General features: G+C 38.9%; 1 protein-coding gene and 1 pseudogene across 5 annotated transcripts; one reads left to right on the top strand and one right to left on the bottom strand.

Moving 5' to 3' along the window:
* Positions 1-40,094: 40,094 nt before the first annotated feature.
* On the bottom strand, positions 40,095-259,557 carry RNGTT (RNA guanylyltransferase and 5'-phosphatase). Of its 5 annotated transcripts, XM_067702600.1 has the most exons (16): positions 259,285-259,557; positions 250,067-250,176; positions 248,409-248,512; positions 248,231-248,319; positions 240,651-240,726; positions 239,229-239,469; positions 230,462-230,571; positions 228,782-228,883; positions 198,003-198,138; positions 187,751-187,822; positions 176,457-176,621; positions 153,782-153,850; positions 134,219-134,319; positions 90,828-90,894; positions 44,217-44,340; positions 40,095-42,760 (listed from the first exon to the last, which is right to left on the bottom strand). In XM_067702600.1, the coding sequence occupies exons 1-16, from the start codon at positions 259,346-259,348 to the stop codon at positions 42,600-42,602; spliced, it is 1,791 nt and encodes a 596-aa protein (XP_067558701.1). In that variant the 5' UTR covers positions 259,349-259,557; the 3' UTR covers positions 40,095-42,599. The 5 variants fall into 5 exon arrangements, with proteins under 5 accessions (XP_067558701.1, XP_067558702.1, XP_067558703.1 ...); XM_067702601.1 differs by lacking the exon at positions 44,217-44,340; XM_067702602.1 differs by lacking the exons at positions 40,095-42,760; positions 44,217-44,340 and adding an exon at positions 68,051-68,700.
* LOC137204749 (methylglutaconyl-CoA hydratase, mitochondrial pseudogene) lies at positions 99,542-100,906 on the top strand (annotated as a pseudogene).
* Positions 259,558-276,313: the final 16,756 nt, after the last annotated feature.

Here is a 276,313-nt window from a genome sequence, read left to right as displayed (position 1 = left end):
CAGTGGTTAAGAATCCGCCTGCCAATGTAGGGGACACGGGTTCAAGCCCTGGTCCAGGAAGATCCCACATGCCGTGGAGCAACTAAGCCCATGCGCCACAACTACTGAGCCTGCGCTCTAGAGCCCGCGAGCCACAACTACTGAGCCCCATGTGCCACAACTATTGAAGCCCGCGTGCCTAGAGCCCGTGCTCCACAACAAAGACAAGCCACCGCTATGAGAAGCCCGCGCACCACGACAAAGAGTAGCCCCTGCTCACTGAAACTAGAGAAAGCCCACGCAAAAACAAAGACCCAACACAGCCAAAAGTAAATAAATAAATAATAATACTTTAAAAAAAAAAAAAGGTAAATCGGCCTGCACATAGACAGCAAATGTGCGCCTACATGCCTGCAGATCCTTCTGGAAGACTCAAAATAACATTCAGCTGCTCCCTACCTCATGACCCCTAAGAGCTGTGACCTGAATCACTTCCCCCCATCTAAGAATGTTAATAACCACTGTGGAGATCATGCATTGCATTTCCAGTGCCAAAATCCCCCTTCTCTCCTGCTCAAAGAGGATCCTAAATGCACCACATTTGCTTTTTTATGAGGATGCATTTGCCAGTCGGCCTCAATGCAAGCCCAAGTGCTTCAAAGGCATTAATAAAGGGGTGGTAATCTCAAGAGCCTTATTTTTGTCCCCAGTGTTCACCCCAAAAGGAAATGTGCTTCTTACTAATAATAGAGGATGTGACCAAAAGCATTCAGTGTATTTATCTGTTCCTAGTTCATTTGCCAAGGCTGATGTGCCCCATCAGAGCTCTTTTAGAAAGGCTAAAACAATTAACCTCTTTCTCACTTGCCCTGCCAAACGCCAAGGTCTGGCAGTTCTTGTTCAGGAGATTTAACCAAAGATCAGCCCCTCCTCCCCTGACACATAAACCAAGTTAATGCATAATGATGATGAGAGCTAACATTTACTGAGCTGGGTGCCAGGCACTGTGTAGTCCTTTACATATGTTAACTCATTTCATCCTCGTGACGACCCCGTGAGGTAGATCCCATTCAGATCCCCATTTATCACTGTGGACACTGAGATACAGAAGCGTTAAGAAACTCGCCAGAAATCACACAGCTGGTCCGGATGCTGCTCTAGAGAGAGACACTGCTCTTGGTCACTAGAGATGCACCTCTGAGTGGATGCTGTTGTACGTGTTAAGGTGATGTAGGCTGATGTGTTGCCCTCCAGTTGGTATCAAGGACCACGAGACTAAGAAAGGGCCATCCTGGCTTCTCCCTATTCCTTAAGACCCATGATCCCCTTATGCTTCCTGCTATCATTTAGCTCATTTGTGGTTTGGCTGGATTTCTGACTTCCAAATCAGATGTGCTAAAAAAATAGTCTTGGGCCCTGGTCCAATACAGATTCTTCCAGATTCACTTAGAAGCCTCTGAGTCAGTTTACAATAGAGCACGTGTATTAGACGGACAAGCTCATTATCAGACGATGTGTCTAAAGAAATAACAAGCACCACACAAGAGCCACAGTCACATCAGATTCACAACCATCAGGCATTTGTCAGCAATAGTCACCAAGTCTGGGGCTCGTTGGTAATCGTGCACGAACTGTGTCATGCTGGCAAACAGGAAGGCAGTTCCAGATAAGTCTGGCTGCCATGTACTTCCATCTCTTGTGATTTGGCCCATCTCCATATACCATATATTACTGACTTTTTGGGTTAATCTATATATACGTCTCTTTATTATTTTTAAATTAGTTTTCAGAAGCTATCAGCCCTTGGAATCATCTGATGGGCATTTGTTACTGTTGTTTTGTTTCTTAAACAAAAGCTAAATTAAAAAAAAATTTTTTTTATCCTGATAAAACTCTTATGCCCTCATTTTTAATGCCTTCAGCAAGCTCTGTATAAGGCAAGGAGCTGAAAATAGAATTTGGCACTGAACAATATTCTGTAACATGAAAACTCTTCCCTTGTGTAAAAAAAAAAAAAATTGTCACAGGCAACACTTCTCTACATTCAACTTGATAACCGAAGCCCAAGAAAATGCAAAAGGGGATGCAAATTTCTGTTCCACGTGTTTTCCTGGGTACGTATCCCTATCACGACCCCTGTCCTCCTCCTGCAGTCAGTAAAGCCCTGGCCCTGGCCGACGCCCACCCACTCACCCACTCCCAGCTCAAACTCTGATCCAGAGGAGGGATGGGCTCTGCTCTGAGTGAAGAACGGCATCGCTCTGGGTTGAATTCATAGTAGTTGTTAATTTTTTAATAGTGGGTTAGTTCGTCGAACTATTTTTGGCCACAGAATGTTTTCCTCCTTATAAGAAGCTTGTAAGCAATATGTAAAACATCTTTGTGGGTCCCCAGCCTACAGCCTTGCAAGTTTCCTTCTCATAACTAGTACTGTTTCTCTTCAGGGTAATTAATTCAACGAGCAACCAGCAATCTACCTTTTGCTTAAACTCCATTGGTTTCCAACTAAAAACAAAAGAAGAATCCAACGTTTGGTGAGTGGCCCAGTCAACCACTTCCCTTGCCAGGAGAGTTTTCAACAGGTGCAGCCACTCTCTGAGGGCCCAGAGATGCAAATTTTGAGCAAAAAAGCCTGTTTTCCTTCTGCCTTTGGCTCCCCTCTGGGTCCTGAAATGACTGTGTTTAACCAGAGACTTACAGATCATGGAAGATGATTTTTTTTCTCCACTCCAGGCAGAAAAAAAGCACAAGCCCAGGTTTATCAAAAAGGCAATTTCCCTCAGTACTTTAATTAAATGTTAACCTTTCTGTGAAGAGTTATAAATTGCATTAGAACATAAACGTCAACCGACGACATTTGAGACCTGAACAGAACTTATGTAATGTTTCCAATAATTAGTGTGTCTATTCCAGACGTCAGTTAAAAGTTCAAAACCTTGATATGTGGGTGTCACCAAAGAGAACAGTGAGAGCCACACACTGGGGTCCTCGGGGAGAATTTCCAGAAAGGTAACACATTTTGACCAGAATTAAAGCAGACTTCTGGCCTAAAGATCTGTTTTCTTTCTGCTCTCCTGGGCCTCCCAGACGCTTGGGGAAATCGTAACAATACTAGATGCGTTTACAAGTCAGACTCAGTCCATGTTTAGAGTGAGTCAAGATTTATAATGCTCTTTTCCTTTTCCTTAACAATCTGAGAGCCCCGGACTGACACCCTTCACCTTGGAGTGAGGCTATCGCTTGTTCTAATCTCCCCCATTCCTCCCAGCCTGCTGACTGGTACACAATGGTTTTTCCCTTCCATCTGGCTGACAGATGCCATAAACTGCACATGACTATGTCAGCCCCCAAGTCAGGGCATCGATAACTTTCATGGGACAAAGTTGATAATCACCTCTTGGTATAAAATGGTCTTTTAGAGAATTAGATAAATGTGAAACTCTGCGCGAGGTCAAGAACATCTTCCAGGGCCACCTGCCCCGCTTTGACGGCATGATGGCCTGACGTGGACATTTGTTTTCAGGCCTGTGATTCCCGCACCCTATGTCCCTCTGCTTTATCCCAGGCAAAAAACTGGGCTGCAGGAAGGCCTGTTGGTCACACCCTTAAACCTGAGCAGGACAGTGCCCTGGGAGCAAGGCCTGCCTCTCAGGGTCAGGCCTTCATGTCCTGTTCTGAAATCTGCTGACCCCGAGGAATAAATAATTCATCTCTCTCCGGTAGTGTCTCTTTTTACAGAGATCTCTGTGACAGAGCTTTGACGGTAGCAATGTTCATCATGATTGTTCATCCACAGAAGTAAGGAGAAGACCTGGGGAGGGGAGAGGGAAGCCCCAGCATGACTCCAGAATATCATTCCACACCTTCACGGTCAACGTCGGAAAGTGTTTGAACAAAGGAAATAAATGAAGGTATAAGGTCTCTGCACGGGCAGTTGCTGGAAGGGTCGGTTTGCTCTAGTCTAAGGCTCGGGCAGGACCACTTCCTGGCTCGTCAGCAGAGATCCTGGTCTTCTAGACATTCTTTCAGCTGGTCCGTCAAGAGGGATCCTGGCCTTCTAGGCACTTTTTTTTTTTTTTTGCATTTTCCCCTCCAGGCACACCTCTGCTCTTCCTGTTTCTTTTAGCTTAGGCAAAACGGGGCGGTGGGCGGGAGGCATGATTCTCTGGGCTCACATAACTGGGAGGAAGCCAGAAGAAGCCGAACAGGCCAACCAGTCCCTCTCCCCGCAGCGCAGCTCACCCACCGGCCAGCTGTAGGCTCTTCTTCGGCAGCCCGGCCTCTTCCCTGAAAGGAGAGCCTGATTTGGCCTCTGATTTCACAGTTACATCCTCACAGCTTTGGTCCTGGAGCCTGCCCGGAAATGGTCTGCTCTGACTGTCCCCCAAGCTTTTGGAAGCAGCCCTGCTGCCCAGCTAAACAAATTCACAGTGACTGGGGAGCAGTGGGGTGAGGCTGGACAAGAAAGGGGTTGGCCAGTTTTCAGCTCAGGACAGTTTGGGTATTTCAGCTGGTGTGCACGTATTACTACAATAAAAACGGAAGTACAATAAAATGCTTCCTCTCGACTGGCAGACAGTTAAAAGACAGCATAGCTCAAAAGCATGGCCAGCTCATCGTTCCTATTTTTAATGGTAGTAAAATACCCATGACGGAGAGCTGACCATCTTAACCACGTTTAAGTGTACAGTTTGGTGGCATTAAGTACATTCACACTGTTGTGAATGTCACATGTCACCAGCCACCTCTAGATCTTTTTTCACCTTGAAAAACGGAAACTCTGTACATTGAACAATAATTCCCCATTCTCTGACCCTCTCCCTTTCAACCACCATCCTACTTTCTGTCCCTATAAATTTTACTATTCTAAGTACCTCCTATAAGTAGAACCACACCGTACTTGTCTTTTTGTGACTGGCTCATTTCACGTACCATAATGTCTTCAAGGTTCATCCATGTGGTAAACATTAGAATTTCCCTCCTTTTTAAGGCTGAATAATACTCCATTGTATGGATATACCACACCTTGTTTATCCACTCATCTGTCAGTGGACACTTGGGTTGCTTCCACCTTTTGTCTGTTGTTCATGATGCTGCTATGGACATGGGTGAACAAGCAGCTCACCTTTTAAAACTACATTTTTAAGAGTTTCTCTGGATTTTAGTATGAAGACAGAAGCAAAGGGAGGCCAGGGCACCTGGGAAGTAAACTACCCATCCCTCACCCCTGGCCATCAAAGGGCTCCATCCTGTGTTCTTTGAGTGTCCTATGAAGCAGAGATTTTTATCCCCATCTCATACCGAGAAACTGAGGCTCAGAGGGTTAATTAAGTTGCCCAAGGTAACATAGCTAGAAAGGGGCTGAGAGTCAACCCAGGTCTGACTCCACGGTCCCTAACCCATCTGCTGTCTCGTGCTGCCTCCTGAAAGTGGGGCAAAGCTGGACCCGGTGTGTGTGAAGATGGGGGGCAGGCAGGAGGCTGAAACTCTGTCCCTCCCTCCCCTGTGCCTAAGGAACAAACATTATTATTATTATTTTTTTTTTAGAGCCAATGGAAAACAAAGAAAAGTACAGCTAATGGAGCCTACAGGATGCAGACAGGCAGCCTGACTCTCAGAGGAGAACACACTTAGCTATTTGTAACAAGGCTGAAAGTGGGGACAAAATCTCAAAGTCTGCAAGGAATCGTGGCGCACAAGGGACCAAATTGCAGGAAGTATTTCAAGGCCGTGAGTGGACAGCAAAATGGCAGATGAGTTTCAGGAGGGAAAATGCCGGGAACTGCACTCAGAGAAAATCACCCAAACCAGACTAGCAGGGGATTGCTTTGAGCAAGGTCAGGGTGTGTATGGGCTGAGCTGCCCAGTGCCCCTCAGCAGGGGAAGGGAGCAAAAAATACCGACATCTTGGGCTTCCCTGGTGGCGCAGTGGTTGAGAGTCCGCCTGCCGATGCAGGGGACACGGGTTCGTGCCCCAGTCCGGGAGGATCCCACATGCCGCGTAGCGGCTGGGGCCGTGAGCCATGGCCGCTGAGCCTGCGCGTCCGGAGCCTGTGCTCCGCGGCGGGAGAGGCCACAGTGGTGAGAGGCCTGCATACCGCAAAAAAAAAAAAAAAAACCAACATCTTTGAAAAAGACATCATTCACAAAGCAGAAAAAAATAAAACAACAATAAACACCCTTACCGAGGTGGAAAATAAGGCTTGCACTGAATGAACAGATCCCTCAAGGGAAGGAGTAGTTTTTCTTTGGAAATACCAGGGCTGCCTGTTGCAGGCACCGAAATGGTCAGTAAAATTTTGAGCATCATCAGAGCAGCCCGAGAACACACCTCCTCCCACACCCCTGGACCACTGCATGTGACTTCCTGTGGCATCTCAGGAAAGCAGCGTAGATATGAGGAGATGCAGGGTTGAAACGGGAATGAGTGCAGGAGCCTGGGGTTTTCTCACAGACCAACGCCCTCCCTCCTTGAAGGGCTGACCATGAGATCGGGGAAGATAACGCTGTCTCTGGACAGGTTACATCCAGGAGCCCCCTGGCCCGGGCTTTGTTTTATGTTGCTTGTCTGTTCATTGTGAGGGCACAGGAAAGGGAGGGGATGGGAGGAGATACTTTGCTATTAGGTCTTCAAGAATCTTTGTGGAGTTTCTCTCTGAGACCAGGGCCAGGATGTGGCCGGACTCCAAGTCATATTAAAAACCCCCCATGCCGTTCCAACCAGACCTGGCCCTGGCTCGTGGGTCCGCAGCTGCCGGGTGAGGGGTCCTAGGCTGAGCTCAGAGAGGGGAAGGATCTCCCTGCATTCTCAGGATCTGACCTTTGAGACATTTTACTGAAATTTCTAAAACCACGGCAACGCCTCTGCTGCCTGAAACAAGAATCTCAGGTAAGGACAGTGGTGGAGCCTGTGATTTCTGGGTCTCACTGGGTCCATGCGTTGGGACCACCACCGTCCTCGCCACCAAGCACTCAGAAGCAGGGCTTCCCTGGCCCCACACAGCCCTGATCCAAGGGCCAGGCCCTAAGCTCAGTATTGGGTGGCCTCATTCCAGGCTCCCAAGGGCCACTCCGATCTGTACTCAGCTCCCAGGGAAGGGGCTGCTCACGACCTGGGTGGGGAGTGGTGGGGAAGCAGGGGGCTCTGGTCTGGGGAAAGAGAGGGAGTGAGGGCAGGAGATAGGCGGGCATGAGGGCCCACTGGGGAGTGGGGAAAGTGTATTGTGGAGGTAAAAAGCTAGGCAGCCAGCCAAGCTCCCTCCGTGCTAGCGGGGACTGACGGGGGTCCCTGCGCAGTAGTGCGGCTCCCGCACTGCACGAAGGCGCTCCCCAGAGGCCGGGAGTGGAGGTGGAGCTGCGCACAAAGGTTGCGTGCCGGGCCCCAGCCCTGCCCAGGGCTGTGCTCAGCGGGAGGATACAGACGCTCTCGTAATCACGCAAAGATGCAGCAAAGGCAGGTGGACAGCCCTGGGCTTCTCACCAAAGGGACGCTCAGTACATGTCGCAGGAATGACTGTGAGTCAGTTGATGAGAGCGCATGCACCCCCCTTCCTCTGGGGAACACATGGGTAACACACAATAAGCGGCACCTCTGCCTGGACTTTGCTAGGCTAACTCTGGCTCAGCAAAGCCACATCCTCGGCTGGCAGTCGGGGAGAGTGTTCTACGTGTGCTGGGCTCATTATCCACAGGGCAGGTACCCACCTGTGGGGCTGGGCATCAGGCCTCTGCCTTCATCCCAAGTCTAGTTGGGCGGGACCGGTGCATGCAGAACAGAGCATCCTTTCCCTGACCGGGGCAGCCAGCCCCGTTCTCTCTCCACCCATAGCATAAGATTCCCTCCCTGCCATTAACCAGCCGGCTCCCAGGGGGCAGGGGGCAATCCCCTCCCTGTGGCCGCTGCACAGGGATGACATCTAAGGACCATTCAAAGTGCAAGGGGATTGACCCCGCTCCGCAGTGCACTTTCTGCTTAATAGGAACAGCTGGTCAGTGAAGTGTTTGCTAGCAATTTAACAAGGCTCAAACGGCGAGAGGCATCTGCCGATAAATCAAAAGCAGCGCCCGGCTAAATGAGGTTTAATTTAAATTCCTATCTCGAGCGAAAGGGGAGCATAATTGTGCCTTCCAGTTGTATTAGTACCAGCAAGGCCCGGGCCAGATCGGCTCGCTGCCCACCCCCGGCCGCCCTGGGGTGTGATGGCCCCAACAAGACTAAACTGTAAAATAAAGCCAACTGCCGAGGGGGCAGGGGAGGGCGAGAGGAAGGAGATAATATGTCATTTCTTGCAGAAACAAGCCAAACTTTACTGTATTCGGAAGCCATAAAACTCATCACGGCCAGAAGCAAGTCCACTGTGGTTGCCCCATTAGAGCAGAGGGCAGGGGCCCAAGGGCAAGGGGGCAAATGAGCCTGGCAGGGAGAAGGACGCGTTCCATGGACGTGTCACCAGTCAGAGCCATGATGACACCCAGCAAGAGAAGAGCTGCTTTCTTCTCATTGTCTCCTGGCACAGAGATCTGGACACAGACTTTGCCACCTACACACACGTCCTCCTCTGCCTCGAGCTGTCCTCAGCCTTGCACGTTCACCTGTAAACCCCTAGCCCCCAATGCATTTGATTCTCCCCTCCCTGCACATCCCATTTCTCTTTAAAATCAGAGCCTGGGCTTAACATCAGGCAAAAAGCCGGCTGCTGTCTAATGCGTCTTCCCTGCGAGTGCCTCAGGAAATCAAGCAGTGAGTCACCAAAGATTTGTCCTTCAAGGAGTCCTATCGCGGCGGCCCTGCTCGCACGTTTCATTTCACGGGGGCCAGAGATGCCTTCCCCGCGGGCTGGGTCTGGAGGGTGTCATAGGAGCTCCGTACCCAGGACCTATTAGGCGGAGGGAGTGACTGAGAAAGCCTTGGGGTGGAGAAGCAGGTGCCCCCATGCCCACGGATGCCAAAAGTACGGCCTAGAGTTCACGCACAGTCAGTCCTCACGCCCTCATCCTTCTCAAGGCAAAGTCTATCCTCTCCCTCTGCTCCACACTCCTCTCAGTTACGCTTCCTAACTTTGCTCTTCAAACACGTCAGCACCTGTTCCCTTGAAATCAGCACATGTTCACTGAGGACAGGGACCCTGCCACAGCGACTTCGTCCCCTTTTGTAATAGGTCCCAAGGCTCATAGGCCAGGGCAAGACCTCACCCAGGAGTGTATCTTTTAGGAATTGTGTATGACAACTAGTAAGAGCAAAGACAAGAAGTTTATTTTTCTCTCACGTTAAAATTCACAGATGGCAGTCCAGGGCTGGCATGGCAATGTGCATCAGAAACCAAGGCTCCTTCCATTTCTTGCTTCTGTATCTTTTTTTAAAATTAAACTATAGGTTGATTTACAATATGGTGTTAGTTTCAGGTGTACAGCTTCAGATTCTTTTCCATTATAGGATATTACAAAATATTGAATATAGTTCCCTGTGCTATAAGTAAATCCTTAGTGTTTATTTTATATATAGAGGTGTATCCATTACTCCCATACTCCTAATTTATCCCTCCCCCTCCCCTTCCCCCCTTGGTAACCATAAATTTGTTTTCTGTGTCTGTGAGTCTGTTTAGTAAATAAGTTGATCTGTGTTATTTTTTTAGATTCCACATGTAAGTGATGTCATATGACGTTTGTCTTTCTCTGCCTGACTTACTTCACTCAGTGTGATCGTCTCTAGGTCCATCCATGTGCTGCAACTGCATGGTTCTGTATCTTTAGCCGCTGGCTTTCATCCTGAAGGTCACCTCATGAGCAGAGATTGATGCTGGAACACCAACTATCACATCTGGATTCCAGGTAGGAGGCAGAAGAAAGAGGGAAGGGATATTTTTTTTAAAAAAGGGGAAAAAAAAGGCACTTCACAATTGCCTATTTTGTAAGTTTTCTCAGAATTCCCACCCAATAACATCTCTGTATATCTCACTGGCTAAAACCTAGTCACGTGGCCACACCTAGATACACAGGAAGCTGGGAAACGTGGTCTATTAGTTGAGCACATTGCCACCTCCCACAGTCAATAGGGCTGGGCTGCCTCTACAAAGGAAGAAGAGGAGAAGGGATTGGGGCTGGCGTTAGCAGCCTCTGCCACCATAGGCTGCATCTCGGTTTTGCTTTACCGTTTGACAGGTCTTCCTGTGAGGTTCTGTGGTTGAGACGGTAACACCCAGACTGGGTAACCAGACAGTCTGGGGGGATCCCGTCTAAGCAGCATCTCAAAGGCAGTTGTGATGACGCCAGCTGGGACGGAAATCTAGTGACCATCACAGGACCTAGTCCTGACGGCAGATGTTAATAGTGGCTTGGATGCAGACTTCCAGAAGGCAGGATCTTTGCCCCACTGACGAGGGACACATATAAAAAACCCGAGCAAATGTGACAGCATCTATTCGAGCACACAGGGGAGAGTGTCCAGGGCAGCAAGGGGACACACAGAGCAAGTTGCCCTGGATTCTGAGCCTGGGGTTTTTTCCTGGTCCCTATACCCTCCTGAGCACAGCCTTAACATCTGTTGGTGTTTAAACACATATAGGTGCCAAAATAATACATAAATAACATTTTTTTGCACAAACTTTGTGTTTGGCGAATACACACTAATTGGTCAAAAGTAGGCGTAAGCACCAAGCACTTCCCTGGTGGCGCAGTGGTTAAGAATCTGCCTACCAATGCAGGGGACACGGGTTCGAGCCCTGGGCTGGGAAGATCCCACATGCCACAGAGCAACTAAGCCCGTGCGCCACAACTACTGAGCTTGCACTCTAGAGCCCTCGAGCCACAACTACTGAGCCCGCGTGCCACAACTACTGAAGCGGGCGTGCCCAGGGCCAGTGCTCTGCAACAAGAGAAGCCACAGCAATGAGAAGCCCGCGCACCGCAACGAAGAGTAGCCCCGGCTCGCCGCAACTAGAGAAAGCCCCCTCACGGCAACGAAGACCCAACACAGCCAAAAGTAAATAAATAAATTTATTTTAAAAAATTAGGCATCAAGTCCCACACATTGGTCTTCAATAACGTCCACGAGAGCAGCAGCTGGAAGAAGCAAGTTAAAGATGCTACAGCACCTGAAAGGGATCCTCCACTTCTCACACACATATTTTTTGAGCACGACTGTGTTTGTTTGAACTGCTCTCACAATGTTCTTCCAGAAATTGGGTAAATTTGATGGCCCAAAGGAAAGAGAGGCGGGAGAGGGTCCTTCAGCCCTGAGTTCCAAGCTAAACCAGGGACGCTGCATGTTTATTTGCAGAGCAATGCTCAGAAAGCGTGCCTGTTCGGTCTTTTGTTTTTTGCTTTTTATTTTGAAATAATGTTAGACTCACAAGAAGTTGCAAAAATAGTAGAGAGTTCGTTGGTACCCTTCACCCAGGTTCCTCAAATTATAACATCTTACACAACCAGAGCACGTTATTTTTTTTTAATATTTATTTTATTTATTTGGCTGCACCGGTCCCAGTTGCAGCATGCGGGATATTTAGTGGCGGCATGCAGAAGCTTTAGTTGCGGCACATGGGATCTAGTTCCCTGACCAGGGATCAAACCCAGGCCCCCTGCATTGGGAGCTCGGAGCCTTAGCCACTGGACCACCAGGGAAGTCACCAGAGCACATTTTTAAAACCAGGAAAAGGATATTAGTACAATATTATTAACTAAAACTACAGACCGTATTCAGATTTCACCAAGTTAGCACATGGCTATACTCATGTAAACACTATCCTATTCAGGGTACGGAGGTGTTCTGTCCCCAGAGTGAAAACCCTTTGCCTATCCTTTTAGGGCCCTCCCCCTGGCACTCACTGATCTGTTCTCCATTACCATAATTTTGTAATTTTAAAAATGTAATATAAACTAAGTCATATAATTTGTAAACACTTTAGGGTTCTTTTTTCACTGAGGATAATGCCCTCAAGATCCAGCCAAGTGGTTGCATGTATCAATAGTTTCATCCCTTTTTTTTACTGCTAAGGAGATCCATGGCATGAATGTACCACAGTTTGTTTAATCACTTACCATTAAAGAACGTCTGTTTCCAGTTTTTGTCTGTTACAAACAAGGTTGCTATAAATATTCGTGTACTACTATAAACATTTGTGCATAGGTGTTTGTGTTTGATAAGCTTTCATTTATCTAGGATAGATACCCAGGAGTGTGATTGCTGGGTCACATGGTAAGTATATGTTTAACTTCACAAGAAAATGGTTTTCCAGGGTGGCCTCACCATTTTATATCCCACTAAGCAACGTGTGAGAGTTTCAGTTGATTCCCATCCTTTCCAACAATTGGTATTGTCAATATTTTTAATTTTAGCCATTCTACCTCGTGTGTAACAGTATCTCCTCATGGTTTAATTTGTAATTCTCTAATGGCTAACAATGGTGAACTTCTTTACAGATGCTTATTTGCCATTCACATGTTCTATCTGGAGAAATGGCATTCAAGTCTTCTGCCCACTTTCTAATTGCAGACAGTCCCTAACTCAGGATGGCTCAACCTAAGATTTTTTGAGTTTACAACGGGGTGAAAGTGACACATGTTCAGTGGGAATTGTACTCACGAGTTTGAATTTTGGTCTTTTCCCAGGCTAGGGACAGGCAGTACGATGCTGTCTGTCACAAAGCCCCGTGGTGGGACCAGGTAAGAATGGCGGAATTGGAGATACACAAACCGTAGCCAGTCTTCAATTCACAGATCACTCCGTTTCTTACACACAATTAACACGCAGCACAGGTTAGTCAAAGTAGAGAAAATAGAAAGGGGTAATGCACCGACCGCTCCAAGGAGAAGTCCCGAAAGGAGGCACCTCAGCACAGGCAGCGGTCTCTGGTCCTTCCCTCGGCTCCAACAGGAACTCGGGCAGGTCCATCTGGAACATCTCTCAGCAGCGTGGAGTCGGGTCCTCCCGTGAAGAGCTCAACTCCGTGGACTCTTTTTAAGGAGTCTGCCAGTACGGTGTAGGGTTACACCCCTGGGGTCTTGTCTCTCTAAGTCACTCCTTCCTTTCCTCTGACTTATGTTGCCAAACAAATATCTTATGTAAAGTAACACTCTTCATTTATCCCTCTGAGACACTCGCGGTCCTACACTGGACATTTCAAAACAACTAATGTGGAAGTTTACCTTGACCGCTGTGACTCTTTTGAACCACATAACATAGCTTAAAATAGCTTAACTCCTAAAAGTTTCACGCAGGATGAATAGGAATCCTAACACGAACGGAATCGCATGATAACATATACTGTCTCCTGATGCTGGACAGAGGCAGCCACTCCCTGTCAGCCGCACGATCACCAGGGTAAACACCCCATACACTTAACAACCATTCCGTACCCACACAACCATTGTGTTTTCACTTTCGGGAAATTACTCAATAAGTTACATGAGATAGTCAACACTTTATTGTAAAATAGGCTTTGCATTAGGTGATTTTGCCCAACTGGAGGCTAAGGTAAGTGTTCTGAGCACATTTAAGGTAGGCGAGGCTAAGCTATGAGGTTAAGTGGGTTAGGTGTATTAAATGCATTTTTGTCTTAACGATATTTTCAACTTGTGATGGGTTTATCTGGATGTAACCCAATCATAAGTTGAGGAAGATCTATACATTGCTTTACTGTCAAGGTTAACAAGTTCTTGATATATTCTGAACTGTAAGTTCTTTGTCAGATATATGATTCTGCAAATATATGCCCACTTACACCACTTTGATTCAACATAGTACTAGAAGTCCTAGCCAGACATTAGGCAATAAAAAGAAATAAAAGTCATCTAAACTGGAACGTAGAAAGTAAAATTATCTCTGTTTGCAGATAATATGATTTTTATGTAGAAAACCCTATAAAGATTCCACACACACACACACACACACACACACACACACACACACACACACTGTCAGAACGAATAAATGAATTCATCAAAGTAGCAGGATGCAAAGGCAACACACAAAAATCAGTCGCATTTGTATATGCAAACAACGAACAAGCTGAAAAGGCAGCGAGCAAAACCGAATAACAAGAGCAGAGAAAGTTACAGGAGGAACCGATTCCCTGCAGATTTGTAGGGAGGAGACTGGCTTGAACCACTCAGCCCAGGAGCTCATCATCACCGCAAAGCCGGCTCTCCGGGGAGGCTGGGTAAAGATGCCCAGCCTTCCAGAGACCAGCCCTTCTGACAAAGCACAGCCGCCTTCCCGAGCAGCCAGGCAAACTCTGCAGAGAAAACGCAGGGCAGCCGCTGAGCAGCCTGAATTGCCATTCAAAGGAGAGGTGGTTTCTCTCCTTCTCTTTCTGCCTGAGCAAGTGGATCCGCATTCCCACTGTTTATGTGTCTTAAAAGCCAACATGTTCAGTGTGTTTTGGGTGTGGAAAATGATCAGCCCACAGCTGGCACGTTGAGATTATGTCTTAGGCGAGGCGTTTCCTTCGAGACCGAACCGTTTGTACAGTTTTGTTATTTCAGACCACACGCTGTCTGGCTGCTGAGCAACAGAACAGGAGTAAACGGACCAACATTCTCAGGAACGTGAGAACCAGTTTCGGCGCCTGGTGAGAGTGAAAGCTGGATCTGGGCGGGTGCCAGGCAGAGCACACCCGCCTGCTTCACCTTTCCCCAGGCTCCATCCACGTCTGTGTGGCCCCGGGCAGGGGTGAAGCTTGGGGTGATTGCGTGTCACACACGTGCCCCTTCATCCCCTGCCTGCTTCCCAAAAGGGCTTCCTGCTCCTGCCACAGACAGCAAAACCTGCTTGGAGTAGAAGGGCAGAAAATGGCCTTTTCCTGAGCCAAACCCCAAAGGAACCCAAACTCCATGTAAAATATGTGGGCGCACTTCCTGTTTTAGTTACCTTAGGAGGGGTTCACGATCCTCTCACACACTCCTGATGCCTCTCCCCTTCCCGTCGTCAATTTCATGGCCTTAGCATGTTTTTCTGAGGGTTAGGCAGTAAGCGTAAAAGTACAGACACACTCATCGGTGAAAGAAATGTAGTTGGCCTACATAAGCTGCAAAATGAACTTCTTGTGTGATGTTTGGTGATTATATCCCTACAGGTGAAGGCTTGAACTCAGGGTACTGGAGAAGTTTTACTCGAAATGGATAGATGTGTGAGTGGGTGAGTGGATGGATGGAGGGATGGATGGGTAGATGGATGGATGGATAGCTGGGTGGGTGGGTGGATGGATGGATGAATGGATGAAAGGATGGATAGATGGTGGGTGGGTGAATGGATGAAAGGATGGAGAGATGGTGGGTGGGTGGATGGATGGATGGATGAATGGATGAAAGGATGGATAGATGGTGGGTGCGTGGGTGAGTGGATGGATGGATGAGTGGATAGATGGGTGGGTGGATGGGTAGTTGGATGGGTGGGTGAGTGGATGGGTGGGTGAGGTAAAAAGAGAACCACAGCAGGCTCAATGGCCCCCTGAAGCCCCTGCCCAGTGAGCGGTGGGGGGAACCTACTAGCCTTCCTGTCTTTAGTGTCCTGTAGGAAAGCCTAGTTCCTCCCTGGCCCTGGCCCTGATGACCAATGCACAAGTGACAACCACGACTTGGAGCACCCTTGACCACACAGTGACATCTGTGTCTCTACCTTAGCAAGAACATGGTCTCTCTCAAGAAAGAAAGATAGTAATAGGAAAAGGACCTCAGCTGAATAAAGACACAGAGCTATTCAGTTTCAAGGCCAAAATCAACCAACTATCACTGCCCTATTCTTATTTTTAAAGTGATTTGTCAGAATAAAAAAAAAAATCTGTTTACTGGCCCTGAAGCATCTCTTCCAATCCCAGCAGGGACAGAACTCGGGTGTTAGAACAGCGTGCCAGGCCGAGTCCCTTCCCAGCCACTGGGCAGCATCCCTGCTCACTTCTCAGACCCTGGATCCTGCTGGGCTTCCCAGTGCGTGGGAGCCGAGCTGGGGTCTGGGACCTGCTTCCAGGCCACCAACCTGAGGTCTGGGGCATCAGCCAGCAGGACCCCTGATGGAAACGGAGCCGTGTAGGAAAGAACTGGACGGCAGGGACTCTGGACAGGGCCCACTCTCCTCTCCCCAGCTCACCAGGGAGCTCTTCGGGCTTCAGATCAGCTCTTCCCCCAGACTTCTTCCAGGTTCTGAGCTGGCAGGTAAGGTGGGCTCGTGTCCCCTGGGGGCTGACCACTGAGTCCCATGGGGCCTTCTTGGGAGGAGCTCCCACATGTTTCCTTTTCCTTCCTCTTTTCATTAGTTCTCCAACCTTATACTCTGTCTTATGTGCTGGTCCTAGATGCTTCCCTCTTTCCAGCATCTGCTGGATGGTAAGCGCGGGGCTAATCTTCCCTATTAATCTGCCCCTGGCTGCCCCTCCACACTCCCAGCCCCTCGGGGGGGTCTGCTGGACCCAGCATCCTCCCCTGCGAAGAAGTGATTGGTCCAGATGCTGTCTGAGCTTCCCCCCAGCCCTGGCATTTCCTTTTAAAGGGTGGGTGGTATGTTCTTCCTCAGACCCTCAGAGCCAAGAGCCTGCTCTTCACACCTTCTGGGCACCGTGGGAGACGCTGGACTGAAAGCAAAACAATCCACTGGGCCGCAGCTCTGCCTGCACCGTCCAGTTCCACCCACGGGAGCCACCAGGCACACGCGGCTCTGGACATTCCCATTGAAAGTAATTAAACTTAACAAACTTTCAATTCTGTAGTTCAAAGAATCTGAAAAAGAATATATATATAGGGCTTCCCTGGTGGCGCAGTGGTTGAGAGTCCGCCTGCCGATGCAGGGGACATGGGTTCGTGCCCCGGTCTGGGAAGATCCCACATGCCGCGGAGCAGCTGGACCCGTGAGCCATGGCCGCTGAGCCTGCGCGTCCAGAGCCTGTGTTCCGCGACGGGAGAGGCCACAACAGTGAGAGGCCCACGGACCGCAAAAAAAAAAAAAAAAAAAATATATATATATATATATAAAACGGAATCACTTTGCTGTACATCTAAAACATTGCAAATCAACTATACTTCAATAAAAAAATTTGGAACAAGAATTTTTTTAAATTCAGTATTTTAGTCATGATGCCCTCTTGTCAGCTACCCAGTAGCTACCTGTGGCTGGTGGCTACTTTATGGGACGGTGCAGTAAAGCGTTTCTGTCGTCAAGGAAGTTTCCCCCAGGTAGTCCTGGAGGCAGGCATGCGGTCTGCGGAGGCCAGGCCAGAAGCTGAATTGTCCTAGGACCTACCTCTACTGCCCTGTATTCCTTAGAAGTTAGTCACTCAAGCAAGTCCGTATTCAAGATGGAATAGTGTTAAAGAATTGGTGGGCATTTAAAAAAATCTGTACAGAAGGTAATTCAAAATCTGACACCTTCCACTCCCGTGGCCATCTTGAAATACATCCTCCACACACTCTTGGGTCCCCAAGGCAGAGACGAGAGCATCTGTCCAGACTCTTCCCTCCTCACCCTGCACCCATTTGGCACCAGGCCGTGTTGACTCCGCCTCGCAAATTACTCTCACGTTCCTCTCTCTCTATCCCTCCTGCCACTGCCATGGATGGACCTCCATCGTGCCCTCTGGGTCAACTGCCAACCCTCTTCCTCCTTCCCCAGGGTACTAGGACCACCACTGGAATGCACCTCAGACCGTACCATGGCCCTTCACTTTCCTGAGTAGGAACCTGAGTACCAGAGAGGTAAAGGGACTTGCCCAAAGTCACACAGCTGCCTGGAAGCAGAGGCAGGCAAGAACTCAGTGCTGCTGGCCGCTGGGGCTGGGCATCTTCCATTACCTCACTGCCTTGAGGGTAAGTCTTTGGATGGTCTTGAAAGGCATTCTCCCACCAGAGGCCTGGGACAGTCTCTCTGCCTTTTTATTCCAAGCCCAAAATATGGTCTCCGTTGCTGGATTTTGCAAACAAATTATTGCTAGAGAAATAAATGGCCACTTTTATTATTTTCTTTATTCCAAGTTACCACTTAAATAGGCATTGCCAGATTTCTGGGTGTCATCATCTCATGAAGGAACTATTCTTGATCTTAAGGAACTTCCGTTCTAAAATTATACAAGACACAGACAGAGAAGATAGACACACACAGAGAGACACTAGGCTTTGCTTTTTTTGGTAAGGGCTGGGGGAAGCGCAGGGAAGGGGGAGAAAATAGAAAAGGATAGAGAAAGATCAGCACTGTTTGGTGGATGAAAATAGCAGGAGAGACGGCAGAGAACTTGATGGGTTCTGTCCCCAAGAAGAAGGGATTTCGAAGCTGCGCAACTATTTATTTATTTTTGCATGTGGAATCAGCTATTTTATGCAACTGATAAAATCAAGGACAATTAGACCAAATTGAGCTTTAATTTTGGATTGAAAGTGTGATTCTTCCACCAAGAACTCCCTCCCACGACATCTGAAATTACTAACTGCGGAAGGCACCCAGAGCCGTCAGCCTAGACCAGTGCGGGCTTAATGTCGGTCAAAAACGTAGACGCTAAGCCCCGCATGCTCCTGCAGGGGCATTAGAAAGTCTAGACGGGGTGCAGATTACGGCCACACCTCAGGCAGCATTATTTAAAGCACTTGCTTGTTTACAGTTGATTTAACTTTGGAACCGAAGAAGGAAAAGTGACCCCAGAACCCCTGGAGGATCTGGGCTGCTGGCTGTGGGTTTGGGAGGAATAGCGGGTAGGGATGTTGGTGGGACACACTCCGATCAAAAGCAAGATTTCCCTCATAATTTCATTCTCCAAAATGTGCTGAGCTTCCCCTAACCTTGAAAATAAAACAAAACAAACAAACAAACAAAAAAACCCACGCTATCACCTCTTTTCTCTTCCCTACATCTCCCTTCCTTTGCTACCCTGGTCCATAGAAGCGTAACATCCAAGTTAAAAGTTCAGAGTCTTTCTTTGAGGTCAGACAGTCCTGGGCTGACATCCCTCCTCACCTATCAAGGAAGATCTCTCTGAGCCTCGGGCCATAGCTGCTGAGTACCAGATGATGATGGTGTCTTGTCCACAGGGTGTGGACAGGATAATGGGATGATGTGTGTAAGGCATTTGACTGGCACAAAGTCGGGGTTCACAAACCATTCGCCGTCATTATAGTTATTCCTGTGGTCACACGGCCTCTAGGCCCCTTTCTCCTGGGCCTGTTAACTGATGCTGACGATTTCCCCCGTCTTGGCCGGATTGCCCTTCGGAAGCCTCGGTCCCTGTCGGAAAGCTGAGGCAGGGCCGGGACGCGTGTTCCCTCTGGGAGGAGTTGGGGACCCCACCCGTGCCCCGCGTGGGCCCTCTCAGCCGGACGGAGGAGAGGACAAAGCTTTCCCCAGGTGCCGCAGGCAGGGCTGGGGCAGACAGAGCTCATCGCTGGCGTGTCCCCCAGGCCGGACACGACGACGGGTGAGATGGAAGGCTTGCGGGGTCCCCGGAAGGGCTCGGGGAGCATAAGGGGCCCATGTCATGTGAGACCCCTGAGCAGGGGACGCGCAGCCAGGCCTTCAGAGTCTGCTTTCAGCTGGTGTCCGGGCTTAAAAATGGTGACGAAGCCCAATTTCAACTTTCCCTCCACCCTCTCTGAGATGCCTCTGACCCTCTCTCCATCAGTCGACCCTGGGTTTGTCTCTTTCCTGCAGGGGAGGGAGGGCCTGGTTGTCGAGAAGCCTCTTGGTGAGATCAGGGGCCTGGTTGTCGAGTGGACTGGACAGAGGGAGGGAAAGGAGGACGTGGGAGGGTTTGCTCTCAGCCTTTAGATGGTTCCTCGAGTGGTTGTGTTCATTTGTGAGACTGGGATCGGGCACAGCTCCTGCCCCGAGGGGCTCCTGAGGGAGGGGAGAAGGGGGCTCTAGATAACGAGAGACATGAGCACAGGGCGTGCTGGGAGCCCACGGGAGGAGGGGTCAGTAAAGGCCTCAGGAGAAGGAAAGGTCTGAATTAGGATGTCAAGGGTGATGAGCAGGGGTTACGGGGTCACCCAGGTTGCGGAGGGTAGGACAGCTGGGCGTGGTGTGTGTGTGTGTGTGTGTGTGTGTGTACTGCAGGGTTACAATTCATTTGCGGGTGCGGGGAGGATGTTAGGAAGTGGAGAGGTTGGCAGGGGCCACATCACAGAGGCCCTGAAGGTCCATGTCACAGAATTGGGGTTTTCCCAGAGAGACGATGGGAAGCCCCAGAAGATGTTGAGACCGGCGAGTGCCACAGCAGGACTGCATTTCAGAGCCGCCCATGCTGACTCTGCCCCAGGATGCGTTCTTGGGCCTTGACGGTCACATACCCGGCTGCCACATTTCTGCTTTGCAGAACTGAGGAGACTCAAGGCAACATTTTTTGTTGTTGTTCATGCCATTGCTTAGCAATGGAAGCAAAACAGACTCACCTTCCATGTGATCAGGGGCCCTTTGAAATGTGTTTTTATTTTTTATCAAAGTAGTGCATGTACATAGGTTAGGAAAGCCAGACATGGACACAAGGTGTGTGATAGAAAACAGTTGTCCCTGCCCCCTCTGCCTCCCTCCCAATTCTCATTCCTCAGATACCACAGCTTCCTTCTTCTGCTCTTTACCTCTGCATCTGCAGATGGCATAGGTAGAATGCTTTTTCTTTTTTTTCTGTTTTAGATTCATTGTGGAAGGCCGGGCCATTGAGATAGGCTGGGACCTGGGACCTGGGACCCTTTGCTGCAGTGCTTATACAAAGAAACTACAAGAGACTAAAAATAACTGCTTGCATGCGCATGCACAGTTGGGACAAATTATGGACAACAAGATACAAAGAGACCAAAAAAAACCAACTGCTACTTCTGAAGAGCTGGGAGCAAAAGCAGGGGGTCGGGAGCAAAAGCAGGACACTGTGCCTGCCCCCCGCACATAACACCACCTAAGGGGTGGGCAAACCACCTAAGCACCCCTCCGGCCTGATCCCTGGACACACCCCTGCCCTCACCCCATATAAGGAAACAGCTCACGCCCCTGCTGCAGCAGGAACCCCAGTAAAGCCTTGCCTGAATGTCTTGTCTGGCCTCTTATCAATTTCTGTTGATTAAGAACCCTGGTTGGTAACACCATCCCTCCCATTTACATACTCTTGCCTCCTCTCCATGTCCTCATTTCCTCAATACAGCGACGTCACACTTTTAGCTAAACCAGGGGCTAGCATAGTGTTTCCAGCACAGCCGAGCCACCTGGTAAACTAGAGCAACGTTTTCTTTTGTTTTGCTCTTTGGTTTCCTGGAGTTAGTCATTGCCAGTTTGTTTGGTTTTCCCAAACAAACTGATTCACCCCCAGCCCCTTCAGCTGAACCCCAACCTCCTTTCATACCTTGGAGCAAAGCAAGCCTTCTGCAGGATCCTTTCTGCTGAGCCTTTCCTCCTGGACCTTCCCTCTCCTGCTCAGGTGGGAGACACTTCTCTCCAGGAGGCTGCCTAGCTGGCACACGGGGGCTTCTTCTCACTCTCAGCCTGAAAAATCCCTTGGCCTTCAGAGCACCTGGGGACCATTTGGGGACGCTTCCTCAGGTAGAAGAAGCTATACAAAACTTTTCTAAAAACTAGGATAATTTTGGATTCCCCCTTTAAGTACACTGGAAATGACTCTTAACCACACACAGGCCTTGGCTTTCTGAGGGTGCAAAACCGAATCCCCTCTTTGGTTTTAAATGCACTAAAGCCCTTGCTCTGCCGGTCTGATTCCCACAAGGGCGTGCAAGACACACAGCTGGTAATGTTTCCAGGTGCACACACAGTAATTAAACTGAATGCTATCATAGCCTTTCTAGGTAAAAAGGCCTGCTGGGCTTGTTTTAATGAATACATAAAGCTCATCTGTAATTAGTACCTTTAGTTATTAATATGCAAAGGAGGCCTGCTGGTATCTGTAATTAGCACCAAATTCTCGATGGTTAAGGATGCTGCCAAAATAGGAAAGTCTGCAATCCTCAAAGTCTCCAGCCACTTGAGGACCTCCCAGACCTCACCTCCAGCCTAGCCTCCCCCTCTGTGCTCCCCTCCCAGGTGTCCAGCTGCCTGCCAGACCCTCCTCTCTGTATTCCAGAAGCATCTTGAACTAGTCTAACACTGGACTCAAGTTCTATTCCCTCCCTACACTTGCAGCCCCTTCTAAGAAGCCCAGTCCTGGGTCATGGCCCTTGTCTTTCCCTTGCCCTCCTTCCTCCTTCCCAGCAGGCTCACCTCCTCGGGAATAATACACCCAGGCAGTCCCCTGACCCAGAAACCCATGCCCCCTCATGACCTCTCTTGCCTCCTCTGGCCATCCCACTCATGTGGAAGGCAGCTGCCTCTTCTTCCACGCCCACCCCCTCCCTGGGTCAGGCCTCATCAGTGCTGCAGGGGTGGAAGGTTGGAGAGGGGAGTCTGCCGTGCCTTCCCACGGTCTCCCCACCTCCTTTCTCGGCAGTCCCATCCATTTCCCATGTTGCAGCTAAGCATGATTTTTCCAAAGCACCTCTTCACTTTCATCTTTCAGGTCTCAGCTTCGACACAGTGTCCCCTGGGAAGACGGCGAAGATCCCCGGCTCCCCAAGTCCGATGTTAGTGCCCTACCCACCTCCTCCCTCGGCACCCCTAACTATCGCGTGTAGCATTTAAGCACTCATATGGTGTTTGCCTGTTCATTTGTTTGCTTCCCTCCTTGAGAACAGGGATGTGTGTCGCTACCCTCATCAACTGACACACAGTAGACCATCAACAAATGCTTTCAAAAGAATGACTGAGTTAGGCTTCTCAGATTTTTTTTTTTTTTTTTTTTTTTTTGCGGTACGGTGAGAGGTGCGGGCCTCTCACTGTTGTGGCCTCTCCCGCTGCGGAGCACAGGCTCCGGACGCGCAGGCTCAGCGGCCATGGCTCACGGGCCCAGACGCTCCGCGGCACGTGCGATCCTCCCGGACCGGGGCACGAACCCGCGTCCCCTGCATCGGCAGGCGGACTCTCAACCACTGCGCCACCAGGGAAGCCCTCTCAGATTATTTTTTAAAGTCCTCTATCAATTCTTGTTATTTGATTAATTTGCCAGCAAACCGACTCCTACCCGCTGCGCGCAAGGGAAACCTTTGTGTTAACCTTGATTGCTTGACCTTGAGCACTGAATTAGGAAAGCCTGAGTGAGCTCTTGTACCCAGTGTTATTGTGCACCCCCGCCCAGGTAAATGCACAGTCCGCTGTGGGAGGCTGGGTGGTACAGGGGCCAGAGCCCTGCCCCGAGTCAGGAGGGTGGGATCTTCCATTCTCTGGGCTGTGACACCTTGGGCCAGCCGGCCTCCCTGGCTCGCCTGGTGGCTTTGGAGTTGCAGGCAGGGGGCCGGCCGATGAAGCCTGAGCCTGCCTCTCCCCACTCTCCCACCCCCAGCTCCGCCACATTGTGTATGATTCTGTCGCTTCCATCACTCACATCTGCAGCCAGCGGCCCCGATGCAGATTAAGTCCTTTGAAGGCAGGCTCTGAAAACACGAGGAAGATATTCTCTTTGGTAGGAACATTCGAAATAACATCTTTTCAAGTGTGTGGAAGATCAGAATATGAATAGGATGGGGGTGCGGCAAGAAGGGTTTGTGAAAGGAGGGGCTGGGTCCTGCAGCTTGCTCTATTCTGAACGGGGGAGCCGGGAAGCTTGCTTTCTTTTCTCTACAAAATGACAAAATCGCTGTGGGGACATTTACAGCCAGAATCTCTTTGACATTTTTAAATCTCCGAAATCACGAAAAAAAAAACCCAAAAAAACATCAAAGCATGTGCGTTGGCAAGGGAAAGGCTTTATGTTGTGGGGTTGTCTAAAAGACACCAGCGGAGCCTGGGTATCTCTGTCAAGACTGTTCTCTGAGGATAGTTTCCTGGGCAGCATCTGCATCATGTAGAAGGTGGGGTGGTAAGGACTGAGCACTTCCTTACAAGTCACTGCAGACACGGTGGCCAGTGTGTCAGGCTCACCTCTTCCCTCTTGGGATGGATGGGAAGGGACAGCAATGGAAATCTTAAAGGTGCAGGATGACACTGAACCCAACCTTCACGGTTGGGTGTTGGAGGCCAGCTGTGGCCCCATAACTCACCCCTAAGAATCTAGGACTCCCTGACCCCTTGGGGTGGTGACTTACTGGGCAAAGCTCATGAACAAGCACTTGGCCTGGAAGGCAAAGAAACAATAACTCTGAAATCCCAGTGAGGAGGTATTTGGACACCTATAAATAAATCACCTACTTCCCCCGTCCTTCGCATTACCGCCCATCAAAGTATCGGCCTCAACATCTGCTGCCCAGTTAATAGTCCTTCAGGAGCCAGTGTGATGCCAAAATCTAGCAACTCACCAGCACTTAATGACAACGTCCAGCAGAGATGCTGACCAGCCTTGCTGAATATGCTATCCTTGTATGGAAGAGGCAAAAAAGGAGGGAGAAAGAGGGCTGGGGCCCTGCACCTCCAACCTCAGAGGATGGGCCAAGGTGGGCAGGGCAGCTGGAGCCCGAAACAGACTCCTCAGGACAGCGCGACCCTGGACTGGGCCCTTCTAGGAAGCCCATATCATGGGCTGGCTCTGGGGCAGCAGTGTAACACTAGCCATGCTATAGCTTTGTATTGACAGACACATCAGCTTCACGTCCAAGAGGGGCGCCGCGTGGTGTAACCCTATGTGATGCATGTGGCTTGGTCGTTCCATTTGGAAACAGGAGACAAAGTCAGCTTTGTATCCAGGATTCCTTCTCTGTCGTCTTTACAAATGCACACAAACAGGTCTGACAACTTGCTACGTGCCCAGAATAAGGGAGTCACCGGTGCGGAACTATTTCATGGCAGTAGTCCATGGAAGGGGCAGTTCTGACTGCTGGGACTGGTGCACACAAACACCCCAACTCCAGACTTGTCCCCAGCCTGCTTCTGGTCCCAGAGCTTCTTGGATTGTAGAACTCTTTGAGAATTAATTAGGCAGGATCTCTGGACCCTCATTTCAGGAAATAATGTACAGCTACACAAATTTTGCCTATAATTTCCCTGGAAAGCAGGGATCTTTGGAGCTCATTTATAGCCTCCTGGTTAAGATCCCGGTTTAGGAGTTGACATAAAAGTCCCTCCAAGGAGAAGTTTCTTCACTGTGATGGGCTAAATATTGAGTTCTCTCTGAACACATTATGAACATATTATACATGATCGGTTTTTATCAAAATTCAAATTGTTGACTTCTCAGGAATGTCTCTGCCAATAAAGCAACATGTGCCTGTGGCGTGAAGGAGGAAGGCGGCCTCTGGGGCGAAGGCTGGGAGGAGCTGCTTTTCTCTAGAACACACATCACCCACAGCCCCGGTTGCCCCAAGAGATTGTCTGACTTGGAGCACATCCCTGATATTTTCTTGGGCATCCCGTCTGCTTCTGATAATTGATCTGAGCAGCGTTTGTCGAGGGTGTTGAGGGACAATGTTGGGGATGGATCTTGTGCAGGTTCGTTCACCGGGGGGGTGACTTATGGCCGACTGGCTGAACTGTGATTTGGTGCAGCTGAAACAAGGCTGCAGGCGAATGGGGGCTGGCTCCTGGTTTCCATCTATTTGGTGGACACCTTTCCTTCCCCAACACCCCAGAGGCTCTCTCCAGAGTGGTCACCAGAGCTAGAAGTTTTAGGAATCACAGTCCAATCCAAATTCTTAGCTGGGATGTTGAAGGGCTGGGTGTTGGGAAAACACTTCTCCCAGGACAGCTGAAACAGTGAGCCAGTTTGCAGGGTATGGGCTGGCTGCAGGGAGAGCTGAGAGTGGGGGGGGACCAGGCCAGCCCGACGGTGGGCTGTTGGTGGCCTGCCGGGGCTGAGAGCCGGTTCGCTTTCTGCTTAGGAAGCTCTACCGGAAAGCAGTTTCTCTAATGCCCACAGCGGCACCGGAGGGGTGAGCAGGGCCCTGGAAATGGTGGGTATGATGTGGGCCCAGGGCAGAGGTGGGGGAGGCTCCTGGGAGTGGGTCGCTGCCTGACAGCTGGCCGGACTGAGGCTCCTCTGTAAGGACAGACAGGACAGGGCCCAGCCATCTGCTCAGCGCTAGTATTCGGGACAGGGTTTGCTGTAGCATCAGAACTCAGGCCTCTCGGGGGAAGGCACTGCTTCCTGCCAGGACGGACTAGGTGAGCTGGTGACAGATGTGAGTCAAACCTCTTTCTGTTTACAAGTTGCCGCAAATCATTTTCCAGGGTTTTCCTACTGGGTACCTTATCTTCTCAACCGTGAGGTAAGTTCCAGGAAAAGAACTGTGTCTTTTATTTTTTAAGGTCCACCCTTGGCTCCAAGCCTGGCCCTGAACTTGTGGAATTCAGTGTCTCCGGCCACGTGCCTTTGCTCGCGCAGTCCTGAGTCCCCCTAAAATGTGTCTCTGTTCACCAGCAAAATCTGAAGTGACCAGAAGATGCCCCGCCGTGAAGACCCACGTCGAATGGTACCACAAGGCCTTGTGGAGAAAGAGAATGAGGGCTCGAGGCCCAGCTGGCCCTGCTCCAGATCACATGACCTTGGGCAAGTCACTCCACTTCTCTGAGCCCCAGTCTACTCCCCTGAGCAACGCGAGTGGCGATGACTGCTCCCAGAGCTGCTGTCAGGGTTCAGTCACAGGTTGGATGTGGTTTGCTCTCACTAGAAATTTCTCACCAGTGTTTGCTCTGGCGTATGGCCTTTCTCCCAGGAAGCAGTTTCCCAAAGCCAACCAGAGACCCTCTTCAGCCTCTCTCAAACCTCCATAGCAATTCGTACCCTCATATCTCACGCTTCTTCTGCCTGGTATCATCACTCAACTGTGCAATATATATTAGCTGTCTATCCTCACCCTGACCCTCAGCCCTCACACACATTCGATGTTTATTTATTTATTTTATTTTATTGACTTTGGCTGCACCAGGTCTTAGTTGTGGCATGCAGGATCTTTTAGTTGCAGCATGCAGGCTTCTTAGTTGCCGCATGTGGGATCTAGTTCCCCGATCAGGGATTGAACCTGGGCCCCCCTGCACTGGGAGTGTGGAGTCTTACCCACTTGGACCATAAGGGAAGTCCCACACATTCACTGTTTAAATAATATTTATTATTTTCTTTATTGAGGTATAGTTGATTTACAATATTATATAAGTTTCAGGTGTACAACAGGGTGATTCACAATTTTTAAAGGAGGTACTCCATTTATAGTCGTTATAAAATATTGGCTATATTCCCCATGCTGTACAATATATCTTTGTAGCTAATTTATTTTATATGTAGTAGTTTGTACCTCTTAATTCCCTACCCTCCTTCTCTCTCTCCACTGGTAACCACTAGTTCTCTATATCTGTGAGTCTGTTTCTTTTTCATCACATTCACTAATTTGATTTATTTTTAAGATTTCACATATAAGTGATAACATACAGTATTTGTCTTTCTCTGCTGACTTATTTCACTTAGCATAATACCCTCCAAGTCCATCCATGTTGTTGCAAATGGCATTATTTCTTTCTTTTTTATGGCTGAGTAATATTCCATTGTATATATGTGCCACATCTTCTTTATCCATTCATCTGATGATGGACACTTAGGTTGCTTCCATGTCTTGGCTACTGTAAATAGTGCTGCTGTGAACACTGAGGTGCATGTATCTCTTCAAATTAGTTTTTTTGTTATTTCCAGATATATGCCCAGGAGTGGTATTACTGGATCATATGGTAGCTGTATTTTTAGTTTTTGTGAGGAACCTCCATACTGTTTTCCACCGTGACCGCACCAATTTACATTCCCACCAACAGTGCACGAGGTTTCCCTTTCTCCACATCCTCGCCGTACACATGCACTTTTGTAAGCTACTAAGGGCCAAGTTGACAGCTAGTTCAGATTTACACACACCAGAGCCTCCAGCGCATATGAGGATCAAAGGACCGCTGCCTGGATTGAATCATTTACTGCTATGGAATAAATATTCAAGTTCTGAAAAGGAAGTCACACCGAATCACACAGCGATGCTTCAAACCTGAAGATTTCCTCCGCAACAAAACTCTGTTTTTCTACCAGCAGCAAGCTTAGCCATTCATGTGAATAATTTCAAACAGCCTGAAAAATCACCACTGATTTCAAAGCACCACAGTCACACATTAAACCTCTTTTCAGAAAAAGACGAAAGAGAACTGAAAGAATAAACTTTCAGTCCAAAGGGTGGGCGTAAGGAGGTACTTATACAACAAAATTAATTTAGCCATTTGCCAATCTTTATAGTGGATGACCTGAGAAGGACATTTTGCTTCTATCCAGAATATACTGTTATGTAATAAATGAAAGCTCAGCTGTCCCCCCAAAGAAGGGGGGAGTTGATGTGTCACTGGCCACCAGAGGGACACTGTGTGACACAGGCCACAGGGCCACCTCCTCCACCGGAGGCTCTGGAACTTGGATGCTGGTGGGGGAGACTTGAAACCGCCTGCCCGGGTCCAAGCCCACCTGGGTTTGCATGCAGTCACCCCCCAAGGCAGATACTGTGCCTCCAACTCTGAGTCCTGAGGGTCAGGTCAGCTCCGCGTTGGACTTGTTTTGTTATTGAAATTACAGGTTTAGAAAAGGAGTGTCGGTTCCCAACTCAGAAGAAGGAATCTCCTCGGGCATCTGCGTGCTGATCGAAGCACCATTCATGATTTTTTCCAACCCAACCTTGTTTCTGTGACCTTTAGTAATCTCGTTATTCCCAGCAGAAAATGCTCAGAGCTAAAACAGTCTCATTATAATTTAGTCTTTACACTGAAAAAAAATTTTCCCCACTGTCCTTCACCTCACAATCCCCCGAATGCCCCCCACCCCCTCCCCGAAAAAGAGACCCCGAAACTCCTATACTTGGTTTCAAGCTCCAAGCAGATCTTATTTATTTATTTATTTTTAGGACGCATCAGTTAAATCTGTTCATCTTTTTTGAGTTGAGGGACTGGAAGAAATCACACATCGTTTCTGATGTGATATACCCATGGGCGGTTTTGCATCCTACCCAAAGATAGCTCAACTTCATTTTAAGATGTTTTGCCTTCTATGGCAATCAAAATCAAACTTTTCTAAGTAGACGTGTGCTCGTGGGTTACGCAAGTGCTGTCAGCGGTGCCTGCGCTCTTTGCTTGACCTTGGATGAACATCTAAGCCTTGGAGGCGGGTGTGTGCATCAGTGCTGCCCACATGCACACGGGCGCCCCAGGTCGCTCAGGCTCCAGGATGATAAGAGGGTAAAGGGCAGTCACCTCTGGGCTACTCATGGGCTTTGTGAAAGGTCACAACGTCTGCCTAATTGGAGGCAACTTTCTTTCATGCCCATTTTTATCTCCTCGGGGAGAAATGCCAAGTGAGCTGAGAATTAAGGAAGTCAGGGGCCAGCTGAGCAGCCTCGTTAAAGACACCTCAGGGGGCCTCCCTGGTGGTGCAGTGGTTAAGAATCTTCCTGCCAATGCAGGGGACACGGGTTCGAGCCCTGGTCCGGGAAGATCCCACATGCCATGGAACAACTAAGCCCGTGCACCACAACTACTGAGCCTACGCTCTAGAGCCTGCGAGCCACAACTACTGAAGCCCATGCGCCTAGAGCCCATGCTCCACAACAAGAGAAGCCACGACAATGAGAAGCCCTCGTGTCGCAATGAAGAGCAGCCCCCGCTCACCGCAACTAGAGAATCCCCACGCGCAGCAACGAAGACCCAACGCAGCCAAAAATAAAAACAAATCAATAAATTAATTTAAAAAAATGAGAGACACTTCGGATTTTGGGTCTCACTTTGCTCATCTCTAAAACGGGACCAGATGCTTTCAAAGGCAACTTCCAGCTCAAACTCAGGCTCTTGCTTTTCTTTTCTCCAGGAAGATCCCAGGAGGTGATCAGGGTCCAGGTGATCACTCCGTTCTCCCCTAATGTCATCCATCCAGCCTCCTGTATGTCATTACTTTTCTCCTGCCCCATGAACAGCATCTCTTGTTCTCACCCCGGGGCAGCGTCTTCCCTTCTGCCCACCCTTCCCTGGGTCCCATCAACAAGATATCTGGGGTAACATATTTTTAACCAGGACAAGCTTTGGGAAAACCTCTGTCACTGTTCCGAGGAAAGTCGATTCTGTTTATTTTCATAAACTGTTGTCAGTTTCCTCAAACTTTCCACTTACCTCTTCTCCTTAAACAAAATTATCTTTCTCCAACCGTAACACTTCCTATGCAACCCTGTTAAAGGAAACTATTGCATTCATTCAAATAAAATTATTCAGGACCTACTATTTGTTGGGCTCAAGAAATGCTTGTCGAGTGAATAAGTGAATGGATGAATGTACCTTGTTGGTTGCTATAGGAGATTCAGAAACAAGCCCTCTTCCCAGCCTTTAGGGGGATGGTCTGTGGTGGCAGAAAGGATTAAACACACACAAGAATAGTTGGAATACAAGCAGTGCTAACCTTCATGATATAGTAACACTGCTTGTAAATATTGAAAGCCAGTGTCAGTTGAATACAAGTTGGAAAAGAGCCACTTCCCTAACCACACCCTGTAAGCATCTTTCTCCTCCCAGCTATCCTGCCTCTTCCTCGGCACCCCCAGACCTCCCCCAAAACTAGCAACCAGAGAGGGCTAACACCTGGCTTGGCAGGGAACCTCAGGTATGCTGTTCCAGAGCTGTTCTGATTGGTCAGCACCCTTGCCTGTGAGTTACTTAATATTTGGACTATCTCTACTGTATGAGTAAAGCTCAGGTAACTGGCAAAAAGAAATAATAAAAGTAAGTAAAGAAAGGAAATATGGGGAGAGTTGGTTCCATTCTCCACTAGAGTGATGGGCACCAGCCATAAGAGGACATTACATTCCCTGGTCACAGCGACCAGCTCAGGAATGGGCAAATGACCCAACCAGATGCAATGAGATGTAACAAAACTTTTGCTGGGACTGTTGGTAGAGGGATATTTACTCTTAATGATGGATGTGGACTGTGATGTGATTCTGGAGAAACCATGGGCTACCATATGAAGCCCAGTGATGCTAGGAGTTGAGCGATGGGAAAGCTCCTAGATCAAGCCATTCCTGAAGTCATGCCTGCCTTCTGCACTATTCAGTTATCTAGAGTAGGCAAGTTTGTCTTTCTGTCATTTTTTAACAAAAAAAAGTCCTGATACTGCGATGAGGCAGCAAAGGAAATACAGGAGTAAGAGAGATGGAAAACGGTGCCGTCATTCTCAGTTCCCTTCTTTCTTAGCTTTTTGGAGCCAGGTCTGCTTGATTCTGGGATCTGGTCTCCTTACTCTTTCTCATTCCCCAGGTCATCATCCCCTCCTGACTTTGTTTTTTGATTTCCTACCCAGTCAGGAGTAAAATCCCTCACATTTTCAAACTTCTTCTGTTTTCACCTTGCCAATCTCCAACCCTGGGTCATCAGAACAACACTCCCCAGCCCTTTTCTCATCATGGCAAACTCAAAACATGACACTCTTTGAAGGGTACCCTGGGGTAAACTAGAGATTTAGGGTATCTTTATGGGCCTTGGGGGGGAAAAGTCCATTATATTTTTTAATATTATGAAATTTTGATCTAAAAAAAAGTAAAATACAAAGTCCCAGGGAAGATATAGCTTTGTATGAAACTTCAAAATAAAATCTTTTCAAAATGTTAAACAAGAAATTTGAGCTTTCTTCTATGGACATGACTTTTTAAATATCAGTTTAAATGCTTCAAATGCTGTCCTTGAATCCTAATCAAGACCTTTTATTTATTTATTTAGATTTTTAAAATTAATTTATTTTTTATACAGCAGGTTCTTATTAGTTATCTATCTATCTACCTATCTATCTATCTATCTATCTATCTATATATTTTTTTTGGTACGTGGGCTTCTCATTGTTGTGGCCTCTCCCGTTGCGGAGCACAGGCTCCGGACGCGCAGGCTCAGCGGCCATGGCTCACGGGCCCAGCCGCTCTGCGGCATGTGGGATCTTCCCGGACCGGGGCACGAACCCGTGTCCCCTGCATCGGCAGGCAGACTCTCAACCACTGTGCCACCAGGGAAGCCCAGTTATCTATATTTTTATCTTTGTAGTGTACTTTGTAGCTTTCTTAACATTTATTAATAGTAAGCTTACTTATTTTATATTTAAAAAATTTTTTTGAATTTTATTTATTTTTTTATACAGCAAGTTCTTATGAGTTATCCATTTTATACATATTAGTGTATATATGTCAATCCCAACCTCCCAATTCATCCCACCACCACCACTAGCCCCCCGCCGCTTTCCCCCCTTGGTGTCCATACGTTTGTTCTCTACATCTGTGTCTCTACTTCTGCCCTGAAAACCAGTTCATCTGTACCATTTTTCTAGATTCCACATATATACATTAATATATGATATTTGTTTTCCTCTTTCTGACTTACTTCACTCTGTATGACAGGTCTCTAGGTCCATCCATGTCTCTACAAATGACCCAATTTTGTTCCTTTTTACAGCTGAGTAATATTCCATTGTATATATGTACCACATCTTCTTTATCCATTCATCTGTCGGTGGGTATTTAGGCTGCTTCCATGACCTGGCTATTGTAAATAGTGCTGTAATGAACAGTGGGGTGCATGTGTCTTTTTGAAGACTTTTTAATGATAATCTCTTCAAATTCTTGGTAGTCACTATCAACGAGAAACTGCACATGTTAGAAATAAAAAAATTAAAACCATTCTTTGGGAACCTTTCAGAATGTTGACAGCTGAAATTATATTTATAGAACCAACAGTCTCTTCTCTTTTTCATTTCTACGTACAAATGTGATTTCTTGCTGATGTTTCTTATGATAAAACAAATGGACTTTGAATCCAATCGGATTATTTTTATGTCAACTATTTCCAAATAATGGGAAGCCCTAATGTGGAGAATGCAGGTGTATTTTTAAAACAGTCTCCTTATACCTAAAATGAAGACCATGACAATAGTTCATCAGCCATGGGTGAGAGCTTCCCAGTCACTGTTTCAAGACACCCTGCTGTCCCGGCCCGCATGGTGGCCAGGTGGGGCATAGACTGTGGCCTCCAGCTGAGAGCTGCCTCTGGGCTCCTGCAGGCAAAAGCGCAATGACCAACATCAAGGACCATGATGTACAGATGCTCCACCGTGGAAACTGGGTGAAGCCAGCTGTGCAGCATGACTCCGCCCAGCCTGGACAGAGAGCTCGTGGAGCTGCTGTGCACACGGCCGCTGGGGCTGATCAGAAGGGGCCTCCTGGGAGGCCGGTGAGGGCTTTAGCGGGTGGCGCTAAGCCTCTGCCTTCACGTACAACAGACGCTCGCGTCCACTAGACGTAGCATCACAAAGTGAATGCGCCCTGCGTAACCACTACTCTTGGGAATAGTAAATTCACCTGTTGACACAGATGAAGCCCCTAACCCCAACGCCTCCACTTCCTACTATTTTTTCTTGTTTTTCCCTTCACCTCAGCCACCAGCATCATCTTTCTGAAGGTCACCTAGAAACCCAATTCAAAGCCCTTTCCTCAGCCCTTGACTCCTCTCTGGAGCAACCAGAGCTATTTCCTGCCCTCTCTAGCAAGAGACATTTCTCTCTCTCGGGCCAGGACCAGGAGGTTTTGTGTGACTTGTCAAGGAGAATTGAGTGTAAAGCCCTGAAGTCTCTCGGAAAAAAACCAAAAAAACTCATAGATGGGGCTAAACGGATGAGCGCCAGGTTTCAAAGAAGCAGTATTTGTAATGACATTAAAAAGTCAAGGCTAGTACATTGGCTTTCAGCATTTTTCATCTTTGAATGCTCAATAAAACTATTTTTGGCAAAGGAAAAAAAGAAGCATTTCTCTCTTATCGACTGTGGGCTGTACCGTCTTGAGCCTCTTCTTACTTATTGATGCCTTACTTTCTTTCTTAGTTTTTTTTTTTTTTTTTCCCTCTCCTACCCACTATCAATGGGGTTTCTGACCCTCTTGTACTCCAAACCTTCTACACACACTGTTTTCACCATCACTATTGTGTGGACGAATTTAAAATCCTGCTAGTGGTATGACTGTCCAAGCTCCAGTTCTAAATTTCTGCCCTCTCTTTGGACAATTCCATCTGAATCTCCTGACAGCACCTCTTGCTCATCACGCCCAGAGACCCCTTCTTCATCCCAGCCCCAAATCAGCTCTTCCTTGCCACTTCTCTGCTTTGTTAAGGGCACCACCGTCACCCCACCTCGGCTCAAACCCTTGAAGGTAAACTTGGTTTCTCAACTGATTGCCGAATCTTGATGATTCTCCCTCCTGAATGCCTGTCACATCCAATCTCCTCGATTTTGGTAGATGCCACCCTATCCTGGGTTCTTTACCTCTCACCTGGATTATTACAATAGCCTCCCAACTGGCCACCTTCGACAGATTATTACCAGTTTATTGCACCCAAAAACTCCCTTGTTTAAAAGCTTTCAATAGGGAATTCCCTGGCGGTCCAGTGGTTAGGACTCCGTGCTCTCACTGCCCAGGGCCCGGGTTCAATTCCTGGTCAGGGAACTAAGGTCTTGCAAGCTGGGCAGTGCAGCAAAAAAAAAAAAAAAAAAAAGAAAAAAAAAAAGCTTTCAATAGCTCTTTATTGACCAAATTTAGCTTAACTTCTTAGCCAGACATTCAAATCCCTTCATAATCTGTCCCCAGCCTATCTGTGTAACCCAAGTTCATTTATAGATTCTAGAAATATTTACTGAGCTCCTACACTTTGTGCCAGACTGGCCTAGGTACTGGAGATACTGCAATGAATGAAATCAAATTCTCAGTTCCCATGGAATTAACATTCTAAAGAGAGTCAGACAACAGGCAAACATACATGTTAGATCATAACGCTTGTAGAAAAATAAATTCGGGTAAGAAGGTAGATGGTGATGGGAGTGGCATATTAGATGGGATGGTCAGGAAGTCCTTTTTGATGAGGCGGCATTTGTCTAGAGACCCGAATGAAATGAGGGTGAGACTTATGGATATCGAGGGGAAGGGCATTTCAGGTAAAAGGGAAAAGAAAGGGAAAAGAAATTTCCAAGTCCTTCAAGTCAGAGCACGCTTGGCAAGTTGGAGAAACTGCAAAGGGGCCAGAATCGATGAGCAGAGTGAACAAGAAGGAAGAGATGAGAGAGAGTCGGCTGGAGGCCAGGTTATGTAGTCCTGGATGGATGACGATGTGCATTTAGGATTTAATCCTGAATGAGGTGGAAGGCCCTGGAAGGTTTTGAGTAGTTGAGTGACATGTTCTAAAAAATACTACAGACAGCTGTGGAGAGACTGGATTGAGAAGGTGATGAGGGAGAGTGAAAACTGGGAGACCAGTTAGGAGGCTGTTGCAATAATCCAGGCAAGAGATGAGACGAGCGGTTTGAAGAGGGTAAGAAGTTGTTAAATTCTGGTTACGGTTTGAAGGTAGTGCCGCTGGCATCTGCTGGTGGATTGATTGGATGTGAAGTGTCAGAGGAAGAAAAGAATCAAGGATGATTCTCAAGCAACTGGAAAAGCACAACTGCCATGAACTGAGCTCTCTGAGAAGACTGTGGGAAGAGAAGGAAGTCTACAGGAGGAGGAAAGTCCAGTCTGGGGTGTATTAAGCTTCAGGTGACCATCAGGTATCCAAGTGAAGATGTCAAGTTGTCAGTTGAATAGTTGAGTCTAGAATTCACGAGAGAGATCCAGGCTAGAAATAGGTTTGGAAATTGTGTATAGATGGTATTAGTGTTCAGAGAGTAGGAGAGATCTCTTAGAGAGTGTCCACAGAGGCCAGTGGACTGAGCCTGGGTCACTACCACATGCAAAGGTTGAGAAGATAAAGAGAGCTCAGCAAGAGAGAACTGTGGGTGGAAGGAAAGAAAGCCAAGAAACTATGGTGGCCTGGAAACCAAGAACAGAAAGGGTTCAACAAGGAGGGAGTCGTTTGTGGTTTGTTTAAAAATAATCGTGTGTGTGTGTTGTGTGTGTACACGCATGTGTGTAACGGAGGGTGGGGGGCTAGTTGGTATATAAAATAAACAGGAACTGCCACATTGATCATTGCTGAATCTGGGAAGATGGGGAGCTCATTTTACCATTTTCCTTATTTGTGTATATGTAGGAAATTTCCCATTAAAAAGAAGTGACAGGGACTTCCCTGGCAGTCCAGTGGTTAAGGCTCCGCACTTCCACTGCAGGGGGTGTGGGTTCCATCCTTGGGCAGGGAACTAAGATCCCGCATAACGCACTGGCGTGGCCAAAAAAAAAGGTAACAAAATAAAACAGAGAAACTGAAACACTGATGGTGCTGATGGGTCAATTCAGAGAGTGGATGTGACCTGTAGAGGCACTGGTGGTGGTGACGAGCAGTCTCAGCAGGGACGAGAGCCTGTTGGCAGTGGGTTCAAGAGAGATGAGGAAAAAAGGAGCAAGTGAGTGCGATCACCTCCTTCTAGGAATTCCGAAGGAAAGGGGAACAGAGAGAAATGGGTCAACAGCTGGAAGGAGATCAAGGGGCCAGCGGCGGGTAGGTGGTTGGTGAGCTTAGGATGGGCTGAGGACAGCCATATTTCCTACCACTGCCCTGCACACAAGCTCTAGACACAGCCCCGGAAAGCATCCTCTCCCCACGTTCTCTGTCCACACCTGCCCCTCCCCATTCATCCCACCCATCCACCAAGGCCTAGACCACGTTCCACCTCCTGCATCATCCCAACTGTATGTGATGTGTCCAGGTGTCTGGTTTCTACCCACATGCAGAATTTTCAAGAAAATTGATTATATGAAAGTTTTGGTTGTGCTGCTGTTCGGTTGGGGTCTCTGTGGCTCTCACCTCCAGTGTGTGTTTATGCTGTAGATGAAAGCTATACAAGGCTCCCCTGATGGCCTTCGGAGGGGAAGCAGAACTTCTACAGAAACAGTAAAGTTTCTTATTCCTTTAGATCTTGGAAGATAGCATTCGATAGTAGCAACGAGAAGAGTATCTTTCACTTGCCTTTCCCACTCTAAAAGACAAGGCTAGAAGCACCAATCCACGCTAAGGGATCACGGACTGCTATTTATTTTTAAAACTAACTGAAAAGCCTCCGCTGCTAACAAAAGACTTCTCTTTGGAAACATCAGAAGTCGGGCGGAGCAGGTGGGTGGGGAGAAGAAGACTTCTAGTTTCAGCTCCGTGAAACTGCCCTGAAAAGTAAGATGTGATGGAAAACACTGCTTCCCTCACACCTCCCTCCGAGTATATAACAGCAAGGAGACCAGGGCACTTTCTTAAGATTCTTCCTGCGGAGAAGTTTCCCTCAGAAGCACTCATTTTCAGTGCAAAAGGCAAGAACAGACAAGACACTTCTAATCAGGATTAAATACAAGATGCATCAGAGATGAGCTGTGAAGAAATTCTCAAGAAACGAGAGATGTTATCAGTGCTTCATGATGAGAAGGCTAGAGGGACAAAAAAAATTTCTGTTCCTATATAGCTAAACTGAGGGAGACAAGAGCAAACACATCTTTTTTTTTTTTAATTGAAGTACAGTTGGTTTACAATGTTGTGTTAGTTTCAGGTGTACAGCACAGTGATATATTTATAACTGAACCACTGTGCTGTACACCTGAAACTAACACAACATTGTACGTATATATATACTTTTTTAGATTCTTTTCCCTTATAGGTTATTACAAAATATTGAGTCTAGGGACTTCCCTGACAGTCCAGTGGTTAAGATTCCATGCTTCCACTGCAGGGGGCATGGGTTCGAGCCCTGGTCAGGGAACTAAGATCTTGCATGAGGCCAAAAGAAAACACAAAAAGAAAATATCGAGTATAGTTCCCACATCTTGACTGAGTCTCAATAGCAAGTACAAAAAGGCACGTGAACCTCCCGCCCTAATTACTGCCGGGCGCCCACTGTTGCCGAGTCCTGTGCTGTGTAAGACAGAGTCCCTCCGCTCACGGAGCCCAGGGGAGACCATCACGACACAGCGTGACAGCCAGGAGGCTACCTGTGGCGGGAAGGCCTCCCTGATCCTCGGGGTAAGGGAGCTTGGAGCTTTCTGACAGAAGCAGAAGCACCAAAGGTTCCTGAGTGCAGAGAGCATGGAGATTTGGGACAGCCAGGAGTCATGCTGCGGTGAGACCCAAACCTGGATATACAGGTGGAGACCAGGTCACACAGGGCCTCTGATGTCATGGGCCAGGGAGCTCTGACTGGAGAGGAAAACAAGAGCAGCTTCGCAATTTTGAAAGATCATTCCGGTGGCGGCAATCTAAAGGGAAAATAGGGCTTCCCTAGTGGCACAGTGGTTGAGAGTCCACCTGCCGATGCAGGGGACACGGGTTCGTGCCCCGGTCCGGGAAGATCCCACATGCCGCGGAGCGGCTGGGCCCGTGAGTCATGGCCACTGAGCCTGCACGTCTGGAGCCTGTGCTCCGCAACGGGAGTGGCCACAACGGTGAGAGGCCCGTGTACCACAAAACAAACAAACAAACAAACAAAATAAATAAATAAAGGGAAAACAGACCATGTGCCGACTTCGAAATTGTGAAAACTGGTGACTCTTGTTGGTGTGACTTGCTGTCAAAGCCAAATTCTGTTTTTCTGTGTTATATTCGGTTATGCTTATTTTTGTACCTCAAAGAAGTGAGGGTTTCATTCTATTGGTGTATTTTTAAACATTCAGATAATTTCATTGTTCACCTATATATCTTCGATCACAAGAGCACAATGTAATCAACCATTGTGAGGTAGCTGGACGATAGTTACTATGAAAACGACCTTCAGCTATGGAACCAGGGGCTGCTTCTTCCCTGGGGTTTTCATGCCCTCTCCCCACTTACAAGCCCCGATCTGGAATTTCACCTATGCAGTGATTCCCAACACTGGCCTATGAAAAAGTTTTCACCAGTTTGGGGTTGAATGTAGAAGCAAAGGATGGTGTAGTGAGACTTTCATAAAACAAAATTTGGTCTGCGTAAATGCATGTCTTTTCTTCTAAATTATGCCTTACTTCCTTTTCAGGTATTAAGATTCCCTTTATTTTACGAAACGATGGCAACCCAGTTTTTTGTAAATGACCTTTCATGGCAAAACAGTTGGCTACCCCAGATCTGTGCACTGATTTTTGTGAAATGTGAAATCTTCTTAGAAGCTTGGGAGGTCGCCTAACAGCTGAGTCCAGGGAGGGGATGGACACATCTGGAATTGACCAAGGCTGACGATAACCTGCCAAAGCATCAGAGTTGACAGCAAACTATGTGACAATCAGGAAATGCTGGCCCAGTGTGTGATTTAACCACTTATGTCTTGCTAACTGCATCTTTGGAATTTAGCATCTTTATGAGAATTGTTAAACTTCTTTTCACGGCCTCTGCGTCACTCACATTTAAATATTGTTAAATAAGGTCCTAAAAATGTGTTTACTTTCCTGCTCCCAACTTCATCTTATTTTGGAGAGAGGTGCTTGGAGCCTATTACCTGTTAGCACCAAAGAAACAGCTTCAATACTTTGGGACCCTGGCACAGAAGCAGCCCTCCTCACAGAGGCTGTACCAGAGCCTTTCAGGGAGTACTGACTGCACAGTAAATTAGGACCTGGAGTAGAAAGACCTGTGTTTGGGTCTCAGCTCACAACTAACTAGCTATGTTACCTTGGGTCGAGCTTCCTCAGCTACAAATGAGGCTGATGACGGTAACTCCCTGCACAGAGTGGCTGTCTTTAGGGCATCTTTGGGCTTGGAGACTATTCCATAATGGTCATATTGCTATTATTGTGAATACAGGATGTTTACAAAGCACTGGTTTTTACACAAGAATCATGTCAGACCTGAAAAGCTTCTTTTTGATCATCTGATCCAATCTTGGCATCTTATAGATGGGGGCGGGGAGAAACAAGTTCTAGAGAGGAGAAGCAACGAGAGGCAGAGCCTAGACTTGGTCTTTGGGTTGAGCCCCGGGGTTTTCTCTACCACATTAGTTTTCTCCATCTGGAAGTATTTGATTCTTAACTTCCAAGTTTCTCGGTTTCTCAGGAAGGAAAACAGAAGATTTTCCAAGTCTTCATGCTAATCTCTAGAACGCAACAAAACCAGGTGGATTTTGATGGGTATGGTGGACAGCAGCAGGATCTGATGCCAGCAATAAAAGGGACACGAGTGCGTTGGTTATATAAAGGGACACAAAGGCATCACCAGGAAAACAAAGTAGATACACTTTCTATTATTTTAAATCAGTAGTTTTATTACAATACTGCACTGACACACAATTAAGAGAAGGAATGTCCTGACATTTTCTGAGCATTTCATGGAAAGCAAATGTAACCAGCCAGGCAGCCGAGTCTTCCACATCTTTTCCAAACAGAAAGCAAAGTTATATGTCGTAGCTCAGGAAAGTAAAGTTTTCTTATCCTCATCTACAAAACTTCAGTGTCAGAAAACAGTTATTATGAAGTGGGCTGAGAAAGAAAGTGTTTCTTTCATGACGTCCCAAATCCTGACTCCAGACTTCCACCCCCACCCCCCACCCCGACTTCCCAGATGACTTTTTATGACACTGCAGATGGCAATGTGTTCAGGGGCTAAATGGGATCTACTTATTATATTTCACTACAATTGAAAGGAAAAGATAAATTAAGAAAATGAAGTCCTGGAAAATGCACAAAGGCAAGGAGAAAATATCTGGGTGTATTAAAAATGAGATGCTCTTTTCACGTAACTCATTTAAAAGGTTACAATTACCATAAACATTTTAACTCCATTAAAGACTGCTGACAAAAGCTTGCTCTTACATCTGCAAGAGCCTTCTGCGTTTACACGGATTTGGAAGAAAGCAATGCACCTTGTGAAAAGAGCCACCAATCCTGGTAGAGCAGGCGTCGGACTATTTGGAGTTGCATAGGCGTTTTTTTTAGATCTGCTTTGTACAGGATACCACGAAACCCTGACCAATTTCCATTTTTCAATAGTTAGTGCGGCAGTCAGATGTTTTAATCCCTGTTGTGCTCAAACGCACAAAAGTACTCTAGGAAAGAAACACTAAAATGGCATTTTGAATAAATTCACTATACATTACGTAACTTGGGAACAATAAAGGAAGAAGCCCAAGCATGACTCTAGTATTTCATATAGAAAAGCACTGCAGGAAGAAACTTTGTTTAAAAACATTAAAACTCGGGTGAATATAAATACATGTTTGGTTCATCTGTGCTATTTGATATAGAAATCCTATCAGATATTCAATCTACTACGTGACCTGTTTGGGTTTCTCACTGTATTAGCAGAAGAATATACACTGCTGCATATATTCACATATATATGCATATACATATATAAAATTCAGATCATGAAAATTTGTTTAAATACACATACTTAAAACCTGTACCTCTAAAAATAAATACATTAGCTTCTAGTAGGCTAATTTTCAAGAGTTCCTTCACAAACCAATCAGAACACAGTTTCCCAACAATGGCATGTGACCAATTAGCCACTCTTTAAATCCATTATCTATCAGTAAATGTCTTTTTTGTTTTTTGTTTTTTTAAATTCAGATGTATAACTGAAATAGCATTCCCAGAATAGAAGATGAGAGAATTCTGGCTTTGAAAATAAATGTCTTGGCTTCCTTGATGTTTAGTTCCTACAGATGTCTAGTCTTTGCCTCTGCATTTATCAAGCAGTGGGAGAGCATTTTCTAGTGACAGCATTCTCTTCCACTGACATTACCTTCTAATTAAAGGAGTCAGCTGGCATTTCCTTTGCTGTTTGGTGCAAGGGAACAAATACAACACTGTCTGTATCTGATATCACTCCCATCATCACAGTGAGTTGTGTGTTTTAACGTAATTTACAATGTGCTACCACTGAGGTACAGCAGAAGTAGCCCTGGCGTTAAAACCAAAAAAAAAGAAAGAGAACAAAAGTCTCCCAGGAGAACAACACACACAGGACCGGGTGGTGTGTCTCTAAGTTCTATGAAGTAACTCGGGACCACTGCCAGAGTGGATACATTGGATAGCTGATACTGCAGTTCAAACAACAGAAAGAGACGATGAAAAGATTCAATATACCTCCTTTAGAAAGGATGAAATTAACATAATTGGAGCTTTACTTTTTTACTTTTCCATTTCCAAAACAACTTCTTAAAATGATATAAGCCAGACCAAGTTCTTTAATATAGCACAATATTTAACAACTTTGTCATTTGGTTTTGAATACAAGAATTTCAGAAATGTAGGAAATCCATGATAAATAATAGCAAGAATATTTAATGCCATTATCTAAATGTTTTAAAAGGAAAATCTATCATAGTTGAAATACAACTTCTAAAAAATACAGTGTTCTAGGCGCTCACAGTTCTAGATTGCTAACTTTATAAATTAAAGTGGAAGTTATCCATATATAAACAAGGCCTCTTTTTAACTGATTTCGATCTCATTTAAACCTTTGGATATTTCAGTCTTCAGATTCCACAAGGTAAGGCTGAGTTTACCAGCTATAAACAAAATGTTTAAGTCCATGATGTACTGTAGCACTGAGGAAACAAATGCATCAAGTATTTACAGGCTGGCTACAATACTTTCTTCTTCTTTTTTTTAAAGTCAAATGTGTATCAACATCAAGCCACACTCTGTTTTGAATTTCTCTGGTCGCAAAAAAAATGGGGCAACAGCACTTTTCCTCACTCATCTTTCCTCTCAATCCTGAAGTCAGAGGCAGGTCTTTAAATCAAACGTCTTTTGGGAGGTGGTGGAGGCATGAACTCCGTGTCCGGGTCCAGATGATGATGCTTTCGCTTCTGTCCTTGAGAAGCTGCCGCACATCTGTTGATGAACTCAAACAGCATCTCCTTGGTGACAGGGTTTGAGATGCTGTTGCACACGGCTGTGGACAAAGGGAGACGTGAGTCTCGTGTGAGGGTTCATGGAGGCGGCTGACTCGCCCCAGGGAGATGAGGACACGGGGAGACGTTTCCGTCCCAACATGCTAAAACTTTCCATCTTCCCAACGTGGGCGAAGTGCTGTGGCTTCAACTGTGCTCCTCCCTCCCCCACCCCCGAAATGAGTGCATTTCTGGTGGCTGCTCTTTACTATTAATTCTAGACCCAAACTTTAAGTATTTGGGTTTCAGCCTGTCTTCACTACAGTTTTTGATCCCTCCAAACAGTTTGTATAGGATATTGATCTCGCCCAGTGCGTCACACTATGTCCATATTTAAGCACAGTTTCTAAAGGAAGTGCGCGCTCTAGTCCTCCAGTCTTTCTCTCTCTCAGAGAGAAGCGCACACTGAGGCATGTGTACGGCACCAGCCACCGTGCCCGCCGAACGGGGAGGCTGCAGTGTAGCTGGCAGAGCGTATTATTCTTTATTTTAGTAACTTGCTTGAAGTAAGGTATTACAACAAAATGACTATTAAAGAAAGCACCTTTCCCTATGTGATCAAAATTGTATTTACCCACTTGGTTTTAGGAAAACAACACGGGCTTAATTACTCCTCTTTTCCAAATTAACGCATCCTGTCTGAACACAGACGTTAGTTCCAACAAGAACCTTCGAACGTACAACAGTAACTTTTAAGCCACAAAACTCAAAGTGGCAATTTCTATATTATCTCATAAGCTTATCATACGATCATCATCATCACTGACTGAGCACTCAAAGTGCATAATCCTATTAACCTTTATTCTTGGTTTTTATCTGTCTTTTTCTTTCAGTTCCACTAAAAACAGCAACCCAGAATTGCTGCCAGTAGTAGTTTACACCTTAGAGACCTAATTAATATGTGCTGTTTCCCATGAAAGACCCTCACTACTCTGAATTCCCAAAGCACTCACATTGTACCCAGAGCACACCCTGAAGGACAGCATAGCAGGTTTTACGTTTCTTTTTTTTTATTTTATGTTTTTTAAGGTTTTCATTGACTTTGTTCTTCATTGTTTGTAAAACTATCTTAGGAGCTGGAAATTACATTTCCCCTGCTCATGCCATCTTTTGCCATCTGGCAGACGATGGCTTCAGCATTTTGAATGGATCTGCAATTACCATGGCTTTTGTTGTGGCTGTCATTCAACAAATTCATCCTGTCCGCAGCCCGATTTCCTGCCCTTTAACCCCTCTCCTGGGTGCCCGCAGCAGCCCACAGGTGAGGGAGGACAGGAGCCACACGGGGCACAGACCTGCCACCAGCCCTCCGCGGTCCACACGGCCTTCTGCCCCCAAAGCTGAACCACAAAAGGCAGCACAGTTTGGTTCTAACATTTTAGCTTTTGTGTGTTGTTGTGGGTTTTTTTTGGGGGGGGGTGGTTCATGTAACCTCCACTGGGAGGGTGTCACACTCACCCATGGCAGTGTTGTAGGCATTAGGGAAACTTTTGTCTGTTCTCTGTCTCATAAAGACCCAGCTGTTGTTCTCGAATTTGCATTCTATAATTTTGTTGTCATACTGTTTTAGCTCTTTTGTCACCTGTTTTAAAAGAGAATTGAGGAAAATATTTAAATCATCTGACAGGCTTCTTGCCTGCACTACGTGACAGACGCATTAGGGAAATGCCAAAAACACCTCGGTGCCTCTTCACACAGAGCTCTTTGTCATCCGAAGCATCTAATCAAGCCCAAGGATGTGGTGCGCACTCCCTTGTACACTTGCTCATCAATCTGACACCTTATAAATAGTCGTGAAAACGGTTGTCAATATATAGCAATTAAAAGAAGCTAAGGAGAAACCAGCCACTTCTGGGCCAAATGCAAATACGTTACCATAGGGACCAATGCCTTCGATATTGTCTGTGTCCCTCTGGCTTTCAGAAACTGAGTATCTGTGAAGGTTTCAACAACCTTTAGAAAGACCACACCATCTAAATTCCTATGTCGGAATCTAAGAAATCCCCTTTACTGGTTAAGATAAAAAGTTACGCATAAAGAGTAAACATTAGATCTGATTCAGGCAATGTGCATCCTAACTATTTTGCTTTTCAAGCAGTGATAATTAACTAAAAGCCTAATCTTTAGGCTATTTACCCTTTTCATCTCCAAACCGGTATGAATTTAGAGATGAAGCCACCTTTGATATTAGCTGGTAGGTTTTTTGGTTACTTCACCTCAGATGATTGCATATGGATTACAACTTAGTCTATCAACGCTAACAAGTATCCATGGCAACTACAGAACCTTTGAAAAGATATTTCATCGGGCTGTGAGGATGGTTTTCATAAATAGGAACCTAAGCTTATCTTCGCAGTTTCAAATCAAATGCCAGTCATGGTAATATTTTAATTCTGTCCTCGTCTTTCACAGCTAACAACTTTTCCTCACAATACGGAAGATTGCAATCAGTTAACTTCATTAGGATTATTTGAAATGCTCTCCTTTTTCTACCCACATATTCACTACCACCTAGGAATACGAAGGGAAGCAAATTTTTAAATAATGCTTTCAATTCACAGATTAGGCAGTGCATATCTCCATAAAAACTTTCAAATTGTAGTCCTTTTCCCTTAATGAGTGTTACACTTGATTGGACTATTTGCATTTTCAACAAATCTGACAGGACCAATACATTCAGTGTATTGGAATCAGACCTGCCCAAGAAAGTGATGCTCTACTTACTTAGCAAACTTGCTAAATTTATTCTCAAATATTCATTATTCTAGTCTCAACTCCCCTCCCTCCCTTCCTAGGGATCTACCTCCTTTTATTTCTGATACATTATCTATATCCAAGTGTTAGGCAACTTATTCAGGTAAGGTAACCACTTATGTTATACCATAAGTAGGGTCTAACAGATAAGTTTCTAAACCTTTCAGATTCTCCATTTCCTAATTTCTAAAATGGGCAAAGGAGTTTCTAATACACTGGGACATTGGAGCAATAATAAATGAAAGTGCCTGGCACATAGTAGACAACCACTAAAATTCTTAATTGAATATAAAATTAGGAAATGAAACATTGCTTTTTTTTTTAAGTGTACAAATAAATTTACTAAAGATACCAAGATGACATGGAAAGGTACACTTTGAAAATACCTGTCAAGAAAATTGTATCACACACATCTACAAGCATGGCTGGCTATCAATAATGTGCAGTCTGCACTTCTACTGACTACCAATCGTAGTACATCTCTATCACATATTTACCATTCTTCTGTTTCTAGTCTCAGAATTGCTATAAATTATGTGTTGCTCCATCTGACTACAGCGATTAGGCAGTATTATTAAGTATCTGTGTATCTACCTGGGTACGCATTAACAATCCGGGAAATAGGGCTTTCCAGAAAATGCACGCACCTACCACTAACCTAAACGTATTTCCATGCTCAAGAACAGTACATTGTTCTTCACTGATCACACCAGTGATATTCCCAAGATAGACACAGTGCAAGGTACTCAATTTGGGTAGGTAATAAAATATGTTTAACTTTTAATAAATGTATTTAGGTAATAAAATAGATTTAAGATCTAAAATAATATCTTCCATATGTATACAAACTAAAGACAGTTTTCACTAACGGTCAGATGAAGAGAATGATTAGCATACAGGGAAGGAGTTGAACTTTAGTATCCAAATTCTGATTTGTTACTATGACAATAATCATCCTCAGCCATCACCTATTATTATTTACTAAAATAGGATCTGGTTAAGCCTTTTATACTCAGCTCTGTTATCCTATTGTGAGTTGATGAGAGCTTGAAGGTAATAAGAATAAAATATTTATAAATCAAGATTTCACATCTGTACCCATAATTACATTGGATTAATGAGATTCTACTGTTTTGGGGGGAAAAAAAGGAAGAAAAGGAAAAGAAAAGAAAATACAGTGTATTTTATATTGAAGAAAAAATTTTTTTCATGTATCCATCTTTCTGAGTACCACACTTCTGATACCATTTGAGTCTACCAATAATCCGATGTTAAGAGACAGTCAGATGAAACCAGATCTAGTACCTCTGAAGATTTTAGATTAGCAGGTCAATGGTAATACTTGGAACGAAGGGCCCAAGACAGAGGCAGGCAGAACCACAGTTGCTCCTCTCTGCACTTTTTTAAAGGAATAGTTTTTGGAACCTAAATGCTGGACACACTACCAAGTCACAAAAGGCGAACCATCAGCGCTGGCTGAACCATGCCGCTCAGAGCAGGCAGAGATGCGCTTCCGTCTCTAATGGTGGAGCACAAGCCCCTAGAATTTATTGTCCCTGCTCTGTGAGAGCTGTTTTGTTATCAAGAGCTCATCTTTCTTTTCTAGAGAGACTGTACGAAGGGGAGGGGGAACTAATGAACTAATGTGCTCTAGAGACACTTTAAAATAACGAATATCGTTGGATTGAGAAAGACACCAGTAAGCTGGGAGTTTTTTAACTTTTAATTTTGAAACAATTTTAGCTCTACAGAAAAGTTGTAAAGATAGTACAGAGAGTTCCAGGATTCCCATTACCCAACTTTCTCTAATGTTCATATTCCGCATATCATGTTACATTTATCAACTCCAAGAGAGAAGTTAACATTGGTACAATACAATCAGCTAAACTACAGACTTGATTCAGACTTCATCAGTTTTTCCACTAATGTCTTTATCTGCTCCAGGATCCAATCTAGGAAACTGCATTCCTTAGTTGTCATGTCTGCTTAGTCTATTCCAACCTGTGGCAGTTACTCAGACCTTCCTTGACACTCTTGAAGAGTGCTAGTGAGATATTTTGTAGAATGTTCCTCAAATTGGGATTTCCTGATGTCTTCTCATGATTAGACTGAGGTTATGAATTTTGGGAAAGAACGCCAGAGAGGTAAAGCGCCCTTCTCATTGCGTAATGTCTGGGGGTAGATGAGATCAACGTGATTTCTTCCTGGAGGTGTAAACAAACCCTGATCACTTGGCGAAGATGGTATCTGCCAGGTTTCTCTACTGTGAAGCTACCATACTCTTAGTTCCAGGCACTATGTCTAGCCCTGCTCAGAGATAAGGGAATTAAGCCACTTGCTGGAAGGAAGGGTATCAAAGAATTTGTGGACATTTATTAAAAGCACCACAGAGATCAATACATTTCCTGGGAGAGAGATTTTGAGGCTAGACAAACATCCCTTTTCTTCTTAAAAGTTTCGCTCATTAATTTTAGCATTCATCCATGAATCTTGCCTGCAGCAATTATTACTGTGGCGTTCTAATGGAATTTTCTATTTTCTCCATTCCTTCTACATTTATTATCTGGATTTCTTCTGTAAGGAAGATTTGCCTTTTCCCCTCATTTATTTATTTGCTTACTTGTATCAGTAAGAACTCATGGGTATTTATTTTATTCTTTGGCTTATGATAAAGTAGTATTGTCATTTATTTTCTTGCTCAAATTGTTCTAGTTTCAGCCACTGGGAACTCTCTCAGGTTGGCTCCTGTGTCCTTTTAACTTGCTTCCACTTTTACTTACTTATGCATTTTTAGCATTTAGTCCCTGGCAATAAAAGCTACTACTCTAGGCTCATCTTGTCTTTTCTCTGCCTCAGCTCTAGAGTCAGCCATGGGGTCCTCTACCAGGATTTTACAAGAAAAAAATTACTCTTCGACAGTCCAGACTATGCTAAAAAAGTACTAACACACACCACTTGTTTTGGTCAGAATTTTCAATTATTGAGGAAAAAGAGAGGGAGGGGGAAAGAGGAGTGAGTGTGAGACAGACAAAGAGTAACAATGAGACTCTAAATATGAATATATGTGTGTATATATATATACTTAGAAGTTTCCACTGCATCTTTTGTGAACTGCTTTCTGGAACTAAACTACATTGACCATTTTTTCTTTTCTGAATTTAAAATTCTACTCAAGCTCTAACTCTGTAGTGTGACAGAAGGTGAATTTTTAAAATGTATTTCAAGTAGATGAACTCAAACAAAAATCTTGTTTCCACGTATGCAACTTCAAAGTCTAGTACTTAGGAATGAAGGCAGAGAAAATAAAACAACAAATAAATCAGAAATGAAATGGAATTATAAAAGTTTTCCTTGTGGTGTCAGGACAATACAAATAGCTTAAACCTGAATTATTAGACAATCTTTTAGAACTACTACCTTATAGTAGGGCCTTAATATATTATTTTTAGCAAGTGCATCCATCGACTAGAGAAAATAAAACGCTTGACAAGCTACCCTTTTTAAAAATATGCTAGACTTAATCACTTCCAACAACGTTCCTTCACTAAAATCCATTTGTGTTTTTTGCACCTTTATAATGAAGAACTACTGGGTAAATAACACACTTCACATTTGCTAGGTTAGAAACAGTAGCAGAAAGCCTCTCTCTCATGAATGGTGGGGTCTTCAAGCCCTCCAATCCTGAGTTCAACTAATGAAAGTTGCCAATAAAAAGAAAGCAGCTTGGGTTTCCCTGGTGGCGCAATGGTTGAGTGTCTGCCTGCCGATGCAGGGGACACAGGTTCGTGTCCCAGTCCGGGAAGATCCCACGTGCCGCGGAGCAGCTAGGCCCATGAGCCATGGCCGCTGAGCCAGCACGTCCGGGGCCTGTGCTCCGCGACGGGAGAGGCCACAACAGTGAGAGGCCCGGGTACCGCAAAAAAAAAAAAAAAAAAGAAAGCAGCTAGAACTCGGTCTTATTTATCCCAAAGGTCATTACAGACGAGTCACAATTCCAGGGTATGAAATCCCCACTAAACTACAGATTATTACCTTTTTATAAAATCAGAGTTAGTTATAGTTATTATTCAAAATATAATACATCTTCATATAAAATAACTGGGCAGATAAAGCAACAACATGTTAGTACTGGTTATTGGTAGAAGGTGGAGTTAGGAATGACTTAGTTTCTTCTCTGTGTTCTGCTGTATTGTCCAAACTTTCTACATAATACATGCTTAACTTTCATAATTTTTAATAATAAAAAATTCCTAAAATAAACTATGTTTCATAAAAGATGATAAACATGAGATTGGTTTTTAATGTAGAGATACAAAAACAACAGGAAGAGATAAACCTTTAAACAGAAAACAAAAAGTCTTGGAATAAGGTCCTAAGTCCACAGTTCCCAAACTGTGCAATGAGACAACCTTATAGAGAGGCACTGTGGGGTACTTTAAATTTCCCAGGAAACACAGTGGCACGTGTTGGACACCAAGCAAACTATTAGTTGGCAGGAGTTCGCATTTTCAACATGAGATTCCTTTGGGTAACATATCTCTGCAAAGCTGAGTATTCAGTGGTTATTGTCATTGATAAAAACCAAGTATCACCAAAATCAATGTGGAAAGTAAATGAGGTTGGTGGTGTATAATCTGATTCCAAGGTTTAAGAAATTACGCGGTCCTTAAATGGAATTACATTTTCAAGTTTCTTTTAAAAAATTCCAAATTTAAATTCTATATCATGACAAAATATGAAACAAGAGTGACAGCAGAACATTTTCATGCATGCAAATTCTTAAAATTTTAGTATTTCATACTTTCTTTTCTAGGAGATTACCAAAGTTTTATTTCATCAACATGAGGGCAACAATGAAAACAAAGAGGAAGATGTGGAATCAAGGGAGTTCATCCAGCTCAGGAGAGAAACAAAGGCAATTCCCATCCTAAGGCCATTTTAGGATGACCACTGTGCCAGTGTGCATAGCAGACTGCTACAAGCTTTATGGGGGCCAGAGGGTAGTGGCTCAAGTAGGAGAAGTTCCATGCCCCCACCTGCCTGGAACTGAGAAGATGTGTGATGTGACAATATAAAGTGGAGTTTTAAAAAATTCTATGAGTATAGTATTTAATATAATGACAGATTAAACTAAGAAAAGAAAAAAAGAAAGAAGAAATTATACAGTCCATAACACATGCTAAGCTGTTAGGACACAAACATTTATTAAGTAGTTTGGATCAATCCACTTAATAAATGGAATTGTTAGGTATTTCTTTTGGATTAGAAATGTCTATGAGGGAACATGAACCAAGAAAGTTTGATAATCTCTGCCCCATAGCGTTTTCATTCATCCTTCCCCAGATCCTAGTCTCTAAACCCATATGTAGACTTATATCTAGCACTTAGTGGAAACCAACCAGAGCAGTGAAAAACTTTGCTTGAGGTACAAAAACTAGATGATGGGTACAGAGGAGAATTTCTATCAAGTTAAGTTCATTCGTTGACTTAGATCACTAACATATATATTCCTCACTCATCTTCTCTATCTCAATAAATGATTAACTCCATTCACCCAGTTCCTCGTGACAGAAGCTTTAGTGTCCTCTGCTCCCTTCCCCTTTTATCTTCCCTCCTATTCACTGCATTACCAGTTCTATCTCCAAAATACATTGAGTATTTGTCTCCTTTCTTACTACCATCATCACAGCCCAAGCCCTCACTGTCTGTCAGATTCCTGCAACAGCTTCCACACTGGTTTCTTCTTCTACATTTTCCCCATCCAATCAATTTTTTTTTTTTTTTTTTTTTGCGGTACGTGGGCCTCTCACTGTTGTGGCCTCTCCCGCTGCAGAGCACAGGCTCCGGACGCACAGGCTCAGCGGCCATGGCTCACAGGCCCAGCTACTCCGCGGCATGTGGGATCTTCCCAGACCGGGGCACGAACCCGTGTCCCCTGCATCGGCAGGCGGACTCTCAACCACTGCGCCACCAGGGAAGCCCCAATCAATTCTTTACAGTGCAGCCAGATTGGTCTTTGACAAATGTAAATCCAATCAAATCATTCCTTTGCTTAAGAGAAAAACAAATAAAATACACGCCGGTTGGAAAGGGAGAAAAAAGACTATATTCACATAAGACACGATCACTTACATAAATGGAATCTATGAAGATGCTCCTAGAACTAGTAAGTTTAACAAGGTTGCAAGGTTAATATACTAAAACCAATTGTATTTCTATATATTAGCAAAGAATAGTTGGAAATTTAAAATTTAAGGAGTATCATTTATAGTAACATTCAAAAACATGAAATAGGTATTTAAAAAAAAAACATGCAGAATCTGTATGCTGACAACTACAAAACACCAATGAAAGAAAGATATCAAAGAGGACCTAAATGAATGGAAAGATATATCATGCTCACAAACTGGAAGATTCAATATTGCTAAGATGTTAACTATACAGATTCAACATAATCATAAGCAAAATCCCAAAAGAATTTTTATATATATAGACAACCTAATTCTAATATTCATAGGGAACGCCCAAGACACTAGAACAGCCAAAACAAAAAGAACAAAGTTGGAGAACTTACACTAACTGATTTCAAGGCTTAGTATATAAAGCTACAGAAATCAAGACAGTAAGGTATCGGGTGAGTAGAGAGACACATACATCAGTGGAACAGGACAGCCCAGAAAGAGATCCACAATTATAAGGTCAATTGACATTTGACAAAGGAACAAAGGCAATACAATGGAGAAAGAAGAGTCTTCTCACCAGAAGGTGCTGGAACAATTGGATATTCACATGCAAAATGATGGACCTCAACCCATATCTTTCATCTTACACACAATTAACTCAAAACAGAAAGTACACTTAAACAAAAAACCTAAAGCTATAAAATTCTGCTCTGCATCTAAAGATGCTGTTAAAAGAATGAAAAGACAAGACAGAGATTAGGATAAAATATTCGTAAATAACATTTCTGACAAAAGACTTGTATCCAGACTACATAAAGAACTCTTAAAACTCAATAATAAGAAAATAAACAACACAATTTAAAAATGGACAATCTGAACAGAAACTTCACCAAAGAAGATATATGAATGGCAAATAAGTACATGAAAATATGCTCAACACATCATTAGTCATTAGGAAAATGCAAATTGAAATCACAGTAAGACACTACTATGCACCTGTTAGCTTGTCTAAAATAAGTATCAAATGCTGACAACAATGCCAAGCAACTGAACTCTTACACATTGCTGGTGGGAATGCAAAATACTATAACCACTTTGGAAGACAGTTTAGCAGTTTCTTAACTGTCTTCCAAAGTTAAACATACACTTACCAAAAGAGCCAGCGACCCCACTCCTAAGTATTTACCCAAGAGAAATGAAAACATACGTTTGCATAAAAACCTGAATACAAATGTTTGCAGTAGTTCCGCTCATAATCACCCCAAATTGGAGATAACTCAAATGCCCTTCAACTGGTAAAGAGATAAAACAAACAAGGCTGTTGGTACAGCCTTGCAATGGAATACTACCCAGCAATAAGAACTATTGATAAACTATTGATAAATGGAATACCATGGATGAATTTCAAATACAGTATGCTAAGTTAAAGAAGCTAGATTTTAAAAGCTACATAGACTATGTGATTCCATGTACATGATACCCTAGGAAAAGGCAAAATTATAGGAACAGACAACAGAACAGTGGTTGCAGAGTTTGGGAGTGGGAGAAATGATCGCTTATACCAGGGTGTCATGTGGGATTTTGGGGGGAAGTGATGGAACTGTACTATAGCTTGATTCTAGTGGTGGCTATACACCTGTATGCATTTGTCCAAACTCACAGAACTGTACATCAAAAGGAGTGAATTTATTGTAGGTAAATTTTGAAAGATGAATTAAAACAAAAAAGAAACAAGAAAAATGTCAATTAAAAAAAAAAGTAAATCAAATCATGTCATCCCCTTATCAGTGGCTTCTCATGACACAGCACTAAATGACATAGCCCCTGCTTATTTTTCTAGCTCGTATAAGTTGTACAACTTTTCCTCTACCTTGTTTATCATTATTTGTAAATACAATTTTTTTTGTTGATTATCTGTTTAATATCTGTCAGCCAGAATGGTTAATAATTATTGAATACTTACTAGATGCTGAGCACTGTTCTAAGTACTTTATGTGGATTCATTTATTTAATCCTCGCAACGGCTCTAGGAAGTATCCCCGTTTTTACAGATAGAGAAGCCAAGGCACTGAGGAGTTAAGGAATTTGATTAAGAGTCTCATAGCCAGTAAGAGGCAGAGAAACATACTGCATCTCTATTAGGTTTTATAATCTGATTTAATCTGTATATGAATCCAGTGAGATTTCCAGATGTGGACACTCAAGCCCAGAGGATTTAAGTAACATGCATAAGGATACAGAGCTAATTTGTTTTGGTATCAAAATTCAAATTCTAGGTCTTTGTGAGTCAAAAACCTGTGCCCTCCTTTTCCCTAAGAATTTAGGCTCTAGGTTGAAAAAGTATTACAGGAGGCAAAGGTAAACTACACTTGTGGAAGCTTTTACTTCTTGTGTAATAAACTGTAATTTAAGTAAGTATTTCCAAGGATTATATTCCACTTGGGAGAGCCTGTGGGTGGGAGGCGAAGTGATGTGTGACAGACGAAGGGCGGGAGAACATAACATGCTGGTTTGAACCAAGCACGATGTCTTATCAAGTTTCTTTTCCTTTACTTTTCAAACGCCCACCATGTTGACCTGCACCATCTCTGCTGTTTGCTATTCTGGTTGCGTGTGCATGAACCACACATCACGGCAAATTGCAGAATTTCTCAATCATTAAGGATTTACAATAGGTTAATTTTAAAATGGGCTGCATTTCACAGCTGCAAAGCTTTTGTCTGATTTCTCGACCAAATGAGAAGCCATTATTGGACTGAAGACCTTTCCATGGGCAATGACAAGCAAAAGAAAAAGGTTGTGTGGGCAGAACAGGCAGCTCTGCCAGGTAAGGTGAGGTAATGGTTAACAGCTCACTAAACAGACTGCCAAACTCTATGGCACAATGTATCGCACTGTTTAGTACCAAGCATGATGAGAATTTATAAGTAGATCAAGGGTTCAGTGCACACGTGGGATAATAACGATATACAACCAAGGAAAGCTTTACAATCTATAGGCATAGATTGTATGCCTATAGGCAGTTTTACTGCACTTCGATCTCACTTCACAGATATTGTGTTTTTTGTTGTTTTTTTTTACAAATTGAAGGTTTGTAGCAACCCTGCTCTGTCTGATGATGGTTAGCATTTTTTAGCAATAGAGTATTTTTAAATTAAGGTATGTACATTTTTTTAGACATAATGCTGTTATTGCACACTTAATAGACTACAGTTTGGTGTAAACATTACTTTTATATACACTGAGAAACCAAAAAATTCAGGTGACTTGCTTTATTGCGATATTTGCTTTATTTCAGTGGTCTGGAACCAAACCCGAAATATCTACAAGGTCTGCCTGTACCATTAATGTGGGGAGGAGGCTAAAATGCAATATGCATGCCTAACACGTTTTTCTTTCTAAATAGTTATAAGTACCATGACAGACTTGACTGATGTTGCTTGTTTTTTAAGATGTCTGTCTCACAGCCAAAGTAAGCAATTCATAAAGTATATCTGTCAGATTGAGTTTGATAAATGGTCTATCTATTGGCAGTAACAAACACCTAACTTAAAATCGTGTTACCGGTCATTAAATATCCATGCTTAACAAAGTTCACAATACACTGGATCTAATGTTTGAGCTAGGCAGGTCACTAAAATGTCAATGCATAGTTCAAATTTACTTCAACGAGTCCATCATTTACTCTCCAAGGACTTGCTAACAATTTGGGTCCAATAATGTTCATTTGTTTATTCCTTTAGCAATACATGCTGGTTACATATAACTTTATCTCTTTCCACTGACCCATTTAAAACCTGTCTATTCTTTTCAAGAGAACTGTCCTCCAGCTGGATCAATGTGTCAATAAACCAAATGCTACCATAATAAGTAAAGATTTCCTTCCTGTTCTGCCTACTATTTAGAGGAAAAAAAAAAAAAAGGTTGACACTCTTCCCTTTTGATCATCTTCCAGAGTAAACCTGGTCTTTAAAATGACTTGATTTGCCCTATCAGCATTAATGGGCACAGACCCACAACACCTTTGAATCATTAGCTTAGGGACACAGAACTCCTTAGTTTAGTGATAATGCTCTGTGGTGACTGCGACCCATCTGAGCAAACAAAGCTTTCCAGGATTCCTTTCTCACAACTCAGCACCTCGGGTCAGTGCAGACTCTCACTGAGATACTTGGACCACAGTAGCTGTAACTTTGCCATGCACACTGCCTTCTATTTTTATATATGCTTTCTCAACAACTATATTTCTTCTTCTTTGAGAAAGAAGTTCTGGAATTATTGACAAAAGCATTACACAAACACAGAGTGACAGTACACTGCTCAAAACCCTGGAGTTCTGTTTTGTATCTTTATGTACCTTCTGAATGACATTCACGATGGATTTATTTAAATCTGCCTCCTTAGCTCCAGGTATTGGGGATATCAAAAACCACTCAGAAGAGGTTGAAAGTTTAAAAATGGTTACAATAAATTATCTGTATCAGCTGTCACAGTCCCTAAATACCTTCCTCAAAAACAAAGATCTTTTTTTCCCAAAACACACTACAAATACCTTTCATAAAATCCAATATTCTGGAGTTGATAGGAAACTTGGAGGTCATCAAATCAAACACTTTTATTCTGAAATATCTAAGTACTAAAGTGCATCCTGCATTATGTCTATGAATTAGTGTATCTTTATGGGTGTGAACATTCATGCATTGAGGAGATTATAAAACCAGATGAAATAGCAAATTCATTACTTTGGTAACTTGTACTCAAAACTAACTTAATGTTTTTACCTAAGATATTTATTTTTTTGAATTAATTTTTATTGGAGTATAGTTGCTTTCCAATGTTGTGTTAGTTTCTTCTGTACAGCAACTAAGAGATTTATTTTCCTTCAGAGATATTTACTTTTAAAATTATTGACTGAGATTTTTTTCCTTCTTGGGGAAGGGAAAGGGAGGGAATGAACAGTTTTTGAACACCTGCTTTGTAGCCAGCACTGTGCAGGGCACTTTATATACTTTATTATCCTTCATGCTAGAGGAAAAGGAAACTTTTATTGTTGTTCACTCCTAATCAAGAAATTACTAAATAACTAAATGCTAATGGAGTATCCTTTGCAGTCACCATAAACTACAGGCAATGTGCGGATCCCTTTAGGTCATGTTAAGTTTAATGTGATATAATCTTCTAAAACAGAAACGGTAAGAAACATGGGCTGCATGAGAAAAACAAACAAAAATGAGCAAACAGACAAAAAACTCACCAGCCTCCAGTGCCATGGGTTGGCTAATACTAGTGTGGAGAAAAGAGGCCTGGACAGAAGTTAGGAGGAAATCTCTATAGTGGGGAGGGAAAAGATGCGGGAGTAGACAAAGGAAGTTCTCAGCGTCCTAAGTCACGTCTGTGAAATTAAAGTGCTTTCAGCTGAGTAATACACAACAGAGGACGATTTCAGTGATGATTAGAGCTATTTAAATTTTTAGTAGGCTCCAGTGATTTAAAACAGTCTTTTCTGTCCGGGAAACCGGTTTATCTGCTTTTATTTTCAAACTTGGGGGCGGGGGGGGGGGGAATCTTTGCAAAGAATTATTCATGTATGTAAAATGCACAAAAATACTATTATGTAAAGATGTCTACATTTAGAAGTATGTGATTGCCCAATTTTTGAGAGATGAGAACTCACATTTGGAACCAGATTAAATCTCTCACTTAGCTCCCTCCCTCCCCCACGCCCACACTCTGTTAGGTTTTCATTCTAGTCCAGTCCTGGTGAGGATATATGGCAATGCGTCCTAGCGGGAATAAAGAGCAAAAAGTACATGGGCAATCCTCCCCTTACCCCCCCCCAACACACATATCTTACCACTCAACTGCTCTTATCAAGCCTCCAGAGAGTATATTCTGAATAAGGTAGCCGTGGTCGCCTATGAGGAACGAAATTATTCTCTGGACTGTAGTGCTAAACTACATGGAATTAAGTCTGAAGACTAAAATAAGGTGGGTGGCTTTTCACCTTTCCTCTGAAAAGTACCTAGCACAATCCTGATGCTTCATAAAAATAACATATCAGGTAAGTGGCATGCTTGGCAGGAACGCTTTTAAATCGCATGTTACAGGATATTCTCATCCTAGTGCGCCTCCCTCGAATTTTGACTAAGTCAGCTCAGCCCCACGACTACAGAAAGCACTGAGTGAGTCTCCGACGATGCTCCTCCCACCAGTGCCAACCTGTGCCAACTTTTAGGCCAGGACACCTGCCACCCTGAGCTCCATGGCTTCCGCAGTGGTGGATGTTGTGCCTCTGGCTCACTGCTTGAGGGTCTGCTCTGACCAAATGACAATACAGGACGGATGTTTGTTTGGGGGGTTTATTCAGAATTGGAGTGCTGGAAAGTAACAAGGTGCGAACACTCACAGCCAGCTGCTGGCTGCCACAGAAGACAGGGTGATCACCTCCTGGTACTGTTCTGTGCCCGAGGGCTCCAAATCGTCACCGTTTTAACTTGCTACCACACTTCAGATGTTACCACTCTCGTTTCCATTTTTGCTTTTGAAACATTCCAGGAACAACTGAATCCTACCCATCTAATTGGTGCCAAATTTACATACAGTCATGTCCCCCCCACTACGGTGTTCAGTGGACATTCTAGTCATTGTCTGTCCTTAGGAAAGGGCGAGGGCTAAGTCCCTGTTTTAACCATCACACAGTACAGCCTGGAGTTTCACCAGCAGATGAATGCTGGGTAGCCCCACTCCAGAGCCTGCTGATGGCACAGCAAACAGCTGAATTTAACCCCTAATTAATCATGAAATGTCAACTCCCAGTTAAAGAGGTTGGCAATGATTTGGTAAGTTAGGGGAAGTGGCAGAGTGAACATCTGGGATTTTTTGTTTTAATCTGACATAATAAAAGGAAAAGTAGCTCATTCTTACATTTCTTTTTGCTGGTTTTTTTTTTTTTTTTTTGGCTTAAATAACTCTTTAGAAATCGAAATCCAACAGAGAACAATTATGTTAATAACGCCAGGAAATCTGTTTGCTTTGTTATATTGGGCTTCAAAAGCACTTCAACTGAACTTACATTTGTGATCACAAGTAATGCCTGTTCTTAAATCCATTTAAAATGTTTACTTTATTACAGCTTGTTATAAACGTGAGTCTGAGATGCAGCGCCATGGCTGCTCAATTTCCAGGCCACAATTTTATGATAATCATATGAAATGTATTCCTGTGTCAACAGAACTGCCTAACAATGCCCCAAATGGGGTTGTTCACAGCGCTGGACGCAGGGTAACTGCTACAAGCAGAGAGCTCTTCACTGGAGAATTTTAACTGAGTTTGTAACATGTACTCTTTTGCTACACTTAGCTCAGTTTAATTACTATGATCTCAGAATAGAGTTGAGCTCCTACAAGAAAACTGACGCTACATACCGAAACGTGACTGGGATAAATGGGTTCTGTTATTTTATTGTATGGTTGGAGACTCTTTTTGGATAGCCTTCCAATACCAGAGGGGATGAGACTGGAGAATTCTTCTGTACTTGATGTCCCCCTACTGCACACAGTGATAATAAGGTACCTGGAAGATACCTTCTGTCACCCCGGCATCTCACAAAGGAGTAAGGGAACATGTAATATATGCAGATCCAATAACTGGAAACAGAAAATGGGTCTAGAGGTGCCCCTCCCTCTCCAATATTGGCTTCTCCACACACTCATGCCTTCCTCGCTTTCGTGACGAGTAGCCCATGTAACTGCCTAGTTGTTGGAGTTGAGACCTCAAGCAACACTTTCCCAACTCAGCATTTTTTGAGGCTCTATTACGCAGGTACCAGGCCAAGCGTTTTTACGCTCATTATTTCCTTCATAAGATCTATCCGCATGCAGTGGACCGTCTACTTTTTAGAGGGAGGGACAAGCATGTACTGGCGGGAACCAGGATCATGTGGGAGTGAGCCGTACATTATTTTTTGCTTCACTCTTTCGTTTCTCCTCCTAGGACCGCCTCTCTGAATGGATAACAGGTCTGTGCAAATGCTCAAACAACCTTAAGACAATTCACTTTTTATACCTCACTGTTTTAGAAAGAGTACCAAGCCCAGAATCCTGGCTGAAAAGAGAGCACAGGAGCTCACCTAGGCCACCTCTCTTTTTAGACTGAAAACACAGGTTCACAGAAAGCCTACAATTTGTCCAAAGCATATGGCTCTGCAGGGGCAGACTCAGAATGAGGGTCCAGACACCCGGCATTTCAGTTCCGCACACTGACCCTGTGGTCTACAAGACTATCTTTCACCAGCAAAATGGGTAACTCTGCAGGCCAAATTCTTACTTGCAGTTTTGCAAGTTTCACCAAAGAGGAGAAAAAGGTTTGACCCAGTTTATCTAATGTATTAAAAATAGTTTATATCCCAACCTACTATGGACACACACACATACACGTTTCATTAAACAATTTATATTCCAACTTGGTGCACTTTGCTATTTTTTTTCTTCTATTTCATTTCATGAAAACAAAAACAAACAAAACTGGTTGAGATCCACTAAACTGCTTTCAAGACCAACCACCAAAGTTAGAAAAAAAAAACCTCACAGAGGATTCTAATAATAATAATTTCAAACAACTAACAAGGAAGTAGGGGAGGCATTTTACCTTTTCTAGCGGGAACTGCATAAAAAATGGAGGCAGACAACCCTCAGGACAGCAAGCCAGACCCCACCGGCTGGCTCCTCCACCCTTCCCCACGCCCTCGCCCTTCCCAGAATGATACACTGTGCTGAGGCTTCCCTGGGCCAGGCAAACACGCTCAGCCGTTTCTCCAGTTGTCCCTCTCTGGCACAACATGATGGCCAAGAAGAGCTGATACTTGACTTTAATAATTTCAGATGACACTTTTCTCTAGAGAATTGGGTCTGTTTTGTCAGCTCCTGAAATACCACGTGATATATTATTTCAGAGTATAATTTCTTCCTTCTGTTTACATTCTCCCTCATTAGATGGTAAGCTCCTTGAGCAAACAAAACAAGGACCCTTGTTTTGCTCACTGCCAGATCCCACTGAACACAAAAGAGGTGTTCAATAAATATGTTTAAAAAAAAAAAAAAAAACCTTGATGAGCATTATACAAAGAAATTATAGAAGTGACATCAGATTTTGAAACATTCCAGCCACTATTAAATGATTTTCACCCCCTGGACTGGTCAGGCTCTCACATCATCCTCTCTTCCCCTCTGGCTAACCACCTCTCTTTTGTCAGGATCACCTTCTCTGGGAAACCTGCTCTGACTCCACAGACTCTCTGCTTCATTGATGTGCTCTCACAGTACCTTATTCTTCCCTTATCTTAGAAAAATGGCCTAGTGAATTCTCTACGTCTTCGGCTTGACAATAAGCTCCATCAGGATGGAGCTTTAATACAGTGCCTTGCACACAGTACATCCTCCATTAAAAATTTTACATGCAAACATGCATGAAAAGTTATGTACTTCTGGCCTGAAAAACCAAACCAAACCAAAATAGAATAAATCCAACCTAATGACCTGGTTACATGGGTAATTAGTAGTTGACTCAGTCACAGCTTTCTGAGTAGAAGTCCTTTTAAACCATGCTGCCACATAAAATTAGGCTTTTCCTTTGTGGATGTGGGTATGACTTCTAGTGAAAGAGGAAATAGGATGTCAGCTACTGGGGAGAACTGAAGGGGGAAACAGGGAGGAGAAAGTAAGCAAACACCATCCACCACGCATTTCTATGTCAGATGGAAAACAAACACACAAAAGTTTAGGCATCCCATTGCATCATATTCATTATAAACCAGGAATTTTCTGCTTCCTAAAATATTAAAGATAATGATGCATCCATCCACCCAGTATTTATCAATATTGTTCACAGTAGGAAAAAAGATAAATGTATCATTCCTTTTTGTATCAAATATACAAATAGGAGAAGCACTAGAAAAATACACAGTGTAAATATGCAAATTTTAACTAAGTAATTCATTTACATAGCCCCACTCACAGGAACTCAAACATCTTTGTTAACATTAACCCTTCACATTCTCGTGAGCTAGTTTTGCAAGATTCCTATTTTAAACAGTGACTTAGGACCCATGTAAATAAGGATAAATTCAAAATAGTTTCTGCCTTCCTGTCTGCCACTCTAAAATGAATCTACATTTCCTTCTTAAAATAATTTTCCATAATAAATCTTAAGAAAGATCTCCATCAAAATTTCTACAAAATCTGCAAATAGTAGGGTCAGCAAACTGTCTCAAGAAATATGATTTGCCAAGTTAGTTCAATAAAAATATTCAATAGGACACAAGCTGAAAGGCTATAGACCAAGAAAAGACATATGACAAGACACTGAGAGTCTGCCTTGAGGGTATAAAACGTTGGTTTCGAGTCTCTAATAATTGATCACTTTATTAATGATCCAACAGAGGACTTAATGAATAGCCTACTAATAGGATCTAAATTCAAATTCGAAGCATCTTTTGAATATCCATTAGGAAAAGTAATATAATGAAAATTTTAGAGAAGGTATATTTGCAGAAAATAAAATGTAACTTGGAAAAAATACAAAAGATGAAGTCCTGGTAAATATTTAGTATGTAAGGGAAAATGGAAAGGCTGTCATCACTGTGGAGAAAGAAATGATAGTAGACAGATTATCAGAAAAAGATTTAAAATAAGACATTCCACTATTTTTATATACTATTGTTATTATTAACAGTTCTCACCCCCTTTGACAGAAAGAGTCATATTACTGTAGCAGGAGGCAGAAGTTTGGAGGAAAGACTTTCTTGAAGGAAGAAGAAATATCCCACTGATGGATGAAGAACTGGGCTTAAGTTTGAGTAGGTTGCTAGGCTCTTTTTTCCATTCTTCTCTCTATATTCACCCAGAAAACTACAAAATGCCTGTATAAAGTAACAGGGAAGAAATAAACACAGAGGCATTCATTCCTTTGCATTTTTTTTTCTGTGTTTGGGGTGTGTGTGTGTGTGTGTGTGCACGCACGTGTGGGTGTGTGTATGATATGTATGTTTATGATGTATACATATTTTTTTCAATTTTAAATAACAAATGCAGAGCTTTTAGAAAGCCTGTAGGTGATATTTGGATACAAAAAAATTTCTAAAATGGAGACAGAGTAATAAATCAAACCCTGCAATTGAGGCTCAGATAGAAACAGAAAGCACCTCTGTCATTTTTTAACCTTCCAAGGCCTAAAGACGAACAAATCCCAGCCCTCAAACACACATATACAACTGCCTGTGCAATGAGAAAGTGACAGATTCAGGAGGAGATTCTACATTCTTGATAATCAGCCCTGTAATCTTTCCTCTCCCCTATACCACACTGGCCAACATACAATTTAATTTCATCATTTGGATGTGTGTGATTATTTTTATTTATAGCCTCCAGATCTGCAGATATAGAACTTGTGGTTTCTAGTATTTACTCTACCTGAAGGTGTATCACAGGTACAACACTCTCCTGCTCTTTGGAATGGGAGTAGGGGTACTTTCTCCTTTTTAAGAGATACAGGTCATTTGCACAACAAATACTTCTTCAGCTTGTATTATTGTACAGTCATATTCTGATGAGTCCAAAGAGCTTCCCCTACCACCACCTGAGGGGAGGGAGGGAGGTGGGAGGACATTTGTATCAGAAAGAGACCAACCACAATTCCTCTATGGCTGGGGCCATCTTCTAGCACCCGCCCTGCAGAATGAGCAGGAAGGCCTCTTCCGACTGCTATCTCTGACACGCGTACTGCACGCGTACTGCTGAGCTCCTTGGAGTAGATCCAGTTCTTTTAGGAAAGCCAGCATGGTTGTGACATCTTGTAGACCTAACTTATTCTGAATTCTGCTCTATAAGGAAGACTGTTTTAGAGTAATTCCAATTTATTATTACTAATTAATATATCGCCCTTTGGTAAACCAGACCAAATTTATAAGGAAGAGCAGACATATGTTACAATGAGGTCACAGACTGTGTTTACAAAATTCAGACAGCTAGTGACAGAAGGTTTCAAGCTTACTTTCCCCTGACTCCAAAGCTCTTAACCATGTGATCTGAATAGAATTCTCAAGGCATTTATTTTATTTGACTTTGAATGTCTTCACTTTCTTTTATAAATCCTTAAAGTCAAATAATCATAAATGACTGTATTTTAGTTTAAAAAGGATGCTAGACATGATTTACTGAAAAACCGTATTTTTAATTAAAAAAAAAAAAAAAAACTCTTTTAAGACAAAGACGAGAACCCCAAATCTCATACCCAGTCCTGAGATCCTTCCAACATACCAGACTGCTTCCTTTTAACTTCTTCAAATAACCACACAGAGTGCAATTTAAGGACAATTCAGTATTTTCCTCACCTTGCTAGATTACTGAGACAATTTAGGAAAGAGAGTGCTACAAAAGAATATAAGGAACTGTGGAGTAGGTAGAACTAGATTAAAATCTTGATTCCAGTGCTTTTGACACATTTGTGGTGTGCTCCGTGCTGTACAAGCCTTAGGCTCTATGCTACGCCACTCTATGCTGTTCAATTTTTAAGCCATGTAACCTGGAGCACAATGCCAGATGGTTCCTATTGGGTCTGCATGAGTTAACCTATGTAAACCTTTTGGTAGACATAGGGGGCTGCAATTCTGTTAGCCTGCTTTCCTGTTATTTCCTGGGGTTTATTCTGCACTCAATTTATGTTAGGAAAATATGATCATGTATTACAAACAGAAGAATTCTTATTCTATTTCTGTTAACTTCCATTTTAAACAACAAGAAAATAAAACTAAATAAACTGAAGAAACTAAAGCCCATGCAGTTCACCTTGACTCATTCAGTATATGCTTTACTGAATATGCTTTATAGAGCATATTTATATGCCTTTATATAGCCTAAAACTATTAATGGTAGTAGAGGAAGGCAAACAACTGACTGGTTTATTTTCATTCTATTCTTTGTTAACCTGAATTGGAAAAGTGGCTATTCCACGAGGTTATTTATAAATTAAAACCAAAGTGATACCTGGCTTTGAAACAATACCTTGAACTCAAAATCAAAATGCCTCCTTAAGTTAGAAGCCTGCAGCACAGACAGAAACTCTCAAGCACAGCCACATGCTCTACTTTTTTAGAAAAGGTGTATCAAGTTTTAGGCAGCCCAGGTTCCCTAGAAGCATACCTGTGGTGTTAGTTATGTACTCAGTTTCTCATGTCACAATTCCTCATATGAAAGAAAAATGTAAAAAGATCAGAAGATCCTAATGTTCTGGATCCCAAGGTGATAAAAGAACAAGGTCCCTATTTGTAATGGCTCATTAAATGCCTTAGAGAAGAAGTGATGGGGGGGTAGAAGGAAACACCATTTTTTAAAATGACTTTTATAAGCCTAGATTTGTGCTAGATGGTTTATCCACACTATTCTATAGAATTCACATCATGATTTTAAGAAGCAGATGCTGTCATTTCCATTTTATAGATATAAAACCAAGGTACATACATTGGATGAGAATCCCACCAGATTCGTCTAGTTCTAAAGTCTATCCTAAGGTTCAGGGATTGGTTTGCTTTTCAACTGAATGGCAAATCATCCTTGTGCAATTTAATAGATTCATGAAAAAATTTCCATAAAGATCTCTAAAAGCTAATTATGAAGTTAATCCCACACCCCATAAAGGGCATAAACATGTCTCACACACCAGCCTGCCACATTTCTCACAACTAAATTTCAGCAAAAAAGCACAAGAGCCAAAACAAACTAAAAAACTGAAGGGTTCTATTTTTTTGGATAAGATATACTTTTTCTTTAATCTGCCAGATTTCTCTATTGGTTACATAGCATGAGCAATTTTCTCACAGGAAATCTCTTGTATTTATAGCAAGCTAATTACTCTCTAGAAGTGACTGTCATATGTATGTGGATGGTTTTGGATTCAATTTTGTCAAAAGCTGGGAAATTAATTCATGTCTCATCCCATGCAAGCCTTATGTTTTAAGAGATTAAAAGCCACTGCAAAGACCGATTACCAGGGAATTTCTGAAGACTACCCTTAATTTAAAAATACATTAATCTACTTCTTTTTGGATGATATAATCTACGAGCCTGTTTGTTATGGTCAGCTCAATGTTCTACCTAATTGTGAGGGAAATACCTGTTTATTAGAAATAACAGCTTTTTGCTTTAAAGTTCAGACCAAAAAAGAAAAAAAAAAGAAAGCTTGCATCTTAATCATAAATGTACTGCATTAAGACATAAAAACAAAAGATTCCAGCAAATAAGAAGCTCACTAATTTTATATACCAAAAGCTACAATATGCTATTTACTACACAATTAACTGTTTTCTCTCAAGAGAGAGATGTAAGTTAACATTTTGTTGAAATATATTCCCGTCTGCTGAGCTTCTTATTTTGTACCAGCAAAAGTGAAATATGCTACTTTTGCTACTGTCAAACAAAAAACATTTAAATGATTACCAATTTTGATTCTTGCTCTAATTTTTTTCAGCTGCATATGGTAATACATTTCAAAAAATGATGTCAGGGATGCCACTTTACTATAGCAAAGTATTAAAACAGACATTTGGTGTTATCAACATTTGCTGCACCCCTGAAGAACAATATGGGGAACTTTTTTTATTTTAGAGGAGGCGACATCTACTTCTAATCTATATTGAGTCCCTGTAAAGCATGTGCTACTACCGTAATAAAGGTCTCCAGCAGTTATGAGGCTTTTGTATAAGTGACCCTAAAAAGTTTAATGGGTTTCCAAGACCACTCATCAACATACAGAGAGCCTACTATTCACCTACTTCAGTCTGTGTGATATATACTTTCTCGATTCAAACATGGAAAGTTTCAGTGGCAAGTAAAGACCTACGCGTGTAAAATCTTAAAAGTTAATCAGAATTCAGGAAAATATTAGATTTCACAGGCAGTATATATTATTTGCCAAGTAAGTGACACAAATCATATACCACTCCCAGAAAAAAAGGATGGCTCCTTCCCAGATATTGGCTCATATCTCCCGTACAGTTCTTATTGTATTATTCTTTTTGCTATTAAGCTATTTGTACACATACCTTAAGAGCCTAGAATAGGCAGATTTAAAATTTTTCATTTCTGAATCCCACCACGGTACTGAAAAATACCCAGCACTTGGTACATGCTCAATCAATGTTTACTTGAATACCTGAATAAATGAATGACTGGTGACGATGATAAAGGTGATGAAGACAGCAGCCACACTCAGGGTCAGGTGATGTCCTAGGTGCTTCGCATGCATTAACTAATTTACTGTTAGTTTTCTCTTGGTACTTTACAAATGAGGACACTGAGGCACAGAGGGACCAGCTTGCCCCGACTCATCTAACTCCTTCATGCCCTTCAAGTCTGGGCTTAAAAGGTGACTTCTTTAGGGAGGTCCTCCCAACCCATGAGACAAAGCTACAGACACTTGCCCTCCATCCAAACAACCCCTTTATCTTCCCTATCATTACAGTCGTCACTCCTGAAGAACTGATTTAATCAGCAGTCTTGTACATTACACAGTGAGCTCCATAAAGGCAGGGACCATGTCAGTCTTATTCACTGCTCTAACTCCAGTGCCTATCAAAGTGCTTGGCACATAATGGGTACCTAATAAATTTAAGCTTCATGACTGAGTGATGCAGGTAGCCATTATATTTTCATTTAAAGAATAAGTAACAAACATGAGCAAATCTGAGGTGATCTGAAAGAGTCAATATAACTGCCCAGTAGGCATCTGAAGATTCAAAACTGTGGTTTAAGAGAAGAATGAGGTAAAGATTTGAGAGGCATCTTCAGGCTATTATTCCATGGCTATAAATGATCACAACAAAACTGTGACACTATGGTTGACCCATTTCTGAATACATATTATTTGTATATTAAGGAGAACCCAACATCTTATGTTTCTGTTGTAAGCCCCCAAAAGAAAAATTCCAAAAGGGGCCTTATTAAATAGTAAAATTAATTAAGATGAAACTATTCTTTAAGAGGTTCCTCTTTTTTTTTTTTGCAGTACACAGGCCTCTCACTGTTGTGGCCTCTCCCGTTGTGGAGCACAGGCTCCGGACGCGCAGGCTCAGCGGCCATGGCTCACGGGGCCCAGCTGCTCCGCGGCATGTGGGATCTTCCCGGACCAGGGCACGAACCCGTGTACCCTACATCGGCAGATGGACTCTCAACTACTGCGCCACCAGGGAAGCCAAAGAGGTTCCTCTTAATAACAGTATAGTGCCTTTATGAGAGTGCCTGGAATCTGCCATTAGCATATTTCTAGTTTGGTAGAAAAGCTTCCAGCTTATATTAAAGCTCCTGTGTGTTTTCTTTTGTTTGTTTGTTTTTTTTGCGGTACGCGGGCCTCTCACTGTTGTGGCCTCTCCGTTGCGGAGCACAGGCTCTGGACGCGCAGGCTCAGCGGCCATGGCTCACGGGCCCAGCCGCTCTGCGGCATGTGGGATCTTCCCGGACCGGGGCACGAACCCGTGTCCCCTGCATTGGCAGGCGGACTCTCAACCACTGCGCCACGAGGGAAGCCCCTGTGTGTTTTCTTTAAGATGACCATGGTGAAGCTGAAATACACTGCTACCGTGATTATACACCAGAAGCACTCAAGGAGTAGAGATGAGTCCTGTGTTGTAGGGACAAGCAAAGCGTTTAAACCTGCAGATGTACCTAAAAGAGGCATATGGATTATAAACCACACTACACCGCTACTGTGACAACAAATGTGAAAACTCCGGCAAGGCACTGGCTGACAAGAGAATAGAAAGCAGAACTGGTTCAGTCACTCTGCTTGACAAACTTGAAGATACACCTATGTTACGGGAAAAGTATTGTAAGTTTCAAACCTGTTTTACGTCACTTGATGCAGCTGTGAGTAGCAGTGACAGAGACATCAACTACTGCCACCGTGAAGAAAGGGAGACGGTGAGGAAAGGCAGCAGCGGGCTCACTGAAGAAAAGAAACCACTGCAAGTGAAAGAACATCATTTCTGAGCAGAGCTGCTAATGCTTTTTGCCTTCTTGGCCGTATTTACACTTATACAGCCAGTAAGCAGAACCACATTCAAATATTTAGGACCACGAGAGCAGCATACGTAATTAAGAGAAATAAAGGGTAAGTCTGTAGGCCCTTCCAGCAAACAAAACAGTACCAGTAGTGCAGTACTGTCTTAAGGCAAATATGGCAGAATTAACACCTCCTTATTAAAAAAAGAAAAAACAGGAACACAATGTCAGTGAATGAAAGTACTACACTTTTCCAGGAGGATGTGGAGACACCTTTAGGCCCACTGGTCAAAGCTTATGGATGCATATAATCAGGTGCAAATTAAGGTGATTGATTTAACAAGCTTAGTCACCTAATTTTCCCTAGAAATTTTGGCACTTTTTAAGTTACTCACAGGAAAAAAAAAAAAAAGAAGCAAGAAAGGAACTGCCAGAATGTGACTTTGAGAAATAATAGCTGACAGCAAATCACCAACCCTGAAGCACAGTAATCTTGGGCCACTTTCTGAGGCAGTAACTGGCTTAAGAGATATTAACAATTCCTGAAGCCATCACTTTATTAAAGTACAGGCAAATAGTCCAAGACAATACTCAAAATAAAAGTTCTATAAATTATAGGACACTTTAAGAAGGTATGGATACTTCCAATTTATCAAATGAAAAAATTAACATAAATGCTTGCTTAGAAAAGGTACATGGGAAAATTTTCATTAAATGATGATGTTGTTGGGTCACTGATCTCTCTACCATCTTGCGTTTCTATAGAGCTTGCTCTGTTCAATGCACTGTTGTTGTATGGGCTGATCCCTTGGAATACTTTTTTCTTTTTTTTTCGTGGTACACGGGCTTCTCACTGTTGTGGCCTCTCCCATTGCGGAGCACAGGCTCCGGACGCGCAGGCTCAGCGGCCATGGCTCATGGGCCCAGCCGCTCCACGGCATGTGGGATCTTCCCGGACCGGGGCACGAACCTGTGTCCCCTGCCTCGGCAGGCAGACTCTCACCCACTGCGCCACCAGGGAAGCCCCCTTGGAATACTTGATCAACGTCTCCAATGGAAAATTTAAGTCAGCAATATTTACACAAAAACAGTGTTGTAAAGAACAAAGGGAATGGGCTTAGGGAGTCAAGAAAACCTGCGTTCAGATTCAATTGTATCATTTACTGGTTTGCATGACCACGGGCAAGTTCTTTAACCTCTCTGTATCTCAACTTTCTCATCTGTAAGTAGAAATAATATTTACTTTATAAGACTTTATAAATATTAGAAGGTATAATATGTCCTGGGCATATAATACGTGCTCAATAAAAATGATTTCTTTGCTCTTTATAAAAATACCTTATTTTTTTCTATTCCTAGTACAATTAAAGTCATATGTTACCATTCCATTTATGCCATAGATGTTTCTGTAAATGATCACTGATCTTAACAAAAACATCTAACTTTAAAAATAATGTCAAAGGTTGTTATTTCCAAAAGAAAGAATACATATCAAACCAAAAATATGCAAATTCTATTACTGTGTAGTATATCACTAGAGTTCAGGTTTCTGCTTCCAGATTACCACGCAGAAACACTGAAGGAAATGTTTAATGAAAATGGTACACTAGAAGAGCTAGATTTTTAGACCTATTTATGTATTATTTATAAATAAATATTATTTATTTTTAAGTCAATAATAGTCTTGATGCTATGTTTTTAAAGTCACAATTTTGACGGTAATTCTCTAAAGAAGCTGTGAATGCAACAATAAAGGGTCAAATATCACCTTCAATGGGAAGAAAGGTATAATGAACTGATTTCTTTCTCACAATAAAAATCTGCACTGAACAAACCTGAACCAATCAATCTGCCGTCTTTTTCCAGGATACAAATCTCCTGTGAAAACTATGTCTAACAGACTTGGGCTTAATCTTAACTTCTCAAGACACACAAAAAGAGATGAAAATAACTGAAATAACAACTATGGAAAGGCAAGATCTTCCATGACTTGAACTGTCAGATTCAAAAGTATAAATAGTCACATTAAGAAAGGTTCTCTAGGGCATTCATTTCCTGTCACAAATAATAGTTCCACTTGAACAGCAAGAGAATATCAGAAAAAAACGAATAGAAACATTAATTTGAACTATTTTTATATTAGCTCTACTTCAAACAATATGAAGAAGATATAAAAATATTTTACTACCTGACAGTTATGACTTTAGGAATCCAGGACCCTTTTGTCATTGTCCATGGCAGTGAGCATTATTATTAGTTACTTTAGCTGGGTCTAAAGAAGCCATCTGAAATACTGATACAAATCAGCAAGAAAATGTCAGTTTTTGATGGTGAGTTTGGTTCTCAGCTAAAATTCTGGTGTTTCTCTAAAAAGGTATTAGTCCCTGCCCAGTTCCAAATTACAAATTCTTAAAGCGGTCTGTATAGTTTTGCTGTTAGTGTGTTTTTTTTCTTTTTAACTCTCTAACACCAATTTACCTCTTCAACCATATCTCGTATTACTTCCTTACATAAACTTTTTCTTTTATACTCAAGGCAAGACTTTATAGTTCCACTCCACACTTTGCATTTTCTACTTCCCTAAAACACCTGTCATTCTCCTATTCCTCCAAGGAGTAAACAGAGAAAGATAAAGTCTTTCTTACACACACACACACACACACACACACACACACACACCCTACTATTCACCTAATTGGTAGGACAACACAGTTCTCACACACACACACACACACTCACCCTACTATTCACCTAATTGGTAGGAAAACACAGTTCTTATTTCCTTTGTGAATCCCACTTCAACTACCCCAGCCCAGAGTTTTTCCTCAGCTTTGGACATCTATAGCTAATTCCAAGCATCCGACACATCACATCCTACCTTCTGTTGTTAATTATCTTTTTACAAAGAGATTCTTTGCATCTCACCAGTCAGACTATAAATAAGTTAGGGGCATATAAAATATTTTTTTTATTTTACGGTATTTTTTATTGAAATATAGTTGATTTACAATGTTGGGGTAGTTTCAGGTGTACAGCAGTGTGATTCAGTCATATGTATATATATATTTTTCAGACTCTTTTCCCATACAGGCTATTACAAAACATTGAGAAAATAGCTTATTAATCTTTATATCCCTGTCTTCACCAAAATACTTTGTACATATATACCTAATCAATGTTTCTTTTTGACTAGCAGGTAAGTTTTGAGATAAAAAATTGCCAAGAGACTAGTACATATAGTCAAAGGAACAGGGAATTGTCACCATTAGAGGGGAGTGGGAGTTAGGGAAAATGAGGGGACAAGAGCACAGGAAAGCCCGATGGAAGGAATTTATATTTGCTACAGTGGGCAACAGGAAGCCACTCTTGGTGATGATTTAAAAATGAAAAGAAGGGCTTCCCTGGTGGCGCAGTGGTTGAGAGTCCGCCTGCCAATGCAGGGGACACGGGTTCATGCCCCGGTCCGGGAAGATCCCACATGCTGCGGAGCAGCTGGGCCCGTGAGCCATGGCTGCTGAGCCTGCGCGTCCGGAGCCTGTGCTCCGCAACGGGAGAGGCCACAACAGTGAGAGGCCCACATACCACAAAAAAAGAAAAAAAAACCAAACTAGTGTGGGATAAACTTAAGAAAGGTTCTGAAGGCCAGAAACAGAGACTGAATTTATGCTAGAGAGTGTCAAGATGCCTAAAATAGAAACTATCAAGGAGTAGAAGGTTTGAAGGAAGAAGCGATGTGGCTCTACCTCAAGTCCCTCAGAAGAGGTGGCCATTAGTTAACAGCCAACAGGACTGAGTGAAGAAGAGGCCTGGGCTCAAGGGAAGTCAATCTATTAAGGACATTTGGCACTCCACCAAGAATAAGAAGAATTCAAAAGAACGGACTTGTCTTCACTTTTCTCTCCCAAACTATAATTTTTCATAATTGTATTGATTTAATAAGTCATTCAGGCCAGTAAAGGCATTTGAAAATCCTCAGCAGGCTTAAGATTTTACTTATTATGGATAAGACTGAGCCCTACAGAGCATGGAAGTCTGTATCTTTTAATAGGATACAACAGAACGGAATAGTTCATCACTGGTAGTAACTTACCCTCATCAGTACAATTTCTACCTTTGCCTTGTGTGGCTCCATTTCACTCCAGAAATCTCCACTTTGTGACATCTAATGACCTTCATCATATGCATGTGGCCTTATTTCATTCATCCTTTTGCTAAACCATCACCACCCTGAGAACATCTCCTTGCTTATTTTCATTGTCACTGCCTTTTACATCGTCCAATTACTCTTGTGCTATGCAACCAACCTACTCATCCTGAAACTTAGAAAACATCTGTTCCTTCTCAGTGCAACTCTGCTCTAGTTCCTTCTGCAGCTAAAATCAGCCCTGAGTCATCAAAATGTGTCCAAGATACACTGATCTTGAAAAACATTAAAATGCTTTAATTCCATCTATGCTCACAAAGCATACACAACTTTGAGTCAAAAAATGAGAGACTGTTTTTCACTGTATCTAGCAAAACTGCCACACCTGGTTGAAAAAAAAAAAAAAACTATTACGGGCTTCCCTGGTGGCACAGTGGTTGAGAGTCCGCCTGCCAATGCAGGGGACACAGGTTCGTGCCCCGGTCCGGGAAGATCTCGCATGCCCCAGAGCGGCTGGGCCCGTGAGCCATGGCCGCTGAGCCTGCGCATCCGGAGCCTGTGCTCTGCAACGGGAGATGCCACAACAGTGAGAGGCCCGTGTAATGCAGGAAAAAAAAAAAAAAAAAAAAAAAATTTATATACCTGATTTCTTCCCAGCTGGTTCTTGAAGAAATAGATTTCTAGAGACTATTTCAAATTAATAACCATATAATACTTTCACCCAAATCTCTTGGATATTAAAAAGTAATAAAGGCAAAGTAAAAAGCATTTAATTCAAAAGGAAAACAACTAGGAGGGTTGGGCCTTCTAAAAAATCATGGCTGAGGAGAAACATATGACACAATAAATTCCAAACTAGATGCTTTGGGAACAAAAGGAAAACACTCCATAACTATATCAGAAGATATTTTAATTAGAAGCCTTTTAATATTTCAGCAGTTCACAAATGTTCTCAATACAAGAACTCTCAGCTCTTACAATTAACAACTAATGAACATAAACACTCAACAATGACTAAATAAGTAGTAGAAGTAAGATTAAAACTTTGAGCTCTTTATACTCCCATCTCTTTGGATGTAAATAAACCACAATGACTCTACCTTGATCCTTGTGGTGGAACCACATTTCCTTTGGTCAAGCCATTTAGTACAATCCGTGTCTTAACTAGTATTATACCAATTACAGAGATAATTTTGGCCTGCTATAAAATCAAAACTCAGAAGGGCTTCAAGAATTACAATAATATACTATATATGGTAATGCAACATAAATAGTAATTAGTACACTAAATAGTATACACTAAAATAATACTCCATAGCAGGCAATATAATGTAAACTACCTGTTGGCACTGTAACCTTCAGTGTGTCACTAAGCCTTCTATGTTTTCCTGATCTGTAAAACTGAAAATGCTACAAGTACCTACACTTTACAGGTTGTCTGAGAATTAATTAGAGCAGTGCCTGGCACTTGGTGCTCAATAAATGTTGGCTATAATATTTGTTTGCTTAATAACGGTACTAACCATTCATGCTTTTGGTTTTAAACAAGCATATTATCCTGCTTTCCTTTTTCGTGTTAGAAAGTTTTCAAATACTGACAAATAAGAAAAAAAAAAAAGATGAGATATCCGAAGAGATATCAATATGGTTTTAACATTTGATAAAATGTAAGATATATATATATATATATATATATATATACACACACACACACACACACACACACACACATTAGGGGTACATTTAATTTAAATATTCTTTTATACTATTTGTTTCTCAAAGTCTCAGCATCCTTTGACCCCCACAAAAAGAAAAAAGTTTTATACGAAATGAAATGAATTTCCGACTAGATAACTGCTTTTATTAAGACTTAGTAAGTAGAATCTGACTCTAAAATATTGCAATCTATTGAGAAGAAATTCTGTATAGTCAAACAACCTAAAATGTCATTTTATGTGTCTAGATTATCTATATAGATTCTGGATAGACTAATTTTTTAAAAAAGATATATAATGTGTGTTCACTGTTAATATTTTGACTATTACCAGACTAAATCTTAGCAGAAAACAATTAAAACTACTTTAACACTAGAAAGAACATATTATTTTAGCAGATGAATGACCACTTGTGAAGCTATTTCCTGGGTATCACAACTTCTGATCTGGTCACACTGTAGAAAGAACTTAAATATTAATATTTAAAATATTTTAGTAAAACTGTAAATATCCAAATGGTACCTTAATGCTGACTTGTATTTGCAATATTAAATTTATAACAGTTTCTCCAAATCTTACACTTCATTGCATTTAGTACAGTTTGTGAATTTCCTGAACGACAAGCTTATCATTTTTACTTACTGGCAAATAATTCTATAGAAAATGAAACTTTGGGATATGAAGAAAACAAATAACCAGCTCACTATTTAGAAAAAAACTGTTTTAAGAGATAATTAGATTTATTTGACTATATTTTTAAATTCCTGTCTCAAGACAATCAAAGATCCTTCTTAATTTAGAAAGATTGGTTCAAGATGGCAGAGTAGGATGTGCTCTCTCACTCCCTCTTGCAAAAGCACCGGGATGACAACTAACTGTTGAACAATCATCGACAGGAAGTCACTGGAACTCACCAAAAAAGATACCCCACATCCAAAGACAAAGGAGAAGACACAATGAGATGGTAGGACGGGGGCAATCACAATATAATAAAATCCCATAACTGCTGGGTGGGTGACTCACAAACTGGAGAACACTTATACCACAGAAGTCCACCCACTGGAGTGAAGGTTCTGAGCCCCACGTCAGGCTTTCCAACCTGGGGGTCTGGCAACAGGAGGAGGAATTCCTAGAGAATCAGACTTTGAAGGCTGGTGGGATTTGATTGCAGGACTACGACAGGACTGGGAAAACAGACTCCACTCATGGAGGGCACACACAAAGTAGTGTGTGCATCAGGACCCAGGGGAAGGAGCAGTGACCCCATAGGAGACTGAACCAGACCTACCTGCTAGTGTTGGAGGGTCTCCTGCAGAGGCGGGGGGTGGCTGTGTCTCATCGTGAGGACAAGGACACTGGCAGCAGAAATTCTGGGAAGTACTCCTTGGCGGGAGCCCTCCCAGACTTCACCATTAGCCCCAGCAAAGAGCCCAGGGTCGCCTGGGCTCGTTGGGTCGCCTCAGGCCAAACAACCAATAGGGAGGAACCCAGCCCCACCCATCAGCAGACAAGTAGATTAAAGTTTTACTGAGCTCTGCCCACCAGAGCAACACCCAGCTCTACCCACCACCAGTCCCTCACATCAGGAAACTTGCTCAAGCCTCTTAGATAACCTCTTCCACCAGAAGCAAGAAGAACTACAGTCCTGCAGCCTGTGGAACAAAAAGCACATTCATAGAAAGATAGACAAGATGAAAAGGCAGAGGTCTATGTATCAGAAGAAGGAACAAGATAAAACCCCAGGAAAAAAACCAAACAAAGTGGAGATAGGCAAACGTCCAGGAAAAGAATTCAGAATAATTATAAGGAAGATGATCCAGGACCTCAAAAAAAGAATGGAGGCAAAGATGGAGAAGATGCAAGAAATGTTTAACAAGACGTGGAAGAATTAAAGAACAAACAAACAGAGATGAAGAAGAATTAATGAACGAACAGAGATGAACAATACAAGAACTGAAATGAAAAATACACTAGAAGGGATCAACAGCAGAATGACTGAGGAAGAAGAACAGGTAAGCGACCTGGAACACAGAATGGTGGAATTCACTGCTGCAGAACAGAATAAAGAAAAAGAATGAAAAGAAATGAAGACAGCCTAAGAGACCTCTGGGACAACATTAAACACAACAACATTCGAATTATAGGGGTCCCAGAAGTAGAAGACAGAGAGAAAGGACGCGAGAAAATATTCGAAGAGATTATAGTCGAAAACTTCCCTAACATGGGAAAGGAAATAGCTACCCAAGTCCAGGAAGCCCAGAGAGACCCAGGCAGGATAAACCCAAGGAGAAACACTCCGAGACACATAGTAATGAAATTCGCAGAAATTAAGGACAAAGAAAAATTACTGAAAGCAGCATGGGAAAAACAACAAATAACATACAAGGGAACTCCCATAAGGTTAACAGTTGATTTCTCAGCAGAAACTCTACAAGCCAGAAGGGAGTGGCATGATATACTTAAAGTGATGAAAAGGAAGAACCGACAACCAAGATTACTCTATCCAGAAGGATCTCATTCAGATTTGATGGAGAAATCAAAAGCTTTACAGACAAGCAAAAGCTAAGAGAATTCAGCACCACCAAACCAGCTCTACAACAAATGCTAAAGGAACTTCTCCAACTGGGAAACACAAGAGAAGAAAAGGACCTACAAAAACAAACCCAAAACAATTAAGAAAATGGTCATAGGAACATACATATTGATAATTAGCTTAAACGTGAATGGATTAAATGCTCCAACCAAAAGACACAGGCTCACTGAATGGATACAAAAACAAGACCCATATATATACTGTCTACAAGAGACCCACTTCAGACCTAGGGACACATACAGACTGAAAGTGAGGGGATGGAAAAAGATATTCCATGCAAATGGAAATCAAAAGAAAGCTGGAGTAGCAGTATTCATATCAGATAAAATAGACTTTAAAATAAAGAATGTTACAAGAGACAAGGAAAGACACTACATAATGATCAAGGGATCAATCCAAGAAGAAGATATAACAATTGTAAATATATATGCACCCAACAAAGGAGCATCTCAATACATAAAGCAACTGCTAACAGCTATAAAAGAGGAAATTGACAGTAACACAATAATAGTGGAGGACTTTAACACCTCACTTACACCAATGGACAGATCATCCAAACTGAAAATAAGGAAACAGAAGCTTTAAATGACACAATAGACCAGATAGATTTAATTGATATTAATAGGACATTCCATCCCAAAACAGCAGATTACACTTTCTTCTCAAGTGCGCATGGAACATTCTCCAGGATAGATCACATCTAGGGTCACAAATGAAGCCTCAGTAAATTTAAGAAAATTGAAATCATATCAAGCATCTTTCCTGACCACAACGCTATGAGATTAGAAATCAATTACAGAGAAAAAACGTAAAAAACACAAACACATGGAGGCTAAATGATACGTTACTAAATAACCAAGAGATCATTGAGGAAATCAAAAACTACCTAGAGACAAATGACAATGAAAACACAACGATCCAAAACCTATTGGATGCAGCAAAAGCAGTTCTAAGAGGGAACTTTATAGCAATACAATCCTAACTCAAGCAACAAGAAAAATCTCAAATAAACAATCTAACCTTACACCTAAAGGAACTAGAGAAAGAAGAACAAACAAAGTCCAAAGTTAGTAGAAGGAAAGAAATCATAAAGATCAGAGCAGAAATAAATGAAATAGAAACAAAGAAAACAATAGCAAAGATCAATAAAACTAAAAGCTGGCTCTTTCAAAGATAAACAAAATTGAAAAACCATTAGCCAGACTTATCAAGAAAAAGAGGGAGAGGACTCAAATCAATAAAATTAGAAATGAAAAAGGAGAAGTTACAACAGACACTGCAGAAATACAAAGCATCCTAACAGGCTACTACAAGCAACTCTATGCCAATAAAATGCCAACTGGCAAGAAATGGACAAATTCTTAGAAAGGTATAACCTTCCAAGACTGAACCAGGAAGAAACAGAAAATATGAACAGACCAATCATAAGTAATGAAATTGAAACTGTGATTAAAAATTTTCCAACAAAGAAAAGTCTAGGACCAGATGGCTTCACAGGTGAATTCTATCAAACATTTAGAGAAGAGCTAACACCCAACCTTCTCAAACTCTTCCAAAAAATTGCAGAGGAAGGAACATGCCCAAACTCATTCTACGAGGCCACCATCACCCTGATACCAAAACCAGACAAAGATACTACAAAAAAAGAAAATTACAGACCAATATCTCTGATGAATACAGATGCAAAAATCCTCAACAAAATACTAGCAAACAGAATCCAACAATACATTAAAAGGATCGTATACCATGATCAAGTGGGATTTAGTCCAGGGATGCAAGGATTCTTCAATATATACAAATCAATCAATGTGATATACCATATTGACAAACTGAAGAAGAAAAATCATATGATCATCTCAATAGATACAGAAAAAGCTTTTGACAAAATTCAACACCCATTTATGATAAAAACTCTCCAGAAAGTGGGCATAGAGGGAACCTACCCTCAACATAATAAAGGCCATATGCAACAAACCCACAGCAAACATCATTCTCAATGGTGAAAAACTGAAAGCATGCCCTGTAAGATCAGGAACAAGACAAGGATGTCCACTCTCACCACTATTATTCAACATAGTTTTGGAAGTCAGAGCCACAGCAATCAGAGAAGCAAAAGAAATAAAAGGAATACAAATTGGAAGAGAAGAAGTAAAACTGTCACTGTTTTCAGATGACATGATACTATACATAGAGAATCCTGAAGATGCCACCAGAAAACTACTAGAGCTAATCAATGAATTTGGTAAAGTTGTAGGACACAAAATTAAGGCACAGAAATCTCTTGCATTCCTATACACTAATGATGAGAAATCTGAAGGAGAAATTAAGGAAACACTCCCATTTACCACTGCAAGAAAAAGAATCAAATACCTAGGAATAAACCTACCTAAGGAGGCAAAAGATCTGTATGCAGAAAACTGTAAGACACTGAAAGAAATTAAAGATGATACAAACAGATGGAAAGATATACCATGTTCTTGGATTGGAAGAATCAATATTGTGAAAATGACTATACTACCCAAAGCAAACTACAGATTCAATGCAATCCCTATCAAACTCCCAATGGCATTTTTCACAGAGCTAGAACAAAAAATTTCACAATTTGTATGGAAACACAAAAGACCCTGAATAGCCAAGGCAATCTTGAGAACGAAAAACAGAGTTGGAGGAATCAGGCTCCCAGACTTCAGACTACACTACAAAGCTACAGTAATCAAGACAGAATGGTGCTGGCACAAAAACAGAAATATAGATCAATGGAACAGGAGAGAAAGGCCAGAGATAAACCCATGCACCTATGGTCAACTAATCTATGACAAAGGAGGCAAGGATATACAATGGAGAAAAGACAGTCTCTTCAGTAAGTGTGCTGGGAAAACTGGAGAGCTACATGTAAAACAATGAAATTAGAACACTCCCTAACACCATACACAAAAATAAACTCAAAATGCATTAGAGACCTAAATGTAAGGCCAGACACTATAAAACTCTTAGAGTAAAACACAGGAAGAACACTCTTTGACATAAATCACAGCAAGATCTTTTTTGACCCACCTCCTAGAGTGATGGAAATAAAAACAAAAATAAACGAATTGGACCTAATGAAACTTAAAAGCTTTTGCAAAGCAAAGGAAGCTACAAACAAGACAAAAAGACAACCCTCAGAATGGGAGAAAATACTTACAAATGAATCAACGGACCAAAGATTAATCTCCAAAATATATAAACAGCTCATGCAGCTCAATATCAAAAAAACAAACAACCCAATCCAAACATGGGCAGAAGACCTACATAGACATTTCTCCAAAGAAGATATACAGACTGCCAGCAAACACATGAAAGGATGCTCAACATCACTAGTCATTAGAGAAATGCAAATCAAAACTACAGTGAGGTATCACCTCACACCAGTTAGAATGGGCTTCATCAGAAAATCTACAAACAACAAATGCTGGAAAGGGTGTGGAGAAAAGGGAACCCTCTTGCACTGTTGGTGGGAATGTAAATTGATACAGCCACTATGGAGAACAGTATGGAGGTTCCTTAAAAAAGTAAAAATAGAATTACCATATGACCCAGGAATCCCACTACTGGGCATATACCTTGAGAAAACCATAATTCAAAAAGACACATGCACCCCAATGTTCATTGCAGCACTATTTACAATAGCCAGGTCATGGAAGCAACCTAGATGCCCATCGACAGACAAATGGATAAAGAAGATGTAGTACAGGGCTTCCCTGGTGGCGCAGTGGTTGGGAGTCCGCCTGCCGATGCAGGGGACACAGGTTCGTGCCCCGGTTTGGGAGGATCCCATGTGCCGTGGAGCAGCTGGGCCTGTGAGCCATGGCCGCTGATCCTGCGCGTCCAGAGCCTGTGCCCCGCAACGGGAGAGGCCACAACAGTGAGAGGCCCGCGTACCGCAAAAAAAAAAAAGAAGATGTCTACAATGGAATATTACTCAGCCATAAAAAGGAACGAAACTGGGTCATCTGTAGAGACATGGATGGATCTAGAGACTGTCATACAGAGTGAAGTAAGTCAGAAAGAGAAAAAGAATTATCATATATTAACACATATATGTGGAACCTAGAAAAATGGTATAGATGAACCGGTTTGCAGGGAAGAAATTGAGACAGAGATGTAGAGAACAAATGTATGGACACCAAAGGGGGAAAGCAGCAGGCGGTGGTGGTGGTCCTGTGATGATCTGGGAGATTGGGACTGACATATATACACTAATATGTATAAAGTGGATAACTAATAAGAACGTGCTGTATAAAAAAATAAAATAAAATTCAAAGAAAAAAAAAGAGAAGGATCCCTCCTACCCATAACTTACAATTACCGTATCTACTTATGATGGAATATCACTTACTGCAGTAGTCTGAAACTTCTGAAGGTGCTCAAGGTACCAACTTTAATAGTGCCCATTACAAATCACTGGCAACATTAATGGATTTGTATTATCTAGTCTCAGAGTTTCATAGTTTGTTATTGTTCTCGAAGGGTCAACAAAGAGAACACTGGTCTGGAGCTTCCCTAGCTGCCTGAATCATGGCCATGATACACTTGAAATGGGTCTTTATTGCCACCTCTGCCTTGGGGAGGGGGGAGGGGAGCGGGGTTGCTTTTTCAAATTTTATTAGGCAAGCGGACAAGTAATATTCCTTCCTAACTGACTATTTACTGGAGAAATTATTTTTCTCCTTTTGTGGGAAAAAAGTGAAATATATAACTTCTAGATGTCTAATGTACATCTAGATCAGAAACCATGGCATTTGTCAGAAATATGACTTCTACAAGAGTCATTTTAGATATTATCTTTTCTATTTACATGGTTGTCAGTGCGTTTGAAATTCTTTTTAGATGTAAAACATTGGTAGGGAAAAAACCCAACAGGATAAGAAACACCATGTTATTTCCTTTCACCAAAATAGGATGTCCATTGCATTATAAATATGTAAGTAAGCATGATACTATCTCCTTTCTTGAGAACATTTCAAAATTACAAAAAGGAATTGTTTAGTCTTTTTCTCTCCAAATCACACGTAACAAGAAGACAGCTTGATATGATAGATCTGGTTTTCAAAAAAACTAGAATATGCTAAAATGATTTCTAATATTTTTCTATAAAGTGGCTAGCTCAAGAGAGATTGAAAGTAATTGGAATATCCAGCTAAGAAAAATGCTTTCTTAATTGGAAAATAATTTGAGGACTAGATTTAAAATGTTCTCAGAATAATTCACACAATCTACATTTCAAATAAACTTACTGATGTTAATAACAATTTACAACCACAATCTTAAATTAGAAAGGAAAATTAATTTATATTGCCTCAAAGATAATCCCAGCTCAAGAGATGAGAAAATAAAGTTTTAATGCAGTAAATATGTATGTAATTAGAACCAGAGTTTTAAATACTTTGATGAACTTCATGGTAAATACTTGATGGTTTAAAAAAACAACAACAACAAGCTCATAGATACAGAGAACAGGTTAGTCGTTGCCGCAAGCAGTGGGTGAGGGTGAGAGAAATGGATGAAGAAGGGGGTCAAAAGGTACCAACTTCCAATTATAAGGTAGATACGTTCTGGAGATGTAATGTTAACAGCAGGGTGACTATAGTTAATAATACTGAATTGTATATTTGGAAGTTGCTAAAAGAGTAGATCTTAAAAGTTCTCATTACAAGAAGAAACTGTTTTGTAACCATGTAAGGGGATGGATGTTAAGTAGACTTATTGTGGTGATCATTTTGCAATGTGTACAATATTGGACCATTATGTTTTACACCTGAAACTAATATGCTATATATCAACTATACCTCAATTTAAAAAAAAAAAAGCAATATTTGGTTTTCTAGGCATTCTTCAATAATAATGTTAAATATTTATTTAGTGTTTTTATGTCTCAGGCACTAGGCTAATTGCTGAGGATACAGAAGTACACAAGACACAGCCCAGCCCTATGGGACTCATATTTTTGTACACAGATACGTTTTTTAAGGACATGAAGGTAAGAATACTGAAACTGAAACATGTATGACCACAGGCCTTAAGTGTTACTCAGTTTTGGCAGTAACACGGCCAAAAGCACGTTGGTAAAAATGGCAGGAAAACTACTGCTATTGAATACTTTCTGGAACCCTAAGTCTGCAGTTTCGATGTGATTTGTTGGTAACAATGCATGATTTTTAACATCCAGAAAGTTACTAGATGGGCTCACTAGAGAACCCAGCAGTGGTCCTGAAGCACTGTGTCAGCAAGTATGCAGGATAAAATGCCGTCAGCAACTTAATAGTTTTTGCATATAAGTAAAGAGACTTTTGGCTTCCATGACAGTTTGTGAGGTGTTTTTTTTTTTTTAAGTTTTTTTTCACTTTTTGAGTCTGCTTTCAACAAAGAAATACCCATGTCCGCTCTGATTACTGCAACGTGAGACACTGAAAACTTGCCTCTCCACTCACAGTACTACAGAAAACTGAGCAATTATTCAATGAATATGGCACACTAATCTAGATCTGCTTCCACTGCTTTCTCTCAATTTCTCACTCATCTCCGTTTCTTTCTGTTTTATTCATCTATGGAGATCTAAACTTTATTTGTCTTTCTAGCCTCAAAATACATGAAATCACTTGGAAGACAGAGTAGGCACAGAAGTCTCTCTTCTGTTTATGAGAATTAGGGTCCTTTTGAAATAGAAAATAGCTTTGCTTGGCTCCATGAAACATCTTAAGTCACTTCTCATTTATCTTTTCTTATACTCTCTTCCTCCTTCTCCCCAGCAACTATGACATCACATCACTTTCTTCCCCTCCAAAGCCACTCCGAGGACTACCATCAACTCAGGGGCAGGTAAGCTTCCTCACCATTGCCTGCACTGCATCAATGTGGCAAATGGCAGCATTAGCTGGACAAGTCCTACCCTGCAGCAGTGTCTGCCAAACTATGAGTCGTGACCCATTTTCCAAACAGAGAAGTTAATTTAGTGGGTTGAGACCCACATTTAAAAACTAAATCAACGGAAAAATAAACTGAACAGAATGGAAAATCATACTTATTTTGAAACTTTGGTTTATGTTGTGTGTGTATAAATACACGTATGTGTATGTGTGCTGGAACTCAATGAAAGTACACTTCTTACATTCCTACAGGTCATGGTGGTAAGTTTGGAAGCCACTAAACTACAATACTCAGTTCTAGGCCTGCATCTATATCTGATGTAATACTTCAGATATTTTAGAGATTTAAAATATGGATGTTAAATAATTTCCTTTAGTAAAAAGTGTTGATCTAATGAGCCACACATTTTCTAAAACATCATCAGTCAGTGAACAAATCAGTTTTCCTAGTTTTCTCAGTATTTCCTAAGAGACCCCAAATAAATACTTTATCTTTAAATTTAATTTACCCTAAAAATTAAAATTGACACATTATTAGGCATTTCAAAGATATTTTTAAGTAACAAATAACAATCCAAGCTCAATATACCTAAAAAGGAAAAGTATTCTACTTTTTTTAATTTAAAAAAGTCTGAGGGAATGGTTTGATGGATTTTCAAATATTTCAAAAATGAAGAGATCACTATTTCTTTGCACTAACGGAATATGTATATGAATACAAACACCAATTTTACACCAATTTTATATTTCCTGGGCTGTAAAGAGACTTAAAAATTGAAGCTCAGAAAGCCTAGAGTATGAGACTGTGACTAATGGCACCCAGTCCCTCAGCAGGGATGGAACCAAGTTCTGAGGCAGAGAATAACCCAGCTGCACTGACTATAAAATAACTGCCTCAGAATAACGGTTATATTCCTTACATTTCACATATGGCTGCTGCATGGAATTCATAGTTAAAATACAAAAGACATTCAGCCATTCCGCAGTGTCAAAGTGAAAACTCTATGTGACTCAGCCTCACAGCTTCACACACTGCTTGGGCTGTCTGAACTGCAAGAGGCAACTAATACCAAGCCCGGTGGAGAGGGACAGCCCTGTGGCTCTGAGACTTTCCATAACAATCCTTGAGTTGATTAAAAGTGATGTTGACAAGCTTCAATCCTTCTTGGTTTTATGGATTATGGCTGGTAAGTGGAGCCTCCAGGACTAGAACCCTATGAGAATAGCACTGAGATTTTTACTGCACCGTAAAATGCTTTAGAAAACAACACAGAATAATAGGTATAAAATGTAAACTATTGGGACTTCTCTGGTGGCTCAGTGGTTAAGAATCCGCCTGCCAATGCAGGGGACACGGGTTCGATCACTGGTCCGGGAAGATCCCACATGCCGTGGAGCAACTAAGCCCACGCGCCACAACTATTGAGCCTGCGCTCTAGAGCCCGCGAGCCACAACTACTGAGCCCACGCGCCACAACTACTGAAGCCCATGTGCCTAGAGCCCACGCTCCGCAACAAGAGAAGTCACCACAATGAGAAGCCCTCGCACCACAATGAAGAGTAGCCCCCGCTCTCCCCAACTAGAGAAAGCCCGCGCGCAGCAACGAAGACCCAATGCAGCCAAAAATAAATAAATTTTAAAATAAATAAAATGTAAATTATTATTTAAACTTGACCATGTCTATAAAACTAAACTATGAACAACAGAATTATATACACACTGAATTAAGATAAAGGTATTATGCAAAGATATACAGAAATAACCACCCCTCCACCCCAAAAAAGCTTCTGACAACTTGAAAGCATACAAATAACAATTAAGTAAAATTTTACTTTTTTCAAAACTTCCCTTTTAACTTTCAAAGACTACATATAAAGATATAATGAAACATATCTCTTACTTAAGAAAACCCTAAGTCACACAGAGCCCAGTACATCTAGAAACTTATCTTAATCTCAATAAAGTTGAAAGAAGTTAGTCGTGGATGAGGGTGAAATCTACTTCATTTACAGCACTAAACAATAGCTGTGGATATGTGAGGCAATTCTTTTCTTACTCTGTATTACAACTCATTATAAAATGATCAGTGTTGGGCTTCCCTGGTGGCACAGCGGTTGAGAGTCCGCCTGCCGATGCAGGGGACGCGGGTTCGTGCCCCGGTCCAGGAGGATCCCACTTGCCGCGGAGCGGCTGGGCCCGTGAGCCATGGCCGCTGGGCCTGCGCGTCCAGAGCCTGTGCTCCGCAACAGGAGAGGCCACAGCAGTGAGAGGCCCGCGTACCGCAAAAAAAAAAAAAAAAAAAAAAAAAAGGATCAGTGTTTTATTTAGTTTATCATATTTTAGTTTAAAATAAGAAAATAATCATGTATGTTTAAAATCAAGTTCTTCAGATGACAAATTTCCCATGAAAACTTATTCTGATGACTTTCAGAAGATGTTAAGAGATATAAAAGGTAAAGTTGGGATAACTTCCTCTAAAAATAATGAAACCTGAAACTAGCATGAAGATGTACTGGTCTAAGACTGTAATGAAGTCCCATGTTTGTACACACTGGTATCTTTACCTAGGGCTTGGACAGAAAACTAAAACTAAAAGATTAATCATGGGAGAGGGAGGGAGGGAGAGACAGAGAGAGAGAGAAAGAGTGGTTGTAACAATTCATGTTATATGCTAATAGTACATACATCTATTGTCAAGCTATAGCAAATTTTCTGAATTCATTTAACACTAGCCCAAATATCCACCATCCTTTTTGTGTTTTCCTTTTTCTCTTTCTGATCTTTATAAATTGGAGCTCCTTTTTAGAAATACAAATGTAAAATGCCACTTTAACAAATGTAGCCTCTAGCACCAAGCCACTCACACTTAGTCCTGTGATGTTAATAAATGAGAATTCCTTTTCCTAAATATTCAAATGAACAATTTTCTATCTTGATTTATAAAAAAAAAAAAAATTCAACCAATACTCTCTTAAGAAAGCAAAACAGCTTCCATTTATTAAAGGTCATATCTGATATCTATGCCACACAATACAGTATCATTACATTTAGTTGAACAGCAAACGAACACTGGTATTTCATGTCCAGAAGAAGTCAGATGCAAGGCAAGGGGCAGGGAATGAACCTTAAATTTCTAGCCTGATCTCAAACATTTAAACTATGATTTTTAAAAATTGTTTTCCAATTAACTTACAAGCATTCTAATTAGGTAGGGATCTATACAGCATTTTCATAAGAACCACAGGAATTATAGAAGAACTTCAACAATTAATGAGGATAAGAAATCCTTTTACAGTACATGAGAGAAACCTTTCCCATAGCAACATCAAAGGAAAAAGATGGCCTAAAATAATGGACTTTTTTCTATTGAGTTGATTATCTAGGCATAAAGGGTTGACAAAGGATTGACCTCTGTCACTGGGCTTGTTAGAAAGGGCTTGGATAAAGAAAATGATATGTTAATGAATCAGGTGAGTGATGGAGGAATCGCCCTCATACATACATACACTTATGTTTTTGACACAACATGTAACACACACACACACACACACACACACACAAATTCTACCCTTCCTTAAATATATCAGATAAGCCTCTCACTTTTTCATTATTTCAGTTATAATACAGAGAAACAGGATTTTCCAAACCAATGGACAGAAAAAAAATTGGGCTTTTAGAAATGTTTCTGCTGAAACTTATTAGAATTCCTGCCTCTACTGGAGAATTTGGTGAACAGGATAGTGAGGGAGGTTTATGAAGAGACTCTTGCCAACTCCACTTGTGTTCCAGGGATGTTAAAAATAGAATTTTAAAAAATGTACCTGAATGCTTGTCATTACTTAGGGAATCAGAAACGTTCAAGAGGGTCCACAACTTAAGACCCTAATGTGGACTTTTGAGAGTGTCTTAAGTTAAATTAAGGAAGGTACTTAAAGAAGTGCTGATGCTATGGTAGCTAAAGAAGGTTTTTCATTTTAAAATGTCAATAATGTGACTAAACCGCCTCAGTATTAAATATCTTATATGTCCTATTCAGGCTCAGTCTATTCTGAAAAATCTTTGTTTTTCAAAGCATAAAAATAGGTCATATATGTAGGGGGAAAGGAATTCAAAATCACATCCAACAAATGAATGTGAGAAAAATAATTAACTCATAGAGCCAAGAAACAAATGTGAGGAAAAATCCAATACTAAACCAAAAAAACAAATCAAATTTTACAGGTCTGTCAGAAAACATTAATAAAGTTAAAATAACAAAGGAAAAGGATGACTGCAAACCTTTCTTTTTATTTACTGCCTTGAACATTCAGAATACTATTCCACTTTTTACAAGAAAGCCTAGTTGGAATCTGTGCTTCAACCCTCAACTAATATTGCTATAAAAACAATCTTTGACAAAAAATTGAATGCTTTCCCTCTAAGATCAGGAATAAGGCAAGGATGTCTGTTCTCACCATTTCTAATCAACTTTGTACTGTAGGTTTTAGCCAGTGCACTAAAGCAAGAAAAAGCAATAAAAGGTATCAATATCAAGATCAGAAAGGAAAAAGAAAACTGCCTCTTAGTAGATGACATAATCATTTATGTAGAAAATCCTATGAAATCTACAAAAAAGCTACTAGAATTACTAATTGAGTATAGTAAAGTTGTAGGATTTAAAGTCAACACACAAAATTTAATCGTCTTTTTATGTACTAGGAAAACAATCGTAAAATGAAATAAAAAATACTTTTAAAATAGCATCACAAATATAAAATATTTACAGATAAATTTACTTTTAAATGTGCAAGACCAACACACTGAAACAATGGAATACTGCTGAGAGACACTAAAGATCTAGATAAATGGAGAAATATGTGGCTTTGATGAATTGTAAGATTCAATACTGTTATGATGTCATTTCTCTTCAAATTGATCTCCAGATTCAACGTGATCCAAATCAAAATTCCAGCAGGTATTTTTACAGAAATTGACAAGATGATTCTAACATTCACATGGAAATTAAAGGAACCCAGAGTAGTCTAAACAACTCTGAAAAAGAACAAAGTTGCAGGATTTACACTACCTGACTTCATGACTTATTCTAAAGCTACAAAAATCAAGACAGTGTGATATTGGTGGAGGGATAGATACATAGGTCAATGGAACAGAATAAAGAGCTCAGAAATAGATTCACACACATATGGTGAATTGATTTTCAACTAAGATGCAAAGGCACTTCAATGGTGGAAAGGATACCCTTTGTAACAAATGGTTTAGAAACAACTGGATATCCACGGGCCAAAGAAAGGTTGGGGTGTAGGGGGACAACATTCCTCTATGCCTTGAACCTTGCATCATATACAAAAATTAACTCCACTGGACAATAAACTTAAATGTAAAACCTAGAACTATAAAGATTCTAGAAGAATACATAGGAGAATAATCTTTTAGCCTTTGGACTAGGCAAATATTTCTTAGATCAACAGTAAAAGCAAGAACTGTGAAAAAAACTAATAAACTGAACTTCACCAACATTAAGAATTTTTGCTCTCTGAGGATCCTGTTAAGAGAAATCCCATATCTGATAAAGGGCTTACATCCAGAAGATATATAAAGAATGTTCAAAACTCAACGGTAATAAAACAAAAAACCCAATTAAAAAATGGCAAGTTTTGAACACACACTTCACTAGAGACGTACAGATGGCAAATAAGTACATGGGAAGATGCTCAACATTATTAGTCATTACAGAAATGCAAATTAAAACTCCAATGAAATGCTATATACCTATAAGAATGACTAAACTTAAAAAGACTGACCATACCAAATGTTGATGATGATATGGAGGAACTGGCAATCACCCTGCTCGTGGGGAAATAGTTTGGTAGTTTCTTAAAAAGTTAAAACATACAACTGCCATTTAACTCAGCCATTTTGGTCTTAGGTATTTACCCAAGAGAAATGAAAATATATGTCCATACAGAGACTTGTACACAAATGTTCACAGCAGCTTTATTTATAACAGTGAAAAAGCAGAAACAACCCAAATGTCTCTCAACGTGTGAAAGGATAAAGAAACTGTGCTACAACCATATAATGAAATACTACTCAGCAATAAAAAAGAATGAACTACTGAAGTGTAACAACATGGGTGAATCTCAAAATAATAACACTGAATGAAAGAAGCTAAAAGAGAGAGAGAAAGAAATACAGTATGATCCATTTATATAAAATTCCGGAAAGTGCAAATTAATCTATAATGATTAGATCAGTGGTCACCTGGGGACTGAAAAAGAAAAAGGAAGGGCAGGACGGGGGAGTTCAAAGGGGCACAAGGAAACTTTTAGGGGTGATGGATATGTTCATTACCTTGACTGTGGTGATGGTTTCACAAGGGTATGTCAAATTGTACAGTTTAAATATGTATATTTTACTGTATGCCTATTATACCTCAATAAAGCTGTCAAAAAATTCTATTGGTAAAAAGGGTAATGTGGCTCTAAATTGTACTCTTCTTAACTAATCACTGAAGTGCAATGGTCAAAATTAATGCTACTAAGGGCAAGATTATTAAACTAATCGATTCACTGAAAAACTGAATTACTTTTTCATCAGAGATATGCAAAAACAAATGAAATTAATAATTCACATTCCCAAATTTTTGTGATAGTTATTTGCAGGGTTTTGGTGGGTTCTGGACGAGTGAACTGTATCTAGGGAAAATATACTAGAAAATGAACAACCATACCTTGATTTGTGCAAAGGGTCTTTCATAACCTCCAACATAGAGAAGGCCAACATTCTGAGGAAGTAACCTACAAAGGAAAAAAAAGCATTATTTATAAAATACTCTTCCTTAAATATGAGGTTGTATAATTACCAAAATTTGTATAATAGATCCTGACTATGAAAAAATTAATATCTATGCAATTATTCTTGTCTTTTTGCACGATGGAATAGTAACCAGCAAAGGAATAATTCTTATACTTCAGAAGATGATGGGTAAATACTGAGAATGGCAACTTAAATGTAAAACAGTCTAACATACTAGTAATTCTAGCAAAATTACTACATAGGGGAGAATTAAAAGAAGCAATGCATATATTTAAAAATCTATAAAAGTTCAATTCAAGAAACACTCACTGTGTGTCTATATTATGCACTATGGAGATAATACAAACCTAAACAGTTCAGTCCCAAAATTTAACAGGAAAACCAGATACACAACCCTAACAAAAGGTGGCCTCTGATAAATGCTATTCTAGAGGTATTTGCCATTGCAAAGTAGTGGAGTGAGAGATACCTTCTATGGAGGGAGGTGGAGAAGCCTGACTCGAGGAATTTAGGCTTAATTTTTAAAGGGTTGGTAAGGCAAAGGGAGAAATTTTAAACTATACCCTGAGAATGCAGAAGATTTGAAACCAAAAGCAAAGAAGTCTGGCTGAAGTAAGGGATAAGTTAGTCAGAGATGAAAACCCGAAGAAGGTTTGGAATGGGCCATGAAGAACGTCAAATGTCTTATCTTTATTTCATAAGTAATATTTATTTTTTTGTACAGACAATAAATGCACATGAAAATAAAAATCAAACCATCTAGAGGGTGGAGGTAAAATGGTTACCTTCCCTGCATCATTCCTTCCTTCCTATTTAAAGAGGGCTATCATTCTTGACTACATTGAAACACTGTGAATAAGGAAATACCATCATTAGAACTATGCTTGTGGAGCATGTAGTCGTGCTGGGTATGAGAAGGTCATAATTAAATTAATTACTCTACGGTATCTTGTAATCACTGTCACCGGGTGACAGTGTGAGATGGTTGTATGATTACTGAAGGGGAGAATACACCAACCCAAAATACACCACTTTGACATGTGGATTATTTTAAGTTGAAGGCAATCAAGACCTAGGAGACTCAGGAAAACTTTTTACCTCTCTTGTAACTGCCTAAAAGAACTTAGAAAGGGGGCCTGGCCCAGAAAGAGAGCTATTACCATAGATAACGTTTTTATCTGAAAGACCAATCTGCATGGCAGGGCAGACTTCTAAATACAAAACATCTGTTCTTCTCATCATCCTGTGAGTTACCCTCCTCCCCTTTGAAGACCCAGGCCCTTATCCCATTCCTTAGCACAGGATGGCACATAAGCCTCAACTGCTCGACCTACCCTTGAGTCTTGTATCTTTGGGGATCCCGTACATACTAACTTAAATATGTTTTTCTCCTGTTAATCTGTCCTATGTCAATTTAATTATTAGACCAAAGAACCTAGAAGAAAAGAAGGGGAAATTTTTCTACCCCTACTTAACCTTCCACTGACTTGGTCTAGTAAGACTAATAAAGTTCACTGTTAAAGCACCTTAGATTTTATGAAATAAGGTAGATAGATATTCCATCTCCTAGGAACACCTCTGTTCCCTACATTCTTTAAAGGCCTATAAAGTACTGAAGGCCACTAAAGGAAAGCTAATAGCTGACAAACACAAAAATAAATTAAACCAATTTAGCAAAAAGCTACAGTACTTAAGTTCGGCATGTGAGTGATACTTACAGTTATGCCTTTTAGCATGTTGTTGAAGGTTACAAAATGACTAAAGGGATATTTGTTCACTGGATGCAAGTAGAAAGCATAAGAAATATCCCCAAATCTCAACTAGGAAATGGAGAATTTCTTCACCATCATTTGACAAATAAGAAATTAATCAAAGCAACAAAACTTTAAATCTCTCACAAATTGCTAGTATCACAAATTTAATGTTAGTTTTATATAGCAGTGGTAATTTATTTCCTATATAACAAATGATGACAAAAAGCTTCATAAACCTCTTTTAGAAGAACAGTCACTGTTCATACAAATACATGATAGAAAAGGAAGAGAATAAAAGCTGGCTGACATTTAAAAATCAGTATGCCTCTAATTACTATGCATATGCATTTTAGGAAGCTTGCCAATATACTATTCAATGTGTCCTCCCCTTCCTCCAACTTGCCTATTTAATAACTACCTTCTAAACAAGAAATATCTTAAATATGGTAGTTACACAGCATATATATATTTCGCTTTTTAAATACTGTTCTTTCTCATTCATGCCCATATTATTCCTTACATAAATTACATTACCACCTTCGTTTGAGTGGGTTTTCATAGGTATCATAATTTAAGCGTTTGTTATGTGTAAAATAATTAATACTTTGAGAACATAAATTCCAACTTCTAAGATGGAACATTTCCTAAAATGCTTTTACCTTTCAAAAAATTATTATGCCAAATTGTATACATAATTATTGTCAAACAATAGGCACCATTTTATTATGACAGGGTATTTGTATATAATATAGCATTCACACATTTTAAATCCCCAGGGTAAAGGCATTAATTCAGCATTTACAGATGCATTATAAATATATGTTAAAATAAAAAGCATATGTTAAAATAAAAACCATGACGCATTTAGTACCAGATAATTGTTTTGTCTTTCTATTAGGTGAACATTAATATAACATTTATACAAATGCTAATAACTTCCAAAAAATTTGCTTGTAACTAAATGCTTCTATGGCTACCAAAGAAATTTTTAGAGTAAGAAGGCATTGCTGAGAAAAAGCTAAGAGAATTCAGCACCACTAAACCAGTGTTACAACAACTGCTAAAGGAACTTCTCTAGGCAGGAAACACAAGAGAAGGAAAATACCTACAAAAACAAATCCAAAACAATTAAGTAAATGGTAATAGGAACATACATATCAATAACTACCTTAAATGTAAATGGATTAAATACTCCAACCAAAAGACACAGACTGGCTGAATGGATACAAAAACAAGACCTCTATATATGCTGTCTACAAGAGACCCACGTCAGACGTAGGGACACATACAGATTGAAGGTGAGGGGATGGAAAAAGATATTCCACGCAAATGGAAACCAAAAGAAAGCTGGAGTAGCAATTCTCATATCAGACAAAATAGACTTAAAAACAAAGACTTTACAAGAGACAAAGAAGAACACTACATAATGATCAAGGGATCAATCCAAGAAGAAGATATAAGGATTGTAAATATTTATGCACCAAACATAGGAGCACCTCAATACTTAAGGCAAATGCTAACAGCCATAAAAGAGGAGATCCACAGTAACACAATCATAGTAGGGGACTTTAACACCCCACTTTCACCAATGGACAGATCATCCAAAATGAAATAAATAAGGAAACACAAGCTTTAAATGATACATTAAACAAGATGGACTTAATTGATATTTATAGGACATTCCATCCAAAAACAACAGAATACACATTTTTCTCAAGTGCTCATGGAACATTCTCCAGGATAGATCATATCTTGGGTTACAAATCTAGCCTTGGTAAATTTAAGAAAATAGAAATCGTATCAAGTATCTTTTCGACCACAACGCTATGAGACTAGATATCAATTACAGGAAAAGATCTGTAAAAAATACAAACACGTGGAGGCTAAACAATACACTACTTAATGACGAAGTGATCACTGAAGAAATCAAAGAGGAAATAAAAAAATACCTATAAACAAATGACAATGGAGACACGACGACCCAAAACGTATGGGATGCAGCGAAAGCAGTTCTAAGAGGGAAGTTTATAGCAGTACAATCCTACCTCAAGAAACAAGAAACATCTCAAATAAACAAAAAGGTATTGGAGAAACAAGAACAAAAAAACCCCAAAGTTAGCAGAAGGAAAGAAATCATAAAGATCAGATCAGAAATAAATGAAGAAAACAATAGCAAAGATCAATAAAACTAAAAGCTGGTTCTTTGAGAAGATAAACAAAATTGATAAACCATTAGCCAGACTCATCAAGAAAAAAAGGGAGAAGACTCAAATCAACAGAATTAGGAAAGAAAAAGGAGAAGAAACAACTGACACTGCAGAAATACAAAGGATCATGAGAGACTACTACAAGCAACCATATGCCAATACAAGGCACAACCTGGAAGAAAATGGACAAATTCTTGGGAAATCACAACCTTCCAAGACTGAAGCAGGAAGAGATAGAAAATATAAACAGACCAGTCACGAGCCCTGAAATTTAGACTGTAATAAAAAAATCTTCCAACAAAAAAAAGCCCAGGACCAGATGGATTCACAGGTGAATTCTATCAAACATTTAGAGAAGAGCTAACATCCATCCTTCTCAAACTCTTCCAAAAAATTGCAGAGGAAGGAACACGCCCAAACTCATTCTATGAGGCCACCATCACCCTGATACCAAAACCAGACACAGATGTCACAAAGAAAGAAAACTACAGGCCAATATCACTGATGAACATAGACACAAAAATCCTCAACAAAATACTAGCAAACAGAATCCAACAGCACATTAAAAGAATCATAAACCATGATCAAGTGGAGTTTATCCCAGGAATGCAAGGATTCTTCAATATATGCCAATCCATCAACGTGATAAACCATATTAACAAACTGAAGGAGAAAAACCATATGATCATCTCAATAGATATAGAAAAAGCTTTTTACAAATTCAACACCATTTATGATAAAAACCCTCCAGAAAGTGGGCATAGAGGGAACTTACCTTAACATAATAAAGGCCATATATGACAAACCCACAGCCAACATCATTCTCAATGGTGAAAAACTGAAAGATCAGGAACAAGACAAGGATGTCCACTCTCATCACTATTATTCAACATAGTTTTGGAAGTCCTAGCCACAGTAATCAGAGAAGAAAAAGAAATAAAAAGAATCCAAATAGGAAAAGAAGAAGTAAAGCTGTCACTGTTTGCAGATGACATGATACTATACATAGAGAATCCTAAAGATGCTACCAGAAAACTACTAGAGCTAATCAATTAATTTGGTAAAGTAGCAGGATACAAAATTAATGCACAGAAATCTCTTGCATTCCTATACACTAATGATGAAAAACCTGAAAGAGAAATTAAGGAAACACTCCCATTTACCACTACAACAAAAAGAATAAAACACCTAGGAATAAACCTACCTAAGGAGACAAAAGACCTATATGCAGAAAACTATAAGAAACTGATGAAAGAAATTTAAGATGATACAAACAGATGGAGAGATATACCATGTTCTTGGATTGGAAGAATCAACACTGTGCAAATAACTATACTACCCAAAGCAATCTACAGATTCCATGCAATCCCTATCAAACTACCAATGGCATTTTTCACAGAACTAGGACAAAAAATTTCACAATTTGTATGGAAACACAAAAGACCCCGAATAGCCAAAGCAATCTTGAGAAAGAAAAATGGAGCTGGAGGAATCAGGCTCCCGGACTTCAGACTATACTACAAAGCTGCAGTATGGTACTGGCACAAAAACAAAAATATAGATCAATGGAACAGGATAGGGAGCCCAGAGATAAACTCACGCACATATGGTTACCTGATTTTTGATAAAGGAGGCAAGAATATACAATGGAGAAAAGACAGCCTCTTCAATAAGTGGTGCTGGGAAAACTGGACAGCTACATGTAAAAGAATGAAATTAGAACACTCCCTAACACCATACACAAAAATAAACTCAAAATGGATTAAAGACCTAAATGTAAGGATAGACACTATAAAACTCTTAGAGGAAAACACAGGCAGAACACTCTATGTCATAAATCACAGCAAGATCCTTTTTGACCCACCTCCTAGTGAAATGGAAATAAAAACAAACAAATGGAACCTAACGAAACTTCAAAGCTTTTGCACAGCAAAGGAAACCATAAACAAGGCAAAAAGACAACCCTCAGAATGGGAGAAAATATTTGCAAATGAAGCAACTGAGAAAAGATTAATCTTCAAAATTTACACGCAGCCCAAGCAGCTCAATACAAAAAAACAAACAACCCAATCCAAAAATGGGCAGAAGACCTAAACAGACATTTCTCCAAAGAAGATATACAGATTGCCAACAAACACATGAAAGAATGCTCAACATCATTAATCATTAGAGAAATGCAAATCAAAACTAAACTACAATGAGTTATCACCTCATACCAGTCAGAATGGCCATCATCAAAAAATCTACAAACAATAAATGTTGGAGAGGTTGTGGAGAAAAGGGAACCCTCTTGCACTGTTTGTGGGAATGTAAATTGATAGAGCCACTATGGAGAACAGTATGGAGGTTCCTTAAAAATCTAAACATAGAACTACCATTCGACCCAGCAATCCCACTACTGGGCATATACCCTGAGAAAACCATAATTCAAAAAGAGCCATGTACCACAATGTTCATTGCAGCACTATTTACAATTGCCAGGACATGCAAGCAACCTAACTGTCCACCAACAGATGAATGGATAAAGAAGATGTGGCACATATATACAATGGAATATTACTCAGCCATAAAAAGAAACGAAATTGAGTTATTTGTAGTGAGGTGGATGGACCTAGAGTCTGTCATACAGACTGAAGTAAGTCAGAAAGAGTAAAACAAATACCATATGCTAATATATATATATATGGAATCTAAAAAAAAAAAAAGGTTGTGAAGAACCTAAGGGCAGGACAGGAATAAAGAGGCAGACATAGAGAATGGACTTCAGGACACGGGGAGGGGGGACGGGTAAGCTGGGACGAACTGAGAGGGTGGCATGGACTTATATACACTACCAAATGTAAAACAGATAGCTAGTGGGAAGCAGCCGCATAGCACAGGGAGATCAGCTCGGTGCTTTGTGACCACCTAGAGGGGTGGCATAGGGAGGGTGGGAGGGAGACACAAGAGGGAGGAGATATGGGGATATATGTATACCTATAGTTGATTCACTTTGTTATACAGCAGAAGCTAACACAACATTGTAAAGCAATTATACTCCAATAAAGATATTAGAAAAAAAATGGCGGCATTGCTGGAAAAGAAAAAAAGAAAGGAAATCTATTAGAGCTTTCGACAAAAGTAAAGATAGGCAAATCTAATGTTCATTTTGCTTCAATTTCCCAAATACAAATATTAACAAATATCTATCCTGGAAAGAAAGCTGCAAAATTATTTCCAGAAAATTTTCTCACATAAAGTAAAATTAAAACTTGGCAGGTAATAGAAAGATTAATTAAAAGAACCTCATTCACCATCATTCACTGACGATATATCAGGCTTACAAAAAATTGCTTTAAAAGGAAATTGAGTGTATAATTATTTCAAATTAAAAGTTAAAAAAAGGCAAAGGGGATCTTTCTAAAAATAAGCTACATAACTCAAAATTAACTGTTCTGTCTACAAGCCCTAATTACATTACCCACTAACTGATACACTTTTCAACTGCAAAAATACTTTGAAAAAACTTTCAGTATCATGAATACTGACTGACAAATAAAATCCCACTTCGAAGCCAATGAGCAAATTCTCCAAAGAGCAGACTACATCCAGTATATTTCATACTAGAAAAAAAGAGAAAGTAAATGCATCTAATATGGGATCACTAGGGCCCTTCTGAATTTGAGAAAATGTACATTACTGAGAAGGCCTACATTATTCTTTGAGACTTCTAGTAGAATGTAGGTAAAAGCAGCATATGCCATTAGCCCCAGATGAAACTTGAATTAGCAAATGAGTGAGTTTATTATTATCCTTACAGACTTTTCATAGCCTACACTTTTCTGATTTGCTTTCTAAACCCTGGTATAGGAATAACAAAATGCTCTAGACTTTCATGAAAAAAATGAAAAACCACCACCACCAACAACAACGATCAGATGGTTAAATGAAGAATCTGTGTGCCGGTAGAAACAAATACATTCCTAGCTCTGACAACTGAGAGGGTCTGTAATGACACCCAGCAGCAACAACCGTGCGGAGGACCTAGATCCGTGTTTCCAACCATCAATCTTCACCAATTAGAAAACAAAAACAGGGCTTCCCTGGTGGTGCAGTGGTTGAGAGTCCGCCTGCCGATGCAGGGGACGCGGGTTCGTGTCCCGGTCCGGGAAGATCCCACATGCCGCGGAGCGGCTGGGCCTGTGAGCCATGGCCGCTGAGCCTGCGCGTCCGAAGCCTGTGCTCTGCAACAGGAGAGGCCATCCACAACGGGAGAGGCCACAGCAGTGAGAGGCCCGCGTACCGCAAAAAAAAAACCCCAAAAAACAAAAACACCTGGGCTCTTTGGAGAAAGGGCTGATTTCTGGACTGACGGGGGAAAAGTATAAGAAGAGCCTGGAACATCTTGTGGTACTGGGAAGTAAGGAGATAATGGAAAAGTGATGAGAGCATGCCAAAAAGACACAGATGTTGAACTGAAGGCGTTCCCAAGGACCAAAGCCAAAACAGCAAAATAAAATCATAGTGCTGTATTATAACCCATGGAGTAAAATATTCCTAAATCCTTAATAATATAAATAAGTATATGAGGAAGAGGGGACAGTGGTTTTTTCCATTTCAATCCCTATTAATGCACTGAAAAAGAATGAAGGAGAAACAGTCAACATGGCGGCGGCGGCGGCCGCAGCGGCACCCGGGGCCTCGGGTATCTTGTAGGCCGGCCGCGTTCGCTTGGTGGCCGCTTGCTGTGCGCGGCTCGGCCCTGGGTGGAGGCTATCCGGCTCCTGGACGGTCCCGCGGGTCGACCCGGCGACCTGGGCTCGGGGCTGGACACCCACGGTCGGGGGTGCGGCCTGGCGGACGGGCGACAGCTCTGAGGTGAAGACGGAGGACGAGCTGCGGATGCGGTATCTGGAAGAGGAGAACCGAGGAACTGTGGTGCTTGGAATAAACAGAGCTTATACCAAAAATTCACTGAGTACAAATCTTATAAAAATGCTTTCAAAAGCTGTGGATGCTTTAAAATCTGATAAGAAAGTACGGACCATCATAGTAAGAAGTGAAGTCCCAGGGGTATTCTGTGCTGGTGCTGAGCTTAAGGAAAGAGTCAAAATGAATTCCAGTGAAGTTGGTCCTTTTGTCTCCAAAATAAGAGCAGTGATTAATGAAATCGCTAATCTTCCAGTGCCAACCACTGCAGCAATAGATGGACTCGCTTTAGGTGGTGGACTTGAAATGGCTTTAGCATGTGATATAAGAGTAGCAGCTTCTTCTGCAAAAATGGGCCTGGCTGAAACAAAGTTGGCAATTATTCCTGGTGGAGGGGGCACGCAGTGACTGCCACGTGCCATTGGGATGTCCCTGGCCAAAGAGCTCATCTTCTCTGCACGTGTGCTCGATGGCCAAGCAGCCAAAGCAGTGGGCTTGATCAGCCATGTTCTGGAACAGAACCAGGAGGGGGATGCTGCCTATAGAAAGGCCTTGGACCTAGCAAGAGAGTTTTTACCTCAGGGACCTGTTGCAATGAGAGTGGCAAAATTAGCAATTAAGCAAGGGATGGAGGTCGATTTAGTAACAGGATTAGCCATAGAAGAAGCTTGTTATGCTCAGACTATTCCAACGAAAGACAGACTTGAAGGTCTTCCTGCTTTTAAAGAGAAAAGGACCCCTCGTTATAAAGGAGAGTAGAAGAAAGAGAAATCTTTAAAACGCCAGTGTAATAAATATACTTCTGGAAGTATCTTTCAGATTCACATATGCCTCAGCATCTGGAATCCCAGCGACCAAAGTGAAGAGCGAGTTATCCATATACTGAATTAAGTATCTGGAGTGGACCCCTATGTGTACTTGTTCAAAGGTGTATCGTCATTTTCATTCAGATTTATAAAGCTAATAGTGTATACTGTCAAAAACGCCAATTCAAAATTAGGTATACATTTTTAAATACCTCCTGCATACGAGGCTTTCTGTTCTTAAATTTTTTAATGTGAATAATTTATATATTGCACACGCTAGGAAAAAATATTGATTGTATGTCTCCTGTGCTACAGTATGAAAATAAAATTATTTCCATGTACCAAAAAAAAAAAAGAATGAAGGAAATTGAAATTCACCATATTTGAAATATTTGCCTAATTGAAATTGAAAAACACCACAGTAACGATTGTTGCAGGCAAAAACCATTGAAAAATACTAAAACTACAAGAGGAAGGTAGGATGAGAAACCTGACATCTGCCTAGTCTCAAAATTTCAACCCAGAAAACACTTACTAATCATAAACATAGCAACTTTAAAATCCAGCAGACTCACTTAACCAAATAATCAAAATTACCAACATGAGCTCCCACCCCCAACATAATGCACCTAGAAGAGCACACTGTTGCTTTCGTGGTGTGCCTTCCTAAAAATACACCCCCCCAAAAGATCACACTAAGGGGCGTTCTATATAATAACTAGTAGTCTTCAAAAAGTGTCAAGATCGGGCTTCCCTGGTGTCGCAGTGGTTGAGAGTCTGCCTGCCGATACAGGGGACACGGGTTCGTGCCCCGGTCCGGGAGGATCCCACATGCCGCGGAGCGGCTGGGCCCGTGAGCCATGGCCGCTGAGCCTGCGCGTCCAGAGCCTGTGCTCCGCAACGGGAGAGGCCACAACAGTGCGAGGCCCGCGTACCGCAAAAAAAAAAAAAAAAAAAAAAATTGTCAAGATCATGAAAAGTGAAAGTGAGGTACTGTCCCAGATTATATTAAGATTGTGTAAAGGAGACATGAAGCCAAATATAAAAGAACATAGGGTTGAATTTATGTAAGGTTCAAAACCAGGCAAAACCAAACCCTAGTGTTTAGAATTGCATACCTAAGTAACAAAAGTATAAAAAAGAGCAAGGAAGTAAAAATCACAAACTTACAGATAATGGCTATCTTTGGTGGGAGAGAGAAATTTGTGAATGAGAAATAGCATGCTGGAGGCATCTAGGGTGCTGGCAATATGATTTTTTTTGTTCTGAGTAGTAGTTAAATGTATGTTGGTTCCATGAAATTTCAGTAAGCTGTACATTTATGTTTTATGTACTTTTCTGTATGTATACTTCATACTATAAAAGGTCTTAATATAAAAAGTCCAAAGAAAAAAACCAACATAAGCAATCAGTGAGAGAGTAAGAGTGACTCCTAAATGAGGGATACAATATTAATTGGTATATTAACATATTTTAATATTCCTGTAAAAATAGATGAGTATTTTAAGAGATGAGCTTCTAGGGAATCCACAAGTCACTCATCCTCTTCTTAGTACTAGAGCTACAAATTCTATGGCATAAATATAATATGAAAACACAGAACTCACATATCTGGGCATAATGGTTTTAAATAGAAAGGCAGTAAAATTAAAAAAAACAAAAAAAGGAACATAAGTGCATTAAAAATGTATAGACAAATTTTCCAGTCCCAGCCAAGATAAGATGGTACCTGAGAGAAGGGAAACAAATGAAGTCCTACCACTACCCCAGCCTACCACCTGGAGCCAATAAAGACTAACATATTTACTATCTGATCCTTTGGAGAAAAAAATGGCCAGTCCCATTTCAAGACAAATGAAAGCATATGTATACGAGAAGACTTGTTTCCTAGTCTCACAGCAGCTTTATTTATAATAGCCAAAGATTGAAGACATCTCAAATGTCCATCCATACACAGGTGAACGGATAAGTAAATTGCGATATATCTATACAACAACAGGCTGCTCAGCAATAAAAAGAAACAAACTACTGATACATGTAACAACATGGATGAATCTAATGTTGAAAGAAGGGGGGGTGGGGGAAGACCACCACAGACACATACAGTGTATGTTTTCATCTACATAAGATTCTAGAAAATGAATACCCCAAAGCAGTGGTTGCCAGAAAAGGGAGTGAAGGGTGCGGGAGGAGAGAGGGAGGGAGGGATTAACAAGGGGCAGGAGGAAATTTTGGGGGGGGGGGGGGGGCCGGCGGCTGATGGACATGGTCATCATCTTATTCCGGGAGTGGTGATTTCACACTTAAAAATCAAATTGCACACTTTAACTAAGTGCAGGTTATCATATATCAAATACTCCTCAATAAAGCTGTAAAAAATAATGTACAAACTTCATCTTCAAAGTTTTGCTAAATATATTAAAAAAGGAAAGTACAAATGTTCACAGGCCATATCACAAACTGGGCCTACAAATAATTCTAAATCAACCCACCCTGATCATTCTAAATGGAGAGTTGGTTTATTATTTTAAGACCTGCTTGTGTAAACATGAAGCAAAAAGTCTGAAAGGTGGTTTTTAACAGGGAAATCATCAAACACATATAGCTCCCCACCTGGTTTATTATCTACTGGTCATAAGAATTATTCTATAGCTTACTTTTAACCTACAAAAGAAGAGAGGGGAGAATGATTTATGTAGGGATTAGCCTCAAATCTAAACATCTGAAATTACATGAATCATCATCATATCCATAAATTTTCACCTCCTTGACTCCAAGATGTATATGTAAAGCACATTTGTTAAAAGATTAATAAATAAAATAAATGAATAAAACTTTCATTTCCTGTATTGGGAAATTCTGAAACTTATTTTATTTTTTCCCTATATTTTTGTTGTACAAGTTCCCCTTGTATACTTCAGACAAGACTCTGTGACATCCTCCTTTTCCCCTCGGAAAATGTAGGAACATTATGCTATGGGGCCATTTCTGCAGAAAAAGTACAAAAGATACTGTGGAGACAAGAAACAGGGAGATTTAAGCTGAGTGGATATAATTCACAATTCCATTTTTTTCTGTCTAAATTATAGCACCATGTCACGTTACCAGCTATTTCAATAATAGCTATGATCAATCAAAGAAAGAAATGTTTTTTTTAAATCACAGACCCCAGAATGACTGAGACTGTTATATTCCACACTGAAAAGAATTACTTCAAATCTGAATTTCAGCTTCATAGAACTCTCCACAAACTGCTGACACATGAACTGCCAAAACTACAGAGAACTGCCTAAGTGTCTCACTGATAGAATATACATTATATTGATCTTCTCTTTACTATTAATTTTAATTTGAATACTCCTCTAGTAAATATTATATATGCATCCCTTTTTTTTTAAATATAGATTTTGGTAGGTATTGAGTTAGTATTTTTTCATTGCTAGGTACATATTAGCTATCTTTATTTTTTAAAGTATGGTTAAGTCCCCTACATAGGAACCTTCAAGTTGCAAACTTTCAAAGATGTGAATGTGCATTCCATCAAGTCAGGCGTGCGTGAAATTGCAGCTTGCCCTCTGCCTCCTATTGCTGACGATCCTTCAGCTCTACCATATCCCACCTCCTCTCCCTCCTCCAGTCAGTAACTCTTCTTGCCTGTTCACTTGATGCCAGCCCCTGCATACCAGCTGTTGTACTGTACTACTGTACTTTTCAAGGTACTGTACTGTAAGATTTAAAATGTTTTATTTTTTTGTGTTTGGTCATTTTTTATGTATTATTCGGGTGAAAAGTATTATAAACCTATTACAGTACAGAACTATATAGCCAACTGTGTTAGCTGGGTACCTAGGCTAACTTTGTTGGGCTTACGAACAAATTGGACTTCAAATGCGCTCTCAGAATGGAACTCGTTCGTATGTAGGGGACTTGCTGTAGTTAATTCTTTATCATTTTCATGACTCTACTTATAAACATGAATGAGCCTATTTTGAGTTAACAGACAATTCCTGCCTTAATTCAATCAGTATATTCTTTTGTTCAAACAGAGTAACTTACTGACTGGTTTAGTTTGCAAAGCCCTTGAAGGAAATTCTTACCTAGCTGAATAGCTCATATAAAAGAATTTGAACTGTAACAATTCATTTTATTCTTTATTTTGATATCTGTTCAAAACACACTGATAACTAATGATATAGTAGCAGAATTGTTTTTAATTACTTCAAATTTAAAAATGACCAGAATACCATATTGCACATCAATTATTTTGCTTATAAATCATTATATTTACCCTTGACATATGCCTTGATCAATTAACAAATGTTAACATAATGCATGAGACAGCTGAACCTCAGTAATGTGACAGCTATAATCTAGTCTAAGTATATTCAAGACGAAGTTCCAGAATCTCATATGCTGGGCTGACAATAGGAAATCATGAGATATCCATAAGAAAGACATCACCAGATAGTGCTGGCAGTGCTATAAAGCATGATAATTTTAACATTTCTTAAAGCCGTGAATATAAAGTAAATGTTACCAAGCTGTCTAGGACCACATTTTATAAATGACTGAAAGACCCTCATGTCCTTACGGTGAAACTAATTCTATTATTTCCAAAACGCAAGATGGAGGTTATCTAATAATCACAATACTTTTCCATTCATGTTTTCCACTCTATTAAGTGACTGATGTGAATTCTTGAAGTGGGTTATGGTCATTACAACCTTAGAATGTGCTCAGCAAATCCATGAGGGGTAGTCAAACAACATTACCTTTTTCCTCAAATAAATTAACCAGGCTTTCAGAAAGAATTAAGCAGTGTGGAAGTATAAGCACATAGTTATTTCATACGGTTTTTTTAAGATGTAGTTTTAAAACCCATTCCTTGTCACCAATGTCATAGCAGCATTATTCACAATAGCCAAAAGGTAGAAACAATCCATATGCCCATCAACAATTGAAAAACATAATGTGGTATATATCTTGTTTATGGAATATTATTCAGTCTTAAAAAGGAATGGAATGCTGACATGCTGCAACATGGATGAACTCTGAAAACATTATGCTAAGTGAAATAAGCCAGTCACAAAAGGACAGCTATTATATATTCCACTTATATGAGGTATGTAGCAAAGTCAAATTCAAAAAGACAGAAAGTAGAATAGCGGTTACCAGAGACCAAGGTGAGACAGGAACAGGGAGTTATTGTTTAATGGGTACAAAGTTTCTGTTTGAAATGATGAAAAAATTCTGGAAATTGACAGTGGTTATGGTTGCACAACACTGGGAATGTACTTAAGGTCACGGATTTGTACACTTAAAAATGGTTTAGGGCTTCCCTGGTGGCGCAGTGTATAAGAATCTGCCTGCCAGTGCAGGGGACACAGGTTTGATCCCTGGTCCGGGAAGATCCCACATGCCACGAAGCAACTAAGCCCGTGTGCCACAACTACTGAGCCTGTGCTCTAGAGGCCACGAGCCACAACTACTGAGCTTGCATGCCGCAACTACTGAAGCCCGTGCACCTAAAGCCCATGATCCGCAACAAGAGAAGCCACCACAATGAGAAGCCCGCGCACTGCAACTAAGAGTGGCCCCCGCTCGCCACAGCTAGAGAGGGCCCACGTGCAGCAACGAAGACCCAACACAGCCAAAAATAAATAAATAAAATAAAAATTTTAAAAAAAGGTCTAAAAGGTACGTTCTATGTTTTAGAAAGCCCCAAAAATATCCATTCCTAAGATACAAGTCTCTCAACAACTTCAAACATTTTTCTCTTCTTGAATCCCACAAAGACTGTTCCAGACCTCCTCCTTTCTCTAAATCTCCCCAGACCATCCCTTTACTTCTCACTCCAAAAACCACTTTTATTTCTCATTGAGTGGAGAAGATCCAGTCTTGAGGTACAAGTTTCTCCATCTTTCAATTCATCTGTATTTCTATACATACATCCTTAGCTTTCCTTCTCATTCCTTGCTAAAACTATCCAGCCCTCCACTTACTTGATACCTTCCCAACTTTAACACTTATTCTTTCTCTTCTCAAAGACCTGTAATCTTTTATTTTCTCCCACTCTGCCAGTTAACAAGGAGGGTTACAAGGGCAGGAATGGTCATTCTGAAGTTGAGTCAACTAAAAATCACTACAGAATGGATAAGATTTGTGGAAGTAATCTACCCTGAGATAGCTGACTCATAGATGAAGATTTCTAGGTCCTTTTTGTTCAGGCTGTTATGGTGCTGTGGAAAGGGTGGCTGGAAATCACACTATATGTCTGATTCCCAACTGTGGTGCTTGTTTCCTGTGTAACTTCAGGCAACTCATTTAACTCCTCTGTAGCCTCATTATTTTGTTGGGCAAACGGGTTATGACTTAACTCCACAGAAATGTTTTGAGGATTAAATAAAATAATGTATGTACTTAACTAACATTTGTTCAGTCTAAATCAGTTGAATACACTGAATGACCAAAGGATATTTCCAAAATGCAGCATGTCTTAAAAAGAAGAAAAAATGAATTGCCTTGTATGAAATATTGAAATTTAATGTTAATGACAGATAAGAGAGTTAAAAAGTATAAATCTGTCAGAATGTATATAGTCAATGTATGTCTACATGTAAGAAAAGAGGGAGAAAAAGAGGCAGATAGTCAGAGGAGAGGATAGAGACTGACTGACACAATTAGCAGAGAGGAGTTATCTGGATGCCAGAAAAGCATGTACTACTGTGGAAGACCTAATTTTCCAAGCTCCGGATGAAATATCCCTCAAGATAACCTAACCCTTTTCCTTCGATCACACAGTCACAAAACAATCTTCTAAGGGCTAAATAACTTTCTGAGTAGTTAGAAATGAGTTGCTACAAATAGAGACCTGAGTATGTACATACATGTGTATATTTAATGCATATGTGTGTACACACACATCTATATGTAATGATATACAGTTGACCCTTGAACAATACAGAGATTAGGGGCACTGACCCTCAGCGAAGTCAAAAAGCCACATATCAGTGGATCTTAGCAGTTCAAACCTGTGCTGTTCAAGGGTCGACTGTATTACTATAAATTAGTGCTGACGGTTACAAAGCCACGAAAACCATAATAATTATAGTTGTTACTTACTGAGACCTTCAGTGTGCAAGGCCCTGTGCTAAGCTTAATTCTACATTATATCGGCCTTCTCTCTGGTATTAATTTTAATTTGAATACTCCTTTAGTGTTAGGAATTTAGGATTGTCATTTAATCTTGTCAAAGAATCCCATGTGTTAGGTACCATTATTATTCCCATTTAATAGATTTGGAGGCTAACAGAAATTACTAATTTGCCTGAGGACACACAGCTTGTAAGAGGTCGAATTGAGAATCAAACTTCTCTTCCTCTGGCTCTTTGTTCTTAAATCTCACTTCTTAATAATTAAGACGTTTGGTTAAGGATAATTAATTCCCCACAACATGATCAATGCTGAGTGATAAAATCAGTGTGGGGCTTGCAAAGCTCTGGCCAACCTCTTCAGGTATGCGGACAACTTCAGCCAACATGGCCTACTTCTTTAAAAGGAGCAACAGGGGGAAAAAAAGAAAGTCAACAAGGGAGGGAAATTAGCTCAATCCTCTATTCAATCTTGGCTCTTCCTCATCTTCTTTCTCTTTATGAAATTGAATCATTTATTATACATCAATTATTTAGAGTATATGCCAGACTCTAGGCCAGGTATTAGAGACATAAAGATGATCCCCGCCTCGGGAACTCATAGTCTTAAAGAAGCAGTAGGTTTGAAGTAGTTAAACTACAAGAAACGGAGACAAACTGGCAAATTCTATAACAGACCCATGGGAATTATGTACTGTAGTAATCTTCTGACTACTAAAGACTTTTAAACCCTGAAAGTAGAGGCTTGCATGTTAAGTGAAAACCCACACACTGGTCTTCAGGGACTTCCGTTAGGCGCATGCCCTCAAAATATGACCCAACACTGGAACCACCGATAAAAGTTTTCAAGACTCTCTTATCAAATGCCGTGAAATGTAATCTTATAACATTTTATATTATAATCCCAAGCCTCTAGTACAGTGCCTGACACAAGGTGAGTGATCAATGGTTGCTGGTAAGTAAAAAAATACAGGAAAAAAAAACAACACACAGGAGAAAAAGAACAAAACAAACAAAAAACAACACATACCTCCCTAAGGAAGAACTAACCACTGATATTAAAATACTGAGAAATATAAGGCAGATTTTAAAATAAATGGATATTAAGTAAATTTATACGTAGGTGAGTTTGCCATAAAATATTTTGATATGCACAACCAAAACTGACAGCTGAAGTTCTAGCATGATCCAAACAAGATAAAGATTACCTGGTCTTGGGAAATTTAAAATAGGATTTCTATAAATGAGATAACAGATGAGGCAAAACAGAAAAAAGGAAGAGCTTAACAGCTTCCAAAAATTCTTCTTCCGTCTAGTTTTAGAAAAATAAACCTGAGGTATTCATGCAAAATTTTTAAATGTTGCCGTATTACATCCTTAGCTAGGACTAATACATCTGAAAGCACTTGTGGCGTAATTGTCAACAAATATTGTCTTGTAAATGTTCTGATTATGACTGGTAGGGCCCAAGTTAATTTATTTCTAAGATCAAACCAATATTCCACTTCATTTCCTGATGTCTGGTTATTATTATAGAAGTCACAAGTTCAGAGCCTCCTTTCACTTTCTAGCAAGTGATGCTCCAAACAATTTTAATTTTAAAATAGCCTCTTTCTAAGACTAGAATTTCTGCATCAGGAGTGTGATTTGATATGTGAATTACTGCGATTAGAATGGGAAAAATGGGAGAGCAGAGGAGGAAGGAGAAGTCGGGAGAACAACATAAGAGATGCCAAGAATAGGACTTCAGTTAACTGGCCAACAGAGATTTAATCCACAAATACTCCTTGTCTCCAAAAACAGAAAAGTTGTTCTCATGACTTTTTTCCTTAATTAAGAAGAGCAAGGCGGCGGCACCAGGCAAGCAGCATGAGGCAAGTCTTCGAATCGAATCGATATGAACATCAAGTATGTCATGAATGCACTGAGATGCCCTTTTTGGGGGGAGGGAGGGGAATAGTAAGTCTGCTTTTGGTGGTTCTATAAGGTAAAGCAATGTGTTGCCTCTGAGATCAGATTAACTTTACAAGGAAGTGGAGATGTCTTTACATTTTATTTTACAAGGTACAGTGTTTATAAGAATAACAATCTTTACCATCAGAAAAAAACGCACAGCTAATGAAAAGGAAAAGACACTGTGGATTTATCTATTATATGTAAGAAATCTAGAGATGGCTACAAAGAAATGTTACTATATATGAGCAGCAGCACTGATAGACTTCCTGTTAGATGGCATGTAAGAAGGGCATATTAATATGACTCTGTAATTTAAATGGTTCCAAGCAGCAAATTGAAAGCTAAAAAAACACTTTCAACTACTACTGTTTTTTGGGGTTTTTTTTGCGGTACGCGGGCCTCTCACTGTTGTGGCCTCTCCCGTTGCGGAGCACAGGCTCCGGACGCGCAGGCCCAGCGGCCATGGCTCACGGGACCAGCCGCTCCGCGGCATGTGGGATCTTCCCGGACCAGGGCACGAACCCATGTCCCCTCCATCGGTAGGCGGACTCTCAACCACTGCGCCACCAGGGAAGCCCCAACTACTACTGTTTTTAAGTAGAATTCTACTACAATACCTGAAAATGGCAAGCGCATTTCAACTGTTTTATAAGGTAAAATATAATTTAGTAAGACAAAATCAAGGTAGCTTAAAATAAAGTGAAATAACTCCATATGTGTACAAGGCACAAATAAAAGTAAAATCTAAAGGCACACAGCTTACTGAGGAAATTAACTATTCTGTAAGTACTTAAAATTTCAACAGTTTGTCACTCATTAGAGAGGTACTCAAAAGATTAAGTATGGCAGTCTAAAGTGAAGACATACTCAAGAGAAATGGCAAACTAGATTCTATTTATGTGCTACTGCCATAACTAAAATCATCCAAAATACTTTGCTTCATTTTCTTCTTAGAGTACATATAATATTGTTTATAAACTACCTACCAGTGTTGCTTATAAAGTATCTACCAAACTTGTATTTATTGAAAGTGTTAACCATAGTTTAAAAGCAATCTGACAATCAAAGTGAAACTCAAATGATGTAGTTACTCATAACTATAAAGAACACAGTACTTTCAATTATAACCATTCCAGGCTATGAAAAACACTATTATAAAAACAAACCCATACATATAATACAGCTTGAAATGAAATTTCTAATGGACCAAGCGTAAACTGACCACAAACAGGATAGTTCACTTCAAGCTACGGATTCTTCATACATCTCTCTTAAGGCAGGGAGGGGAGAGTTGTTGGGTGCTAGGGGCACTGTGAAAGGAGAAGAATCCATTGACACAAGGACTCTTTATAAGACAGAGTTAATATATTAGAAATAACATTATTTATAATTCCTTTATAGGAATATTTAATATTTTAGTGTAACTTTTCTTCTCTTTTAATTAATATTTCATAACTCTTCCTTCTCACTGCTCTTCCCCAAAAGGGTGTTTTGCAGAAATAAATGAGGAAACAGCCATCATGCTCTAACAAAAAAAGGAGGCAGGAATAAAGAAAAGAAATTGATGCTCATTGCAATAACAAACAAATGCAATGAATTAAATTGACAAGAAGTTCTCATGCAGAAATAAAGAAGACTTGATGCATACAGTGTCTTTCCTCAGAGAAAGTGACATGTCATCATTCATATGGGAACATGATGGCAACAAGTTTATATAGTTAGATGTATAAAAGGGAAGAGCTGAAAAAGCTTCAATATAAAACTTTGCTATTAAGGTGCTTAAAATCGAAGACAAGGACTTAGATTTTATTCTCTGATTGCCTTATCACTCAGCAATTGGAGGCCTCTGCTTTCACCAATTCTGCCTCTTTACTGTCTTGTGAATGTGCCAGTCATCTCCACCTGAAATACCCTTCTATCTTTTTCCAATACTACCCATTTTTCCAGACACAGCTTCAGTGCCATCTCCTGCATGAAGCTTACCTTGATTGCCCCACCCTCACTGATTTATCATTGCTCCAAATTCTTCTGCAGCATCAACAACCTGTGCTACACAGTTTGGTCCTTATTTATATATTGTCATACATAGTTCACTGCTGTTTCATGTGTTTGTTTTATCACATCTATATTATATTATAACTTCTTGTGGAAAAACAACATTTAGTATTTCTTCCATACTCCTCACATTGCTTATCACTGTTCCAGGTAATTAGTAAGATATTCCATAAGCATTTGTAAAATAAATTATAATAATGATCATACTAACAGCTAATATTTATTAAGCTATGTGTACCAGACACTGGACTTCAATTAATTTAATCTTTACAGTAACTCTACGAGGTGTGTTATAATTCATATTAATGATATTAATATTAACCCCATTTTATGAGAAAAGTTAAAGTTTAGTTTAGTAACAAACAGGATCATGGTAGTGAGCATGCATCTCAAAGAAATATGCTATCCAGAAAAGATATGAAAACTAATACAATCTATGAAAAGTGTCCTAAGTAAAAGAGTAGGGAAAATAGAAAGGCTAACTACCCAGTTAATGCTTCAAATTCTCTAAACTGTTAGGGGTCCTCAAAGTCAATACCTCTATCCCCACCTGGAACTCACAGGCAAGTGCCACACAGTAGGCACACAGTAACCTTGAACAGGTGAACTTCCTGTTAGAAAAAATACACTTCATAGCCTCTCTCACATTAAAAAAATAAATAAGTAAACTGTATGGAATCCACCATTCTCTTCCTAATTTTATTAGAATAAAATAGTTATTACTGAAGAAGGAAATGACAGTGGTCTTATTTTAAAAATACTAGAACTTCCCTGGTGGTCCAGTGGTTAAGAATCCGCCTTCCAATGCAGGGAATGCGGGTTTGATCCCTGGTCGGGGAACTAAGATCTCACGTGGTGCGGGCAACTAAGGCTGCACACCTCAACTACTGAGCCCACAGCGCTATCGAGTCCGCATGCTGTAACTAGAGAGAAGCCTGCACACTGCAACTAAAGATCCTGCTGCTGCAACAAGGACCTGACGCAGCCGAAAATAAATAAATAAATACAATTTTTTGAAAAATAAATAAAATTTAAAAAAATAAAAAATACTAACTGTCCCTCTCTGTTAAGCTCACTGCCCCCAAGCAGAATTCAGAACTTGGTCTTAATATTATCAAAAAAAAGATCCCCAGATTAAAACATTAAGTTTTACTTAGATAGAACAGTCCCTTGTTCATTTAGGAAGATAAAGGGTCAAGTGTGATAATTTCAAGAGTCCTCCGAGGAGATGATACTTCAATAAATAAATGTGTAATATATATGTGACATATAACAAATATAAATTATACATATATACAATACATCTATAATATAAAGTAATAAACCATGTTTACCAAATCAGATATATAAAAGATCACTGTTGAAGCAAATATGATTCCAAATTTACCTTTTCTCTCCCTGAATCCTCTTTAACTAACAGTAGATTTAGGCTAATCTGTGGATGACTAATCCTATAATAAAATATCTGCTATATCAAAAGACAGGATGCTACACAGAAAACAATTATGAATAATGAGTAAACAAATTAAAAACATCTAGCTCAAAAGTAATGACCACAGAAACGCTATCTAAAGAGCCTTAAACAAGACAGAAAGACTGTGATTAATCCCATACATCCAGATTCTATTTCCATCAATCAGTTCACAACGGGAAGATAATAGAGGGCCTAGAAGTATGGCTGATTTACCAGAATCCCATGGGATCAAGAAACACATTTTACATTAAAGATTTTTTCCTCATAAAAGTTTGCTATTCTGCATTTGCAAACTGTTAGACCCAAGAGACAAAACTCCTACCCTCTAAGACTCAATTTTTTTCCTCCAGTTACAATTTATTTTAAAGAATTAAGAATGGGGTTTAGTTTTGAGTGACTATTATTCTATGGAAATAAACTTTTCACAGTCAATTTTTTAAAAATACATGTAGGAAATCAATGATACTCTACTATGATTTGTGAAAATTTAAAATGTAAAATGTCTAGTAGCACAGTAGGCCTTTGCCAAGGATAAAAGATGCCAAGATAAGAATGTAATCCTTAAAGCCTTCTTAATTTCTAACTTTAAAAGACGCTGTGTGTATAGAACCAGGTAACAAGTGCTTCCAAACCTTGCTACCAATACTCCAGCCAAAGGAGACAATATCAAGCATCTTTCTTTCCTACGTTTGATCTCATAAAGGATATAATATCAGTAAGAGAAGGAAAAAGGCTGCTCTCCATAAACAGTACAGGTATTAACTCTTGCTATTCCTCCTCCCTCACAAAATTTGTTAGGTAGAAATCCATTTAGGAAAAAGCTAACCCAGTGGTCATATCCTCTAGGTTCTTCTACCTTAAAAGTTTGAATTATAGATTTTCTCATTCTGTCAAATGTTACGACCAATGAAAAATATTTTCAAAGCACTAAGTTAGTCACAGCTATGAAAAAAATTAGGAATTACACCTGACATATAAGATGCAAAAGATCTATCTTATATCTACTATCTTTGTACTGCATAAAGGTGCTGACTGGATGTGCTAAAAAGAAATAAAGGTTGAACATTGTTCCCACGTTTCAGGGAACAAGCATCACTTGATTTAAGCAGAGCTAGATCTACAACAGAGTGATTTCATCAAAGGATTAAGAAAATTATAGTGAGCTCTTTATGACTTCTTAGCGGAAGAGAAAAGAGGGTAGAAAGGGTGAGGGAGAGGACAAGTGAAGAAGTCTGAGGATTTTCATTCTTTCAGGCAAGGAAATGGGTAAGAACTGTTCTCAGAAGAGAGTTAAACAGTCCTCTGAAATATGGAGCTACAAACTAGGTGAAATCCTAGCTGATATCACTTTACCTTAATTTAGAGATACTTTGAAGGCAGTCATTTTCCAAATCATGACAAATGCTATTATCTAAAGCATTCACACCCTCTCCAACGTACAAAAGGCCTTCAAAGCCATAGGTACTATGTTTTACATTGGAACAATAGACTCTACCCTCAAGAATATTAATTTTTAGTGAAAGACACCAAAAACATCAAGCTCCATAATTCAATACAATACGCTGAATACACAGAAGGACCAAAGGACTCAGGCTCCACGGGTCCACCAGGTAAGACTTCATTTCCCAGTAAAATCTGCTTCTCTTTCTCATGTTTTTTTTTCTTTCTTTTTTTTCCCAATAGTACGTTCGAATTGACACCATATCAATACATATTGTAATTTAGGTTGAAGAGCTTAAGATTTTCCTGGACCAGGCAGGAGGTTCCAGTGAAGGCAGGGTTGGGGGAAGGAGGTAGCCTTTCAGATTGTGCAGTCCAAGAGCTCTCTCTTCCATGCCACAGTGACAAACTATTTCTTTCAAATCCATTTTTTGCATCACTGAGTACCGGAGGGCTTCTGCAGCCAGCACAGTTCACCCTAGTTGCCTGGTTACCTCAGTGACCACTGTCCCAGGGGTAACAGCCCTGCTTTCTAGGGCACTAACCAAGGAAGGGCATGTGAGGACACAGCCAGAAGAGGGCCCTCACCAAGAACCCAACCACGCTGGCCCCCTGATCTCAGACTTCCAGCCTCCAGAACTGTTAAGAAATAAATGTTGTTTAAGCCACCGAGTCTGTGGTATGTTATAGTAGCCTTAACTAAGACACCTTAAGATTAAATATACTTTCTAAAATGTATTTATAATATGAATTTGTTAAGCAATAAAAGTGAACTTCTACTCAACCTGTGTACAAACTACATCCTGAATTCCAAAAGAGTCAAATCTAAAGTAACAAGGTTTTATTACACGTGTGTATTTAAATGCACTATATGTGGTCTAAAGGTTAAGACTACTGCCTTTATCCTTTTCTCTTAAAAAAAAAATGACTGATAGAAATTATAGAGAATCTAGGATTCACACAGAGTACAGAAAACCCTATAGAAAGGAGGGTGTCATAGAACATAAGCACTATTCTAGGTTTGGGGGACCAAAGTTGAGGCACTTCTTTGATGTGTTAAGAAAAGCCCTTTTCTATGGACTATTTCTAATTCCCTAGCTACACAATAAAGGTTTTAAACTATTAAAAAAAAATGACCAATAGATTTACTATCATAAATGGACCAAAATATAAATAAAAGATGGTATTTGCATAAAATGGCTCTTTTATGTGTTAGACACCGGATTTTAATTGTCCTTCATATTTTCCAAGCATAATATTTAAAACTCTTCTCTTTTTTAAATGCTGCCTTGCAACCATATTAATCTCAATAGAAAAGTACAATCTGTTCATGACTGCTGGTAAATAGAGGTCTAGACAGCAAATGATCTCTGAAAGGACGTATTTCCATTGAATAATAAATCCAAGGCACTTTGTACTATCCTATTATATACAAATGTAAGGAGGACAACAAAATAACACGAGTGAAAGGAAAATTTTAAAGAAAAAGCTACACTCTCTCTCCTTGAACAAGTTAGGAAAAAAATTATACAGGCTCAAAAGACTCAAAATTTTAACCTAAGGAACATACTTCATAGTGATTTTTTTAAGTCAGATTATTCTTAGTGAATTCTTTTGGCTTAAGATAAAAAAAACCAGATATTACTAATGCACTTAAATGTTTTCTTGGGTGGAAATGACACAATACATTTCCATCTAGAAATAAACCATTTTACTTGTTTCCTTCATCATTTCTAACTTAAAAGCAAAAAGAAATCTAGCCTTGTTTTTTGAATAATCTTGAGACAAGTTTTAATCTTTCAATGTTCAGCCTTTCAATATTTTGTACAAATAAACCCAAACTACTAATATGTTATCCAAAATGATTTTCCCCAAAGCTTCAATTACAAAAAAAGATTTTATTACAGCTTTGGCATTTAGAAATTTGCTTTCTAATAATCATCTATCAAGATTACACACTATCTACTTAGTTATTTCTTTGTAATTTTTCTATATAATTGTATTTTTTTATTATTTAGGAACACCCAAAGACACTTTGCCAAGAATAAGATACAGCTTAGTCTGTACCTTGACAATCTATACAATCCAGATTGTATGCTCAACTATATATTGCATATTCTGATAAGGGTAGTTACAGTACAGTAGTATTATTTAGCATGTATTACTGGTTGCATTTTAATAATAAAAGCTGCCAAATAAATGAACTAACCTTTGTGTAGTAGTTTACAGTCTATAGATGCCCTTCACACACATTATATCTCATTAACAATTCTATGCAGTTCTGTTCAATGGGCCCTAACCTATCAACTCACTTTGGATAACTATTAATTTGGTACATCTTAATAAAGTTAACAGGCTTCATGTGGCATGTTCATGCAGAGATGCAGTTTTTAGCACTAAGGAGTTTAAATTAAAATTAAGGATTTTTAACAAATCCTTGAACACAGTGATCTTACTTATAAATATCTAAGTGGATAAACTATTAAACAGAAAGGTTATAAGGATCATTTGTTAGTTCTCTCACTCATCCATTTATTTATTTTTTGAGCACCTACTATGTGGTAGGCACTGTTCTGGTTAGACTGGTCATCTAGATGGCATGTATTACAATGCAATTTATATTTTAAAATAATTGATCAGTGATCATCTGATTTTTCACCATGCAAATTAGAAGATTACTGGGGAAACAAAATCTTAATAATTCTAACCAGGTGAAGAAAACTGACTATGAATAGACACTACTAAAAATAAATATGTAATTTGACAGCCTAATGAGAAACAAGCTAAACAGAAACAAAATCAACATATCCATATTAAAAACCAGATATCAGAAAGGGGTCATGTGTTTGTCTTGTCTTCAGGGAACTGAATTCAATTCAAAACATCTACCTGAGAACAGGCAGTGTAAAACAATTTATGAGGTACTCTGGGGGTCAAGTTAACAGCTCACAATAATGTAAGGCAAAATAAAGCAAATTTCAATAACAAAACATTATGGGACTTCCAAGGTAGAGGAGAATTAGTTTGGAGTGAGGAATAAGGTTTATAATAACTTGGTTTTGTTATAGGTATTCCTAATCTTGGACAACTGAGATACAGACTTTAATTTTTAACTTGTTTAGTATCACCTCAAATGGAGTCATTTTAAACAAAAACCTACTGTGAAAAAGAGAAGCACTGAATTGGAAAGCAATACATTATTACCCAATTTTACCTGGCATTGATTAGAATTTTAACAATAGAATACAAAAGAAGAAAAGGTGAAAAGAAAAAAATTAGCAGAGAAGAAATCTCCGTGGTGCTACATTATCAATAATGAACTGCTATATGAAGATTCTAATTCCCAAAGACAAATCTGCAAATATGCTTCCATGATCAATATATTTAGCAGAATAAGAGCTAAATCTAGAACCCAGATGCTTAATTTTTAGTAATAAATTCTTCCTAACATATTATAACAAACTACTCTAAAATATTCTATATAAATATTTCAAACTAACAGAAGACTAATATGGAATGAAATTTAATTTTAACAAACCAGTTTCCAAGTTCCAACTTATTTTACACAGTTAGTAGTCTTTAACATGATAAGCATTGAGTTTGTAAACCTACCATAAATTTTCAATTGCATTTGTGCAATATATAAAGTGTAGAAATGTAATATATTTAATGGCAAGGATATGCACTATATTTATATGTTTGTTATACATATCACATTTTTCAGTTTTCCTTTAAATTATAAAAAAATTCAAATAACTACCGTATTTCTTAAGGAGAAATTCATATTTTTTGAAATTACTGTCTTGTATTATGGACTTTTTATTATGCTGCATATGAAAAAGGGGATATGATAATGATGAAACATTCCTGATGCATCAGACTGAAAAATTAGACATTTACAGACCATGTCTGAAGCTAAAGTTCTAATTGGATAACCCTTTTCCCCCCTTGCTCTCATTTTGAAAGATATATAAATTTAATTTGGTTACTGGCATGGTCTATTGGACTCAACACAAGATAGTGGTTAAAAAAAATATATTTAGAATTCCAATCTTGGTCTATTGTTCTGGTTCTAATCTCAGTTCACTGAATGCTCTTGGATAAGTCATAACTAAATGACATTTTTCAATTTTCCCATCTGTAAAATGGAGATAACTGTCCTACCTCATGAAGACATTACTGACTTTAATTAACTGGGTAAAATACTGTGAAAATCAAAAAATGATGAAAACGTTCAGTCCAATTAAAATTTAAACTTAAGTCATTATTCAAACCGAAGAGTCTTAAAATGTACTTCTTAAAATCTAAATTGAATACTCTAGTAGCATTTGTTGAAAATCACCTGACTCATCTGCACCTTCATCTTTCAAAGGGTGTGGAGTAACATCAAAGTGACAACTTACAATTTAGAATACATACTTTGACCAGCTCACTAGCTCCAGAGGTGATCTGTGGTTATGTAATAAAAGCCCAGGCTCATTTGACAAACCACAGCACAATTAAAAGATAAATGATCATCCAAGATAAATTGAATGTAACAGAACCAGTTAACAATGGAAATGATAGGAAAAGACTGAAGTTATTGTCAATACAATACATTCAGTCTTTCCTCATCTAAATTATAAATTATGTTTATGAAAAGGTATAGAAATTGATATATTTGAAAACTAACTTGGTAGAAATGCTACAAGTGTTTATTTGCGTTTTCTTTTTCTCAATTCACAAAGCTCTTAGATGGAGACAAACAGCCTTCCTAAAGAATATGCACCACTTTTAACTCAATTCAGTAATTGGTGAGCAACTACAATATCAATTGTTCTTAAAAGGTTATGCATAATTAAATTTTATAAATTAAATTATATGTTACTGGGACTTTGCTTCCGGGAAGACAGAGCAGACAAACTTTTCTCTATTCCTCCCACTAAGTACAAGTAAGAACCAGGGACGTTGTATACAACACAAACATAAGCTGGGGCAAAGTGAGAGCGGCATGGACATATATACACCACTGAATGTAAAACAGTTGGCTGGTGGGAAACAGTAGCACAGCACAGGGAGATCAGCTCGGTGCTTTGTGATGACCTAGAGGGGTGGACAGGTACTTATTAAATGTTGCTGATATGCAGAATGATAGATCCTAGGGGAAACAGAACAAGAGCTTATTATTCCAAGGAGCATAAGGACAAGATAAAAGAAAAAATATTCAGTCCATTCTTGTCATTCACAGTAGTTATGTTCTATAACATCACCAGGAACACTAAATTAGTGAATACGGAACCACTGCTTCTAGGGGAAATACAGCATTAGGTTCCTGCAATCCTCTGATCATATTTTTGCCAACCAAATAACATATAACCTTGTTTTCTGTGTGTTTCTGTTTAAAGGCACATTATTTAATATATATTGTTGATTCATTAACACTGAACTCACAGCCAACAACACTATAACTCATGCCTGAATAAAGCTTATCTAACACATATTTTCTCTGAAAGGGAAATCACAGCTTCCTTGCACTTAGGAACACTAGATAGCACTTCAGCGCTACACTTGGAGGCCCAGTGAAATCACCAAAATGTGAAAAACATAGCACCACAAAAAAAAGACACTTGTTTGCAGTATGAGAGTTAAAACAAGAAGGCAGTGCATTGCCTTGTTCAACCTCAGCTGGGAACGTGTACATAGGATGACTCCTAATGTCTGTCCCCCTGTGCATATCCATGAATGGCTGTGAAAGCACTGCAAGGTTACAAGTAAATTTTAGCTAGTAGGTGAACCTGCAACTGCAGAATCTGTGAATAATAAGGATCAACTGTATATATTCAATCACAAAAATTTAGAGCAGAAAGTGACTTTAGAGATCATCTTTCCAATGTTCTCATTTTTCAGATGCAAAAAGTAAGAGGTGGAAGAGCTGCATGATATAGGTAAGGTCAGAATCTAATTAATGCAAATCCCCAAAGTCAGAACATATGGCACTTCAGAGAATGAAGAATATTCTTCAGTTTTCCTCAGAGGAGATCCACAAAGTTGCATGTATCAGGACGAAAGTCCCTGATAAGGAAAACCACTGTAGTCTACTCTTCAGAGCCAGTGGCCAAGCAGAAAGGCTAGAAATTGGCCTCCCATGAAACTTCAGCTTGACCTTGTCAAAGTTAAGATAGGGGATGATAACCAGCCAACTTAAGTATAGGTTCTGGTACCAGGTTCAAAACACTATATTATTAGAAAATTTAGCAACTAAACTTCAAAACTGAATGATGAGCTTTGATATTTTTCTTTTCTAATATATATTTGGATTGACTATATAAAAAGAAAATAGCCAAAGCCCACAGATGGGGGAAAAAAGAGAATTACCTCAACAGACCAAAGTTTGGCTAAGTGATACCCAAAGTGATGGGTGATTATAATTCACTTAAGAGTAAAGTTAGCAAATTAAAAGGAATTTTAATTTGAAATGTTTATGATATTCTTACAAGAAATAAAGACAAGCATAATTGGTAACCTGCTAAATTCAAAATTTTAGAGTACAACATATTTCTCAATACAGAAAGATCAGTGGAACAAAATAACTATTCTGGACAGATGTTAGAATATATAAAAATGTGGTACAAAATACAAATTGCATCATACCAGTTCTGAAAACAAGCTGAATATTTAAAAAAAAACAAAAAACTAAACTTGAATCCAAAGGTGAATTTTCAATTCTCATTACTTTGGGGCATTATTTGACCAAAGTCATTACTTCCAATTCCTTGCTAATCTTTTTCCAACAACCTTCTTTGCTGATTCATCTTCTCCCAGCCTCTAAAAATGTTGACAGGCCCCAAAGCTCAATCCTTCATCCTCTTTATCCACATTTATTCCTTTGGCTATATCATCCAGTCTCATAGTTTTAAATTCCATCCATATACTGACAGTGTCCAAAATAAATCTCCAAAATTCTAAATTCATTATATTCATCAGCTACTTGACATATGAAGATGGTTAACTATTACAATATCAAACTCAACATACTCAAAACTGAACTTTCAATCTTTCTTCCTAAACCCACTCTTCCACATTCTCCTCCATTCTCAGATGATGGCAACTTCATCCTATGGCTCAGGCAAAAATCCTCGACTCCCTGACTCCTCTCCCTTTCTCGCACACCTGTCAGCTCTATGTATCAGTTATGGTTTAACCTGGGGATCAGAACCTTCCAGTGATATGGCATCAGGAATTTATTATAAGGATCAGACCTTATACCACTGTAGGAGAAGCTAAGGAGTACAGATCACAAAGGATATGATTGGAGGATCAGAGAAAAGTCACTAACCAGGGACCATTCAGGGGCACCTGTGAAGAAGTTTGTGGAAACCTGTTGCCTCTATGTTTGATGGTGGGCCTGAAAACAGTGATGGCAGGGCAGAGTTGGGAAGAAAAGAATGTACCACAAGCTCCTAAAACAGTTACTAGCAAAGAGAAGGTGCTTAATATTTATTTGTTTATCAAATGAATCAACCAAAGTTCTGGAAGGAGAGAAGAAATGAGGCAAAGGTAACATCTGAATAAATAATGGCAAGAAATATTCAGAACTGATGAAAAACAATGTAACGTATTTTCCAGAAGCCAAGTAAATTTCAGTTAGAAAAACAAAAATCCATACCTAGACTCATCACAGTGAATCTAAACTACACTAAACACAATGATTGGCTCTTAAAAGTAAAACAGAAAGGAAAAAAGGTTATCTTCAAAGGAGACAATTGTACTGACAGCTGACTTCTCAACAGTAACACTGAAAGTCAGAGGACACTGGAATGAAATCATCGATATGCTAAAGGAAAAATAACCGTTTACTTCAAATTCAATGTCCAATGAATAGGGTAAACTAAAGACTGTCATAAAAACAATGGAAATTAGCTACTAGCAGAGTCTAAAAGAAATGTTAAAGAATATAACTACTGACAGAAGTTTAATAATTCCACATAAAAGGTATGAGATAATAGAGGGGATGCATAACAAAAGAAGTTATAAATAAATAAGAAAAGTAATCAAATATTGGCTGTACATAATAAAAACAATAATGTATTATGGGCTTTAATAAAAAGGAAAAAAGTCAATAATTACACATAAGTTGGAAAGAAGTGAGTAGAATAAAAGTACATTATTTGGAAAGGTAAAAATGTCAACTTTAGACTTACTGAGTTAAATACACATGCTAAAATTTCTGGAGTAAAATTTCTAGAACACAACTTCAAACTGAGCGGGAAAAAAATGAGAAAAAACTATCAAAAGAAGGCAAGAAAGAAGAAGAAAATAAATACAGAAAAGGTAGGACAAATAACACAAAATAAGATGGTGAAATTTTTTCATATTTTTGATTAATTTAAGTAAGTATAAAACATAAAATGCTCCATTTAAAAGATAAAATATAACCAAAGATAATAAATACAGCTAAATGCTATTTACAAGAGATAAATCTAAAATATAAGGAAAGAGAATAAAGTTAAAGGGTAAAACAATATATACAAGGTGTATTTGTTTCCTAGGGCTTCCATAAGAAAGTACCACAAACTGGGTGGCTTAAAACAACAATTTATTGTCTCGCAGTTCTGGAGGCTAGAAGTCTGAAATCAAGATGTTGACAGAGGGGGCTTCCCTGGTGGCGCAATGGTTAAGAATCTGCCTGCCAATGCAGGGGACATGGGTTCAAGCCCTGGTCCGGGAAGATCCCACATGCCGCGGAACAACTAAGCCTGTGCACCACAACTACTGAGCCTGCGCTCTAGAGCCCCTGAGTCGCAACTACTGAGCCCGCATGTCGCAACTACTGAAGCCCGCGAGCCTGGAGCCCGTGCTCTGCAACAAGAGAAGCCACCGCAATGAGAAGGCGGTGCACTGAAATGAAGAGTAGCCCCCGCTCATCACAACTAGAGAAAGCCCATGCACAGCAATGAAGACCCAACACAGCCAAAAATTTTTTAAAAATTTAAAAAGATGTTGACAGAGTCATACCCCCTCTGAAATCCATGGGAGAGAAATCCTTTCTTGCCTCTTCCTAGCTTCTGGTGGTTTGCTGACAATCCTTGGCATTCCATGGCTTACAGCTGCAGCATTTCAATCTCTGCCTCCCTCATCACATGGCCTTCTCTCCTCATGCATCTCTATATCTCTTCCCCTCTAATTATATCTCTCTAATGACACTAGTCATATTGGATTAAGGGCCCACCCTATTCTAGTATGACCTCATCTTCACTTATACCTTGATTGCATCTACAAAGATCCTATTTCCAAACAGAATCACACTCACAGGTACAGAGCATGCAACATACCTTTTTGAGGGACACATTTCAACCTACTACAGCAGGCAAGCACTAACCAAAAAGAGAGAAGTGGGAAGAAAAAAGCTAACAGAGTTCTAGTAATGTCTACTAACATCAGACAATGTACTACGTGAGAACAAGGGTAGTAAGGTAAAATCAGTTAGAGGTTATTTCGGTAGTCCAGGTAACACAATGCTTGTTTGAATTAAGATCATGACTAGGGAACAAAAGAAAGTCAACATATTTAAGCAATATCTAGGAAGTAGAAACTAACAGGACTTCACTGGATAACCAGGTAAGGTAGACAAAGATGATTTATAGGTTTCTGGCTTGTAAAACTGATTAGAATATGTTATTAATCTCTATCTTCTAGCCAGTTACTTTCTAAAGCACAGATAATATCAATTCTTTTTATTGGTCACTAACTCTCCACGGTTAGTCCTAATTCTCTACTCTGCTTTTCTTGGTCTATCACAATCTGGTCCTAGCCTACTTTATTCAAGTGTTCACTTCCATAAACTCTAATGATTCGATAAACATTTCATGTAATTTCATGACTTTTTTCAGACTATATATCTTGAATGCCATGCCTATGTATTTACAAAGTTCTACTCAAATGAACCTTCTTCTATAGAACCTTCATTGTACTATTATTGACAATTAAAATATTTTATATGTAATATAAGATTGTCTGGGCTTCTGTAGTACTTTACTCACACTGAGAGTACAGCATCTGTCACATTGATATTTATCTACATCTGTCCCTCCAGTCAAGCTACTCATACCTTCAGGATAGGGCTTACCCATCTTTTTATTCCCAGCACCTCACAATGTGGTTTGCACACAGATGGTTTTCCAGGAATGGTTACTGAATAGTGATCATTAATCAGTTTTAACTAGCACTGCTACTTACTATGCCAAAAGTCCAAAAGTAAATGGAAGACAAAGAGGATAGTGATTTCTTTTTCATTTTTATAAATTAGATTCTGAAAAAGATGAATAAAGGTCGTTGTTTCTTAGTAATGAATTCATGTAATTTACAGTTAATGTATTCTAAACTCCCCTGAGACTATGTAATACGGTCTATACTTTCTACTATAAATCCATATTTAAATGCTGAAGCAATTTTAAAATCTAAATAATACATAGTCCAGCTCTAGTTATGAAAGTTAAAACATTACTCAGAAGAGGTAAATTTGATGATATTTGAGGAACTCGTGTCACTGTATAATGGTCAGGAAAAATACTTTTGATACTAACATGTTAATTTACTACAATTTAGATCATCAATTCTCAAACAATTAAATAAAAACAGAATGTACGTTCTTAAAAAGCTGCATAACCTAGACTTCCTCTGATGACTGAAAACATGCGTACGAAACCTGCAATGATTTCTGTTTATCAGCATGAACATGAACTATCTCTGAGCTGCAGATATAGAAAATTTCTAGTTGATAGAGGTTTCTAATTAAAATATTACAAGGTGGTAATGTACTATAAATACAATTGCTAAATCTGTAGTGTTTACCCTGAACAATGCTGGTATGTATATATGCATTTAGAAAATCTAAAGCTTAAACTGTTATTACACAATGAAATGTTTCCTACATATAACTGAGTATAATTTTTTGAAAACCAAGGTCATATATAACAGGTACCAATATAATAAAAGTAAGATACTGAAAACAACCACTAGCAACACCATTTCATGAAGCTTTGCAAAAATCATGGATCATAATTGTTCTTACTATCCCATTATTCAACACTTGGAAGTCCAGTTTGCTAAGATAGTTTTCTGATGTATACAAAGAACAAAATGAGCTCCTACCATACCCTTCCCCCATATCCTTTCCCTTGAGATTCAAAGCTTAATATGAGTTCCATTTTCCAGAGATAAAAGGACTGCATTAACAATGATGTGCCCTAGCTTTCTTCTTTTTACAATAAATTACCATATTTATATTTTGAAGCTGTCATATGCTAGAGGATATTAAATATCCTCTTGTCATAATTAACTCTTTAAACCAAATTAAATGGCTTGGTTCAAAACAGACTGTGAGAGTTACAAGAATATAATTCTATCACTAGTTATCTTATAATTATTTTAATAATCAGAGCTATTTAATTTATTCCACAATTGCATTAAACAGAGAAATGCACAGTGGCTAAAAAGCTCAAATTTTTCCTCATTTTACCCATAATATATAAACAAGATTTGAACTTGGGATGTTCAGCAATAAATTTATAGTAACTTCATCAATACTCGAGGCCAAATCTTAATACCGCCAAGCTGTAACAAATTGCTAATTTTTAAAATTCCATCCATAATTATATCAAATATAAGCCACTGGACTAAAACATAAGCATTTCATTTTACTAAGGCTTAGTAATATTTTTGTTATAAACACAATTGTTTCTGCAGTAGACTAATATAATGGCATGGAGAGTGACTCTCCTTTATGATACGATACAAACTCAAGAAGGTCTATAGTAAAATACTATGTTCACAGGCTGCTTGGATTAGTTTGAATCACATTCTCTCCGATGTGATTCAAAGTAGGAACTACACTAGTATTTAATCTATACACTATTCCCCAGGGATATCTCCCAGGTAACAAGCTCCTCATAACGTAAAAGCTAACTTAGAAAAATTGCAATTAAGTAAAACATATATTAAATTAGAACAAATGACACAAGCAAAAGGTTCTCGTTGTAATGAATAATTTGAAATGAATAAATAGTTAAATGCCAAAGAACCAAATGATAAAACAAAGGTAATACCAATTTCTCTTCAGTAAATTAACAAGTGAAAAAAAAGTATTTTGACTCCAGTGACATTACAAGCACAAGTTTGTAAACCACATGTTCCTTTTCTCCTAGGTGCTTTGACTATATTTATTTTTGGTAGATGGCCTGAGAACGATTTTCTGTAGGAAGTAGGGAAGACAAAATCAAAGGGTTAAGAAGAATTACTAATACCTCATAGACAGCTGGGCAGAGGAACTGAACAGCCAGCCACAGCTTCTCCTTCCCTCATCCGGCCCACTTGGAAATACAGCATAATCAAGAACTTGATACACTAACCATTCAAACGACTGAAACCCAAGGAAGCATTTGTCTTAAAAAATGTTTGCATGATGAGAATATGTTCAATAGGATAAACAAAGCAGGTACCATGGGCCATTTGCTAAAAAATAAAAGTAGCCATTGTTATACCCCTCCGACCAGCTAGCTATATGCCAAATAGCTCAGTTACTAAGTGTACTATGTAATAATACTGGTTATATTAGTGCTGTTAACTCTAATTAATTTCATTTAAAATAATTCTTTTAATAAACTGTAAATAAAAGAGTTAAGCATTTCATTCCAAAATAGAACAGAGGGGGAAAAAAGAAACTGGCTCTGTTCAGCAGAGAAATAAGACTCTTTCCCCCCTATAGTTTATTAGCTATATTCTTGCTGACTTAATCCTTTCGTACACAAGAACATTTTTTTCAGCAGTCTGAATATTTTACCACTGTAATTTCTTTCTTAAAAATAATAACACTTGGGGCTTCCCTGGTGGCACAGTGGTTGGGAGTCCGTCTGCCGATGCAGGGGACGCGGGTTCGTGCCCTGGTCCAGGAAGATCCCACATGCCGCGGAGCGGCTGGGCCCGTGAGCCATGGCTGCTGAGCCTGCGTGTCCGGAGCCTGTGCTCCGCAACGGGAGGGGCCACAACAGTGAGAGGCCCGCGTACCGCAAAAAAAAATAAATAATAGCACCTGTTCAAGTAAGCATTAGAATCAGATTATTCTTTTCTTTAAATAAATCTGAGCAGAAGGAAAAAAAAAAACACTTTAGTCAGCAGAGTTAAGAGGACTTGTTCATACATTTTCAAGTAGAATCATGTAGTTGATTTCACTTACTTCATCGTGCTACTTACTAAGCTAGCATTTCTCAACTTCAAATGCCCAGACCTGAGTTGGTTAAGATGCATCTCATATTTAATCCTACAAAACCTCATAAAGCAATACTATTTTTGCATTTTAGGCCAGTAGCTTGTAATTGTAAAGTCTATAAGGGCAGAACCCATATTTACTTTGTTCACTCCTGCAACTGAATATAGAATATGAATAAATCTTCACAACAAATCTATGAGCTAATCACTATTACTGTGGACATTTTACAGATGAGGAAGCTTAAAAAGATTAAGTAACAACAGCAAGGAAGTAGTGGAGCTAGGATTTGGTTCTGTGCAGTCCTGGCCAAAAACCCATGTTCTTAACCACTATACATATTGTCAACATTATTTTAAGACATTTGTTACCAAAAAATTCTATACATAAAAATTTTGTGATTTCTTGCTCTCCAGGTGCTCAACAATTTATAATTAATTACACAAATAAACTGAAGATATATGCATTTTAAAAGGGAAAAATTAACAGGGATTGGAATCAAACAGGAAATGATTCACAAACAAAAGTGAAATTTACACAGTTCAGCAAACAACAGAACTGTAGGATCGGCAAAATGGGAATATGAACTTTTAAATCTACCTTACTGAAAACAACAAAAATAACAGCAATATATAATTACTATATATATTAATATATATTTTACATATATTAGATCATTTAAACCTCACAAAAGTCTTACAAGGCCAATTCCTATTTTACCAATGAGGAATCTGAGGCACAGAAACAAGGGCTGTGCTCAAGGTCACACAGGTAACAAGATTTAAACCCAGGCAGCCTGACTCTAGAATCTGGGCTCTAGACTATGCTATACAAATAATAAGTTTATACAGCTCCCTATAAGTCACTGACATCGTACTCGAGAGTTTGCACTCTCCAGAACACAGACAACCTTTGTAATCCTAGCTTTTCACAAAGACCACAATTTTTTTTTTTTTTCGGTACGCAGGCCTCTCACCTCTGTGGCCTCTCCCATTGCGGAGCACAGGCTCCGGACGCGCAAGCCCAGCGGCTATGGCTCACGGGCCAAGCCGCTCCGCGGCATGTGGGATCCTCCCGGACCGGGGCACGAACCCGCGTCCCCTGCATCGGCAGTCGGACTCTCAACCACTGCGCCACCAGGAAAGCCCAAAGACCAAAATTTTTGGTTGGAGATTAGTTAATATAAACCCACAATAATTTTAAAACAATGTATAGCTTTCAGTTGAAAATCTGAATTGTATGTCTGTAAAGCTCAACACAATGTAAACTGCTAAGATATATACAAGTTATTTTAGGCCATGATAAATCATCATTAATATACCTTGAATTTTCAGAAATGGTACTATAAGGAGGGAAAAGAGCAAAGTTTAGATTTTAAATGCCATCAACAGGACAGTTAATAGATTTTTCTATTTGCATTAAATTTTAATCTAACAAGAATCTATACTATAACCACTTTATTACAGCAGCTAAGGGAGATTCAAAACCATACTTTGAAAGCCTAAGACATCATAAAAAAAACTCATTGCAGACATTTTCAAAGATTGGTATTTACATTATACCTTTCAAGACATTCCACTCTATACTAAGCTGTGTAGAAATATTAGGAACACAATCAAGAAAAGAAATTAATTTGTCTCATGGTTTTCTTTTTCGTTTCTCTTAACATCTTTATTGGAGTATAACTGCTTTACAATGGTGTGTTAGTTTCTGCTTTATAACAAAGTGAATCCATTATACATATACATATATCCCCATATCTCCTCCCTCTTGTGTCTCCCTCCCTATCCCACCCCTCCAGGAGGTCACAAAGCACCGAGTTGATCTCCCTGTGCCATGTGGCTGCTTCCCACTAGCTATCTATTTTACATTTGGTAGTGTATATATGTCCATGCCACTCTCTCACTTTGTCCCAGCTTACCCTTCCACCTCCCCATGTCCTCAAGTACGTTCTCTAGTAGGTCTGCGTCTTTATTGCATCTTGCCCCAGGTTCTTCATGACCTTTTTTTTTTAGATTCCATATATATGTGTTAGCATACAGTGTTAGTTTTTCTCTTTCTGACTTACTTCACTCTGTATGACAGACTCTAGGTCCATCCACCTCACTACAAATAACTGAATTTTGTTGCTTTTTATGGCCAAGTAATGTTCCACTGTACATATGGGCCACATCTTCTTTATCCATTCATCTGTTGATGGACACTGAGGTTGCTTCCATGTCCTGGCTATTGTAAATAGAGCTGCAGTGAACATTGTGGTACATGACTCTTTTTGAATTATGGTTCTCTCAGGGTATATGCCCAGTAGTGGGATTGCTGGGTCATATGATAGTTCTATTTTTAGTTTTTTTAGGAACCTCCATACTGTTCTCCATAGTGGCTGTATCAATTTACATTCCCACCAACAGTGCAAGAGGGTTCCCTTTTCTCCATATCCTCTCCAGCATTTATTCTTTGTAGATTTTTTGATGATGGCCATTCTGACTGGTGTGAGATGATATCTCATTGTAGTTTTGATTTGCATTTCTCTAATGATTAATGATGTTGAGCATTCTTTCATGTGTTTGTTGGTAATCTGTATCTTCGTTGGAGAAACGTCTATTTAGGTCTTCTGCCCATTTTTGGATTGGGTTGTTTGTTTTTTTGATATTGAGCTGCATGAGCTGCTTGTAAATTTTGGAGATTAATCCTTTGTCAGTTGCTTCATTTGCAAATATTTTCTCCCATTCTGAGCGTTGTCTTTCCGTCTTGTTTATGGTTTTCTTTGCTGTGCAAAAGATTTTAAGTTTCACTAGGTCCCATTTGTTGATTTTTGTTATTTCCATTTCACTAGGAGGTGGGTCAAAAAGGATCTTGCTGTGATTTATGTCATAGAGTGTTCTGCCTATGTTTTCCTCTAAGAGTTTAATAGTGTCTGGCCTTACATTTAGGTGTTTAATCCACTTTGAGTTTATTTTTGTGTATGGTGTTAGGGAGTGTTCTAATTTCATTCTTTTACATGTAGCTGTCTGTTTCCTAGCACCACTTATTGAACAGGCTGTCTTTTCTCCACTGTATATTCTTGCCTCCTTTATCAAAGATAAGGTGACCATATGTGTGTGGGTTTATCTCTGGGCTTCCTACCCTGTTCCATTGATCTATATTTCTGTTTTTGTGCCAGTACCATACTGTCTTGATTACTGTAGCTTTGTAGTATAGTCTGAAGTCAGGGAGCCTGATTCCTCCAGCTCCAGTTTTCTTTCTCAAGATTGCTTTGGTTATTCGGGGTCTTTTGTGTTTCCATACAAATTGTGAAATTTTTTGTTCTAGTTCTGTGAAAAATGCCATTGATAGTTTGATAGAGATTGCGATGAATCTGTAGATTGCTTTGGGTAGTAGAGTCAGTTTCACAATGTTGATTCTTCCAGTCCAAGAACATAGTATATCTCTCCATCTGTTTGTATCCTCTTTAATTTCTTTCATCAGTGTCTTATAATTTTCTGCATACAGGTCTTTTGTCTCCTTAGGTAGGTTTATTCCTAGATATTTTATTCTTTTTGTTGCAATGGTAAATGGGAGTGTTTTCTTAACTTCACTTTCAGATTTTTCATCATGAGTGTATAGGAATGCAAGAGATTTCTGTGCATTAATTTTGTATATGGTGGTTACTGCTACTTTACCAAATTCATTGATTAGCTCTAGTAGTTTTCTGGTAGCATCTTTAGGATTCTCTATGTATAATATCACGTCTCATGGTATTTTAGTATCTTAGCCCCACTTCACTAATCACATGCTACAATTCTTATGATTCAGAGACATAGCTACTCTCCTTTCAAACTATTACAGGCATACTTCTCATAATTCTAACATACTGCATCTAACATAAGTATTAGATATAAACTCATTTATTTCATGAAAACTGCTATAATACATAACATTCTCTCCATAAAAAAAAGCATATTACTCCAGCTAACTGAATAATATGTATTTTATGTCATAATTATCATTTTATATTTCATATTAAATACCCCATTTTTGAAAACTGACACCCATGTTACATAAATAAATCAGGTACCTACAGCAATGTAACTTGCATATTGCTATCCAAAAAAATCACCTTAAATGCTGACATTGTGGTGTGTTTTAAAGAGGACTAGAATCAAAAATAATTCATTTTTTTAATAAAAAGACATTCAAATACATAAAATTTTAATATATATATATATATTTTAAAACATACTAAGAATAAAAGCAAATGACAAACCACTAAACTGAATTACACTTTGCTATATTTAATTGCAATGGACAAATGGAAGGAAAAAATTAATAATATCATTTCTAACACAGAAAAATGGACATGCTACATTTAGCCTCATGTAGCTTTTAAGTGTTGCTAAGAATTACAATCTGTAAAAAGCAAAACAAAATCACCTTTCAAAACTCAATGAAACAATCAACAGAAACACACAAGGGTTTATACTCCTTAACTAAATATTATAAATAAAACATTTAGGCAAAATAAAAGATTTAGTAATGAGGCAATTTAACAAATTTTAGTTCACCTTTGAAGCCTTATTTCCAAAGAACCATATTCACCTGTGACTTTTAAGAATAAAAAAAAGAAGAAGATGATGCAGGTGGCAGCATCTGAATTAATCCCTCAGCTGCCACTGTTTAGAAGAGTGGTGGTCTTCTCTAAGCCACTTCCAGAAAAATATATAAGCCTACACTCAGCTTGCATGACTTTTGATGTGGAGGTTCCAAAGTGAACCAGCAACCCAGAATATCTGTATACCCAACACTTTGTCAGGAAGAATAATCTTGAGCTTACTACTTAGCAATATTTATCCAAAGATATTTTATATATATGGGGGGGAGGGGGAATGTGTTTTGGGGAAGTTTCAAGAAAATACTGATTAATAATATTTAATTATTCATATTATTAGTAGTTAATAGTGTTATAATAATATAATATTGGTTAATAATTAATAAAAATTAACTGATATTAATGTTAATACCAATGCATAGCTAAGATTAAATTAGAGAAATAATATTTTTGGTTAAGTATTGATAAGCAGGAAACTAAAGATTATTCTTCCTGACAAAGTAACTGGCATACAGATATTCTAGATTGCCAATATTATTTCTCTTATCTAATCTTTTATATTATTCTATAGAATATACATATTCTATCCAATCCTACAGTCAAAAGTTATCTACCTATCCTTGGATTAAACCAGGCCAATAGACAGTGAAATACCTAAACAACACTATTTGGGGCCCCAGATAATTGTTCTGGCTAAACTGTACTTTGCTATTAAGTCACAAACTCTTATTTAAGAATGTAAAATACTAACTACTCTATTTTTTGAAAACTGATACCCATATGACTTAATAAAATTCTTTTTTTAGTTAGGATTCACCACACTACACAGTACCTTTATTTGAAAATATACAGTCTCTTAAGAGACTTAATCTTCTGGAATCTGGATTCATATAACTCATCGTATATCCTTCATTCCATTAGCTACAAAAAAATAAACCTGTGGTTTATCTTTGGCAAGTAAAAAGAATTTTATGGCATGCATTGGTACACTTTTAACCTCTCTGCCAGCATTATCTTATTTACTTTCTCTTTATGATTTTCTTGATTAAACATTTCTTGTTTTGTTGTTATGTATTTACTTATATGAGATGCCATAAAAAATTGTGAAACAAGGTAAAATTAAACAAGGCTTTGGAAAAACAATGAAAATATTCATGCTAAAGCATTTTTTACTCTAAAATAGCAATCAATGAAGTAAAAAATGAAGATTAACCAATAAATGAAAAAAATTCACACAATGAACATAATGAAAAATTGTAATGTAATTCCATAATTAAAACCCTACCCTAATAAAGTATAGATAAGTGTTTGCTATCCAAATACAAACATGAAGTAGTTTCCTTCAAAGGAAAAAAGGCTTGTTTCAAAACATTCAATTATAATATTAATGATCATATCTTATATTTGTAATTCACTGAACAGGATTACTTTCAAGTAAAATGTATTTTCACTTTTACAATTAAACAAAGTTCATTTTTTTATATTAGAAATAACTTTAAGACTAAAATTAGTGAAGTTTAAAGGATGCTACCAACATGTTAGCTGTGATAGGTCAAAGAAGTAATCTGGGAAAATGAGATAGATTTATGGGTACATACATAAAGTATACGTAAAAGTACTTTACTTTCTTTTTGTAAAGTATATGTAAGATACCCAGTAAACAGTGAAGCCTTATGCAAACGGTATTATTTCATGTAAAAATCATGGGGAAACAAAGTGGCATACTTACCCTTCTCCTCCCATTCTTGTTATCTTTAAGCGAAAATCCACAGAATTCAAACTGGGAGGCTTCCATTTCAAAATATCATCACATCGACCAGGTTTATATTTCTAAAGTGAATTAAAATGATGATAATAGTTAATATGAAGCTAAAAAATTAAACATTTGATTTATTAAATATAATATCAATTACTTTTCATTAAGCAAAATCACTACTTTTTTCTGAATATAATTTTTGTTATTTTTAACTGATGAGTAAAGTTAGATATCAACCATCTTACTGATGGCCTCTTTTTCTGCCAAAGCATGTAGACACTTGTTTGTGAAAGTCTCGAAAAATAATGAAACCTGTTATTCCCTCCAATCCTACTATAACTTAAAGGAAGTTTGATCACTTTTAAAAAATTTTGTTCCTTCTTCAATAGCTTTACTGTGGGATAATTCACAATTAATAAAACTAATGAATTTTGTCAAATGGATACAATCATGTAACAATCGCCAGAATCATGATATACAGCATTTCAATCACCCCCAAAAAGTTTCCCCTTGACAGCTGCAGTCAGCTCCCTGTTACCAACTCTCCGGCAAGAGTGACCTTCTTTCTATCACTATAGTTGTGCCTTTTCTAGAATTCATAAGAAATTCTTACACAAGGTTTTGCTATATGCTGGTGCATATATTAGCTTGTTCCTTTTTATTAAACTGAGCAGGATTCCATTCTATGCATATACCACAAATTGTTTATGCATTTACAAGTTGATGGATATCTGGGCTGTTCCCATTTTTAGGCTACCAGGAATGATGCTGGTCTGAACATTTGCGTGGACATCCGTTTTCATAACTTTTGGGTAAATACCCAGCAGAATGGCTGGGTCACATAGTTAATGTATGTTTAACTTTACAAGCAGCTGTCAAATCGTTTTCCAAAGTGGCAGTGACATCTTCCATTCCCACCAGTAATACATGAGAGATCAAACTGCTCCACATCCATCCTAGGACTAGGTATTGTTGGTCTTTTTAATTCTAAAGTATGTCTCATAATTTTAATTTGCATTTCTCTAAATGACAGATGTTGAAGATCTTCTAATTTGCTTATTTGCTGCTATCTGTGTATTTTCTTTGGTGAAGTGTCTGTTCAAAATTTTCCCCTTGTTTTTACTGGGTTATCTCCTTATAACTGAACTGGAAGAGCTGTTTACATATTCTGGATAAATAGCCTTGTTTGGATACATGTACTGCAAATATTTTCTACCAGTTTTTGTCTTGCTTTTTCATTTTCTTAACAATTTCTTTTGAATATATTTTAATGAAGTCAAAATCAACTATTTTTTACAGCTTTATTGAAGTATGATTGAGAAATAAAAAATTTAAGGTATACGACATGATGTTTTGATATATGTATACACTGTGAAATAATTACCACAATCAAGCTAATTAACATATCCATCATCACACAGTTACTTCTTTGTGTATGTTGTAAGAACATTTAAGATCTATTCCCTTAGGAAATTTCAAGTATACTTTATTATTAACCACAATCACCATGCTATACATTAGGTTTCCAGAACTTATTCATCTTATAACTGAAAGTTTCTACCCTTTGATCAATATCTCCCCTCTTCCCCTACCCCCCAGCCGCTGGTAATCACCATTCCACACTCTAAGTTTGACTTTTCTTTTTAAGATTCCATATATATATATATAAGAGCTTATTTCACTTAGCATAATGTACTCCAGGTTCATCCGTGTTGTCACAATTGGCAGAATTTCCTTCTTTCTTAAGGCTGAATAATATTCCATTGTATATGTATACCATTATTTTCTTTAACCATTCATCCACTGATGGACACTTAGGTTGTTTCCACATTTTGGCTACTGTGAATATCGCTGCAGTAAAGATGTGAATGCATGTGTCTCTTCAAGATGATTTTATTTCTTTCGGATACATATCCAAAAGTGGAACTGCTGAATGACATGTAAGTTCCATTACTAATTTTTTGAGAAACCTCCATATTATTTTTCATAAGAGCTATATCAATTTACAGTCCTACCAACAGTGCACAAGGGTTCTCTTTTCTCCACATCCTCACCAGCAAGTTATCTTTTCACTTTTTGATGATGGCCACCCTAACTGGTGTTAGGTGATATCTCAGTGTGGTTTTGATTTCCATTTTCCTGATGATTAGTGATGTTGAGCATCATTTCAAAATCACCAATTTTAAACTTTTACAATTTGTGCTTTTTGTGCCCTCTTTAAGGAATCTTTGCCTATCCTAAGGTCACTGCAATTTTCTACTACATTTTCTTAGAGAAATTTTATAGTTTTAACTCTTATTTTTAGGTATATGATCCATTTGAGGTTAATTTATTTATAAGATGTGAAGTAAGGGACTGTTTGTTGTTTGGCAGTTGGATATCAATTTCATCCAGCACCGTTTGTTAAAAGATTATCCTTCTCTCACTGAATTGCCTTGACATCTTTGTCAAAAATCAGTTGTTTATAGATATAGATATATTTCTATTCTTACTAATCTGTTGCATTGATAAACATGCCTCTCTTTCTGCTCATAGCATATTGTCTTGATAACTCTAGCTCTATATTAAGTTTTGAAAGCAGTTATGTAAGTCCTCAAACTTTGTTTTTCTTTTTCCAAATTTTCTTAGCTAATGTAGCATTTATATTTCCACATATATTTTATTTTATTTTTGGCTGCATTGGGTCTTCCTTGCTACGTGCAGGCTTTCTCTAGTTGCGGCGAGCCGGGACCACTCTTTATTGTGGTGCACGGGCTTCTCATTGCAGTGGCTTATCTTGTTGCAGGGCATGGGCTTCGGTAGTTGTGGTGCGCAGGTTCTAGAGCACAGGATCAGTAGTTGTGAATGGGCTTAGTTGCTCTGCAGCAGGTGGAGTCTTCCCAGACCAGGGCTCGAACCCGTGTCCCCTGCACTGGCAGGCAGATTCTTAACCACTGCACCACCAGGGAAGCCCTCCACATATACTTTAAAATTACCTGGTCAATTTCTATGAAAAATAAGTTTACTGGGATTTTAAGTGAGACTGCAGTAAATTAATAGATCAATTAAGGGAAAAATAACATCTTAACAATACTGAATCTTTTGATTCATGAACACTTCAAATCTCTCTATTTACTTAGTACTTAGGTCTTCCTAAATTTCTCTCAGCAATGTTTTGTAGTTTTCGGTATGCAGGTCTTGCACAACTTTTGTTAAATTTCTTCCTAATAATGTAATACTTTGGTGCTATTATCAATACAAAAAATCGGTTGTTTCTATACAACAGCAATGAATAATCCAGAAAGGAAATTAAGAAATCAATTCCATTTACAATAGCATCTAAAAGAACAAAATACCTAGGAATAAATTTAACAAAGGAAATGAATGGTCTATATACTGAAAACTACAAAACATTACTGAAAAAGTTTAAAAAGACCTAAAAATGGAAAGACATCCCATATTCATGGATAGGAAAAGTGATATTGTGATTTATAATAAATATACATTTGGTCTTCATCCCCACTTCTGGCACAGAGCTCCTAAAACCCTTGGAATTTCCAAAGAGAAGAGAGTGATATGGGTCTTTTATTATGCTAATGAGGTGATTTTGAGGTAGCACCTAGGGATGGGGGCTAGTTGCCAGGAGCCAACCAAGTGATCAGAAGGTTGGAACTTTCAGTCCCAACCCTCTGACCTCTGGGGAGGGGAGGGGGGCTAGAAGTTGGATCAATTGCCAGTGGCCAATGGCTTCATCAATCATGCCTGTGTAATCAAGGCTCCATAAAAACCAAAAAAGAAAAACGGGGTTCAGAAAGTTTCTGGGATGGTGAACACATGGATATTCAGGAAGAGGGGGTGCCTCGAAAGGGCACAGAAGTTCCATGCCCCTCCCCCATGCCTTGCCTTATGTATCTATTTCCTCTGGATATTCCTGAATTACATCCTTTTATAATAAACCAGTAATCTAGTAAGTAATATATTTTTCTGAGTACTGTGAGCCACCCTCGCAAACTAATTGAACCTGACAAGGGGGTCATGGGAACTTCTGATTTATAGTCAGGTGGTAAGAAATACCGGTAACAACCTGGAATTTAACTGGTGTCTGAAGGCCAAGGAGAGGGTCCTTGGAACCTCCAATCTACAGCTAGTCAACTAGAAGCACAGGTAATAACATGAACTTGCAACTGGCATCTGAAGTTAAGGGGTGGGGGAGGGTGGGGAAACTGGAAGCAGTACAGTTTTGAAGAGCCCTCAACCTGTTGAATCTGACGCTATCACTGGGTAGACAGTGTCAGAATTGAGTTGAATTGTAGGACACCCAGCTGGTGTCAGAGAAGTGCTTGGTGGTGTGGAAAACCCCCTCCACACTGGGACTGGTCTCAGAACACCCATTAAGAAGAATTAATATTGCTAAACTGTCAATACTACTCAAAGCAATCTATAGATTCAATGCAATCTCTATCAAAATTCCAACAACTTTTTCTTTTTAACAGAAATAGGAAAGCCAATCCTCAAATTCATATGCAGTTACAAGAGACCCTGAAGAGCCAAAACAATCTTGAAGAAAGAACAACACAAAGTTATAAGACTCACACTTTCCAACTTCAAAACTTACTATAAAGCTACAGTAATCAAAATGGAGGTGTTGACATAAGGACAGACATTTAATCCAATGGAATAAAACTGAGAGTACAGAAATAAACTCATATATTGATAGCCAATAGCCAATTGATTTTTTTTTTTACAAGGATGCCAAGTCCATTCAATGGTGAGAGAACACTCTCTTCAACAAATGATGCTGGAACAGCTGATTTCCACAAGTAAAAGAATGACGTTTGGAACCCTATCTCCCATCATATACAAACACTAACTAAAAATGGACCAATGCCCTAAATATAACAGCTAAAACCATAAAACTCTTACAAGAAAACACAGGGGTAAATTTTCATGATCTTGCATTTGGTGGTGAATTGTTAGATATGACATCAAAAGCACAAGCAATAGAGCTTCCCTGGTGGCGCAGTGGTTGAGAGTCCGCCTGCTGATGCAGGGGACACGGGTTCGTGCCCTGGTCCGGGAAGATCCCACATGCCGTGGAGTGGCTGGCCCCGTGAGCCATGGCCACTGAGCCTGCATGTCCAGAGCCTGTGCTCCACAACAGGAAAGGCCACAACAGTGAGAGGCCCACGTACTACAAAAAAAAAAAAAAAAAAAAAAAAGCACAAGCAATAAAAAAAAAGATAAACTGGACTTTATCAAAACTAAAAAACTTGTGCATCACAAGATATCAAAAAAGTGAAAAGATAACCTACAGAATGAGAAAAAATGTGCAAATCATATACCTGATAAGGGTTTAATATCCAAAATACATAAAGAACTCCTACAACTCAACAACAAAGACAACCCAATTTTTAAAATTGTCAAAAAACCTGAATACACATTTCTTCCATAGAAGAGATACAAATGGTGAATAAGCACATAAAAAGATGCTCAGTATCATTAGCCATGAGGGAAATGTAAATCAAAACCATAATGAGATACTACTTCATATGGGTGGCTGTAATTTTTTTTTTTTAGAGGAAAATAACAAGTGTTGGAGAGGATGTGAAGAAATTAGTAACCATGTATGTTGCTGTAAGGAATATAAAATGATCCAGCCACTATGGATAATAATTTGACAGTTCCTCAAAAACTGAATTTGAAACACAGAATTACCATATGACTCTGCACATGGTAGAGCGAAGAAAATTGGAAACAGGGACCCAGATATTGACATGTCTACAATCTAGGTTTCCATCACCATATAAATGGGTAAACAAAATGCAGTATATACATACAATGGAGTATCATTCTGCCACAAGAAAGAATGAAGTTCTGACACATGCTACAATGCTAAGTGAAATAAGCCAGACACAAAAGGACAAAAATGGTATGATTCCACCTGTATAAAATATCCGCAATAGGCAAATTCATAGTGACAGAAAGTAGATTAGTAGTACCAAGGGCAGGGGGTGGAGGCGGGGGGCATTGAGGGGGTGGGCGGAAGGAGCGTTATTGCTTAACGGTTACAAAACTTCTCTTTGCACTGATGTAAAAGTTGTGGAAATGGTTGTACAACACTGTCCATCTAATCAAAGAGACTACAGCATAGGAAAAAAGTGTTTTAAATTATTCTAGAACATAGTAAAAAGAGAAAATCTTTTACTTTGGTGGCTATGGACTTATTATAGAGGAATTAAGATTGAAAACTTTGAGTAATGGGTAATATTCACTAATGCAGACTTATACCATGATGTAAATATGAGCAAAACACTTGGGTAGAAAAATATAGAATCTCCTGAAGGAGAGGAAAGTATGTCAATTCAGCGAGGGCATTATGGGGGACGGGGCCATATTATGAGAAAGGTACTCAGGAAGGAAAAACTGCTAAGTGTTCTCATTACTAACATTTTTTAGATATACGAGTCAAATTGCATTCTAACAGATCTTTATAAATTTGAGGGAAAAATGCAAAAACCCTAGTCATCGGATCTCTTATTTCAAACAGAAGTCCATATAATGACAAATTTTGTATAACAAGTTTCGCTAAGCAAGACAAACCATTGGAGTTGACAGGAAAGACATTTCATCTGTAGCAAATTTAAGAACATAATGCACACTATCTTCCCCCAAGGCTTGTGCTTAAACATGAATAAATATAAAATCAAATATATAATATTTCAGTGGAAGTTTTTGTCCATTTATTTGCCCTGAGAGATTCATTTAGGTAACACATGTCCTTCAGGATGATCACAAATAAACCTCTTTAGACTTGCTGAATATAAACGTTTTTATAAATGTTAAAACTGCTAAATTTTCCAGTAGTGACCCCATTAATAAAAATAATAATAAAATTTAGTCTTTTTTCTAATAAAGTCTATCTGACAGAAACATCACAGACCTTTTAGTAAGAGTGGTTCCCTATGGTAGTGAAAGGTAAAAAGGAGTGAGGGGAGAAAGGAGTGTCAGCATCCCACACCAACCCCACTCACAAGCTGCCAAGGGAATGTCACATGTACAAACAAAGCATCATTTACTTCCGTTCTCTATTCATTTATATGACTATGAGTATGAGACCACTTCGAAAACCAACACCAATCTAAGTTATTAAATCTAGGAAATGTTAATGATTGTACAGCTTTAAAATATTTCATAATGGGTACCTAATAACAAATTCTAAATGTAATTTTAATATAATATTATTTGTAAAATAGCTACTAACTATCCTTCACATTCTTCTCTGTGGAAATCATCTAACGGAGAATAGCATATACTGACTCTTCTGCTTTTACACAGCAATAGTTCAAGTACATAAGTCATTCCTTATCTGACTGTACACCAAACCATTTATATTAATCTGAAAACCTAGACTTGACATGACTGAGAATTTCAAAGTACCTTTATGAAAATCAATGAAATGCCTGACAAAAATTTTTAGGAAATTATATTTTAAAAATACTGTAGTTCTGAATTACCGAATATAAATGCAACGACATAGATCCCATGAGTAAAATGTATTTAAATACCTGTTCGAATGTAAATTCTACTTCAGTAAAATCATGTCTAATCATGTGCCTACGAAACAATTAGTAAAATACTCAATAAATACTTGATAAAAAATTTTTAAAATATGGGCTTCCCTGGTGGCGCAGTGGTTGAGAGTCCGCCTGCCGATGCAGGGGACACGGGTTCGTGCCCCGGTCCGGGAAGATCCCACATGCCGCGGAGCGGCTGGGCCCGTGAGCCATGGCCGCTGGGCCTGCGCGTCCGGAGCCTGTGCTCCGCAACGGGAGAGGCCACAACAGTGAGAGGCCCGCGTACCGCAAAAAAAAATTTTTAAAATAAATAAATAAAAATAAAGTGAAAATTTTTTAAACTTATAAAATATTAGTCTCAGGTATTTTTAAATTTATATGTTTAAATAGAATATTTTAGATTATGAAATGACTTAAATTAGCACTATTCACAGAAGACTATGTATATCAATAACTATTTAAAAATCCTTTTTTCAAGTTCCCCAAAATAATAAGGTCAAAGATATTATATAATACAGGGAATTAAGCATTTTAAATATAAATATTTGTGAGTCCTCAAACTTGAAATACACTTGCTGAATATAAACAAGGGTACAAAAATATCCTTTCAAGCTACATTTTCCAATGTATAATTAGGGAGTAATGAATTTTAATTTCATTAAATTCACCAGCATGTATCTAGAGTGAAATAATTATCAAAGCTATATTTAATTGATACATATAATACTTAGTTCTATAGAAGCAAATCTGATTTTACCAGGTGAGTTGTCCAATAAAAAATTAGAGATAGATTATGTCTGAAAGCAATTACCAATATTACCTGAGATGTCCATTATTATCTTTAAAAAGAAAAAATGTAATGAATGCAGATGTCAGGCAACCAAGTAAGATGCTTAAGGAAGTGTTTACCAAATGAGAGCAGAACCTGGCTTAGAGGTACAGGATGGCCATGTGCCAAAGAAGTCCTCTAAAACTAAGAGAAAATGAAATGGAGGCAGAAGTGATACACCTGCTATACAAAACAGTGGTTCTCAATTAGAGATTTTACCCCCCAGGGGATATTTGGCAATGCCTACATTTTTGGTTGTCACACTGGGGAGGGAAGGGTGAGCTACTGCCATCTAGTGGGTAGAAGCCAGGGATGTTTCTAAACATCCTACAAGGCACAGGACAGCTGTACACAGCAAAGAATTATCCAACCCAAAATGTCAATGGTACCAAAGTTGAGAAACTGATCTAAAGGAAGCTAGTAGTAATAACAACAAAGAGGACAAGATATCTGGTTCTTCTTTGCCTCTACTAACTACTAACTTCATGATTCAAAGCAAATTCAAAGTGTGGGCTTCATCTATTTCACTTGCAAAAATGCAATAGCATTTTGCTTGCCTAAAAACAGGACATCTAAACCAGAGATACCTAAAATGCTTTGTAGCCCATGCTACTCTATGATTTCCACTAGTAAAATGTGAGCAGTTATGTTATCGTAATATATATTCCAGGCCCTGCACTGAAACCTGAGACATACTGTCCTCTTCAGAAGGCTCACATCCTGAAGCTAGGAAAGATTCCTGGCCTTACCATATATTAGTTTTATTTTTGTTGTTTTTCTAGAATTTAGTTTTAAAGAAAGCAGAAAAAATCCTCTTTGGTAATTCTACTGGACAGAAAAGTAAAACAACTCTAGATTTATTGACTTGTTATATCCTTTTGCCCATGTTTCACTGAGAAGCAAATAACCAACACCTATTTTGCAAAACAAGACACATAAATATCCTGTATGGAGGAAAAGTCCCTAATCAACACTAACTACCTACTATGTGCCTAGTACCATACTAGTTGGGGAAGATACAAATTCTCCCAAGACAGTGGGCTCAACCACAGTGAGGCTTTTAATATAACCTCCAAGAGAGATTAGAGAAGTGCTCAAATGAACACAAACAAAGTTGCTGAGGAAGAACAACAGAGAAACATGAAAATCAGGGGGCAGGGGTAAAGGAAGTTTTCTTGAACAAGAAAAATGCATGAATTGAATTTTGAAGAATAATTAGGCTACAAGAAAGTTCTACGCAATGAGAACACAAATATACCTGAGTTGAGGGGAAGTCTGCTCAAGTTTTCTGAGACTAAATTGGCCCAGTGCTCTATGCTGTTCTTGTTGATGTAGAGGAGGTGAAGAGTCGATCTCCTATAAAAATAGCTCAAGGCAACCCCTTGGTATTTCATTTCTAAAAAGTCACAAACTTGGTAAAGATAGTAGGGAGAAGTATCATAGAAAGAAGCAGGGGAAGAAAACGGAGAATTCCATTTTCAAAAGCTTGCTGACATTTCTCATCTGCTTATGAAAGTTTTACTACTACTTATGGAAAGTGAAGTTGTGATTTGAGAGTAAAATTTAATATTAGAGAATTAATACAATTTCTTGGCTTAATAGGTTAGAAAACTTACTAAAAAATACATTTGTATTACTATTTCTATTATCTGATTCACAAGTCTAATTTCTTCTTGCTGTTGTTTTAATATAAAATAACCTGTAGCTTACATCTCTAATGAAATAATTTTGGAAAAAATACAGTTACACAAAGACCTCTGCAACTTCAGCTTTACTTTCCATGTCTGGGCAGTTCCATATAACTACACATGAAATTAAACTTTAACCAGTAAGGAACTGGGGGCAAAGACAAGTTAAATGAAAGTACCCAGTTAGTATCAAGACCAGTTAATAGACCTGAGTAAGAATACTAGAAAAATGAGGGGTACTGAAAGCATGCAGTAAACTCCCTCTTTTTACAGATTAACTGATAACCCAAATCGTTAGACTTGTCCAAAAAATTTCCAAATCACAGTAATACAGAAATCTTTCCACTATTAACAAAAAATACAGATTTATATCATTTGTCCGAAAGCAAATGATGAAAGGTTGGGTTAGATGATCTCATATTATAAAACTGTTCCAAAAGGAACCAAGTCAGTTGTTTTCTAATTACTTTTAGCCTAGTTCTGTGTGGAGCGGTGAGTAGGAGGGACAAGCAACTGGCAATGCCGTGTCTAGTGGGAAGAGGGAGCTCAGACAACCGAATAAACCTCAGCACCTAAACCACTTACCTCTTCTCTCCCACTCAGGCCCCACTGAAAGCCTACTGAACCGTCTGTCCTGTCTCATCTCCAGCACAGGCCCCATCTCCCAAAGTATCCTGGCCCTACTCCCTGGGCCCAGCAAGGTGCCTCTGCCACTCCATCAGTCTGTACTCTTCTCACACTGCTGCAGGGTCGAGTTTCTTCATAGCCCTTTGAGGGCAGAAACCCTGCCTTTATCCAGTTTTATTATTTCTTACTCAGCAATGTGTATAACATACAGTAGACACCCAATTTATTAGATGAAGGCATGAGCTAATATATTCCAAAGCTCAGGATTAACTCTCCCTTAATATCCAAGACTACTGCCATCTGGTATAAAATTCCACTAACTTTGACAGTTAGCAGATTCTCACAGAGTTTCTCCTCTTCTCTGGTGGACACAAGTCTAAATAAAAGTGGTCTACCGATAGGGGAATCAAACTCTAGATACAAGTAACATATGCAGCCTAGTTACTTTATACGTCAAGTACGTTACTCTCCTTTTTTGCTAATCTATGCAGCGTAGTATCACTAAAATAATTTTCTCTGCTCCTAGTACTGGTACGGAGAAGAGCATTGTAAGAACACAGGGGAGAGTCACACTCACCGAATCAGCCGGGCTTCCCCAAGGAAGCCACACCTAATTTGATATTCAAAGGCTGAATGGGAGTAATACCGAAAGGAAGAAAACAGTTTGTTGCAGAAGAAACAGCTGGTGTAAAGATGTACTCATTACAAATACTTAAATTTGCAGCTACCAGTAAAAAGCCCTACTGAAGTTATCAATGAACTTTGACAACAAAAGGAAAATTTATTCTAAATTGACAAAGTGTATGTTTTAAAATATTTCCTCCTAGAAGTCTGAACTCCCCTAAGCATAAGGGATGGGAGCTATCAATAATAAGCCCTATCCTTCTGCTGATTCCAGTATGTCCCAAGATGCTCAAATTAGAGCACTAACAAAATATACATTAAAATACATGGCTGGACAAATCCTGAAAAGCAAAGTGCAAAATAATGTGCTACCTTCCTTGAAAAGTGGAGTGGGAATAAAAATGTATTAACAAATTTGTATTTACTTATAAATGCATAAAGAAACTATGAGAAGATAAGTTAAAAACAAACAACAGTAGATAATTGAGGGAGGCGAGAAGAAGGAGAGGGAGACTTTCTTCTCTGTATTTGTCTTACTACATGTTAAATGTCTGTATTATCTAGTTAAAATTCAAATTAAACATATACCACTGTAAAACACAATTTTTAAAAAATCTACCATTAATTTTTCAATATTAAATGTTATCAATAAAAAAGAACTATCCCTAATTCACTGTGTTTAACATGTATCATTTATATGAAAACTGATTTTGCACTTTATATATTTACCTTCTTGGAATTCACTGATTCCTTCATTTTGTGAAGTCCTTATTTACATTTATTTGTCCTTTTCTCTGCTAACAATATATCATCATTAGCAGTGTCTTTTTGTTGTACAGTAACAGTATATATCTATATCTAGCTGAGGCTGATTACAAATTATTCCTCTTCAGCTGTTTATTTTGTCAACAAAATTCAATGGAAAAGCAAATGTTTTATTTATTAAGAAAGCTAGAACAGTAATATTCTTCTCTTTTCTTCTTCCTTACACAAAAGCAAGCTAAGAATATTTTGCTGTGTTCCAAAAGTTGATTAAGGAAAAAAAATTAAAAATAAACAAGGTGTATTTTCTTCCTTGGCAGTTCACTATTACAATTCTTTGGAAATTATTACATATTTCTCAATTAAAAAAATAACATATTTGGGGGAAAGATAGAATGACACTTTTCCAGTCTGCCAGGAAACAGAGCCCTTCTTCAATTGAAGACCTATCAAAATATGCAAGCAAATGTCATGGCAACAGAAGCTTTCACCATGGTAACATCATCTCTGCTACAGAGGAAAACCACTCTAATTCGTCATGTACTTCAAGACAAGACATTAGACTAATTCCAATTTTCATTTTACAATCTATCCATAACATTCAATATACCTGGCAGTAGTAAAGACTTAATAAAAACATTAATATTTCACAAGAAAGCAATATTAAAATCAAAGCTGACTCTATTTACATGCAAATTGATTAATGGGTGAAACATAAAACCAAGCTGACCCACCTTACAGAAAATCAAGATAGTGATGAAAACATAAAAAAACAATTCTACCACTATTGCTTGAGAGTAAATACTCTAAACTCAATACAGAAACAATTCTGTTTTACTAATCACAATATAGCTGGCAGATAAAACAAGAAAAAGTCTTATTTTAATAAAACAAAGAAAATATTTCAAGTTTTTATTACCACCTCTATTTTGCAATTCATTACATATAATTCTGTTTTTATTTCATAGTGAGGGAGTATTAATGGCACAAAAATTCTTATCTAGAAACGTGTCTCCAGATGACAAAAGTAAAATCAAATATGATTTTTAAAAGGTTAGAAATCAATCATTACTACAAATAAAAATTTACTATGCTACATAAATCATTAAAACCGCTTGCAAAAGCTAGTAAACAAACAAGGATTATCAACTTTATAAATTAAACTTAAAGATCTAATAGCTGTCAAGTAAAAGATCTACTACCTATAGCATATTAAAATGTCAAACGGCCAACTTAAAATATTCATTTTTAGGTAACAAACCACAAAAGATTAGCAATTCAAAATGTCAATGAAATCGTAAGACTGAAAACCTTATATATAAGGGTCTAATAAAACCTATCTGGTTTATGGTATAGACTAATAACCAGATGGAAAATTCAATCTGAAGATACTTCTTTTTAAAAATGATCACGTCAGTTTGTTCAAAGTTTGAGCTTTAAGCCTTAGAAAGACTAGAGGTTCATATTAAAATAAACAGCCAATTTCTTCTTCAAAGAAAACAGCCAATTTCTTCTTCAAAGAAAATACCCATTTTTCTCAAAATATTTAAATATTTTGGCAAGTATAACTTATACTTCAATTTTTTAAAACACTGTTTATGAATAAAGTAATATAGTTAAGTCACCTTTAAATAAAAGTATCAGTTACTTTCACATCAACAGCAAAACACAAGGGGAAACAAAAAGGCAGCATGGGATAAAGAAGAGAGTAAGCTGGCTTCAAATCTAGGTTTGGTCTTTAACCTGAAAACAAGGGAAAATCACTAGAGATTAAGGAGGAAAACCACTCTGGATATGGTATGAAGAAAAGACTGGAGGGGGATAAAGTGGAGGCTGCAGGACCAGTTAGGACACTGCTGCAGGGGTCCAGGCAAGAGGCAGTGAACGACAAGTCACACTGGAGTGTGGCAGTGGTAATGGAGAGAAAAGGGAATAATTTAAGAGAGATTTAGGAGGTAAAGCAAGATTTGGAGATGGATTAGAGGGATAAAAGAAGGAAAGGCGTCAAAGATGACATCTAGATTTCTCACTCAAGTAACTGCATATAAGCAACTGAGGGATGAAATGTTGGGAAAGGATCATTTTGTACAGTTTGTATGTTGGCTTGTTTGTTTGGGGAGTAGGGATGGAGTTCAGCTTCAAAGTATACTGAGTTTCTGGTGTCTTTGAGAAATTTAAAAGGTGATATCAGGGTAGGCAATTAAATAAACAAACCTGGAGCTTAAACAGAAATCAAGAGTCTGAGTCAGGCTTACGGGAAATAACTCAAGTGTGGAAGAGATTTCAAGGGAGAGAGCAGAGCATGGTAAAAAATGAAGGTCCAGCATACCGAGCCTTCAGAAACTCTGAACTTCAATGGCTAGTAGAAGACGAAAAGCTTGAGTGAGATGGAGAAGAAATGGCATGAAGCCACGCAAGAGAGTATTTTTAAGGAAGTGTGGACAGCGGTACAGACTACCACTAGATAATCCAGTAAGAAAAGGGCTGAAAAACGAACATGATTTTGCGAGGAAAAAGATCACTGGTGACCTTTCAAAAAAGCAGTTGATACAAATGGTATTTACTTAGATGAAGCCCCTTTTAAAACACAATCTTATCTAGAAGTACAATATATAAAAGAAATAAATCAGGGCTGCCGTGAGATAAACAGAATGCTTACCTAGTAACCTATTCCTGCACATGGTCCCCTAAGGCAGTTCACAGAAACCCAGAACTTTGGAAATTCATGTTTTGAAACCACTGGGCTAGATAATCTTAGAAGTATCTTTTCTGCTTTGATTTACTATAATTCTGTAAGTGTAATTTAATCTACTTTTTTTTTAATTGAGGCTTTCATGGTAATTAATGACTGCTGTATTTTAGTAAATATCAGATACTAGTACATTTCTTTATAAACACAAAGAAATATCCTAAGCTTTATTTTCCTGAATATACCATCCATTAGCTTTACTTGTCCTTTTTCTTATAAAAGTAATAAACTAAATGCAATTCTGGATGTGTTACAAGGTTATGTCTCTGAAAAACAGAACATTAAATCAAAAGGTAAATGAACTTTCTTCTAAGCTGGTGTTTGGGGTTTTGCCCTCAATAAAATCATCACTTTAATATAGTATCTTTATCACTGTTCCTCAATATTTTGCCAGGATTCAAAATACTTTCTTCTTCTTTTTTTTTTTTTTTTAGCAGTAGTAATATCTTCTACCTTCTACTCAACTTCAGTTCCCTCACTATAATTACTATAGTGAAGCAGAATTAACTTCTTGCTAAGTTTTAAGTAACTAGCACCAAACAAACGTAGGCCCAGAAGTTTTTACAAAAGTAGATGCACCAAGCATCCTCTTCATTTTTTGCCCTTCATTTGCCTTTGGAATATGTCTCTGGTATTAGAGAGTGGGCTGCAGATTATAAGTCAAGCTTTGCCCATCCTTGACCAGGATCTTCTCTCCACTTTATGCAGCCTCACTCAGATCGCTAAGTTGGTCACTCAAAACAGTCCCTTTCTTCATTTATTTAAACTGTTGGCTCAAGGAAGCCAAGAGATGCAAAACCACACATTGTGAGAAGTTTGGGGGATTTTCTGATAAATGTTGTCGACTAAACATGTGCATTTATATCCACTTTGATTTGAAACCTCACTAAAATGGGAGTTACAGAAAAGAGAATCAATAGAAAAGGAAAATCAGGAAAGAAGACAACAGCAGAAAACAATGTGTCAAATTCTGGAAAGACAGAAAGTAGATGGAGAAGTTAACAGAGCAGAGAGCAAAGAACACTGAATACTAAGTGCTTGCAGCAACCAATACAAAGGCAGAGGAATTCCTGCTGCGTTCCCCAGAACAGGCTACGTGACATAGGAAAACAGATACTGAGAAGGTTGCGAGGAGGTGAAAGGGAGACCTGGTACTGGAAACAGACTGGGTAAAAGTCTTCACAAGGAGCATTTACACCTCCAGCTTCCCTCCTCCACCCTGGCAAGAGGCAGGAGATGTTTATTCTGTGGCAAAACTGAAGGACGGAAGCTCCAGTCCAGAAGATTCAAGAACCACAGAAGAGGAAAAGTGAACCTTGGAGAGTGAAGTGAAAAGTTTACCTACTGAAGAGCACACCCTCGCCCCTTCATCTTCTCCATGCAGAGAATGCTAAAAGCCACGCAAATGCCACCCAGCAAGACACTAGAGAGTTGGTCTGAAGAATTCCAGGGAAAAGAACTGCGGATTCTAACATTTGCATATCCTCCAAAGTAAAAATAAAGGGTGAAAACATATTTTAACATGACAAAAAGTACAGGTTATCTCTGATATACTGTTTTATTTTGTCATAAGGGTCTAACACTCACCCTGACTGCACTTCATTATTAAAGCTGAGTTCATCCAAGATTTTAGACTTCCCCAGAAGGAAAACTTAGAAATGCTGGCAAATTTTACATTTTAAGGTTCTTGGCCTGATTAAGAGTCCTAAACTTCTAATTCAGAACTTGCTTTAAAAAGAAAGCCTAAGAAAGGAAGGTAACTTAAAACCTTAGAAGGACCAAAATAGAAATGACACTGGGTATTAGGGTCTATGGCTATTAGTTGGAAATGTCATATCAAGCTAAATAACTGCAGCAGGCTGAAAAATGGCCCCCAAAGATATTCAGGAAACTTTATGCCAAATGGTACGCCACTTATACCATAAATAGATAATGGTATCGCTTACCCTAAGTAATAAGTAGCATTAAAAATTAGACATGATGGAAATGAACCAATGATACTAAACTCCAGTAGAGAACGTTGCCCTTTGAACAGTGTAAAACTAAGTCCACACTCATTTTGTTAAAAAGGGAAAGATTAGCAAATCTTAGATATTCAAAACTAGAAATAAGTATAATTTATAAACTGAAAGAATGTATAAAAACTGGAATGGGACTAAATTCTCATTGAGTAATGCAATGTCATTTAATGCCCTGTCTCTAGACCACCTAAAATCATGTCTCCTCCCACCACTGGAAGCTACACCTGTCTGTAATCAACTCTCTTCTTACCTCCTTATACAAAAGACCTAGAGCGGGGCTTCCCTAGTGGCACAGTGGTTGAGAGTCCGCCTGCCGATGCAGGGGACATGGGTTCGTGCCCCTGTCCAGGAAGATCCCACGTGCCGCGGAGCGGCTGGGCCCGTGAGCCATGGCCACCGGGCCTGCACGTCCGGAGCCTGTGCTCCGCAACGGGAGAGGCCACAACAGTCAGAGGCCCGCGTACCGCAAAAAAAAAAACAAAAAACTTAAACTGGATTGGAGAACAGTAAAAGACCTGAAAAGAGCTCTACCTTATTCACTGAGAAGGCAATTTAACATTGTAAAAACACTGATTTTCTCCAAATTAATCTAACTTCAAAGCGTTTCCAATTAAACTCCCAACAAGAATTTTTGGGTAACCTGACAAACTGACTGAAACTTTTATGTTAAACCAAATGCCCACAAATACTTAAGAAAATCAATTATGAAGTCATCGTAATAACAAGTGTGGTTACTAGAAGAGGGACAGACTGATAAACCAACTTACTACACTAGACATCACAAGACTCACCTGTCAGGCCATTTCTCTTACATATACCAAAATCTCATACATGCATGGGTCTGAACCACCATGAGTTTAACAGAGTGAAACACTGTAATTCCAGTTATAGTTAGATTTTATTTCTTTCAATCCAGGGAGATTAGACTTAGAAAATACTGGAACTCAAAGATCTAATGTCTATCTTCCTAAAATAGTATTTTCTACTATTTCTGTCCCCAGCCTCTAACTCTCCTCCACCTCCTCCTCCTGCGACCACAAAAGATTTTTCCCCCCATCTGTTTGGCAAGGGGGGCTGGGAGGAAGACAGAAGCCAATCACATACCACGTTATACCTAAATTTGCATAATAGCAGAGTTTTACTATATACGTAAAGCATATATAATATAGCGTTTAATACATAATGTTCAAAAATATTACAGCTTCCTTCCCTTTTCTCCAGGTACCCAGTTTGATGTGTCTCTACGTAACTTCACAACTACCTTGCACCCTAATTTCTAAGGATAGAGTTAGTGAAGGCAAAATGAAGCTCATGACAAGGTGTGGCACATGAAATACAACTCTTTCCTATAAAAGCAGTGGTTCTCCTACTTGAAAACGCATCAGAGTCACTGGGAAAGCCTGAGAAAGCACAAATTGCTGGACTCCATTCCCAGCAGTTTCTCATCAGTAGGTCTGTGGTGAGTGACATTTATAACAACTTTCTGGGTGGTGCTAATGCTACCTTGTCCACAGGCCACATTTTTTTTTTTTTAAAGATGTTGTGGGTAGGAGTTTATTAATTTATTTATTTATTTTTGCTGTGTTGGGTCTTCGTTTCTGTGGGAGGGCTTTCTCTAGTTGTGGCAAGCGAGGGCCATTCTTCATTGCAGTGTGCGGGCCTCTCATTATCGCGGCCTCTTTTGTTGCGGAGCACAGGCTCCAGACGCGCAGGCTCAGTAGTTGTGGCTCATGGGCCTAGTTGCCCCGCGGCATGTGGGATCCTCCCAGACCAGGGTTTGAACCCGTGTCCCCTGCATTAGCAGGCAGATTCTCAACCACTGCGCCACCAGGGAAGCCCACGGGCCACATTTTTGAAAAGCACTGCGCCACAGAGCACAGGTTCTCAAGTGAAGGCAAATTTGCCCTTCAGCGGAAATGAGGCAGTGAATGTGTATATTTTTGGTTGTCACAAGCTAGAGGGGTGGGAGGGAGAAGTAATACTGGCACCTGGTAAGTACAGACCAAAGATGCTGTGAAACATCCTACCACGCACAGGACAGCTCCCCGCAGCAAAGGATTATGTGGCCAAAAACGTCAATGATGTGGAGGGAGGGAAACCTTACCATCAGTAAAACATAATTACTCCAAATATATGATTTGACCATTAAGTTGGTGAAAAGTTCTTCAGTGAGTTTCAGAAATCTGACATGGAATAAATATGCAAGGAATTGTGTTTTTCTTCAAATATTGATAACTCTAAATTTTACTCATCCATGGCAAAATGAAGTTTTAAAAATATTAATGCTTAAAGATATACTGGGCTACAGAAAGAAATAAGCATTTATTTATATAAGGTTATTGGTAGATTTCTAGTAAAGAAACAAAACATTCATTGTGCAAGAGTAGTAAGAAAACTAATTATATTAAAAGACTAATAACTTCCTTGAAAAATAATGATCAGTCATATTTATTTCCTAAGCTAAGTGAAAAGCAAATAACTATTCATTGTACTATTATATGTATTTAGTATAAAAGAAGTATTTTATTTTATAATGAAAATTTGTTTTAAGGAAAAGCAGTGATTATAGCAGTAATCAATCCTAAGTAAATATATCTAAGGAAAATATACTTTATATATACATGCATGGGCATACACGGATACACCTACACACACACATGCACACAGAGACAAATGTACTTACTCCGGTGGGCTGGAAAATGAGACCATCCATTTCATGGCTGACTTCTTTGGCAAAGTTTCCTTCAAGTAGCTATAAAATAAATACACATATTTTTAGAAACACAATAATCACTTTAAAAGTTTTTTAATTTTTTGTAAGCTTTATAAGAACTTCTTAATACATAAGCTTTAAAAATGGAAATACAAAATGGGGGAGGGGGTGATCCAGAGGGAACTAGGTTAATATACTGTAAGATTATTTTTTAATATATGAAGGTTTCCATTCCATGGCAGGCTAGATATCTCGAACAACAGTTCTAACTACAATAACCAAAATGATGGATAAAATATTTAAAAAAATTTTTTTCTTCTTCAGTTTTATTAAGATATAATTGACATACAGCACTCATCTCATACAGATACAAAATAAAAATAAATATATTTTTTCCTTGTGATGAGAACTCAGGATTTACGCTCTTAACAACTTTCATATATAACATACAGCAGTGTTAATTATATTAGTCATGCTGTATATTACATCCCTAGTACTTATTTATCTTACGACAGTGGTCAAAGGTACAAACTTCCAGTTATAAAACATATTTTTAAATGCACTATGCTGAGCCAGCATAAAAGGAAGGAAGGCATAGGCCAAAACTGAAACAAAAGTAGAAACGCTGGGAAGTAATAAATAAAGGGAATAAAACTAAACATACACAAAAAAGGAGAGAGCAGAGAATCTTGCTTGGGGATAGATGGAGCCGGGATAAGATTGTCTGAGAATGTGTAAAAAGAAGCTAGCTCAAACATGGGGATCGCAGCCCCAAAATGCATTATCTGTGTTATCCCCAAACCTTCAAGCAGAAAAATTTAACCTTTCTTTTTGTCCTACTTTTTGCCTCATTTTTTGTCTTTATTACATTTTTTTTCAAGCAAAAAAACTGCATTGCAAGGAATACACAGCATGAATTACAAATAACAAGCTTTTTCAATGCCATATCTACTGAAAAGCAGAGTTACAGGCCCAACGCTCTCTAATTAGTTCTGAACAAGTAGTTTTAAATGCTTCTCTTCCATGGATTTTTATATTATTCTGAAGAACTGAACATATACATCACTGAGTGAGGACCTACACACTGATTTTCTGCATTTCAGGGAAGAGAGCAGAAGATACTTCACAGAGCCAGGTAATAATGTCATGTTACCCAGAGTCTGGCCAACTACCAAAAAAACATTTAGGATGGTTCTGGGATTCAAATATGTTCCACCAAAATTTTGGATATGCTGTGTGTTATTCAACCACAATCTTTCATCACAATCACATCCTCTAAAACACCACTACACTTAAAGGCAGATTTGCGTTCCAAAAGCAACAATCAAAATGTCCAGTATATTGCACATGCCACAAGATCTGTGATTCTCCTCCCAAACTGTGACTTCATCTTCTCTGCCATTTCATTCCTTGAAATCTGTAATTTCTCTAAACTGGGGGCAGTTCAGCAAAGAAAAGTAAGAGCAATCCTAGTTTCTAACTGCTTTAAGACCAATTTGAGTTTGAATAATCTACACTTCCGTAAAGTTGTAATGCTCCTTAGTCAAATTCATGGGGACAGAAATTACAGAGTCTTGGGGAGGAGAGAACGAGGTGTTAGCGTTTGATGGGTACAGAGTCTCAGTTTGGAAAGATGAAAAAGATCTGGAAATATAAGATGGCAATGGTTAAACAACAATGTGAATGTACTTAAAGCCACTGAAATGAATGCTTAAAAATGATTAAATGGTCAATTTCATGCTACGCATATTTTACCACAATTCTTTTTCAACTGTAATGCTCTTGATATTTTCTTTTTTGTTGTGTTTTGTTCTTTCGTCTTATAATGACACTAAGGAAGTGGGGAGCTTGCAGACTGGGACTCTTAGAGCCATATTATCCAGAGTTTGGCTAAATAGGTAAAAATTTCAGACCAGATCTGAAATTGATCTCCAATTCATTCATAGGTTTAAATGACCTACCCATATGAGGAGGAAACTGCTGAAGTAAAAGTTCAATATGGATTAAAAGTACTAATTTCTTATAATGAACTAATGATGGGTAAAGGGTCAAACAAGAAAAAAAATGTATAAAATTGATAATTCTTGTACTTCATCATGTAAGAAAAGGTAACCTACTAATTTATAGTATAAAATCCTGCTGAGGAATGAAGCAATGAAAACAAAATGCCACAATTATCTTTTTAAAAACACTTTTCAAAGGTTAAACAATTTGTTCTTTTATAGTAGGTACATCATTTATGGCAAGTAAACATAGCTTTTCCATTCTTAGACCATCTTTCTCCCATTCATATACTGGACCATCCCTGTAGATAAAGTATATATAAAGTTAACAGTATAAAGTATAGTGTTGGCAAGACTCTAGATAACATGATGTTACCTGCTGCAGAAATGAAAGTAACTTCCTTTTTTATTTTACTCTAACTTTTTAAGAATCAGAGAATTTAAGGGACTATGAAACTTCTTAGGTCAAAAGAATACTGCTTGTTTTCACTCGTTTTACTGCTTATTGATTACTCTACACAATATTTCTTTCTTTACTTAATACATTTACAATATTACCTAGCATATATTAAAGACCTACTATAAAGTGTTGTTGTGCTTGGTTCTTTATATATGTACATAATTCAAAACACACAACTCCTCATGAGATGTATAATTTTTAATTTTATATTACTATTCACTTCACCAGAAAAGGAAACTGAGACCAACAGCAATTAAGTGACTAGCTTCAAGTCAGACAGCTAAAAAAGTAAAATCACTCAGAACAGATTTCAATCAGACTTTAATTAAAAATAAGGAAATAGGGGACTTCCCTGGTGGCACAGTGGTTAAGAATCTGCCTGCCAATGCAGGGGACACGGGTTCCATCCCTGGTCTGGGAAGATCCCACATTCTGCAGAGCAACTAAGCCCGTGCACTGATGAGCCCGCGTGCCACAACTACTGAAGCTCATGCGCCTAGAGCCCATGCTCTGCAACAAGAGAAGCCACGGCAATGAGAAGCCTGCACACCGCAACGAAGAGTGGCCTCCGCCCGCCAAAACTAGAGAAAGCCCGCATGCAGCAACGAAGACCCAACGCAGCCAGAAATAAATAAAATAAATTTATTTGAAAAAAAAAAAAAGGAAATAACCAGAGAAAGTCTCTGACTCTCTGAAACAAATGCCCCAAAGACTTCTGAAACTTCCCACGTATATAGGTCCTCCAATCATCATTTAAAAATACAGACTTTAAATGTATTGTAGCATGTACTATATGAGTAAGATACATACAAAGGGAGGTAAAATTCTTGGGGTGGAGGGAAGTTTTTTTTCAGCGATAAAATCTAAAAATTTTCTTAATTTATGTAATAAATATATATAATTCATTTATTCATATTAGAAATCACATATATAAAATAATATGTTAAATTTAAAATATTGCTTTTTTCCAATCATAATTCCTGAAAGAAAATTTATCCAAACTTGTTGTGAGCATCTTCTGTATATCAGTGTCTTTATTGTTAGAGCCAATACTTAAAGTCACTTAACACATTTCCATTATTTTCACTGCTATCTCTGAGTTATAGCATACTTCAAATTATACATGAGACCGTCACTACAGATGTTATCTTAAGCTACAAGTACCGTTTGAATAATATTAGCAAAGTTTTTTCCCCCCTCATGCATTCCTTAGGTCTGTATTCATAATCTTGAAAGTGTTCACCATCTTTAAGGTTATCCTTTTTTTTTTCTTTTCCTTTCTTTCTTTCCTTCCTTCCTGACTTCCTTCCTTTCTTTCTTTCTTTATGGCTGTGTTGGGTCTTCATTGCTGTGCACAGGCTTTCTCTAGTTGTGGCCACGGGGGGCCACTCTTCGTTGCGGTGCGCAGGTTTCTCATTGCGGTGCGCGGGTTTCTCATTGCGGTGGCTTCTCTTGTTGTGCAGCACGGGCTCTAGTCACACGGACTCAGTAGTTGTGGCTCGCGAGCTAGTGGCACACAGGCTTTGTTGCTCCGTGGCATGTGGGATCTTCCCGTACCAGAGATCGAACCCATGTACCCTGCACTGGCAGATGGATTCTTAACCACTGCGCCATCAGGGAAGCCCCTAAGGTTATCTTTTAAAAGCTTTTTATGGCAAAGTTCCACTTTTACTTACGGTGTAGAATATGTCTAACCTGACAATAAATTTTTAAAAAGCAGACAATCTATAAAATCATAGCTTTTGTTAAGGTTTAGAGTGTTGAGGTGTCCATAAAATCAGGTAAACTGAATCCCAGGTCCTCCAAAGAAAGATGAGACACGTGAACCCCTTCAACTTTGGAAGAGCATAAGAGGAAAAAATGGCTGCCACAAAAGTGGGTACAAAGAAAAACTGAAAGTTTGATCAATTCTTAAAAACCAAGTGTGGGTTAGTATAACAGTATAGAATCCCTGGAAGCTCCAAACACAAGAGGACTCCAAACCTACTCACTAGCTCTATTCCCCAGGTTTCTATCAGGATTCACAGGAAAGATCAGGGGTAGGACAAGAAAGATGAGAAAGCCTCATCTTAGTTGCAAACAGACATAAAATCCTTTCCAGACCCTTCCTGATATGAAGTAAAGGCCATCTGAGGATAAAGTCGTCTGCAGCTACACACGGGTCCAGAAACAGCCTTGGTCCAAGGATATTATATTGATAAAAAGGAGAAAAACTTGCTCCTGCCAAAACATCCCACCTATGCAAGGCAAAATTCAGCTGCCAAGAGGGAGAGGTCAGCCCACTGAGGGGAAACCCATCCCTGAGACTCAGGCGCTCAGGGTCTGCTTAACAGCAAGGCTTGAGGAGGAAAATTAACAAAACCCCACAGTCTGCACAAATCAGGCACTGAGTGACAAGAAACAGTCGATTACATATGAGGGAGAATGCAAGAGCACAAAAATAGACCACTATGTGGTACAGGCAAGCAGAGCCCACTGAAAGCTACAAGTGAAGCAGGAACACTGGAGAAAACCCATTTTATACTCCAGTTCTCTCAATAAGCTCAAGTAACAGAAGTCATCTGCTTAAGGAATCTGAAGTCTTCAGAGCACAGAAGATAACTATATAGCAATACAAACCCATGTTAAATACAGATTATTCAACCACTAACCCCACCTCCAGCAAATGAAGCTTATTAAACTTAAAGGAGAGGTATGCCCATTACTAAGCACAAAGACATCTACCTCAGTATATATTGTTCATACAGAAAAAAATGCCCAGCATCCAATCGAAAATTACCACACACACATACAAAGCAAGAAGAAAATGACCTACATTCAATAGATAAGGCAGTCAATAGAAAAAAACATAGGGATGGCCCATATTTTGGAAATATCAAACAAAGATTTTAAAATATCTTTAACATTTTAAAGGAAAAGGTGGAAAACATGCATAAGTAAACGTGGAATTTCACCAAAAAGTTGAAAATAATAAAAAATAAGACAAATGGAAATGCAAGAAATAAAAACATAATATCAAAGAAAAAGAATGCTAATCAATGGGAATGCAATCAATGGGATTATCCACTGACTGGACAGAACAAAGGAAAGAATCACTGAACTTGAAGAAGAAAAGAGTGTAGCACTTTTTCCAACTGAAATACAAAAAGGCAAAAGGGGAGATGCTGGGGTGGCAGGGGTCGGGAGGAACAGAATGAGGAATCAAAGAGCAACGGTAAAGATGTCTTAAAAATACTTACAAACACGTAGAGAGAAAACCACAAAGAATATGGAGGACTGTTAACAACAATGAAACAACGTGACCTATTTGACATTTTATAGAACACTGTACCCAACAATAGGAGAAAATACTTTCCTTTTCCAAGTGCATACAACACATTTATAGGTCAAAGTCATACAAGGTATGACTGTGCTCCCGCAGCCTATAGTTTTAAAACATTCTGTCTGTACAGAAGTAAGATGATTCGACATTTAACAGTTTAACTTCCTCTATTCAAATGTAATCTCTGTGAGGTTAAGTATCACACCTAATTGTTCCTGTATTTTTATTTTATTTATTTATTTATTTTTTGCGGTACGCGGGCCTCTCACTGCTGTGCCACGGAGCACAGGCTCCGGACGCGCAGGCTCAGCGCCATGGCTCACGGTCCCAGCCGCTCCGCGGCACGTGGGATCCTCCCAGACCGGGTCACGAACCCGCGCCCCCTGCATCGGCAGGCGGACCCTCAACTACTGCACCACCAGGGAAGCCCTGTTCCTGTATTTTATGCACCTAAAAACATAGTCAAATATACTATCATTAAAAAAGTCAATAGATTAAGCAAATAAGCTCAAAGTGTCAGGTTAACCAGAAGCATAACTTAACTTTATTTCATCCGTGTGAAACCAAATCCATTCATCCTAAAGATTAATGCACATTTATTGATAAAATAAGGCTATGAAATTAGCTACCAATTCATTATGTGTATGGTAACACAGTTTAAAACTGTTTGCCATTTTGCTGCAAAAAACTTAATCCCCCAGGGACTCCCACAGGTTTGATAATTTACTAGAAGGCCTTAGAACTCAGAAAAGCACTATATTTATGGCTTAATTTTGGTAAATACATACTGAGAATAACTTTAATGAAATTAAGTTGGTCTCTCCTAAAACCAGTAATAAATATAATTTTGCAAAGTTTAATCATTCTTTTTTAAAGAGAATACTACTTAGATCTCCAAAACCATTTATGTGACCAGACATTTTCTTTCCTTTTCAGGTTCACAGTAAATAGAAGAAAAGTAGACTTCAGTTAAATTTGTTTGTTGATGGGTAAAATTACATCCACAATAAGGAGTTCAAAAAAGATGATACTATTCCTTTAATGTCTTCAACATATTTTCTTTTGGTTTATAATTCAAACATGGCAAATTAACGTAAGATTTTAATTCAGAAATATACAGCTGTTATTATAACACCTGTAAACTAGAGCAAATATTTAATATTTAGAGTACTGTTCTTCCTTACCTTAAGTATCCCCCAAAAGTATACTTTTATAAACTTTTAGAAGAAAAAGGGGGTAATACGAATTAGGGGTCTCCACCCCTGAGGACCGGGCCGCACAGCGCAGGTGAGCAGTGGGCAAGCTAGAAGCTTCATCTGCCGCTCCCCATCGCTCCCCGTCGCCCACATTACTGCCTGAGCCATCTCCCACCCCCTCCACCTCCCCACCCCGTGTCTGTGGAAAAACTGTCTTCCAGAAGCCAGTCCTTGGTGCCAAAAAGGTTGGGGACAACTGATATAAATCATCTTTTTTTTCTAAAATGACTTCTTAGCATTTCAAATGGACTACAGAAAAGAAAAGGATGTTAAGAGGAAGGTTTGAAGTAGGAAGAGTCTATTATACTAACAGATACAGTAACAGAGAAGGCCAGGTGGGGCTCACGGATTAAAGAGCCCCAAGAAGAAAGAATGAAAAGAGCAGCTTCTAAAAGGAGTGCTTAAAGAGCTCATGCAACTAATATACACATGCCTCCACATAATCCCCATCCCAATGGTAGACTCTCATAGCAATTTACAGCTATTTCCAAGACTTTACTTTCTGCTTTTGTATAAAGAGTCCTAATCCTCTGGTCATATCCACCAGCTACTCTAACTTTAACCCTAATTTTTCAATGCCATCTATCAAACTCACAACAAGGACTTTAGCACTTGGGTCATGGTCTTCTTCTTCATGTGTGCCGCCATCCTGCAGGTCCACTTATATGTGGATATTTTTCAATAAATATGTACTACAGTACTGTACGACCCGTGGGTGGTTGAATCCAAGGATGTAGAACAGAGGACCAACTATAAAGTTATACTGGAATTTTTGACTCCACAGAGAGTCAGGGCCCCTAACCCCTGTGAAATTCAAGGGTCAACCATATTCTACACTGGTCTTCTATAGTAAGAGTACACTATTGCTTCCCAGAAAACACCGGCTACACAACATTGCTCTGATTATGATCATTGTTCTTAAATGTTTCTTCTGCACATCATACTTATGATAGCCACATTCCATGTGTTCATATAAACTTCATTTAAATATCCCACTAACCTCCACACATGTTCAACAAAGTAAGCAAGACTGATGGCACACACTGGTGGAAAACAAAGTAAAAAACAAATAGATGCTCTGATCTCAGCCTAATCTATTCAAACACCTGGTTTATTTGAACCAATTTTATGAGCTAGCATGGAGAAAATATGGAGTCCCTCTATCAGGAAAGATATACTTGCCTTTTTCAGAGCCCATATTTTTTCACATCTCTGAAAACAGGACATATCTTACAATTGATGATATAGCATATTTTAATTGGCAGAGGTCTCTCAAATCCAGTGGTACATAAAATAAGGGAATGGTCTTATAATTAATAGCATCTTATTTGGTAAAACAAGGTACAGAAAACATGGTTCTGGGTGAACAAGAGAGTCCTCTGATAACTTTATGGAACTTCACTACTTAATGCTGCAGAACAAGATATAGCCAGTCCCCAACTTATAATGGTTCTACTTACTTTTCAACTTTGTGATGGTCTGAAAGCGATACACATGCACTAGAAACTGTACTTCAGATTTTGAATTCTGAGCTTTTCCCCTTTTCCCAGGTTAGCAAAATACAGTACAATACTCTCTGGTGATGCTGGCAGTGGCAACTAGCCACAGCTCTCAGTCAGCCAAGTCATCATGAGGGTAAACAACTTATACACGTAGAACTCTTATGTACCCACACAACCATTCTGTTTTTCACTTTTGAAACAGTACTCAATAAATTACATAAGCTATTCAACACTTTATTAAAAAATAGGCTTTGTGTTGTATGATTCTGTCCAATTGCGAGCTAATGTAAATGTTCTGAGCACATTTAACATTGGCTAAGCTAAGCTGCTATGATGCCGTAACCCTGTCACAAGTCAAGGAAGATATCCATGCACCAGAATCACACCGATGATTTACAATTTGTTCTCATGTATTTGTCTTCAGAATCTTAAGCCTTATTAGCAAGAATGCTGGAACTGAGGAGTTTAAGGCTTCTCTAAAGTGACTTCTGAAAGTATTTGTAAAACCATACCCAATTAATTAGATTGACAGGATTAGGCCACATATTAGGATTAATCTGTGACCCTACAATCCAATCAAGTTCTTTAGTGCTTCACTTGCACCCTGTGAGGTCATCATTACAGACTAAATTTCTATGACTAAACATTATACAATATATATTCATATATAATGAATATATATATAATATAAACATTATACAATATATATTCATATATTTACTACTGCCATAAGTAGTAAAGCACATAAAATAAGGAGCCCCAAGTCCATTTTCCTAGAAATTTTGTAATTATTTTAAAATTTTATTGCAATCCTTCAACAATGACACATTTTTTTTATATTTTACTTTTGGTAAGACTGGCTCTATTTGGGGTATAAAAATGACTAGATGTGTGTTCGATAACCAAGAAACACAATCTAACTAAAAAATGTATGTCCCTCGTTTTCCTAATCCACTCAAAAGATTACATTTTCACAACCATGTCTCCAAGTCCATTCTAATTTATAATCATCTTTTCAGTTCTTGAGGGAGAACTGAAACACAAATTGCAGGTTTCAAGAAAGTCTGAAATTGTTAATTATCTACTCTTCAAGCAATGTGATGAGGGCAGTGAATTTTTTTTCTTTAGAAAAAAAAATGTACTACTATAAAAGTTACTTGTGCTGGAACTAAGTACCCTCCATCATTTCAACAATGATCACTAGAAGGCTCACTTAATTTTTTATGCAACTAGAAAGGGCAAAGGCTATTATTTAACTTCAATCTTTCATTTTAAAATTCTAATAAAACTACTAGGTCAGACACTAATACCAAAATATTGGCTCACATTGATAAGAGTTACACACTTAAAAAAAAAAGTGTTCAGCTGAAATTGAAGACACTTGTATGATAAGTCAACCCTGTGCCTTTGTTAACCTGTAGTAAATTCACAACCACAGTTGGTTAGAATAATTTATCAGATTTTTTTAGAAAAGGAACTGCCTCCTAATCACTTTAGAGGCCAATAATTATTTTTTCTTCTGAATCTACTAATACCTATCTCCTGGATGTTAATTGTAAAAAAATTTTTAAGCTCTTATACTGAGCAAACATATAGAAATTTCCCCATATAACAATTGTGAGTCCATAGAAATGTTTAAAATATATTTGGCACCAGATATAATGATTTCTTCACGTTTCAGTGAACAAGATTTACTACCCCAAAAGAAGTTTCCTGGGACAATAAATCTTGAGGCTCACTACACCAAAGAAATTAAGAATTCTCTTTATTATGCATTACGGTGATTTTCTTAAATTCTCCTCTGAAATGGTAAATGAATGAGATTGAAAGGATCCATCAGGCCATATTCAATTTCAATGATGAATGACATATTAATAGACTAGATAATACAAAAATAAACACCAGAAATATGAGAATATATAAAGTTAGCCTCATTTCATCTTGTGTCTGCCTTTAAACCAAAATAGTTTCACCATTATATCTGTAATTACATAAAAAAATTAGGCATAATCATTGAGAACCTCTATGTGTGAAGAACAGTTCTGCACATTTAGGCAAGGTTTTTTTCTTCTCTTCAACCACAGTTATACTAACATACTCTCAAAGCTACTTTTTCTTTTACTGTGATACAAACAATAAAACACTGATAAAGGCATATAACGTTTATATATATAAATAACACACTTTATGGCTAGATTTTCTTTATGAACTACTAGTGTTAGACATACAAGAACTATAAATTTATATTTAAGGATAAACTAAGAAAAGGCAATACCTAGAAAGTAAATCTGAATGCCAGATGAAATACATACATACATAAAACCTAAACTTCCTACCTAGCAAAGTATGCAAGAAAATAATAGATGAATATTTATAAAATCCTTATTAAACTAGATGAGTACATGCCCTTGAAATTAAATGTAGTTAAAAAAAAAAAGCTTTTGTAATTCTCTGCTTAATCCTCTCAACAGTTATTAGAGAGATCTTCACATTTATTACTCTTTCATCCTACATAGCAAATATTTTACTTTCAAAACAGTAATAAATAAATCATTGTAAAAATATTTTCCACAGAATTTTAATAAAGCAGTCAAACTGGACACGAGAAAGTAAAACGACTCCAAGCAGAGAAAAGCAATAAATTCATTGCTAGAAACTTTTAAGAAATTATTAGGTCTTTTCTTTTTCCTTTCCTTTTCCTTTTTTTTTCTTTTTAGTTTGAGTGTGTGAGATGAAAGAGAAGGATGCAGTCTTGCTTATTTTTTTTTAATCAAGCATAATTTCCTAAAACCATTCAAGATTGACTCCTTGCACGGTATTCCACTACATCCTAACTACATACAACCCTGCAGGGGACATAACTAACTACCGCTAAGGGAAAGGTGTGGAGAAGTGGAGAGAGGCAGACAAGCAGGAAATGAAGAAAGACAACTTAGTAAATAACTTAGCAGAAACAGAACTTTTCAAATGGGAAATAATCCCAGTTCAGGCTTAGTCACATTAAAGAAAAAATGTGGACTTTACCAAACAAGACAGCTATGCATGTGTGGTGGCTAGAGGCAGATGAGAAGTCTCTGTACCTTCCTTTCGATGTTGTTGTGAACCTAAAACTGCTCCAAAAATAAAGTTTTTTCAAAAAATAAATTAATAATAATATATTAAGACTAAGTAGGGCTTATCCCAGGAACAAAAGAAAGCTTCAGTGTTAGGATATATTTCCAATTAATACATAAAATAAACAAATCTAAGCAGAAAAAAAAAAAAACCAGTATTCTATCTATAGTAGATAAAAAGCAATTGGACAACATTGAATACCTTTCTTGATTAAAAGTAAAATGACTCAGTAAAATAGAACCAAATATTCACTTGCTCAATCTGATAAAATAGATTTCAGACTCAAAGACAGCATACAATACTTTAAAGAAACACTAGAAGCATTCCCACACAAATCAAGAACAAGACAAGGATCCCTATAACTATTACTACAATTTAAAACTGTACTTGTGTGTAACTGAATTAGACACGAAAAAAGTTAATGTATAAAAAACTAAAGCGATAGCTTCAAGATGGCGGAAGAGTAAGACGTGGAGATCACCTTCCTCCCCACAAATACATCAGAAATACAGCTACATGTGGAAAAACTCCTACAGAACACCTACTGAACGCTGGCAGAAGACCTCAGACCTCCCAAAAGGCAAGAAAATACCCACATACCTGGGTAGGGGGAAAGAAAACAGAAAAAACAGAGACAAAGAATGGGGACGGGACCTGCACCTTGGGGAGGGAGCTGTGAAGGAGGAAAAGTTTCCACACACTAGGAAGCCCCTTCACTGGCAGAGACGGGCGGTGGGCAGGGGGGAAATCTTCGGAGCCGCAGAGGAGAGAGCAGCAACAGGGGGTGAGGAGGGCAAATCAGAGAGATTCCCACACAGAGGATCGGTGCCAACCAGCACTCACCAGCCCGAGAGGCTTGTCTGCTCACCCGCTGGGACAGTTAGGGGCTGGGAGCTGAGGCTCAGGATTCAGAGGTCGGATCCCAGGGAGAGGACTGGGGTTGGCGGCGTGAACACAGCCTGAAGGGGACTAGTGAGCCCCAGCTAACCGGGAGGGAGTCTGAGAAAAAGTCTGGACCTACCTAAGAGGCAAGAGACCATTGTTTTGGGGTGTGTGAAGAGAGGGGATTCAGAGCACCGCCTAAACGGGCTCCAGAGACGGGCGTGAGCCACGGCTATCAGTGTGGACACCAGCAACGGGCATGAAACACTAAGGCTGCTGCTGCAGCCACCAAGAAGCCTGTGTGCGAGCACAGGTCACTATCCACACCTCCCCTCCCGGGAACCTGTGCAGCCCACCACTGCCAGGGTCCCGAGATCCAGAGACAACTTCCCCAGGAGAACACATGGCGTGCCTCAGGCTGTTGGTACATCACGCTGGCCTCTGCTGCCACAGGTTCGCCCTGCATTCCATGCCCCTCCCCCCCACACACACACCAGCCTGAGTAAGCCAGAGCCCCTGAAGCAGCCGCTGCTTTAAGCTGGTCCTATATGGGTGGGGAACAGACATCCTCAGGTGACCTACATGCAGAGGCAGGGCCAAAGCCGAAGCTGAACCCCAGGAGCTGTGCGAACAAAGAAGAGAAAGGGAAATCTCTCCATGCAGGCTCAGGAGCAGCGGATTAAAGCTCCACAATGAAACTGAGGTACCCTGCATCTGTGGAATACCTGCATCTGTGGAACACCTGAATAGACAATCATCCCAAAATTGAGGCAATGGACTTTGGGATCAACTGTAGACTTGGGGTTTAGTTTCTGCATCTAATTTGTTTCTGGTTTTATGTTTATCTTAGTTTAGTATTTACAGCTTATTATCAATGGTAGATTTGTTTACTGATTTGGTTTCTCTCTTCCTTTTTTTTTAATATATATATAGTTTTTCCTTTTTCTCCTTTTGTGAGTGTGTATGTGTATGCTTCTTTGTGTGATTTTGTCTGTATAGCTTTGCTTTTACCATGTGTCCTAGGGTTTTCTGTCTGTCCTTTTTTTTTTTTTTTTTTTAAGTATAGCTTTTAGCACTTATCATTGGTGGATGTTTTTTGGTTTCGTTGCTCTCTCTTTCTTGCATTTTTTTAACTTCTTTATTTGTTTATTTTTAATAATATTTTTTATTTTACTATTTTATTTCATTTTTCATTCTTTTTTTTTTTTTCCTCCCTTTTCTTCTGAGCTGGGTGGCTGACAGAGTCTTGGTGCTTCAGCTGGGTGTCAGGCCTGAGCCTCTGCTGTGGGAGAGCCATGTTCAGGACATTGATCCGCCAGAGACCTCCCAGCCCTATGTAATATCAAACAGCGAAAGCTCTCCCAGAGATCTCCATCTCAACGCTAAGACCCACCTCCACTCAATGACCAGCAAGCTACAGTGCTGGACACTCTATGCAAAACAACTGACAAGACAGGAACACAACCCCACCCATTAGCAGAGAGGTTGCCTAAAATCATAATAAGTTCACAGACATCCCAAAACACACCACCAGATGTGGACCTGCCCACCAGAAAGACAAGATCCAGCCTCATCCACCAGAACACAGGCACCAGTCCCCTCCACCTACACAACCCACTGAACCAACCTTACCCACTGGGGGCAGACACCAAAACCAAAGGGAACTACAAACCTGCAGCCTGAGAAAAGGAGACCCCAAACACAGTAAGTTAAGCAAAATGAGAAGACAGAGAAATACACAGCAGATGAAGGAGCAAGGTAAAAACCCACCAGACCAAACAAATGAAGAGGAAATAGGCAGTCTACGTGAAAAAGAATTCAGAGTAATGACAGTAAAGATGGTCCAAAATCTTGGAAATAGAATGGAGAAAATTCAAGAAACGTTTAATAAGGACCTAGAAGAAATAAACAATGATGACCAACACAATAAATGAAATTAAAATTTCTCTACAAGGAAACAATAGCAGAATAACTGAAGCATAAGAACGGATACGTGACTTGGAAGATAAAATAGTGGAAATAACTAGTGCAGAGCAGAATAAAGAAAAAAGAGTAAAAAAAATTGAGGACAGTCTCAGAGACCTCTGGTAAAACATTAAACGAACCAACATTTGAATTATAGAGGTCCCAGAAGTAGAAGAGAAAAAGAAAGGGACTGAGAAAATATTTGAAGAGATTATACTTGAAAACTTCCCTAATATGAGAAAGGAAATAGTCAATCAAGTCCAGGAAGCACACAGAGTGCCAGACAGGATAAATCCAAGGAGAAACATGCCAAGACACATATTAATCAAACTATCAAAAAAAGAAAAAATATTAAAAGCAGAAAGGGAAAAACAACAAATAACATACAAGGGAATCCCCATAAGGTTAACAGCTGATCTTTCAGCAGAAACTCTGCAAGCCAGAAGGAAGTGGCAGGACAAATTTTAAGTGATGAGAAAGAAAAACCTACAACCAAGATCACTCTACCCGGCAAGGATCTCATTCAGATTCGACGGAGAAATTAAAACCTTTACAGACAAGAAAAAGTTAAGAAAATTCCACACCACCAAACTAGCTTTACAACAAATGCTAAAGGAACTTCTCTAGGCAGGAAACATAAGACGAGGAAAAGACCTACGATAACAAATCCAAACCAATTAAGAAACTGGTAATAGGAACACACATATCAATAACTGCCTTAAATGTAAATGGATTAAATGCTCCAACCAAAAGACATAGACTGGCTGAATGGATACATAAACAAGATCCATATATATGCTGTCTACAAGACACCCACTTCAGACCTAGGGACACATACAGACTGAAAGTGAGGAGATGGAAAAAGATATTCCACGCAAATGGAAATCAAAAGAAAGCTGGAGTAGCAATTCTCATATCAGACATAATAGACTTTAAAATAAAGACGATTACAAGAGACAAAGAAGGACACTACAAAATGATCAAGGGATCAATCCAAGAAGAAGATAAAACAATTGTAAATATTTATGCACCCAACATAGGAGCACCTCAATACTTAAGGCAAATGCTAACAGCCATAAAAGAGGAAATACACAGTAACACAATCATAGTAGGGGACTTTAACACCTCGCTTTCACCAATGGACAGATCAACCAAAATGAAAATAAATAAGGAAACACAAGCTTTAAATGATACATTAAACAAGATGGACGTAATTGATATTTATAGGACATTCCATCCAAAAACAACAGAATACACTTGCTTCTCAAGTGCTCATGGTACATTCTCCAGGGTAGATCATAGCTTGGGTCACAAATTAAGCCTTGGTAAATTTAAAAAAACTGAAATCATATCAAGTATCTTTTCCAACCACAACACTATGAAACTAGGTATCAATTACAGGAAAAAAATGTGTATAAACTACAAACACATGGAGGTTAAACAATACACTACTAAATAACCAAGAGATCACTGAAGAAATCAAAGAGGAAATCGAAAAATACCTAGGAACAAATCACAATGAAAACACAACAACCCAAAACCTATGGGATACAGCAAAAGTAGTTCTAAGACAGAAGTTTATAGCAATATAATCCTACCTCAAGAAACAAGAAACATCTCAAGTAAACAACCTAATCTTACACCTAAAGCAATTAAAGAAAGAACAAAAAAAACACAGTTAGCAGAAGAAAAGAAATCATAAAGATCAGATCAGAAATAAATGTAAAAGAAATGAAGGAAACAATAGCTAAGATCAATAAAACTAAAAGCTGGTTCTTTGAGAAGATAAACAAAATTGATAAACCACTAGTCAGACTCATCAAGAAAAAAAGGGAGAAGACTCAAATCAATAGAATTAGAAATGAAAATGGAGAAGTAACAACTGACACTGCAGAAATACAAAGGATCATGAGAGATTACTACAAGCAGCTCTATGCCAATAAAATGCACAACCTGGAAGAAATGTACAAATTCTTAGAAAAGCACAACTTCCCAAGACTGAACCCGGAAGAAACAGAACATATAAACAGACCAATCACAAGCACTGAAATTGAAACTGTGATTAAAAATCTTCCAACAAACAAAAGCCCAGGACCAGATGGCTTCACAGGCGAATTCTATCAAACATTTAGAGAAGAGCTAACACCTATCCTTCTCAAACTCTTCCAAAATATAGCAGAGGGAGGAACACTCCCAAACTCATTCTACGAGACCACCATCACCCTGATACCAAAACTAGACAAAGGTGTCACAAAGAAAGAAAACTACAGGCCAATATCACTCATGAACATATATGCAAAAATCCTCAACAAAATACTAGCAAACAGAATCCAACAACACATTAAAAGGATCATATACCATGATCAAGTGGGGTTTATCCCAGGAATGCAAGGATTCTTCAACATACACAAATCAATCAATGTGATAAACCATATTAACAAATTGAAGGAGAAAAACCATATGAGCATCTCAATAGATACAGAAAAAGCTTTTGACAAAATTCAACACCCACTTATGATAAAAACCCTCCAGAAAGCGGGCATAGAGGGCACCCACCTCAACATAATAAAGGCCACATACGACCAACCCACAGCGAACATCATTCCCAATGGTGAAAAACTGAAAGCATGTCCTGTAAGATCAGGAACAAGACAACGATGTCCACTCTCACCACTATCATTCAACATAGTTTTGCAAGTCCTAGCCACGGCAATCAGAGAAGGAAAAGAAATAAAAGGAATACAAATTGGAAAAGAAGAAGTAAAACTGTCACTATTTGCAGATGACATGATATTATACATAGATAATCCTAAAGGTGCCACCAGAAAACTACTAGAGCTAATCGATGAATTTGGTAAAGTAGCAGGATACAAAATAAATGCACAGAAATCTCTTGCATTCCTATACACTAATAATGAAAAATCTAAAAGAGAAATTAAGGAAACACTCCCATTTACCACTACAACAAAAAGTATAAAATACCTAGGAATAAACCTACCTAAGGAAACAAAAGACCTGTATGCAGAAAACTATAAGTCACTGATGAAAGAAATTAAAGAGGATACAAACAGATGGAGAGATATACCATGTTTTTGGATTGGAAGAATCAACATTGTGAAAATGACTATACGACCCAAAGCAATCTACAGATTCCGTGCAACCCCTATCAAACTACCAATGGCATTTTTCCTAGAACTAGAACAAAAAATTTCACAATTTGTATGGAAAAACAAAAGACCCTAAATAGCCAAAGCAATCTTGAGAAAGAAAAATGGAGCTGGAGGAATCAGGTTCCCTGACTTCAGACTATACCACAAATCTACAGTAATCAAGACAGTATGATACTGGCACAAAAACAGAAATATAGATCAACGGGCCAGGATAGAAAGCCCAGAGATAAACCCACACACATATGGTCACCTTATCTTTGATAAAGGAGGCAAGAATATACAATGGAGAAAAGACAGCCTCTTCAATAAGTGGTGCTGGGAAAACTGGACAGCTACATGTAAAAGAATGAAATTAGAACATTCCATAGCACCATACACAAAAATAAACACAAAATGGATTAAAGGCCTAAATGTAAGGCCAGACACTATAAAACTCTTAAAGGACAACACAGGCGGAACACTCTATGACATACATCCCAGCAAGATCCTTTTTGACCCACCTCCTAGAGAAATGGAGATAAAAACAAAAGTAAACAAATGGGACCTAATGAAACTTAAAAGTTTTTGCACAGCAAAGGAAACCATAAACAAGACGAAAAGACAACCCTCAGAATGGGAGAAAATATTTGCAAATGAAGCTACTGACAAAAGATTAATCTCCAAAATATACAGGTAGCTCTCGCAGCTCAATATCAAAAAAACAAACAACCCAATCCGAAAATGGGCAGAAGATCTAAACAGACATTTCTCCAAAGAAGATATACAGATTGCCAACAAACACATGAAACACATTAGCTCAACATCACTAATCATTAGAGAAATGCAAATCAAAACTACAATGAGGTATCACCTCACACCAGTCAGAATGGCCATCATTAAAAAATCTACAAGCAATAAATTTTGGAGAGGGTGTGGAGAAAAGGGAACCCCTTGCACTGTTAGTGGGAATGTAAATTGATACAGCCACTATGGAGAACAGTATGGAGGTTCCTTAAAAAACTAAAAATAGAACTACCATACGATCCAGCAAACCCACTACTGGGCATATACCCTGAGAAAACCATAATTCAAAAAGAGTCATGTACCACAATGTTCACTGCAGCTCTATTTACAATAGCCAGGACATGGAAGCAACCTCAGTGTCCATCGACAGATGAATGGATAAAGAAGATGTGGCACATATAAACAATGGAATATTACTCAGCCATAAAAAGAAATGAAATTGAGTTATTTGTAGTGAGGTGGATGGACCTAGAGTTGTTATACAGAGTGAAGTAAGTCAGAAAGAGACAGACAAATACCGCATGCTAACATATGCATATGGAATCTAAAAAAAGAAAAAAATGTCATGAAGAACCTAAGGGCAAAACAGGAATAAAGACGCAGACCTACCAGAGAATGGACTTGAGGATATGGGGAGGGGGACGGGTGAGCTGGGACAAAGTGAGAGAGTGGCATGGATACATATACACTACCAAATGTAAAACAGATAGCTAGTGGGAAGCAGCCACATAGCACAGGGAGATCAGCTTGGTGCCTTGTGTCCACCTAGAGGGGTGGGATAGGGAGGGTGGGAGGGAGACGCAAGAGGGAGGGGATATGGGGATATATGTGTATTTATAGCTGATTCACTTTACTATATATAGCAGCAACTAACACACCAATGTAAAACAATTATACTCCAATAAAGATGTTGAAAGAAAAGGAAGGAAGGGAGGGAGGGAGGAAGGAAGGAAGGAAGGAAGGAAGGAAGGAAGGAAGGAAAAAAGAGTAAAACTGTGTCAATTTACACCTAGTATGACTGGATACTCAGAAAATCCAAGAGAATCAACTGAAAAATAATTATAAACAAGAATCAGATGGAACAAGAGAATTCAATGAAAACACAAAGGCCTAGAATAGAGACAACATCTTCAAAAAAGAAGTACAAAGTTGGAAGATCAAGTCTGTCTGATTTCAATCTTTACTATAAACAAAGGTAGTCAAGACAGTACTACCACAAAGACAGATAAAAAAGATCAAGGGCGTAGAACAGAGCATCTAGCAATAGTCCCACACATACATAACAACTTATTTTTTATAAACATGCAAAAGAAATTCAATGAAAAAAGGACCATCTCTTCAACACTTGGTGCAGAAACAATTGGATATCCATATGCAAAACAAACAAACAAAAACCTATCAACAGGCTAAAAACAACCCAAATGACTATGGATTAAGTAAATTATGGTACACTGATAAGATGGAAATCTGTGCATCTATTTAAAAGATTGAAGGAGATCTCCATGTACCAAAACTGGGGCAAGGGGACACAAAATAAATTAAGTAAAAAAAAGCAAGTACAGAAAAGGGCGTTAAGAATCACCTCTTGGGTAAGGATGGTAAGAATATAAATAATTGTATTGCTTGCACATGGATAAAGAAATTCTGATGGATACAATAAATGCTAATAGCAGTGGTTACTCTTCTGAGATGATGATAAATATCTGTTGTCTGTCTGACTTTTAAAATTTTGTTAACCACATTTAATCTATTCAAATAATTCTTTTTTAATTGGCCTTCAAACTGGAAATGCAAATAAACTGTAATTTAAGAAACTGCTACTTCTTATTACTATTTAGGATGCTGTATTCTAACACCCATTTATGTATATTAAGTTAAAAATTAAACAACTCATTATCCCTTCACTAGTTTGACGGATCAAATTCAACAAAATGGAGAGGTTGTTTATAGAGCTATGCTAATAAACTCCTAAAATCAAAGTTATCTTCAAGTTTTTATAGACAGAAATGAAATTCTACTGTTTTCTACCCAAAGGTATGCATTTTTCAGAGTTGTAAATTTTGTTAAAAACCACATAAAAACTAGGCTTTCTCATAAAAATGATACGTACTTCCCTGACAAATGCTGCATCATTCGTAACACCACTATTTTACAATTCCCAGTAGCAAACATAAAAATAATAAGCAACTCTAGAGCAATAACCTGTCAATCGTAGCTACTATTCTATAACTTGGTGTTACTACAGTCTTACCCTTTAGACCAACTCTGCTGCAAAATGTGCTTTCCCTCTGTATTCTACAACTTTACACTTTGGTAAGAGAAATTGAGGACAAAAAATAACAGTAAAAACTGAAAAGGAGGGAAGAGGAAACTTATATGTAAAATTCCAGATAATAGAACTGCTTGAAAAAAAAGAAATTCCTATGATGATTTCAAAGCGTGGTTATATAAGCTAAGTAGAAAGGAGAAAAATTAGAGCATCGTTTTTTCTAGTGAAAAACTACATGAAAAGTTGGTCAACATAACTATATACTTCAGATCCCTAAAGAACTATTTTCTAAGCATTTCTAAGCAGCACTGATTTTGACTAATAAAACTACACTGAGACACATTTTCTTAAATGCTGAACTTTGAATTATGGCAGCACAAGCTGTCAAAATACATTTAAAAAAAAACGAATGCAAACTGAAACAATTTGGCTTCTGACCAACTTTTACAATAAATTAAAAATTTAGAAAGGTGTGGCCCATGTTAAGTGTTAACGTTATCCCTACCCTACCGACTGGGCAGGGCACAGAAGTGTATGGCTCTTTCAGGCAACCCTATAATATTCCTGCTGACAAAACAGACACAAAAGCAGTGAACTGTGGGAAGGCCATGGCACCAGAAGTCAACCAACAGTCCCATGCCAAGCAGGCATTATGCACAATAAGTGAAAGTAGAATGATAACTTTGTATTTGTTGAGAAGAAAAGATAGGCATTCAACAGTGCTGAGATTATTGCTAATATTACATCCAAGGGCTAATACCAAATTGAGTGGACTTGAGTAGAAGCAGTTAAAATACAACAAAAACTTACATCATCTAACATGTGAGATTATATTAGAAAAAATTTTAAAACATTTAATTGCTTACATTGCTATTATTTCCTATATTATTCTATCATAACCACCTCTCCTCCAAAACATAATAACTCCATGGTGCATCTTTACTGTCAAATACTATGCGGCAGTTATAAATCTCTTTGCATGTCATGGAAATATTTCCAAGTTACACTGTTAAGTGAAATAAGTCTCGGGTTTTCAGTGTCAAAACAACAAAAATAAATAACAAAAGAAAACCTTCCACATGTATGTATATATATATGTAAATTAATTTTTAAAATAAGACTACATAGTAAACACTGTTGACCTTCAGAAGGCTTAACAGGTGATTTTCACTCTATATAATTCTATCCTGTTTACAGCTTTTTAAAAAACATAATATGAACCAATAGCCATGAATCACAAACTATTATAAGAAACAAGGGGGACTTGCCTGGTGGTCCAGGGGTTAAGACTCCGTGCTCCCAATACAGGGGGCCCGGGTTCAATCCCTGGTCAGGGAACTAGATTCCACATGCCCCAACTAAGAGCCCACGTGCCACAAGTAAAGATCCCGAACACCACAACGAAGGCCCTGCAGGCGGCAACAAAGATCCCGCATTCCGCAACTAAGACCTGGCACAGTCAAATAAATAAATATTTTTTAAAAAAGAAAAAAAGAAAAGAAAACAAGGAAGTAACCTAAGTTTCTGTCACTGAGAATCTTACTAAAATAAAATAGGTAAACAACAAGGACCTACAGTATAGCACAGGGCACTATATTCAATACCATGTAATAAGCTATAATGGAAAAGAATCTGAAAAAGAAAAAAATATATATATATATATGTATATATATATGAACTACTTTGCTGTACACCAGAAACTAACACAACATTGTAAATCAACTATACTTCAATTTAAAAAAAAAAAAGGATCTTGCTAAAGAGCAGACTTGGGAATTATATATGTTTGTCAATATAGTGCTATATTCAATTCAAGTAATTTCTGGAAAAATCAAGACAAGTGGGTCTCAAAATGTCATTCATATTCCTTTTCCAAGATGAGTTTTGTTACACTGCAAGTATTAATTAGAAAACTTTACCTTTCTTGAAGCATGGATGTCAAAAAATGGCTTATTTCTGACTCTAAATGGTTCCTGTGTTTTGTCAATGAGCCCCGTCTTCATTTTTTCATGTCGAGGATTTATTATTTCTCGTTCTATACACTGCAGACGAATATTAAAATCACAATCTCCAACCGGCTGTGCCTGAATTAAACAAGACAATTATTTAAATTTCAACACTAAAAACTATTTTATCAGCATAATTATCAGGCTGATACACTATACATAGCAGTCTATATAAACAGCATCCTTTGGAGTTGCCCAGTGTATAGCTTGAACAACCACAAGTGCCAGCCCTGATGATTAATTTGACTAATGACAGAAGCATACCTAAACATGCAAATGCACACACATACAGTTACTTATTTTAATTATAAATATATAAAAGAGTATGGGAAAATGGTATAAATCTTCTCAAATATAAATTGATCCAAAGTTTTCACATCTGAATTAAAGTATTAATATACTCACTAATCATTTTTATTGTTTACATGAATTAGTAAAACCTGTGTAAAACTAAAATCCACAGTCAGGAAAGTACAAGCAAACAACACACCAAAATAGGCAAAAAAGTCACCTATAATGTTTTTTGTTGTTTAAAGTGCTAACACTTTACAGCCTTCAAGAAGTAGAAGATATTTATTAAGCAAATACATTCTCAACTCTGAAAACTAATACAGAAAAGGTTTATATGATATATTCAAAAACAAAAGTTTTCTTCTTCCCCCATATGTATATATACAGTATATATATTATGGTATATATATATATGGTTTGAACCATGAAATAAAAAGCACATGTACACTTTTGTATAAGCTGAGGGTAGGGGCTTGTCCTCTCCTAATGGTATATACAAATACAGCTATAACATATCACCTGGGTGACAGCAGTGGTCCGGATTAGCAGCATCACCTCAATGGTATATCAAGTACCCTTTTCTTTATTCTGCAATTGGACACACTTCCACGCATTTTTCCCATCTTTTCTGCCTTCTTTCACTTCTCTAATCTATATCACTCAACCTAACATTTTACCCAACCTACTGTTTACAAAGGGGTGGCAACACTTGCTTAATCTGTGAACATTAAATACACCTCAAGGATGACTTTTTCTCAACTTTGGAAGGATGACAATTTTGATACTCAGCAAAGAATATGGAGCAAGACAAGTGAGCAAGAGCTAGGTATAAGGTAGAATATATTCCTTTACATAAAGGCATACGACTGTTTGTAAAGGTTATTTACTGAAGAAATGCTAGTTAGTAAATAACCACACAGTCCATGTGCAAACTTTTCCATGTCACCTATGTCATCAACAAGGTTGAAAAACCTAAAATGTCAGGCTTATTTATTAGATGAATTGAGACCCTGATAAAATTAAAATGAAACAAGCAAGTCCTCTTTTTAAGAAATAAAATTAAAAGCCTAAAAATTGTTTAAAAAACTTGTAAGTAGTCTAAATTCCCTCCTAGATACTCTTCACTTTAAAATTCACCAAAACAACTAGAATAGATTGAAATCAAGTTCACCTTCAAATCTGTGTTGCCTATCATAAAGGAAGCTCCTGATAGATAGGTGTTGAATCGTTGAGAATAGACTACAGGAAGCGCTCAATAACTATTGACTAACTGGTCTCCCTGTTTTGAGTTCTTTCTCACTTCAAAATACTATCCACGATGCCAGTGGAGTTATCCTCCAAAGCAATAAAAATAAGATCATATCATTACCGTAACTAAAACCCTTCAGTAGTGTCCTATTATATACAGAACAAAGAACTAAGCTAAAATGTCTTATTCAGGTGATCTGGTCTCCTACCCACAAATCCATTCTCATTTCCTGCTATGTCTCACATCTCACCATACATCAAGTACACTAAAAACCATCTAATGCTCCTGACTTCTAAGGCTCACTCCTTCAAAATTAATCTGTATCACTTTCTCTGTCTACAACTCCACACTTCAAATAACTCAAGTATACCCAGGGTAAGCTGGAATATTCTCACCTCTCTGGTACCTCTCATATATTTCTATATCTCCCATATATCTTTGACATTATACTTATGATACCATTATAATATTTCTTTATATTTATATCCCCATTCATAACACCACTGGTCTGCAAATTTCTTTTTCTTTTGTTTCTTTTGACCGTACAGCATGTGGGATCTCAGTTCGCCGACCGGGAATCAAACCCATGCCCCCTGAAGTGGAAGCGTGGAGTCCTAACCACTGGACCGCCAGGGAAGTCCCTGCAAGTTTCTTTTGATTTTGTATCCAATCTAAACACATATCCGAACAATTGTGTATAATATATACATATTAATTTTTAATAAATTGCATACATGCACAACTGTATGTTATAAAACAGACAAAAATTGAATAATAGATTAAGAATAAACAGGAGTTCTCCGATTTTCTTTCCAAATCCCAATGAACTGTTATAGAAGTAGCCTCCTTTGAAGGTCAGGGCACTAAATTATAAACTCCCTGGAAGGCAAGAAATTATGTCCTATTCTTCTGGGCATACTCAATACCTAGACTAATACTTGACATATAAAAAATTATCAATGAAATTCTTGCTGTACAAAATAATAAACTAAGGAACTGAAAAGTTTCAAACAATTATTTCAAAAAAATTTTTTCTAAGGGTGACCTTGATTTCATAATTCAAAATAAACAAAATGGTTAAACATCAATGAAACCTCCACAGTATATTAAAGAATTAAATATATGACACTTTCAATCATAAATATATTCTATTATCAGAAATGTGAAAAACTGTGACTTAAAAACCCAATGAATTAGTCACTCCCTCTTGCGAGAGCACCAGAATCGCAAGTAACTGCTGAAGAATAATCAACAGGAAGACACTGGAACTCACCAAAAAAGATACCCCACATCCAAAGACAAAGGAGAAGACACAATGAGATGGTAGGAGGGGCACAATCATAATAAAATCAAATCCCATATCTGCTGGGTGGGTGACTCACAAACTGGAGAACACTTATACCACAGAAGTCCACCCACTGGAGTGAAGGTTCTGAGCCCCACGTCTGGCTTCCCAACCTGGGGATCTGGCAACAGGAGGAGGAATTCCTAGAGAATCAGACTTTGAAGCCTACTGGGAATAGATTGTAGGATTTCGACAGGACTGGGAGAAACAGAGACTCCACTCTTGGAGGGCACACACAAAGTAGTGTACGCATCAGGACCCAGGGGAAGGAGCAGTGACCCCATAGGAGACTGAACCAGACCTACCTGCTAGTGTTGGAGGGTCTCCTGCAGAGGTGGGGGGTGGCTGTGGCTCACCGTGGGGACAAGGACACTGGCAGCAGAAGTTCTGGGAAGTACTCCTTGGCATGAGCCCTCCCAGAGTCCACCATTAGCCCCAACAAAGAGCTGGGTAGGCTCCAGTGTTGGGTCACCTCAGGCAAAACAAGCAACACGAGGGAAACCAGCCCCATCCATCAGCAGACAAGTGGATTAAAGTTTTACTGAGCTCTGCCCACCAGAGCATCACCCAGCTCTACCCACCACCAGTCCCTCCCAACAGGAAACGTGCTCAAGCCTCTTAGATACCCTCATCCACTAGAGGGCAGACTGCAGAAGCAAAAAGAACTACAATCCTGCAGCGTGGAACAAAAAGCACATTCATAGAAAGATAGACAAGATAAAAAGGCAGAGATCTATGTACCAGAAAAAGGAACAAGATAAAACCCCAGAAAAACAACCAAACGAAGTGGAGATAGGCAATCTTCCAGAAAAAGAATTCAGAATAATTATAAGGAAGATGATCCAGGGCCTCGGAAAAAGCATGGAGGCAAAGATCAAGAAGATGCAAGAAATGTTTAACAAAGACCTAGAAGAATTAGAGAACAAACACCTAGAAGAATTAAAGAACAAACAAACAGAGATGAACAAAACAATAACTGAAATGAAAAATATACTAGAAGGAATCAATAGCAGAATAACTGAGGCAGAAGAACAGATAAGTGACCTGGAAGACAGAATGGTGGAATTCACTGCCACAGAACAGAATAAAGAAAAAAGAATGAAAAGAAATGATGACAGCCTAAGAGACCTCTGGGACAACATTACACAACAACATTCGCATTACAGGGGTCTCAGAAGGAGAAGAGAGAGAGAAAGGACCCGAGAAAATATATGAAGACATTATAGTCGAAAACTTAAATAACATGGGAAAGGAAATAGCCGCCGAAGTCCAGGAAGCCCAGAGAGTCCCAGGCAGGAGAAACCCAAGGAGAAACACACTGAGGCACATAGTAGTCAAATTGGCAAAAAATAAAGACAAAGAAAAATTACTGAAAGCAGCATGGGAAAAACAACAAATAACATACAAGGGAACTCCCACAGCTGATTTCTCAGCAGAAACTCTACAAGGAAGAAGGGAGTGGCATGATATATTTAAAGTGATGAAAGGGAAGAACCTACAACCAAGATTACTCTACTCAGCAAGGATCTCATTCAGATTCGCTGGAGAAATCAAAAGCTTTACAGACAAGCAAAAGCTAAGAGAATTCAGCACCACCAAACCAGCTCTACAACAAATGCTAAAGGAACTTCTCCAACTGGAAAACACAAGAGAAGAAAAGGACCTACAAAAACAAACCCAAAACAATTAAGAAAATGGTCAAAGGAACATATGTATCGATAATTACCTTAAACGTGAATGGATTAAATGCTCCAACCAAAAGACACAAGCTCGCTGAATGGAAACAAAAACAAGACCATATATGTGCTGTCTACAAGAGACCCACTTCAGACCTAGTGACACATACAGACTGAAAGTGAGGGGATGGAAAATGATATTTCATGCAAATGGAAATCAAAAGAGAGCTGGAGTAGCAATACTCATATCAGATAAAATAGACTTTAGGGCTTCCCTGGTGGCGCAGTGGTTGAGAGTCCGCCTGCCGATGCAGGGGACGTGGGTTCATGCCCCGGTCCGGGAGGATCCCACATGCCGCAGAGCGGCTGGGCCCGTGAGCCATGGCCGCTGAGCCTGCGCGTGCGGAGCCTGTGCTCCGCGGCGGGAGAGGCCACAACAGTGAGAGGCCCACGTACCGAAAAAAAAAAAAAATAGACTTTCAAATAAAGAATGTTACAAGAGACAAGGAAGGACACTACATAATAATCAAAGGATCAAACCAAGAAGAAGATATAACAATTGTAAATATATATGCCCCAACACAGGAGCACCTCAATACATAAGGCAACTGCTAACAGCTATAAAAGAGGAAATTCACAGTAACACAATAATAGTGGGGGACTTTTAACACCCCACTTACACCAATGGACAGATCATCCAAACAGAAAATTAATAAGTAAACACAAGCTTTAAATGACACAAAAGACCAGATACATTTAATTGATATTTATAGGACCTTCCATCCAAAAACAGCAGATTACACTTTCTTCTCAAGTGCACATGGAATATTCTCCAGGATAGATCACATCTTGGGTCACAAATCAAGCCTCAGTAAATTTAAGAAAACTGAAATCACATCAAGCATCTTTTCTGACCACAACGCAATAAGATTAGAAATGAATTACAGGGAAAAAACATTAAAAAACACAAACACATGGAGGCTAAAGAATACATTACTAAATAACCAAGAGATGACTGAAGAAATTAAAGAGGAAACCAAAAAACACCTAGAGACAAATGACAACGAAAACATGACGATCCAAAACCTATAGGATGCAGCAAAAGCAGTTCTAAGAGGGAAGTTTATAGCTATACAAGCCAACCTCAAGAAACAAGAAAAATCTCAAATAAACAATCTAACCTTACACCTAAAGGAACTAGAGAAAGAAGAACATACAAAACCCAAAGTTAGTAGAAGGAAAGAAATCATAAAGGTCAGAAGAAATAAATGAAATAGATACAAAGAAAAAAACAGCAAAGATCAATAAAACTAAAAGCTGGTTCTTTGAGAAGATAAACAAAACTGATAAACCATTCCCCAGCCTCATCAAGAAAAAGAGGGAGAGACTCAAATCAATAAAATTAGAAATGAAAAAGGAGAAGTTGCTACAGACACCACAGAAATATAAAGCATCCTTAGAGACTATTATAAGCAACTCTATGCCAATAAAATGCACAACCTGGAAGAAATGTACAAATTCTTAGACAGCTATAACTTTCCAAGACTGAAGCAGGAAGAAACAGAAAATATAAACAGACCAATCACAAGTAATGAAATTGAACCTGTGATTAAAAACCTTCCAAGGAACAAAAGTCCAGGACCAGATGGCTTCACAGGTGAATTCTATCAAACATTTAGAGAAGAGCTAACACCTATCTTTCTCAAACTCTACCAAAATATATCAGAGGGAGGAACACTCCCAAACTCATTCTATGAGGCCACCATCACCCTGATAGCAAAACCAGACAAAGATACTACAAAAAAAGAAAATTACAGACCAGTATCACTGATGAATATAGATGCAAAATCCTCAACAAAATACTAGCAAACAGAATCCAGCAGCACATTAAAAGGATCACACACCACGATCAAGTGGGGTTTATACCAGGAATGCAAGGATTCATCAACATACACAAATCAATCAATGTGATAAACCATATTAACAAATTGAAGGAGAAAAACCATATGATCATCTCAACAGATACAGAAAAAGCTTTTGACAAAATTCAACACCCACTTATGATAAAAACTCTCCAGAAAGCGGGCATAGAGGGCACCTACCTCAACATAATAAAGGCCATATATGACAAACCCACAGCAAACATCATTCTCAATGGTGAAAAACTGAAAGCATTTCCTCTAAGATCAGGAACAAGACAACGATGTCCACTCTTGCCACTATTATTCAACATAGTTTTGAAAGTCTTAGCCACGGCAATCAGAGAAGAAAAAGAAATAAAAGGAATCCAAATCGGAAAAGAAGAAGTAAAACTGTCACTATTTGCAGATGACATGATACTATACATAGATAATCCTAAAGGTGCCACCAGAAAACTACTAGAGCTAATCAATGAATTTGGTAAAAAAGTAGCAGGATACAAAATTAATGCACAGAAATCTCTTGCATTCCTATATACTAATAATGAAAAATTTGAAAGAGACATTAAGGAAACACTCCCATTTACCATTGCAACAAAAAGAATAAAATACCTAGGAATAAACCTACCTAGGGAGACAAAAGACCTGTATGCAGAAAACTATAAGACACTGATGAAAGAAATTAAAGATGATACAAACAGATGGAGAGATATACCATGTTTTTGGATTGGAAGAATCAATATTGTGAAAATGACTATACTACCCAAAGCAATCTACAGATTCAATGCAATCCCTATTAAATTAACAATGGCATTTTCTACAGAACTAGAACAAACAATTTCACACTTTGTATGAAGACACAAAGACCCCGAATAGCCAAAGCAGTCTTGAGGGGAAAAAACGGAGCTGGAGGAATCAGACTCCCTGAATTCAGACTATACTACAAAGCTACACTAATCAAGACAGTATGGTACTGGCACAAAAACAGAAATATAGATCAGTGGAACAGGATAGAAAGCCCAGAGGTAAACCCACACACCTATGGTCAACTAATCTATGACAAAGGAGGCAAGGATATACAATGGAGAAAAGACAGTCTCTTCAATTAATGGTACTGGGAAAACTGGACAGCTACAGGTAAAAGAATGAAATAAGGAAACTCCCTAACACCACACACAAAAATAAACTCAAAATGGGTTAGAGAGACCTAAATGTAAGACTGGACACTATAAAACTCTTAGAGGAAAACACAGGCAGAACACTCTTTGACATAAATCACAGCAAGATCTTTTTTGATCCTCCTTCTAGAGTAATGGTAATAAAAACAAAAATAAACAAATGAGACCTAATGAAACTTAAAAGCTTTTGCAAAGCAAAGGAAACTACAAACAAGATGAGAAGACAACCCTCAGAATGGGAGAAAATATTTGCAAATGAATCAATGGACAAAGAATTAATCTCTAAAATATATAAACAACTTATGAATCTCAATATCAAAAAAACAGACAACCCAATCCAAAGTTGGGCAAAAGACCTAAACAGACATTTCTCCAAAGAAGACATACAGATGGCCAAGAAGCACATGAAAAGCTGCTCAACATCACTAATTATTATAGAAATGCAAATCAAAACTACAGTGAGGTACCTCACACCAGTTAGAATGGGCATCATCAGAAAATCTACAAACAACAAATGCTGGAGTGGTTGTGGAGAAAAGGGAACCCTCTTGCACTGTTGGTGGGAATGTAAATTGATACAGCCACTATGGAGAACAGTATGGAGGTTCCTTAAAAAATTAAAAATAGAATTGCCATATGATCCAGCAATCCCACTACTGGGCATATATCCAGAGAAAACCATAATTGAAAAAGATACATGCACCCCAATGTTCATTGCAGCACTATTTATAATAGTCAGGTCATGGAAGCAACCTAAATGCCCATCAACAGACGAATAGATAAAGAAGATGTGGTACATATATACAATGGAATATTACTCAGCCATAAAAAGGAACGAAACTGGGTCATTTGTAGAGACGTGGATGGATCTAGAGACTGTCATACAGAGTGAAGCAAGTCAGGAAGAGAAAAACAAATATCGTATATTAACGCATATATGTGGAACCTAGAAAAATGGTACAGAGGAACTGGTGTGCAGGGTAGAAATGGAGACACAGATGTAGAGAACAAACGTATGGACACGAAGTGGGGAAAGTGGTGGTCGTGGGGTGTGTGTGTGATGAATTGGGAGATTGGGATTGACATGTATCCACTAATATGTATAAAATGGATGACTAATAAGAACCTGCTGTATAAAAAAATAAAGTAAATTCAAAAATGCAAAAAAAATTAAAATTTTAAAAATCTATGAAATAAAGCAAAAGGTACTCAATAAATCCTTACTGAATGAATGATTACAGACCAAGAGATGAAAAGCATGAATTAATCATTTTTACAGGAAAATATGGTTGAATCTCCTAAACAAGACACAAAAGCACAAACTTTGAGATATAGTGAGCTGGATTTCATTAAAATGAAAAACTTCTGTGAATCAATAGATATTAATATGGAAAACATATTGTTTGCCACATATATAACTAAGAAAGGATTAGAATCCAGAAAAGATAGCTATTAGAAGATTATTCAAACTTGCAGTTAAATCACAGAAGAAAAATTCAAACAAGTAAAAATAAACATGAAATATGCTTAACTTCATTAGTAATCAGGAAAGCAAATTAAAACAATCCAATTGACAAAGATCTTAAAATCTGATAATACCAACTGTGGTAAAGTGGTACAACTACTTCTGAAGGGAATTTAGCAACACAACAAAAAAGCTGAAGTCGCCAGTTTAATCAGAATCTCCATGATGTAGGGATGAGGGACTGGCTTTTTAAAACGCTTCCTAGATGATTGTATCCCAAGAATGAGAACTATCCTAGAGAAACCTGGACATACACACACAATAAAAAGTATATAAAACTGTTCCATGCAATAGTAGTATAACAGCAAAATATGGAAACCCAAATGTCCATCAAATGGAAAAAAGATAAATTCTGTATATTTATACAATGTAATAAAATACTAATTAAAGTGAGTGAACTAAACCTGTATGTATTAACACAAATAAATATCAACAAATAAGGTGGACCAAATGTTGGGTACCATAGTACACTAGTACAATGACATTTATATAACAGTAGAAACACTGCAAAAGAATACACCACATATATCTTATAGATCTACACATAGGTAGTAAAGGTATTAAAAACATTCATGGGAATAATAAACATCAAATTCAGGGTAGAATCTGCTTCTGGATAAGATGGTCAAGAATGGAATGAGAGAGGTGTGCACAAGAAACTCCTACTGAATCTGTAATGATTTATTCCTTACTGAAAAGAAAGTGGAGTAAAAATGACAATGTTAAACTTCAACAAATCTGGAGGTCAGTACATAAGTATGCCTTACATTATTCTCTATATATTTGTGCATGCTGAAATTTTTCCTATTTTTTTAAAGAATTAGAAGGCTGTTGTCTCAGGCAAAGCTCCCAGACTAAGAAGTGAACCTGCACTGAACAATATTAAAGTGGAGTTCATTATCAAGAGGCAAAGGAGACAGTGCACCCCCATTCACAAAGAAAAAGGCCAACCCCATCCTTTACATCTCGTTATGGCCCAATGAACATTATTCCAATATCTGTAATGAGAATAAATCAATTCTGGAACACCTTACTTTTGAGGAATATAGTGGTCACAGACAGAACAAAAATAAAACTTGATTTCTGACTGAGTTTCTTAAATTTGAAACTCTGAAATATAGAAATTCAACAAAAAAATGAGATACATACATTGAACATTTCCAGGAAAAAATAATCTGGATAAATGCAATCCTGAATCTTACTACTACAATTTAAAATGTATACCCCTAAAAAAGAACTTTTTAAAAGCCTTGTTATAAATCTTCAAAACCTTATAACTTAACACTTTTAATTCCAGAAGTCTTAATTGCTTTCAGTCTGGTTTGAATACTAAGTGATTATGCAATTTGAATAACACGTCTAGAGGAATGATTACACCTTTTCATGGATATACACTACTGAAAGAAATTCTTGCATTTACAGAAGTCATCTTGTACTGCCTAAATAATTTAGTCATTCATACTATAATTAAACATTAACAGGAAAACAGATTCTTGATGAGTCTAACATTGCAGGAAATGGGTAGAGAATATAATTCCTATTTTTTTAATCTATTTACAACAGGCAATTTTATATTTTGTTTTCAAGTTTCCTGCATGTACTCATGAATAACGTATTTGTGCCTCCATGTTACACAGTGAACACTCATAGTCAGTTTCTCTGTTTGTTTTTTTTTTAAGTGACAGACTAATAAAATTTGGAGACTTTTTAATCGAGTACAGGATAACTAAAATTGAGAATTTTCCATTTTACAAAATGCTGTCTTATTTTATCACAATTAAACTTTTTTCCTTACTCACTTGAAGTTCCTAAAGAATCCAAAGACAAAGAAATGTGTTAAATATTAGGCAATTAAGAGAAAGAAAAGGAGACGTAAAAGTATTAATAAGGTATCAAATGGGTAATTTGAATGAGTCATCATTCTGCTTTCCTACTATCTCTAAGACAGTAGAACTTTTTATTTGTTAAAAACTAATTATTATCTCAGTGACATTTTTATTTTATAAATTATAAAAGGTACTTACATTGAATTTAATTATGTCGTATATCAAGTATCTAGGAACAGCCTGTCCATTTACTCTGTCAATAATCATTTCCTTTAAAGAGAAAAGAAGGTAAGTTTATTCATACTTTAAGAGCAATTTCTTTAGTTTGATTAAAATATAACATTCACACAGAAAGTACATAAATCATAAATATACAACTTGATGAAATTTCAAAGTGAACACACTTCTACACGGATCAAATCAATAGACTGCCAGCACCACAAAAAAACCCACCATGAATTTATTCTGTATTGCAATAAAATCATATGACAATATCGCCTCATTTTTTATATTTGAATTTCTATTCTACATCTTATGTTTGAATTACTAAGCAACTATTAGGATAAAGAAACTACAAATTTTAAATTCTAAATATCAGCAACATTTAAAAAATAAATTTTGCTAAATCATTATTGCTTTAAATTCTGTTGTATGCCAATTGCTTTAATCATAAAATCTATAGGTATAAATGGTGCCCTTATTATAGATAAAATCTCCATGTGCCCACACAGTCTTTCTTGGTTCCGTATCCCTCTACTAATGATCAAAGGGAACAGGGCAAGAGAATATGATATCACATATCACAGCCATTAAGTGAAACGAACTTAAAATCTGCACTCTGACAGAAAAAAGATAAAGGACACTAAAGGATGATTACAGGCATATAATGTAGGATTTTTAAAATTTTTTTTCTGCCATGTCATGCAGCTTGCAGGATCTTAATAATTACCCAAAATATTAATTCTTAATAATAGGTTTTAACCTAAAATTATTATTCTTTCCTCATATTTTTCCTTGGAAACTGAACAGTCTTTTTATTATCTAATTTCATGACAATAACCACACACAACCATCTAAAATTACAAAGAACACACTGATGGAAGACAAATATATTTTCTAGTTTTAAGCAACTATTACCAATTGATTTCTTTCTCAAATATGTATTAGTTAAGCTACAGACATTTATTTATGGTTATCATCTTGAACCCAACAATTGACATAAATCATTTTCATTACTTTAAATTTGTTTACTGAAATATTTTTAAGTACTTGTATCTGAGAATTTTATAAGCCAACAAGGTAGCACCAATAACAGGTTTCAATTAATCTTTTCAAAAATGTGTGGATGGAAATTAAGTGGAATTCCAGGTTCAGAGAGCAGAAATCACAGAATTTCCCTCCCAAATTACCTGATGAAATGAGTAAATACATATCTTCTTCAAACAGTAAAACAAAAAAGAAAGTTTATTATCAGCAAACTAAACAAGTAAAAAGGAATAAACAAACCAGTAAGTTTAAAAACTGATAACCATGGAAACCACCAAAATTCTGGTAAAACAAAAAGGGTTCACCTCCAAGCCCACTAAACCCCCAAAAGCCCTACTTGTAAAATGACAAATCATTGATAACTGTCACTATTACATTAAAATATAGAGAAGGAAACTCGGTGGTTATTCTTGTCTTCTTTTTTCCCTCTTCCGATTAAAAAGTAATTAAAATAGCAGAACACTCCTCCTGTCTGAAATAAAGGCTACGGGACTGCGTGCTGAATTGGAGAAACAATCTGAGCATTACTGGAATAAAATAATGGCTCCCAACTTGCTGAAGAAAACATTTACCCACAGTTTTTAAAAGAGAAGAGAACCCAGGGATTCTAACAAAGACCTAGGCTGTGTGGTGGACAAAATATATGAAGAAATGATATTCAAGGCACTAGACATCCAGCAACAAAGTACAGTAACTCCTAGGAAACAGTAAATAACTATATGAGCCCTACAACTGTCCCAGCTTATTGGTCGAGGAGAGTTTCCAGGCTTCAATGCAGGCAGGGGGAGCCCAGGAGAGCCCAGCAGTCTCCCTGAATTGAGAAAATAGACCAGCCTGTCTAGGGAGACCAATGAGGCTAGAGTTTTCACAGCAGAGGATAGGGTGGGAGAGGGATGTCTTCAGATAGACCCCCATGAATATTCAGCAAAGCAAGCATGTGAGGAAACTACTCAAGGTCAGGCAAAGAAGTACCCAAAAATCTTAAAGAGAACCATACATGTCACTCAACAAGGTTGGGAATAACGCCTGTTCCCACCAGCCAGATTAGAAAGTCTCATAACTCACAGGGCATTGAGTACTCAGAAGGATCTTATCTCAGTAGCAGAGGATAATTATCCCTAAAGACTCCTCACCTAACAAATCTTAAAAACAAGACTCAAAAGGCACAAACTAGTCCCAAGTAAATTAACTGCATCTCAGAACAAAGCTCAAGAATAGTTATAGGAATACAAAAATATTGAGCCCCCAACAAGCTAAAATTCAAAACGTCTGGCAGCCAATCAAAAATTACCAGGTATGCAAAGAGACAAAAATATACAACTCATAAAGAGGAGAAAAAAATCCATCAAAATAGGCCTAAAACTGTGAGCGATGTTAGAGCTAGCAGGCAAGAATATTCTAACAGTATTCCATATATTCAAAAAGGTAAGTAGAGACACAGAAGACTTAAAAAAGACTCAAATTCAATTTCCAGAGGTGAAAACTACAATGTCTGAGGTGAAAAATACTGTGGTTGGGATGAACAGTGGTTTAGATGCTGGAGAAGGAGAGATTCATGAACGTGAAGACAAATCAATACAAACTATCCAAAACGAAACAGAAAAGTTTGTTGTTGTTTTAATGAAAGAACATTAGTAATTAAATTTTCAACAGGTGGAAGGGTAGAAATGCACAAAACATTCTACTTTTGATGAAAATTGTAAACCCACAGAAAAAAGATGCTGAATCCTTTATTATGGGCCCTACGAAAAAAAACCCAAAATCTGCATGTTTGACTTTCCTATCCTCTGTACTTCTCCATATTCCATTGCCTTTATCTGAAGTTCCCAGGCATCCACTCTTCTGCCTACCCATTTAATATTTCCTGAGCCCAAACTATACTCTATGCTCTAAGTGCTGGAGACATTAAGCACCCAGTCCCTAGCTTCAAGGGGCTCAGAGTAATAGAAAGAGAGGAAAATGTAAAAGTAGCTAGGTCGAAGGAAGAGCTACAGTTTTAATGACAGATGGCCATACAGAGAGAATGACCATGTAGCTGTCTGTCTAAACCAGGATACTTTTGAGAGTGAGAGATGGCTATTAATAACTATACTAAGACAACAAGTATACACCTTTACTATTCCAGTCAATAAGGGCACATTGTATAAACATAAGGAGAAGGAGTGGTTATTTCTACCTGAAGAGTAAGACAAAGGTTTGATAATAAGGTGAGAAACCCATTAGCTGAATCCTGAAAGATGTGGTGGATATCTTCTAGCAGGACGGTGGACACGCCAAATGGTATTTAAAAGGCATGGAGAAGGTGGTAAACTCTCCAAAGCTCAGTAATAGGTGGGACTTATGCTTTCAAGGGCTCACAGTCAAAGATGATGTTAAATGCTTAGGCGCGGCCCAGATATAAGGAATATTACATTACGTACTTTGGCTTTCATGCTTTAAGCAATGGAGAACCACTGAAGGGGTGTTTTGGGTTTTTTTAATATAAATTTGTTTTATTTATTTATTTTTGGCTGCGTTGGGTCTTCGTTGCTGCACGCGGGCTTTCTCTAGCTGCGGTGAGCGGGGGCTACTCTTTGTTGTGGTGTGCAGGCTTCTCATTGTGGTGGCTTCTCTTGTTGCAGAGCACGGGCTCTAGGCACATGGGCTTCAGTAGTTGTGGCTCACAGTCTCAGTAGTTGTGGCTCTCATGCTCTAGAGCGCAGGCTCAGTAGTTGTGGTGCACGGGCTTAGTTGTTCCGCAGCATGTGGGATCTTCCCAGACCAGGGCTTGAACCCATGTCCCCTGCACTGGCAGGCGGATTCTTAACCACTGCACCACCAGGGAAGCCCCCACTGAAGGGTTTTAATGAAAGGAAGTAATTAACTGTGGAAAACCTGTGGGCCTTCAAAGTTCATCTCAAAGGTAACCCATTCCTTGAAATCCTTTCAGATAAGGCCCACTTGGTTCTATTTATCATAGTTAAGTGATGAAATGTTCCTGAATTAGATAGCAGTGGTTGCATAATCTTGTGAATACTAAAAACCACTGACTTATATACCTTAGAATGGTAAATTATATTTCAACTTTTTCAATAAAGTTAAATTTTAAAAAGAAAAAGAAATCCTAAAATCAGTTCTTCAGAGTGAAGGAAAACGATGGAACCCCAGATACACAGCATATATTAAACGTCAGCTATGTACGTGTTGATTACACACGTTCTATAAATACAGGCACAACAAAAATGACTAAAAGGAAATACATCAAAATGTTAAAATTTAATCTCTTCTTGATAGTTGAGTTCTATTTTATAACATACAGACTTCCTAAAATTTTAACAATGAGCATGCATATTCCTTTATAAAAAATTAACAGATGAAAAGACATGCCATTTTCCCAAGATTTTTGTTATTAACTTTAATGATTAACTGTTATATCCTCCTCTTATCCTCAGTATAAAATTGACTGAACTTCACTGATTTGTTTCAAGTGAATTACTGCCGTATTTCTAAACTCCTATTTTCCACATTCTGTGGGTCAAAGAACATAATCTAGAGAGCAAAACAAAAGCTTAAACGCTCACATATGACAGCCAGACAATTAGGCAGTTTGAGTTATTCTTGGATTTGGAATTTGACAAAAACAATTTGCAAATGAAAATGTAGAAGAAACAGGAAACTACAGAGGACTGTTTTAATTAACTAAGTGGAAAAACAGATATGGCAACTATAATTCTGGTCCAAGTAAACTGACATCATGAATCATATTGCTATTTTAAAACCTCACAAGAGTCTATTATGTTGCTCTCAGTTATCCAAGTTTGGGGTGAAAATAAATAGTACTGCTAAGTTAAATCTGCAGGTGGTTAAGCATCTAATTTTTAAGCATTATTTCCTACCTGGAATGCCCTTGGCCCATGTCCAACAAAAATCTCTTTCTATAGAAATCTTCCCATATCTAACACCAACTCCTCTATAAACCATCTTTAGTTTCTAACTAGATGTAATTCATTTCTCCTCTAAACAACCAAAGGACTTGTTTTAAATGCCAATCTTCGTTTTATTCGTTACCTATCATTCTCCGTCCCAACCCAATGAAGTAAGATATCTCCAGGGTGAGGCCTTCTCCTCAACCTTCTAAACAATGCCTGCACTCCTGGTGTGGTACATGATAGGAATGAAAAACTACACTAAACTTTTGCAAATGCTATAACTTGAGTCTTTTTCTTCCTTTTATTTTATGAATTATGATGCTAAAAAACTGTATCTTAAATAAAATGAAAGTAACAAAAATCAAAATAAATGTTCTTGCTGTTCCCATGAACCAATTACCAGAGCTGCTGTATTGGCAATGCAGATTATGGACAGCACAACTCCCGGGGTAGCTGTCACATCAACTACAATAAGAACGGAACACCTTGGAGATGTGCAGTAGCAATACTTCCAACCTTATGCAGTGGCTCTGTCAACCACAAGGGGGTGTGTGTGTGCACGTGCAGCATGCGTGCGCGCACACGCACAAATGTGTTAAAAAGTTTACGTATATATGTCAAAATATTTTACCACGCACACCATCACAGGAATGAAAATTTATAATACTAGTAGCCTCACAGAGTACACAGTATAGACAATTCTGTGACTCTATAGTTACTCTTCGCTCAGTCTCCGTTTGCCACTCGGTCTCAATCAACTATACTACCTTCTTTCCTTCTTTCTAATCTTTATATCCAGCTCAGTCAACCTCTCCCTGGACTTCTGTCATCACTCTTTATGACCCATCTAAAATTTTCCTTGATCTCATGTCCACTGCTCTTCTCCACACAACCTCAAACTCTCACTCTCTCTAGGTCACATCCTGAACCTTCTCATCACCCAAAACTATACCTCAGAAGTGGCTGATTCAAACATCTCATTCTCCAATCACAGTCTTCCATCTTCTGGCTTGCACACTCCAATATTTACCTGGTAAATTTTTTAAAAAGCACATGGGATTGGGGCAACAAGCATTCAGGTCACTTGGAAAATGGTACTCCCTCTGTTAAACAAATAAATACATATTTTATGCATGTGGCTTTCATTAGGGTAATTCTATCATTGAGAGTTTAAATGAACATTCACAAGCTACTCACTATTTTCCCAATATCACTGATATAAATCTGAAACAGAGATGCAAATTTCATCTTAAGACAGGAAGCATTCTCATACAAATTCCAGAGACTATTAGCCAGATATAATTCCATCTGCCTTGTGAAAAAGGTTCAATACTGAAAAAGTGAATAAATATTAAAGAACATGAGCAGTATCCCTGTAGAAAAGAAACTTACAGTTGTGGGAAGCCATAAGAAAGATGCAGAGTCCCTTTTCCCTCCAAAGAAAAATACTGAAGGTGTGGCAAAGAGATAAACCACACAACCAAACATAGCAAACAGAAAGGTAAATGGTCTGGAGATAAGCCTACCAGAGATCATTCTGCAGAGAAAAATACAAGCTTCTTGTTGTACAGATTTGCACATAAAGTATAACACACTAATTCAGCCTAACTTCTCAAATAGCCTTGTTCACCCGAAAGCTAAATAAAGAGAGCAAAATCTAAGTGACAAACTTAAGAATAGCCAAGAGACTGGATATCCTTGCACTATCAGACATTAAATTGTATGCTAAAGTTACAGCCTGTAAGTCAACCTAAAACTACCACGGGAAGACCAAAATATTAATGGAATGGGAAAGCGAATCAAGAAACAAACAACGATATAAGGGAATCCCATATACAATAAAAATGATATACCTAATTAAAAAGGAAAAATACATTAGCAGACTGGTGCTGAGGTAACAATTTAGACATTTGGAAATAAATAAAACTGTATCCCTATCTTACTCATTTTACCAAAATGTATCGTGGATAGATCAAATATTTAAATATGTAAATGAAACCATAAAAGTATTAGAAGGAAAAACAGGGGACTATTATAATAATTCTGAAGTAAAAATATCTTTCGTAAAATGACACAAAAGCCAAATATTAAAAACCAAGGTGTTTAACTACTATATATAAAATAGATAACTAATAAGGACATACTGTATTGCACAGGGAACTCTACTCAGTACTCTGTAATAACCTATATGGAAAAGAATCTAAAGAAGAGTGAATTATGTATATGTATAACTGATTCACTTTGCTGTACATCTAAAACTAACACAACATTGTAAATCAACTATACTCCAATAAATATTTTTTTTAAAAAAACCAAGGTGTTTATAATTTACCTACATAAATTTAAACCTGTGCCACCGAAAACACCAGAAAAAATATTATTTTTTCAAAATATGGGTCATAAAGTAATACCCCAATAGACAAAAACTTCTCATAAATCAGTAAGAAAAACATGAACACCCAACAGAAAAATGTATGAAAGATCTGAATGGGCAACTCACAGAAGAAATATAGTAACTCTGTATTGTACTAAATACAGTAAAACAGAAGTGAAAAAATATTAAACCTCCTTAACAATTCACATAAATTAAGAGGTAAATATTTATTTCACTATGTGCCAGACACTATTATCAGCACTTTATATAAACTATCCAACTTAATCTTCACAACAGCACCAAGACCTAAGTACTGTTATTAGCCTAACTTCACTACAGATGACGAAACTGAGTAAACGATATTAGGGCCCTCATACAGTAACTCATGGAGCCAATAAGACACCATCAGTTAGAGTCAGGGTTCTTAACCACTATGCTATACTGTCTCCTAAAATGAAAAAGTCATTTAAAATTAGAAGATTTAAAATTTTCAAAACCCAGTGTTTAACAAGACAGTGCATAGATCCTTTAGAATGGCTGAACTATACGTGTGGTCAAACTTTCTGGAAAGAAGGGTGGAAATTATACATGTCAATGTTTAAAACGGGTAATGCCCCCAAATCCAACATAGTGAACACAGTACAGTGTATCAGGTTACTGTCCCTGCCTTGGGAGGACTACGTCTCTTGTACTCCAAGTGGTACTGCCACCTATGAGCCCCTGGTCTCCACTGTCTCTCTTCCTTGGATATATATATAACTTAGGCAAGGCCCTCTGGAATCTTCCCTGGGATTGATATATGGATATTGGGAGAGAAAAGTTCCCTTTCTGCTTGGGTTGCAAGGCAACTTGCCTCCCACATGGAAAGAGCCTTCATGCAGAGTGAGAACAGACAGACAAGTAAGCAAAGAAAGAGAGAGAAAGACAGCATGGCCCATATCACTTGAGTCCCCAGATCCAGCCTGAAGCAAGCCAAGCTGAAACCTAATTATTTGTGCCAATTTAGTTCTTTTTTCCTCAGTTACTTTAAGTAGAATCTCACTTCTAAGAATCTTAATTATAAAACTGCACAATTGGGCTTCCCTGGTGGCGCAGTGGTTGGGAGTTGGCCTGCCGATGCAGGGGACACGGGTTCGTGCCCCGGTCCGGGAGGATCCCACATGCCGCAGAGCGGCTGCGCCCGTGGGCCATGGCCGCTTAGCCTGTGCGTCAGGAACCTGTTGCTCCGCAACGGGAGAGGCCACAGCAGTGAGAGGCCCGCATACCGCAAAAAAAAAAAAAAAAAAAAAAAAAAAAACTGCACAACTGTGAAAGAAAAAGGTATAAGGATATGCATACAAGTATGTCTTATAATACAAAAAATCCAAATGTCCACCAAAAGAGGGCTGGCTAAATTAATTACAGAATTGTTTGTCAAACTTGCCTAATTAAAATCACTTGGGCACTTATTAAAAATAGAGATAACTTGACCCCTGGGAGAGTCTAATTCACTAGGTCTAGGATAGGCTACTGGGATAGGCCATATTTTTAACAAGCATCCCCTATAATTTTCATAAGCAAGATAGTCTGGAAACCCTAAATTACAGTGTTTACATATACAGTGGTCTATCATTCAGACTTTTATGTGAAAAAGGTCCAAAACACATTGCTAAGTGAAAACAACACAAATTACAAAACAGATGTAACATTTAAATCTTTTCATGCAAAATTATGTAACTATCCACGTGGGTACATATTTGACCAAAGTACTCATTTTCAGCCAGGGCAGAGGTACCTGTACTCAGAATCTTACTGGGACTGGAAGGGGTCCCAAGTCCCCAAAAGATTCTGATAGACATTCTTTTTAAGAATCTATGCTCTGAGTTAGTATTACTAATATGAATGTGAATCCTTCAGGAGCAGATGTAAGATTGAATGTTCTGGCACAGAGAAAAGTCTGGAATAATGTTCATCAAAATGATAACAGAAGTTACTCCAATGGTTAAGAGTTCAGGTGATTTTTACCAGCTTTTTTGTAATGTTCTGTATTATTTTAATTTTTATTTACAATGAACGAATACATTTAGAATTGGGGAGAAGAAAGCTGTCTGCACAGGAGAAAGTTAAAATATTTTTAATCAAGTAATTTTATGATTATTAAGTATAGATTTTCTGAATGGGAAAATTCTTATCAGCTTTCAAAATTCAAATGTAAAAGTACAAGTGGCTGCTTTCTTTTTTTTTTTTTTTTTAATAATTTGGCAAGTTCTTTATTTATTTATTCTTCGGTACGTGGGCCTCTCACTGTTGTGGCCTCTCCCGTTGCAGAGCACAGGCTCCGGACACGCAGGCTCAGCGGCCATGGCTCACGGACCCAGCCGCTCCGCGGCATATGGGATCTTCCCGCGCCGGGGCACGAACCCATGTCCCCTGCATCGGCAGGCAGACTCTCAACCACTGCACCACCAGGGAAGCCCCAAGTGGCTGCTTTCAAAGACACGATCCTCTTTCAACAAGAACTATTAGTTCATATAGCTAAAGAGCCAAGGAAAAATGTGATATGTCATATCACTCAATTAAAATTCAACTGACAAGTAAAACAATAAAATGAGTTTTTCAGTAAGAATTTTTTTCAATCACAAAGAACAAAAGATTAAGATTTAATTTTGTTCACTTATTCTGTATCTAAGACAATGATCAAGTGACAGTAAGTGCAGGTAAGAGATAAATGGAATTTAACATCTTAACAAAAACTAGATTCAATTTTTTAACTGTCAATTATACACCAATAAAAAAACTTTTAAAAAAAACTGGATCTGATTCTAAATTTCCTGTTTAGTTATTAAAAATACATATTTACTTGCACAAGAAAGAAAAACAGCAATGTTTGATATTTTTTAAAAAAAGATAAAATATGACTTACCCCATCTAGGAGAGTATTTGATAAATGCATGCGGAGATCTTTACGAAATGGAAATTCCAGATTTGAAACATGAAACACTGAATTATCTCTATCAATCATAAAAACTTCATTTGTGCCATCAATCAACATCATATACCTTAAATGAAACATTAAAAAGAATATTAACAGTAAAATTCAAGAATAGAGTCGTAAGAAATATCAGTTGAATTGTTTTTCCTTAGACTTACAATAGCTGCCTGGAATAATGTTCACCAGAGTCCCCCCTCCACCATCATTCAAATTAAAGTACCACAAATAACAAAATCTTTTTTAAAGACGTTTTTGTTTCCTATAAAAAACATACGGTATAGAGAAATCAAAGCTTTTTACGGAAACAATGTGATGTTCAAGAGCAACCTTATAACCCATCTTAGGAGAGAACGGTTCTCTAATTTTTATTAGATCTTAAACACCAAAGTTTACGAAACACACAAACACACATATATGTAATTACGGAATTTTATTGGCTCAGCAACTATACAAATTAGGAATTACTCTCTCCACTTTGCAGTAAAAAAAGAAAGTGATTTGCAAATGGCAAGACGTCAAAGTATCCAATGCTCCTTCTGCCACACAACAGTGAGCAAAACAGCTAACCTCTCTCTTTGAATTAATGTGATGATACAACCAGATACCACCATTTCAGGTACAACTCTCATTCATTACTATAAAATTAAAATATTTTTTAACACAAGCTCATGAGAATTTTTATTAGCCAATCAATATATGAGGGAATTTATATACTTTAAAATGTGTCATCCTCCAAATGGCCGAGTTACTATCACTGATTCCCAGTTAGTTGATCATCAAGAACAGAGCTCTACTGCACACCATATATAAAAATAAAGTCCAGATGAATTCAAGTCAAGGAAATTACAGACCAACAGGCTATACTACCAAACAGATAACAGCAAGATTTGGGATGAAAATGGAGACCATACCCAGGTACCAAACTCTTCAAAGAATGAGAGAAATCTGACAGCAATAAGTTAGAAAGTTAAAAGTCATGAGCCTCAAAGGAACAGAAGAATCACTGTGTTGTCTTGTTTGTTGTTAAATGAAACACTGGAAGACTAATAGTCTGGATGTACCACTGAGAATAGAGGAGAATGCGGACCAACTGCCTAATTTCCTACCCATGAGGTAGGTCAGAAAAAAAAAAGCAGCAACTCAAAGACAGAGCTAAATCAACTTAAGGCTGAGGGACAGAAGAAACGTTCAACAAAGAGACGGAAGCAAATGTAGTACATGGTGGCTAATATAGAGGACAATTTGTTTCCCATAAACAACTGTTATAAAAAACAGAGAGACATGTTCAGGACAGACGAGGAAAAATGGGAGGGCTGATTAAGGTAACAGAAGTGTGTGACAACAGGCTGAAGAGCAGCAAGGCAGACCAAAGGGGCTGACATTTGGGGACTGGATTGGAAGCATGCTGTTACTAGTGTTTTCAAAATAATTAGTCGTAGCAGGCCCCCGGAGAGGAGGTGAAGGACTCGGGCCCTTGCTATGTATTGAAAGAGCTGTATCCTTAGGAGATGGGGATTGTGAAGACTCAGGTTGCGCTTGGAAAAAGAAAATCAGCCTCAGTCTGGACTGACTGTGCATCTGAGAAAGTCAGACCAACTGCTGGGCCAGCAGGTTGGCAGACAACAGGAATACTTAGTTCCCGAAGCTCCTGCACGTGCTTTCCAAAAGTGACAAATCCTAGTAGATAGGGAGAGTCTAGTCTTCTTGAAGAAGTCAACCTTGCCCTGCGTGGTATTTCAAAGAGAATTTAAATCAACATAAGAATAGGGCAAATAAGGACTTCCTTGGCGGTCCAGTGGTTGAGACTCTGCACTTCTACTGCAGGGGACATGGGTTTGATCCCTGGTTGGGGAACTAAGATCCCGCATGCCGTGCTGACTGGCCAAAAAAAAAAAAAAAGAATAGGGCAAATAAAAAGCCTGTGATACCTTCTGCAAAAATGGTACTGAAGACACAATCCATCATGTTGTTTAAGGACCTAGGTCAGCATTTTGCAAAGCTTATTATTTACTTTTAGGATTTCATGGCAAAATAAATTAGGGAAACACTATATCTTTCTCTGGGAAAGTCAAGATACATATCAGGAACATTTAAGGTTGTAAGAAAACATGGAAGGAGTAACTCAGTTTTCCTGGGTCTCTACCATGTATATAGGAGATATACATGTTATTAAACTTTTTCTCCAGTTTAAAAACAAAGAAAACATACAATAGTCTGTTTATCTTATTTAGCCCATTATTTCCTAAACTTAATCCTGATATCTGTTAATATCCGACAGAATTAGTATTCTTTTCTTTTTTTTTTTAATTTAATTTTATTCATTTTTTATTTTTGGCTGCATTGGGTCTTTGTTGCTGCGCGCGGGCTTTCTCTAGTTGCAGCGAGCGGGGGCTACTCTTCGTTGCAGTGCACGGGCTTCTCATCGCGGTGGCTTCTCTTGCTGCGGAGCACAGGCTCTAGGCACGTGGGCTGCCGTATTTGTGGCACACAGGCTCAGTAGTCATGGCTCGCGGGCTCTGGAGTGCAGGCTCAGTAGTTGTGGCACACGGGCTTAGTTGCTCTGTGGCATGTGGGATCTTCCTAGACCAGGGCTCGAACCCATGTCCTCCACATTGGCAGGCGGATTCTTAACCACTGCACTACCAGGGAAGTCCAGAATTAGTATTCTATATTCACAGTGTGAGAAAAGCTGGCTTATGCTAACAAATTTCAGAATTCAGAAAAAAGAAACAGGACTTCCCTGGTGGCACAGTGGTTAAGAATCCGCTTGCCAATGCAGGGGACACGGGTTCGATCCCTGGTCTGGGAAGATCCCATACGCCGCAGAGCAACTAAGCCTGTGCGCCACAACTACTGAGCCTGAGTTCTGGAGCCTGTGAGCCACAACTACTGAGCCTGCGCACCACAACTACTGAAGCCCACACACCTAGAGCCCATGCTCCACAACAAGAGAAGCCACCACAATGAGAAGCCCACGCACCACAATGAAGAGTAGCCCCCACTCACCACAACTAGAGAAAGCCCGCATGCAGCAATGAAGACCCGACACAGCCAAAAATAAAGAAACGGTTTCCCTCTTCTGATCATAAGATGACAACAGAAATTATATTTCCCTTTTCACTGGCTGCCCAGAAGCTCCGAATTAAATATAATGTTCAAATAGAATAATTATTAAATCCCAGGGTGCTGGTACATTCTGCTTTTTCTGTCATAATTATTCTCTATTCATTTTTTAACACACTTATTTGAGATATATATATATATGAATGCATACATATCTATCAGATTTTACTTCAAATGGAATATCAATTAAAAGAAAATACTATCTATGTATATTTATGCATAAACAGATTTAAAAGACCAAGGAAGGAAAGGCATTAGAAGATGGAATTCATTATAAAGGATTGCTCATGGGAAACTCAGCTTACATATGCAGAGATATCAGAGAAATTATTTAGCAGTTGGTATTCAGAGATTCTTCTGCACATATAAATTTTCAGGCTTTGGAACAGAAGTTTCTGGAATGTGATTTTTGGTTTGAACTCCAATCATTCCGAATCACATGTACTTTTGTTATGTGATACCCATGAAAAATAAGAAGCTATTTCCTGTTAGGGAAGAAAGGTAAGGAATGTGGAAATAACCTCAACTGCAAATTTAATATACAGAATTACCAAATTATTTGTATTATATACATTCTCATTAAAAGACAAAAATACAGGGCTTCCCTGGTGGCGCAGTGGTTGAGAGTCCACCGCCGATGCAGGGGACATGGGTTCGTGCCCCGGTCCGGGAAGATCCCACATGCCGCAGAGCGGCTGGGCCCGTGAGCCATGGCCGCTGAGCCTGTGCTCCACAACGGGAGAGGCCACAACAGTGAGAGGCCCGCGTACCACAAAAAAAAAAAAAAAAGACAAAAGTACAGAAGTTTCACTGAATTAAAGCATTGATTCACTTTTTATATTGAAGTATATATACCAAACCATATAAATAACAGAAAAGCCAAATTTATAAACTGCTTTTATTTATTTATCACTGCTCTGCGCTGCGCAGCTTGCAGGATCTCAGGTCCACGACCAGGAATCAAACCCTGGGCCTTCGGCAGTGAAAGCACAGAGTCCTAACCACTGGACCACTAGGGAATTCCCGCGTAAACTGCTTTACTTTAAATACTGGTTTTCCAGCTTGACTAGAAAAGCTGCAGTCACTGAGATGTGAGATAGCTAATCAAGTAAAACCACCAATTATACATTAATACAATTCAGGAAGCACATAATTAAAGAGGAAAACTGATTAAAAACAAAATATTGGTAACTAATACCACCTTAGAGTTTTAACTCACATTCCTAATAGTAGTCTGAGGGTAAAATAATCTTTAAACATCTTATAATTTAAATTTATCACCAACATTCATTAATATGGAAAGAGATCCACAATATATTAAATGAAGAAAAAGCAAGTTAAAAATCAGAATGTATGACTATGAGGGGTAGGGAGATAAAACTCTGTATGAATAGTAAAATAGACAGGAAAGCCTACACCAGAGAATTTTCATCTCTATGCAGAATTATCAATAATATTTGCTTTTCTTATTATACTTTTTTGTACTTTTAAGAAATTTTAGAAATAAGCTCAAACTGCTTTTACAAGCCAGGGGGAAAAATATTAAACTACAGAAAAAAGAAAAAATAGAAATATAGTCTAATCAGAGTCTGAGAAATGTTTTTTCCTTTGGCAATAAAATAAGATGCGATGTTAAACCTCGATGGTCATGTACCACAGCAGCTTCAAAATTAGCAGGTATTTCTCCTCTCCTATTATAAAGCATTCATAGTGGGTAATAAAAACAGAAAAGTTGATCATTTAAACTGATTCATTTCACCACCATCTCTTGTACCAATTCCTATCAAACTCACTATGGTTTTTTGTTTTAAATAATTAACCAGTTAATTTTTTTAAATATTTACTAAAGGGCCAACGAGTTATCAGGCACAGATGCTAGAAATATAACAATGAAGAGCACAGGTTCTTCATCTAACTTCATATAATTTGTACCCTTAACAAGAAAACAAGACATTAAACAAATAATCCCAAACATAATAAGTATTGACAAGGTGAAGTACTAGGCACTACAGGAGCATACAAAAGGCAGAATCTGTCAGAGTTCAGATATCAGGAAAGGCATCCCAGAGGGATTCTCACGTAGCTGATAATAACATCAGGTTATGATCACTTAGTGAGCAATGGCTATGCACGGAGCAGTGTTCAAAGCCCTTTATATTAACTCAATTAAGCCTTACAACAATCTTACCATGTAGGGAAAATTATTGTTCCCATATTCCAGATGAGGAAACTGAAACCACAGTAAGTAACCTGCCCAAGGCCATAAAGCTGGCAAAATAGCAAAGGTGTTATTAAAACCTAGACAATAATCTATCTCGACAACCTCTACAGTATCCTGCCTCCACCTGCATTGTGCAGAAGTTAACCCAGCAACTTCTGTTGGGGGTGGAGGGAAAAGGGAAGGAGAGATGGGGTGTGTGGTGAGAACCAGTGCTTGGTACAGTCTACCAGTTGCAATATCCTTGAGACAAAAACAGAAGGTGCGTGTTTTGGCAACAAAAAATTCAGAATACAGAAGCATAGAGAGAAAGAGGGAAATGGCATGGCTTAAGTCTAGAGAAGTAGTCAAGGACTTAGTGATTCATGAAAACTCTTTTTCTCTTTATTCTAGAAAGTGGAAAACCCCTTGCATGAGACAAACAGAAACCATAATGGGTAATTCAAACCCAAGATAGGTAATACAGGAAACTGGTTACAAAGATATTGGAAAGCTGAAAAGGTTAACAAGGGAAGATGAAGATAACAAGAGATGAGTAACTGCAGGAAGCACTACCACCTAAAGGGCTGTGGGAACAAAACGGAAGAGGCGTGTTATCAGAGGCCAGGAGCTTGGAGGATGGGCATTTCGGGGCCTGGAAGGTGGGGGCGGGGGTCCACGGAGCTCAGGGCTCAAACCTCTAAGGAGGTGGCACTAAATGGCTAAGACCTGGACCTCTAAGGAGAGGAGCACAGCACCTCAAGTTTCAATCTCTACAGAGGAAGCACAGAAGGGAGGATGCTCAAACAGCCTAGTGGGTGAGAAAATGCAAGCGGCACTCATTTGCCTAGGATGCACCCTCCAGAAGCTGGCACCTCTGAGAGGGAGCAGTGCGGTTGGTGCTGGGAGTGCCAAAAGAAGCTGGGAACGGAGTAAGAGTTGTCGCTGGCGGCTGGAGGGGTAAAGAAAGTAGAAACAAGAGAAGTCACTTCTCTCACATTCCAAATTCCTACGTGCTCCCCATGGTAAAACCCAACAAGAGGCAAGCTGGCAAGGGAGTCGGAGAAATGCAGTTTGCGGAGTCCCTCATCACAGTTTAAAAGGGTGGAACGGGAGCTGAGGAAGAGCAGGTAGAGAAACAGCAGCCCACTGAAAGGCTTTTAGCAAACTAACAGCACAATCTGATCTGTACTTTTCAAAGTTCACCTCCACATAATGTATACTCCTATAGGATAGGAACCGATCTGTAGACCAGAGAAATTATGAGGCTTTTATGGTACTCCAAGTGGGACTACAGTGGCAATAATAACTTAGAGGTAAGCGGATAAATTCAAAACGTGTAAGAGGCACACTGACAGGATAGTGTGCTCTTGACTGGCTACGGGGCTGAGGGGCAGAAGTCGAGGAGGACTCCCAAGCTTCTGGCAGGAGGAATGAGTGCACTTTATTTGCTGAGCCGTGGAGCACAGGAGGAGGAAGCAGTCACTGTTCAGTTTCGTTGGGGAGAAGTGACAGACAGGATACGGACATGGATCTTTTCATTTTTACATTGGAAACCAAAAGGCCCAGATTTTCTCTATCCCTGTCTCTAGCAGGCTGGAAGTAGGGTCTAAGTCAGACAACCAAATGCTCCCTTCCCAGAACTTTTAACTTGAGAGACAGTGAGGCACAGGAATAGATTAAAAATGATTCGGAGAGACAGCAGAGGCACCGTCACCAAGTGCCAGTGGTGGCTTCCTATTCCAAGTGTTCCTGTGCCTGACCTTGGCTCTGGTCCTTGCTGCCTGGCTTCCCTTGATTCCTATCCATTTTCTGAGACTGGTTCTCCTGAGAGCCAGCCTTCCAATATACTCCTTTGTTTACATTAGCAAAAGTTGATTTCTACTGCTTACAGTCGATGCAATGCTAATGGATATGCTGTTTGGTTGTTGCTTTTTTTTCCCATTTTGCCCACTATATACTGCTGAATTCAAGTAAGTTATATGTGCCCATGACAGAACCACACTGTAATGTCCCCCAAACTATCCTCAACACCAATGGTTATGTGATACCAGCTCTTTACACAATAACTTCATGCCAAGAGATATGCCATCTATTTCCTGTCCTTCAACAGAGATAAGTGTACAATGTTAAGCCCAGAGTCCACCTTCCCTTTGTATCTTTTCTCTCATAAGAATTCACTGCCAAACCTCTACTGTTTCTATACCAGCTACATTTCCTCTCATTTCTATTCCCAGTAGAACTGGTATACAGCCTCTGAAACCTAATTCTCAAGACTGTAGAGAAATACAGTTATATTAAAATCTCTTGCAAAGAAATTCACAATTTAAAGCCACTTCGCCAGATACAATCATAAACCTTTCTGACATAAGAGCAGTTGGTCAGACTCTGGCCCCGACCCACCAACGCCTGTCAGACCTTATTCCAGAAACGATGCAAGAACTGCTGACTTGCTGAACCCCAGCTTTCTTCCTTCCCCATGGGGCGTTAGGCACACTTTGCCTTTTTCTCTCACTAGCTCACTGCTCAGTAAACTTGATCTCTGGTAATCTCTTTTGCAAAGTATATCCACATCCTCTTTAACCCATTTTTCCCCCATTTCTTTCAACTGTTAAACAAAAGAGAAATTTATGTTATGTATATTTTACCACAATTTTTAAAAATGAAAAACCATTTTCCTCCTTCTCACCTTGTTCACTTAGTTCCATTAATGAGCTTAAGAGAGCTCTACCAGAGGCTAGTGACACACCTGTATCAAGCAAAATTAAAAGTCATGAGTTTCTGATCCACCTAGACAAAATAATCAGTGTCACAAAGTCCCCCCCAGTCTCCATCATGCTCTCAATCTAGCTCCTCCCCATCTTATAAAAATCAAGTTCGTTTCCCCAACAGAGTTTTTATAAACTTCTTTATTTGTTGCAATATAGTTTGTTTGGTTACCTGTGTTGAAACAGTACATATTGTCGCTTTTCACAGCAGACAAACACAGTAAATGATTTAGCTACCTTAGGAATTAAGCAAGCTTTATAGGCTAGGTTGGGAACCAAACCACCATTTAGACTACAATTCTATGGAAACACAACCTAAAGTCTACCAACATAAATTAAGGAATCTCAGAAAAAGACTTCAGATAACTTGAAACATCACTGCTTACACTGCTTCCACAAAAAGACCAATATTTGATGATAAAACAATGTAATCCCTACACACAGCTTTACTTTCAAACATAATGCTATAATCTGTTTAGTTGACACAAATAACATTTCAACCTTTGAAAACAAAAACTATTTGAAGTACAGCTTTACCTTATTTTATCTTCCCAGAAACTCAAAGAACTCATATTAAGGTCATTCTTATTTTCACATTAACAAATTAAAGAGAACATACACACAAACAGTAACACTACCGCCACCTAACCTTTTTAAAATTTATTTCTGCTATTAACAATCACTGAAATGAAGACACAGTCCTAACATATTCTTCACATAACTGTGAAGACACAGTTCTCTTCATCAAAAACTATCAAAATTTTCATTCAACATTATAAAAGATTCCAACCTAACAGGTATTATCATCTTGATTTACTGATTCTATACGCAGAGCAGACTTCTTCAAAACGATTAGCTCCTTTTTAATCTTCATATCACAGCAATTTAAAGTTATAAAACAGATGTGATTAAAGTTTTATAGTCTTAAATTCACTTTAAGCCCACAGCTTCATTCTATTATGTGATCACTTATATACATACAACAGTAATTAAACAGACAACGTGTATTATTTAATTTTAAACTGCAAAGCCCATTCACTTCCACACAAATTTAATTGTCAAACTTGTCTAATCAGCCTCTGATCTTAGAATGTTAATTGTATGTTAAATGCAGGTCAAAAGCATGCCACTGAACATTTGAACAGTTTGCTAACACTTAACTGTCTCCTACTTAAGCATAGTCATCTTTATTTTATATGTTGTTTATACAGCAAATTTTCCACTATGTTATGTTCATCTGAGTTTTGTTTAAGCTTGGTACTTGGTAAACTTTGTCTATGGAAAAATCATCAGTCAAAAGACTTTTATTTCAACTTGGGTAATTCATCGCAAATAAATCTTGAAGACCCAGGGGTATCTACCATTTAAAAAAAAAAAAAATCCCAAATCCTCCAAGCCTTCTCATTAAAATATCATGTATGCCTACTTCTATTAATAGTAAAAAATTTTAAAGCATAGATGTTTCTGTTTCAAGAAACCCCTTCAACCAGCAAGATTTAGTCTGTGCAAGCTTAAAAATCAACTCTAAAAGAATCTGGCAGGTGTAGGGCCCACTATCAGCTTCTAGAGTCCTCCCTCCCATTCCACAGAATTAATGATACGTAATACAAATAATCAAGTATATAATAAGATTTAGAGTAAAAGTCTTCCAAACCACTCAACAATTTAAAAATTTAATTTTCTTACTTTGTTTTCATGGAGTATGAATGGTACCAGTGCTATCATTATGGGCTTTGGGGAAAAAATTCCAGTTCCAGAGCCTGTAACATCAGATTCAATCAGTGCTTGCCATCTAGACCACTAAAAAATAGGCAGGCATCTGTAACCAAAAATCTCATCAAATATTATAACATGATTCTAACTGTCCAACTCCTAAGTATATGCTTTATTTTTTTAAATAAATTTATTTATTTATTTTTTGGCTGGGTTGGGTCTTCTTTGCTGCATGCAGGCTTTCTCTAGTTGCGTTGAGCAGGGACTACTCTTCATCACAGTGCATGGGCTGCTCATTGAGGTGACTTCTCTTTGTTGCAGAGCATGGGCTCTAGGCGCAAGGGCTTCAGTAGTTGTGGCACGCAGGGTTAGTTGCTCCGTGGCATGTGGGCTTTTCCCAGACCAGGGCTCGAACCCATGTCCCCAGCATTGGCAGTCGGATTCTTAACCACTGCACCACCAGGGAAGTCCCTAGGTATATGCTTTAACTTCAGAAGTGCAACTGTCTTATCCCTTTCTCATTTTGCCATCCTCCACTGCTCAGAAATGTGTACATGCCTACTGCTAAGCCTATGGATGTGTAAAACTATACCTTGTCCTAAAATACATTATCTTCAAACTCTTACTCAAAACTCCCTTTCATGAAATCTCTTATACTCTAAATAACAGGTCCTATTCAAATCACTCTATCACTCCAAGTTTTCTAAAAATTATAAATCTAATATGTACAAAAAAGAATTGCCTCTGGTAGAAGAGAAGCATACGGGGAGCAAGCGGGAGCCTTAAAGTTCACTTCAAGGAATTTCAACTTTACTTTTAATTGAGCTGAATTACAGCTAAAATGCAACACATGTTAAAAGATAAAGTAATATACTATATGTTGTTCATTAGTGAACATTAGTTATAGAGGTATTTTATTACATACCATTAATTATATATTAATATATAGTAAATAGGGGGGAAGATATCTACAGGCAAAACAGAAGGCACCAACATAGAAAGATATGTGGGAGTCCACTATGGAGGTTAAAACATTCATCCCAGACAGGCTCTTCCTAGCTGTGTGATTTTGCACAAATCGCTTGACTACTCTAAGATGCAGTTTCCTCATCCAAAGTCTCCACCTCCTAAGCTGGTTGCAAGAATTAAACGAGTTAGTACCCCCAGGTTCTAAGCAGCATTATCCACAACAGCAACAGTGTAGAAGCAACCCAAGTGCCCATTGACAGACAAATGTATAAGTAAAATGTGGTATATATATTAAATGGAATATTATTCAGCCCTAAAAAATGAGGGAAATTCTGAAGTATGCTACAATACAAATGAACCTTGAGGACATTATGCTAAGTGAACTAAGCCAGTTACAAAAAGATAACTACTGTATGATTCTACCTATACGAGGTACCTAGAGTAGTGAGAAATCAGAGAGACCAAAAGTAGAACGGATGGTTACCAGGGGCTGGGAGAACTGGGGAATTATCATTTAAAGGGTATAGAGTTTTAGTTTTGCAAGATGAAAAGAGTTCTGGACATGAATGGCAGTGATGTTTGCACACGTTATGAATGTATTTAATACCACTGAACTATATACTTAAAAATAGTTAAGATGGTAAATTTTATCTTATGGGTATTTTACCACCATAAAAAAAATGAAAAAGAAAAAGAATTAAGTGAATTAATATATGAAGAATACAGAACAGTACCTGGCACATGGTAATAAAATGTAAGCTATTGTTATACTATGTCCAGGGCACATAGTAAGTACTTAATTAAGGCTGGATATCATTGTTATTAATACTATGACTACTACTTTACACAATCCAAAAAAGAGTCAAGGTCATTAATAAACAAAGTCTGGATAAGACAGAAAGGATTCATTTCCTGTAGGCAGGGAAGAAGAGGACATCTCTTCTGAACAGAGAGGAAAAAGAGATGAGTGAACCAAAAATTTTGAAGTGCAGAAAAGTAAACCATAGGTAATTCCCTGTGAAGGTTACCCACAGCCCACAAACTCAAGCTTATATGCATCTTTACACAAAAGCAGGCAAGAACTACAGTAAGTAGTTCCTTATTTCTTTTTTCTATGAAGAGCTGTAACCCAAGACAATTTTGTAAAATCAGAAGCTGCACTACCTGAGTGAGCAATAACTCAAAGAGCTCAAATCAAAGAACCTGAATCAGGTGGATCTCTCAATCTGTCTAGAAAACTGTTTCCTAAACACTAAAATGATAAAAACAAACCTGAGCCTAAAATATTCCAATGTACTGAAACAGCTTCTTAAAATTTACTAACAATAATAGTATATATAAATACACAATTACTCCAAAAGGTATTGTACATAATGGAAAATTACCATGTTTTTGTCCCACAATCTAGCTCATTATATAAAAATTAGTAAAAGGATAATTTAAATAAAATTATAATTAAGGGAATTCCCTGGCGGTTCAGTGGTTAGGACTCCTCACTTTCACTGCTGAGGGCGCGGGTTCATTCCCTGGCGGGGAACTAAGATTCCACAAGCCGCACAGTACGGCCAAATTTAAAGTGTGTGTATGTGTGTGTGTGTATCTATAATACATTAAATCTACATGGGTTCATATTTCCCTTAGCAGCTTAAAAGAAACATAAGAATTATCATAACAGTAAGAGTAGCTGATCAAGTCCCTTTCTATGTACAAGTTTATAAGATCAACTAATCAACAGAGTTTACGGAAATGCAAGAAGTAGAATATAAAAGCATACCTTTCAACTAGTGAAAAGAACTGTCAAATCAGGACTGAATTATTTGCTACCAGCAATATGCATCTTGCTAAGTGCCACTTCTGTGGGCTAGAGTATGTTCCCTCCTCCTTTCCACCAATCTACAAAGAATTAGAGAATTATGGACTCTTAAAGGGCTGGAAGGGTTCTTACGATGTAGTACCACTTCACCCAAGTAGTGTGTACACACACAGGTGCACACACACACATATATCCCACCTCCAGCCCTGCGACAAACCCAAACAGCACTTAAGGCACAAGAAAAAACAGGCTAGATTCAAATGCAAGTGAGAACAAAAAGTATTCATACAGGCACTACCAAAGACACAAAACTATCTGGTTATATTACCTTCACCAGTTCGTAACTGTCTGAAAATAAAGTATAGGTTAATAGTCAACTTACATAAATAAAAACATAACGATTTACCCTTCTACAGCAAGATGCTTCTACCTCAAAGACTCGGTTTGAATACAATATAGATATTTTTTAATATCTTCTAAGTTCATTTAAATGTTTTTCTTAATGGTCACCTAAAGTCCAAAATCCAAGAACTCTAAAACCATAACTGAATACAGACACAGTTGGATAAATCAATCTCTTCAAATCCTCAAAGGTGATAAGGTTAGCAAGAGAAAAATCTTAAGATACATCTTAAAGATTCAAACTGAATAACCCTGGCTAAATGAGTTCCATCTAATTAGGGGGACAGGAGGATTTCTCTTGGTTTGTAACTATTTCCTTATGCTCAGAAATATGGCTTTTCGTCACATTAAAAAATACAAGGGACTACCCTGGTGGTCCAGTGGTTAACACTCCGCGCCTCCACTGCAGGGGGTGAGGACTAGATCCCTGGTCGGGAACTAAGATCCCACATGCCAAGTGCCGTGGCCAAAAAAAAAAAAAAAAAAAAAAATTCAAGCCTACAACTGCTAATTAGGTATAGGCCATTGAACAAACATGGTCTCTCTGGTATCCTCATCCTGAGAAACTGGAATAGTTTCTTGCTACTTAAAGTGTGGTCCTTGGACCAGTAGCACTGGCATCACCTGGGAACTTGTTAAAAATGCAGAATCTTGGGCCCCATCCCAGACTCACTGAATCAGACTTACATTTTAACAAGATCCCCAGGCGATTCATATGCACATTAAATTGAAAAGCACTGGATTAAATAACCTCTAACCATCCTTAATACTCAAATTGCAAAGGAAAAGAGAAAAGCCAAACAACAGAAGCCAAAATAAGCAAAAATAAATTAAAATTTTTAGAAATATGAAAAAAAAGAGCTTCCACTAAAATGCCTGTTCAAAAGTTATACTCAGTAGATTTTCCCTCTCTTCTTAGTTACAGAAATATTGTTTTGATACTGACTAGGGTAAAAGGAGCAGAGGATTAAAAAGAGAAGAGAAAGAAGACTAAGCAAGATACAAGTTAGTTCCAATCCCAGTCTTCTATTTTTCACATTTTACATTTTGCAACTTTTGAAACTCACTGTTGCCTACACTAGCTGAATGAATGCCAATATAACCTACTTTCAATAAAAGCTTTCACAAAGGTCCCCAAAAAGGTTCACTTAATCGTCCTTGAGCATAACTGAAAATGAGAAAAAAAGTGTTGCTATAGGGGCTTCCCTGGTGGTGCAGTGGTTAAGAATCTGCCTGCCAACGTAGGGAACACGGGTTCGAGCCCTGGTCCGGGAAGATCCCACATGCCACGGAGCAACTAAGCCCGTGCGCCACAACTACTGAGCCTGCGCTCTAGAGCCTGTGTGTCACAACTACTGAGCCCATGTGCCACAACTACTGAAGCCCTTGCGCCTAAAGCCCACACTCAGCAACAAGAGAAGCCACCGCAATGAGAAGCCCGCACACTGCAACGAAGAGTAGCCCCCGCTCGTCACCAACTAAAAAGAAAGCCCGCGCTCAGCAACAAAGACCCAACGCAGCCAAAAATAAATACATTAATTAATTAATCTTTTTTTTAAAAAAAAAAAAAACCACTCCTTTAAAAAAAAACAAGTGTTGCTATAGGGGCTTCCTGTGCCTCCTGTCAGGAAACCCCCTTGAGGAGTCTCGGTTGGCTGGCTCTCTGTGACATTACCTCTTTCTTCCTCCAGTCACAGAAGTAGGTTGGCTGCTTCCCCTTCCACAGCAACTATTCCTCAAGTGTTCACTTCCCTGCCTTCTGTATCGCTATGAAAAACACTCTCTTGCCATACTCTGTATTCCAAAAAAACAGCTCTTCTAAGTACCTCAAAGGCCACTGGGCTAACCTACTGATGCAGCAGTCCCAAGCGGCCTTCAACTTCAAGATGATTGAGGTAAAGGATCTCCCACCTTACAACTTCCTAACAACAACTCAAGAAGAAGTAGGAGTTGGTGTAACAGTCAAAATTTAAATCAAAAACTCATGGCTCAGAAATCCTTAAAACTCTTGACATGTTTAATAACAGTTTCACCAGCCACCAGTACAATAATTGTCTTCCTTAGTCCAAGCACCGTACTGCCCAGTGGCTAGAACTTAACAAAGACTCTGGATTGACAGCAACTATTAGGTCAGTCTAGCTCAGACAGGCTGTTTCCGCTTCATGACTTTGTGCTACTCCTCTTGCCCATGTTACTCACTCTCCACTAGTCATCTTCCTCCTAAGAATGCCTACGTTCCAGAGTCTATGTCACATCATTTATAGGAAATTATATTTCACATTGTTCTCTCATGTATTCCCATTTTAATATCACAATTAGATTTTCACCCATTTAAGGGCATGAAACATGTCTTAAATTTTCTTTTTATAAATAGGTTCAAATTTTAAAAATAGGACTTTACCATGACTATGGAATTTCTCTTTAGAAAGTTAGAGTTCGGTTTATTTTATTTTAAGGAATCTATTAATTTGGTAGAAGGTGTAACTATCAACAACACTTACCAAGCACTTCCTACATGTTAAGCATTATTCTAAATGCTTTAGATGAAATCACTTAATCCTGTAACATCTAGGAGGTAGTTATTATTGTTATCCCTATTTTTCAGATGGGCAGGTTGGGAGTTACAGGGGTTGTATAACTTTCCTAAGGTCACATGACTAGTAAGTATGGGTACTTCAGGATTTGAACCCAGGTAGTCTAGTTTCAATACCCAAGCTCTTAACCACTATACTATACTGCTTCTCAAAAACAGACCTGTTTTATAAGCTAACATACTTAAGTATCTTCGTTTTTTAGAATTTTATTACATTATTACCTTTATATGTCCATGATTCTACTGACTATGCAGAATACCTAACATAGGCTCACAATCCCTCTTACCTGAAAACTTTGGAGTTAAATATACTCCCAAATTAAAATAAAAAAAAAAATTAGACAATCTTAAAATATACTAAAAATAAAATAAAATAGGTACAAACTAATTTTCCTCTCAAAACTTTATTGCTATTGAAATTGACCACAAAAAAAAAGAAAAAAAGAAATTGACCATACACTAAGATACTTAATTTGGTGGCTCCAAGTACATCATCAGAACAGCTACCATTTAAAACTTGTCAAAAATTAGAAATTTTATAAAACAAGCAACATCTTTTGTGTGTATCTTAATTCTTCTATATAACAATGAATCTTTTTCTTAATTATTTTACTGAAAGGGAAAGACCTAATCTACAAGAAACTTGAAATAATTTTATGTTTAACACAGATATTATACTTTACCATACATATTTTACTATAAAAACCCCATTATTTATTTTAAATGTATAAATAGACTAATAGCACCACTAGGTTACTTTTAAGAAAGATAATTAAAAACACATGTAGAAGATGCATAACACAAAGATGCCTGATTTTATTTAATATTGCTTTATGCACATAGGGAAATATAAGTACATAAAATTATATCTATATGCACCAAATGTTTTAAATGACTTAATTTCCCAATTTATTAGTACAAAATGTTTAATAAACCACACTATTAGAAATTAACTGGTTTCCACTGGTCTTTGTTCATGTTCACATAAAATTACTGGGAAAAAGTCTAGATGCAACAATGTCAACAGCTAAATACTACCTAACCTCTGAGATTACAAAATTAAATATAATATGGACTCGTCATATTAAGGCAACTACCAAGGCCAGATCACAGAGTCGATTCAATGTGCAGTTGCTTAAAGTTTACAATTTAAGGAGCAATTTTATTTGTTCTCATTATATATACTGTATTCTGTGCCTCTAGCTACATTTACATTTTATCAGGCTAATATAACACTTAAAAGTCTTAAAAGCCATTTTTAAATAATTCATGGGGAGACAATTTAATTCTCTGCCCAGGCAAAAATATTTTAAAAATTAAATTTTCTAGTCTAAGATGTTATGAAAGAAAACTTTGTCCAGAAAGGCTCACCTGCCCACAAAAACAGCAGCAACAGCAGAGCTGGGCTGAAAGCCAGGAACATACTGTTCTAAGATGGGCTGCATATAAAATCTTCAAACCAGGGCTTCCCTGGTGGCGCAGTGGTTGAGAGTCCGCCTGCCAATGCAGGGGACACGGGCTCATGCCCCGGTCCGGGAAGATCCCACAGGCCGCAGAGCGGCTGGGCCCGTGAGCCATGGCCGCTGAGCCTGCGCGTCCGGAGCCTGTGCTCCGCAACAGGAGAGGCCACAACAGTGAGAGGCCCGCGTACCGCAAAAAAATAAATAAATAATAGAAAAAAAAAATCTTCAAACCAGATCTCACAATTTAAAAAAGAGCTGTCAGAATTACTCATTTTCAATTTCTTTACCTAAGTTCACAGATACTAATGCCTTTTGGGAATCAGATTACATGCAAACACTGAATATAGTTCCTAAAGAAAGTAAAGATACTATATGATGTATAATTTTAAAAAACAAAAGCATGTAGTTATAGAAATTTCTTTCCCAAAATATAATTGGAGCATATATATCAAAATTGCTATTCTTCATATACCGTGTACAAGTCCAATGACTGTTCTACCCTTATGAACAAAATTTCACTATCTAAAACAGAAGAGTTACATTCCAACACAAAGTTTTTCTATAGACTCCTTTGCTCCCAACATGAACAACTGAGAGCAAAACCCATATGAGATAAGAGAGAATCTTCAAATCATTCTTTCATTTTCTGAGATTCCAACATAAGAACATCAGTTTCCTGAAGCAAACAAAACACTTTCGGAGACTTTAATGTGGCAAAATCGTTTTTACAAAAATAGGTCCAAAATGACATAGTCATATAATTCATATGCAATGCACAAAAGAACATGGCAACATCATCAAAACTGCTATGCTTTCAGTAGTGTTGTATACATGATCCCACTAATCCTCACTAAATTCTTAATAATCCCAAACTAGTATTTTGGGATGTATTAGATGTACAATGCATTGGGTAACAGAATTCTACTGCCTCACAAAAGCAGCCTGAATTAAAGCTGGTCCTCTGCTGCCATCTAGTGCAGTCATAAAATGCCAAAACTAAACCAAAAGTGACTGGAAAAAAACTTTTTGGTGATGAATCTATTTAATAAATCATTAAAAATACTAGTTCAAGGGCTTCCCTGGTGGTGCAGTGGTTGAGAGTCCGCCTGCTGATGCAGGGGACACGGGTTCGTGCCCCGGTCCGGGAAGATCCCACATGCCACGGAGCGGCTGGGCCCGTGAGCCGTGGCCACTGGGCCTGCGCATCCGGAGCCTGTGCTCCGCAACGGGAGAGGCCACAACAGTGAGAGGCCCGCGTACCACACACACAAAAAAATACTAGTTCAAAACATGGGCCTTAAATATCACTGCAGAAAACGCTACAAAAATATTTAATAATTTACTTTAAAATATGTGAGTGTAGGGATTTCCCTGGCAGTCCAGTGTTTAAAACTTTGCCTTCCAATGGGGGGGTGTGGGTTCGATCCCTGGTTGGGGAACTAAAATCCCACATGCCTTGTGGCCAAAAGAACAAAACATAAAAACAGAATCAATATTATAACAAATTTAATAAAGACTTAAAAAAAATGGTCCACATTAAAAAAGAAATATGTGAGTGTATTCCCACAAATGCATTCTAGAGCATACAGAATAGAGCAATAAGTGGTTATAATGAACTATCAGGTAATAATTACTCATATGAAAAAAGTTACCTAGAATAATATTATCACAGTACTGTTTGTTATAAAAGCAAAAATTTCAAAACAATTTAAATTTTCAACCACACAGGATTTCTCAAATTATGATTCCCTGGTGGCACAGTGGTTGAGAGTCTGCCTGCCAATACAGGGGACACGGGTTCGTGCCCCGGTCCAGGAAGATCCCACATGCCGCGGAGCGGCTGGGCCCATGAGCCATGGCCGCTGGGCCTGCACGTCCGGAGCCTGTGCTCTGCAACGGGAGAGGCCACAGCAGTGAGAGGTCCGTGTACCACAAAAAAATATATATATATGGTGCATTCATACAATGGAATACAATGATCCAGTATGGCTCCTTTTCCTCCTAAGACACTATCAAAATAACAAAGTTAGGTTTGTTTTTTTTTAAGTATAAAGCCATCTGGTGGTTTTCAAAGTATGTCCACAAGTCCCCAAACTCTTTGATACACTTCCTTTTAAGAGGTGGAGCTAAATTTCCCTCCCCTTGAGTGTGGGCTGGATTTGTATCTCACTCCCAACAAATAGAATATGGCAGAAATGACTGTAAATAACTTTTGAGATTAGCTTAGATTATAAAAAGACTACTACTTCCATCCTGGATATCTTGAAATATCTTGGATCACTTGCTCTGGGGGAAGCTGGCTGCCATGTAGTAAGGACATTCAGGCAGCTGTGGAGAACCACATGGAACCCCAGAGTTAGTATGAAGACTGCTTTAAACTGAAGATGTTTGAGATTCAAGAGATGCAGAAAGAAGCGTTCCCAGAGCTTCCCTTATTTGACTAAAAGCAGAAACTTCTGGGAATGAGGCCACCATAAATCACCTCTCTGGAGCAGCTTCACTCCCAGGAAGGAGACTGAGAGTGAAACTATCTTAAAACCCCTCTCTGGGGGAATTTTACAGCCAGGAAGAAGATGGAAAAGATCAATCACACCAGCATAACAAAGATTATCAGATTATCATAAACTTTCTTCTCTCCTGTTGTTATCCTAAACATAGGTTCTCCTAAAGTAACCCATTTGTTCTTCCCACAGAAGCCTTCTGTCTCCATTCCCTTTCCCCTATTAAGTTAGGTGTGTGTGTGTGTGTATGTGTATGTATATATATATATGCCCCTAACTTTAGTCATTTAGCACATCACTTCTTTTGTGCACTCCCACAGGCATATGAATAAACTTTTTTCCTCTTCTTTCCTCAGTTTAATCTGCAAACTCCCAAACACTAAACACAGTGGGTACAAGTTTTTCCTCCCCACCCAGGCCTGCAAGGCAAGGAATGGAGGCCTCAGGCCAACAATCAGCAAAGAACTGAGGCCTGCCATCAACCACAAGAGTAAGCCTGGAAGTGGAGCCTCGAGGTGACGGCAGCCCTGGCCCACAGCGTGACAGCAACCTCCTGAGAGACACTGAGCCAGAACGACCCAACTAAACTGTTCCCCAGAACCATGAGATCATAAATGTTTGTTGTTTTATGCTGCTAAATTTGAGGGGGTAATCTTGAGGTAATGTGTTGGGTAGGAATAGATAACTAATATAACACACAACAATGAAGATAATGAAGGAAAGGAGGGAAGACCATCACTGGATGAACTATGGCAATAAATTTCTGCTGGACAAGAAATCGATGGAGAAGTGCTGAGAAGCATTGCACAAAAGTAGCAACATCTACAAGTGGAGCAGCCTATTTTGCAAAATCCCAAAGAAAATCCAGACCCAGAAACATCAACTAACGAGAGTGACAACAGGGACTGAAAAAGAGAAATTGGTTATTTTTAACTAATGTAAAACAATTAAATCACCACAACTCACAGACAAGACATACAGGTTAACCAACTCCTAAGCAATCAATCAATAAAATTGGAGGGCCCTTCTCTAAAGAAACTGAACCAAACCCTGAGGTAAAGTAACTACGTGGGTAATGGTGCCCGGAAGTAAAAGACCTCTCCAGGCAGTAGGACTGAAGATCCTCCAGCACAACCGCTTATCATAAAGCAAAGGTCTCAAGCTGACAAAGCCGGCCCACATTCACAGAATTTCTTCCAAGCAGTTTTTCTGCCTCATTTTTAAATGCAAACAGCCAACCAAGGATCACTGCACATTTAAGGAAAACCAGAAACATGAAGAAGAAAGATAATTCAAGATTAAGAGAAAGTAACTCTATACCCGCCAGTTAGTATTCTCATAAGAGATTCAAAACTCTATCATGTCCATAAATTAAGAACAGGTTGGCATAAAAAGGTATAAGCAGAGAGTAAAAATGCATGGGTACTCTTGAAATTTAAAAGCGTAATTACTGAAATTAGTAATTTATTAGAAATATAGAAAGAAAATGAGAAGATCTCCCAGAAAACTGAAAAGGAGACCAGGAGATAAAAAGTATGACAGAAAAGATAAGAGAAGAAAAAGAATCTAAGAATCTAGGTGGTGTAACAACCAACAGCAGGTCTAGAAGGAAAAAAGAGAAAAAAGAGAGAGAGAGGAAATAAAATATCAGAGATAAGATAAAATTACCCTGAATGGAAGAACCCAGGTTTTCAGATTCAAAGAGATCACCAAGTACCAATGAATGGGAAGGTTGGGGGGCAATGGCGACCCACATAATTAGACATCACTGGGAAATTTTAGGACAAGAATAAAGAGAAAATTCTAAGTTTCCAGGGGCAAACCACTTCCAAGGCACTAGAATCAGAATAATATCACACCTTTTATCAGTGGCAGAGGTTAACAGAAGAAATTGAAGTAAGGTTTTTAATATTCTTAGGGAAAATCATTTCTAATCTAAAATTTTATACACAAGCAAATTACTAAATTCAGGACAAGAGCAACAGCATGTTCATACACCTAAGCATGCTTATGGGTTACTTCCTGTACATACTTTCTTAGGAAGTGAGTTAAGGAGGTATCCCTGCAAAGTGACAGAAAAGAAAGGAAGGAAGGAAGGAAGGAAGCAGAGGGGAAGAAAGAAAAACATGGAATCCAGAAAGCTACATCCAACCAGGATAAAAGTTGGGACCAGAGCTTTATACACAGGCTAGAAATCATAGAAGGCTCTAAAAGAGAAGTCTTTGGGATAACGAAAAGTAATTGAAAGAAGAAACAGAATGACTAAAACCTTGAAAAAACTTGATTATAGGGTAAAGGCAATTATTCGAGTAAAAAAGAACCTATTTAAACTCAACAAAAGAAACATTCTACTTGATGTGGCAGAGAAGGCATGACTTTGAACTCTGGGCAAGGTGGCTGTCTTTGGTGGTCAGCTCCATCCCTGCAGTTGTGTGCTCAGTGGATCCTGGTTTGAGAAGTAAGCAATATAACACTTCCCAGACTCCCCTGCCAGCTCTCTGGAAGGAGATTAGAAAAAAAGAGGAAGGGAAAAACCTATTGATCTGCTTCTGGCAGCATCTGTAGCAGCACTGAAGGCAGCAGTCACCAGACGACGGCACAGCTTCTTAGGGGAGAGCCCCCTGGGAAGGGCTGCTGTGCAGCACTGGTGAGTGGTCCCAGAGCAGCGGCCAGACAGGCAGTATATTACCTCCTCCAGCACCTGGGCAGCAAGTGCTAACCAGGCTCCAACCAGAGGCACTAGCAGCTGCTGAACTCCAGGTGACCCTTTGGCTTCTCCATCCTCTCAATGCCTTTGTAACCAATTCTATGTATTAAATTCCTGTGTGTTTGAAATATCAGAGTGATTTCTTTTCATGCCATGAAAAAGGAAATCTATTCCTTTCCACTAATCTAAATGATAGTTCCAGTGAGAAAAAAAAATTTTAAGTATTTTTCACCATTTAAAACCACCATACACTTACATAAAACAAAACCCTATGTTTAACAAACAGCATGTAAATGTAAACAGAGTTGACAATATTAAAGTTAGAGCTGACATAACAGAAGTAGATGGAAGACAGAGAACTCTAAAGTCCGCATCTTAACAAGAGTTAAGAAACACTACATTAGGGTTATTAGGATAAAGGGAAGATTAAATATACAGGCATGATTGATGAAGAGAACTAACAATAATAGTTTACCTATGATGAGAAACTAGAAGAAAAGACAGGTGGGAACAGAGGTACTGGTAAGCCACATCCTCATGACCACATTAGGAACTCACCTAAAGTTAATTAATAAACAGCAACATAAACATATTATTTAGAGATCTGAGGATAACCACAAAATAAGTATTAAAAAAAAGTAATGGAAATAAAAACAAAAATAAACAAACGGGACCTAATGAAACTCAAAAGCTTTCGCAAAGCAACGGAAACTACAAACAAACAAGATGAAAAGACAACCCTCAGAATGGGAGGAAATATTTACAAATGAATCAACGGACAATTAATCTCCAAAATATATAAACAGCTCATGCAACTCAATATTAAAGAAAACAAACAACCCAATCAAAGAATGGAAGAAGACATAGACATTTCTCCAAAGAAGACATACAGGTAGCCAAGAAGCACATGAAAAGCTGCTCAACATCACTAATTATTAGAGAAATGCAAATCAAAACTACAATGAGGTATCACCTCACACCAGTTAGAATGGGCATCATCAGAAAATCTACAAACAACAAATGCTGGAGAGGGTGTGGAGAAAGGGAAACCCGCTTGCGCTGTTGGTGGGAATGTAGATTGATACAGCCACTATGGAGAACAGTATGGAGGTTCCTTAAAAAACTAAAACTAGAACTGCCATATGACCCAGCAATCCCACTACTGGACATATACCCAGAGAAAACCATAATGCAAAAAGACACATGCACCCCAATGTTCACTGCAGCACTATTTACAATAGCCAGGTCATGGAAGCAACCTAAATGCCCATCGACAGATGAATGGATAAAGAAGATGTGGTACATATATTACTCAGCCATAAAAAGGAACGAAATTGGGTCATTTGTCGAGATGTGGATGTATCTAGAGACTGTCATACAGAGTGGAGTGAAGTCAGAAAGAGGAAAACAAATATTGTATATTAATGCATATATGTGGAACCTACAAAAATGGTACAGATGAACCAGTGTGCAGGGCAGAAATAGAGACACAGATGTAGAGAACAAACGTATGGACACCAAGGGGGGAAAGTGGTGGGGAGGGTGGTGGTGGTGAGATGAATTGGGAGACTGGGATTGACATATATACACTAATATGTATAAAATGGATAATAATAAGAACCTGCTGTATAAAAAAATAAATTAAATTCAAAAATTAAAAGAAAAAAAAGGTTAAAAGAAGTTGCGTTAGACCTCAGGGATATTGCGGGTTCATTTCCAGACCACCACAATAAAGCAAATATCGCAATAATGTGGGAAAAAAAAAGTGGTTGCCTTTAGGGAGTAATACTGATAGACAGAAGGAGGGGATATGGAAGGGATCTCCAGTATTACTTGATTTATTTAACCATAAACAAGGATTACCTTAATAAACAATTTTATTTTAGTCATCGAATAGGAAAATGTTTAATAAAATAGAAAAATATTTAGGAGCATTAATTAAAAACAGCAGATTACTGGGCTTCCTTGGTGGCGCAGTGGTTGAGAGTCCGCCTGCCGATGCAGGGGACACGGGTTCGTGCCCCGGTCCGGGAAGATCCCACATGCCGCGGAGCGGCTGGGCCGGTGAGCCATAGCCGCTGAGCCTGCGCCTCCGGAGCCTATGCTCCGCGACGGGAGAGGCCACAACAGTGAGGGGCCCGCGTACCGCCAAAAAAAAAAAAATAGCAGATTACTAAACTAAAAATCATAGATACTAAACAGTTTAAGTAGAAAACATATTTCCCCTAATAGAGGCTCCATTATGGCAGGGACCACTGTAATGCCCAGCATCTAGAATGGTACCTGGCATACATAATATACACCAAAAAATACTGTGGAATGAATTCATTTTCACTTAACAAAATGATATATATAGACAGAGACACACCAACATTAGCAGCAACATCTCTAACTGGTGAGATTATGGCTGCTTTTCATTTTTTTCTTTTCCTTATCTTCACTTTCTAAGTTTTCCACAATGAATACAAAGTAATTTTATAATGAGGAAAAGTATTTTTAAAGTCACTATCATTTTTTCATTAAACTTTTTCATTTTGTGACCAGAATCACAAAAGAAACCAAAAAAAAGACATTTTACATATATATATATATTCCAAGTTAGAAAAACTCACAACTATTAATAATGGAAAATGTTTAGTAAGGTATAGACATATTCATTGATCTTGACCTAATTAAGAGGATCCGAAAATCTTTCAAGGTAACAGAATACTGCAAAATTACTATTCATTGCACAAATCAGGTAATTAGTTCCAATACTGGTTAACAAATCTCATGAATCTATCTGTTCTGAGGCTAAGAAGCCTCTGTTGGTTATTTTAATTAGTTACTTTTAGATTAAGTAGCTCTGTTTATAATGAGAATACAGAGTATCATTACACTTCAAAGTATAAAATCAAATGATATATTCATTTGCACTAACTACCATGAATGTTACAGGTTATGCTTTTTAGAACTTCATAGCCATGCACAAGTTAAGTATGTAAAATACAGTATCCTTTTACCTGGTCTTCCATGGGAGAGAGTAAAAAGCCACATTGATTACTCAGATTTACCTTGATCTGGAATAAAATGTTAAAGCCACTTAAAATGGTATGGGTAGCACTTACATATCAAAGGGGCTGAAAGGTGTGAAAATCATTTTGTTTTTATAAAACAATCAGTCTTCATGAGAAGAGAAGACCAGAAGAAATATTCCAAAGGCTTTGTTTTATTTTACATTTGCCCCGTGACCTGGCTGATTACTTTTGATTTTCTTTTGTATAGGGCACACATTCTTAAAAGATCAATTACAATTCTTTCAAACAATTTTTCACTGATTCACAGAGAGGAACAGATTTGTTTTCTCTAGTACTTAGCATTTCTACAATCACACATAATGGACTAGAGCATGTGAGCAAATAACCATTTCTTAAAGGATAGTGGAATTATGAAAAAATAAGTATGAAAATCCTCTTAACATCTCATCCAAGAGATAGCTCTAGAGCTGAGATGGGAGTCGGGGCAAATGTCCGCCAGTGAGGTCGTAGCACTATGCAATACTAAATAACAAATGGGTCTGTATCTCTTCTTTATTCCATTATCAAAGGTAAACAACCATCTAGGACACCCATTATTATACTCCTAAAATCAAAATGAGCACTCATATTTCATATGGAATATCAAGTAATGCTCCTTAGCAGTTCTTTGTTACCTCTCCTTATTTATTCTGCTTTGTACTATACATACTTCTACTACATCTCTTACTGCATCTTAAAGCTGCTTCAAGGGCAGGAATTGTATTTTGTTTACACAGTGTCTTGTATCATCTTTGAGACCTTCTAACTCCTATAGTAGCTTCATAGTTATCTACTAAAGCAATAAATATTATTTCTGCAAAGATACTGATTTTCCCATTACGTGAAAGGTGCAATGCAATTCCAATTACCATCACAAAGCGATTTGAAGGAAACCTGATAAAGTTTTCTACAGTTTATAACAGAACAGCATATACGGTATCCATTTATATGGAGGATCAGGCAGTGAGAGAAGGCGGCAGCAGGCAGGAAGATGGAGGCATAGAGTCCAGAGAACCAAACCTCCAACTCTTAACATTGATCATCCCAAGGTGTGGGATAAAAGTTCTCACGGGGAGAACTTTTCCTCTCCCTATATAAGGAAGACATCATCAGAATAAGCGTATTTTAAGATAAAAATTCACCTATAAGAGTAAAACAGTAAAAATAACCAAAGAAATAGTGAAAAAGAATAATGAAGACAATATCTGGCAACACAGGAAAAAATACATGTATAAAGCAAGACCATGGTAAAGATCCTAGGCTCTGGAGCCAGACCACCCACATTCAAATCCCAGTCCTGTAACTAACATAACTGTGCGGGCTTGGAAAACTCACTTGCCTTTACATGCCTCATTTTCCTAATTCATAAAAGGAGGATAATAATAGTACCTACACCTCACAGAGTTGTGCACAGTACATGAGATATTCTGTATAAAATACTCAGACTGATGTCTAGTATACCTAAGTGCTCAATACGTGTTATCTGTTAAAATATAATTTGTGCCATAGCCAAAATACAAAAGAAACTTGTGTAATCGACTGATGTTTCCCAAAACGCTAATTAAATCAATAACAAATTTCATTTCCCAACTGTCAACCTGGCCACATTATTATTTATACTAAATGAAACTACCCCAAACTGCCAAGAATGCAGTGAAATGGGCTCTTTCAGGCAACAGTGTTTGGGGGTGTAACGTACAACTTTTGGCAAGAGGTATCAAGGAGTTTAGAAGTTTCCATACTCTTTATCCAAGTAATATTATTTTCATCATAAGCTATATCAAGATGGGTATAAGGAGTTATTTATAAAAGAAAAAACTGGAAACAGTCCAATGCCTCAATAAAAGAGAGCAAACAATTTTATCTTGGCAGCAATTAATATCTTTTTTTTAACATCTTTATTGGAGTATAATTGCTTGACAACGGTGTGTTTGTTTCTGCTTTATAACAAAGTGAATCAGCTCTACGTATACATATATCCCCATATCCCCTCCCTCTTGCATCTCCCTCCCACCCTCCCTACCCCACCCCTCTAGGTGGTCACAAAGCACCAAGCTGATCTCCCTGTGCTATGCGGCTGCTTCCCACTAGCTATCTACCTTACGTTTGGTAGTGTGTATATGTCCATGCCACTCTCTCACTTCGTCCCAGCTTATCTTTTAAAGTATGTTCTAAAAACGGAAAATGCTCATCTTAAGATTAAAAAATAAAAATAATCATATTAAACAGGTTAGTTCTAATTACCTGCTAAGTCCAGCAAAACCTCTGGCATATGGTAGATGTTCAATAAATATTTGCTGACTGTATGAATAAATATTATTCTTCTCATGTATTTGGGTCCTGTAGCCTAGCTCTCTTTTAAAATATATGTATTTAGAAATATTAACAAAAAAAGGATTTTTTTTTTAATGTTTCGAAGTTCCAGATGCTTGCTACCCCTAGAATATGGGCAACCCCAAATTCTAATCAGGGATTGCACCAATGTTTGCAACAGAGGTTTTACCTATATCCGTTTAGCTCTAAGAGTTCTCTAGCCAGATTTGGTAATGAATTCAGTTGATTTTTATCCTTAAGTACCATTTCAGAGATAGTACCTCTATTAAAAAGTAGTAACTCTCACATTGATAAGTAGCTTAATTAAAGAAACTAATATTTAAAGGAACTTTCTATCCTTTAGTAAATCCTAAAGATGTGACTAGCTGACATGTATCTCAAAAGTTTGATTTAAAAATATTAGATTGTTTTTGTCCTATACCTACTTTTCTTCTTGTACGATAACTAACTCACACCCTAAGAGAATTCTGAATGTATTCTGAGAAACCAAATGTTGGTTACCATGTAAAAATGATTTTCCTAAACTATGACACCAATAACTAACGTTTATTGAATGCCATAATAATAAACATTTTACATGAATCTCCTTTAATCAATTAATGGACAAATTCTCAGCTGTATCCTTAACTCAGTGGCTGGCTAGACACTTCTCTGGTTTAGTCACTGATTTTTAAACTGTGTTCAACCGGCACTAAAGGCCATGGCTCCCGAACCTGGCTGGAAATCAGAATCAGCTAGGGCTGCTTTCAAAAACACAAATTCTCAAAGCCTACTAAGGTCTACTGAATTTGGATCTCTAAATTTTTTTTTTAATGCAAGCTTAATATGATGGTAATACAATCATGATGATAACATAACCCAAACAACCAATGGCGTTTGGGAACTGCTGCCCTAAAAAAGTTCCATGGTGACCTTAGAGACCACCCAGAGTGTAACCACACATGCTGCCCCAAAATGTTCACCAACCAAAGCAGCCCCACTTTTGTCTGTTTTATATAATGGGGGGTCCAAGTCAGATTTGGGCTTGGAGAAGGAGTAAAATGAGTTCTGTTACTTTCTCTTTTTAACCAGTTTACTACCAGATATCATCCGCTATAGCTTTAGATCAGTAAACAGTGCTTCTGATTGACTTTTAATCACTCCTTGTTTGTCTCCCTTCTCCATGATAAAAAAAAAGGAACACAGGGGGCTTCCCTGGTGGCGCAGTGGTTGAGAGTCCACCTGCCGATGCAGGGGACACGGGTTCGTGCCCCGGTCCGGGAAGATCCCACATGCCGCGGAGCGGCTGGGCCCGTGAGCCGTGACCACTGGGCCTGCGCGTCCGGAGCCTGTGCTCCGCAACGGGAGAGGCCACAACAGTGAGAGGCCCGCGTATCGCAAAAAAAAAAAAAAAAAAAATTAAAAATGTGAAAAGCAGATCTTAAAGAGATATACCTTCTTTCCCATTTTCATTGCAACATTATTCACAATAGCCAAGATATGAAAATAACCTAAGTATCCACCAAGAAATGAATAAATAGATAAATAAAGAAGATGTGGTATGTATATATATGTATATATAGATATATATACACAATGGAGTATTATTCAGCCATGAGAAAGAAGGAAATCCTGTCATTTGTGACAACATAGATAGAATTTGAGGGCATTATGCCAGGTGGAATAAGTCAGACAGAAAGACAGATACTGTATGATATCACTTATATGCGGAATCTAAAAAGCTCATAGAAACTGAGCCTAGAATGGTGGTTACCAGGAGCTTAAGGAGTGGGGAAAATGGGGAGGTACTGGTCAAAGGGTACAAACTGCCAGTTATAAGACAAATAAGTTCTGAGGATCTAATGCACAACATGGTAATTATAGTTAAAAAAACTGTATTACATACTTGAAAATTGCTACAACAACAGATCTTAAATGTTCTCACCACAAAAAAGAAATGGTAATTATGAGAAGTGAAAGAGATGTCAGCTAACACTACAGCAGTAACCACTTTGCAATATATAAGTGCATCAAATCAACAAGTTGTACACCTTAAACTTACATAATGTCATGTCAAATTATATCTCAATAAATCTGGAAAAAAAAACTAAAGTGTACATACATGTGTGTGCATGTGCGTATATATATACATGCACTCCTCATTATTCTAATTATATGTGTTTGTATATATAATACATACACTCCTAATTGTTCTAAAACATTTTCTTCACTATGAAAAAGTTAATAGGACTTCTATATTAATATCTATATATGTACATATATGTGCATATATGTGTATATATGTATACATTGCATGTATATATACATATATGCATATACTATATATACATACATGCATATATATACATGCACTCCTAATTATTCTAAAACATTTTCTTCATTATGAAAAAGTTAATGAGTTCTATATTAATCTGTTATTTCAATTATTATAACATTTGCTGAATGAATAAATAATATAGCAAAGCTATAAAAAATGGATTACAAAAGAGAAAGAAAAAGTTTAATGTTATTGAGGAAGCAACTTTATGCTTTAATACTAATAAATATTTTTAAATGTAGGAATATGAAACTTGAAGCTAAGCTTTGTTATAAGAATACAACAACCTTAAGAGTGTATAAAATTACAAAAAGTATTAGCAAGGATTAAGAGAAAAAGAAAATTATCGAAGAAACAAAATACAGAGTGAATCAAGGAGACCTGGTAATTTTTAGATTATAAACTGATAATACATCTGCTAATTTTAGAAGTGTCCAACACCATTAAAGACAAGGTGGCAGGCAGCAAGCATACCAAAAAGCACAATATTATTAAGAAAAAATACTTCCAGATTTAAATTTGGTATAGATTCATGTCAAACTAACATAACTCTGAAACCAAAAATTAAGCAGAATGAGAGTTATAATTGTAGTACACAGCTAAGAATACTAACAAAACAAAAACTCTATGATATATGAAACATGCTTATTTTGCTGCTCAAGTCACTCCCAGGAGTACAAACCTTCTCTAACAACAAAGCAATATTCTTCAAGCATTCGGGTTATTAGTCAATTTTTTAAGAAATCTAACTTACCGCGTACCATCTGCTTTCCAGCTTACTTTATATGGCTTCTGCTCCAAAAGTTTAATATTTTGCTTGTCCATGGAAATAGGCTGTGCTCCAGGGAATCCAGACCTTAAAGAAGAACACTATATTACTATTATGGCTGGTGTCCATACAAAGCAATACATGCCTTAAACCAAGCTCACCTGAATCACACATTTAGCACAATGTTTTCCCTATCATGAGATTAATGTCAATTGGAATAATATCAGCTTTCACAAAAATGCTACCAAAAGGTTATCATTTTCTGGACATTTTAGAACTCAAGTTAACAGGATCATAATTGCCACTGCAAACTATGACTATCGGACTAATTTTTAAATATTAATACACATGATCTAAACAGTAAAGCACATACTGTTTACAAGTCTTTGTATATCTACAAGTCTTTTACTTCAGGAAGAAGTTTAAATCTTGCCTTGACTATCTTACATTGCTCTAGACCCCATATTCCTCCATCACGACACTGCCAGCTTGGCATAACTTTGCAGGGTTAGCAAGTTTCTCCTCAAAAGATACCCAGAAGCTACAGAACAGGAGAAATTCAGGTCGAGATTAAAGTACACTGACAAGGGTTTAACAGAATACTAAAACTGATAGCACTTCATCATTTACATTTTTTAGTTAAAATTATTTCTAGTTTATTGATCTGTATGTATACCAGTCCAAAAGTTCTTTATATTAGGAATTTTTAACAATAATCCTGTTTCATCATGTTCCAGCTGTATTACAATTTTCTGCCACAGATAGCAATGATCAACAGAAATGACCATAGACCAAGACCTGAGAGCAACGAGCAGTGAACTCTCTCTTGAATCCTCTCCCATGAAATGTCTGACAAATATCTTCAAGTCATGGTAAGGGGCAGAACATATTTAAAGCTGATTCTCCCAGGTTTCTGATGACAGAAAAACTGGAAAATGAGGCACATTCAAGTTTCACCTCTTCTCTCTTAATAAAATGATAAGGGCAACTAAAACATTAATCAGCAACAGTGGGACTTCCCTTGTGGGGCGGTGGTTAAGAATCCGCCTGCCAATGCAGTGGACACGGGTTCGAGCCCTGATCCCACATGCCGCGGAGCAACTAAGCCCGTGCACCACAGCTACTAAGCCTGCGCCTACAGCTACTAAGCCTGAGCTCTAGAGCCCACAAGCCAAAACTACTGAGCCTGCATGCCACAACTTCTGAAGCCCGTGCTCCGCAACGAGAAGCCACCACAATGAGAAGCCCGCACGCCACAACGAAGAGCCCCCACTCGCTGCAAGTAGAGAGAGCCTGCGCACAGCAACAAAGACCCAATGTAGCCAAAAAATAACAATAATATATATTTTTTAATAATAATAAAAAAATCAGCAACAGTAGAATCAATCTCACAAAACAAATACCAGAAAGTGACAACAGTAGTTTTCTATTCCATTAGGAAGACATGTGAGTCATCTAATTTTGACTCAAAAGTCTGGTTATTACACTGTTTATCTTGAGAAAAATCTGATAAACTCTTGTTTAACATGTTTTTAAGAACTCTATGTAAACACAGAAACTTCAAGGAGCAAAGAAGCTATGACACTGTTTGCATTAATGTTAAGTATTGCAGAATAAGAATAAATTTTATTTAACACTTTAATTAATATTGAAAATGTTTATTACCCTTCCCAGCCACAGAATTGATGACACTTCTGTTGTACCTCTCCTAACTTTGGTTGAGTTGTTACTTGAGTTACACCTTTAACAGTTACGCCTTCCAAAAAAATAGCACCCTGAAAATAAAAGGAAAAGAAAAATACATTAGAGTTCAAATCCATTTACAAAGACCAGACTGAAAGATACATTTATTTTCAGAAATCTGAGCAAATACATGCAACAAATGGTCTGCTACAGGAGGTTCTACAAACTCCCCTGGGATTGTACACTAGTTTTCCTTAATCCAGCATATGATTTTCAATGTACATATACAGGCCAGTGTCTATATCATGCTGTCAAAGCATCCATGGGTACTACTCAGTAATCATAACAGCAATAATATCTTACCTACCATTTACTCAGAGCCAGGCAAAGTATGCGGCATTTTACAAACAGTTTCTCTAATCCTTATAACAATTCTGAAAAGTACATGCATTATATTTATTTCACAAATGACTAAATGAGGCATAAAGATTTTATGTAATTTATTCAAGTGGTAAAAACAGAATTTGAACTGAGGTCTATACTATACCATTCACCAATGATTCTCCATTCACCAATGAGTCTCATTTGGGGAAGGGGGTGAGAAGTTTTGTCACTGATGGAGTTTGGATTTTGAGATAAAAACCTACAATATGTACCTTTGTAAACTAGAATAAGAGTATAACAGTAGACAAAACAGCTAAGCTACAGTCATTGGATGTATCAACATAAAAACTAAATATTACTCATCACTGAATTTTTAATCTAAATTCTTTAACTCGGAACTACATTAAATGTCTTATTGTATTTCACCCATTTCACAGCAAGTATATTTTTAGAATATCACAGAGAAGTGAAGCAGATGGAGAATTTATATATCAAATAATAAAGAACACCCCTGGAAATTTTAAAGACTAAAAAAATAGTCTTGATTCAATTACTTTGAGACCCATAAGAGGGTTGGCATCAGTCTCAAGAAATATCTATAAAACAACTCTAGCTGTTAACGTAATTCGGGAATAAAAAATAGGGTCTGCAAGCTACAATGATGAACATTCTGGCAAAGATTTGGCAAACTGAACTAGTTGGGAAGGAAAAAAAAAAAAAGAACACAATACTTAGTCCACATACATCCCTGTCAAATTTAGAAGAGTCCTAAAGTCAATCCAGCAGACTATTTTTTGCCCCTAATTCTGAATCATATTTTACAGTTATCTAAAATGTCATCTACCTTGTTTTCCTTAAAGAGAGGTTCCATAAGCCAAAGTATCAAAGAATACCATTCCTCTCCTATTACACCATAACCTCTCTTTATCAGCCAATGAAATTCCTGTTTTAGAACCATTTCTACCATGAAATATAATAACTAAAGAAAATTTTCAAAGGAAAGCTTAACCAGGTGGATAAGTTTTTTTAACATATTTAGTAACTGAGATACTCATAACTTCAATATCCTGATGAAATTACATCTTGTATATACTAATTAAAAAAAGAAAGCGTTATCTTTATTCTGAAGGTACTAATAGCACAGAATTTTTTTTAAGTTTTACCAATAACCTTCCCTGTAAACTCAACCTTTTTCATGAACACTCTGTACCCCATGTCTTAACTAGAAGCTAGCTCTGCACCAAGAAGACCACTCACTTTTCTCTTAAGTGAAAGCTACTCATTCTCCTACTGCCCAAGTCCCATGGTAGTAGTGTAAACAATTCTCTTATATCCTCACTGCTTTCCCGGCCTCTTTCAAAAGTTCCTCTTCCATTCAGACTCATTCAGCTACATCACTCAGCTAGATGTCAGGTAGAGCAAACATCCACTGTGGTTGGTTGCACAACGGCTCTCTTTGTGGATGGGATGCCTTCCCCACCCACAAGCCATATTACATTACATGAAAGATAACATGCCACTCCAGCCAAAGTTGATGGGAGCATGAGTGAAACCCTAACTCTATCTGAACCTATCAGGTTCTCTCTTCTGGTAACCTGGAATTTGGACCCAGAAAATCTCCGCATGTGGCGAAAATTATAACACATAAGCTTAGACATAGGACATTAAATATCCCTCGTAAACAAAGAATCAGAAATCTCCCAGGTAAACAAGGAATCAGCTATATTCCTGCGCTTGAGCTGCACCCATTTACTCATAGTAAATTCCTCTTATTACTTAAGCTAGTTTGAGTTAGTTTCTGTTACTTGCAACCAGATAATCTAAATTAATAAAATGCTCTATCCTTCATATATTGACCTCTGGTCACTTCCGCACATTCATCAAAACCATCAGTATTTCTCACCATGCTAACTTCTGTCATTATATTGGTAACATTAACATCCATTGAGACAATCTGACCCATCATACAACCTAAGCTTCACAGTTCTGTAATTTCTTTTTTTCTTTTTTTTTTTTTTTGCGGTACGCGGGTCTCCCTCTGTTGTGGCCTCTCCCGTTGCGGAGCACAGGCTCCGGACGCACAGGCTCAGCGGCCATGGCTCACGGGCCCAGGCGCTCCGCGGCATGTGGGATCCTCCCAGACCGGGGCACGAACCCACGTCCCCTGCAATGGCAGGTGGACTCTCAACCACTGCGCCACCAGGGAAGCCCTGTAATTTCTTTTTTAATGATCCTCTCATCTGTGCTTAACTTGAACAGCCTGCTCCATGGCCATATCATCCTCATTCCAGACTGCTCCACCTTTTGATTCATCAACTCAACTTACATTGACTGGGTACCCACAACATTCTAAACCAATATGCTCTTCTGACCTCTTTCATTAAACAGCTTAACTCTTTTACTCTCACTAAGCTCACTTTTCAATTTCACCAAGACTAACAATCCTTCACTCCTCCCTTTCCAGTCTAACAGCTCCCCCATCCTGACCTTACTTCCTATTCAACCTAGATCCTATCACTGATTACTTCAATTACCCTTCACCTGATATCCTCTGTACTCTTTACCCTCTGATCCTTCCATCACACCCATACTAAATATAGCCGACCTTGTATCAACCCACCATTAATCTCCACTTCCACACACAGGCAGCTGAAATTTACTGAGGAAAAATCACAACCTCAGGGCTAAGGATGAGATTTCCCTCCTCTTGCTGAAGACCTATTTCTCTATCTGCTCTTGAACTTCATTCCCTTTAATCTCCTCAGAAATTGCTGTATCATTAATTCCTCTAACATTTCATTTATTTTCAACTTCACTGATTCCACTAGCTCCTTATCCTCAAGTAATAGATATGCGTGAGTTTATTCCATACTAAAAAGCCTTTTCTGAATATGTCTGCATCAAGCAATCACCCTTAGTTACCCTTTTTGCTCATAACCAAACTACTTGAATAGTCTGTACCAGTGTGCAGGTAAGAGTTAACATAATAGGACTGCTTGCAAGGTTGGCCCCTGGATGGCATCTGGGAACATGACTCCCAGTGTTCTCAGTCAGCTGATAAGGCTGGTTCATCACGCCTAAACTATTTGTACAGGCAATAGTTTACGCTGAACAAATGTTTTCCTTCTGGGATTCTGGAATATTGATACACGCTAGGCACAAGCTGCCTACATGACCAACCATGAATAAAAACCTTGGGCACTGAGACTCTAACGAGCTTTCCTAGACAGAAACATCACACATGCGCTGATGCATTTCCATTGCTGTGGGAAGAGTGAGCTCTGTACGACCCCTCGTGGGAAGGAGAGAGCATAAGGAAGCCTGCACGTGGACTCTTCGAAACTCCACTTGTCTTTGTCACTTATGATCCAGCAGGATATCCTTAGTATACCGCTGCATTAAATCTTAGCTGTGAGTACAACTATATGCTGAATCCTAGAGAATCTCCAAAAGCAGAGGTGGTAATGAGGACCCCTAACACAACTGTGTCCTTTTTCTCACCTCCCATCAGCTGCTTAAAATCACTAATCTGACCTGGCCCTGCTGTACCACAGAAAATTATCCTCAGATGGACACTTCATATCCTTACTGTATTCATCCCCTCTATGACTTTTCATACTATTAAATCATCCATATAGATCACTACAAAACTCTAAACTATTTTTCATATTTCTTTGTCTTCTTGTGCTACATCCAGGAAGAATTTCTTAGCTAGATCTTCCAGCTTGATAATTTCCTCCACAGCTAACTTCAGTCTGCTATCCAACCCACCTACTGACATTTTTCTTTATTATTATCATTTCTAAGGTCTCTAACTGGTTCTTCTTCATAATAGCTTGCCATTATTTTATGGATTGATATCCTCTCTTGTCTTCTAAAGAAATGTTCTGTTTGCTTTTTATAAACTATTCTCTTCGGTGCTAGCCAAAAAGAATGAGGTAGTTCTGTATGTACTAGGAAAAGAGAAAACTTCACTTCTTACCCTATATACTTCTAGATGTTCACATTTTTATTTTACAAAGAAAATTGATCTGTATGTCACTTGTGTACACTTTTAAAGAGACAGATAGGTAAGTAATTGTGGAGAAATTCTTTTAAGATAACAAAAATGCCAGTGGTAGGGTAAAAGTTGAAGGATTATTTGTTTTCAAATTTTCTTTAATGTCAGTATATTATTTTCATAAATAAAAACATATTTAATAATTTTAGTATTTACTAGTTATGATTTGAAAAGAGGAGAAACCTACCAAAATGCATAAAGCTTCAGAATTTTCTTTTTTCATAACTCTACCTTTGGAAGTATAAGCTCAAATATTCTTGAAAATTACCATTGCATTGTCAGTCAGAAATCAAATCTAACTACTTTCTCCAAAAACAAAGAAGGTAAGCATTCTGCTTTTGGCAATGGCAGACTAGTTTATTTAGACAAATTTTGCAGCCATGAGAAATGCCAGATAAAAATGTTAAAAGCACCTGTTTTATGATATCAGAGAATTAGAAAGGCAGTAAGGACCTGAAGGGCCAAGAACTCAGAAGGAAGGGAAGCCCTGAGAGATGAGACAGACATCTGGCATAGCTTTTCTCCTCTAGGATTTTCCTCTAAAGGTACTGTTTCCAAAATGGTAGCTGAGAGGCTACAAAACTGAACAGAACTTTCAGCATTTATCACAAGAATGGGAAAACAAAAATTGGAGTTCAGGTCACCAAGGAGAGGGGTCCTGCTTAATGCTCCAGGATTTCAGTTAGAATTCCCAAGGGGCCACACTACAAAACTGGGGTGAATCAAAAACAGACCAGCCCCCCAAAACTAAAGCCTAGCTTCTAAACAGTTCAATTCTTGACTGAGTTAAGATGTTCTATTCCTAATCCTGTGTAGGAGCAAAGGTAAATCTTCTCTGAAGGAAGAAAACAGCATGCAGAACCTTAAATTATTTCCACAATTTTTCATACATAATGTCTAGTAAGCAGAAATACCCAGGTATTTAAAACAAAAACAAAACAAAAAAAAACCTACAGTTGACTAGAAATCAAATGAATACAAGAAGAAAAACTAAAAAAAGGATCCAGAGGGTATCCACATACTAGAGTTATCCGACATAGGCTTTAAAATAGGCTTAATAGGGAGTCCCTAGCAGTCTGGTGGTTAGGACTCGGTGTTTTCACTGCCATGGCCCAGGTTCAATCTCTGGTCAGAGAACTAAGATCCCACAAGCCACATGGCCAAAAGATTTAAAAATAAAACAAAATAAAATAGCCTTAATAAATTCAAAAACCTAAATGACAAGATGCAGAATTCCAGCAGAGAACTGAAAGTTACTTTAATACTCAAACTGAAATTCCAGAAGTGAAAGTAAAATAACTGAAATTAAGTACTCAGTGGATGATTTTAACAGCAGCTTAGACAAAGCTACAGAGAGAATTAATACACTGGAAGATAGGTCAGAAAAAAAATAACCAGACTGAAAAAAATGAAACAAAAAAGTGGAGAATATAGAAAAGAACATATGAGACATTTTAAAAAATAATAATACTTAAAAGGTCTATTGAGTAGAAGGAGAAAGGAGAAAGAATGAATCTAAAACAATATTTGAAGAGATAATGGTCAAGAATTGTCTAAAACTGATTTAAAAATCAATCATAACTTCAAGAATCACTGTAAGTAGGAAGCAGGAAAAATACAAAGAAAACCACAGGTAGAAACATCATAGTAAAACTGTTGAAAATCAAAACCAAAAAGAAATTCTCTTCAAAGAAGTAACTTCTCAACAGAAATGAATTATGGAATAATATCTTCAACATATCAACCCAGAATTCTAGAATCTGGATTTTGAAGAACAACTGTTCTTAAAATCATGGGGTATATAAAGACATTTTCACACAAACGCTGAAACAATGTGTCACAGCAGATCCACATTAAAGAAAATACTGAAGAGAGTGCTTCAGTTAGAAGGAAAACTATGCAAATGGAACCACAAAAAATACACAAAGAAATGAAGAGCACCAGAAAGGATAAATATGTGGGTATAGCTAATGAATATTAACCATATAATGATGATGATGATGATGATGTCTTATGGGATTTAAAGTATAGAGAGAATCAAAATACACAATACCAAAAGGGCAGTAAGAGATGAATGGACTCAAAAGTTCTTGGATTCTTGCATTATCTATAAAGTGGCAAAAGTACTAACATTTACCAGACTTCAACAGTCAAAGATGCATACTGAAATATTGGGTAACCACTAAAAAAACAGTAAAGGAATGTATAACAAGCATGGGTTGGGGTGACAGAAGGGTAAAAATAATTAAGCATAAAGAAGGCAAGAGGACTTCCCTGGTGGTGCAGTGGTTAAGAATCTGCCTGCCAATGCAGGGGACACGGGTTCAATCCCTGGTCCAGGAAGATCCCACATGCCGCTGAGCAACTAAGCCTGTGAGCCGCAACTACTGAGCCTGTGCTCTAGAGCCGGTGAGCCACAACTACTGAAGCTCGTGCGCCTAGAGCCCGTGTTCCGCAACAAGAGAAGCCACCACAATAAGAGGCCTGCGCACAGCAATGAAGACCCAATGACGAAGACCCAACGCAGGCAAAAATTAATTAATTAATTTTTTTTTAAGGCAAGAAAGGAAGATAAAAAGGACCATACCACAAGTATGGTCAAGTGGTTGAGAGTCCGCCAACCGATGCAAGGGACACGGGTTCGTGCCCTGGTCCGGGAAGATTGCACATGCCGCGGAGCGGCTGGGCCCGTGAGCCATGGTCGCTGAGCCTGCGCGTCCGGAGCCTGTGCTCCGCAACGGGAGAGGCCACAACAGTGAGAGGCCCGCGTACAACAAAAAAAAAAAAAAAAAAAAGTATATATATATATATATAAATAAAAAGCAAAATCTAACAGAACTACAAGGAGAAATAGGTAAATCCACAATCACAGTGGGGAATTTTTAAACACCCCTCTTAGTAACTGACAAAACAAACCAGGAGAAACTAGGTTTGGGATTTTATTTTATATGTCATTTATTCCCCTAAAGAAACATGCTCTTCTTAGCTAGTTTCCTTTTAATGCTGCTGGAGCTCATTTGCAATTATAGGGATTTAATGGTGCTTAAGTTTATAAAATAAATGTCATTTTTAAGATACCTTCTGATGGCAAAGAAAAATAAATGCCGCAAACTTGACCCTATTTTGTAAAAACAGTAATGTTTGTTTTAAACTCTTTTACACATTCAAATACTAGATCATAATTCAAAAATACATTAAGCGTATGCTCATGATTAATGTTATTCTTAAAAAATACAGTTGAATTCCCTCACAGAAGTGATAAGAGGGTAATCATCTATATGTCATATTATGCTATTAGACTTTCTTTAGAATGTGATTCTTATTTTTCTAGGTATGTGATTCAGTAATTTCAGATATCTAAGTCCAGAAAATGAGTTAGAGTAAAAAACTAGTCCAGAAAATGAGTTAGAGTAAAAAACTAAGTTATTTTTTAAATTATTTCTATGTTTCAAAACAATTTACACTTTCAGTAGCCACTGAGTCTTGAAGTTTGAAATGTGCAAATACATATTAAAACAATGTTTTTCGAACAAGAGACTTTTTTTTTAAGCCCTAAATAACTGTATTTTATTATTTACATAAAACAAGGAATTTTCTTCCTTGCCTGTCAGTCAATGCATACTAATAAATGAGTTGTGGGATTTACTGCTCAACCATGATATCTCACACACCTTAATTATTACCTTTATGAACAATTAATTACCGCCACACTTTCCCTGATTTTACCCTTTGGCCTACACCATCTACTTGTGTATGTACAAGTACAACCAGCAATCTTCTTCTCAACATCTCTCCTGTCCTCCCGAGAAAAGAAGGTAATGCCTAATGTTTTTTCTTAGGCCTTTTATTTCTAGAAGATTAACAGGAGTTGGCTATAGAATAAATAAGAATCTTCTGAGTTCAACTTTACAGAAAAATATGAAAACACCACCCATGGAAAGGAGCAGAATTCATATGCAAAGTTATTTTAACTATGGGACAATTTTGTAAAGCATCAGTAAAAATTTTCACTCCATATTTAGTTAGAATCTCACAACAGTTTGCAAAGAAACAATAAATTCTCAATCTAACATCTAAGAGTTCTTTGGTTTACCTAAGAAACAAAAACAGGATGAATTTATATAACTGAAACTTTTCTTATAGAAAAGGCAAAGATCCATGGCTATTAAGAGTCTTTGGAAATAACCAGAATGAAATAATCTAACAAATCTAGCTAAACAAACATAGTTAACATTCCATTTGCATAAGTCTCAATGAAGCTGTAGAAGAAAAGGTAAAGACTATAATAGTATTTTTAAACATTACCAGTTTTAAACGTTCTTTTCTCCTTTTGCCAAAGGAGGCACTTGACCCAGGTTCTGATTCCTTTTTTCCATCCTCGTCCTCATCTTCGTCTTCATCATCCTCAAAACACCAATCTGGCAATAGAGGTGGGGGTGGTGCTTCCTCTATATCACCATAGCGACGAAAAAGTTCTTTCAAATAATCACCCTTATAAATTCCTGGTGGTCTGGCTTGAGCAAAAGTAGCAACTGCTGCTTCAATACTATGGAAAATAAACATCATGCAATTTCCTCACTACTCTCCATTTATGCAGATTTATCAAAATTCACTTGTTACATTTAAGGCAATTATACAAAGCATAATAGAGGTTTTCTAAAATGGACAAATCACAGTCCCCACGCTCAAGGCATTCAATCTATTAAGAGACAAATTCATTCTGAAACATTTTTAACATAAGTACATGGGAATTTCCAAAACTCTAGAGGTAAACTGCAATGAGTGTATAGACGATACTGGGTACAGTCTGTAAGGAATTTAAGTAAACCCTTGAAGTTTGAGGTCTGACTCTCAGCGAAAACATCAAAGAAATGTGAATAGCAATATGAAAAGAGAGTAAAAGCATGCTGGTTCTTCAGGAACTTTCAACACACCCAGGCATTAAGAGTACAGGTCATCAGAGAGAGGCTAAGCATAGGCTGAGTCTGACATAGGAGTCTGTATCGTGTAGCATTACTGTGTAGAGCATCTGAAAGGCCAGAAAGGCAGGGCTAGAAGTGCATGCAGTAGAGAACCCCCAAGGATGAATGAACAGGAAAACATACAATCACATGTGTACTTCAGCTGATTATATTCAGAGAAGGATCTACTGCGTGAAAGGCTTTGTAAACAAAAGTAAAGACCTTCAAAGTAAATGAGGAAATTCAGTTAGTAATATCCCATTCTCTAATCTCTCAGAATCTAAAAAGACACTTTACAAATAACAGCTGCTCAGAAAGACATGCTTATTGGTTTAAACAGAATAACTCTGTCCCCCAAAATACCTTTTCTGTATAGCATTTAAGTTTTTCCTAGTACTCAATAGGTATTTTTAAAAGGTACTATTAAAAATGAAAAGAAAAACAATAGTAACCTCCAAGGTGAAAACGTACACAAAATATTGGGAGAACTTGTCTCTGATAATTCTGTAAGATGTGAAAAAAAATCTGGAAAAGAAAATGCATGGTATATGGGATCCATAAGCACTCAAAAGTGCTACTTAGTAGAAAACACCAGGTAATGAATGGTGCTCGAAAGATTAACCAAATCTAAAATGAGAACCAATTGAGTCAATCATATTACTCATGACTTCACCAAAAACCTGGCAATATAAAATGCTATAACTGAAAAAGCAATAAAAAATTTTTATCAATTACTAAATATGTCATTATAACAAGAAACAAATACCTCCAATCCATTTTCTCCACCAAGAAGGCACATATGAGGAAACCAGTGCGATTGAAACCATGGGTACAATGAACACCTAAAAAATAAAACAATTTTGATTCAATAAATCACTTCAGAGGCTACGTTTTACTTTAAAACCCCAACCTGCAATCAAAACATTTCAATCATTTTATAAAATACATTTTTAAAGCTTGGCCTTCTTTTATAACTATTAAACCTGTCAGCTTAAATTGCTTAGAAAATAACTTATAGCACTAGCTATAAGTTTAAATATAACATATACTGATTTATTAGTTACAACTGTTTCTAAGGTCTAAAGTTTTATTTTAAAACTAAAAGATTCCAAGCATTTTAAATAAGGAGGTATTTCATCAAACACACAACTCTAAAGAACATAGGCGCACGCACACACACATGCACGCGAGACACTTCACTAGATACGGAAAATAACAAACTGACGGATACACGGTACAATAAAAACAAAGTTCTCTAGAAATCAACTGACTGTATCTTTACATTAGCTTGTAATCTTCCAAAATAAACTTTTAGAAGAAAAACCTGCTGAGAAAAAGACATTTATTTTTGTTAAGCTTTTTTTCAGGACATATTCAAGATCAGTGTGGTCCTGCCTCTATATTCTGAAATGCTGCAAATGAGTTTCATAAATTCTAAAACTGACTGCATTTTCAAGTCATTTTAACTACTTTGAAAAGTAATAAAGACAGCTTGGTGTACATTATTAAATGATCACGCTGTAGAGAACCCACTTCAATGGCAGCTCAATGTAAAGTAGAGACGGAGCATCAATGAAGCAAGAAAACTAGTAAGGAAGCCATCCCAGTAATTTATGGAAGAAACATTTAAGGTAGAATGTGCAATCTGAGGGGTGAATAACTGTCAACACTGAGAGTTTGGTTTCTGACTTGGGTGACTATTTGGGCAATGGCCCCCTTTACCAGGTAAGGAAGTACAGGCGTTTACATCAGTCTTTCGGGCAAGGCAATGAGTACAGCTGGACATGCTGAGTTTAAGGTTCTTATGAGACTTACAAATATTTGGAAATAAGGGTAAAGAGCTTCACAGAGAGATCTAGCTGGAGTTGTGGATTCAAGAATAATCAGCATATAGTCACTACAGAAGCAGTCTGTGGTGTGGGCAAAATCACTGAGAATGGGTAAGTATCAACAGAACAAGAGAAGATAATTAAGGATGGAATCTGAGGAAAACTAACCTTTCAAGAATAAGTTGGCGGATGGAAGGGCATAAAAAACGACTAAGAATGAACAATCATGGGGTCGAGAAAACAAAGAGTGCATGAACACTGGGTCATGTTCACCAGGAAAAGAGGAAGTTCCAAGACAGGAGTGTTCAACTGTTTAAATGTCACAAAATGATTAGAACTGAAAGTCACTATTTGTTTAAGACTGCAGAGGGAGGACTCCAGATCGCAGTGATGTGAATGAAAATAAATGGATTCAAGTATCAATCTTTTGGAAAGTTGACTGGGAAGGAGAAGGGGAATATAAAACAGAAAGGTGTGGGGGTTTTTTGGAGGTAGGGGTAATATTTTAATATAAGAGGCTTGGGTATATTTACAGGTTGAAAAGGACCTGGTTAAATCACAGAGACTGAAATAGAGAACAATGATACAACTGAAATGAAGTTTCTGAAAAGAGATAAAAAATAAACAGATCAGCCTTGAACAGAAAAAGTTACCCCTTAGAAATACTTGCTATAATCATGAAACTCTATAAGTTCATCATCTCCAGTGCTTTGTTAAGAAAACGTGCCTCAAAAGTTACACAAAGATGTCAGCTGTAAATAGACGTTTTTATTCAACATAAATCTTAACCCAACATGTAAATTTCCTTTCTACTTTATATTTGAGACCAATTTAAGCAACAAATACTCTAAAAATGTTTCTCATCTACACCACTACTATTTTTGCATCTAATTTTTACTCTAGCAAGATTAACTAAATATTTTTATGAATAGGAAATGTAAGAATAATTGCCAATTAAGTGATTAAGTCATGCCATGATATGCAATTTAAGAAAGTACCAGTGCTCATTATTCAACATAGTTTTGGAAGTTTTAGCCACAGCAATCAGAGAAGTAAAAGAAATAAAAGGAATTTAAATTGGAAAATAAGAAGTAAAGCTGTCACTGTTTGCAGATGACATGATACTGTAATACACACAGAATCCTAAAGATTCTACCAAAAAACTACTAGAGCTAATCAATGAATTTGGTAAAGTAGAAGGATACAAAATTAATGCACAGAAATCACTTGCATTCCTATACACTAACAATGAAAAATCTGAAAGAGAAATTAAGGAAACACTCCCATTTACCATTGCAACAAAAAGAATACCTAGGAATAAACCTACCTAAGGAGACAAAAGACCTGTATGCAGAAAACTATAAGACACTGATGAAAGAAATTAAAAAGGATACAGAGAAATGGAGAGAGATACCATGTTTTTGGATTGGAAGAATCAACACTGTGAAAATGACTATATGATCCAAAGCAATCTACAGATTCAATGCAATCCCTCTCAAACTACCAATGGCATTTTTCACAGAACTAGAACAAAAAATTTCACAATTTGTATGGAAACACAAAAGACCCTGAATAGCCAAAGCAATCTTGAGAAAGTAAAACAGAGCTGGAGGAATCAGGTTCTCTGACTTCAGACTATACTACAAAGCTACAGTAATCAAGACAGTATGGTACTGGCACAAAAACAGAAATATAGATCAATGGATCAGGAAAGAAAACCCAAGGATAAACCCATGCCCATATGGTCACCTGATCTTTGATAAAGGAGGCAAGAATATACAATGGGCCACAACTACTAAGCCCGCAAGCCACAACTACTGAAGCCCACACACCTAAAGCCCATGTTCCACAACAAGAGAAGCCACTGCAATGAGAAGCCTGCGCACTGCAAAGAAGAGTCGCCCCTGCTCTCCGCAATTAGAGAAAGCCCACGCGCAGCAACAAAGACCCAATGCAGCCAAAAATAAATCAATCAACTAATTTAAAAAAAGAACTTATTATGTGCCAAGTTATTATAAATATTTTTATTTAATCAAGAGAAATGTTTTTTACCAAAATACACGTGTGCTACTCAGGAAAATATATATTCACAAATCTGGCCCATGTATTTATAATTAGAAACACCTAAAGTAATTAGAGGCATTAGTTAAGCTACACATCTATTATATGTAGTCCACCATTTACCAAGAAATCAGCCATTTCTCTTTTAACACAAAACAGACTTTTTTATTTCTCCAGTCCACAAAATTCTTATCCTCAAGTTATTTCTGTACATGCAAACAAATGCACTATAGCTCCATAATCTCTTATTTGTAATTATAATTTCAAAAAAGCTCTAAAAAAGACTGATAGGGTACTATCAAAAGGATACAGAAATCAACTTGAAGGGGCTCCCATTGGCCTAGGATGGAGCAATTTGGGCATAAGAATAAATATTGACTGCAACTGATTTAAATACATCAACTATATAAAAATTCATGAGTTCATACAGATACTCCAAGAAAAGAAAGTAATCAGTCACCACTGGAGATTGGTAAGATACCAATTCATTATTCTGGAAATTAAGAAATAAGAGAATCAGACGCTTAACTTGCCTTTCCATTACAAACTGCATTTCAGGATAATCAAATCGTTGAGAATAGTTCTTTACTAAAGAAGAATTCCAGCTAATCCATGAAGAAATGAGAGAGAATCAGAAAACAATCACTGTTTTCCAACCCCTAATGAAATACTGGATGAAGGCAGCAACCATCAATGGATGATAAAATCATTAGGTAAAAGACAGATGAAAAAGTCTGTAACAGAGGAAACAAGATGGTGCCACCAGAACCCACTTAATCATCTTCGTACCCCTAAAAGCAGGACCATCAGACATTATGTGCATCCTGATGTGGTGTGAAAGGAACCATACAACGCCAACTAAGAAGTATGCTTGCCAAAATATATAAGTACGCCTCTCGATTTAACTACCAGTTTACAGGACATACAGAAGACAAACGAAAAAGTTAACTAATACTATGAGGAAGCACTCAGGTAGACCCAGATAATGCAATATTTTATAGGACAAATGATGTGGTTTCTTCCAGCAAACTGATAGCATTAAAAAAGAGAGTGAATCAGAGAGATTTAAGAGACATAACAACAAAATGCAACATGTGGACACTATTGGAAACTGGTTTGAAAATCTAACTTAAAAAGGCATTTTTTCTATAATTGAGGAAACCTGAAAATGGACTAGGCTTTAATGACCTTAAGGAATTTCTCATTATTCTGTTTGGTACAACTGCATGGTGATTATATAAAAACCAAAAATCCTTATCAGTTAGAGATGCATACTGAAACACTTTAAGTGAAATGACATGGTACCTGTGATCTAATTTAAAATACTCAGAAAGAAATCTGTTAGGGGGAGGAGAGGAAAAATGAAAAAAAAAAAAAAAAAAACAGCAAAATGATAATTATTGAAGCTGAATGATGGATACATGAGGTGTCATTTCACTATTCTCCCTATTTTTGGTATGACTGAAAATTTCTACAATAAAGAAAAATTAGGAGGTACTATCTCCAGGGGAGGTAACATATGGTAAGAATTGGAAACATATGACCCCCACGGGTTTCAGATAAGGGATTATGAAGCTGTAGTTCTTCCTAAACATCAGAAAACGTCTGAGGCTTCTGTGTTTCAAGAACTTTTCATTTCCACTAAGTCTACAGTATTATCCCACAACCAGGCTAACTGCATGAACTGACAGTAAAATGATGATTTAAAAAAAAGAGTAGCTTTGAAAATAAATCTGAGTCTAACTTTTGTCATGTCACAAATGTCTACTGTTGATCACAAGTATGCTTCAACAAGAATGTGTGCAAGGCTGATGAAAATTCCATCTCTGATACTAACACAACTAAAATATTGTAAAAGCAGACCAATATTTTCTGATCCTAAGAACACAAACTTGATTCTTTATTCTTTTTGTTTGAAAAGGTGTTACCAGCAACCAGCTCTAAGACCAGTTTCTGTTGTTGTCTTCAGAATATTACAATAAATAATTGCCACTACAATGCTCCAAAACTGGACAGGCCCAAAGCAAATGCTTCCACTTCAATCCTCATGAAGAGAACCCCTACCAGTGATATAAAACAAATAATATATATTAACATATATTGTAGCACAGTTCTATAATTTTTTTTTAATAACCCATAAAACACTCAATTTAGAAAATTTCCCCATCAGTTCTTCTAAGAATACAACCGGACAATTTATAACAAGGGTTGACTTGGGAGTATTAATCTTCCTGAAATCAGGATATCTGATTCCAGATGTTAAGTGTTCTTGAAGTTCTTCTTGAATTCTTCTTTACCCCTATAATGGCTTCTCTCGGATGAAAAAAGTTGTTTTTAATTGTTCAAATAAAGGTCTCAATGCTATTTTAAGCTGTTTATGTTCTGGTTGTATCCTAAATATGTGTGTATTTGTTACACATATTCATGTGAATGTGTAAATATATATACATATCACAATACCATGTCATATAGTCCCATATTATTGTTCTTCTGTTAAATAAATTGCTTACTGTACAATATAAATGATCTGCTTCTATCAGAGGTTTAAGCTGTTTCCAGTTTTTTAATTACAAATGAAGATGTGATTAAATTTCTTTCTCATAAATCTTTATGTCCATCTCTGACTACTTCCTTTAAATAAATTCTTAAATGTGGCCTTGACAAGTCAAAGAGTGTGAACACTTTTAAGAATCTTGACAAATATCACCAAATTGGCCCTCCAGAGAGGGCGTACCAATTAACACTCAAATTAATAATGTATACGTACATCCACTTTATCCAAAGCTTGACATTATGATTCTTTTTTAATCTTTGCCAATTTGATGGGGGAAGGTAACAACATATATTTTAATTTGTATCTCTTGTTAACAAGTACGAATGAAAATTTTTTTCATGTTTCTTGGCTATTTGTAATTCATTTCTTATAAATTTCATTTTCATTGTTTTCCATATTTTTCTATGGAGAAATGCCTCTTTTGCCTGTTGGATTATAAAATCTTTTTGTATATAAGAATATTAACTTTTATCTGTCATATATGCTTCAAATATTGCTCCCAATTAGTCAAATATCTTTTTGCTCTGTTTCTGTTGTGTTTTATAATACAGAATTTATTTTTCATTTTTATGTGGTCACTCTAGAAACCAGTGTAGCAAGTAATTAGAGATTTGGACTTTGAAGTAAGAAACCGGATTACAAACCTGGCTTAACCACTTATCAGATGTGTCACCATGGAAAAACTATACTTAATTTCTCTGAGATTCAGTTTTCTTATCTGTAAAATATGGATACTGCCACATATTACAGAGTTGTTATGAGGATTACATTCATTCATTCATTCATTCATAGTTTCCCACCAAGTCTGCCAGGCAAATAATAAGCATTCATTAATCCTAGCTGTTACTATTACCATGAATAGATATTTTAATTTTTGACAGCAGTTTTCAAATTTAAGTGTACATAAAAATCACCTAAGACCCTTGTTTTAAAAACAATTAGATCCCTAGGCTTCATTCCCAGAGGTTTTGATCATACAAGTCCAGTACGGGGCCCTAAAGCATGCACTTCTAATAAACATCCTCAGGTGATTCCGACGCAGGCGGTCCAGGAATACGGCTTAAAAAATACCTGTTTATGGATTCTGCCTTTGACAATAAACTTGGAATACACTTTCTTACCTCAGAGTTAAATAAGTTCTGACCTATATTTCTCCTATATTATTATGGGTCCTTTCAAAAATATTTGATCCATCTAAAATATATTTTATTATACAGTCGGCTAATTGTCTCATAACCATCTGTTGAATAATCACACCTTCCCTCTCTGATGTGAAAAACATCTCTACCACTAGGAAACCACTGTAGTTTCCATTACTTTACCATACGCTTGGATAACTGGTAAGGAAAATCCCCTTGTTACTTTTTATCTTTCAAAATTTTCTTGCCCATAATTTCACCTGTTTGATTTGCCAAACAATTGTTTTCTGTACTCAATAAATACTGACTTAATGGAGGCAGTGGACTTAACAAATAGAAATTAACTTCATAGTAATTTTTCCAAAGTCTCATTGGGATTTTGCTTGGAATTACATTAAAAATTGGAAATTGGGCTTCCCTGGTGGCACAGTGATTGAGAGTCCGCCTGCTAATGCAGGGGACACGGGTTCGTGCCCCGGTCTGGGAAGATCCAACATGCCGCGGAGCGGCTAGGCCCATGAGCCATGGCCACTGAGCCTGCGCGTCCGGAGCCTGTGCTCCACAACAGGAGAGGCCGCAGCAGTGGGAGGCCTGGGTACCGCAAAAAAAAAAAAAAAGTTAGTCTACTACTTTAGTAAATGCTTCTTGGTGATGATTTTAAAAAGAAAAAAAAAACTTCCATATCAATTCACTTGTAAAAAAGAAAATGGAAACCCAATCACAAAGAAAATATTCAACATTGGTAAAGTGAAGCCAAACATACCTATAAGTTCAGGCGGGTTTCTTTCATTAAACCGCTCACATAGACGAATAAATGTCTCGGTATTCTCCGTTGTAGGGCATTCGCCATGTCTAGTAATACAAAAACATTTTTTTTTAAGAAGAGATTACAAATTTCAGCAGAAGGTTTAAATATTAAGGAATCTTAATACATGACTTACCCTTTACACTGAAGTTTTATATATTTGATTCCTTCTTTTTCTATGTCATTTCTGTCATAGAATCTTGAAGTATTTGTCAGGTCCACCAACAAGCCCATTTTAACCTTAAAAAAGAATGAAAGAAAAAAGGACAGATTTACTGGTAACTGAATTTGTACCGAATCGAACTGACTAAATGGCAGTATTCCAGGCCAGTTCATTCAACTACACTAAGGGAGATTTTAGGTTCACTCTGCCAATGAACTAATAATAATGAAAGTATCACTTATCCAAGTCTTATTCAAGACATAGAACTTAAGCACTAAATAAAATAAATTAACCCCCAAACTAATGATGAAACAAGAACATAAGCAAAACAGACTCCACTTCAACATTACAAAAGTGTACCTAAAAAAGCAAACACTGATGTAGTTTTCTGCATCTGTCACTCCACCTATGATTTACTAGACAAGAAGCCAGAACAGGGATATCATCTATCTGAAACACACCCCAACCAAAGCTCCAGGCACACAATAACCCAGCACTCCGAGCAGTCATTACTACAGCACATGTTACGCAGTTAAATTCTCAAGTGAGTACACAGGGCAAAAAGTGTGTACAGTCAAAATTCCCTTGTAAATCCCTTAAATAATCAATAAAGAATAGTACACATGGCCGTATTTGTGCATCTCATTGAAGACTTACTCCCATTCCTCAGCCAGTTTTTCTTCCTGTATTGGAACAAAAATCATTATTTCTTCTGTTGAGCAGTAACTGAAGTAGTTGGCTTGTGTTAGGGGGCCACAGGTTTGAAAAATCTTGAACAACCAGAATCATATTCAGCCTTGAAATATATGCACACTGGAACTGAGCCAAGTAAAAGAACAGTTAATCCAAACATCTTCCACCTCATTCTGAAGTATATACTCTCTGAGAAGAATGGCAAGAGAAACAACCTGTACTTTTTAAACTGTTATTTTTCTCTCTTTTGTCGTTACTGCTTTTATTGAGTACCTATTGTTGCGTTTGCCTAAAGGAGACTGGTCTACATAAGAATTCAACTCCGGGCTTCCCTCGTGGCGCAGTGGTTGAGAGTCTGCCTGCCGATGCAGGGGACACGGGTTCGAGCCCTGGTCCGGGAAGATCCCACATGCCGCGGAGCAACTAAGCCCATGCGCCACAACTACTGAGCCCGTATGCCACAACTACTGAAGGCCGCGTGCCTAGAGCCTGTGCTCCGCAACGAGAGAAGCCACTGCAATGAGAAGCCCACGTACCACAACAAAGAGTAGCCCCCGCTCGCCACAGCTAGAGAAAGCCCACGCACAGCAACAAAGACCCAATTCATCCCAAAATAAGTAAATAAATAAATAAATTTAAAAAAAATAAAAAGCCACCTGTAGAACAAGAAAGGGATAAAGTATGTTAAATCAATATCAAAAATGTTTTGTTTCGGGCTTCCCCGGCGGCACAGTGGTTGAGAGTCCGCCTGCCAATGCAGTGGACACGGGTTCGTACCCCAGTCCGGGAAGATCCCACATGCTGTGGAGCAGCTGGGCCCGTGAGCTATGGCCGCTGAGCCTGTGCATCCGGAGCCTATGCTCCGCAACGGGAGAGGCCACAACAGTGAGAGGCCCACGTACCGCAAAAAAAAAAAAAAAAAATGTTTTGTTTCTTACCTTCAGACTCTTCAGATAATTTGAAAGCATACTGGGATGGAACCGATTTTCTTCAGCAACTTGACTGTCATATCTTGGTCCTAACATTGTCTTCAGAGGTAAAAATCTTCCTAAATAACATGAAGATAGGTAATAATTTTCAATAATGAAAATGTTCCAGGTTAAAACTCTATAATTAGCAATTCTCAAAATCACTTTCTAACAATGTTTTAAATGGAATTTAAAAGAGTATTCATGAAATACTCTCAACCTACACTATATTTTCAAAAGGCACTCCTTGGAACTTTTTAAGACAACATAAATTCTAGATATTGATAACCAAATATAATAGCAAAAGAAAAAATTACCAGTGAATGGAACTTCCACAAAGACTAAGTTCTAAACCACTATATTTAAAAGTTATTGCCTTAAAAAAACTAGAAAACTGATAATGAAGTAAATTAAATCAATTCTTTGAAATTCCTATCATACTCTTTTAATATGAAATTGGAACTTTCTCCATCTTATAAGCTTATCCTACATCTCAGGAGAAGGATCATGCTGAGGAGCATACTGACCAAAATCACACTCCAAATGTATCAGTGATTCTAATTTCAGCAAAACTGACTGACTTTTGGCCTTTTTTTTTCCTGAATCACCGTATAAACACAGGGGAAGTCATCTTTTAAAATCACCTATTTTAGCTGATTTATATTATAAAATCAGTAAGAATAAATATCTACCTAAAACAGTATCTAAGTGAAGTCTTAACATCTGTCCAGAGGCTTTAAACAAAATTCATAAAAAGATCATTTTTTTCTATTTTTATTTTCTACAAAACCAATCAAGATCACCAGTAACCTCCATGTTGCTAAGTCCAATGGTCAACTCTCAGTTCTCAAATAACTGATCATTTTTTAATTCAAGAGGGAGCTCTTGAATCGCTTTTTTCACATGGCTTCCAGGATACTACATCCTCCTGTTTTCCTCCCCTCTCTCTGGCCTCTCCTTCTCAGCCTGCTTTACTGGCTCCTCTTTATCTCCCTGGCCCCTCTATGTTTTGTCCCAGGGCTCTGTCCTTGCACCTCCTTTCTAACTACATTCACTACCTTGGTGTCTCATCAAGTCTCACAGCTTTAAAAGCCATCGGTGTGTAGGGCTTCCCTGATGGCGCAGTGGTTGAGAGTCCACCTGCCGATGCAGGGGACACGGGTTCGTGCCCCGGTCTGGGAAGATCCCACATGCCGCGAAGCGGCTGGGCCCGTGAGCCATGGCCGCTGAGCCTGCGTGTCCGGAGCCTGTGCTCCGCAACGGGACAGGCCACAGCAGTGAGAGGCCCGCGTACCAAAAAAAAAGAAAAAAAAAAGCCATAGGTGTGCTAATGACGGACAAAGTGTATCTCCAGGCCAAACCTCTCCCTTAACTCTAGAATCAAATATCAAACTGCCTACCTGACTTAGTCTCTACTTGATGTCTAAAAGACATCTGAGACTTGATATCCAAATCTGAACTCTCAATCTTCAAACTCCTCTCATGGTCTTCCCCATCTCAGCAAATGGTAACACCATTTTTTTAGTAGCTCAGGCCAAAACCTTTGGCGTTATCCTTGACCCCTCCCTTTCTTACACACACCACACCCAATCCATCAGCAAATCCTATCAGATCTCTCTTCAGAATATATCCAGGATCTCACCACTTCTCACCACTTCTACCATCATCTCACCTAGATTATTATGCTTCATTTAGTTTATTTAACAAATATTTAATGAGTGCCTATTATGTTCTAGGTGCACAGACTATATAAGTGAAAAGAAAAAACAAACATAAAAATCCCTGCCCTCATGAAGCCTATATTCTATTAGGTAAAGATAAACCACAAACAATGAACATAATAAATAATAATGGTACATTAGAAGTTTCATCCCACTAGACCTCTCTCCTTCTCACTGTCGTCTCAGAGGTCCGATTCTCTTTCCTCTACATACCCTTAACCTCCGTGCTCCTCCCCAGCTGCTCAGTCACACTCTCCTGAGAAAAAGCCAGACCTCGGTAAACCCAACGACCTGACTGATTTCTTTGGGCCTCCACCTACACAGCTCAAGGCTCCTAGAGAAAATCTCAGAGCACAGCAGAAGGGTGACAATATAAATCATAATCATCAGTCTCAAAGGCAATCCTATGTTTCACATCTTTTCCTCATTCATAAAATATACCAAGCTCCCCTACCCCCTTCTCAACTGATGGCTTTGTATTATAGCGTACTGAAAAGAAAAAGTAGAAAGAAGCAACTTTATATGTCTAACACATACCAAACAATGTTTAAAACATTTTACATAGATTTATTCATTTACTCCTAACATAAACATATGTAACATTATTATCCCCATTTTACAGATGAGGAAACCGAGGCAAGAGAGATTAAGTAACTTGCCCATTGTCACACTTCTAGTAAATGAGAGAACAGTGATCCAAACCCAGGTGATCTGGACGTAGGGTCCATGAAAATAACTGCTATTCAACAATGTCTCTCCACCACCAGGTAGAAACTTGCCTCACCTTTGCAGTTATAAACCTTTCTGTATCTGAGTCCATTTACTCTTTCATCCCCTGTCCTTACTCCCATTAAAGGCAAATCCCCTCCCTTCTGCTCTGGATTCTTTCCATTTTGCACTCACAAGGACCATCAATCAACTCTTCCTCCCTTCCATGTTGCTACCAACTTTTCTACTATCTTAACATCTCACAGCATCTCATACATCTGGCAACTCCTTCCTTCTTGAAAAATTCTCTTGGCTTCCATATCACCATACTCCTTTAGTTTCTACCACCCACCTAACACCACCCCCAATTTCTAGTCATTCTTTCTCAACTCCTTTGTTCCCTCTACCCAATTTCTTTTGTTTTCTTTTTCTTTTTTTTAGTTGCAGCACACAGGATCTTTGTTGTGGCACACAGGATCTTTGTTGCGGCACACGGGATCTTTAGCTGTGGCATGCGAACTCTTAGTTGCGGCATGTGGGATCTAGTTCCCTGACCAGGGATCAAACACGGGGCCCCTGCACTGGGAGCATGGAGTCTTAGCCACTGGACCACCAGGGAAGTCCCTACCCAACTTCTAAAGGGCAGGTTTTGGTAAGGGGGGGTTCCATCCTGGGCCTTGTCTTCTACTCTTTCTACATTCTCTGCCTGAAAGGTCTTTTCCACTGCCATGGCAGAAACAATGTTATCTGTTCATCAAACTCCATTTATTTTCCTCTTTCGTGGCACGCAGGAAGACTACATTTCTCAGCTTCTCTTGTAATTTGGTGAGGGTCATATGACTGGACTCTGACCAACGGGATATGGGCAGGAGTGAGATATAACACCACCCCAAGAGCACCCACTCCTGCTCTTCCCCTTCCATGGCAACCCTGCAGGTCATATGTTTAAGAGGACCGCATCACAAGATGGGAAGAGCCCAGAGAGTCACCACTTGTAGAAAAGTTGCCCAGGAAAGCTGCATGAAACACAATGCATTGTGATATGAGCAAGAAATAAACATAGTATGTTGACTGGAACCCTTGAGTTTGGGGAGTTGTTTGTCAGAGAAACTAGCATTACTTACCCTGACTAATCAAATACCATGTCTTTAAATATTGTCTTTATGCCGATGATCCTTAAATGTACATCTCCAACTCAAACTTGTTTGAATTCCAAACCATATATCCAACTGTGTACTCAACATATCTACCTGAGCAATCAGGATCTTTTTTTTTTTTTAACATCTTTATTGGAGTATAATTGCTTTACAATGGTGTGTTAGTTTCTGCTGTATAACAAAGTGATTCAGCTAGTATACATATATCCCCATATCCCCTCCCTCTTGTGGCTCCCTCCCACCCTCCCGATCCCCCTGGTCTAGGTAGTCACAAAGCACCAAGCTGATCTCCCTGTGCTATGCAGCTGCTTCCCACTAGCTATCTATTTTACATTTGGTAGTGTATATATGTCAATGCTGCTCTGTCACTTCGTCCCAGCTTGCCCTTCCCCCTCCCCGTGTCCTCAAGTCCATTCTCTACATCTGCGCCTTTATTCCTGTCCTGCCCCTAAGTTCATCAGAACCTTTTTTTTTTTTTAGATTCCATATATATGTGTTAGCATATGGTATTTGCTTTTCTCTTTCTGACTTACTTCCCTCTGTATGACAGACTCTAGGTCCATCCACCTTACTACAAATAACTCAATTTTGTTTCTTTTTATGGCTGAGTAACATTCCATTGTATATATGGGCCACATCTTCTTTATCCATTCATCTGCTGATGGACACATAGCTTGCTTCCGTGTCCTGGCTATTGTAAAGACTGCTGCAATGAACATTGTGGAACATGTCTCTTTTTGAATTATGGTTTTGTCAGGGTATATGCCCAGTAGTGGGACTGCTGGGTCATATGGTAGTTCTATTTTTAGTTTTTTAAGGAACATCCATACTGTTCTCCATAGTGGCTGTATCAATTTACATTCCCACCAACAGTGCAAGAGGGTTCCCTTTTCTCCACACCCTCTCCAGCATTTAAGCAATCAGGATTTTAATACTTCTTCCAACCTGCTTTCCCCCTCAATAAGCCCTAATGGTACCAATCATCCCACTGCATAAGCAGAAACTTGGGACTAAGTTTTGACTCTCTTTATCTCATTCTAAATCCAGCACCAAGTCCCGTCTATTTTCCCTCTTTAATATCTCTCAAATCAGCCTACTACTCTTCGACTCTACTTCTAAACCGTCACCATTATCTTTCACTTGAACTACCATGACAAGTTCCTAACTAACCTCCCCACTTTCACCCTTGTCTCTTTCATTAAACACAGCTCAATCAAAGTAAGCTTCTTTAAACTGAAGTCAAATCATCTGACCCCAATGCTTAAGAAATGACAATGGTTTGCCAGTGCACTGTGAAAGTATATAAATATTAAAACCCCTTATCACACCGTAAGCTTATACGATCTGGCTCATACTCTCCACCCTCACATCCATATCCTCACTTTCAGTCTGAAATCTCTCCACCATCATCCTATCCCAACATAAGACCTTCAAAAAAACAAAAAAACAGGACTTCCCTGGTGGCGCAGTGGTTGAGAGTCCGCCTGCCGATGCAGGGGACACGGGTTCGTGCCCTGGTCCGGGAAGATCCCACATACCGCGGAGCAGCTGGGCCCATGAGCCATGGCCGCTGAGCCTGCGCATCCGGAGCCTGTGCTCCGCAACGGGAGAGGCCACAATGGTGAGAGGCCCACGTACCGCAAAAAACAAAACAAAACAAAACAAAAAAGCAACACTCACACTCTATCTAGCAAACTTCTATTTATTCATGTTAATTCATATATACCTCCCTCTGGGAAGCCTTCCTGTTCCCCTTCTTCTTCCCTAACATCAAGGTTTATTATCTCTCCGAGAAAAAAATAATAATAATAATAATAAAAAGAAAAGAAAAAAAGGTTTATTATCTCTAGTATCCCATAATATTCTATAATAGAGTCATTATTAACCTTGTTAAAACAGAACTGTGTTTAAAAATGATGGTTTGCTACTCACAGAATTGTGTGCTCTTTAAGGTGGGGGACTATATCTTTATCATCTCCCAAGTCCCAAAAACCAGCAAAAAGTATATACAAATATTTGCTAAGTAAAATGTCTTCAAAGTCATCACTATTATCATAAGACTGAATCATATTTATAGTCCCCCAGTTAGTTCCCAGGAGGTTCTTTATACATAGTACATACAAAACAATTTTATGTTGAATAATCAGAAGTTTGTTTTCTTCAAAGTGTTCACCTGAAATCTATCACTCAGAAGCAGGAAAAAAGAATTCTTCAGAAATAAAGCTTGGCCCTATCTCCAGGTACTCACTCTCTCACTAGAAGTCTGGTTTAATTAGAGAAGGTGACTTCAGCGTGGGACAAATTACTATTTATAATTAGCACCATCTTCTTTCTGATTCAGAAAAATTATGAACTTCTAGTACTAATAAGATTCCTCCTAATGTTTACAATGAGAAAATTTAAGCAGTCATAACACATTTTCCTAAATATGCAAAATATCAAAGAAATTATACAATAAGCATAAATTACTTTTCTAATCAGAACAAAAAAGAGGAAGAAAATAGCAGGTAGAAACTGGGAATGTGAATGATTCCTTATTTTTCTCTAACGCTTGCAAGAATATAGCTAGCATTTCTTATTCTACCACTATAAAACACTGCCAACCCTACATTATCTAAAATACACAATGTGTCATGAACACTTCTAGGACAGAAATGTTAGAGAGATCAAATTTTAAGGGAAATTCAGAAAGACTTATCAAGAATTTTATGTTGTATTCACCTTACTTTCTAGTAAGGATCACAAAGCCAAGCCAAAGAATTGATTACCAGTAAAGATTCAGTTTGGTTGTCAGGAGGCCTGGGGTTCTGTTCAGGGCCCGCAACTGCTCAGATTAGGTGAGCTTAGTGACTCACTGATCACAGTAATTAAGAGTCTATGTTTTGGGGGTCAAAATACTGTAATACAACAAAAAAGGAAAAACTTTTTATTCCTGACCCTTCATCTCCAGGAGAGGGAGAAAAAAAAAGCACACAACTCTATTTCTTACAGAAGTATTAAGCTGCCTGGAGCTTAGCACCTTATCTGCTGCTGTCCGCCCCCAGTCAGTACCACATTTGCCCCATTCATCTAGGAAAAAGTCAGTATTCTGATATTTGTCATTGCCATCTGCAGATTATATTAAAATTCTGATTTTAAAACTGTTTTCCTAATTCCAAATAAAAAATATTCACTGGGACAAGACCTTCTTTATGATTTTGTTTTTCTCACAAATCAGTGCAGCAGGTAACTAATGAAAGGATCCAGGAAACATGCTCCAGGTTAAAAAAGAAGCTAGACATCTAAGTTTAGAGGTTTCTTCATAACTCCATAGAAAAGGCCACATGTAAAAAGAAAGGATTCAACAGTAAGTTAGAGATGCCAAGGGAAAAAACGTCAAAATGTCTGAAGAGTGAGATGAATTGTAATCAATTCATCTGAAGACAGTACAATGACTATCAAGCACAAGTGAAAATCATATAAAAATGGTTAGAACGTAAAAAAAATTATTCATTTTTGTTAAGGAAAACCATTTCCTCACCCCAAGGCTTGCTCAGATTATCTTTTTTTTTTAGATTATCTTTTATCCATCATTTATATGGCTTTATTAACTGAGAATTTTATATAAAATGTGAAGAAAAGCTGACAAACTAGAAGAACCAGAAAACCTGAATTAAAAAATGACTAGAGAATCTTCTCTTCCAACAACTTAAAATAACTAGGCTGGGACTTCCCTTGTGGTGCAGTAGTTAAGAATCCGCCTGCCAATGCAGGGGACACGGGTTCGAGCCCTGGTCCGGGAGGATCCCACATGCCGCAGAGCAACTAGGCCCGTTCACCACAACTACTGAGCCTGTGCTCTGGAGTCCTGGAGCTGCAACTGCTGGGCCCGTGTGCCACAACTGCTAAAGCCCGCACACCTGGAGCCTGTGCTCTGCCACAGGAGAGGCCACCACAATGAGAAGCCCGCATACTGCAAGAAGAATAATTCCCACTAGCCACAACTAGAGAAAGCCCGCGTGCAGCAACGAAGACCCAACGCAGCCAAAAATAAATAAATAAATAAATAAAATTTAAAATAATTAATTAACTAGGCAGACATATTATTGCTGTGTACATAATTAGTAAGTATGCATAGCTCACTACAAAATCCTTTAATTTTGTTTCAAAACACCTTCTAGAAAAAGCATTAAGTTGGAGTTAGTTAAAATTTAAAACTTTAACTCTTCAAAAGAAACTTTTAAGAGAATGAAAAGGCAAACCACAGATGGGAGAAAAGACTTTTAAAAGCATATATTCAACAAAGGATTTGTATTTACAATACATAAAGAACACTAACAACTCAAAAATAAAACAAACAACCAAATTTTAAAAATCAGCAAAAGATTTGGACACTTTGCAAAAGAAGATATGTGAATTGCCAGGAAGCACATGAAAAGATGCTCAACATCAAACCACAGTAAGATAGTACTAAGCACCTATTAGAATGGGTAAAATTAAAAAGACTGATCAAATCAAGTGTTAGAGAGGATGTGGAGCAAACAGAATTCTCATAATTGATGGCGGGAATGCAAAATGTTATGACTTGGAAAAGAGTCTGGCAGTTTTTTAAAAGGTTAAACTTACACCTACCATGTGATGCATTCCTCTCCTAGAGATTTACACAGGGGAAATGAAAGCATATGTCCTACAAAGAACTGCACATGAACATCCATAGCAAGTTAGTACGCAACAGCCAAAAACTGGAAACAACCCAAAGGACCATCAACAAGTGAATGGACAAACCAATTTAAACTGGTGTATCCATAACAGTGGAATACTACTCGGCAGTAAACAGAGATGGGCTATTGATACGTACAAGCACAGCGTGAAAATCTCAAAAAATAATGCTGAGTTAAAGAAGCCAGAGACCTCCCCCCCCCAAAAAGAGTGTGTTTCCATTTATTTTAAAAATTATACAAAATGCAAACTAAATCTATAGTGACAGAAAGCAAATCACTGGTTGCCTGAGGGAGGGAGGGATTACAAAGGGCAGGAGGAAACCTGGAGTGGTGATGATTGTGTTTACTATCTTAATTGTGTTTCACAGGGTGTGTGTGTGCGCCTGTGGTCCAAATGTATCAAACTGTACACTTTCAAACTGTACACCTTAAAGTCTGTTGTGTCAAACTCAAAGATGAAAAAGTCCTCAATTAAGAATCATTTAAAAAACAAAACAAAAACCTCCACTCTCAGTGTGGATGAATTTCACCGCTGGAAACTGCCCCTCCCTTTAGCCTTCCTCTCAAAACCGACACTTGTCCCTTCCCCTTCCGAGAACCCTCAAAGGTTTACAAACTCCTGACTAAGCTTCAAAGTATTATTACCCACTGGGTTCTTGGGTTCTCGGCTCCTGCCACACAGAGCTCCTATCTACCTCCCCGTTCGCAATATTTAGCCTTACTGAAGAGTGAGAAGTGCCCCCACTCCCTCCAGTCCAGGTTCCCAAACACTCATCCACGAAGCTTCATCGGACCGAGCACGTCTCGGTCCTGAAACACCACTACCGAAAAGCTGCGCCCCACTCAGCCCACCCCCGGACCCGCCGGTGCGCGGGGACTCGAACACCCCCCGTCCCGGTTACCTGCCACCGGCTGGCCGCGCCGCGGACAGTTTAGCCACCGCGGGGGAATCTTGTTGTGAGCCATGTCTTGGGGCCGTGCACAGCCGTCCCCTCCACCAACTCGCAGCGCCGCCGCCGCCGCCGCCTCCTCGCGCTCCGCTCTGCTCCCGAGGTCGAGGTACCCGAATCCTGGCCGGTGTCCGAACCCCAACAGCCCGGACCCGGTAACGTCAGCACCGTCGCGCCACTTCCATTCAGGCTCAACTCTAAGCGAGCCCACAATGCACCGCTACTTCCGCCCCAAAAGCCCCACCCCCTTCTTTCCGAGGTCAGAGGTGAAGAAAGAGACGCTGGCGGACGGATAGGAAGGAGTTAAGGCCAAGGCGAATGGGAGGGGCGGGTCTTCCCTCGCCCCGCCCCGCCCTGCCCAGAGCCAAAGCGCTCTCAGGGCGGCTTTGCACATGCGCAGCTGCCGTAGTATTGGGAACCAGAAGTCGCACTTGTATTCATTTCCCATAGACTGCCGATGGAAACCCCAGAGAGTGAAAGGAAACAAATCCTCTTTCCACACGTAGACTGGTCCGCAGATTCCATAAAGGCATCTGTTTTACTGACGAAGGGGGCCATTCCACCGCCGTCGTAGCTCAAGAACCTGATAGCCCTTTTTCGGCCAAATTTGATGTCCCGGCAGGATCTGCGTTTGATTGGGAATTTGGAAAGTTCTTCCTGACGTGGATTAGGGGAACAAGCTTTAGAGAAATTCTAAGAGCGAGAGATTGGAGCACCAGGAATGAGGAATTTCTCTTTGTGGGAGTACTTCTGGGGATCCATGAAACATATGAAATTAATCTCAAAACATTTTTTATGAGTTTTGTTTGTACACTTCTGGAGCAAAGTTTTATAGCGTATTTGGGAGTCTCAAAATTACCAACTAAAGTGTGTAATTTGCAAAGGCAGGAATTGCCCAGTGGAGCACCACTACCTGACGGTGTTACTTGCCTTACCAAACAAACGGTCTTTCCCTTCCAGTTGAGCAGGGGCGATTGGGAGTGTTTTCTAAACTATGTACTGTAGTAAGACTTTCTGTAGTTAACAGGCTAATTTAGTTAAAGTATTCAATATAAAGCTGGATGCTGGCAAATTAGTTATAATGTAGCAGTTCGGCTTTAACTACCAGTGATGTGTTTGAACTGCAAGAGTGTGAGGTTTGGGAGAATGCATTTTAAACTTACGGGACAGCTCAGCCCCTGAATGCCTGTACCCTCTCAGTAAGATCAGAATTCTCCCTTGAAACAGAGAGGGCCCAATGGCTCTCTCTCTGAGAGAGCCTGAGTTAGGTCACACTCCTGGTCTGTCCTGCCATTATATCTGCTGAGACCTTTTAGTGAAAGTATCACTCCTCTGCTGACAAGACTGTTGCCTTACAAATCAGCAATCTGCCCAAATGATGCCCAATTCTCTTCTCTGCTGGCAGGGGGAAGTTGGTACCAGACCCAGAGTGGTGAAATGTTTGATCCCCCAAATCTCCAAGGATGAAAAAGGTGAGCCTGGTCCTGGAAAAGTATTTCACTTTCCCCTTCTGGGGATGACTCCCCTTGGAGACTGTCCTTCTCACACACTGTGTCCACCTAGGGAGCTCAGTACTAGGCACAGGGAATGCTTCGCAGAGGCTTCATACCACCGATGAGCAGCTGTTATTGGTTGTTAAGGCAGCAGTGTGTGCTTAATTTTTACACCACTATCCAGTTATGCCCTCTTTTTTCTTTTAAAGATTTTTTTTTGATGTGGACCATTTTTAAAGTCTTTATTGAATTTGTTACAATATTGCTTCTGTTTTATGTTTTTGGTTTTTTGGCCGCAAGGCATGTGGGACCTTAGCTCCCCAACCAGGGATCAAACCCGCACCCCCCTGCATTGGAAGGCGAAGTCTTAACCACTGGACCGCCAGGGAAGTCCCCAGTTATGCCCTCTTTATCCTTAGTGCCAACAGACCCAGAGGACTCTGTGGTTCCCTTCTGCCCACCGTAAAGGGCAGAGTAGGACAGTGGCATCCAAGTGAGAGGGCAATTTCTCCCATTTCTCCCTACCAGGAATCCTTTGCCTGATGGGTACTTCTGCCAGTATCACTCCTACTCCCACATCTCTGCTATCCTTCAAGAAGAGAAATAGATGCCCCCAGAGGAACCAACATGTCTCCTCCCTGGCCTCCTGGAACCACCAACACATTCTCATAAAGATGTCTTGGCCTCCTCTTTATTGACTCTTCACAGGTGAATTCTTCCATAGAACATTTATTTTGCCCATAAGGAAAGGTGTGTGTAAGTGTAAAGAAGACTGGATTTTCCCTCTTGACAAAAAGGAAAGAGACTTTCCTTTTCCCAGGGTATTTCCTTGAGAAAGCTTGTATTTGTAAATCCTTCCTCATCACCCTGATATGTATATAAATCTTTTGAACAGCTAAACGAGCCTCTTGCCTGTTTTACAACCCAGGAACTTTTCTTAGGGCCTAGGGAGCCACCTCTTTTTAAACATGAAGGAAGATAGCGCCCCCTGTCTCCCTGTCACCATGGGAATTTAACCTAAAACACCTCATTCCAAGCTGAAAGTCACAGAGATTGAAAAGTTTTGTTTTCCTTTCAGATAATGGCAGTTAGCTAACACAGGCAGCCAAGCCAGTTACCAAGTAAATTTAGGATGAACTATGAAAGACTGTATAATAAACGGTGCTGCCGAAGTCCTCTTACATGGGGACTAGTTATTATTTATCTCGAGAACATGTATGGAATGGATCATATATACTTGGCTGTTTGCAAGGGTGAGTGTTCTCACCTTGCAATCTCATTAGAGGATTGCCTGTGATTTGCATTAGAGTCTGGTTCAGTGCATATTCAATAATAAAACTGGTTTATTTCTTTGCTACATTTGTGGAGTGAACGTTCTCCTCTCTATGTGTGCCTCTGTCCAAATTTCCCCTCTTCATATGAAACCGGTCATACTGGATTAGGGCCCGCCCTAATCCAGTATAAACTCATCAAGATTCCATCTGCCAGACCCTACTTCCAAATAAAGTCACAAGTACAAGGTTAGAAGTTAAACATATCTTTTGGTACAATTCAACCCATAACACCCACTCTTACTTTCAGAGGCACATCCAGGCTTGCAGACACACAAGCTGTTTTGAATCCCAGGAATGTGGCTGCTCTACGTCTTCCTTTTTCTGAAGGAAGTTTTTCTGGAAAGTCAGAGACTGAGATAGAAGCCTTAAAAATCACCTTCTACGCCCCTCCCTTTTTTTGTATACTGCTAGTGGAACAAAGCAGGACTCTATAGGGCCTTCCTTGGACAGACCCCTCCCCCCATGTCCTCTGCTGTAGCTGCTTTCTGAAGTACCTAATAACAATATCTGATGCACATTTCCTGAGTTGTTTTACAGATGCTAAAACCTCACCAAGGGAACTCCCTGGCAGTCCAGTGCTTAGGGCTCTGTGCTTCTACTGCAGGGGGCATGGGTTCGATCCCTGGTCAGGGAACTAAGATCCCGCAAGCAGCATGGACAAAAAAATAAAATAAAATAAAACTCCCACTAAATGAAAGAAGTTAACTACCAGAGGACCATGAGCATGTAGCCCCCCAGACCTGCTGGAGTCTGAGGACTGATAATGTTAACCCCTGTGACACCACCCTGTTACCTCACCATCAGCCATTCGGATAATTGTGCACGCAAGCTGATCACACACCCTGCAACTCCTCTCCCTCACCTGGCCTTTAAAAGTGCCTCCTTGAAACCCATCAAGGAGTTTGGGCTTTTTTTTTTTTTTAACAACTTTTTTTTTTTTTTTTTTTTTTTTACTAATCAGCTCTTTTTTTAAATTTTTTTAAATTAATTAATTTATTTTTTGGCTGCGTTGCACAGCATGTGGGATCTTAGTTCCCCGACCAGGGATCGAACCCGTGCACCCTGTGGTGGAAGCATAGGGTCTTAACCACTGGACCACCAGGGAAGTCTGGAGTTTGGGCTTTTTGAGCATTAGCTGCCCCAGACTCCTTGTGTGGTGCCTTACAATAAATGCCACACTTTCCTTCATCACAACCCAGTGTCAGCAGATTGGCTTTCCTGCACATGGGCAAACAGGACCCAAGTTTGGTTCGGTAACACTAGAAGCTACAGGAAATGAGATATCTTGAGCAAACTCAAAATCACCCTATTTTCTTCCTTTCTACCAACAATACTGATCCCACTTGAACGGTTTAAATTCTTCAGTGACACACTTTCAAACCTGCTCTCCAGAGAGGCTCCAAGTATTCCCTCAGTGATCAGACTTCTAAAGACCCAAATTCATATCTGCATATTTTTAAAAGATAAACTGAGGCACATTTTTAAATGTCAAGAGTTTATTTGAGCAAAAATCAATTTCAGTTGAAGTGCGCCAAACCAGAAGTGGTTAGGAGCTCCCCAGGACAGGAGCCAGAGAAAGGACTTATATAGAGAAGGTGCAGAAGCAAAGAAAAGAAAGGATTTGATTGGCTAGAGCTTAAAGCCTCGTTGGCTGTCTGATTAGTTGACCTTTGCGTTTTGGTTTCCTAATCTGGAGGCATTTACAGGGTTTGATTTTGGTTTGTCTCTGTAGGCCTCCTCGGCATGAGAGCCACATCAGCTGAATGGCCTCCTTGTTTAATTAAATTAACAAAATCAATTCCCCAACAAAGTCTCAACATGAAAGACTCCAGTTCCAGGGGTGCAAATATATGCCCAACTCTGAACAGGCCACAAACCTGTGTGCAAGGATATCACATGTATTTTCTATAAATCAACTCAATCCTGATTCTGAATTCCTTCTTGCTAAATCAGTCGTTTAGAGGAGGAAAAATAATGTTCCCTCTACCCTTCTCGGCTGAGACCTCCTGTGATAAAAGACAAAGAGGAGAAAAATGAACATAAGTTTATTAACATGTATACCTCATGTGCGGATGCGAGATACCCAGGGAAGCTGAGATGGCTAGCACCTTAAATACTAATATCTTTAGCCAAAGACAAAAGAAAGATGTTGGGGGAACAGAGAGACCAGTTATGGGAAGTTACCAGGAAAAGCACAGTGAAAGGTAAGGTTTGGGGCTTCCCTGGTGGTGCAGTGGTTGGGAGTCCACCTGCCGATGCAGGGGTCACGGGTTCATGCCCCGGTCCGGGAACATCCCGCGTGCCGCGGAGCAGCTGGGCCCGTGGGCCACGGACGCTGAACCTGCGCGTCCGGAGCCTGTGCTCCGCGATGGGAGAGGCCGCAGCAATGGGAGGCCCGCGTACCGCAATAAAAAAAAATAAAAAAAAATAGAAAGGTAAGGTTTGTTATGAAGATTTAAGTCTCTGCTTTCTTCACTGATAAGTTTCACGTGATTTTAGAGTCATCCCTCTCTTCCTGGTACTGAGGAGGAGACACCCTCACAAATGGAGATTTCCTTTATAAATATGTTTCCCTGACAGAAGGGTAACTTCTACTCTGTTTTCAGAGCTTCTCCTGTGTCTGCCTTTTCTCAAAAAAATAATTCGCTCAAAATAATCTTTATACCAAAGAGACATATTTGGGGGTAGCATACTCTGCTACCCTTTAGTGAGAAGTGCTAGCTCTGGCATTCTTGGGGCTTCCTGACCCCACTTCTGTGCCTGGAATTATATCTTGGTTTCAGGGCCTCTGACAACACATCTCTAAGAAAGAGGTGAAGGGAAAGGCTGGTCTCTTTTTTTGTTTGTTTTGTTTTTTATTTATTTATTTATGGCTGTGTTCAGTCGCGTCTTCATTGCTGTGCGCAGGCTTTCTCTAGTTGCGGTGAGCCAGGGCTACTCTTCGTTGCAGTGCCCGGGCTTCTCATTGCAGTGGCTTCTCTTGTTGCGGGGCTCTAGGTGCACGGTCTTCAGTAGTTGTGGCACGTGGGCTCAGTAGTTGTGGCGCACTGGCTTAGTTGCTCCGCGACATGTGGGATCTTCCCGGACCAGGGCTCGAACCCGTGTCCCCTGCATCAGCAGGCGGATTCTTAACCACTGTGCCACCAAGGAAGCCCCGAAAGGCTGGTCTCTTGTCACTGACCCTCTGTTCCCTTGGCTGACACTGATCCTTGGCATGATTCCCATGGCCCCAGGGGGTCTCTATTGCTCCTCGGCCACATTGTGGGGAAAGGGGATCTTTTGTGAGACTGGAAACCCTACAGCTCAGGCCTTCTGAGTGCACCCATAGGCATTCCTCTCCGAGATGCCCAAACTACAGGGTCTGGAGTAATGTCCAACACCTTTCTTCACTAATCAGACGGTCCCAAAGGAAGGATTAAATAAGTACATGTGGCTGGTGTAGAGCAACAAAGTTTGCCACCCCAAAATGTCTCTTTGGCATATGGGTTACTTCAAGCTGAAAACAATGAGGGCCTGAAAAACTCAGGAAGAAACTTTGAACTTCCCCCTAACTGTCTAAAAAAGAATTTAGGTAGAAAGCCTGTTCCCTAACAGAGCCATCTCCAGAGATATCCACAAAGGGTATGGGCTATATGTGGTGAGGAAAACTCTCTAGAGATCAGGTCCCCTCTGTGTCCCATTATCTCTCCATGGCCCGGGCGAGCATTTATTTACCAAATATTTGCTTTTTTTAATCTTCAAGTCAATTGCCTTTCTCCCCTCTCAAGTCTCAAACCACTACCCCCAACATCTCTTGTCTTTAGCTGAAGATGGTGTTAAGGTTTATTACTGGTTTGGGCCATTTTGGTGAGTTACTCAGTTTTCCTGGGTCTCTCCCATGTAGATCTGTTATTAAACTTTGTTTGATTGTCTCCTGTTAATCTGTCTCGTGCCAATTTAATTCTTAGACCAGCCAGAAAAACCTAGAAGGGTAGAGGAAAATGTCTTCCTCCCCGGCACTGGCTAATGTCTTGAGAAATTAATTTTTTAGTGTTTGATGACATAATGGATACATCACATGAGGGAAGTGATGAAATAAAATTATTTTAAGGCAAGAAAAGGAAAATTTAACATAAAATTTTCTCTGCCATTTGAACCACTCCCCCTCCCCTTTAGTGGGTATTGTGCACCTGCATTATGCATTAACTGGAAGACACAGGAATGCCTCCTCACCAAAAAAAAAAAAAAGCAGTTTCCTCCTGGCACCAGCAAGGTAACTCCTTAGGAGATGACATTCCTTTCTGAATCCTATAAGAGGTCACGATAAGCCGCTGCCTACCTTGTTGGACTATTTAAACATTCATGATGTCACTTTGATGTATAACCCTTTGTCTCAAAAACTTCTATAACTGTGCTTTAACCTCTAACAGGAGAACAGTCCTCAGAGCTTCCTGAAAGACTGTCTCCTGGCTTATAATCCTCAGGTTGACTCGAATAAGGTTTTCTATTTCTTTCTTAGATTATTGACTAATTTTTTCATCAACAGAAGCATCAAAGATGACTCTGGTCTTCCTGTTCCAAATCGGAAACTCTCCAACTTTCCAAGCAGCAACAAGCATCCTAAGCCTATTTTATTTTTAAATCAATTGGATTTATTTTTTAGAACTGTTTTGTGTTTACAGAAAATTGAGCTGAAAATACAGCGTTCTCACAGACCCTTCCTCCCCGCCCCCCAGTTTCCCCACTCTCATCTTGCATTAGTATGGTACATTTGTAAGAATCCTAAGCCTATTGTTTCAAGTATAACAAACAGCATTAAAAATGTGTATGTTGGATCATTTCTCCTCAATAGTGAGAAGTTGGATGTGTTTGTGTTTAAGACATGAAAACCTATTGTAGAATTCCCGATAATTTCCCTGTAACGGAAAATTGAGCCATGTACCATGTTTGCCACTAGATGGAGGAGAACACTAGGAAATGCAGTCCTTCCTGTTTCGGTGGCCAAGAAAGTAGGTCAGTGAGTCAGATTCTTTAATTACATATGTGGGTGCCTATTCCAAAGGTTGAATTTGGCCCAGGTTCACCACTTTCATAATAACAGAAGTCAGCCTAACCTTCAAGATGATTAAATTACAGTGACTAGCAGAGCACCTCTGCAGGGTAGCTTATATAAGCTTCTTCACTGGAAAATAGGAAAGATTAAAAGGAAAAATAACTGTTTTCCAAACATTACTGTCAAGGCATGAAGATTTTCAGAGATATAAATAACAATCTGCTTCTGTGTGCCATAAAAAATTTACTTCTACTGTTTAAATTATGTGGAACATTGTCTGCCTTTTCATTAGAGAATAATAAACCTTTGCATGTGAATTATGCCTTGGACAAAATGTTCAGAGATTTTCTAATTTGTGTTAAACCTCACAGCTCTGTGAGGTAGACATTGCTACCATCTCCATTTCATAGATGGGCAAACAGACTCAGAGAGGTTCAGTAACTTGCCCTAAGCCTCACAGCCAGAAGCTGAAGAACCAGGCTGTGAGGTGGTGAGCAATGCTGGAACCGCCAACAGAGTCGGAAAACTTTTCTTTCTAATCCAGGCTCTGCCTCCCATGCCTATTAGACCTTGAGGGGAAAAAATCACCCTTAAAGTCCTGATTTTTTGTTTTTCCATTTGAAAAATTATTAGATGGTCCCTAAGGCAGTCTGCCTTAAAGTTAAATACACTCAATCCCTGGAGATCTTGTTAAAATGCAGGTTCTGATTCAACTGGGGTGGCCCCGAGAGTCTGCATTTCTGACCAACTCCCCAGGGGATGCCCGGGCTGCTGATTGAAAGAACACACCATGGAGCCTTCCTATTGTGGGCAGATAATTATTAACATCTGCAAGGGATGTCCCAACACTAAGAAACGGGCGAACAATGCTTGCAGTTTGCAATATTCACTGGTAGCTGTCTATTTGAAAGGAACTCTTGCTTGGTATTAATCTATATTTTTTGCATCTAGATTAGTTGGAGCCTATCAGATCCTATTAGGGAATGAAACTGTTTTTCCAGTTATCGGCCACCAACATGTCCTTATCATTTGCTTCTTAGATTAATTGTTTTTTATTGCTGATTAATAGCACACCTGGCATCTCAGATGGAATCACCCCAGATTTCCTAGGTGACATCTGGTACGAAGCCAATGTTTTATTTTTATGTCTTTGCAATGCAAAACCATAATCTTTATCTAATTACATGCCTGGACACAGGTAAGGCATCCTGTTCCCCGAATAAATAACCCCTAGATTTCTATACCCTTCCATACTGGAACATTCTTTTATCTCCTTGCATATTCCACGTGCTAGGGAGTTACTAAACCATAGCGTGTGCTTGAGACCCATTTGTCTGAGAGATTCTGCACCGACTCTGTGCAGTGCTTTACAATGTATAAAAGCACTTTCACCTATGTTAACTCATTTGATCCTACAAAAACGTGGTGAATTAGATAGGGAAGATACCATTTTCCCCGTTGCAGAGGAAAAGACGAAGGCTCCAGAAAGGTTGTGACAGGCAGGAACACAGCCAGTGTCTCCTGACTAAACGCCAAGTGCCTTCCACTGCACTGCACAGCTCTCCTACTCTACCTCGTGTTCAAAGTGCGTGTGAGTCTGAGCAAGTAGCGTGTGGACGCTGTAGCTAAAGGAAGAGGAAAGAAGGAGGTGGGGTAAGCTTGGCATCACTGTATTAGGAGAAACGAGGAAATAAGAGTAGAACATTGCAGCAGGTTGATGGCTAGGAAAAATCTTAAGTTTCCGGTGACATATTTCAAGACTCCAGGTTTGGATTCTACAGACCCATAGCTTTAAAGGTCATTGCCTCACTTCTAGGATGAATATCTTAAATTGGGCCCTAGTTTTAGGATCAGCAAAAGTGCACTCAAGCCTACTTCATTCGTCCTATTCCATTTTCTACCGAATGCTGACGTGTATGAGGAAATCTAGGGGATGCAAAGATGAAGACACATTCTTGAACCCTAAAAAGCTTCTTGTTTGATAGAGAGGGCTAATTATTTCAATTACTCATGTACTGCTTCATTTCGAAATATGATGTGGCACCTTGCTACGTGCCAAACACTGTCCCAGGTGGAGAACAATGGCAATGAATAAGACAAGGCCCCCGATGTTTTGTTTTTGCATTTGAAAAATGACGAGATGGCCCCTAAGGCAGTGCACCTTAAATTTAAATGCACTCAATGCCTGGAGATCTTGTTAAAATGCAGTTTCTGATTCAATCAGTCTGGGGTGTGCCTGAGAGTCTGCATTTCCAACCAGCTCCCCCAGTGATGATCACGCTGCTGACTGGAGGACCACACCTTGAAGGCTTCCCTGACCTCAAAGACTTCCCTTGGTCAGTATAGGTTACAGAAAAAGTCAGTACGATACATGTCATGGGGAGGGGGATGGGGGAAGGGTGCTGCCCACGTTTCCATAGAATCACAGAGAAAAGTATCTATCCCAATCTTTTTTTTTTTTTAAATATTTATTTATTTATTTGGCTGCACAAGGTCTTAGTTGTAGCATGCGGGATCTAGTTCCCTGACCAGGGATCGAACCCAGGCCCCCTGCGTTGGGAGCGCAGAGTCGTAACCACTGGACCACCAGGGAAGTCCCTCTATCCCAATCTTGAAGAGTCAGGAGAAGCTTCCAAAAGGAAGGGACATTTAAGCTGATCCAAGCTGGGGTGAAGGGGAGAACGTATGTGCACAGGCCTAGAAGCAATGGTGTGTGGTAGGTATTTAACAGCCATCTCTCTAGAGGTAGGCAAGAAGGCCCTAGTTTGTAGAATTTGCCCACTTCCTTGATATAAATACTCCCACCATGACTGACTTTAGGCTACCAACAGGGCATCACCAAACACATAATTGGGAAGAAATGTACACCAAACTCTCACAAGCGGGTACAAACCACTTCAGAGCATCACTGCCTAGAGGTGGAAGTATGATTCTTCTGGGGAACTCCGAGCAGTCCTGTGGGGTGGGAACTCACAGTGTGTGTGGGTGTGGGCAGTGGGCAGCAGGCAGGGGAGAGGAGTGCAGGCAGAAAAGGGAGTGATGGGAGGGAAGGCTACAAATGACCGCATGCCACTTTAAAGAGTTTGGACTTCGTCCCGAGGAAAATCTGGAGTCATCAAATGGTTTTAAGAAGGGAGTGACCTTGTTGAGAGTAATATCTGTAGAGTGATGGAGACAGAAGCCTGACCACAGTGCTCTGGAGTGTGAACGAGAACAGAGGGAGCCAGCCTGGGGAGTGGAGACTGTGCACGCAGACAACATCTATACTTACCTGCGAAGCAAAAAAATGCAAGGACGAAAGTAGAAACTGTTGGGTAACTTGAAGCCTAAAATCCCTGATTCGGGGATTTTTTTTTTTTTTTTTGAATATGAAAAAAAAGTGTTTATGTTTAAATGAATACGACAAAGAGCCAGTAGAGAGGAGCAGGGACCACTGATGAAGGGAGGTCTCTGAGGCAGGTAAGGAAGAGACCCCAAGTTCAGATGACCTAGTACAGGATAGAGTAATATAAGGACCATGAGATTAAGCACATTTTATTAATGCTAAAAGAAATTCAAAATAGTGCTCAGAGGGCAAGCCCCTCATCTGTTCTATTCAATGCTGCCTCCCCAGCACCTGGAACAACGCCTGGAACGTGGTGGGCGCTCGGCAAGTATTTGCCGAGGGAATTAATGCATGAACAGATGAGAGGAGCCACCGATTAGGCACACACTTTGTGCCAGGACTGTGAAAATGATGGTCATCCACGTACTCCCTCGCGCTCTCTCTCTCTCTTTAGCTCCCCAACCAGTGGATCGAGCCTGTGCCCCCAACAGTGAAAGTGCAGAGTCATAACCACTGGACTGCCAGGGAATTCCCGCATGTGCTCTTTAATTCTTACAACTGCTCTACGAGGTGAATGTTTACTTCCACTTTACAGATGAGGAAAGAGAAGTGCAGAGAGATTTAGAAATGAAAGAGTTCAGGATGTGGCACCCCAAAATATATTGCTTTGGTATGTTGATCATTTTGAGCCGAAGGCATTTGAGAAACAGCAGGTGTGAGAGAAGGACTCTCTGATCTACACTTTTCTACCTGAAAACAGAACATAAAATTTCCTAGGAGGAAGTTGCCCATGCTGTACCAGGAAGAGAACATCCTTGTCCCCAGAGCCGGGGAATCGACATTGAAATGTACAATTGGTCTGTACAAACAAGCTTATTGAAATAACCCTTATGTTCCACAACTTCCCCTCATGTATCTCCTAGTCGCTTCCCCACGACTTACTGCGCCAGCCCAATCCCCTTTGTCTGGTCATTTCTTCAAAAGTTATCATTTCTTTGTCTAAAAGGTATAAAAGCTTCCTGCTCTGGTCACATCTTTGGGTTGTCATTCTCTTGTGAATGTACATGTAAAATCTGATAAAAACGTGTACACTTTTTTCCTGTTATTCTTGTGTCAGTTTAATTCTCAGGCCCAGCTGGAGCTGCTAAGAGAATAGAGAATTTTTTTCCTCCCCTGCGCAAACTTGCCCATGATCACACAGCTAATGAGTGGATGTGGGATTTAATCCAAGTCAGTCTGATTCAAAGCCGTGCTTTTAATAATGATGATGATTTTAAACGCCTGGCTTTTAAACATTCTATCACTTTGCCACTTTAACATATTAGCGAAGTGGGCTGAACTCACTCCAGACCAATTGAATCAGAATTCCTGGAGGTGGGACCCAAGCGTCCATATAGTTTAAAATTTTCTTCAGATGAATCTAATGTGCAGAGAAGGTTGGCCCCTACTTCATTAGCTCATTTCCTAATTTGAGGTTACAGATATTATCTACCTGCCATTTTATTTTGAAGGAAAATTTTTGCAAGTACACCAGACAAAACATTCACCTTATTTTCATCAGGTAAGTAAAGTACCAGGCACACAGTAAGTGTCCTGTAATTGGAAAGTGTTGGCCGTCATACTAATCCAATACCTTTACAGAGAAATATTAAATATTTGAAGTAAAAATTGAAAATATTTGAGAAAGGAAAAAGAAAACTTGTGATACCTTGCATCAGTCGAATAAGTATAAATAAGCTAATTACAGAGACAGGAAAACATAGCAGTTGAACATGCAGCGTGTGGTGCCAGGAATCCCAGCTCAAATGCTCACTAACTGTGTGACCTTTGGCAAGTTATTTAACCTCTCTGTGCACTAGTTTCCTCTCCTGTAAAATGGAGTTGCTGATAGTACCTACTTCATAGGATTGTTTAGGGAATTAAATAAGTTAATATGTGTAGCCACACGCAGCACAGAAGCATCCTGTGTCGGTCAGGGTTGAAATCGCCTATCTTGTTGTCCTACTAGAGTAAGAAAATTTTGTTTGTTTTCTTCCCGCTATATCTCCTGTCCTTAGAACAGAGCCTGTCACAATGTGGCCTTCCGTAAATGCTTATTATAGTTAATTTTTAAATAAGATAATTATGTAAAATAAATGTCCAGAATGTGTGTATACCACTCAAAAATATTCATTGACTCTAAAGCTAAAAATTTTTAATTTACTCCTAAATCATGTTGACATCATACTTGTAGAGGAACTTGGTAAGCCACTCTAAAATAAAGAAACTGGGGACTTCCCTGGCAATCCAGTGGTTAAGGCGCTGCGTTTCCACTGCAGGGGCACGGGTTCAATCCCTGGTCAGGGAACTAAGGTCCTGCGTACCACAAGGCACAGCCTAAAATAAAAGAAAGAAACGGATAGCACCATTTAAAAAATATGATTAGATAGTCAAACCTTAACTTTTACATATGTTATCATCCAAATAATATTGGTCGTGTGTTAGAATAAAAATATGCGAAAATGAAAATAGTTGAATATTAAGATTACAGAATTGCAGTGATTTTACCCTTTTTCTCAGTTTCCTTTGTTATTACATCATCGTTTTATACACTATCTGTTTTTCCCTACTGTTATTAAACTGACAACAGCTTCTTCTGCTCTTGAGAAGGAGAAAGAAAAGTCAGGAAATATTCCAACAGTTGAACCGCACTGAATAGTTTAATGCTGCCCTTTTACTGGCTGGAAATTTTTCATGGCATGGCTCTAGCACCTCCACTACTTGTGAAAATGCCATTTAGGGAGCTTCTCTTTTATGAGCAATTCATAACCCTTAGGGAAGTTGGAGCAAAGAAATGTACAATGTGCCTATGAGTCATCCTTCAAATACTTGTATTTTCTTCAATAAGCCTCTGTAATGGGGAAAAAAATATCATTCCATACAAGCTTCTGAGACCCGTTATCACTTTGTAGCTTGAGTAACCCTTGGAGACAAGGCAATCTAGCGGCTAGACAGCCTGGAGACAGCTTCCAGACCAATCAACTCCCTGGAAACAGTTTTTGGACCAATCAACCACCTAGAAACGGTACCTGGACCAATCACCGTTTTCTAAGAACTATTTCTCCTAAAATCTGACAACACTGCCTTGCAGAGAAATAAAATGTACCTGAATTATTTCTATGCTGACCTCACGTGTCCTAGCCCATCTGGCGGCCTATTTGACAAGTACCTGGAACTCTGTGCCCCTCAATGGAATTCATTCTGTACCGAATAATTTTTTTTAGCCACATCCTTGTGGAATGAAGTAAGGTAAATACATTTCAGAACATATCATTTTGTACATTGTAGTGGTTTTGATGTTATTTTTATGAGTGTTTTCAAATCACACTAGGTGGTTGTCCATGTTGGCTGCACCTTGGAATCACCTGAGGAGTTTTTAAAATTCTGATACCCAGGCCTCCCCCTAGACCAATTAAATCAGAATTTCTGTCATCAGTATTTGTTAAAGTTCCACAGATGATTCTAGTGTGTGTCTTAAGTTGAAAACAACTGCTTAACTAGATCTTAACTAGATTAAAAGCTCGCCATTTCTTGTATTTTGCTTTATCTCACCCCACGCAGCCTAGTACAATTTTTCTGCCAAAACTAGGCAACCAGTTGATAGTAAAAACACAGGGAGTTACAGACAGGTACCTGGGATTGGGGGTAAGATCAGAATTACGTCATCCTCTGAGCTGAGGAAGGAGTTTGTAAGAGCTTGTTCTTCTGGACTCAGATCCATGTTTGAGGTCCAACTCTATCACCACCCAACTCTCTGTCCTAAAGTAAGTTAATCGTAAAATGGGGAAATAAAAGTATCAATTTGAAAGGGTGTCATAAGGATTATACCGAATAATGTAAGGAAAGCACTTAGCTTGACCCTTGGTACATGCTCCAGGAATAGCAAACTGAGAATAAATGCAAAATGATTGAGATGACCCACTTGCAAAAATAATCCTTCCTAAGAGCTGATTTGTACAATTCGTGGAGGAGTTGAGAAAGTAACCACAGTCACAGTGTTCAAAATGTATCCTCAGGTCTGCTAGTTAACTAAACAGAAATGGATTCTGATCAACCCTCCTGGAATTTGAACACTTCAAGTGACGTTATAGTAATGGAAGTGTCATTGCCCGCACAGACTATAAAAAAGAAAACACTATAGAGATAGAAAAAAAGAAATGAAAAAAGAGGTAGAGAGAGTGTATGGTGCCTCTCTCTAGCACCGTATGGGAGAAAGAACCTATCTTGCATGGTGGGTGCATTTTTGACCCAGTTTTGGGAGACTTTCCTGGATTATTGGAATAAGAAATTGTACAGCTACTCCAGCTATAACTTGATTCTCTAGAATCAATAGGCCCTTTTGGAAGCAGAAACTCCCTGGGGAACACCAAGCCTTATCTAATCACAGAGCCTCCTGGATCTGGGAGTTACAACCACAGAGCAGCCGGATCTTTCATCCTCAAGAAATCCCTCTCAAAACTCAAAGTGTAGGAGGGAAAAGTTTCCAAAACTTAACCACATTTACATTTCAGTTCGTTGGGGCAGGAACTTCTCCTTTTGATTAACCTCTGTTAGTCACAATAATAATGCCAGCTCCAGTGTACATCAAGGATTTGATTCCTCCAGCATCTAAAAGAAGCCTTCCACTATTGGCTTATGAGATTTCATTTTTGCAACCTGCCCTTCCACCCAGCTAGGAGTTTCACAAATACATATCATTGGTCATGAGTGAAATTGGAAATTTCTCCTACTACCAACATACAAGGAGGGACTAAACTCATTGTAAAAACAGAAGGCCATTTTTATTATATCATCTAGGAAATAAAGCATTATTTAATGAATTCAAACTATTTTCTGAATGATACCCTTGTGTCCTCAATGTTATTGCAGCCCCTTAACAAGTTTTTCTTTTTTTTTTTTTTGCAGTACACGGGCCTCTCACTGTTGTGGCCTCTCCCGTTGCGGAGCACAGGCTCCCGACGCGCAGGCTCAGCAGCCATGGCTCACGGGCCCAGCCACTCCGCAGCATGTGGGATCTTCCCGGACTGGGGCACGAACCCATGTCCCCTGCATCGGCAGGCGGACTCTCAACCACTGCGCCACCAGGGGAGCCCCCACAAGTTTTTATTAATGAATAATATTCCTGTGTGTGGCTTGAGAAAGCTAGTATAGCAGTCCAGATGCATAATTTATTTCCCAGGACATGGATAGCATAGGGTGAAAATTTCTAATTTGTCGTGCATATATACTACAAATGGGATTATACAATGACAATTTTTTCATACATTGTCTAGTCATTCCAGTCACATTTGTTGACATGACTGTCATTTTTCCCATTGGATTCCCCTGACACCTTTGTTGAAAACTAATTAACTGCAAAAGTGTGAGTCTGCTTCTGGATTCTATTCTATTCCATTTATCTACTTACATCAATATCACTCTGTCTTGATGACTGTAGCTTTTTAGTAATTCTTGACATCTCAAACGTTGTCCTTTTTCAAGCTATTTTAGCTATTCTCTGTCCTTTACAATTTCACATAACCTTTACAGTCAGCTTATAAATTTCTTTTTAAATAATCCTGCCATGATTCTGATTGGGATGGTTTTGACTGTGTACACCAATTTATGGAGGGTTGACATCATCATAATATGAAGGCTTCTAATCATGAGCAATTTCCATTCCGTTTATTTAGATCTTTAATTTCCCTGTATAGTATTTTTCAATATAGATGTTTTGCACATTTTTTGTAAAATTTGTTCATTCCTGAGTATTATGTTT

Source organism: Pseudorca crassidens, chromosome 13 (genome assembly GCF_039906515.1).
Source record: "Pseudorca crassidens isolate mPseCra1 chromosome 13, mPseCra1.hap1, whole genome shotgun sequence".
Classification (NCBI taxonomy): Eukaryota; Metazoa; Chordata; class Mammalia; order Artiodactyla; family Delphinidae; genus Pseudorca; species Pseudorca crassidens.
Note: the sequence above shows the minus strand (reverse complement) of the source record. Positions and strands in the feature narration are given on the sequence as shown.

Coding starts and splice junctions, on each gene's coding strand:
- RNGTT (XM_067702600.1), bottom strand. CDS start 259,348: ATGGCTCACAACAAGATTCCCCCGCGGTGGCTAAACTGTCCGCGGCGC. Junction 134,320..153,781: donor TCATTTTCCAGCCCACCGGA/GTAAGTACATTT, acceptor AATTCACTTTAG/AAATATAAACCTGGTCGATG. Junction 90,895..134,218: donor ACAAGAATGGGAGGAGAAGG/GTAAGTATGCCA, acceptor TTTCCTTTGTAG/GTTACTTCCTCAGAATGTTG.